At 40.2% G+C, this 256,185-nt stretch overlaps 2 protein-coding genes across 6 annotated transcripts; both read right to left on the bottom strand.

Moving 5' to 3' along the window:
- Positions 1 to 22,051: 22,051 nt before the first annotated feature.
- LOC101164594 (glucosidase 2 subunit beta) lies at positions 22,052 to 213,757 on the bottom strand. Of its 5 annotated transcripts, none has more exons than XM_004079742.4 (14): positions 213,540 to 213,757; positions 213,126 to 213,242; positions 211,249 to 211,344; positions 208,683 to 208,740; positions 208,029 to 208,146; positions 204,496 to 204,625; positions 198,414 to 198,459; positions 190,515 to 190,593; positions 134,398 to 134,467; positions 88,534 to 88,603; positions 83,893 to 83,982; positions 49,045 to 49,116; positions 27,754 to 27,853; positions 22,052 to 22,629 (listed from the first exon to the last, which is right to left on the bottom strand). In XM_004079742.4, exons 1-14 carry the CDS (start codon positions 213,634 to 213,636, stop codon positions 22,492 to 22,494), a joined length of 1,281 nt encoding a protein of 426 aa, XP_004079790.1. In that variant the 5' UTR covers positions 213,637 to 213,757; the 3' UTR covers positions 22,052 to 22,491. The 5 variants fall into 5 exon arrangements, with proteins under 5 accessions (XP_004079790.1, XP_011485640.1, XP_020567218.1 ...); XM_011487338.3 differs by having other exon boundaries at positions 88,534 to 88,597; XM_020711559.2 differs by lacking the exon at positions 49,045 to 49,116.
- Positions 213,758 to 213,962: 205 nt separating this feature from the next.
- On the bottom strand, positions 213,963 to 217,553 carry dmrta1 (DMRT like family A1). Its single transcript, XM_004079663.4, has 2 exons — positions 216,018 to 217,553; positions 213,963 to 215,927 (listed from the first exon to the last, which is right to left on the bottom strand). Exons 1-2 carry the CDS (start codon positions 216,493 to 216,495, stop codon positions 215,167 to 215,169), a joined length of 1,239 nt encoding a protein of 412 aa, XP_004079711.1. The 5' UTR covers positions 216,496 to 217,553; the 3' UTR covers positions 213,963 to 215,166.
- Between the last annotated feature and the right edge of the window lie 38,632 nt (positions 217,554 to 256,185).

The raw sequence follows: 256,185 nt of genomic DNA, 5'->3' as shown, positions 1-256,185 counted from the left end.
CTTGCTTTGCTAACTTTGGCATGTTGTCGCTAATCCCCATATTTTTTACCCTATTGCAATTTATAATCTGACCAATCCAATGCCTCAATGAAAGTATAAGGTGTAACGGCGAACTGGAGTTAGAGGCGAGGACTTCCAACAAGCGCACTTCCGATTGGCGCGAGTTGTTACCATAGAAACGATGACTCAGACCGACTTTGTCCAATAAATCATTGATGATGTCGTCTGGTTCCGACGCTGCGATGTCCATACGGCGAAAACATGGCAATAGAACGACCTTGGGTCCCTTTTCTGTGGGTGAAATCACACTCCCATTTACAGGCAATGGTTTCAATGAACGTTTCTAAAAGTTTTCAAACTTTAAAGCAGTTCAGCGTCGGAAAGGCGTGTTTATTTCCGGTGGACTGAAGTGTTCAGGCTGTAAATGTGCCAAAGCACATAAAGAAGCCTGATGGAGTATTGATCACCTGCACTGCGGCCGCATGTTTCTTATAAAACAAAACCTAAAAGGCCAGCTTTGAAGCAAGAGGCCCGCTGAGCAGCCGCCTCAGCCGCCCTATTGTCATGTAGGGTGCAGCAGAAAGCTACAAAGCTGCCGGTTGTAGGAAGATTTCTTTAGTCCAGTCAACCCATTTAGCAGAATTCTATTCTCGTGATGGAGAACCAAAAGTCATTTACTAACTTGGGTTAATAAACTTCTAATACGATGATTTCGTCTGTTGGAGAATGCTTTTACTTTCACCACTTCTTAAAAAAAAATATATATATATATATAATAAATGGACTTTACAAAAAATATATCTATTTAAATTTTATTCAATGGAAATAATTTGATGAGATGTTTAGATTTACTTACCTTTGTATTTAAATTTGTCACCTTCAAACCCCTTTCTTTTGGTAGATTCCATGACAGAAAATAGGCCCCAAACCATGACACTTCCACCACCTTGCTTTGAATCTTAAGTTTGTACCAAATCCATGCAGTTGTGAACCCGCCCACTCATTAATGTCCTCCATAGTCTCCATTTTGTCTCTTAAGAACCTAAACCTCCTCCGGTCTAACCCCAACATGAGATTGTTGGAAAGGCCAGCACGTTCAACCCTTTAACACCGGAGCCGTCACCGGTGACGGCCAAATAACACGCACTCTTTGAAGTATCGTAACTTTATGTAATTAACATTCCAACGGACTCTGACGTGGAGAAAGGCGGCTTCATGCTGATATGCAGGTGTCGCACGTCGTCGCATAGCCTTTCTGGGCATCAATGTGTTGAGGAAACCTCACGTCTGTGAGGTTTTGCATATCAGCACAAAAGGAACTTTTCTTCGTATTGGAATCGTGGCGATTACTTAAATCCTTCCATCCACCCATCTTCATCCGCTGAGATCTGCTTAAAAACGTCAAAACTGTAACTTGTCTCAAAGTCGCTTTTCTCCGCGTCCGCATCTGTTGGGATTGTTAGTTGTGTAAACGCTACACATCTGTGAAGTGTCCATCACTAAGGAACTTTTCTGTCTTGGCGTCAGAATCTGTTGGAATCACGTTGATTGCGTAAACGCTTCACGATTGCATTCCATGTCAACAGTCATATAGAAGTCTATTGGAATTAAGTTAATAGGGTAAACAAACAGCAACTTTTGCGCATCAATTGCAAAGTTGTTTTTTTTTCTTCAGTTTTCTAAATCTGCTGGATTTGCATTAGTGACATAAATGGTCAAAGAGTTACACGGGTTTAACAGGAGACTTGATATCAGTACCACAATCCAAAAAGAAATGCCCTCTAAATAAATGAATGGGCGGGTTCTCTGGAGGAAACGATACAAACCGCTGACCCAAAAGTCAAACATCCACATTTTCATCTCTTTAAAGCAGAGGAAAAAAAAATCAGAAAACAAGGAAGTACAGATAATTTTTTTTACATTTTTTTTAATTTTCTATTAACGTTTGGTTCTTTTTTGGTTTCATGAGGCCATTTAGAACCAGCAACAGCCTTCAACCTTTTGGTTGATCTCTGGAATCAGCCAAACCGAAGCGCTCAGCTGTCCGAGTCTGGCGGTTTGATCCGAGTGGCTGAGGCCAAATCCCTTATTGGGAATAATTAGGCGCTTTGGAGAAGAAACCGCTGGGCGGGGGAGGAAGGTGCATAAAGATGGAGTTCTGAGTCTGGACGGCGTGTCCTCCAAACGCTTTCTAGGCCACGCTCGGCTAAAAACACCTGCACTCACCGAAGCTGAAATACTGTAACGTGATTGGACAGGAGATGAATAAATGATGCTCCAACATTTTGGCTGCTGATGTCAGCGACTTGCACGTAGGGCGTGGCGTCCGTCTGTAGATGGGATTTATGGCCCGCCGGCTTTCCCGTTATGTTTCCTAATTTGAACCCGCTTTATGTTTGTATGTTTATCAACATCAAAGGTGAAGTTTGCAGATTTATTCCTCTGCCGCTAAACAGGTTTCCTTATTTAGGCTAGCCCAGATGAACGGACCTTTCTGGTGAAGTTGAACAAAGATTTTTCCAGTGAAGAAAAAAAAAAGAGATTAACAGTTCAGAAAAGAATCTATTTGTATTTAAAGACCTTTAAAGATCTATTTTCAAAACATTTCCCGTATTTTTTCCCCCCAAATTATAATTATGGAGGTTTTAGCCAAAATAAAATCAAGAACTTGTCGTTTTATGGGACATAGTTTCTGCAGAGCGGCAGGGGTTTCACCTCGGAGTTGTGGGCGGGACTGTTGGTGTGCAGGGAACCCGTCCCTCCTTTCCTTTTCTGTTGCTCTGTTACCTGACTACCCCAATCGAACATTACCGCTACAACAAAAATGGCGAGGAATATTGGCGTCGTCCCGTGTTGATGCCACCTCAGACGAGGAGAACAAAGGCGTACGACAATGTAGTCGTCTGCTATTGGATGCATTGAAATGGGGCGGAGCTATAGGCCCGCCCAGCGTAATTTCTTAATTACAAATTCAAACTGCTCCTTAGTCATAACAATTTGAGTAAAGAAATAGTCAGAAATGCAATTTTTAAACTTAATATTTTAAACTTATTTTTTCAGAACTGGACTGTAGCTTAATCTGCTTAATTCTAATTTTCTATCCTCAAATTATTACCAGTAACGTAGGCGTTCTAAAGCGCCAAGTATGAGAAGTTTTTGTTGGTAAAGTAATGAATTCACAATGTATTTTATTTTGAAAATGTAACCCTTTTTCATAGAACACTTCCTGTCTATTTTTAAATCTTGTTTTCTGAACCGAACTGATTTCAGTGGCAGAAACATTTACCGTATTTTCCGGACTGTAAGTAGCCCTTTTTTTCATAGTTTGGCAAGGGGTGCGACTTATACTCCGCAGCGACTTATATATTAGAAATAAATTGAAATAAATACATTGTTAACCCTCCTGTTATGTTCATTTGTGAGGAACAGAGATGATGTTCCTGGGTCAATTTGATGTATGAGGTATGTTAAGAGTTAAGAGTATGTTAAGTGACTCAGAGAATCAGCAAACTTTTTTTTACAGTAAGATCTTGAAGGCTAACAACATAATATTCTATTTTCCAATGATTTCATAGATTCAGAAATGGAATAAAAATGAAAACTGTTTCTACAAATACAGGATGAAAACAGAATATTAGTTGGCCAATGATGCTTCATGAAAAGAATAAATAAATAAGTTTGAGAAAGAATTACTGTAAAATTATGAGATAAACAGTCTGCTATGATTGTGTCATATGAGGTTATTAGTGAAAGTTATTAGTTCTTGGTCTCAGATTTTGTCAAATCAATTTCCCGTCAAAATGCGACTTATAGTCCGGAAAATACGGTAGTTTGGAGATGCAGCTGTGTCCAAATCATGATGCTACCACCGTTGATTCACTGGCCAATTTAAGATTCATTACTTTTGTTTTCTTCTCACAAACATTACAGAAGAGATTTGCCATCAGTTAAACCAACTCTGTGGTCTAGTGATGGAGTGTCCACCCTAAGAATGGGAGGTCGTGGGTTCAAATCCTGTCAAACTCTTGAAAAATGGACCCAACTTCCTCGTTCGACCCGCGACAGGTTCAAACTAGAGCTGATTTCACAAACCAACGTGAATCTTTAAATACTCTTGAAGTATTTTTAAACCTTGCAGAGGGGGGGCGGGGCTCTTAAAACGCCCAGTTGCCCTCTTGATTAACACAAAGTAATAATAAGAATAAAAAAAGCCGTCAGGCTGACGGAGTGGATGGAAAGTGGCGCTCCTTGCATGTGATACTGAAGTGTCAGCGGTAAGTATGAGGATCGTCTCTGTGCCCCTCCATTAAAGCTCGTTCCTAACCAGGCCCCTGCAGGAGGCCCCCTCCCCCCCGTCTGCTGGAGGTCTGTGCCCAAAGAGGCGATGGCATCAGTCACAGGAAGTGACCTCTGTCCGTCGGTCTGCTGCCGTCCTGTTTCTGCTCTCCACCGTCCAAACATCTGGATCTTTGGGATGTCGGTTCAGCGCCGCCGTAACCATCGGCTCGTCTTCCACTACAACTCCTTACATGTTGTTGCCCCCCCCCCCCCCCCCATGAAGTACCTCTGTTCCATAATGAGGCAGCGAAGAAAAGAGATGCAGATTAGAACAACAGCCTGAACTAATCCATAACGGCCTGATGAGGCGCCATGTTTGGGGGGGAAAGCGTGCAAAATCTCGCCTTTTTTTCTGGTCCCCACGCAAAACAAGCCCCGAGAAAAGCGGCGGTGGCACGCTGCCGGAGAGAGGATGGCAGTCTGCAAACCGTTTGGATGCTCCCTCCGGCACTAAGGAGCCCACAGAGGAGAGCGGGACGCCAAATCCAGCTCCTCTGTGCTCCTACTTACAGGTGCTGTTACATTTGGAGGGAAAACCGATTATTTAAAATAGTTTTTATCGTTTTGGAGGAAATAAATAAGTCAAAGTGAGTGAAATGAAGCCCTGTGTGATTCCTGATGCCAGCAGTGCTGACGTGCTTTCAGCCGGTTAGCACTGCTGTACGATTCCACGCACCATTTGAATGAGCCCCCCTCCCTGAAGGAAGCAGCCTCTGCGAGAGCTGGAGTTTTCCTCAGCATGGTGGGAACGGCGAGGCGGCCGTACTCCTGAGGTGTCCACAGTAGAAACGCATCAGTGTTTGATTCCAGAGCGTTACATGTGGCTGCCGCTCTGCTGCAGCCAGAAGAAGTTGCAGTTCTTTTATTTTAGTGTTAAATATTGCTTTTTTCAGCAATGATTTGATCTAAAATTCTTATTAAAATTTTATATTAAATCTAAGATTTTATCCTGTTTTATCCTTTTACTTCCTGATTGAAGCTAATTTAAAACAAAAATTGACCCCAAATATTTTTGTTTTGTTTATTAGTATGGATGTCCCAATCAGGTTTTTTTTTCCGGATTCGAGTCTTTTGAGGATCTGCTGATACTTTCAGAACATATTTAACCCTTGTGCTATCCTAGGCACTTTAACATTGGGAGTTGGGTCATCTAGACCCACTAAACGGTGCTCTGAACCTTTTTTCTTCAATGATTTGTGATCTTCACTGGTTTTTTTGTTGTTTTTTATTTTGCTCTTGTCACCAATACCCCGAACAAAAACTCTTATTAAATAAAACCTATTTTATTAGCGGTTTTTCCTGTTTTTATTTGGGTCCAGCCCTTCAGCTTCCTGATTGAAGCTCATTTAAAAACAAATCTGGGACCAAATAACCATTTATTTTTGCAGTCATTACACATCGAACTGAATTTAAAGAAAGCATTTTCTCTGAAAGCATTTATCCTGCGCCAACCCCCCCCCCCCCCCCCTTCTATTTAACTTCCTGATTGAAGCCAATTTAAAAACAAATCTGAACCCAATAACCACTCTTTGTACGTATTACACTTTAAACAAAATACCATTTCCCTACAGGTGAAATGTAGGACTTGTCTGCCTGTTTTCTTTGGGAAAAACGTTGCCAGAGATTAAGAAACAAAACAAAAAAGATTCGTCATAAAGTGTCTTCAGTCCTCTATAAAGCAGTGAGTCGGCAGTTATTTATCCCTTAGTCACCTTTTTCTGTCCTCTGAAACACGAGTGAAGTCTATACCTATGGAAGAGTAGATGGAATAGAAAGAAACCACTGTGACGTCTGAGTTAGAATCTAGATTCTATGTGGTTAAAGTTACAAATGGAGGCAAACTTCTTCAGTCTTTGGAGCTCGTCTCTGATCTGCTGGTGAATTCTGTGGCGTTGAGCGCGCCCCGCCTCTTCAGACCTGCTGATGCAGACGGCGCTAGCGGTGACGGGGAAATGCACGCCGCCGCAGCCCTGCTCAAAATGCAAAGTGCAAGGACACCAGGAGCATTTGACAGACGGAGGCTCCCGTCTGGGTTTTTATGCATCGGTGCATTTGCACGTTTTGCATAATCGTGCAGCATCTCTGCAGGGAAAAAAACCAACCTGATGGTGAGAGCGACCAGGAAGAAGGAGCCCGTCGTCCTTCAGCGCCTCCACAGCTGCTGCAGATGAGTTCTCCTCCTGGTATTTACTCTGGGAATAACGTTTGATTTGCCTCGCTTCTGCCGGGGCTATTTTCACCACCGACGGAGAACGCAGGCGGGAGCCGTGTCCGCAGATGAAAACCCCCTCAGATCATGGTTTATGGATGAAGCCAGGGTTCCTGCTCGGCCTTCAGAGCGAGGAGCTGCTGCACGCTGCTGGTAGCGTGACTCACCCCCCCCCCCTCGCCTTCCTCGGTTTCACTTCGATGCTCCTTGGCAGTGCGGTGTGAGGATGATGCACGCCGAGGTCCTTGACAGCCTCCTGGAGCAGGAAGTGGGCAGATCCCGGAACAAAAATGGAGCCGAGGGTTTGGGTGCATCCCTTATCGTCGTTCAACAGAAACGGATTCGATTGTCTTTGTTTTAAACTCGCGCCATGGCTCAAAAAATGTCCCATAAAAACACAAAAAGCTTCTGCTCCCCTAAAATAAGACAGAACGTTCTCTGGTCAAAATGTGTTTAACCCTTGTGCTATCTTAGATGACCCCACCCTTACATTGACGTGTTCTCCCTACCATGACAAAGGTGGATAAAGGTGGAAAGATTTCATGTAATCCATGGACAACAGTGAAGTTCACAAATCATTGAAGAAAAAAGGTTCAGAGCACTGTCTAGTGGGTCTAGATGACCCAACTCCCAATGTTAAAATGCCTAGGATAGCACAAGGGTTACATATATATATATATATATATATATATAAAACATGCATATAAATATCTAGTGACTTCTGATTGAAGTCATTAGTCTTTCATTTAAAAAAAACTACAAAAATAAAAGTAAAAACTACTTTTTATAGATGCCAAAATTACCCAAAATACAACAATGCTAGCTCAGTTAGCTTAAGTTTAGACGGGTTTTACTTGTTGGCGTGTCGATTTTATGACGTCAAAAAGGGGGGAAAAAATATATATATATTTTTTTTTACAAATCCTTGGCGTAAGCGTAAGCAGCTGCTGCTTTCAAAGACCTCGGTAAAGTTGGCGTGTAACGTGTGTTTGGAGGGCGTGGCCTGTTACCGTGGCGGTTTCCTGCTAACGGAAGCGTTTGGCTCATCACGACCCGCAGACTCGTTTTTCGCGGCTGCTCGTGTGTTGACTGAGATTTGCTGGGGTTGTAATCTGGAAGCAGAAGACTCCCACGCTCCTGTTGATGGCTGCTCCTCGGCGGAGCGGCGGGCTGCCTCCGTACCGCTGTGCACGTTGGGAAAGATTGCACTTTGTTCCAGGCGGCGCTGGCAAATCGCAGATGTCAGAGAGGTAAAGGAAACGACTGCAACTCCAAAGGCATTTCCACATTAAAGCACGCAGCGAGGTTCTGTTTGGATTGTGGGCCTCAGACCGTCTTCGCTTAGCAGTGTGGAGTGGCGGGGGCCTCGGCGCCGTGACTGCAGCGCCGTAAATTTCAAGTTGTTTAGGGACGCTGCCATCTTGGTGCGCTCTGGGAGGGAACGTTGGAGCCGGGCCTATTACCGGCAGCTTGATGAGAGTGCAGTGAGGCGAGTTAATTAATACAACATCCCCGGGCCCACAGGCTGAGCGGCGAAGCTCACCCTGGAGGGAGGAAGAGGACGGGGGACGAGTCGTGAGGAGGATTTATCGCCGTTTCTATCCACAGCTTCTGCTGACGGAACACCGCCGCAGCCATGCGGCAGGCGCAGTGGAAAAACCAGGAGGAGAAAGGTGGATGCATCTAAGAACGAGCAGCGGCCAGTCTGGAGGAGCTGCATTCACGCCAGGAACAGGAGCCTGAATGCAGCACGTCCGTCATGTGAGGCAGACGTGCAGCGAACCTCCATCTGCTGCATTTCTGATTGAAGATTAGCAGGCGACAAGAAATCTGCAGCATATTGGAGGATAAAAATGAAAAAAAAAATCTAAAAAATCCTTAAAATGTTTTGTTTTCTACAGACAAGTTTCAAGTGAGTCACCATCAGAGGTCACAAGGGTCACTTTGACCCCTGCTGCTCTTAACCCTTGTGCTATCTTATGACCCCACCCTTACTTTGACGTGTTCTCCCTACCATGACAAAGGTGGGTAAAGGTGGAAAGATTTCATGTAATCCATGGACACCAGTGAAGATCACAAATCATTGAAGAAAAAAGGTTCAGAGCACTGGGAGTTGGGTCATCTAGACCCACTAGACAATGTTAAAGTGCCTAGGATAGCAAAAGGGTTATTGGATTAAACCATCCATCTTCATTCTACCCATCAATGTATCTATTTATCTATTCATTCAATCATCAGGCCATCCATCAGTCTATCTAGCATCCATCCATCCATCCATCCAATTTAACCATCCATCAAACCGTCCTTTTATCAAACAATCTTGCCATCCCTACTATCCATCCAACCATATATTCATCTTTCCATGTATCCATCAATGGCTCCATCTATTCTACCATTTATGCATCCATCTATCCAACCACAGACCCACTTAGGGCATCCATCTATCCAACCACAGACCCACTTAGGGCATCCATCTAACCAACAATCTAACCTGGGTGAGGTCAGCAAAATCAACGTATCCGTTGAATCTTTTTGACCGCACCTCCCATTGACAAATCCTCACCGCACTAATAGTCCCCCAAACGACTATGAATGGCACAAACCAAGCCTAGGTCGACTGGAAGTTCTTCCTCCCACCTCAACAATGTGTCCTCGTATGGGCAGTACAAAGTAAAACGACAGATTTGTGAAGTTTGCACAAGTGCCAATCAAAGAACCCCCCCCCCCCCCCCCAATGCATGGATCTGAGTTTTAACAAAACAAAAGAGCAAATAAAAAAAACTCCCCCAGAGTTAACAATAAAACAATGAGCACCAAAGAAGTTTGACATCAGGCTGAACATGAAGTTAGAATCTTTTATCATCCAAGTCCTCTTGGTTTTCCCACCAGCCTCCAGTAGTTTTTGTCCATTAATGCTAGCATGGTAATTATTCCTAACCCTTGTGCTATCCTATGACACCCCCCCCCACCACCCTTACTTTTATGTGTTCTCCCAACCATGACAAAGGTGGATAAAGGTGGAAAGATTTCATGTAATCATGGACACCAGTGAAGATCACAAATCATTGAAGAAAAAAGGTTCAGTGCACTGTCTAGTGGGTCTAGATGACCCAACTCCCAATGTTAAAGTGCCTAGGATAGCACAAGGGTTACATGATTGTGAATCAAAACGCCTAGACACAGGAAGACTAAAGACCACACCAACAACTCTGAGCAAACAGATCGACTTGTTGACCAAAAGCAGAGACGTCCTTTCAGCTGATGCTGCAGCTCAGAACACGCGGCTCGATGCTTCGCCTCAACATTTCAGCTTTTCTGGCTCCATCAAGCAAAACTTGCCTGGAGACACAGGTCACCAGGGAGGTGCCCCCTCCTGCCCCCCTAACTCCTTCCCTCCTTCTGGATCCATTTATTCTATCTGGTAAAAAAGAAAAGAAAGCGCCAACATTGGCAGCAGAGCTGTCAAACTGTTTCTGCCCCCACCAGGGAGGGGGAAAAAAAAGAAAAAGCAAACAGCAGTCTGAGAAAGCGAAAAGCGCAGTCACTCTAAGTTCTTCTATTCAGTTTATCGCGTATTCACATCGGAGCATCCGATTGGGTGGAGGTTTGGACGCCTCCTAATCAGGAAGTGAGTTTGGGAGCCAGCTTTTTCAGTCGCGGCTCCATAATTAATGTATTAAAATTCACGTAGGAGTCGGTGCAGCTGTGTTTGGGAGCGATAAGGCCGCAGAAAACCACCCAGAAATGAAAAATAAGGGGGAAAAAAGAGGCCTATCAGTCACTTCAGGATTACTTTATAATTACTGAGACGTGTGGACGGGTTTTCCCTCCTGCAAAATAATGCAAAGCTGCATCCCTGACTTAGTGTGTTTTCAGGAGGTGGGGGTTGACTTCCTGCACTGTAGCCTAGTTTCTGCACAGTTTGGGCTCTGCTGCTTCCCTGTGTGGAGTTCAGACAGAATTCCAGGTTGTGACACATTTGGGTTTTCCAGGATTCATGAATGCGACGCACATTCCAGCTTCAGCTCAACTGTTTGTGTGACGATTTTTTTAATCAACGCTTTAACATTTCCCAGCTATGAAACAAATCTGTGCCTAAATGGATGATTTTAAAGATTAACATAGTGAAGTTTATCTAAATTCAGAATTCATTTTCAACTGATTAAAGTGAATTCACGAGAATTCGTACTCTTGAAAACAATGAAAACTTGTGTAAACTAAAAAAAACATATATAGATTCCCTACATAAAAGATAAACATATATAAACATATAGCATATAAACATATAGCAAAGAGGGGTCTGTATTTTCCAAAATATTAACTTTTTTGAAAAGTTTTCCTTGTAAAAAGTAGGCGTTTTATAAATAAAATCTTGTTTTTAATTCGTAAATTTAATGTTTTTCAATATAAAAAGGAAATGTTGCCTGGAAACAACCCAACTGCATCATTTTTGTATATAAAGAAACGATAAAATGTTTTAAAAAAATGTACGTAATCATCTTCTTTCTATGTCTTATGGGTGAAAACATTACATGAAAGACATTTTTATTTATTTTTCAGATTGTTGCCAAATCCAAATTTCTGTTAAACTAATAAAAAGTGTAAATAGCAAAATTTGTGTGAGAAAACGCTGCATTTGGTGAGCGCTTGTGTTTGGTGACATAAGTGACACAAGTTGGGGAGACAGGACCCCCTGGAGTTCAGGTGCTGATGTTGGATGGGCGGAGCCAGCGGGAGGATGGCACTTCAGATGCGATGAGGAGACTGACAGAATGAGGATGAGGTTCACGCCGGGCGGCTTCAAGAAAAGAAAGTGAGAACGTCGGACTAGAAACTAGAGTCGAAGTTTTGGTGAGTTGGACGTTCGGGGAGAGTCGAAGAATGAAGTCAATCTACCCTTAAAATTCAGTTTGTTTCGATTTTTGCCAAAATCTGATCATTTTTAGTGTATTGTACATGAGGACTGGACTGGACTGCCCCCACTGCCCTTCCAAACAGGAAGTACCCGCTGGCTCCAAGAAGCTACAATCTCAAAGACTCGTATAAAGAAATAAACGAATTCCCGACTCAATCAATGTAATACAAGTTATTGTTTGATTGACAGATTCTCCTGACCCCCCTTTAAAGCGGACAACGTCTGGCTCCAAAATGGCGACTGAATTGGCCTCGTTTGGCTGGTGCCAGGAAGTAAGCCATTTTCCCCCACTTAATCCAGTTCTGATGTACAGTCTATGGTTAAAACCAGCATATTGTCTGTGTTTGTTACCTTTTTTAGATGTAAAAAGAATAAAACGTCTGGCAAAAAATATCTACTTTGAGACAAAATTTTTTCTCACTAAATGTAAAAGTAGACCCGGCACACGGCGGAGGTTTGGTTTTGAAGTTGGAAAACACAAGCTGACACGACCTCAGCTGCATGTCGCTGGAGGTTTTTGGATGACTGTAGAACTGACTTTGATTCTGTCATGGGTACTTCTGACCCAGATCTGTCCCCGCCCCCCAAACCTGCATTCTTCCCCAGGTGGGTCTCCTCCTGCGACGGCTTTGATCAAACGTGTTGACTTAAAAAAGACGCCTGGAGATCAGTGATGTGGGTGTACGCGCAGGACGGCGCTTTGTATTTACTGTCTGCTACTTCTCAATACTGCTGCTGGAACTGAGGAGCAGATCAAATGCCGCCATGGAACAAGAAGCGCTACACTCTACACTTTTACAGCTGAGCAGCAGCCGGCGCTCGTTCCTGCTTGCATTGCATCGCCTAACGGATGATTACACCCAATGCATTGACTGTATATGACAACTGGACTGAGTGACGTCACCCATTTAAAATGGTTTACTTCCAGTTCCAATCAAATGAAGTCAATTCAGTCGCTGTTTTGTTTTTTTTGCAACACCGATGCCGCCATGTTAGAGCCAGACGTCGTCAGTAAGTCGGGATTGAGTTGAGGAGCCTCATGGGATTTTGGTTTGTTGGAACTAGCAGGTACTTAATGTTTGGAACGCAAGAGGGGAGGGGGGTCACTGATTTACACTGGTCCATCAGGGATGCAAAAAAACAATAATTATCGGAATGTTTACATCGCCTCCGTCACGTCTGCATCTCACATCTGTCCCTCTGCGCCGCAACGCAAGCTACACGCAAGCTACACGCAAGCTACACGCAGACATTCTATTTCCAGTCCGTCAATGTCGCGTTTTAGATCTAACCCTTGTGCTATCCTAGGCACTTTAACGTTGGGAGTTGGGTCATCTAGACCCACTAGACAGTGCTCTGAACCTTTTTTCTTCAATGATTTGTGATCTTCACTGGTGTCCATGGATTACATGAAATCTTTCCACCTTTATCCACCTTTGTCATGGTAGGGAGAACACGTCAATGTAAGGGTGGGGTCATCTAAGATAGCACAAGGGTTAAGGTGACGTGCTCACGCTAAAATTGCACATAACACCATTTTCAGCACGGACAGGAAAAGTTTAGTTTTGGCGGTACAAAAGCCTACCACAACTTATGACACAAAACCTGCATCTCTACAAGGACTTAGTGAGGAAGGAGAGGGCACGGGGGCGGGACAAACAACCCAACATGGGGTCTGTGAGGACAAACCATTCCTCGGGGAGTCAGGGGGGAGGGACCGGAGACCCAACGGAGACGATGTTAACTAACTGATGGTGGTGAGACGGCCCCCCCACGTAACGCAACGGAGATGACGGACCAGTGTAAATCTAGGGCCACTCCAGTTTTCTTATACAGTCAATGCCCCAGAGCTTTAGCTCCAGCCGTGACACTCTTCAACCATTGCGGGTAATTTCAACAGCTTCTGAAGGGCCAAAATCGGCCATGAACCACAATGCAACGCTTTACAATGTTCAAGTGTTGCACTACGACACACAGCCGATACGAACAGCTGCTTTTCTCTGCGCCAGAATCAGCTGTTTCACGTTGATCACGTAAGGAGTCCAAGGTTTGCGGTGTGTCTAAGAACGCCTGTGTTTTAGGTGTCACCGACAACATCTCCACCTTAAAAGAATTAAAAAAATTTTAAGGAGAAAAACTGAGATTTCTTAAATCTGAAATGAAAACTGAAGCCGCCTTTGGGACGGTAAGTCCTGACGATGCTGCCGTCCATCTCCGCATCTCACCTGCTAGCTTCTCCGCTGGACGGGGCCGGACATCCCCAACCCCACCCAGATGCTCCTCCGTTTTTCTCTCCTGCAGCAAGCTAACTCAGCTTTAGCCTAGGGAAAAGTTTCCTTTCCTGTTGCAGGTGCTGAGACCCCCATCGCCACAACCCTACAGCTCAGGTGGCTGCTGCCCTTTTCCTGGGGGGGGGTTACCTCGTGTGATGCAACCCGACGCGTGTGAAAATGTGAGGCACCAGTTCAGCTCTCCTAGCTAATTTCCATAATTGAATACATGTGTGAAATCTGCTCCGCAAAATGAAGCAATGACTGTTATCAGGCTGATAACCAGTAATTACTTAAAAAAAAAAAAGAAAAAAGTCTGTGCTGGTTAAGCAGCAGCTCCTGCAGAGAGGCGGGGGCTCCACGCCTCACCCACCAGGATCCCCTGCTCTCTTTGTCCTTCGTTATAATCCCGCGTTCTCTGCTTTTCCCTCTCCTTTTTTTAATCACTTCCCATCCCCTCACTCAGACCTGCTCCCCTCCATCTCCGATCGCCATCGTTTTTCATCGCTCTCCAAGCGAGGCCCCGTTTGTTTATGTACGGGGCACGCCGCCCTCCTCTGTATGCTCTTTTTCTCCCTGAAAGATTAACCATCCCCTCTGCATCTCTTCTCATCTATCATCCTAATGGGGGCTCCAAGAGGGGAAAAGAAGAAAATAAAAATAATAAAAAACTACAATTTGCAAGGAAGAAGCGTCTGGGATGCCACAGTCAATCAAGTTCCTGCCGGTCCGCCGTTTAATTTACAGGGCGCCGCTGGCTCCGATCCAGGTTCCATCTGAACCGTCATCATGATTTGTGCCGCTCCTCTGCATGGACCAGAAACACGGAGCAAACCGGAAAATGACAACAAGGTACCGGCTGAACACGGATGTGTGGAGTCATGGGAACTGAAGTGATGATCACGTCTTTCCTTAAAAAAAATAAATAAATGAATAATCTGTTGGCAACTGAAAACATCCAATAATCCTCCATGGAACAAGATCTGCAAGGAGAAGAAATGAGGTTTGCTAAGACAAAAAAGAAGGTATCAACTGTAAAAGCCAGGTCAAAGGTCAACACTAGGGGTTTTTCTTTTTTTTTCTGCTGTTGGCCCCTCCCACATCAGAAAGTCAGGATCCAATCCAATGCAGGCTGGCCTTAGATCAGAGACATTTACACCAAAGTCAAATAAATTCTTGTTTTTTCATTCATTTCTTTTCTACTGAGTAATGATCCTAGTTTTTTAGACAAAATGGCGGACTGGATTAGAAAGTGCTTTAAACAATCAAAAAAAAAAAAAAAGTCATATCATGGGATTAACTCCATTACCCAGAAGCCCCATTGGGGCCAAAAAGAATGTGATTGGTCAGAGTGGTTGATGGGAAGTTTTTCTAGTGAACTGTGTTTTTCATTTTGTCTCTTTTCTCTGAAACAATCAACTTTTGCAGTGAGAGCAACACCACAGAAAAAGAAAACTTTATTGACAATAATTCTCAACATCATTCAGTTGTAACCCAAAAAAATAAAATAAAATAAATAAAATGCTACGGTACAATACTCAAAACCGAAGATATATTATTATTCCGAAGAATTTCTGATGCTTAAATATGAATGAAACAGATAAAACCAAATGGCTTAGAGACAAAACTGGGACCCAATGGCTCCCTGCTTGATACTTAGCATTAGCGTTTGCTTGGTGGGGGTTGCTAAGCGTGATTGTGACCTCAGCTGGCCCCTCCTAGAGGAAATGGGTCGAACGCAGAGAGAAAGTTTTGCCACATTTATCTGTGACGGTAGTGGAAGTTTAAAAATTAAAGACCAACAACCGTTTATTTGTCAAAAGCATCGCGTGCTGCAATTTGGCCGTTGCACACTTGTGTGTGTGTTTGTGTGTGTGTGTGTGCACACAGACACGCCCCCTCGGGTCAGTTTTTATCCCCTAGTTACTGTCTGTTTAGTAATTCTAGTAAAACACGAGATTACGGCACCAGAGGTAAAACGTTCAACCTCTGATCAGAAGATTTCAAGTTCAATTCCCGCCTTACCAAGCCATGCCTCAGTGTCCTCTTGAACCCCATGTTTGTTGTGCTTAATGTGTGAATGGGACTTTTCAGAGAGAAAAGAGCTATAACATAATTAATATTGTTTCCCATAACGTGTTTATAGGTCAGAATGATCCACAAATGGATGGGAAGTATGTTGACACTTTTTAAAATAAGGGCAAAATAAGAAAGATTGGTTCAACGGCGCCTTTTTCACATGAGCCTCCTGTTGCACAAATCCAAAGGAGCGATCTCGGTGAATCTGCCCCGGCCTTTTGGTGGCGGTGATCATCCTCCCTGCCGGTCTTCCCCCACCGTCAGAAGCCAACTGCGGGAGGCTCCTGGTAACCACATGCTATCACAGCTCGGCCCTCCAGCCTCCAACCGCGACACACTTACACTCATCCACTCCACATGGGAAGTGTTGAGCCTCGCACTCGGGATGTGACAGCACAAACACAGACACATTCACCCTCCACTACACAGACAAGGCTCCCCGGAACCACTCTTCCTCCTCCTCCTCCTCCTCCCAGTTTGATGTTCCTCTCTCTCCCCCCTGCTTCCCTCATTACTGTGTTTTTCACTCGGTGGGTCTTTCTCCTCTCAAAGAGCCGTTCTCCCTCAAGCTGCTCTGTCGTTCCTGCTGTTTATTTGTCTGAAATGTTTGGCTTTTCCTCTTCCTCCTGTCAATATTAGTCTTTGATCGTCTCAATCTCTGATTTCCTCACTTGTGATGGTGTCAGCCGGCTAAGTGAAGAAACCAGGTGCGTCACCCATCAGATTACGGTGGATCATTTACACGGTAATCTGATCTAATCCTGCTTTTTATGTTAACAAAAATGAATACATCTCCTGTTTGTCAGTAAAGTCTAGAATCAGATGTACCATAGATCAAACTTAATCAATTATTCAATTAACCCTTGTGCTATCCTAGGCACTTTAACATTGGGAGTGGGGTCATCTAGACCCACTAGACAGTGCTCTGAACCTTTTTTCTTCAATGATTTGTGATCTTCACTGGTGTCCATGGATTACATAAAATCTTTCCACCTTTGTCATGGTAGGGAGAACACGTCAATGTAAGGGTGGGTCATCTGAGATAGCACAAGGGTTAAACAAATAGACAATTTTATGTTGTAGGCCGAAAATGAGCTTCCCCTCTCTTACAGACCAGTAGCCGCCACTGGTCTCAGCTGTTTGGGAGGAAGTGCTTCCAAGTGTCCAGCAGTAAGAAGAAGACAAGAGAAGCCGTGTTCAGAAGAACCATTGATGGATTTACAGAACTGTAGAATTGGAGTCTTCTTTAGTGTTTAATAGTTATAATCAAACAGTGTTAACTGAACTGTGTTAATCAGAAAACAGCAGATATAGAAGACTAAATAAGCAGAAATGTATTACTTATTTATTTACTTATTGATTTTTTTTAACGTATTTTATTTTATTTGAATGAGAGTTTATAAGTAAATTTTGTACAGAAAACGGTTAATATTAGACTATAGTTAATAGTATAGTTTATGTTCCATACAAATTAACTGGCTCTCGGACACTCACAAGTTGCGCGCATGCACGCGTGTGTGCTTGTGTGTGTGTGTGTGTGTGTGCACGTTAAAGTTGCGGCCCAGCCTCAGCTAGAACCTGCTTTCAGTGGCCTTCAGGTAAATTGAGACCCCTGATTTAGAGGGATAGATTAAATGTAGGGGTAAGGAGAAGCTTTTGAGCCAAACAGTATAATGGTTAACAGAACTGAAGAAAAATACGTATTTACATCCTTACCTTTAATCTGATTTTACCACAAGAGAGCTCATGTTCTGAATGAATAATTAGCTTTGAAATGATCCATAAAAGCTGGCTTTTATTTTGAAAGTGTTTGAGTGAAATTGTATTTTCTGCGTAAAAACGTTATAAATTATAACAACTTTTTACATCTCTTCATTTTATAAAGATTAGAACAAAACCATTGAAATGTGTATATTTAATGTTGGGGAAGACCAAATCTCATTACAATAGGCTCTGGTCCCTATAACATCCATTTATAACTTTGAGATATAATTATCTATGTTTCCAACGCTTCCAGTGTCTGTATCTGCAGCAAATTAGCGAGTGTGGGTCTGAAAATGTGTGATTTATCCTCTAAAAACTGAAGCCTAACAGACCTGGATGTGTGTAAGCGGCGCCAGCCCCACGTATGTGGGCTGACAGAAGCCTTAGCATCACGGGTGAGTAGACTGGAGTCAGTGCGGACGTGAGAGAGCTGGTTGATGCCGTCGACTCAGCGCCAGCCGCCCTTTTTTTTTTTTTTTTCCTATCAGCCCTAAGGGCCCAACTGGCCGCCCTTCAAAGGAAGAGGCTTTGGAAACAATCTCCAAAATAGTGCAACTGGCGCCGAGGCTTGGTGGGCGTCAGTCAGTCAGTCAGTCAGTCAGGGGAAGGCCCCCGCTGTCTCCCACTCTGGAGAACAGGTACCTTGAACTAGTTTCTCCAAAGCCAAGTCGGAGATTTAATGCAACACAAAGCCTCTGGGCCCTTTTAGCAATTTGGAGTCAACAAACAAATACGCCTACGCACAACTGGAAAGACTTTCCACGGCGGCCCCTTCATGTGCAAATGTACTGAATGGAGGTGTGTGAGAAAGTGCTCTGTTTCCCAGCTGACTCCCTTCCACCGCTTTTTTTCTCTCTGATCCATCAGCAGCCAGTCAGCAAAAAGCACAGCACAAAACCCAAAGGTCCAGGATGTGTGTGCGTGTTCTTTTATTAACTGCCCATTTAAGGCTAAATCTCCTGACTTGGTATCTGCCCACGCTGAGCGGAGGGAAGCACGTTAGTAATTTAAACACACGATGATCATTGGGCAGAGAGGCCGTTAATGCCCTTTCAAATCCGGTTCTTTGTGAGGCTTTTAAAAAAGTGAAACTTCTTGACAAAACTGGAGCAGTCGCCATTTGGTGGGTTTGGACAGACGGAGGGGTTGCTTTCTGCCGCGGCGGACAGAACCTCCAGATGTTAGCGTGAAGTATTTGTAGATTTTATGCTATTAATCACGTCTAGTAGACTTTTTTTTCTTTTTCTTTTTTAAAGCACAAAATACGAAAGATTGGTCCAGCAAAGCCTTCTTCGTTGGGTCTTCCCCCAACGTTAGAGGTCAACACCAGGAATTGAACTTGCAATCTTCCGGGTTACGTTGGAACTGTTGGAATTGGCAAAAACCACAAAATGAGTGGAGACGACAATTGATGTTGACATCTGACAAATTGGTTTCTAGTAGGATAATTGTTGCTGAACTGTTACTGTAAAAGTCCCAGCAAGTTTGTTGACAAACCGGGAATAACACGTTAAAATGAAATTAAAATCAAGTATAAACACTTCATATAGTTTTCTGTTGGGATGATTTAACCCTTGTGCTATCTTAGATGACCCCACCCTTACATTGACGTGTTCTCCCTACCATGACAAAGGTGGATAAAGGTGGAAAGATTTCATGTAATCCATGGACACCAGTGAAGATCACAAATCATTGAAGAAAAAAGGTTCAGAGTACTGTCTAGTGGGTCTAGATGACCCAACTCCCAATGGTAAAGTGCCTAAGATAGCAGAAGGGTTAAAGCCGGTTTCTGTGGTTGTTGTTTGCGTTGGTGGAATATGACATCATCCAACACCAACCCTTATCAATATATGCAAAAAAAAAAGGCATCCTCACCCAACAGTTTCAGGAAAATTCCCAGCAAAGCCATTTATAAACTGAGAATCAAACAGTCAAACATCAATCCTAAGGCCACGCCCATATTTGTCAACGTACATGTCAGATATGACATACAATGTCATTGACAAAACATGTAACCAAAGATAAAAACTAAACTATAGGTTTTTATATTTCTGTTCTAAAGGGTTTTTCTTTTTACTTCAGTTGAACAAACCTCTAGTTTTCTGACTAAATAACTTGGCTCCAAATGTTTTAACACAGGAAGTAAAAGTATTACTCATAAGGAAAACCAAGTAGCATCACCTTTAACTTCCTGGTTGAAGCACTTTTCACACCAAGTTAAACCAGGCAAATTTGCTTGTTACCTATGTTCCTTAACCCTTGTGCTATCCTAGGCACTTTACCATTGGGAGTTGGGTCATCTAGACCCACTAGACAGTGCGCTGAACCTTTTTTCTTCAATGATTTGTGATCTTCACTGGTGTCCATGGATTACATGAAATCTTTCCACCTTTATCCACTTTTGTCATGGTAGGGAGAACACATCAATGTGAGGGTGGGGTCATCTAAGATAGCACAAGGGTTAAAGCTGAAGCAAAAATAGCCCAACATTAAAAGATAATTCTCTCACCAACAGTCTTGATTTTCTATCTTTGGTTCTGTGGTTCTGATTCGGTGTGTCAAACTATAACTTTAATCACCATTAATTACAGACAATTAACACGTTTTTAAAAAATCCCCTTAATGATTGACTTTGATGTGACTTTTTCGACTAAAACACGATAACAGATTCCTCATCTCCAGAGGGGTCTTACTGAGCGTACCCCAAACAGCCATTTTTTAAAAAGACATTTGGTTTTTACCAATAAAAAACGCATTTTCTTCTTAAAGTTTTTCTTTAATGCAGCTATTTTCATCCTCCTAGACATCGATCTTCATCCAGCTTTTTCCAGAAAAACCCTTTTCTAGATCTATTGGCACCCTAAACAAAAAGCAACAACAACAACGAAACAAGGCTGGGGGTGAAGGCAAATGATTAGATGAAGCGTCAGATGCAATCTGTGGACGAGAGCTGAAGCCGGGTAAATAAAAAGCAGCAGTCCCTGAGCGCCGGCGCCTCAGGCTATTGCATCGCTGGCAGGCAAACATCCAGCCAGCTGCCCCAGCAGGGCAGAAAAATATCAGGCAGCCTATTGGACACCTGACAGCTGATTTAGCTCGCTCTTAATGAACAGAGGGGCTCCTCCACAGAAACCCAACAATCTGTTACATAACAACATCATAGACGGCGCCGCGCTCGGCGAGGAGCGGACCGCCGAGGCTGCCAGCATCTCGGGGAAATCAATTGATGTTACATTCAGTTCAGATTAAGAATTGAAAGTGTGTAAATAGTGAGAACGACTTGGAAGAATACATATTCATTTAGCCATCCTGCACAATATATTATTACGCAAACACAGGCTGTCAGTGCAAACTCATTTAAGAGGAGGGATCGCTTTTCTGTTTTTGTTTGGTTGTGGATCCGGAGTCTAGAGAAGCAGAAGGTCATCAACAGATAAATGGTTTTTGTCGGTTTGGTCTGTCCGTTGTGCTCAGAGCGACCACGTGGTGTGTTTACTGACAGTTTTCTTCGCACGGCGATCGTTTCCAAGGTGATCTATCGTTTCTCTGAGACTGTAAATCCTTCAGTTTTTCCATTCACTATGAAATTACGCAAACTGGATTTGCGACAATAAATGTGCCGAATGGAAACGCGACCAAGACGAAGGCGGAAGACGTCCGTCGACACATCAAGTATGCGAAAAACACAATCTGTATCTGATGACAAAAGAACCAAGAAGTCAGGAAACACAACCATTTTATTTAAAAGTGAAACAAAAGAAAGTTTTTGTGTTTGAAGGACTTGGTTTTTGAGGCGTATCGAAATTGACAGATTTTCGCAAAACTGCATTAGAAAGACTTTTATTGAATAAAATGACCAACAACTGGATGGCAATTATTGGTAGGAAGAAGTCCCACAGCATCACACAACTCATCAAAAGTTTAGCGTGTCATGCAGAATTGTTGGATCCACTTCTCCTCAGTAAAATCACCAACCACCATTTCCAAAAACGTGTGGGGAGCTCGCCGCTTCACATCCCAAATAAAAGGCGCCGTTTCCTTTGATAGCTAGTGCCGTGGCAGAAATGTGAATGCATCTGCTGTAGATCACAGTATTGTTCACATCCATCGTTGTGTTTTTTTGCGAGAATTGGTTTGTATTTATTCGCATTATTATGATTTCATGGGAAAAAGTGTCATTGCTAAATTATCTTTCTAGAATATCTTTTAACCCTTGTGCTATCTTAGATGTCCCAGGGCGAGCGTTGAGCCAAAAACCAGTGTGGGTCCTTAGGCAAGAGTCCTTCCACTGCTGCCTATCTGGGCATCCCTATGCCTTAAAAAGACAGCGTTCTGTCAGGAAGAGCATCCGGCATAAAAAGTCCTGTGGGAAACAGTGAAAGCCAATGGGACACACCAAAAGGTGAACATTTTCTGTGCGCCGTAGAACCCAGTGCGCCCAGAAAGTGTGGCAAATACCTTCATGTTAACAATGCATCATTCCAACAGGTTTTATTTTAGTTTATTGAGAATAAACTTGTAACAGAATTTATCACTGCTGTAACATGGTGCTGGTATTTGTTTTTGTTTTAAATACCTTTAGAAGGGAATAACAGCTACAGAGAAGCAGCAAACAGCAGCACGTGGAGCATGACTCAGCAGTTGTTCAGGATACTATTCATAGTAGCACAAAAGGATGTAAACACCTCCAAGAATGATCTAGTTCTGCTTATCTTTTAAGTAAACGGCGTTAGACTGGACCTGGAACACTGTTTCATGAGTGGATGCTGACCTTACCCAAACTGGTTCAGAAGTATACAAGATCTGACAAGACAGATGTCAGGAGGGACCTTCAGGAGTCCAGTCTGCCTTTGTGGGCGAGTCGAGAGAGGGGGGGACCGAGTTATTCTAGTCTAAGCCAGACAGGGAGGAGGGGGTCACAGTTCACTGTGTACACCTCTCTGCTTTAGCACCGGCTGACAGGCCACAGGAGTCTGAAAGTCCATGATGTACTGGCATTTGCTGGGCTCCTTCACTGATCGCAGGGCTGTCTCCGTTCCGCATGTCAGCGTGACCTAGAAAAGCACAAAGGAGGAGAAAGTTGAGGCGGGGTGGGCAGGAGCCATTGTTGAGCCGTGCAGTTTCATCTCACAAAGCCACCGGACTCTAGTTTCTTTTTTTTTTTTTGGAAGGGGGATAATTCTCTGAAAAAGTGGCAAACAAATGAGCTAACCACGCATCCAAGTGACTCGGTGAGCAATAAAAACCCCCTCCAAAGTGCTGATGGGATGCTGGGAAATGTGGGGGGCACCACAAGCGAGCCGGACGGTGGGAGGGGGGGCGATTACTGCTGTCAGGACTTTAATAGGTGACATGAGCGGCCGCCACGAAAGAGCGGAATTGGGGTACAAAAAAAAACAAAAAAACCCTATTCTCCTCGAAGGTGGTTTCCATAGCAACCCCTCACATCATATTGCACCCTGAACAGACAATCCCTCTGGCGAACAAAAGCACCTGAAGAAGCACAGATAGAGGAACTTGACAGGTATTATTGTGCTGAAGTTTCAGGCTGCTGGTTTGGTTTTGTCCCATTCTTGAAATTAAAAATAGACTTTCGTTATGTCACCTGGTTTCTGGCAGGTCTTTTTTTTTTATTGTGAGTGTTGATGCACAGGTGCCATAGCCGCATTTCAGGGTTGTTTTGAGGAAAGTCTGTGGCTTTGTGAAGTCAAATGTGTAATTCTGTCTGCTCAGCCAGAGCAAAGGGCAGTCATGTGTAAAAGTACAGCCTCTCTCAAGGCTTTACATGTGAAGTAAATGAAAAAATATCATCAGAATATGTAGAAAATGAACAAAAAAAAAAACATAAATTATTCGATCTTTTTATAGATGATGCAGAAAGTAAAGCCTAAATGATGAAGTAGAAATAAAATAAAATGTGAAAAGGGATGGAAGGACAAGAGACAGATGGTAAACCAACACAAATGAAGTCAAAGTCACCCCGATGGTCGCTGGTGTCAGACTATAGAACTGGAGATAAATAGTGAGGGAAATCTGTGGTTCATCCCACCCCCTGAGAGAACGCTTAGCACAGATCACAGCTATGTTTGGGAACCAGTTGGCGATTTAACCCCCCAATGCAACCCTTGACGCAGAGCGCCAAGAAAACCGGGATTAGATCCAAGTTGACCCAACTGTGGAATTCAACCCACAGACTATGGGTCTACGCTACAGGTCGGTGGGGGTATCTGTAATAAAAACCAATGTTTAGGTACTTTGCTAGTCTCAATCACTTTATCCTAAAAAGTTATTATGTTGTACACTTCTAAACTAGTGGTGTGTTTTTAAACCATTAACTGACCAAAACAGTCACATCATGTCATGACTACACTACCCAGAATGCCTAGTGGGACCAAGAACCTGACGATTGGTTGGAAGGGTCGATGGGAGGTTTTTCTAGTAAACCTTGTTGTTCTTCATGTTTTTCTTTTTTTATTTGCAATATTTAGCCTTAACTGGGCACGACATCAGCCCTAAACTCTTTTCTCCCATATGCTCGTTTCGAGCTTCCGCGTTTAAAACGCTCGTGTTCACACATCCCTACGCACATTTTTAAGTCCATAAAAAAGGTGCAAAAATGAAACGTGCGTCAAAAGGTAAGTCAGTTTAACTTTGACCAATCAGGGACTCGGATTGGGAAGTGACGCATGAATGGTGTTTTTTTTTTTTTCAAAACACTGAAGTGCCAACAGTTTTAAAAGTGATCATGAAGGAGAACTTGATAATGACGGCTTGTGCCCGGCCAGAATTCAATGACACCAAGTCTATCATTTATCGAAATTCACCAGATTTACACCACTTTGGCATTTAGCACCTAAACTTCTTCCAACTATGAATACACGCGCTAGTATCAGGTAGAAACAGCGCGTTCAAAAACCCTCGTTTGGAGCGTATGTATACATGGCATAGGAGTGAGGAGAAACGTGTCCATATGACTTCATAGGTTGTTCTATTATCAGACACAGTTCTGTTTTTTTTGCCACATACCCGACACGTTTCGACGGATGTCTTCAGTCTTCGTCAGAGTCGTCATATGTTGCCTTGCGATAAACTGTGGAGTAGGTCTTCCTTTCATTTAAAGGCTAGTCCTAGCTAGGACAAACAGATCCCTCGAAAGTATGGACGCGAGTAGTGGATATTCTAAGTAGCTGGTGTCTCAAATTTATGCAAAATAAAAGTAAAAAATAGAAAATGCTTGGTCTGACCAACATCCCCTGGCTGTAATAAGAGACTGATAAAAGGTGTGGTCTTTGAAAAAATCGGAAAGGAAATGCTGGTGTTTGCAGAATTAATGGAAACAAACTGCATTTGAATTCATCTCCTAACTCCTCCAACAATATCAGATGGACAGGACAGATGTTTGGTCTCAATGCACACTGGCAGGTTTTGTGAAACCTCTGATGCAAACATCCCATAATGTCTCCTGTATGAGTTGGACGTAAAATCAAGAAGTAAGTGAACCTTTAGACGATAGAAAAAGAGCAACGCTGTATCATAATACCTCCACAGACGCAGTAAGTAGCTGCTTCGGATTCTGCAGACACGCTGAAATTAAACAGCTGAGTTCCCTTCCTTCCCAAAAGATTAACTCTGCGCTGCTCAAACTTGGACCTCCGACGGTAAAAACCCAACTCGTCTCTGGTCGCTACTCAACCTTAGAGAAGTAAGTGCGTTTTAGTGTCGAAAGAGAAGGCTCCAGCATTTCAAATATAATGAGCGCCGACTTCTGACGAGACTTCATTTAGGCTGCCTGCAAATGGTGAGGGGGGGGGGGGTTGCAGGGTGGGTCGTATCAAAGGGATTCAATTTAGTTTCTTCAAAAGGGGGCCCCTGGATGACGCCCGCACATACATTTACAAATGACATTTATAGGAGCGACTTGAAGGGGAAAGCCCGGCAAGGAAAACGAGACGATTGAATGTGCTAAATATTTAATTGAGCAAATTCTTAGACAAAATGCAAATGAATCTCATGGATGTGATTGACCGAGTAAAGGCGGAGGGGAGGTGGAGGGGGTGCAGAGCTACATTTACCAACAAAAACCCCCAATGAGGACTGACAAACAGGGAAGGGAGCCAGTTTCAATTGCTTGGCTTGAAACAGAACATCTCTTGGCCGTGCAGCTAAATGGGGACACGAGGGCTGAATGTTTGTCGTCGAATGCACATGCAGGATGAGACTCTTCAGAGAGCCAAGAGGAACCCCCATCCGTCCCTGATTAATACACAGGGAGCGGCTTCATTTGGCTTTTCCTCCACTCTTCTCTCAGTCCGCATCCCATTTGTGCAGTAAACAAATTCGTTTTTTTTAAATGTAGACTTGCTGCACAGCTAAAGTCATTCTTGTCCAATTTCTGTGCAGTACCACAATGTGTATCGATTGTTAGGTGCATGATAACATTTCTGAGTTTCCTTAACTTTCAATGCGGTGTTTTGGGCTACTGTATTTCAAAATAAAAGCTACCAAACAGAAAGTCTACAGCACAGTAAGTTTTAATCTGTCTATATAGTAGTTGGGTTTTGGGAACTAAAACATTGATTGTCCTCAAGGGTCAGCGTCTACTAGACTGTAGATAAAGTTAGGAAGGCTTGAGGAAATCTTTGATGCTTGAGGCAATACTACAAATGTCTGAAGACACAGCTGTGGTTTTGTATGAGTCATAATTGCCCTCGCGGGTGAAAAATGTTCCCCTGTTTGGGGTCTGTAGGTGGGAATCCGTGTGTGAGAACTCTTTGCGAGCACCCCGACTGTTAGAAAATAGGAGATGAGACAATCAGAGTGTAGTTTTTGTGGGCATCCTACAGGTGTCTTGTGGGCGTGTAGGAATCGTTAACGGACACCTTACTAACACCTAAAGGCTACAACAGCATCAGTCGTTCGACATGGCAATACAAATACTTTACGACACTCTTAGCACATGCACGACAATCGTACGTTGACAGGGATGTCAGACTCCAACCTCCTGGTTTTTCAGAAACCCAACCTTATGAGCTGCTGATTACCTGGATCAGGTGTCTAGCCAATAGGGAGCTTTAATGGTAGGTTGGTTGGAAAACATGTGGAACACCAGCCCTCGAAGCCTGGATTCTTACACCAATGGGATATGAGAACTAGACTGAGTGACCCACTGAGTGACCCCTCCCCCCTGGTGTTCCAAACAGGAAATACTTAATCCCATAGACTTCTATGGAGAAATAAGCAGCTTTAAGTCTGTCATTCTATTTGTCAGAAGATCCATTCTTGCCCTAATACCTTTTTTTTAACATGTTCTTGGTAATCCATTATTTTTGTAATTAAATGTTTTCTGTAGTGCAAGTTATTCAAGTCACAAACTGACCAATCAGATGCCTCACTAAAAGTCCAAGAATCAAAATGTTTGATTGACAGATTCTCCCAAACCCGTGGACTTCCAACAAACTCACTGCTGATTGGCGAGAGTGGTTGCCATAGAAACGTTGACTCAGACCAATCACTACTTACCGACGTCACCTGGCTCCAACATTGGGGCGTCCGATTTGCAAAAGACTGACGGCTAAATCGACTTTCTTTTGTTGTAACCTGAGATTATTTTCTGTGGGTGACGTCACACTTGCTCAGTCCAGTTCTTAGATACGGTCGATGGTTCCATTTTTATGACGTCCCTAGAGGTGGCTGCTTGGGTCCACTCATACAGGTGCATAATATATTTCTAAGTCTGTCACAGTTCTTTTTTAGTCAGAGGCATACAAATAACCGCTTTATACTCAGTAGATGCGATTTTTCTGTCAGTACCAAAGGTTAGCATGCTTGATTAAATCCAAAACCTTTTCGGTGACAAAACGTTTATCCAGCTTTCCATAGTACCCTTACTTATGTCGGGCATGACGGTGACCCAACATCATCATCATTTCAAAAGTCTTGACTTTATCTGTTAAAAGGATTAAATTGATGGGACTGTTTTGTAATAATGGGAGTTATAATGAAACTAAAACACTTGGTGTGATTTGTTAAATTGCTTTCAAAGTGGGAAAAGGGATGAACAACATAAAGTGTCTAAAGGGAAGTCTGCAATCATGCAAAGAATCATATGAGCGGTGGTCAACAACAAACCTGGTTAGACGCTCTGATTACTACAGCAGTGAGGAGATGAGAGTACTCACTGTAGTGCTGCGAGAGCCTCCTTGCCAGCAGGGTTCTCCATTCTCATAAATCATCTGATTATATCGGTTCTTCGCTGGTTCTGCCCACATCCCCCACAACCTGGAACCAAGATATTTGACCACCATCAGAGATCGTTGTCTTTCCAAAATTAATCAGTACAAAAATACTTTTTTGCTAATGAATTTGTTCTTTTTTAAATACAAACTCAGCGCAGAAACAATTTTCTTTACAATGGCAGGACTCTACTAGCTTTCTGATAAACACTTTTCTTCCCGTACAAATATAGAAATTGGCAATAAAGCAATCTGGCAGTGCCCTTCATTGGCAATGGCTTTGTTGTATTTTCTTCTCTGTAAAACAATGGAAGAGAAATATTAATTTCCATTTTGTCAGAGTTGAAGCTTGGTGCAACAGCACACGGGGGGGGGGGGACGACTAAAGAAATGCCAGTCTCCAATGAGTGTTCGTGTGCCTGCCCATTGTTAGCTAATTACATTCTCAGTGCCAGTGGATGCCGTCCAATGACAGTCGCGGTATCATTATGCTTTCTAACTTCCTGTGATCTTCAGCTGGGCTGGAGCAGCCTCCTTAGGTGGTTTTAACTGCACTCCTGCTGCTGTGACTTACTGATTTCTGTAAAACACTGTAATCCTGTTGAGGGGATCTTTTCTGCATTCGGTGCGCGGCTGAACTGAGATTTCTACAGAATTGTGTCTCGCACTGATGCCCTACATACACTCCAAACTGCTTCCTACCCACAATGCTGTACAGAGAGAATAAATAATGAAATTAATCTTTGTGGCTCTTTCTACAGATTATTCTTCTATGTTTGTCCAGACTTCTGAAGGGCCATACAAAGCTCTAAATGGAGAGAAGGTTCGTGTTAATTTACCAAAGTACTTCTTTGCCCCTGCCAACACTGTCAGAACTATGCATGCTTGATGGATGTGTCCACACTGACCTTTCTACAAAGCATTAAGGTAGCTAGATTGGCTCTGTTCTTCAAGGGTATTAAGCATTATGAAATACAATCAGCTTAGTTTTATGATGAGTTTTTTTTTTATAGATATTCTTTTATTTGGCCTAAATGCCTGTCAGGTAGTAAATACCTGGGAAAGAATCCATGGACAATTACAAAGATGAGTGAATTAATGAAAACATGAGTAGATGGATGGATGCATGAATTGATAGATGGATGGATAAATGAGTTGCTTAGAAGGATGAGTGGATGGATGGGTATGTGGGTGGATGTAATAATGGCTGGGGGAGTATGGGAATAGATGGATGGATGGATGGATGGATGGATGGATGGGTGTGTGAATGGATTGTAAGTGTGGGGATGGATAGATGGATGAATGATGAGGGGATGAGTGGATGGATGGGTATGTGGGTGGATGTAATAATGGCTGGGTGAGTATGGGAATAGATGGATGGATGGATGGATGGATGGATGGATGGATGGATGGATGGATGGGTGTGTGGATGGATGGATGGATGGATGGATGGATGGATGGATTGGTGTGTGGATGGATGGATGGATGGATGGATGGATGGATTGGTGTGTGGATGGATTGTAAGTGTGGGGATGGATAGATGGATGAATGATGAGGGGATGAGTGGATTGATGGGTATGTGGGTGGATGTAATGATGGCTGAGTGAGTATGGGAATAGATTGATGGATAGATGGATGAATGATGGGGGGATGAGTGGATTGATGGATGGATAAATGAGTGGATGGATGAATACATTAGTGGATAATTGGGTAGGTGGATGGATGGATAGGTAAGTGTGGGGATGGATAGATGGATGAATGATGGTGGGATGAGTGGATCGATTGATAGATGGATGGATGAATACATTAGTGGATAGGTGGGTAACTGGAAGGAGGATGATGGCATGAATGGGTGGATTTCTGTGAGGATGAATATATGAGTGGATGGATGAGTTTTGATGGTTGGGTGAGTGGATGATTGGGTGGAAGGGGTGATTGGGTAAGTGGATGGTGGAGGGGGGTACAGCCTCATGATGGTCTTTCCAAACTAAAATGCAAACATTTAGTCAATTTTTAAAATAAAATAACACTCTATCACTCAACTTTCCAACAAACCCAGCTTCATTGTTCCAATGTTATCCCTAAATTAACTTACTTACAAAATACAATATTTAAAACTGTTTTGACTTGCATATTATCTAATAATTGCCGCCATTAATCCACAATGGACTTTTTAGATCTGTCAGAGCGGTACATGTTTTACATTTGACTGTTAGACTGCTGAAATGTCACAACAACCCCAATGAGGTTATTCTTAGTCCCTTGTGCTATCCTAGGCACTTTAACATTGGGAGTTGGGTCATCTAGACCCACTAGACCAGAGGTGGGCACTGAGGGCCGCAGTCCTGCATGTTTTCCAGCATACCCTGCTCTGGCATGTTCTGATTGGCTGGACACACCTGAACCAGGTAATCAGCCATGAGTAGGGCAAGATTATTGGCTGGACACACCTGAACCAGGTAATCAGCCATGAGTAGGGCAAGACTATCTGGAAATCATGCAGACACACCGGCCCTCGAGGCCTGGAATTGCCCACCCCTGCACTAGACAGTGCTCTGAACCTTTTTTCTTCAATGATCTGTGATCTTCACTGGTGTCCATGGATTACATGAAATCTTTCCACCTTTATCCACCTTTGTCATGGTAGGGAGAACACGTCAATGTAAGGGTGGGGTCACACTTCTAACTTATGTCCAGACTTCTTGTTGTTAGACTTGTGTAATAGAAGTTGATCTTTCGGGAATTGTTCTGGAGAACTTGTGTGTGTGGTTTTTTTTCTGGACCATGTAAAAACATTGGGACATTATGACATATTTATCCATGTAAAGGTTTCTTTTTCATGAACACAGTTTAAAAAAAAATTTAATTAACATTTTGCCTGAAATATAAAGATAGTTTCTATCTATAATCTACTAAAAAAATGATTTTCTTGAGCACAAAATCCCTATCCAGCCTATCAAAACGCACATACTTTGTTGAACATCATGTTATCTTTTGTTACAGGGAGCAAAGTCTTCCATGTCTTGTTTTTTTTTATATTTCATTTGACCTAAATCAAGTGAAACAGGCAGTAAAAGCAATCCTCTGCTTTTAAGGACACAAAGCTGTCTTCAGGTCCCCAAGTGTGACTCCTGCTCTGCTCTCGATATGCATGGCTTATTTAAGATGCCTGAACGGGTCAGTCGAGGTGAATTGCTCATACAAGTGGAAGCGGTTTGGACCGGAGCGTCTCGCCTTTTTCCTTTGCGCCCGTTTGATTGAGTTTTAGCACTCGGTTAGCACCAGGAGGCCCTCAAATGGATTGCTGTCAGGGCAGGCGGAATCCACGGTAACCGTTGGTCTTGCTGTTAGTTGACCACGCTTTCCCTCGTGCATTACTTCCACGTCTTCTCATCTATCGCAATCCCAATACGCCAACACATGTGCGCAACCTCACCTCCATTGGTTTTATCTCTATCTTCCTCTACAGCCCCCCCCCCACCCCATCCCCCAGTGCCGCAGGAGGCAGCACAGACCCTGTCAATTAGACTTGAGTTATCACTGAGATGTAGCCAACACGCTGCAGCCATTTGGACTCAGTGGAGTTACCAGATGAAATCTTATTGACAGATCATTCCCCGTAATAATACCTACTCTCTCTGGGTATTGGCAGCACTCTTTCTGTAGTTGTAAAGTCAACACCAGGCCACAGCACAACCGGTTATTCACAAGAGTAGAAAAAAAGAACAAAAAAAACAACCACACACCTGGCGTATTACTGCTCGATTTCATGGCGACGGTACTGACCCTGTGATAGACAACACAGGTCAGTGAAACTCTGCAAAATGGACGCCCTAACTTCATTTTAGGGTTCCAAACTCCCGGGCTGCAGACAACTACGTTCCGTAGGTCACTCGGTAGCAGGATAGAGAGGATGAAGTTCATGATACTTTACATTTTATTTATGATCTGATCCTGCATTACTTCTGTCTATGATTCACTCTTGCGCACATGTCAAGTCCTTCTTGTTGGTTGCATGTCTTAAAAATGTTTGCTACTCTTTTTCTTTTTTTACAGATGTTGTGCTGACTGCTAAATTGAAACACCCAGGCTAGCAAAGTTCAGAAAAACAAACAATTTTCTTTAGAAAGTTTCTTTGAGCACAGTTTCTTTGCACCTCAAAATAAAAAGAAATCAGGATTTAACTAGAACTATGGATTTATTGTGACAGTTGTTCCTGCACATCAAACCTGCTCTGGCCAACTCTGGAGTGTTCCAAGGTCACTGCTAATCAAAAAACACGCAGGATTCATGTTTACTATTATCTGTTGGAACAAAAAAAACGTTTTTGTAATGCTTATTTCATCTTATTTTGTTGGATTTACCTGCCACACAATGAAAACCAGACGAGGCTGAATTCGGCGCATTCGGTTAACAGTTAAGGTGAAGTTAGGAGAACATCAAAATCATTGTTTAAACGACTAACCGACCGATCGATAACCTTTAGAAGTGGAGCACCTTTCATCAACATGTAGAACACAAAAGTGCTGACATATGACGTATTTAAACATATAGGTAAAACAATAAAAAGTCAGAAAACACAATAGACTAAGAACAACAACAGTAAAAAGTGTTCATACATAAGACGATGAAGAACACTGTGGCTAATAGGGTTAAAATTGCTCCGACGCAATCTAGAATAAATAAAATGTTTAATCCACCTGGCTATGTTTTACAGATAATAAAGAACTTTAGAGCATTTTTGACTAATTCTGATCCATTTGCACATGAAAAATTGTTTTTAAGTCAATGCCTTTCTATAAAAATTGTTGCAGCATAAACATGACGATGAATATTAATGATTTGTTTGTATCAATGAAATAATTTAGTTTTGCACATTTTTGAGAAAATATGGATTTCTTTTTTTTTTACACTTTTTCTTGGTCATTGCACTTTGTAGATGGTCCCTTAGCAGCCGCATCACTGTTGTATCTCTGTCAGAAACACAGTTTTTATTGAAATGAAAATAAAAAATACAAACTATATTTATTTATATTTTTTTATATTTTTCTGTTAGTAGGTTGTTGACAAAGTGACAAAACAAATGAGGAAAATGAAAAAGACACTTCTGGTCAGTTTAAAACATTTAGCAAAAGTCTGGATCTTTGAATATCTCTCTAACTTTACCGAACTGTTTTTGTGCGCCTCTTTCTCAGACTAGTGCCATATTCTATTCTGCTGGGTTTTACGGTAAACAAATGTCGTAATATGCTCATGATCTGCAAACTTTTAGTAGAATGTAAATATCCAATCCCTGATCAGAATACAACATCCGATTCCGATCAAGTCTGAAACCGTGTGATCAGGCCTGATCGTATCGTGACATCCCAAGTCATGATGCAACATCAAACTGGCCCGATGACTCAGAAATATTCTGGCTGGTATTTTCACATAACAGCATGTCCCATGTGGACGAACAGCCTCCATTTAAAAAAATAAAAACAAACATCTATTCAAACTGTTTACAGGGACGAATTTGCTCCCCCAAAAAAATAGAACAAACTCAATTTAGGTTGGTAAACAGAAAAGAGCTCCCGGTGGAAGATGAATCTCCCTTTAAGGTAAATCTATCTCGCACAGGGAGGGGAGGGGCTTAATAGGCGTGTTTCCTTCCAATGATTGATGACTGAAAATATTAAAGCGTTGCTCCTTGTCAGGCTTAAAAACGCTGAGAGTCTTATTTACAGACATCTGGGCCAGGATTCATTCTGCTGGATGGCCATAAAAACAGCTTTTCCATCAAAGATGAACCTTTTATTAGTCGCATATTTAGTCAGCTTAACCCATTATCCATACGTTGTGGGGGAGATAGTGGACCTTGGAGAACTCAAACATGTTTGGAACTGCAAACGCCAACGGACTCAGTCCCATTTCATTTATCCCTCTAAATTGCTATAAGGTGTAATTTCTATTGACACGCACAACAGTAGATGGAGTTTTGATTCAATTACCACTAAAATACCATTAAAAATTAGGACTTTTACTTTCAGAATTAATGCAGGACTGAATAAAAATAATACGCATTTCCAAAAATAAAAATCTAATCATTTGTTGCTGATCTTTTTTTTTTTTTAAACTGCCAATCTGTGCTTCCAATTCTTTTTTCTCCTCTGGCACTGATTTGTTTCATCCATTTTCATTGTCTAATCCTCATGGAGAGTAATTACCTTTAAAAGCGTATTAGCTGCCTTTTCTCTTATTCAGATAAGGGCTTTGGTTGGTATAAGCCTCTCTAACTCCGTTAAAACGACGTGGTCACCAGTCGTTCTGTTTTAGACTTTATCGCGTCACTAATCCACACGCCCCCAGTGAGAAATCCTGAAGATCCACCAGTAATCTCATTCAGCACTGAGAGCAGGGTTGTCCCGTCTGATATATCCTAAAATCCAAAGCTTATGTCTTAGACGAAAGATAAGTAAAATATATATTTTAGTGACAAAGCACCACTTTTATTGAAGGTAGGACACAAAGACATTCTCCATGCCCATCCCCCATCCACTTATTTCTCTGGATGACACAGTTTGAGAATATGGGCTGAGGTTTTCCTTTACCTGCTTTTTGTTTCGGTTTTGTTTCTGAACAATGTTTTTTTTTAACCCTTGTGCTATCTTAGATGACCCCACCCTTACATTGACGTGTTCTCCCTACCATGACAAAGGTGGATAAAGGTGGAAAGATTTCATGTAATCCATGGACACCAGTGAAGATCACAAATCATTGAAGAAAAAAGGTTCAGAGCACTGTCTAATGGGTCCAGATGACCCAACTCCCAATGTTAAAGTGCCTTGGATAGCACAAGGGTTACAGTAGTGAAGTGTGTACACTATCAATGTAAACCAGCTAATTCTGTCACAGAGACAGGCAACTTTGTGCTTACATGATGCAAAGCTGCTTTTCTCTATGCCAGAACCAATAGAATGACGTTAATTGCGCAAACTGTTGCGCTGTTGTAGTTTAAGGAGCATGTCATTTTGGGTTTTCGGCGCAAAGCCTCTTTTTTTTCAGCGTCAAAATCCATTGGAAATAGATCAACTGCGTAAACCATTGAAGAATTACACAGCAGATCAAAGAGTTTGTTTTCTGTTTATTTTTGGCTTTGCACCAATACGACCGATGTGACGCAAAGCAGCTTTTCTGCGTGCCGGAATCGGCTGATTTACGTTAAATCCATAATCACTACTGTAAATGTTGCATTTCAGCACAAAGAAGCTTTTCTTCTCTTTCGAATCTGCTGGAATTTTGTAAATGGTGTAAACAGTTCAAGAGTTACATTATGTCAAAGAATTTGTGGTACTTAGCTGCTGTCAGCAACAGGTCAGAAAAAAAGCCACAGATGCTGTTGAGGAATCTGCACAACCTTATCTTAACTTGGTAATAATTAAACAGACAGGCTGTGGTTTACGTTATAAACTGGCCAGTCAGATGCCTCAATAAAAGTAGATGGTCTAATATCAAACCTTCAAACTGTTTGATCGACAGATTTCGTGTAGCCCACTTTCAAGTTGTTTGGGTGTTGACTTTCAACAAGCTCATTCTTGATTGGCAGGAGTGGTCGCCATGGAAACTTTGACTCAGACCAACTCGGACCAATCGCTGCTTATTCACGTCGTCTGGCTCCAACATGTCAGTATCGGAAAAAAAATGGCAACTGAATTGAATTCATTCGTGGGAGCAGGAAGTAAACCATTGTTTATGGGGGACGTCACTCAGTCCAGTTCTTATATACAGTCAATCGGTCAAACTATATCGCAGTTGCAACAGCTGAATGATTGGGAGACTTCACCCAGAAAAACAAGCTCCAATCAGGTAGGAATGCAAACCAAAACATTTGGCCCCTTTTGATCTTTTATATGACAACTTTATTGTACTTCACTTGTGCAAAATTGTCCATAAACATCAGACTGACTAAGGATTGAGGTCCGCTAGAGTTGAAAAGGCTCTACAGAATATGAAGCCTATTGCCCATCTAGAATCTGTGGATTCCATTCTCAATAGTGGAAAAAGTTAAATAAATTGTCACCCAGTAAGAAATTCAGGAGGCATCACTATTAAACCTAACCTGCAACCAAAATATAATGTAAATAGACACAACCGTATCATAACCGTGAGTGATTTTTGTGGATGTAAGCTGTAGAGGTAATGATGAGCATCAAGGCAATGACTTATAAAACTCTTCCTCCCCATCTTTGCATCTGTATGAAGGGAAGGATGGTTTAATTGATTTACAAACCAGACATTGGATTATTTACATGTAGTTCTATAGAAACTGTCATAGACAGATCCCCAATTTATATAAAAAAATGATACTGTGTTAAGATGAGGTAATGTCTACACTTATTGTCCTTATCTTTACACAGTGGTGCCCACTCATTAGCAGCTGCTATGCCATGAGGTATAGCTCGGAGCTATACTATCCACCGCTCTACCAAGGGGGTCTCAGGCGCCGACTTGGTCCCCTGCTAAAGTACTAATCATTTACAGCAATGCACTGCAAGGTAGAGTCATTTGGAAGCTGCTGGTTAATTTGAATTCAGTGAAGCAGGGCCACCAAAGCTCTCATAGCCGAGCGGCGCTTAGCGTGGCTAACCTCTGCCACTCATGTCGAGTCACCAATCAGAGAGTGGCTCTCCGAATCCAGCCCGAGCACCGTCATTACCGTGCCAGTCACCGATGCTACCTCTCGCCTTCCCACCATCCATTGTGCCCGGCGCCTTCATAAATAATTCATGGCGGCAGGAACATGTGAAGGGCACATGCTCAGGCATCGCTTTGCCTTCCCTTCATCGCATAGTGGAGACATAAAGGGTGCGTTCGTCTCCCTTTTTACGCACATCTGTGTGCAAACTAGTGCCTATGAGCAACAAATGGCGATGCAGTTTGGGGTTTATTGATTACCCTTCGGGACGGGTTACGAGATAAAAACTCACGCTGCGCATTTCATTACCGCGTCAATCAAACTCCGAGATGTCAAACGCAAATCTCAGCCTTTCAGTTAACGGTTCACTTGTGCCTCATTAACGGCCGGGGCCACACGTTGCCATGACAACCCAGCAGAAAAAGGCCAATAGGGGGTTCACAGGTTCACCTCCTCCCCTTGCGCTCCACTCCCTGCCATTATAACCTGCTCCTCAGACACAAAGGAGTCATTACCCCTTCATCTAGACTACCAGCTGACGTGTGGCCCGTTGGCTGAGTGGACCATACATCATGAGCACATTAGGGGCAGGAAAATATGGGGCTTCTTTTTAGCAAACGCGAGTTTTTGGATCCACCTGGCAGCGCTTGCACCGTGTCGCTCTCCTCTAGAGCTTGAAGCGGCTGCCATGTTTGCAGGTAAAGGAGGTCCTTCTCTCCGCTAATGGCACTCCAACGAATGACCTTGACAGCTTGAAAGTGAGCACATTAAGTAGTGCACTTAAATGGATAATTATGCACTTGTTCCAGCGGACGTGTCACTGCTCTTTGGGCGACGGCGAGATCAGAAAAAAGGGAGAGAAAAATGCTTGAATAATAAAATAAACCCTTTTTGTGTCTATCAAAACAATTAAGGGGCTTTGGCTTTGACACGGAAACATGAAAGGAAGCATCACTGCTCTTATGAGGAGAGCACTTTCAATGGGAGCAGAGTGGCGTTTTACAACAAAAAGAAAGATGCACTGCAATAGGATGTACTGGTTTCCAATCAGGATTTTGATTTAAAAAAAAGATATCAACTATCAAGAAAGCATCTTCCTTGGCTTAAAAACTCATGTTTTTGTGCTCAAGTAGCTTTCACACTGACCTTGAAAGGGGCGGGATCTTCCATGGACTAGCTCAGAACAATGGGGCACCATCACTAAACTGTTTAATACGTTAAAACAAATCGAAAATGTGTTTTAACTTTCTTTCAGAACAGCCATTTGAGTAAATGTAATTAAAATCAATGTATTTAAATCGAAAAGTAACTTTACTTAAAATTAGCTCTCACACTTAGCCGTTTGGTCCACACATGTTTGTTTTGTGGACCTCAAAGCCGACCCAAACTCTGGTCTGGACCAAACAATTAAAGTAGCTCTTAGTTCACATGCAAAGAGCTCTGGTGCAGTTCAGCAGCAAAATAAAAGAAAACCCATACCATGATACTGTCACCATTATTTAAATGGACCAGATTAAGATTATTTTGTCTTGGAAACATTCCATCATAGCACAGCAGATTAGCCTTTGAACCAATTAGACCAACTCAGGCTCACTGCTTTATAGACACCATTAAAGGGTTGGATTGGGGGGTTAAACCAAAACCCCATAACTCTGCTGAATTAAGGGAGGGACCATTGGCTCGGACAACCCCGCCCCTCTTCCCCGTGTCTTTGGAGCTTGTGGCCCACCCAACGTATTTTCTACGTTAGAAATACCATTATTTGTTCATGATTCGCAACGATTTGAATAAAGAAATACTCAGAAATGCAATTATTGAGCTTAATTGTCTTAATATGTGTACTCCATGAGAAAAAGCCACAAGAACATGTTTAAAAACGCCATTTTCATCAGACTGGGTCTTTCAGCAATTGTTTTTTCAACAGAACAAGAGAGATACTGGATACTCCTGCACTTGTGTTAGCATGAACAGAGTTACAGCTTTTTCAGAAACTAAAAATCCAAAACGGAAAATACGGAATAAGCATAGTTCTCAAGTTTTTCCAAGTCCAAAAACTAACCTTTATTGTGTTTTTTTCTAACTGAAAGCACTTAATTCAAATGTTTTGTATTTCCCTTCACTCTTACAGATACAAGTCCAATTTTTGGTGCAATGATCATTTATGAGAATCTTGAAAAAGACCAACCACTTAGAAATACAACACAAACTGGCTTTTTTAAGGGCACAATAACATAATGTGCCTAGAAAAAAACAAAAAAACAAACAAACGTGTTTTCAGCCAGAGGTTAAAGGCTCTGTCTTTACTGTGGACTGACGGTTAAGAAAAAGAAGAAATCCAGCTTATGTCAGCCTTTACATTTCCAATTTAAACACTTATTGCCTTCACTTTAACGGTGGACAATTAAACGGGCTCAATGCACACCATCCTTGTGTTCGTATCTAAGCTAATTTCATCTCAATGATGATTTGTGTGCATAATTCCCTTCCGTTCATCCCTGTTCTTGAGCTGTGCTGGCCTTTTAGCGTTCTCCCGATCCTCATATTCACCTAACATAAAGCTGACACAAGCATTTAGCAGGATTAGTATAGAAGGGCTGTCAAATAACACCTCCCCCCCAAACGATAGCGCTTACACTTTTGTCCGCGATTGCAGCTCTGTGTCGGGCCGTTTTGTTAAAATGCAGTTGTTTTTTCCCCCACCGTTCCCCGATTTTGGGGTCGATGCTGAAATTCCTTGTGCCCGTTTGTAACCTGGATCCGAGTTGTTGTTTTTTGTTTTGTTACAGTAATGATCTTACAGCCGTCGTGCAATTGCTGTGCATTAAAATGGCCACCTATGGAGATAATTAGCTGCAGTACTTATCTGCTGTTTATCCAGTTCCAACGCAGCCACTGCAGAAAAACGGCAAGAGCGCAGTTATTAATGTGGAAAACTAAGGGAGATGATTTATTCCCCATCAGATCTTTTTTTGCGAGAGAATATAAAAAAAAAGGATGATTGACCGCACCTATTGGCCAAATCTCCTTAGAACCTGGAGTGGAGGCGAGGCTCCTTTTCTCCCCTCAAAACGGAGAGGGGCTTTGACAGCCTGAAGGCATTCACATCATTGTGTTTCCTTCTATCTGCAACCAACCAAGGTTTTTTTTTTGCCTCTTTTTGTTAAAATCTCCACAATAACGTCAAGTATTGCTCACAGAGGTCAGCCATTCTGTCTGAAACCCAAACCTTTAAACAGTCACTATAAAAAAACAAAATAAAATAAAAAACTGCTGCTAACCTGCAAACCGCCACCCCATTTGTGTTTTTGCGCCGTGGCCGGCACAGCCCACTCTCTCTGGGGTTGCTCTGCGCTGCCATTTCAACTGCCTGGCTCCTTCGCAGTGGGCATACGCAGCCATTCACTGTGGTTTCAATGTTGCTAGGCTACCTCACTTCTCCACTGTTTACGTGTTTGACAACCTACTGTTCAAAAAAAAAAAAAAAAAAAAGCAGTTAAAGAGAAACCTGTGGGTTTGAATACTGAGTGATATGAGCCTGCAAAAGGACCTAAACATTAACCCCCTACCCCCCATCGACATACACACTCAGTCCTTTATTTTCCATTGATTTGACTCACTCCGATGAAAACTGTGGTTTTAACACGGTCTTTGGGTGAAAATTAAGCTCAAAATCTGAGTATGTCTTCATTCAAATCGTTGTGAATCAGGAGCAGACGAAAAATTCTGTTGAAAAAAGTGACGGGCGGGGCACCGGCCCCCTGCACCCCTCCCTTCTGATGCATCCACTAGATCCATGTGTGTCCTTGCTTTCCTCGTCTGAGCTGGCATCTGGATCAAAACTGTGGGTTGTTGAAGGTCCGAGGGGCTGTAAGCTAGCAGGAGCGCAGGTAAACAGAGAGCTCTCAGCATTGGGGAGGGGAGATGTAGGTGTTCTGCGCCAACAGCCCCGCCCACAACTCCGAGGTAAACTTCTAATGAACTACTGCTGCTCTGCAGAAAGTATAATCTAGAAAACCACAGGTTTTTTACCATTTTGATAAAATGGCATCATCCTAATGGATGATCATCATAAAAACGACGACTGGAAAAGGCTTTTATATATATATATATATATATATATATATATATATATATATATATATATATATATATATATATATATATATATATATATATATATATATATATATATATATATATATATATATATATATTTTCTATACATGTCCAAAGTCTGGCTAGGACACCAAATGCGCCCCGTGTTTGAATTTTCACCAGACTGCTTTTATAAAGTCACTAAGGTGCGTCCTCAAGCGTTTTCTAAAAGTACGATTTTTTTTTATTAGGTTTGGCTAAATTACGTTTGAACTGATTGTGAACTTGTGGCAACACTGTTGTAAGACGTTCTAACTCATTTTTAAAATGTCAACTGGAAAACAAAAGAAGGAAGTTTCCACTTCTGGGACAAGTGGAAGTTGTCATGTTTTTTTTCTGGAAAACTGTTTTCTAGGAGGTCAGTATCTCCAGGGACTACCAGACAGGACAAGCTAACTGGGAATGAACGGTGCAAAAAAAAAACTGACCGTAATTTTGGTCAAAACGTATTTAGATATATTTGTTTTCCAAGTAAAGAGATGTAAATGAAGGCATTAAGGCAATAAAACGACCATTAAATATTTCCTTCGCATTAAACCCTAACTCACTAAATCTGTCCCTCTTTGTGAAAACCCCGGCTCTACAGTCTGCATCAACGCCACGGCGTGAAGTTCAGCTCCACATTTCCTCTCTAGCTGTTTCGGATGTTGGGCCTATTCTCGGCTCGGCCTGTCGTACGGACAGCTCTCAAGGGCGAAAGGTGAGCAAGCAAGCTGCTCGCCAGACGACACACCATTTTCAGAGCTGCTTTTCTCTCTGTCTCTCTCTCTCTTTTTTTCTCACCTCTCTAACTTTCCTTGAGTGCTCTCTGTGATTACGGGGGTAAAGCAGGTTGACCCCAGCACAAAAGAAGGTCTTGGCTCGTTTCGACCTCGTAGAGCAGCACACGCCAACCCCTCTGACCCCAACGCCGGGGCCACCTGATTTCCCAGGAGCCCCAAAACAAAAAAACAGCCATAGGAAGACCTCTGGGCTGACTCCTTCCCTCCTCTGCGGATGGTAATAAATCCTCCTCTGCGTTGCTGCAAAAAGATCTGTTCATCTTCCATTTTAATCAAATTCAAACACACACTTTTAAAGCATTCGTCTTTAAGTTTGGATATTTCACACAGTGCATGTTTGGACCAGTCAAACTGGGACTGAGGCACTGAAAGCCTCAGCAGAAACCATTTCCACGTGTTTATTCTGGGCTGCACTTGACATGGTCTCCATTAATATTTCACATGTGCTTCTATTCTTGGTGGAAGGTCATTAAAGTCAGGCATGACATTGACTTGACTTTAGTTCCTTAAGTAGTTACGGCTGTCAGTAGAAGGTGGTTTAAATGTTATTCCCCGCATGTTGCCGCATGTCCCGAGGATTTATGTTTTTGTAATATCAACTATTAGTAAAAAGTTTGGAAAAGTAAAAGTAAATATTGAGAAAAACCAGGAACCAAATTGGACTTTTTTAGACATAAATCAAAATCTTATGACAATAAAATCAGAAATGAAACAAAAAAATCACTTCACAGTAAAATTTTAGGAAATCTTAAGAAAATAAAGTCGAGCAATTATAAGAAGAAGTCAAAATAATTTTTTTTTATAAGAAAACATTATAAAATTATGAAAAAACAATTTTTTTACAGAAATAAAGTTAGACCATTTTAAAACAAAAATTAAGATTGTCTGAGAATAAATTCAGAAATTGTTAGAAGATAATCACTTCACTACTATGAAAAACAAAAGAATAATATTTAAAAAAATAATGAGAAAAAAGGCAAAACAATAGTCGAAATTTAGGACAATAAAATCATACAATTGTTAGAAAAACATCACATGTTTTGGGAGAAAACACGTCTATTATTATTTTTCAAGTTACGATTTATCGTGAAAAAAGTTGTAAAATTAGGATTTAAAAAGTCAATTTTTACAATAAAATCTGGAAAAACTTTAACAAAAAAAAATCAAGATTTCATGAGAATCGAGTCCAAATTATTATTATTTTTTGTTAAATTCACGTCATCACTGTAAAGTGGTTGATGCCAGAGCAAAGGTGCTGTGATGACATGAATTATGTTGAGGGATATGGTAGACCTAAGACAGTAAAACTCAGCTGTTAAAGGAATCAAAGACAGGATAGATATAGATTTTAAACTCCTTATAAACAATATAAATCTAGATTGTATCTACTCAAGTAAAACAGATACAACTGTATGTGATGATTGGTGGACCACGTTCAAAGACGCCGCATATCAAATCAATTTATTGAGCAAAACACCTTTATTTATTTATATAGGGATGATTTAGTAAAGATAGGGATTGCACCAACAACCTTTAAACACAAGAAACTATTCTGAATGAACTACGTAAGTGTGTGTGATATTCAGGTAGAGTGAAGTAACCGTTCTCCTTGATAAAAAACCCAATGAACTTTACAGCTTTTACATGAGGAGGGGGGGGGGGGCACGTCAGCATAAGATCAGCTGATGCGTTTGCTTTTTCATTTCGGAGCCTCCCTCACTCCGCCTCGCGTGCCCCTGGCTGCGGCCGCCAGGCTCGGGGTGGGCAGCGGGGGGACATTACGAAGATGTACGAGGCTGTCACGCCGAGATGGTGTTTTGTGGCAATGCAAGCATTTTCCTCCACTCTATTATCATTATGGGGGCCGATGTTATTGTTACAATAGCCATTTTCAGAAAGCGGCTGAGCCGCCGAGGCCGAGAGGCAGAAAATGCAAAACAGAGATATTGGAATTCAAGAGGTGGAAAATGTTTTGTATAATATCGACATTTACAGAAAATTGGGAGCATGCAGTATGACTGCTGCGCCTTTGGAAAATCAAGAGCAACAGCTACAAAGAAAGAAAAAAAAAACTCTAATCTTCAGATGATTTATTGTCCTTAAAGCAGATTTCTGTAGTTCACACAGCAAAAACCAAGCTTGAAGCAAAGCTAGGGCTTTGATTTTCTAAAAACCAAACTGGACATGAGCCACAACGAGAGTCTGTGCCAAATCTACCTATTAAAAATGGCACCGTGGAGCACACACCCCCTCCGAAGGAGCTCACACAAATATCATTTGAGTGAGTCACCAGCGTGGCGGCGACTCAGCTTCATTTTTATTGACAAGACCCCCTCCAAAAAAAAAAAAAAAATGTAAATGCTGTTTTGTAGACTCTGTCCTTTAGGGGCCTGGAGCAGGTGTGATAAATGCTGCCGTTTAAATCAAAGCACCCCCCCCCCCCCTCTCCCAAACTCCTTCCTCTACCTCCCTGGGGAGGAAGAGGATGTCTCTATGCAGATTGATTTTAGGAGTCCCTGCCATCCTCTGCGCAGCCTGACTGATGGTGTGACTGGATAAAAAAAATGAACTTTATGCCCACCATGTTAGCCGTGAGTCATTTGAACCCCCCTCCCACCCCCACCCCCGTTTCTGAGAAATAGACCTTCAAGACAAACTGAATGGAGTGGGATTGGTTAATGGTAAAAAGCCACTTTAAGGGTGTACCGGTACATGGTTTGTGTGCATTAAACTATCATTCTAAATCTAGAATTATTTTTCAAGCTAATATAAATGTTCAAGTCTCACTCCAATCATCTTTCGATGTTTCTATTGTCAGTGCCTTTCCCGTGGCTTTTTAAATTCTGATGATGCCGAAAAGCTGTTGTTTTCCAGGACATCGTTTCTATGTCTGAGTAGTGGGCGGGACCGTTTGCACAGAGTGCGCTCATATCCCATGTTCCCTTTGTTTACACTCTCTCCCACAACCCCAAACTAAGGCCAAATCCAAATTAATCCCCTACCTATTGCTCCAATTGTAGGGGCATTTAGAGCTGTAGTGGTGTCCAAAAGTGTTTTTTTAAGGAGGAGCCGTAGTGACTTCGGGCTGGATCTCCCTCTGCCGGTAGGAGGATGCACGTCGTGCTCGTGGCACGGAGGAGAAACGCATTTCCTCACGTGGGTGCGCTCTGAAGCACAAAAGTTTACATTTGAATGAATTTGTTTTTGTTTTCACATGACTTCTAAAGTTTTGAAACCCACGCTATGTATTTTCTGAGCGCTAACGTGGACGATCGACGACTATCGATGACGTCATCGAGGGGTAGCAACGTCCGACTTTCCATATCTCTCTGCTTGGAGGGCTAAATGTAGAGGAGGGGAGTGAATTGGGATTCTGACTTACATTAGCGGCGCAACAGAAACAGTGCAGAGACTTTTACCCACTCCAAGGAAAAAATGACGTTTTTGTGGCATTTTTCTTTAGATGTAGCATGCATCCACTTGGAGATCCAAGTCTGATTTGGCTCAAAACTGTACGCCTGGATAGCTCATCTATCGCTCGTCATTTTTGATGCACCGTTGTTGGAGATGTTCCGCCTACAATTTAGAAGTGAGTTTTAAGTCCTAGAAAAAGACTCAGGGTTTTCTATTTTTTTTGGTTTCATAAACAGCATAATCATAATTAAAAGACCAATGGGAATTCTTTGAAAATAGATTAAAAATGATTGGAGTTGGACTTTAAATAACAGTTTTTCCTGTTGGAGATTCACCATGAATAAAGGCAGTGCTAATCTGTTCCTAAAAAAAATAAAATAAAGCTGAATTTTCTTTTTTTGTCATTTTGGCAGAGGTTTTCTTCTTTCTGGTGGCTCGGCCCTTCCATACTGCGATGAGTGACAGGCAGCCGGGGTATGGGGGTCACACATTACTCACATTTAGCATTCTGTTCCCCCGTGTTTCCTTCACTAACAACACGACGAAGTGCTCGACTGTTCGCTGCGCATGTGAGTAGGTGTGAGAGGCGTCGGTGCAAAAAAGAACGCGGCCCCGCTTTGGACTTCAGCTAATTATCCACCTGAAGGAAACTCTACTTTTTTTCTGAGATGGAAAACTGCAAATAAATGAGCTGCAACATCTAACTTTAACTGGTAACAGAAGGCGAGTCTCGTCAGGCGACATAGCAATCCAAGAAAAGAGTGTGTTTTGACACCGTTCCTGCACATTTTTTCATTAAGTCTTTGTACCTTGTATTTGGAGAAGAAGTCACCATGATGTGGCTGCAGGAGCCAGAATAGCACTGCTTTTGAGAGGAGTTTAAATGAAGTTTTTGCAGATCCATTAATGTTAGTGGAGCAATGATTCCTCAAGAAATCAGTTAAAGTTTATTTAGAAAGAGCGCTTTCAAATGATCATATTTGTTTGGTCAATAAGCCTCACTTAAAATCCTTTTATTTTCTAAAAAATGGCGTTTCCCCAATGTGGGATCAATAAAGAATATCTCACCTGACCTGGAATGAGTTTTTTGCTCAAAAATCTTTCCAAACGTTTTATTACGACTACGAAGCCGCATCGCTTGATAGATTGTTAAAGCATTGTGGGTACTGTAGTCAGGAGCCTGGCGGAGTGATACGTACTATCCTTTAACATAATGAAGAGAGAAAGTGAGAGTACTGTTTTGTGTTTTATGTGGTACAACTGAACTTTGTTGAGAGTTATTGTCAAAGTTCCACTCATCTGTTGTGCTGTTCTCTCTGCAAAAGCTGACCATTACAGATAACAGAGACAAACATGAAGAACAACAGCTCACTAGAAAAACTTCCCGTCGATCCTTCTGACCAATCGTCTGTCTCTTGGTCCCAATAGGCCAGGGGTAACCAACACAGGGCGACCGCTTAAAGCGCTCGCAAGGCATGCTCTAAGAATATCACAATAGAATTCATTATAATTTTAAAAGGTATGATTCACGTCTGGAGCAAATAAAGAATAAAACGCCATGGTTCCGCAAACAAGTGTACCGTGAATTACTCCCTCTGCCCTCACGTGCGTCATTTAAATCAACTGTCCGTTCACACCGAAACGCAATTCGCGCGCCTTTCTTTGTTTTTAACGTACGTCAAAGTTGCTGCTTGGCGCGTGTTAAACTCGAAAAGCTTCAGTTGCGTGTGGGAGAGGCTTCCGTCAAAAGCTTTTCTCGACCTCCTCCTGGATGGTCAGAGATGAGCGTTATTTATTTTGAAGAGCTCTTCAAAAGCATCAATGAGCAGTGCGCGTCTCCATGTGTGGGTTCCTGAAAGCGTTCAGTCTCCCAGCGAGGAACAGCAGGTGGCTCTGTAACCAGTGGGAGGGGCTTGTAGCAGTAGAGGACACAGTGAAAGAATGGAACACAGTCAGTTCTGACATCCCCTAATTCTCTTACTTTTTAAATATATCTATCTATCTATCTATCTATCTATCTATCTATCTATCTATCTATCTATCTATCTATCTATCTATCTATCTATCTATCTATCTATCTATCTATCTATCTATCTATCTATATATATAGATAGATAGCAGACAGCAGACTCCTAGAAGGAACAATAGCAGACATTGAGGACAGTTACAAGTATCTTAGAATTCCGCAGGCAATGGCAACCTGGAGCAGGTGACAAGGAAAGCTGCAACGGCTAAATACCTCCAACGAGTAAGGCAAGTCCTGAGAAGCCAGCTCAATGGCCAAAATAAGACCCGGGCAATAAGCAGATACGCACTGCCAGTTATCAGATACCCTGCAGGAATAATAAGATGGCCAAAGGAAGAGATACAGACCACGGATGTTAAAACATGAAAGCTCCTCACCATGCATGGAGGGTTCCATCCCAAATCCAGCACCCTGAGACTGTATGCTAGCCGCAAGGAAGGAGGCCGAGGACTAGTGAGAATGGAAGCCACTATCCAGGATGAGACATCCAAGATCCATGAATACATCAAGCTCAAGGCCCCAAATGACAGTGTGCTCAGTGAATGTCTCAGGCAATGGAGAGCAGAGGATACAGTGCTGGAGGACAGATCCTCATGGGAGGACAAACCCCTGCATGGGATGTACCACCGGACCATAACTGAAGTGGCTGATATCAAGAAGTCCTACCAATGGCTAGAAAGGGCTGGCCTACAGGACAGCACTGAAGCACTCATCCTGGCAGCTCAGGAACAAGCCCTGAGCACCAGAGCCATTGAGGCTCAGATCTACCACACCAGACAAGACCCAAGGTGTAGGCTGTGCAAAGAGGCGCCTGAAACAATCCAGCACATAACTGCAGGGTGTAAGATGCTGGCAGGTAAAGGATACATGGAGCGCCACAATCAAGTGGCTGGAATAATATACAGGAACATGTGTGCAGAATATGAACTGGAAACCCCAAGGTCAAAATGGGAAACACCTCAGAAGGTTGTAGAGAATGAGAGGGCAAAGATCCTGTGGGACTTCCAGATCCAGACTGATAGGATGGTAATGGCGAACTAACCAGACATTGTAGAGGTGGATAAAGAACAAAAGGAAAGCCGCTGTGGTGGATGTGGCAGTGCCAAGCGATGGGAACATCAGGAAGAAGGAAGTCGGAACATAAGAAACTGGATATTTTACACGATGCAATGTCTCATTGACTTTCTCAGCTATATTACCTTTACTGAATTCTTGGACTTATGAGAGAAAAGGTCATTTAAACCATTACCTACCATTCCTGATTTGGTGGCGTTCCAGGTATGTTTCCCAGGGTAAGTGACTATTAACATGTAATTAGGGCGGGGTTAGGGTTAATATGCGATGTACACTTTGGCCACACATATTACATGGTCCTTTTCTGTGCTTGGTTGCACTTAAGACGTGCGAACAAAATCGCCCTTTCCCGGGTGTCACGTGACGCTGCACACAGAGGTGTGTGTAATGCATGGGGGGGGTCCTTTTGACAGCTAAAGCCGTGTGTCCGTGGGGACCGAGTGTAATTTAAAAAGACACTCAAGCCTATGGAGTAACATAACCAACCCCCAAGGTTATGGTCAATCATCAGCACGTCAGCGTTCTGGAGAGAATGAAGTCTTTGGAGATAGAGCAGTAATAACTGCAGCGGGTAAATAAACGTGCCCCATCTGTCATTGATCAAAAGGTTTGAAGACTTTCATTAAAAATGTGTTCATGACTGAAGGCTACAAGAAGGCAGAAACAAAAATATAAAAGCTGTTTGACTTCATGAAGACTCTAAATTAATATTTAAAAAAAAGGTACTAATGGGTTTCAAGGCCAAAAAACGGATTTACCTCATTTAAATGGAATCAATGGCAAGACAAAAATGACCTTTTTTTTTTTTTGTTTACTTCGCCAATGCATTGTACCAAAGCTTCATTAGAGAAAACCCAACCCCTTTTCTGTAGTTTTAAATACCACAGAAGTGAAGATGGTCTGGTTGATCATCTAAATGTCAGGACACAAAGAACATCTAAAGGGGTTGGAAAAAGTGTGTGTGTGTGTGTGTGTTGAGGGGGGGGGGCATAATAACATTTAATTCCACATAATGACCTCGACACGTTTCCAACGTCCCCGACATATCCTGGCTTGGAATCGATCGGGATTTTCATGAAGGGAATGAAAGAGACAGTGATTGAGGTACTTACCCCAATGAGACCTCTGTTCCAGCAGTACTCTTTTGTGTGATGTGATTGAATGGGCAGAGGGTGTACATGTACCTGCAGGGGGACACAGACAAGATGTCATCTCAAACAGCTTTAGTTGAACATCACAAATTGTACTTGTGGGGCTTATTCTTTTTTCTACTATTTAATCAAGTCAGTTTATAATATGCTGACACGCTGAAAAAGAATGAAATTCTTACTATTTATCCACACAGACTTACTGTTTTACCGTGAAACACATGAGTAGGGTAAGGAACCACAACCAAACAACTGCATCTGTTTCATTTTGAATCACAATGTACCAAATTTACTAGATTTATTTATGTAATTACAGTGATCCCTCGCTATAACGCGGTTTACTTTTCACGGTTTCGCTACTTCACGGATTTGCATTGTTCATTGTGTTCTGCATTCTGATTGGCTAAAAAGTCACTCCGCTTCTTCTCTACCTGTGCGTCAATAACGTTGCAGTTTAATATGTACACGTACGTAAAACAGCTTGCCAAATTTACATTACATACATACGTGCAAATCATCTTGCAATTTCGAGTTTCTCTAAAACCCATAGAAAAAAGAGCAACAACTGCCTATCACTATGTTCTCCTCCCGAACAAACACAGCTGCACCGCGGGCTTCAAAAGAGGAAAACACTGCAGAGTGGAGCCAGGATGCAGCGGCTCAGTCTGAAGAGCAGTGAAATACACCTGAGTCACTATTTGTCCCACTGTACTTTGTATTTTTTTCATAAGCATTTTTCATTTTCTCCCGTTTAATCCAATTACTCGGGTCGCGGTGGGCGGGGCTAATCTCCGCAATTCTGTTCACATTGATGATTAAAATTATTATTTGACATTACAGTACAGAAGTTCTTTGTTGAAAAAAAAAAACGTTTCTAAAGTACTTTGATTTGTGAAACAAATGCTTGAGCTTGTAAAATGGTTTGTTCTTTCTTTTCAATGTATAATAGAGTTTTTAATTGTATAATAATTGTAAAAAAAATAAAGGTTTCTACTTCACGGATTTTGCCTATTACAGGTTCTTTTTGGACCGTAACCCCCGCGAAAAACAAGGGTTTACTGTACATCAATTTTTAACCAATTTTATTGGTTATGCTAACAAAATAAAAATAACAAGATAAAATAACTACTAGAATTAAATAGAAAGTAAACATCTTTATTTATTCATTCTTACAGTAAAAACTAACAAAAAGCAGCATTTTTGTCTAAAGTTATACAAAAGTTTTTTTTTTTTTTTAAAGAATAAATTGATAATTCCTTTTATGGGCAAATGTTATTTCAACTAATCAACAACTAATTAATTTAGATCTAGCTGTAAAGCCTAAACCCAGATTAGGAATTTTCTAACTTGTCCCGACAGCTTTTGGTAGTTGTTTGACTAATTCTATTCCCAGCTGTCTAGTAAAATTATAAAACGATGTTTTTAAACCTCCAAGTGCTATTTTTACTATAATTATGTCGTTTTTAGCCAAAATAAGAAACATTTGGGTTGTTTTTTTAGGAAATAGTTTCTGCAGAGTGGCAGTAATTCATTAGAAATTTGTTGTGAGCGCGACTGTTAATCCAAGGCAATCCTGCCCCCTTTCCCCTTCCCGCCGCTGTCACAAATATGATTTTTTTCAAACAGCATTTTTTTTGTGTGTTTTGCAATTTTAGTGATAAATCAATGTTAGAATAAAATATACACACATTTTGGAAAACTCAAGTTGTTTTTATTTTTCTTAACCAAGTTATTATATTGCCAATTCGTAGAGCTGGTGTTAACATCAATATTTGCCACCAGAATGTTTGATTGCAAAGTACAAACAGGATTGGGGTTAAACTTTGTTTTTACTGCACAGTTGTCTGAGGGACATAACTTAAAAGAATGTTCAACAGTATAGAAATAAGTGGGTCCCTGAGTGGTTAATACTCTCAGATTTTGTTTTAACCAAAGCACTCTGCAATCCTAACTAGCACTGCAGGCAAGAGAGCCATAATTGGGTCGGTAAAAGTCAAATAAAAGTCGGCCTAAATAAAGATACTTCAGAGTTGAAAGGCTACCCATTGAGAGATGTGAGGAGGTGCCATTTACCCTCCCACCCGCAGCTCGTCCACTTGAGCAAAGGCAAGTCTGGAGGAGTTAACAATTAGCAGAGGCTGGCGCTAATAAACTTGTCGGGGACCGAGCCAGAGAGCGGAGGCACGAATGAACGCCGGCTCCAGAACGGCGCTGATCAAAGACCGCGATGGCGGAACTGACGGGGAGAAAGGAAACGGGGCTTTTTTCATTGACATTTGACTTGTTACTCTGACTGCCATAATACAGCAGAGCATGCCCAGGCTGGTGCAACCAGAGGAAGACGTGGAATGAGTGAGAAAGGGCGGGGGGCTGCACATGTGGGCTGGAAAGTGAGAGGATCAAAAGCTACAAGAGAGAAAAAAAGGAAGGGAGAGTCCTGAACATCTGAGAGTGTGGTAGCAGAGACGTAAATGACTGGCTGCTCTGTTCTTCTGTTATCTTCACTGGGTTGAACGGAACACATTTAATCTTGATCTGATCCGTCCATTTCAATTGCCCCCCCCCCCTCACCCCCCGTTTACGCATTTATCTTTAGCTTTTAATCTGTACAGAAAAATGGGATTCCTATGTCTAACATTAACTCAGGAAGCAATCGCTGTGACATTTGGTACTTTTGCAAAGTGAGAATTTTCCTCATGTCAAGGCTTTCTGCTGTGAAATATTGCAGTATCCAAAAATGTACATGCTAATACTTTGAAGGTATGTCAAGTTGTACAAATGAAACCATCATTTGATTGACTGTGATACCTTTCCTGGTTCCTGGTTGATTGGTATCATGGTCAAATTTGGGTGTTTTCATTTAATAAGAAGCTATTTTCTAAACTTTACTATTTTGCCTTTGCAGTATATTTCCCATGCATAGACTGAATTTATTTGTTTGAATTCTTCTTATTAAAAGGGAGCTGTCACACTAGAAAAATACAGTAGACTTTCCTTGAATTGATGGGAAATACTACAAAAATCTAGTATTTTTCTAAACTCTTTGTACACCTGTTTGGGGTTATTGGGTTGCTGGAGCAAACCCAGCTATTGTTGGGAAAAGCAGATAGTTTGCCTTTCTTTTGAGGGGCTAAACCAGGGGTCCCCAAATCCAGGCCTCGAGGGCCGGTGTCCTGCTGGTTTTCCAGGAACCCTCCCTTATTTGCTGCTGATTACCTGGATCAGGTGTGTTTAGCATATAAGGAGCTTCAATGGCAGGTTGGTTGGAAAACATGTTGGACACCAGGCCTCGAGGCCTGGATTTGGGGACCCCTGGGCTAAACAGAGACTGACATATCCGTAGCTAAAGGGCCATAAGTGCCTTGTTTCCACTGAGCTGTACAGTACGGTAATTTGAGCATTTCCATTATAAAGTGGACCCATTAAGCCGAACCGTACCATTTTTGGGTCCCTGTTGGTTGTAGATTGATAGAAAAATGGACCAGATCGCTTAGGGCGGAGCGACTGTTGAAACCTGTTGATTTGCTGAAGGTCATAATGACAAAAGAAAGCTCCAAGAAACCTTCTGTATTCCTCTTCGCCGCCTGCAATCTTCTCTTAAAAAACATGAAATGCTTTGTATATACGAAGTACCAAAAGCCAAGCGGAGAAAAAGAGGGCTGCTGGATGACCTCCATTGTTGTTGCTGCGTCACCCTGCATGCGCCGTGACAGTCCAACTATGAGTGAAAACGCTTCTACAACACGTAAGTGTAAGTAAAGGTAAAGTAGGTGAGACGCATGTGTGTCATACAGATTTTTCATTTTTTAAACCCCACCAAATCCTATGCACCGTGCAAGAGGCCCTTTGGTGCTGTATCTCCGCGCTTCTTGCATGCAGTCTGACAGTTAGAATTAGACATTGAGAGTGTAGTGTATGTGGGAATCTCATGGATCCTGTGCGTCCAGCATGTGTGCACGGTCAGTGAAGAGCAAGTGCTCACTCCTTACTATCGACTAGAGTGTGTTGTAAGGGTGCCATACAGCTGCATTGCCAGTACATTATGAGTGCGTTCAACGTACATCATCCTTATAGATACCGCACACACTACAAAGGCACATTCCATTTTCATGAAATCCCTTAAAGTGGCCGTACAAGCCTCAAGGAAACTGCAAAACATACTTGCAACCATTCTATAGATTGATTATAGAGGGCTTGGTTATAGGTTGGTGCCAACGTACAGTGGTGTACTGTGTGAATATGTGTGTGTGTGAATGGGTCTGTGATTTTAAAGCGCTCATACATGATCAAACAGTTGGTACTTCCGTGTTTCAAAAAGGACGCTACCTATAAGTCACTACCAAAGCTGTGTCCCAAGTTGAACTGCTTTAACTTTGGTCGTGATAGTTTTAAACCCTCCATGGACAACCACAAAACCCGCAACACCCGTATGGGTCAACCCCCCAAACAGGTGCATCCCACTAAGGCTTTACCCAGAAATATTTTGTTTGGACCATAGGAGAAACCATGACCTCAAAAAAGTCTAGCATCCGTAAACAGAACATGCAAAGTCTTTTTTTTTTATTCAGCAGTGTTGTGAAGCAAATACTGGAAAGGGAGGATTTAAGATCAAATGTGTCCTGACTAATAAAGAAAACACAAAGAACAGGGTCTCAAGGTAATATCAAACACTGACACATAATTTTCATAAAAATGTCAGTATTGAAATGGACAAATACAAACATTTCTGGCAACAGATTGCACCGATATAGTTGTGCTTTGACCATGAACTCTCTAAACGCATCAGAGCACCAGCACATCTGCAGCAAACCAACACGTAGGCTGTGTTGTGACCATCAGTCAGATATTAAGCTCTATCCCTTTTTCTCAACACAACTGGAAATGTACCTGCAGCTCCGACACTCACTGAAAGTTCCTGGAAAGCAACTTTGGAAGAAATGAATCCAGAATCCATGGAGTGAACAGCTGCTCAGTTCAACAAGAGCAAAGAGGGGCATCGGAGCACACAGCTCAATGGTAAGAGCTTCAAACCCAGTGTTACATTGTGTTTCTTAGGTTACGTAACAGCCATTAAGGTCGGTAATCTTCCACTTTAAGAAAAAACCTTTATTCAAACCTGTGGAAGTCAATGTCAACATCTCCACTGTGAGCGTTTGACTTCAGCTGCTTCTCAGTCACTGGACCTTTTTAACTTTTACCAAGTGCCAAACCCAGAATGGATTTAGACGTTTAATGAATCAAACCAATGAACAACATAAAGGTCAGGAACCAAAAAGTGTAATCTTGACTATTCTAACTTGGTTTTACATCTTCACTAAATAATAGGACACATTTTATCCAGTACTGGGCAAACTATTAAAAAATGGCAAAAATCCACAATCTCATTGATTCTCTAATAAACAGAAAAGAAAAATCCCACTAATTCTCAAACTATCGCCTGTTTCAATATGTTGCAGGTTTGGCAAAACACTGAATCCCAGATTGTCTCTGGTGGTTATAGGTTGGCGCCATCAATATGTGTGTGTGAATGGGTCTGTGATTGTAAAGTGCTCATTTTTTGACATGATGCATTTTTTAACGGTTGGTACTTCCGTGTTTCAAAAAGGAAGCTACCTATAAGTCACTACCAAAGCTGTGTCCCAAGATCAACTGCTTTAACTGTGGTCGTGATAGTTTTAACCAGAAACCCGAAACACGCATCTTTGCGTGTTTACATTGACGTTTCACTGAAAGGGATTTCTTCAACGTGCTTTTTCCAAGCATGGAATGAACGTAGCTTTGCGTATTTGTTACGAAACCATAGCAGACCTTCGGTTGACCATTTTTAGGAGAAGGAAATAGCTAAACCCAAACTGGAACCATCAAATGTGAAAGACTTGAATAAGTCAAATGAACAACGGTTTTGATGTTTGCTTTTCAAGTCTGAGAGGAAAACGTTTGACCAAACGTTCCCACGATAGCCCAGACAAGACGAAACATGATAGTCTAGAGGAAAAAAGAAAACCTGAAGCTGTGTCTCTTGTACCTCCTCGTTGTCACATCTGCCTCCTTACCTTAAGGTAACACATTTTTTATCTTTGTTCAATTTAGCCGAGTCGCCGTCTCCGAACAGAAGACATTGAAACAGGTAAACAAATAAATTAAATCTGTTTCTTTGTGTGAATGTTAGTAAGTGCAATCTGACCTTGGATCCTTGCCTTCATGTAGCCTCTGGCAAGACAAAACAAAAAACAGCCAAGACGAGGGATAAATGTGTCGCTGGTTATGGGAGGAAAAAAGTTCAAAGATATTACATATGCTGGGCTCAATATTCAGGCTGAAGGTGCGCCTTGATTAGCTGTTTGCCAGCAAGAGCGACGTCTCGCTTTCTGCCATCTGCGTTACATAAATGGAACACTGATGAAAGGTCAAATAGACGCATTTACACAAACTGTCCCCAGCTATCCTTAGCAATGAGCACAGTCTGCCTCTGAAGGGGGAAATATTGGCTGAAAAGCACATGTGGTGACGACGGCTCGGAGGAGAAAAAAAAAAGAAGGAAAAAAAAAAGGAAAGACTGGCAGCAGTGGAAATGTAAGAGCGAGAAACACCAGGGAGAACAAAGACAAAGACAGAAGGAAGGGCACGACTGGAGGATAAAAAGAAATAAAAAGTGCGCAAAAAGAGAGTGGGAGGGAATCAGAGTGTGCTGGTGACGGCGTGCATATGAATCACCAACTGCACAGGCTGCAAATATGACAGATGATTATGTGAAACAAGAGGGACACTGGTGGGGGGGGGAGGATACCAAATACAATTAAGACAGAAAGAAGAGACACAGACGGTCATTTATTAAACTTTTGATAATAATTAGACGCTTCAGCTCAAAAATGACAACGGTGAACTTTCCGCCGTGGTGCTGAGCTCCATGGGGTGTCTCCTTCTGTGTCCTTCGTTTCGATCTGTCAGCGCCCTGACAATGCGGCTCTGACACTTGCCATAATAAGTTGGTATCGCTGTATAAATCTTTGGCGGGGGGTTTTCCAGGGCCCGAAAGGTACAAAGCAGAGAATAGATGAGACCCACTCAGCCCCTAAGGGCAGGTTTTTCATTCTTCACTGAATCAGACAGGAGGCCAAAGGTCTCCTGTACCACCGCACCTTTCTCAAGCAAAACGAGTCCTATGCCTATAGGAATTCATCTGATCACACAAAAAGACAAAGGTGATCTGTTCTACTTAAATCCAAGAGTAGAAATACACAAATAAAATAGTTATATAACATGAAGAAATATCCGTATATTTAGCAGCTTTTATCATCATAATACTGATCTTTGGTTATCCTATAGGAGGATCTGAAAAAATGCTTAACACTTCACAAATTGAAGTTATCACAAGAAAAGCACTGATAGGTTAACATTTTAAAAGAAGGTGTTTGTTTTAATTTTTTTCTTATACAACCTTCTCTTTACAGACCCACTACAATGAAAATTGTTTTTTTGGTGTTTTTACTATGTTCTTGTGGCATTTTTTTTTTTTTTTTGGATGTTGCAAAACAAAAAATGTAAGAATAAAATTGAATTTCTGAGTATTTTCTTATTCAAGCCATTGTAAATCAGTAGACCACGAAACAAAAATGCAATTTGAAAAAGCTTGTAGCAGTGATGTAGAAGCTACATCCGGCTCTAGATCCATGTACGTCTTTGTTTTCCTCGTCCAAGCTGGCATCTGGCTTAAAAAGTGTTCAGCTAGATAGTGCTAATATTCTTCGGCATTTTTGGTGCACCAGTAATGTTAGGTTGGGGAAAGGGCATGTAAACATATGGAAAAAGGGAAGTGGGGTTACTCCACAGCAACAGTACCGCCAAAAAAATGCCTAAAAAAAGGCATAATCATAAAGACCACAGTTTATAATAGATCAAAAGATGATCGGAGCAGGACTTTTAGTCTTTTAAAAATGGGATCTGGTCAAACAGTGTCTCGCTTTTCACCAACTTGGAGAGGGATTCCGCTCTAAAAGCCAGCAGCAAGGTCAACCGATAGACACATGCACCCCAAAGAAGGGTTGATTCATGCAGGTACTGAGGGTTTGTGGGTTGTCAGGGCTTTTAGAGTATCGTAGAAAAGAGAAGAGCGCACTTCTTGAATTAAACAGGGGCGCTGCCATATTGGATAACTAGTGCTGCCCTCTATGGGATAAAGCTAAACCCATGCAAGAGAGGCCCAAGTCCAGGAATTTTGCATTAATGCATTTTAAATTGGGACTTTTTTTGCACACAATCAGATAGCTTTTCCCTTGAAGACCACAGAACATATATGATCTCTATTTTGAAAAATTGTGGACTTGGGCCCCTTTTGAACTTACCGATTCAATTGTGAATGAACCTGATCCAGTCTACGAGCAGGTTGGAAGGATTTCTGACCAATCGGCATCAACCTTAAAGTCCTTGTCTGTGATTGGACATAATTGTTGTGATTGCACATATTTCAGAGTTTCAAGTGAAAAATAATTTTTGGAGCAAACAAATTTTAGTTTGTTTTACGTTCAAAACAGTGAGTGTTGCACTTGGAATAATAATGGCACGAAAATCCCTCCAAAGTGAACGGAATGCCCATTTTTCTCTGGCAGAGATCCCGGAACTGACAGTAAGGCCCGTTAGGACTAAGGCATAAGCTATCGCTTTGTTTGACTGGTAATTCACAATTAAATATCCTTTTTTTTCAGTTGCTGTTATTCATTAATGTGGCATACAAAATGCGGAATAAGAAATTACCACTTTCTTTTCCAACTTTTGAAAATATTTCCATCATTAGGGGTTTTCATTTGTTCATCTTTACAGATTTGCTTTAGTCCATCAAGGTTTGTAGACGCTAATTTACTCGGAGCTCTTTTGCCCCCCCCCAACCTGTGCCATTTCCGTCTCTGTGAGTTCTAGACATTGGCAACCTTCTTTGGCAAAGCCTCGACTCAGTAGCAGAGCTTCTGGTGAGCCTGGGAACACTATCCTGTTGCTTGACCCACTTTTAGCCAAAGGTTAGTTGTTAAACAGATGGCGGCACATTTTACTCCAGAAATACTTTGGTACACAGAGGAGTTTATGGCCGATCCTTTGTATAAACTTTGACCCCCTTCGCCCAAAGGACGCCATCCCAAAAGTCTTCTGACTTGCTCAGATTGTACTTTATAAAAACCCAGTGCACCCCTGTTACTGCTTTCAACTTACAGCGTGACATACTTGCGAGGCCTTTTTTAACTTTGCTAACATGAACACACATGTTTAACATGGTAGTCCAGCTCTGTCAGGATGGAGAAATAAGATACCCTTCATGTTTTTTTTGTCAGTACTCTTAAGTATTGGATGATCTGACCTTGGAGAATGTTTGATGCTTGTTTGGACACTAATGAGCTCTAAATCTGACTCTTAAGATAACCTAAAAAAGATTTCCTGAATGTAATGTTGATCACAAAAGGCTCATATTAATGGTGGACACCAGTGGTCATTAGGTCTTGTAGTGAAGGGCATAACACAGCACCAAGAAGAATACAAAACTTGTGTTATTTTTCTGTAGAATGCTCTCGCACTAGATACTGAAACTGATTCCCTCTTTGTCCAACACTCTGCTGATGCTCTTTGACATTGTACTTCCCGCGGTCAAGCATGGATTCCTATGTTCTACACACTCTGACTCACTGATGAAGGGCGTATCAGAAACATAGCTGTTGGTTTACTTTCCACTAATAAATGAAGTGAAGCAGGGTTTTCAAATGCTTATATACCAGAACGCAACTTTTGCAGAGAGGGACCTCTGCAAGATGGTGCTTGACCAAATCAGCCAGAAGCCGAAATTATGCAACTTACCCTAACCCTAATGAAAAAGCATTCAGAATAGTAGAAAGACTTTTAATTAAAGCTTAAAATGCGAATAACAGAGGGTCGCAAGGTGTTTTTCCGAGTGACATGGGGTTCTTCCCGTTCCCAATGAGGACTTCCGGTTCTGGACGCTGATGTATGCACCTCTGGAAGAAAACGTTGTTGTTCACCTTTCAGCATTTTCCCAGGGGTCGCCACAGTGGTTTGGCAGAGATTTTTTACGCCGGATGCCCTTCTTGACACAACCTAGTATGTTTATCCAGGCTGGCCACCGGACCCAGACTTGAGACCTATCGTGGCTGCAGTTATGCAGTAGCAGACAGGGTCTTACCCAAAGACCCACACTGGATGAAGCTCTTCGAGTCCCCTGGGAGTCAAAACCTGGGTTCCCATGCGCCAGCCTTGCATTTAGCCAACTGAGCTATGCAGCCGCTATTTGAATAGGGACTAAATGTTTTCCTTTTTTTAGAAAACAATCTGTCTCATTTGTACATGATAGTAATATCCATCAACAACAATGCATTGTTTAGGTTCATGTGTGGTTATCAAGAGACAAGGGTTCTTGTGTTGTAGACGCCACTAAATGGGTTTATTTAACATTCACACCAGATGCACATCGTTCCTGAATCTTTGGAGTGATTGCCTGGTGTGTGTGTCAATGCTCATTCAACTGTGAAATTCAAGGGTCTTTGAAGAGCAGCATCTAGTAGCCTTGTCTCATTGAACATGCTGTAAGGCCAGTTTTGATTTATTTAGTATGTTTGAGCCAAGTTTTTTTTATTATTAAAGGTTACAATCCTGTTGGTTCTCAGGTAAAGACTTTCCTTTCCACTACTGATCACCTGCATGAAACGTCTCCAGCCAATCAGAAGCTAAAAGGGCAGGGCCGGATGGAGAAGAGGCTGGACAGTGGCCTTCCGGACCTTGCTTGTGTTGTCCACTCTTGGTTTAAGCAAAGATACAGTTCAGGATTTCATCTGTTGTGCGCAAAAAGAGAAAGATTCATAAAAATAAAATGTCTTAAGGCCTTGAAGAGTTCTTTTTACAGCTACCCCCTTAGCAATCGATAATAGTATCATTAGTGAGAAGGATTAAGAAATCATCTATAAAAGCTTCTTTAAGCATTAAAAATAGAATCAGCTAATATTAGCTTAGAAAATAATTATAGTTATAAAACTGTTTGAAATACCTATTTGTGATCCTTCATGTGTATTGGCCTACATCCATTTCAATAATTTTAAAATGTTTTATGGTTTTATTGTATTTTCAATTAATGGATTTTTATTTTGGAATGCTTGTATTTATTTATTGGATTTCTGTATTTGTATAGGATGTGCTAGTGTTGTGGAATGACCAGCTAACCCATATTGAATTATTAAAATTTTCTATTTCATTCTCATTTGCCCCCCTTCCAAAGTATTCTGCCCCCTCCCACCTCCCATATAAAGTGTTCTAGCGCCGCCACTGGATTAGTCATTAATGATATAAAGACATTAAAAGATTTAGCCGAATCTGAATTCTTCCCCTTCCCGAGGCTTCTCCCTAATCCTCCAATTGTTGGGGCATTTGGAGGGATAGTTTATTTCAGGGCTATGCCTCGGAGGGAGGCCGAGTCCTCCGTCAGGAGGGTGTTCCATGTTGCGCTGTTCCGCGGAGGAGAAGCGCTTTCCTTTCACGTGGGTGTGCTCTGATGCACAGACGTTTACATTTAAATGTAAGTACTGACTTATTGTTTTAGCATGACCTTTTTTAAATTTATAAAACCAATGTTTTTATGTATTCCCGAGCACTAGCAGCCCTGCGCTAACGTAGCTGACCCGCGACTATTGATGACGTCATCTAGCGGGAGTAACGTCCGAAGACACTAGTTTTCACAGAACTCTCCGTTTGGAGGGCTAAATGCAGGGGTGGGGAGAAGCTGAGGGGTAGGGGAAGAATTTGGATTCAACCTTTGACTAAAAACAACTCGTTCAGGGTTAACTCAAGCAACGGCGCAAACTCTCCAGTAGATCTGGATGTTAGATGTAGAAAAAAATAAACTTTAAAGCTAATTTATTCCTTCACTGAGATCTTGTCAAAAAGAGAGGAAGAAGAAAAACAGCAATTAAGCACATCTGCCACTAGACTGCTATGTGGCAGCGTGGGCGCAGTTCACTGAAGGTTACACTGCAAACTCCAGCAACATCAACAATGGCTGCAGGTAGCACTGTTTACTCTCAACGAGCACGCCACAAGTCAAAGGTGCCCTATCAGAATAAAACAACATTGTTAATTGTTTATTATCAAACCTTAAGAGAAAATCATTACTTCATCTTTATAGCCTACAGCAACTCACTGACGTGTATTTAAGTGAAAGTGCTTGTTGTTACTCAGTAGCTTATATTGTGAGTGTTATATAAAACTTTACTAATCCGTTGATTTTTTAACCATACTTTTTTACATAATGAAATGTTAAATTACAAATAAAAGTCAAGATTTTCCCCTCTATGTCTATAAGGCCACATCTACACTGCATGGTTCAAGTGACCCAATTACGATTTTTTCCTCTCATGTGGCACAGATCGGATATGACCGGTGAACGTGTAAGCAGGAAAAAAACGCATGGATTTCGATTTTCTCAGATCGGATACAGGCCTCATTCATATGTGGAAATAAATCTGATATGTGCTTAAAAAGTTGGTTTTAAGGAAAAAAAAAAAAGACTTTTGAATGGTTCCGTACGGTTTGCTCATTCTTGGTTAAAAAAAATTTTTTTTCTTTCCAGAATTCCTGAAATTTTTTGTGCAGTTGTGAAAAAAGCCTTTAAAATAGGTTGTTTTCTTTTGGAATAGTTTTCACCCAAAATGGAAAAAGCTTAAGCTTCCATAATAAAGCAGATTTAAAAACCTAAGTCGCTGCAGGCAGGCACAGTTCACAATGTAACCTCTAGAGGGCTTTTTGCACAAATATGTTTTTGTTTACTCTTATGCAAAATTAATTTATTTCTATGGATACATTTTATATTTTAATGAGAACTGTACCAGGAATGAGATCCTTGGGAATGGCCTAAGCGCGGCACTACGGTCACATATACCAAAATGCCACCTCGCTGTGGACATTGGTCATTGGCCGCCCGGGCACATTTGGAGGTGGCACAGTGGCAATCTAAACGAAAGGATATGCGTGGGAGAGGACAAAGAAGGGCTGCTTGGCCGGCTTATGTTCTCTCGGTGAGTTTTGAATGAGGAAATGTTTTCACAGGTTGTGCTGTACTAACACCCCTGGCAGGCGTGTGGCAAGAAGGCAGTAGCACAATAATTGAGTGATATGAGGGTCTCCAAGGGGACCCCAAATGTCTAAGGTGCAGTTAAAATTGGCGGGTAGGGCGCTGAGAAGACACCTGCTGCTTGCTGGCCGTGATGTCCAAGCCCCACTGACGGTCTTACATGTCTAAGGTGCAATTAAAACCTAAGGGGAGGGGCCTCCCTTCCATGGTTTGCCACTACCAAGTAGTCCTGAACCCCCCCCTCACCCTAATAAGTGATTACATGAGGAAGAAGGTAAGTCGGGGACAGCTGGTAGACTAGTCCCTGGTTGGTGAAAAAGCCGTCCCCCCCAGGCCCCCCTCTGCATTGGGTCTCCTCAGCCCAGGCCCCCGCCCCCCAAGCCCCGCCCCTGAGCCAATGATGGATGTCTATGTTTTTCATGTTTTCAACTTGAACTTGAAGAAATTCATAAACTGAGACACCAAATAAACCTTTAGACAAACTTCATCTTATGAACAGGATACAACATCCTTTTAGCTATTTAGACTAAACATGTCAACATTTCTTTTTAATGAATATGCATAAATACAAGTTTGATGGAAACCTATTGTGTGAATTACTTTCTATTATTCAATGCTGAGCTCAGTCTGAACAGGTCTATACAGTGGCCTGCCCTTGGTTTGGGTCAGGGGTGCAGGAAAACTGTACAGACTATGGCAATAGAGACACCAACACATCATCAAAAAGAAACTAAAGGTCTATTGAGAATTAAATACAGAACAGACAATTACGCCACAGTATGTACCTTTTCAAACATGATTAATATAACAAGTGGAGCATTTGGAAAAAGATCACATTATGAATGGGCGCTGAGGATGCAACATTTATTTAAATTTTCTGTTACTGAAAACATAGACATCACTGGTAAGACAGTGTTTTATGTCTCGGTTACCTTAAAAAAAGTTAATTTTATATGGCACTCTGAATTCCAGTCAGCTGTTTATCAGGCATGAATTTTATGTGTCAGTTGTAATAAACGTGAATAAGAAAAAGAGGGCTGAACATCAACCCATCCCTTCATCCCACACTAATTTTCCCTTGTGTATGATTGCATGGGCTGGACTGCTTCCATCTGACAGAAACTAGAATGTTATCTGTGGACGTGCTGGCAGTCTATCAAACACAAATATATAGAGGAAAAAAAACAATAAACGCACTTGCCTCAAAATAGCTTCAATAAACTCAAAAAGCAAATACACACCACGGACTACGGTATGAAACTGTTCATCTGGACGATGCTTTGATTGTTGGAAGGCTAGAAATGGAGGACGTTATTAAAAACATCCACCTGTCGGTCATGCTGGAGCCCAAACATTGCATATGGGGGGGTTTTTAGTGAAGAACTAACTTTCTAGCTAACAAAGCATGTAAGGATATACAGCATTCAACACAGGTTTTATATATTTCCAATTTTCTTCTAACCATATTCTATATAATCCATCGAGGCACATTGGAGAAAAGGAGTCGCTCAGTCCAGTTCTCATATACAGTCAATGATTTACACAAGCAGGGTATTTTGTGCTGAAAAAGATCTTGGTTTACTTCATAAGTTGGTTGGTTTTAGTGACCACATGGACATTTAGGCTGCACATTTGTCTGCTTTTAGGTTAGAAAGGATTCCTTGTAGAGAATTGAAACTGTAAAAAACAAAACAAAATGGAAAAAAAAAAACGTGTATTCTAGTTCCTCAACATTACAATACACAGTACATATCACCATTGATGTTTACCATCCAAAAATCTGGTTCCTCTTTGACAAAAAGAACTAAATATAACCATTTGTGCCTGTAATGGTATTTGGTTCTAAAAAAAAATAAAAAGGCAAGAAGATGAACAAAGATTGCTTTCCTACTAAATTATGCAAAGAAACCAAATAGAAAGGGAAAGAGGCTCTGTCCCTCAAATGATCCCTGCATTTACATGCATATAGATAGGAAACTATAAAAACGAGATTTCAATCGTCAATTTGGTTTCTAACGACATCACTAAGGCCAATATAGAAAACAGCCTCCAGCTAATCATTTAAAGCTGTCTCCCTTTATCTCAAAAAACAAAACAAAACACATTGTTCTTTCCTCAAATATAGTAAGAATGGAAAAAAAAAACGTAAATGGTCTACATATATATATATATATATATATATAACTTTTTTTTATTTAGAGAGTGTGGCAAGAGTTCAGATTCAGCCAAAAGCAGCAAAGCTGAGTGGACGAAACGACAAAGATGCTCACTCAGGGACTGAAATGTCCTGTAAGCCAGTTGTTTAAAAGAGTGGTTTAAAAAATTATAATTGGAAGTCAACAATTCAGCAGCAAAATCCTGAGTCACCCGCTTTAAATTTGATGTACAGACCCACTTAAGTGCAGACTTAGGCATCCTTGGACATTTAGATGGACTTTTAAACAAACAAAAAAACAAACAGATCTTCTCCAACATTTTGAACTTTGAGTTGAAAGGGAACCTTTAAATTTATAAATACCTAAGGAGAAATAAAAGCATTTTTAAATAGATATGATAGTAATAACCTCATTAAAACAACTTAAATTAGAATGGTTAGTGTAAAAGTGAATTTATTTTATATTATATACATTTTCTATGACACTTTATTACATTAATTAGAAAGCAATTCTAGGTGTATGAAAGTACAATCTAAATGTTTCAAGTTGCTGATGTCCCTGTGCTAACAATATTTTGTTTGCTTAAGTATGCATTTCACCAAGTAGTTGTTTTTATTGGTACTTTTTTATTATTTTATTTAAATGGCAATCAGAAAAAACAACAACAAAAAAACATATTATATCCTTTAATTATTTTAATCCAAACATTCCCAAAGTATTTTTTATAGTACTTATCAAGTACTATTTACTGAAGCAAGCTAACACTTTACTTTTTTTCCCCCTGGAAGGTGTAAAAATAATTTTTTAACACTTTAACGTGTGGAGAATTCTATTTCAACATGACTCGAGGTGATAATTAGTGTTGCCACATTAAAAGTGAAAATAGACACAAACACACACACAAAAGAATGAGAGCAACAGTGACACATCTGTACTCACAAGACTCCAGCTCTTCTGCAGTCTCCGTTCTGCATGAGGCCTATGTTAAAGAGCAGCACTATAAGAAAAACAGGGCGTAACCTTATTTATTAGTGTGGTTCATTACAAAAAAAAAGAAATATGGTGAGATGCACAAACGCAGGCATGAAGGAGAATCCAGCAGAAGTTACGGTCTAAAAATAAAAAATATCCTTATTTTGTACATTGTACTTTTCAGGCTCCTAGTGTCCTAGGATTGAAATACCTACACAATGTGTGTATTTCTTCGGTCTGTATCCTTTTGGTCAGAAAAAAATGATGAAGCAATTACAAAGTAGGCATTGCAATATTTTACTATTTCTATCAATGAAGTATGACTTAGTCATAACTGCCCTTAAGGGTGGATATGGGCTGTCTGCAGGGGAATTATAGATAAACCTGTACGGAGCACATAGGTGGCCTGCACAACATTTTAAGATAGTGGACAACTTGGTAAGAGCATAAGGTGAAAATGTTCATGCACATTTACACATATGTCAGTTTAAAGTGATTTTTTTTTAAGGGTAAGTAAGGGTAAAGTAGTTGTTGGTTTTCCATTTGGTCAACTCCCCATACCCTAATCACTGCATAGGGAGTTCGTTAGTGCTGTTCATGTGATAAGTCTGCGTCCCTTGCGTGCAGCCTGGTTGTTAGAAATGAGGAACTTAGACAGAGTGCAGTTTGTCCGGTCGTCCTACAGGTGTCCTATTACCTGCTCACCCTGTGCATGCAGCACTTGTGCACAGACAGTAAGGGGCCAGTACTAGCACCTCAGCTGACTCAAGTTGATCACATGAAAACTTCACTGCTGACCTCCTAAGAGGATTTACCTATGTCATGAACACCCTGTTGCATTTATGCATGGTCAGTAAGGTGCTGCATGGTTCTCCTTACAAATAATTCATGATACACTTACCACAATCACGACAATCGTACATTCCATTTTCCTAACTTCCCTTAATCCTTCAACACCAGATCTTTAGCTCCAGTGCGCTCCCTAGCAACCAATACAGTGTGGCATAAAGGCAATTAAGGACATTAGCTTTCACGATACACTTATGACACGCATGACAATTGTACCTCCCATTTTCATGATGTCAAGGAAACCACAAGACACACTTAATGGAAACTGCAAGACACACTTCAAGGAAACCACTAGACAAACTTCAAGGAAACCGCAAGACAAACTTCAAGGAAACTGCAAGACACACTTCAAGGAAACTGCAAGACACACTTCAAGGAAACCGCAAGATACACTTCAAGGGAACCGCAAGATACACTTCACGGAAACCACAAGATACACTTCAAGGAAACCGCAAGACAAACTTCAAGAGAACCGCAAGATACACTTCAAGGGAACCGCAAGATACACTTCACGGAAACCACAAGATACACTTCAAGGAAACTGCAAGACACACTTCAAGGAAACCACTAGAAACACTTCAAGAGAACTGCAAGACAAACTTCAAGGAAACTGCAAAACACACTTCAAGGAAACCACTAGACACACTTCAAGAGAACCTCAAGACACACTTAAAGAGAACCGCAAGACACATATCAAGGGAACCACTAGACACACTTCAAGAGAACTGCAAGACACACTTCAAGAGAACCGCAAGACACACATCAAGGGAACCGCAAAATACACTTCAAGGGAACCGCAAGATACACTTCACGGAAACCACAAGATACACTTCAAGGAAACCGCAAGACAAACTTCAGGGAAACTGCAAGACACACTTCAAGGAAACCACTAGACACACTTCAAGAGAACCGCAAGACACACATCAAGGGAAGCTCAAGACACACTTCAAGGGAACCGCAAGATACACTTCAAGGGAACCGCAAGATAAACTTCAAGGGAACCGCAAGATACACTTCAAGGGAACCGCAAGATACACTTCAAGGGAACCGCAAGATACACTTCAAGGGAACCGCAAGATACACTTCAAGGAAACCACAAGACAAACTTCAAGAGAACCGCAAGATACACTTCAAGGGAACCGCAAGATACACTTCACGGAAACCACAAGATACACTTCAAGGAAACTGCAAGACACACTTCAAGGAAACCACTAGAAACACTTCAAGAGAACTGCAAGACAAACTTCAAGGAAACTGCAAAACACACTTCAAGGAAACCACTAGACACACTTCAAGAGAACCTCAAGACACACTTAAAGAGAACCGCAAGACACATATCAAGGGAACCACTAGACACACTTCAAGAGAACTGCAAGACACACTTCAAGAGAACCGCAAGACACACATCAAGGGAACCGCAAAATACACTTCAAGGGAACCGCAAGATACACTTCACGGAAACCACAAGATACACTTCAAGGAAACCGCAAGACAAACTTCATGGAAACTGCAAGACACACTTCAAGGAAACCACTAGACACACTTCAAGAGAACCGCAAGACACACATCAAGGGAAGCTCAAGACACACTTCAAGGGAACCGCAAGATACACTTCAAGGGAACCGCAAGATACACTTCAAGGGAACCGCAAGATACACTTCAAGGGAATCGCAAGATACACTTCAAGGGAACCGCAAGATACACTTCAAGGAAACCGTAAGACAAACTTCAAGGAAACCGCAAGACAAACTTCACGGAAACCACAAGACAAACTTCAAGGAAACCGCAAGATAAACTTTAAGGAAACCACACAACAAACATCAAAGAAACTTGCAAGACACACTTCAAGGAAACCACTAGACACACTTATAGAGGACCGCAGGACACACATCAAGGGAAGCGCAAGACACACTTCAAGGGAACCGCAAGACAAACTTTAAGGAAACTGCAAGACAAACTTCAAGGAAACCACTAGACACACTTCTAGAGGACCGCAGGACACACATCAAGGGAAGCGCAAGACACACTTCAAGGGAACCGCAAGACAAACATCAAGGAAACTGCAAGACAAACTTCAAGGAAACTGCAAGACAAACTTCAAAGAAACCACAAGACAAACTTTAAAGAAACCACAAAAGACACTTGCACGGCACTTAAGATTCAGTCCCTCCTTTCTATGACCCTACATGGGCCTCGGAAACCCAAAACCCACGTTACTAAAGCATTAGCTAATGCATTATTCTATTTATTCTGTAATGTGATTTTTTACATAGTTACACTGTATGAGCTGTATGTAATAGTAATAGACGTACATTTATTCTTTTGGCCGTTTCAGACTACACTTCTTAAATTTAGTTATTGTAAAATTTTCATTTTTCAAAGTTCTGTACTGAAACTTTCTATCATTTCTTTCCACTGTGAAGAAGAGAAAATAATCTGATAATGGTTTTAAATTAGCTTAAGAAATCTGCAAAAAGGACATTTGTTTGAGGCTTGTTTTGAACGTCTTGCAGCGAGACACAGCAAATGGAAAGAGAATATTAAAACCTTATGCAAGCATTGTGAGACATCTTGAAATCTTCCTTATAAAGTGAAATTAGATGTAGACTGTTGCAGTCCAAGGGCCATTTAGACATTTATTTACCAGATGTACAGGTCATTCTCCTTTTGATATTTTATTAATTTAGTTCAAATGTTATAAATTACTTACATTAAAAAAGGCTTCAGGGTGAGAGGTTCAGATGTGTTTTACAACATTTAAGATGAGTAATTATCACCGAGGATGACTGATAGTGATTTGCTCCAGTTCCCTCCTCACCATTTTTGTTCTTCGAAATACGCACCAAATAGGTCACACTTAAGTTTTGTCCCATTTCCAAGCCTAAACTGCTCAGCGTAACACGGTTTGTAAATCAGAACCATTACATGTGTTTGATTTAAGTAAAAACAGACCAAAAATGACAGACTAGACGAAGGGCTGGAACGCTCTTTTACAGCTTTTGATATGCGTCCTCTTCCAGTCTTCCCAACCTTTTTTCAAGTCTCTCAGATGTCTTGGCTTTGAACATTTCAGCACTGATCTGAGGATTATAGAGGTAATGCAAACATACAGTTTGACAAGCTTTACATTCAATCATCAACGGATTCATTTTTCTCTTAGAGCAAAAGTGCCAGATCGTAGATATTGTTTATGACTTCTTTATAATTTTAAATAAAGTTGTTACAGTTTGGCTAGAAGGAACAGACTACTAGCAAGAAAACAGAAGTTTTTGCCATTTTTTTAAACACAAGTTACTGCATTGTCCACAATACAATGCAAACTTAAAAGCCTTAATTTTTTTCAATAAATGACAGTGGGCTTTATAATCAGGAGTACCTCACATTAATTCTGGTTGTGCTTATTAATATTGAAGCAATTTAGAGATGTACACTGCGCTCTGTCAAAAATGTTTAGCCGTGCGTTTGGGAGTGCGGAAATGTGGCTAACGTGTAGCGGTAAATTATTTTTGTTTATTTATTTATTTATTTTTTAAGTGTTACTAACAAGTGTTAGAATTTTCATCACAGTAAGATTTGTTTTAGTGGTATCATCCTGTTTTTTTTTTTAAAGGTTGGGAGCTACAGGTACTGTGAACACGCTAACACGGCCAAAACGTAGTAGTAGGACTGTTTTATTATTATTGTTATGTAACTAACAAGTGTAAAAGTTTGCGTGATCACGGTAACATTTGATTTAAGCTACTAACAAGGGTGGGAGTTAGCGTAGTCACAGTAATGTTTGTTTTAGCGGTATCTGACTGTAGTTTTTCTTTTTTTACGAGTTTCGCAACAAGGTTGGGAGTGACAGGTATTGCGAATATGCTAATGTGACTGATGCTTTTAACGTGGCTAACATGTAGCGGTGTGGAACTGTGAACTTTTTTATGTGTTACTAACAAGGTTAGAAAGTTGACAGTCACAGTAAAATTTGTTTCAGCTGCATCAGTCTGTTTTTTCACGATTTTCGCAAACAAGGTTGGGGGTTCCAGGCGTTGTTAATATGTTAACATTTCTAGCAAGGTTAACGTGTAGCATGTTACAAAAAGTTCTAGAATTACTTTGAACACAATTAATTAAATCTGATTGACGGTCTTATCACTGACTCTTTTGTCCCGCTTTATGCACCATATTGTTCAGTGCGCCTTATGTATTCAATTCAATTTTATTTGTATAGCCAAAATTCACAACAACAGTCATCTCGATGGGCTTCGTATCACTAATTGAAAAAGTGAAACATAAAATCAAAAGGATCATGAATACATATAATTTAATACGAAAATACTAAAATGAACTGACTAAGCTACACTGGCATCTCTGCCCTTAGACCCCCCTTTGCGCTATATGACATATGTTCGAAAACAGACCATTTATTGACTTATAGTCTGGTGCGTCCTATAGCACAGAACTTACGATAAATAAAAGGTAAAAGAACCTTTTATTCCACGCATGTGGAGAAAACACAAAAATGCTTGTAATTTGTAGCTGAATTCAGAATGCTTGAAATGCCACTGTGGTTATCTAAAGCAATCCTGACTACAAAGAGTTGAAGTGGAAACATTTACAACACTTTACACTCCTGATGGAGCTCTAACAGTTGCCAAATTAGATCATATTAAATTTGATTAGATAAGATAAACTTGGTTTATCTCTCTAGGAGGTCCAGGTTGTCACAGCAGGAACTGTAAATGAGAAGCAGCAGGAAAATAAATATGAGATAAACATCATTTAACAGAGGAACGGTAATTTTCAAACACGCAGGCAAGTTTTTATGTCTCTTTTGGGCTTTACTGACTCATTCAAATTCTCTCCCGTGTGTTTTTGTTCAGGCAAAAAAGAAAAAGACTTTGTTTTAATTTAAAATATATTACTATTTAAATCTACAGTAGAATAAAAGTCTTGCTTAAACTATCCATTAGACAAATGTAATTACCTTTTGGAGAAACGGGGTCAGGGGGAAGGGTTTTAGATGTGGCTCTATTTTCTGGAAAATGGGTATTGAATTCAAACATGAACTAAAAGACTATTAAAAAAAAAATTATGTTTGAAATGTTTATTATGACAGAACCAATGTAGAGAAAGTGAAATTTGTCTGTTTTGGTCCTTTTTTTTAAAGTGGAGATTAAAAAATCTTTAAGATCAACACAATAACCACAGTTGGTACGAGACATTGTATATGAGAACTGGACTGAGTGGGTGAGTGTGACATCACCCATAGAAAATGGCTTACCTCCAGCTCAAACCAAATGAAATCATTTTAGTTTCCATTTTTTCTCAATATGGACATCACCATGTTGGATCCAGTGATTTAGCAAAAAGCAAAAACAAAAAAAAAAAGCCCCAAATACTTTGATAATATTCTAATTTATCCCAAAAATTCTCAGTCACATCAGAAGTATAGAAGAAGAAGGGTGATTTTTCTTTTTTCTATTTTCTCAGATGGTCCCCCATGCTGGGGGCTGGACAGACACTAACCATGTTTTCAGCTGCTGACAGGAAGAGATCAGCGTCCTGACAGACAATGGCTGTGCTGAATCACATTTGTGAGGGAGGCAGTGATTCAGCAGGAAAATAAACAGGCTGGGCTCCTCAAAATAGTTCTTGGAAAGCATTAGACGGATGGTATTGTTTCCAGACCCAATTAACTTCCAGCTCTGTCTGGGTCTCGACAAATAAATATCAAATTCGAAAAGTTGTTAAACGATTCCCTCCCCCAAAGTAGATTTTCTTTTTTTATTCCATGCAACCCACACAGATTTATAGAGGTTATTAATTACTGGCTATAATTTATTGCAAATCACTTTGGTTTTATTACTGCGATAGATTTTATGGGGCATAAAACATGACTGTGTATGAGAGTTGACAAATATTAAAACATTAAAGCTGCTTGATCAGAAGCCAAAACAGTTGGCTCATTGATGGAAGACATTACTTAGTATGAATTTCTTAAAATAAACAAAAATCCACCTTTTCCTGAGTATTCTGGTAAAAGCAGTAGTTTAAAGACCCGATGAAAGTGGGGATTTTAACATGTTCTTCTAATGATGGAGGACATATGGCATCAAATCTGGGGAGACAGAGCCTCCTCCAGAGCCCCCCCTGCTCTAAAAAATGAAAGTCCCGCCCTGCTGCCTCGTTGGATTTGACATGCAAGTTTCGGCCTATCAGATCAACCAGAAAAGTTACACAAACGCCCCCTTAACGCTGTGGGCAAACCCAGCGAGCACGCAGGAGTGAAGTGAGCGCACAGGATCACCGCTCAGTTAGGACTGTACAGTTGTAAAATGCGGGGTCGCTCGGTTAGGATTGCGCCTGCGCGGTTGTAAGGTTCCTGAATACACCCGCTTCAGTTGTCTGTGCGCTCGTTCAATTTATGGCAGCCATGAAACGCCATACTTCTCCATCCTCCTGTGCCTTTCAGGCCAAACATTAAAATGTACGATGGCTTATCACAACAATAAAGCTCAATTTATAAAAAGAAGAAAAAATTAAACAACACCCACATTTGTCGAGGTTCTGTATTGTCAGAGTTATTAGTAGCTCCGCTGTTTTCCTCCACACAGCCTTTCAAAACACCAATAATGAGCCGCGCACTGCAAAGGCATAAAACACATTCAACTCAAGGTAATTGGCAAAAATTGTTCATTTGCTTGTCTCTCATCTCTCATCACCACAATTCAATTGTTTTGCAGTGCTTATCCTGAGAAAAAGAGCTACAAACTTGCAGCCTTTTTTATAAAAAACTAAATTCATTGTCCAAATACTTTTGTTTAGCTTTCTTCTTTTAGGAGACAAGTGCTGCTTTAAAACCAAGAAGACAGATAAAAGCTGGTTTCAGAATCCAACTCTCAGCCAGACGCTGTGTGAGGAAAAATGCCTTTAAAGTAGCGACTAAAGTAGTGCCATGTCACGATGATTATCATATTACTTTGACTGACAAATAACCAAGAAAAAGCCACTGTGCAATATTACATATTTAATAAAATAGTCAGACTACAAAGTACAGTTTAAAAAGTCATTCAGCTTGGATCAAAGTGTTTTAGATATTTGGAGAAGCAAACAGTAATTTAAGATGTAGTCATGGTATAGAGCTGGACTTGTTCTACGCTTAGACCCAAAGAGCTTTCCAGCCACAAGTCCCACACACATTCACACACATTTACTCACATTGACACACATTTGCACACACACACACACACCCCCACACATTTACTCACATTGACACACATTAACACACATTCACACACATTCACACACATTCACACAATCAAACCCCCTCATGAACGCACACAAATCCACACACATAAACACATTCACACACATCTACACACATTGACTCACATTGACACACATTTAAACACATTGACACAAATTTGCACACATTCACACACATTGACACAATCAAACCCCCTCATGAACGCAGACAGATCCACACACATAAACACATTCACACACATTTACACACATTGACACACATTGACACACATTTACTCACATTAACACACATTAACACACATTGACACATATTCACACAAAAAACCCTCATGAACGCACACAGATCCACACACAAACAAATTCACACACATTTACACACATTGACACAGATTGACACACATTTACACACATTCACACACATTTACTCACATTGACACACATTTGCACACATTCACACACATTGACACAATCAAACCCCCTCATGAACGCAGACAGATCCACACACATAAACACATTCACACACATTTACTCACATAGACACACATTGACACACATTTATTCACATTGACACACATTTACACACATTTACTCACATTAACACACATTTACTCACATTGACACACATTCACACACATTGACACACATTCACACAAAAAACCCTCATGAATGCACACAGATCCACACACATAAACACATTCACACACATTGAAACACATTTACATAGATTGACACACATTTACACACATTCACACACATTTACACACATTTACTCACATTCACTTCACACACATTCACGCAAAAAAACCCTCATAAATGCACACAGATCCACACACATAAACACATTCACACACATTTACTCACGTTGAAACACATTTAGACACATTGAAACACATTTACTCACATTCACACACATTTACACACATTCAGACAAAAAAACCCTCATGAGCGCACACAGATCCACCCACATAAACAAATTCACACACATTGACACACATTTACTCACATTCATACACATTCACACAAAAAACCCCTCATTAACGCACACACATTAAGACATTGAAACAGATTCACACAAATTCAAACACACCTACTCACACCCACACACATTTACTCACATTCACACACATTTACATACATTGACACACATTCACACAAAAAAACTCTCATGAATGCACACAGATCCACACACATAAACACATTCACACACATTTACACACATTGACACACATTTACTCACATTCACACACATTCACACAAAAAAACCCTCATGAACGGACACACATTAACACATTGACACAGATTCACACAAATTCACACACACCTACTCACATTCACACACATTTACTCACATTCACACACATTTACATACATTGACACACATTTACACAAAAACACCCTCATGAACGCACACAGATCCCCACACATAAACACATTGACACACATTTACATACATTGACACACATTTACACAAAAACACCCTCATGAACGCACACAGATCCACACACATAAACACATTGACACACATTTACACACATTTACACACATTCACACAAAAAACCCCTCATGAACGCACACAGATCCACACACATAAAAAAATTCACACACATTTACTGACATTGAAACACATTTACACACATTGACACACATTTACTCACATTGACACATTCCCACACATTGACACACATTGACACACATTTACACACATTCACACAAAAAACCCCTCATGAACGCACACACATTTACACACATTGACACAGATTCACACACATTTACTTACATTTACTCACATTCACACACATTTACACACATTGAAACACATTCACACAAAAAAATCCTCATGAACGCACACAGATCCACACACATAAACACATTCACACACATTTACTCACGTTGAAACACATTTACACACATTTACTCAGGTTGAAACACATTTACACACATTGAAACACATTCACACAAAAAAACCCTCATGAGCGCACACAGATCCACACACATAAACACATTCACACACATTTACTCACGTTGAAACACATTTACACACATTTACTCACGTTGAAACACATTTACACACATTGAAAAACATTCACATACATTCAGACAAAAAACCCTCATGAGCGCACACAGATCCACACACATAAACAAATTCACACACATTTACACACATTGACACACATTGACACACATTTACTCACATTCACACACAATCACACAAAAAAACCCTCATGAACGCACACACATTAACACATTGACACAGATTCACACAAATTCACACACACCTACTCATATTCACACACATTTACTCACATTCACAAACATTTACATACATTGACACACATTCACACAAAAAAACCCTCATGAACGCACACAGATCTACACACATAAACACATTGACACACATTTACACACATTCACACAAAAAAACCCTCATGAACGCACAAAGATCCACACACATAATCACATTGACACACATTTACTCACATTGAAACACATTCCCACACATTGACACACATTCACACAAAAAGCCCCTCATGAACGCACACACATTAACACATTGATACAGATTCACACATATTCACACACACCTACTCACATTCACACACATTTACTCACATTCAGACACATTTACTCACATTCACACACATTCACACAAAAAGCCCCTCATGAACGCACAAACTGCATTCTAGGTTTGGGTCACAAATCCTCTCTGCCCAGTTTTAAAAGACTTTCATGTTTTTGTGCAAACATCCCAGACAGAACAATACTCCTTAAACTCTTGATTAGCTGCTAATTTGATGACACCATTCTTTCTCCTTTGGAAAAAGAGAACATTTTCCTCTGATCGGCTTTCCTGGCACTCTCCAATGAGATTCTGTGCTTTTTATTTCCATATTTTATCAGTCTTTTGTTTTATTTATGTCAAATAGATTTCCTTTAACGATCCAATAATATTTGTTACAGACACATGATTTATACGTAGTTCTCAGACAACTTTATAATTTTATTTTCTAGTTAAAACTTCAACTTTGGATGAAATTAAAGGTTTTTTGCTCTGCACCTTCGCTTAACCAAACCCATCCAGGTGAGTTCTATTTATAAAAACGACTTAAATCCGCCGTTTGTGCTTCCTTTTACTTCCAGCAGACGCATTAGAGGAGTCCATATCGCCCGCCTTGACATGGCTCTCATCCCCTGTCTTAATACCCCCCCCCCTCTCCCACTCCTAAAGAACCCGTTGCTCCGTAAAGGCCATGTGATGTTGCAGACAGTCGGAAGTGTCACTGGCGCGGCGTTATCCTTCTCTCTTCTCTGCCAGAGCCAAACCGCGGTGGCAGGCGTGACTCACTGAAATGCTGTACTTTCTAATGACACAAGAGCGGCGGCTGAGGCGATCCGACCTGACAGTCTTGCATAAATCACGACCCTTCGATTTAAGTTGCTTGGAGGAGTGTCAACAAATCAACAAGAGGAGGCATTAAGGCTCTACGGTAGGTGGGGATTCTGCCTACGAGAAGCCATTATGGGGCGTCTCCTCTCACGCTGTGCCGGGACTGAAATTGAGGAGTTTTATTTCTGATTCAGGAGCTGGCGACTTAAAGTCTCAGCTTGTGATGAGGCCAAACCAGAACACTCAAGGGCGGTTCCAGACAGAACTTTCAAATGTTTGAGAGCTGATATTTAGGCCAAATCTGAATTGCTTCCCTACGCCTACATGTATCCCTCCAAGAAGAGAGTAATGGAAAAATAGTGTCTTTTAATTTGGACGTCACCATCACTCAATGACGTCACGAATAGTTGCCGGCCGTCTACCCTAACATCGGTTTTAGAACTTTGAGAAAGTCAAATGCAAAAACTCAATACTTACATTTAAATGTAAACTTTGTGGTTCAGAGGACAACCACATAAAGAAATGCAACACAAACTCCACAAAGGTGATGTGGATCCCCTAGTGGTGGAGGGATATCCAGCCCTAAGTCCCGAGGGCTCCGCTGTCTGACACCAATACAGCTTCGTATACCCCAACAATTGGGAGGAGCAATTCGAATGAGTCTACAAACAGGCTCTCTGTAGGGTTTTCTTCTTGCAGGTGGTCCCACAGATGGTTGGAGTACTCCACTTTACTCCTAAAGCTCCACCATGGTTACTTTACAGTTCTCCCTGCACTTGTGTTCTGCAGGATTGGGTCATTCCGGGATCTGCCTAACTAAATAAACCTGTCAGAATCAATTCTGAAGTTTTTGCACACATTATTTTTCATTCATTTAACTCTTTAACATCAGAGCTTTAGTGTTGATATTTTTTTTAAATTACCGTGATGCTTCAGCCATTTATGCAATTAACTTGATTCCAGGAGATTCTCAAAATAGAGAAAAGCTGATATTCAACACTTGACAGTAGAGAAGTGTTTAGGCAATGGACGTAAATCAGCTGCTTCTGCAACGATTTACGTTAGTGGATACGGGATATCTGCAGATGAAACATGGGTAACGTGTACAGACCACGCAGGTGACCCACACAAAATACTATGGTTTTAGGCTGCTCGGTGAGGCCGTAGAGGGAAAACGTTTCTGCTTGAACCAACACCCGTACGTAGAAAATGGGAGCAACTTACTTAACGAAACACTTGCGACAATAGTACTTTCCATCTTCATGACGTCCATTGAGGTGTTGGTACGAGCTTTAAGAGAAATGAAAGAAACCTGTGCTCCACTCTACGACCCTCCATGGACCTGGACAACCCAAAAAACTGCAGCAGCCCCCAACCAGGTGCATGGGACTAAGGCTTTGTTGTGTTGCCTATCGGTGCAGAGCTTATATTCACACGTAAACTGTTAAAGAGTTACGGTGTTATGTACCGGGGGGGTTTGTTTTGTTTCTGTTACCTTCCAGTTTTATTTTGACCGGTTACTGGTTCCTTAATTACACTTGTTGTCTTTACGTTCATTGATTGTTCGCCCCTGGTTACGCACCTGTTTCCCATTCACTGTTGTGCATATATAATCTGTATTTTTCCGGTACATGTCACCGGATCGTTTTGGTTTGCTTGCTTCCGAGTTCGAGTCTTTAGATCATTACGATTAAATCCTTGTTACCCTTACCTTCTGCCGTCCTGCGCTAGTGTCCACCCGCCCATCCTGACATACGGTACGTCGAAGAGCATAGATGTGTCACCAGCAACGTCTTTAGTGTTAAAGGGTTGACACAATTATGTGTGTCTAAAAAATACAGATGGCCCTCAAATAAGAAAGAGGAAGTGGGTACGATGTAAGGAAGAAGAAATGTATTGAAAGTGTTTTAAAGTGTCCGGTTCAAACCACACACAGCTACTTTGATGTTTTAGAGAAAAGCAGCGAGAGCTGCAGCAAACGGGTGGCTTCCAGTTGAAGGCGGACAGCGAGGAGGAAGAAGAAAAGGAGGGATGCATTTCTTAGAGGAGGCTGTTAGGTCAAAGCATCCTCTACGCCGATGACACCTGCGGATTGTATGCTCCGCTCTGATTTGAAGGATCCAAAACGACATGGAGAGTGTGTGATGTGAGTGAGCCAGAAATCGAGGAGGGCAAAGAAAAGGGGTCTGTTTGTAAAATACTGAAGGTTGGGAAGTTGGAGGAAAAAAATCAGAGTGAAAACTAAAATATCTTTAAATGGAATATCATCCAAAAAGTTGTTGCTTTCAGTGATTCGGTTCAAGTTCAACTATTCTTGAAACAGACTTATACATGTTGTTGGTTTAACCTTTTAACACCAGAGACGCCAACGGCGACACTTAAATAACACACACTCTCTGATGTACCAAAAATCTTCAATCGTTTACGTGATCAACGTGAATCAGCTGATTCGGACGTGAAGAAAAGAAGCTTTTATTTTCTATTTATTTCACTGTGACTATAAGCTAATTTACGATGCTTGCGTAGACACTTCACTGCTGTAAGGCGTTGCACGCCATGTCTCAAAGCTGCTTTTTTCCGCTTCAGAATCCAATGGAATCATGTTAATTGTGTTGAAGAGTTACAGTAGTTTAAAGAATGTCAACCATTGAGCTAAAGCTCTGGTGTTGAAGGATTAAATATAACCACGTCACATCAAATATGGCCTCAAAACAGTTAATATTAAAAACTTTTAGTGCTGCACAACCTGTTTCCACAGAGCGGTATTGTCCAGTCAGGTATTTTGAGGGTTTCCATTATAAAATGGCTCCATTAAGCAGAACTGAGCTGTACCACCTTTGGGCCCCCATTGGTTGTAGGTCCATAGAATAAATGGAACTGACCAGCTACTGTTGAAACCGGTCGGCTGAAGCTCCTTACGACCAAAGAAAGCGGCTGTATTCCTCTTCGGCGCCCGGAATTTTCTCCCAAACAACATTAAATGTTTCGTATAAAGGAAGTACCAAAAGCCAAGCGGGAAAAAAATGATCCGCTGGATGACCTTCTTTGTTGTTGTTAGCTTCACCCCCCATGTGCTTTGATGGTCCAACTTTAACTGGAAACACTCACCTGAATTGCCTGGACCATTCTAAACCGGACCGGAGCGCTCAGTGGAAACGAAGCTTTGGTAGACCAGGTAGTGAAGACATTTGTAAAGGTTTCCTGGATCTTGAAGTGGTCTGTCAGTCCGGATCAGGGTGCCACACATTCATGAGCAGGAGATTTCTCCAGGAATTCTGTTCTTTAGGTGAAGTTGAAGTTTATTTGGTTCTTTAAAACTTTCCCATTTAACCAGAGCTTTAGCCACAGTGTTGACATTCTTTCTACTACTATTACTCTTTTACGCAAATATTATAATTTGATTGGGCTATGAAGTGGAGATAAGCAGCAATGCACCGATATGCAACAATTTCCATTAGTAATGTGATGCATATGGACACAAGGTCAATATAAAAAGCTGCTTTTCTCAGCGTCAGTAAAGTTACGGAGTCAAGGAGGGCTAAACATCAATCAAAAAGACCTGGCTTAAAGCATCATGCCCATCCAAAGACCATCCACCAATTTTCTAAAGCCATCTAGTCTCTTCTGGGATGCTGGAGCCTATCCCAGCCGCTTACTTCTACAAAGTAAAGCTGTATTTCTCTACAAAAACCTCTGATTAGGAAAAAGAATGTCTGTATTTGCAGCTGTAAAAGTGAATCGGGGAAGCTAGACAAAAAATATAAGCAATTTAGCAAAAACAGCAAAAAAAATTAATACTGGGGTTGAGAAAGAACAACAAAAACAAAAAAAGACAGTTTTTCCTGTCCAATATCAATAATGAGAATAATGGCAGACAAAAAGCACCAAAGCTGCCTGAAAAAGTGTATTTGCAGTGAGAATTGCTTAGTGCAGATCTCTGATCATTTTCTTTCAAAACTGCAACCACCCACAGACTTCTGAGGCTCCAGCTGGCAAGCAATCCTGAGGAGAACAGATTCTACCCCAGCAGGGGCCACGGGGATGCGGCGGGAGAGAGTAAAAGAAGCCCATTCTGTTGATTAAATTTAGTTGATTTAGCTCCTTGCCGTCTTCAGGGCGACTTGAGGCTCCCAGATTATCAAACCTTTAAATGGTGCGTCTTTACATAGATCCAGGCTGCCTTACTTTGTATGCAAACAACTTTCTTTTCCTAGACAGCTGGGAAAACTCAGAGGGCTCTTTGCCTTCGATTGCTGTGTGGGATCTTCTGATATGCAGCTGTACGCAGTGACTTTAAAAGATAAATCCAGAGTCTCACATTTCTGGATTCAATCAGCTCCACATTTGAATCAAGTCAGACACGCCCCGTTTTCCCAAAAGTGAGGAAAACGGACAGGAAGTTCAAAATGTTCCACTTCCTCGAATGACCACTAGAGCCAGGATTCCAAAGGAAAGATAGAAAAATGAAATTTTATTTAAAAGCTTTATAATCCTATTCAGCTTTAGCTGCAAACAAAGCTGGAGCACCACAGGGGGGCATTCCAGAAAGCAGGTTATGCGAGTTACGCATAACCTAATAGGAAGCAGATAACCTCAGCATTCGGCTCCAAAAACAGAGGTATGTTTCATGGTATGTCAAGTTGCCATAGCAACTCATGCTCTGAACATAACCTGGTCTGGAGCAGGTTTAGTTGAAGGTTAGTTTGTTTTCAGAGAGGTGAAGCAGCATGGCGTGTCCATTTGAAGATGATTTAGTGGACAAAGAAGCTCAGATAATCCTTTTTCCACCGTGTGAGGGTGATAAGACCACATATGGATGTTGGAAAGATAAACTTTTTTACTTTGATCTAACTTAATTATTTGCTTCAGTTAAGATAAATAATTTTTTAGTTCAGTCAACTTAAAAATAACACATAGTTATCAGACATTTATTTTACTTAGTAGGTGGAACTTTGGTGCTGCTGTAGATCGGCACCGCAAGGGATTGTGGGATACCATTCCCTTTGCCTGTCTGGATGGATTTGGGTTTAATTGTGGGTTTTTGACCAAATGTGTTTAGTTGTTTAGCTGTTTCACTGTATTTCGCCGAGTTATTTTAACCTGTTATGTTTAATTCTTTCTGCACCAGTCATGATAATTAAATGCATGGTATATATTGTAAATTCACACTGTATCATTTATTTTAATTTCATAAAAATGAGTATATCTGCAGCCTCAAGCTTAGATATATGAGAGTTCAAGAAGTACAATAAATTAATATGGAAATACATTTAATTGAATTGGAGTAATATTACATTTAGTTAGATAAATATGTAAATTTGAGTTGTATAAATAACTATTGAGTTAGATAGACAGAAGACATTAGATTAAATAAATCTAACTCAATTACTTGTTACCAATTGAATCAATTCATTTAAGTTTTATAAGTTGTATATATATTCATCACAATGTAATTGGAAATAAGATCAGAAACTTGTTCGTTTACTTTGTCCGTTCTTTTTCTACGAGCAGAAACTCTTTCTTTTGCTGATGATGCATATTACTTTTTGGTGGACGTATAATCTTCATACGCCGTCATTAAAATCTCAGACTCCGTCTCACTGAATTATAGCGCTCTTTTTTTTTTTCTCCACGCGTTTCCATGGTGACTCAGGAAATCGCTGATCCATTGAGAATGCCTTTCTGTACTTGCCATGCACGCGCATTAACCCAGGGTTAGCAAGTCAAGCGTAATTACGCTAATTCATATCCGGTCTTTTGGAACCGACATACTCAGAGTTCAGGGTTAAAGTCAGGGTAGTTTAAACATGCTTCATGGAATACCCCCCAGTTTGCTCTAGCAGAGCTGTACTACCTGTATTCTGATACTCCGCCACATGACATACATGACAACTAACATTTTTCTCTAGTAATGTTGCTGTAACTTAATGAAATGTATCTTTTTGGTTTAAATACACCAAACGTCTTCAGTGTGGAACTTGTAGCCACTATTTTTTGTCCCATTCCAGTCATCTTTTGATTTCTTTACAAAGCCTTCCCATTCATTTTGGTTAATAAAAGACCATCAAAATAGCAAAATCTAAAAACCTGTGTCATTTTCTAAGACATAGATTCTGCATCGCGGCAGGAGGTCATCAAAAGGAGTAAGCCTGTACTCACTCCCCATCAACCCTTTGTTTACATTCTCTCCTGTTAGCCTACAGCCCCTCATGACCCTAAGCTAACATTAGCGGCGCAACGAAAATGGCAAAGTAAGTGAAGACGGTTGATGTCAGCAAGAATTCCATAGCATTGATTTAGAGTAAAATAAGACAAAAACACTATTTTCTTTTTTCCAGAGTTCAACAATTCAAATACTTCAACAAATAATTTACTTCCCATAAAAAAAAGAAATGCTTCATAATGCCTGACATGAGCAGATCCTGTCTAAATCTTTGGTAAATCAGCTGTACTTTCCCTTTAAGAGAGTTCTGCTTGTCCATAAAGCGTTATTACAGTCAGCCTTCGGGTGAGACAGTTCTCCATAAGTTATTGCAAACATAGTTTAGCCTTTTTCATCTTGATGTCAGCGTCCTTTTAGGCCTTTGCCCATGGAGTCCATCGTGGGCTGAAGCCAACACTGGAGATACTTTCAAGGTCAGCCTAAAGCTGTCTGGTTTGTATTTTTAACGCTATATTGTCCTCCAAACAAAATGCTCAATTGTCTCAAAATTAGTAAAGAAAAGTTATAAAAAAGGGTTTTTACCTATTTATATTTTTCTTATATTTGTAAGCATGGACATTTCTTATGCTATCTTACATATAGACGGATTTAAATGACATTTGTCAAAAAAGGATTTGAGCTTCTATAATGTTTTTCTATACATTTTATTAAAACTAATAATCCTGAATCTAAAATTTCAAAAGGTTTTACATTATTTGTAAGTTTTCATACCAAAAAGAAGAAAGAATACGTTGGCCTTTATTTTGAAAATCCTCACTAGATTTATAGTATTGCTTGGTATTTACCCACTGTTTGTACACATTCCTGTAATATTTTTTGACAAAATATAAACACAATGGACACAAACGTGTCTTGTACTTACTCATACACCTTTAGCTTGTAACATTGGCCGTTGAGAAACAGAAACTCCCAGTCCGTCCCGTAGTCTATAGCCAACTTCTTCTGCAGATCGCTGAGGAAACAAAACATGCGCATTGACTTAGTGCTACACTGCAGCCAAATTAGTACCCAACAAAACTTCCTGATGTTAATATTTAGGAATTTCAATTTCAATTTTAAACGTTCAGTTGAGGTTATTGCTGCCAAAGGAGGGTTAACTGGTTACTAATCTCAAGTTGCACTTACTTTTTTTATACCCTGAACTGTAAATTTTTTATTTGTGTTCAACAAATGCGCTAAAACACATGTTAGTGTTCTATTAGTTTTAGCAGACTCTGTTGTTGTGACTTTGATAAAAATCTGAACACTGTTCAGTTCTGTAGAAATACAAATAATTCCAAAAGGTACACATTTTTTCCTGCTGCTGTATTTTTGGGTGATCAGTAAATATATATATATATATATATATATATATATATATATATATATATATATATATATATATATATATATATATATATATATAGTATTTATATATATAGTATATATAATGAGAGGAAGGTTAGCATGAGCTTAATCAGTCATCTCCTGCAAAAGAAAATCTTTTGGGGAACACATTTGTTGACGTGCAACAGTTTTAATAAATGTGTCGTGTTCTTTTCCTTGCCTCTTTCAGTGACTGACAGCTTGGATAACGTGTTGATGGGGTGGCCCCTTTAAAGCCCAATTTTAATGTAGTAATTCCAATTATCTGAGCTGGCGAGGGCTGCTCTTCGTCATTAATGGCAGATAAGGCAAGTGAGGCCTATCTCCAAGGGTGCACAAGCCTTCCTTTCCATATCCCAAAATTTAGAACTGTTAAATTTATGGGCTTAACTCATGTTTGGGGAGGGTAATTGTTCCGCTTGAGGTTGATAAGGTAGGTTGGTATAAGGGGGGAATGGGGGTGTGCTGGATCAGGGTAAAGAAAGGGCATGTAACTGCAAGCCTGAGAGGAGGGTAGAGGTCATGCCCGTTGTCGTTTCCATTGTGTGAATTGGTCTTTAAAGCCTTAACTAAATGAGGAGAGACATGTTTTTCAGCAGTTCAAAGGTTGATTTAAAACATTAACAAATCTTTATCTGCATAGATATAATGTTTGCCACCTCTATTTTCTATTATTCGCTGCTAGACGCTAGTCCAAATGTGTGTTCATAAACCTCATGACAATACAGTAAACCCTTGTTTTTCGCGGGGGTTACGGTCCAAAAAGAACCTGTAATAGGCAAAATCCGTGAAGTAGGAACCTCTTTTTTTTTACAATTATTATACAATTAAATTTTCTATTATACATTGAAAAGAAAGAACAAAAAGACTCAAGCATTTGTTTCACAAATAAAAGGACTTTAGAAATGTTTTTTTCAACAAATAACTTCTGTACTGTACTGTCAAATAATAATCTTAATCATCGATGTGAAAAGAAGGCTTCAAATTGAGGAGATTAGCCCCGCCTACCGCGACCCGAGTACTTGGATTAAATGATCATGAAGAAAATATAAAGTACAGTGGGACAAATAGTGACTCAGGTGTATTTCACTACTCTTCAGACTGAGCCGCTGCATCCTGCAGTGTTTTCTCCTTTTGAAGCCCGCGGTGCAGGTGTGTTTGTTCGGGAGGAGAACATAGTGATAGGCAGTTGTTGTCGCTCTTTTTTCTATGGGTTTTAGAGAAACTCGAAATTGCAAGATGATTTGCACGTACGTAATGTAAATTTGGCAAGCTGTTTTACATACATGAACATATTAAACTGCAACGTTATTGACGCACAGGTAGAGAAGAAGCAGAGTGACGTTTTAGCCAATCAGAATGCAGAACACAATGCACGATGCAAATCCGTGAAGTAGCGAATCCGTAAAAAGTAAACTGCGTCATAGCGAGGGATCACTGTACTTATTTTGATTCTATGTTTAGTTTGTTTACTGAGCACAAATAAGACAAACTATCAAATGTTTAAAAATTTCTCATGGTGCACATTTAAGTGAGCCAGAGGCTACCATCAAAAGTTTTTAACCGCTTTAATACCACATTGGAGAGGACATGGGTGATCTAGAGAGGGTGGGTTGGGTTTATTTATTTTGGAGAGCTTTACAAAGGCGACGACAAGTCGCCATGTTTGGGTTCATGGGGTTATTCAGAGACTCTCCCAGTACAAAGAGATTCACCATCTGACGGCCGCTTTCAGCGGTACTTCTGTCTCTCTGTAACATTTAATATAAGACATCTAAATGATACATAAATGAGACGGGTTAACCCCTAACCCTAACCCGATGTTGGCTTTGGACTCCACCCGCTCAACAATCATGAACATGTCATTATCAAAAAGAAAAGTCCCTAAAGTAGCAGCAGGTTTCTGGGGTGTCCGAGCTCGTAGAGAAGTGTGGGCTGTTCAAGGCGCATCTTGGGGGAAGCGCAGGTGTGTTCTGCTTGTTGTTGAAGGAACGAATGATTGTCGTGCATGCGGTAAGTACATCATATTCATAAAGCTAATATAAGAGGCACGCACTTATGTCATATGGGTGATGTTGTATGATGGATGCCCTTAGCCCGCACTCTAGTCGTTAGTAAAGTATTGGTCACATCTGGACACATCTGGATACCGGCTGTCTAGCAATAATAGACACCTTTGTGCCCCGCGCGGGTTTGGCTAGTTTACGCCAGCAAACAACCCATACCTAGCCGTATAAGCAGTTGTGACGAAGCCAAAAGCCGTTTTCCCGATTTTTTGATGCAATGCAACACCTAAGACCAGATATTTGAACCCTGGTAAAAAACTGCAAAAATTATGACCTGGGTCAGAATTTTGATACTTGAAATGCCCAATACTGCAAATTGTCGCGCTGTACGACATTGACTTAAACTGGTTTCCCTGCAGCACAAATCATATTTGGTCTGAACTTGGGGTAAAGATGCCTTGGTTGCGGGTAACTTTTGCCTCTTGACCAGCATTCCCTTGAAAAAGAGATCAGTGGAACTCAATGGGATTTTCTTCCTGGTTAAATAATTGTAAAATAAGTTATACACGTCTCTGCAAGGTTTATAGTGAAGTACATCTTTGGGATGTCATACAAAACTGGGAAGTCCAGTAAAGCACTTTCAGTTTTATGCTGTTTATATCTCTAACAATTTCCCTGACACGTAATTGGCAAGCTTCCACTTGTTACTCATAGTATGATGGCTAGAAGTATTTTATCTTCATTCTTCTTTTTGAATTTTGAAGCGATTTTATAATTTACTTTTTAATTGTAATTTTTGTCATTGTGCTCTTATTTTGCAAAGCACTTCAAATTACCCTGGGTGTGAATTGTGCATTACAAAATAAACTCGCCCTGCCTTGCAGCAAGGTGGGCAAAGAGCCATTAGAGAATATATAAGGTCAGACCAGCTCCTTTTTACTGTTCTTCTCAGCATGCAGGCATTTTTCTCTTTTGTTTTGGGGGGAAAAATGTTGACCTTTCGGTAACTGCTATGCCTGTGCTTGGCGCTCCTTATAGTAATAAACAGTTTGCAAGCCCATAGGGCCACAGGAACTACTTATCAGCTTTTTCTCTGGATGGCTTGCTCTTGGAAAAAGAAAAAAAAACAGTAGGGTAAGTATGTAGCATGGATGTAAATCCAAACTTGTGCTTTTAGTTTTCTTCTTCCCAGCTGTCGTATTTACTTTTTATTTTTTAACTTGTACGTCCAACAGCTGAGCAGACAACAACAACTGGGGCTTGTGGATCTTCTGACACACGAGGTGTGTATTGATTACTTTAGTGTTGTCATTACTTTACAGTAATGGGAAGCTTTTGCTGTTATTAGGAAGTTTTTGAGAGTGAAATAAAAACTCCACTAAACCAATTTTATTGCATATTTAAGGTAATCCCTTGTGGAAACGGCTACAACAAGACTTTATTTTTAAATTGGGAATTAAGTATAAAAACGAATCCAAACTATTCTGGATCTTTCACATCTAGACAGACACTCCCCGGCTAAAAATAAGCTGGAAGTTGCACCCCTCTGCAGAGCACAGTGGGCTAAAACAAAAAAAACCCCACAGCATTTGTTTTCCTTCATTAAAAGTTGCCTTAGGTATCACACGGTGCAAATTCATTACTGTGCATACACACACAGTGCTTTTGAGCACAGAGGGATATAGAGCTACTCATAGCGCACCAGTGGGACTGTGCCACTCCCGACAGCGCCGCAGGGGGTTGATTACTCGCCGTTCGTGGCTCCACTCTTTAAACTCTTTTTACCGTCACCGAGCCGACACGGAGTACGTCCGCCCAGCAGGGGGCAGTGTTGACTCTGTTTGGCGCTCTGATCCATAAGGGCTAGCGATCGGACCAATATGCAGTAATGACTTGGCTACCAAAGCGACCACGGCTACCAAAACGGCAAACATTGGAGGCCATGCGGACTGACTAGGTGTGCTGTGAGTAGGACCCTTCTCCTATTTTAAGACCCAATTAGAAACGTCACCCTGCTAGGAAAGTGAGGAGAAAAATGCATCGTTCCCAGAAAGTGTTGGAGTTTTAAGCAATAAACATGTGAGAATAAAAACACCCCCCCACCCCCGTCTTCATTCTTTATTTTCCCTCACCTTATTTCCATGTTGACGGTCTCATAGGCTTCTTCAACCTTCTTCAGATTGGTAGCCTCCCACTCTGCAACTAGACAAAACAAAAGGTCAGGCAAATTAACAATTCAGAGCTGTTGCCTGTCATCAGATCAGGTTTGCCAAAGAGTGGGCTCTTAATATCAACTAGCTTATGTAGGATTGTGAGAAGAAGAAAAACATGCATACAAACACTAAGGGCTATTTATAAATGTGCAGGGAGACAAGCTTATTAGTCTCTTGAAATGGCAAATTTTGTTAAATGAGACTGGAAAAGGAGATACGTTGGTAACAAAAGAAAAAAGCATGTTTTTTTTCCTCCCTGATTGCATGCACACACAAACTGTATGTTGTAGCAAAACAGAACTCAAAAGCCTAGTTATTATTTTTCAAACTGAATATGACAAAAAACATAATTTTACAGATTTTTTGACTAGTTCATTGACTAGTTAATTTACAAAGACAGCTTAAGTATTTTTAATAAATCCATACATTGACTTCGTACTTCTATTTAAGGTACTAATTCCAAAGTCATAATTGTACTTGTTTTATACGAATAGCAACAACTTTTTTCATTTGGGGTATCTTTGTATTCCCACCCTAACCCCTATATAGTGCACTACATAGTGCGTTTGCCATTTTGTAGTGATGTCCGAATCGACAATTCCAAAATTGAGTGCCCTGGAAATTTCCCAGAAGTCTCTGCAAAAAACCAGTTTGCATCGATGCTCATTAGATCGGCGAATATAGACTACGATGCGTTGCGTCGGAACATTTTTTACCAAAAAAATGTATTTAAATGTTTTTTGTTTGTTTATAAACCATCAACGTTTTTATCTTCAGACGACAGTGGACTCATAAATCGTCGCAAAACGCTCATATTAATGAGATTTTAACTTCATGAAATTGATGACGTCATATCCGCCGTTAAAAAAACAAAACAAAAAGTAGTGAGCATGGTGTCCAAATTGCTTTTAAAATTCACGGCACTACATGGTGCCGCACTATGTAGTTTTTCAGTATTTTTCGTATCAGAATCAGCTGGTTTACGTCATTTGAGTAAACACTTCCCTACTCTAAAGTGATTGCATATCAGCTCAAAGCTGCTTTTCCTAGCTTCTTGTATCCGTTGGAATTCTGTAGTTTGCGTAAACAGCTGAAGATGTAACCCTTGTGCCTCCAATGCACTCTAACATTGGTAGTGGGGTCATTTGGACCCCACTAGACAGTGCGCTCAACCTTTTTTCTTCAATGATTTGTGAGGATTGGGTCATCTGGACCCCATAGGATAGCACAAGGGTTAAGGTAATTCAAAGAAAGTCAACACATATGCAAAAGTACAATCTGGGCAACATAATTTCACTAATGAACTTTGTTTAAAAACCCTAAATCAGAAGTTAGAAACCTTTACAAGAGCAGAAATGCTCCGAAGGCTCCAATCTAACTGCCTCGCCTCTCCAATGTTTTTTTATTTGACTGTGAATTCTCTGAGTTCCTGAAGGTAGACGTTTCTCTCTGACGTCAGACGAATTCTCACTGGGGCCTGGCGCTGTGGCAACAGAGGGGAAATGTGCATGTGGTGAGGACCAAGAGGAAAGCAGTGACAGCACTGGCCTGAATACCAATTAGTGTGTTCCTTGCATGTGGTCTCAGCTGGTTTTCAGTAAACACACACTCTCACTGCAAACACACACACAGAAAAAAACAACCTTAAATGACTACTTTTTGCTGAACTTGAGGAAAGATCCCTCGTGAACACACAAAAAAAAAGCAAGCTGGGACTTTTTTGCTGTGATGTAACGCCTATTTTTACAGCACCTATAAGGGCAGATTTCTCCCTTGCCTGCCCCAAAAAGCCAATCGTAATAACAGCCTCACATACAAACATGTTTTCTCGGGCGCTGCCTGTTACTGACAGATATGTGCACACTCTCCAATCACTGGGATCAGCAGTGACAAAAGGAGACGTGGAATCCCATGCGGGTGACTTCTGACCCATCACTGCAGCTCTGTTGTAAAAGGAGTGGCGATGGAGGGGGGGGTTTGAGGAGATGGAGGAGCAGTCAGGCGTACAGAAGTACCCGAGGCAGCAAGCGCAAGGCAAGTCTGTTTCATGGCCTCTGCACCAGTCGGGCCCAACATGACCTGGAGATAGAGAGCACCCACCAATAGAGAGGATTCCTGCTCACAACCAACGACTGTGAGGAGGATTTTGATTGTGATTGTTACTGTAGGAATGCAAGCCTGAATTGTTAATAAAGAAGAAGTCTTTGTTAGCTTTTTTAATCTGAAGGACTCATAAAGTAATGATTATAAACAAGGGGCAGATGATAGTTTCTCTCTGGATAATGTGTACTCATGTAGAACATATAAGGAAAATGATGTTGAAGCAAATCCGACCAGCAGACAACATTTTTTCCTTCTCAAGAAATGCTCACTGGAAGCTATCAAGAGGGTTGTTTAGTTGGCTGTGTACAAAAATAGAAGATGAGGAATACACCGTGCAGTAGAAGCAATCTTCTGCCGGAGATCTCCTGTGTATACACAGCTTGAGCCGCAGACCGAGGATCCTCTGCTGCTTTTTTTTTTTTTTTCCTTTTTTACATGCTGGTAGATCAATAGGCGTGACAGTTCCTTTGCAGGTCCAAGAGAGGAAGTCAGCGAGTCGACGGAACAAGACAAAGGCGATTCCAGCGAGGTCGCTCTTTTACCTCACAAACAAACTCCTCGGCTTGATGACGTTCATGAGCATGTCATGAAGGAGGGTGACACTCTGTCAAAGTCAGACTGGCTGACGGATGAACTTTCCTTCACTTTGAACCTGCTAACATCCCTTTTTCCCCCTCTTTTTGTCAAAAATTGTTCATCTCGGTTTCAGCATTTCTAGGGATCGCCCTGAAGGCGACATTATTTGCATTTGTAAGTGTTTATTGTAGGGGGCTGCAGGTTGTTTTTTGTTTTCTTTGGATGGTCAAATCGTAAGGACCAACTTCATTGAAAATGGTGTTTTTAACATGTTCTTGTGGCATTTTTGCAATGACGGAGGAAACATATTAAACTAATTAAGCTACAATTTTATTTCTGAGTGTTTTTTTTTTAAATTGTGAATCAGGAGCAGATAAAAAAAATGTCATTTGAAAAAACTGGATATTAGTGACATTGAGAATATTCTGGGTGGGCTACAAGACCCTGTTCCACTCCATTTCCATCCATCCACTTGTAGACAATTAGATCCACGTAGGTCTTTGTTTTCCTCGTCTGAGCTGCCGTCTGGCTTAAAACTGTGCGGCTGGATAGCTTCGATAGTGCTCGCCATTTTTGTTACACTGCTAATGCTAGGTTGGGGGTGTGAGGGGCTGTAAGCTAGTAAGAAAGCGTGTAAACAGAGGAATGACCCCAATACTTCACGCCAACTGCTCCACCCACAACTCAGAGGCAAATTTCAAAGGAACTCCTGCTGCTTTGCAGAAACTGTCCAAGAAAACGGACAAAACTACAGTTCTGTTGAAGCTCATACAGCCACCCACTGGGACGTCACTTGGGTGTGGTGACCCAGGTGGTATGGTGGAATATCTGTAAAGCTCCTGTAGGTACAAACTTATGACGTACAGGTGATAGTGTACCCTGTTGCTCTTTTGTCACGCTCTAGTCGTTAGTAAGGTGTGAGTACTAGCCACCGGTCGTGATATATTGCCCCATGCGCAGAGTGTGTAGGTGATACGTCCACACAAACTACACTCTGATTTTCTCATTTCTAACAGTCGTGCACTTATCACATGGACACCACTCACGGGCTCACTACTTCCCCCCTACTTACTCTTGCACGTCGTATAGGTGTTCACCACAACCTGTTGCATTTTAGTAGAAAAAAAACCTGCGTGAACATGTTTACTCTTCAGGTTCATCGAGCTGCTAATGCCAACATATCGTAGGGTGACATGTGTGCTTAGCACTGCTTTGCCAAACTAAGTCGACTAAGTCAAAGTCGAGTCCCTTCTTTCATCCTCGTCACCCTCCCTTTTTTTTATCAACAGATGACAAATCCGTGTGACTGCAAAAGCAAAGAGGACTTAAATATCAGCGGCAATAAAACTTTGATGACAGATTGGAACAATGAACAAGGCTAAGCACTTGCTGGTGTGGAAGATTACTGGTTGCTTTTAATTTTCTAAATTAAAAAGCAGATATCTCCTAAAGTTAAAACATTAAATGCAGTGAGAGCATTTGGAGTGATAGGCCACATTTTCTTATGTTTCCTCTGTGTCCAAACTGTAGCAGAGGCTGCTGGGAGTTGAGAGGAGGTCAATGTAGCCCCCTGCATAATGGTTGTGTTACAGTGTCGGATGATATTAGGGTTGAGTGAATAACAGTAGCAGGCAGAAATAGCATCATGTTTTGAACTATCAGAGCATTTCAAAGCCTTGTGACTGAATCAGTTTGTAGTCATTCTCCCACGCTCTACTGGAACTTTCTTTTTCTTCCTTTTTCTTCAGTGGGTGAAGGACGGACGGGAAACAATGCAGAGCATCAATAGAAAATAAATAGAAACTTGCAGCGAAGTAAAAATAAATGAAAAGGTTTGAAAAGCTTTATATGTTTTAACCACGATTTTGTAGATGTCTAACAAAAACATTTTTTTTTTTTTACAGCATACATTCATTCATCTTCCGTTTTCTCCCTTTCGGTGGTCACTGGGCTGCTGGAGCCTATCCCGGCCACTTGTGGGCGAAGGCAGGGGACACCCTGGACAGGTCGCCAGTTTGTCGCAGGGCCACAAACACACACCCATTCACTCTCACACTCACACCTATGGCCAATTTAGAGTTACCAATTAACCTATGAAGCATGTTGTTGGACGGTGGGAGGAAGCTGGAGACCCCGGAGAAAACCCACGCATGCACGGAGAGAACATGCAAACTCCACACAGAAAGGCCCCCCATTGGTGTTGTGGTTCAGATCCCCCAGCCAGGACTTGAACTGGGGGCTTCTTGCTGTGAGGCAAGAGCGCTAACCACTGTTCCACCGTGCAGCCTTTTACAACATAGTTTAAGCTAACAAGAAATACAATTTTGAGTAGAAATGTTGAATAAAATGCAATGCATAGAATTTTTTCCGTTTAATTTTGATTTTAAGTTTTCATTTTTTAGTTAACTCTTAACTCCAAAGATGTCGGCGGCAGGCAACACCTTCATAATACACGCTCTTTGATGTAATGTAACACTTCCACTCCTTACACGTTCAACGTGATCCTACGTGGCGCAAAGCTGCTTATCTCCACTTCAGAATCCACCGGGAAAACGGTGATTGCGTAAACGGTAGTTGAAGGATTGTCAACACTGGAGCTAAAGCTTCAGTGTTAAAGGGTTAAATTGTCTCTCAAAAGTCAAGGAGAAACCAGAAACTAAATTGAGCCTTTAAAAATGTAGTAACGTACTATGTAAGTGCTGTATTTTTCAGAGTATAAGTATAGTTGAATAGTTGCTCACGTTGTGCTTATATACTAGATTCCTCTTATGTTTCATGAAGCTTATATATAACATGTGTATCATAGTTACACTGACCAAAAATATAAACGCAACACTTTTGTTATTGCTCCCATTTTTTATGGAATGAACTCAAAGATGTGAAACATTTTCCACATACACAAAATAACAAGTTCTCTGAAATATTGTTCACAAATCTAAGTCTAAATCTGTGATAGTGAGCAATTCTCCTTTGCCAAGACAATCCATCCCACCTCATAGGTGTGCCATATCAAGATGCTGATTAGACAGCATGATTATTGCACAGGTGTGCCTTAGACTGGCCACAAGAAAAGGCCAGTCTAATACATTTCTCCCAAAAATGCGACTGGCACTCCAGTGCACAGTTCTTCCTTCTTTGTTATGGATTTCTTTGGCTTCACTGTTTGTGACCGTGGTGCAGAAGCAGAGCGGTTAACCTCTGATCAGAAGATTTTAGGTTTGTTTCCTGTTCTGGATATATAGGTTGGCGCCAGTGTTCGGCAGCTGAGCTGCCATCAATGTGTGAAAATGGGACTGTGACTGGCCTTTTAAGTATACGCCATTTGCCCTCCGGTGCGACTTATAATCCGACGACTACGCCATTTGCCATCCATGTAGCCATTGTCTTACCACGGCCCCAGAAAATGGTTTAGGACCACTGATATAAAACACATTGGTATCCATTGTATCCAAGTCATCACCGAACAGTTTTTAGCCCAACAAATCCTGAAATGCGTCAGTTCAACGAAGGTCCTCTAGTAGCCGTGCAGCAGCAGAGTCTGCAGCTCTCCCCATCACTGTGATGTGTAACCAACATTTAAATGGAGAGAGGGACCGATGAGTAGAATAAACAGTCTGTCTGGAGTGAGTTCACTCTGTAGCGACTCGGGTGCTGTTGATGAATATGCATGAGGTAACAAACGCCTAGGAGCTGACCTACTTCTGCGTCTCCTCTGCACATGACTTCGTCCCCTTCCGGGGTAAACGCTGTCATCTTGCAACATACTGTAATGGCAGGAAGCACGCCACTCTCATGTACAAATCAACATGTTCCCAAATGACGCTTTTGCAAGTGATAATGACTGTGTGCTTAGGGAGCACGCTCAGTTAAGTGCTTTCTGCGACTGAATAATCAAGACGTGCTAATAACAGGTAACTTGCTCGTTGCCATCTTCTTTGTATTTCTTTCGTCTAAATGTAAGATAGTCTAAAAAAAAGGACTATTGCGTACACCTTGGCGTGTTTAGCCAGGAGGTAAGACTATGAGGAGAAACAGGAAATGTAGTAAAGGTGTGATGGGGAAAAAAAGAAAAGTGTGCAGAGGAGGGCTCTCGACATAACTGGGGCTCCACACTGGAGAGTAACTGTCTGCAGATCTTTATAAAATACATTTATTTGGGTTCATTCTGGTTCTGTTCCACAACCAGTTTAGGAGAAAAAAAAACAGGAAAATGTATGTTCCTGTTTGCTTTTGTGTTTTCTATAAATTGGCTTTTCTTTAAGTCATACACCAAGTTGAATGGTTTATTTCAAAAGATATAGATATATGAATTCCTAAATTCATGCCGCCTTCATTGACATTAAAGCTGCTAATGGACATATTTGAACCTACCTATACATACAGTACACACGCGTATCACATTAAATCAATTGAACGTAATGGCCGTCAAATAGAGTTTGAGTTAAGGGATTGGGACTAACCAAATTTATATAATCCCACCTACATTACAATTTCCTTAACTTTGTTTATATAGTTGCCATAATCTAATTCTTAACATCTATATTTATTAATAATAAAAATAATAATGATGATGAATGCTTTCAGATATCTCTATCAGATATCTCAAGCCTATTTTGATGTATCCAGCAATATATATACATAATACATGCAACAGACCACAAGTTATAGAATTCTATTGCACATTGTCGTTTAGACGACTTTCACATAGCTCATTGTGTCGCGGTAACATCATTACTGGAGTGTTGCAAACAAGGCAGCCACCACCCAGCCCACAGTTGGTCCAGGGGTAGGACTTCTTGATATCACTTCAGTTTTGGTCCGGTGGTACATCCCATGCAGGTTTTTGTCTGCCAGCACCGCATCCTCTGCTCTCCATTGCCTGAGACATTTACTGACCACACTGTCAGTTGGGGCTTTGAGGTTGATGTATTTATGCATCTTGGATGTTTCATCCTGGATGGTGGCTTCCAGGCTCACTAGTTATTGGCCTCCTTCCTTGCGGCTAGCATACAGTCTCAGAACGCTGGATTTGGGATGGAACCCTCCATTTGCGGTGGGAAGTTTTCGTGTTTTAATATCCGTGGTCTGTATCTCTTCCTTTGGCCATCTTACTATTCCTGCGTAAATGTTTATTACTGGGTCTTGTCCCATCCATTAAGCTGGCTTCTCTGGACTTGCCTTACTTGTTGAGAGAGAGAGAGAGAGAGAGAGAGAGAGAGAGAGAGAGAGAGACGGACGGACGGACAGACAAACAGATAGATAGGGATTAGGCCTGCACAATATACCGCAAATTTATCGTTATCGCGACATTAAGCTGTGCAATATGCATACCGCAAAAGACGGCGAAAATCGCAATAAATGGTTACCTTAAATGTGCTAAAACAAACTCATGGCAGCTTGAAATATTGAACAAATGAAATAAATCCCTTTATGCATTTAACCAATCGGAAGGACCCGTTTACATTGTTGATCAATCAGATGAGCCCTTTTATGTTTGATCTTTCCCTCCTACGTCGACAAGGGTCATTTGGAGTATAATTTTTAAACTGTTGCAGTGAAATGGAAATGATGTTTTTGGTTGTTTTGCTGTTTGTTTATATACCGCGAATTATATCGTTATCGCATTATTAATCACCTATATCGCATATCGCGAGTTTTCCTCATATCGTGCAGCCCTAATAGGGATGTTAAAAAATTAAGATGTGCTGTTCTGATTCTTCTGAATGAATGCTTTTTTCACACATGAAGCTGCATTTATATGTTAGACTATTGTTTAGATGCACGTTTATGAGACCTACCAACCCCAGATTATTCGTTTACTGTGATTGAAATAAAAAATAAAACTAGTTGTAAAATCACTTTATTTATTTCATATGTAGTCATGTTTTAAAAAGAACTTTACTAGACAGCTAAAAATATTATGAACGTTTACATGGTCACTAGTAGATATGTGGAGACCTCAATATGTAGATATCTATCAGAGTACTCTTGGTAGACCTCTAATGGAGGGACAAAATAGAGTTATCTGGTATATCCAGTAGACATACAGAGAAAAAGTTTTTTTGGGATTGGTTCAAATGTTTCGGTAGTCAAAAGAATGTAAACACTGGAGCTAAAGCTACAGATTTAAAGGGTTAAGACATCCATGAAATCTTTTTAATCCAACAGATTATTCAAAAATAGGAGAATGAGGCATCTCTGCCTCCTGGCAGATGAAGATGGAAGCTTCACGTCAGTGGTTTGAAACGGTTTCTGTGTCGACCGCTTCATCTGCCCATCAAGGTCGCCACAAACCGTGTCTGAAGGACGGCTTGGTCTGGCACACGGGGGTCAGAGGTGGTACAGAATAACACATTAAAGACCCCTCCCCCACTCATTTATAACATTTCACTTCTAATTTGAAAAAGTGCTGAGCAGAGCTTTTAATTAACATCCAGCCTCAGCGAAGGTTTGTAACCTTTCAGAGTGCCAATACCCATGATGTCTTACACAGTAGAGCTGGGCCGGCTCACTTCATTTGCTGAGTGCTGAGACGCACCTGCTGGAAATAAAAAGAGGTAATTTAAAGGTCTGCTTTTATAGGAGAAAAATCTTTTTGTCCTAATTATATATGTTGCACAAACGGCTGCTATTTTTAGGGAAACATTTTGTTTCGGAAGACAAACAATCAGCATTAAAGCTTTGATTCATTTTATTTCATTGCCTACGATTTTTATTTTCTCATTTCATGGTTGGAACGGTCCCCCTCTTCTTTTACGAGTCGGCTATTTTTAGCAACGGCCTTATATCTTAAGATGCAAACCTCCCTAAGTTAGATCAAAGTGAACCACACTTCACACACATTCAAAGTTAATTCATTTAAATGACTTTCAGCAGGCGATGCTAAACAAATACTATAACAAAAATAGCACTGCTTTAAATGCACTTGCTTCAAGGTTGTTACATTTATTAAAAGGGCTTCGGAGTCCAAGAGTGACTTTTTTTGAGTTTCATGGTGCATTACAGCACTGGGAAAAAAGGGGCGGGGGGCGGGGAAGGACACTATAGTTTTGTCAGGCTCAAGATAAAGAAGTAGATCGAATGTGCAGAAAAGAAGTACAGAGGAAGCAAAAAAATAAAGTCAGGTGCACCCTATGCTTCAGGCTTGATGAGACCACAGGAGAAGATGCGGCAAAAAAAGCAGTCAACCGAAACTGCTGTGTGCTGCTAGAACCCTGGTGGCTTTCGCCCTGCTGCAGCGCACAGAGAATTAAAACCAAGAACAGAGAAAATCCTCACTGCACCTCAGAAAAAGCTCCACTGCGTCTGCACTTCGATGGAGCCCTTAAGCAAGAGCAATGACAAATCTGCAACCTGATCCCTCTTTAGCTGGCAGGAAATGACCTGGTTGGTATGAACGAGGGTGGGGGTGGGGGGTGGGGGGTTTCCTTTCGAGTATTCAGAAAAGAGTGGCAGTTATCATCCAGGAAAGAGTTACCAGGCAATGCACCATGAGCAAAACAAGCAGCATTAGCAATGCAGATGACACGTGCTCCCTGCTGGAAACAGATGAGCTAGCATAGAGGCTAAACCGGACAAAAGCCAACACGTTTAGCTGGAGCTCAGCAAGTGTCAAATTGAAATGGGAGCGGTGACGATAGCACTCTGGACAGCGCTGGCTTCCCCGTCTAAGTCAGCACCACGGAGAGCGCCTGCTGACCTGGTGAAAAAAAGAAACCTACAGGGAATCAGAGGAACCGTTTATTAAAAATAATCGTAAATTTTGAGGTACAAACACCAAATCTGGTAGAAAGGCACGTGTGCAACAAGAAAATCTTAAAGAAGAATTTAACAAATATAGAATTTAATAATATACAGCATTTTGTTCATTAGCAGCCCATTTTATGGAGACAGGGGAAAAATATTCCTTTCGATCTTTGTGTTTGGTGGCCATCTTTTCATTTTGGAATATTTTTGTGGCGAACATGCTTTTCTGAGAGAGGAATCTGATGCTACGTTCACACCGGCTTCGACAACATGCGTTCAAGCAGCCACTGCCAATGAAAAGTCCACGTGAAGGCATGTATATGTGTCAGTTTAGGCCCGTTTTTGGGCTCTACGTACAGCCATTTAACACGCATTAAAGTTGAAACCAGTTGACCTCTGGCTAATCAGGGACTCGGATTTTGGTGGTGACGTATGGGGAGCGTCCTGTTTAATTCACCAAAGTGCCAACCGTTCCTAAAGTGAACATGGAGGAGAAATGATCAATTGCGGTTTGTGTCTGGACGCAATTATGTCACTAAGTCTTTGATATATCAGAATAGAGCTGTGAAAGAAAACACCTGAAGCAAGATTCACAAGATTTGCACCGCATTACGCACCAAACCTCTTCCACTAGTATCGGCTAGTGACAGACCAATCTCAACATCATATGCTAAAACCCCCGTTCAGCGCATTCTTGACTGTGCATCACATGGCGTGGTGTGTTAGCAGCATCATCCATGCCAAATTTGGTGCTTATACCACAAAAAACACAATATGTCTGACATTTCAACATAACTGGCTCAGTACAGTACAACCGCAAAAATCCTCTTGGTGGGCTGTCAGTTCCTGCACAGGAATTCACTTCTCTCGACACATCTGCACTCTGAGCGGCATTCGACTAAAACCTCAACAAGTCGGGCCTTTTGACGACGCGTCAGACAAATCAGCAAAACAAAGGCCTGGAGAAGCAAAGACAAAGAAAGCATGGATACACGCACACATATGAGCGTGATGGCCCAGCTCTGTGCTCAGATCACATCACAGAAGCGGCACAATTTGACAGAAGTAGCCTGTAGAGCAGTGAGGAAGGGTAAAAGGTTATACTGGAATGGGGGATGGAGGGCATGTTTGGCAGAGGTTTGTGGATGTGGGGGAGAAGTCTCAGAGATGTTTTTTTTTTTTAATATATATATATATCAACTGGCTGGGAGAGGTTACCAAGCTCAACGGAGCATTGGCAATTATCTATTCTTAGAGGGGCCACCATTGTAGAGCTTTCTTGAGGGGCCCAGCAACTCCACCTATGGTGGATGTAGATGAGCCTTGTGACCTATGGTCTTCCCACTGGCAACAACTCCTTGTGAATACATTCTACATGAGTACCGCATATCTCTCTGCAATGAAGCCTAATCAGGGAGAAGCAGAAAGAGCGACAAGTGTGAATCAAATTGTCACGCGACGGCTGGCTGTACCTCGGAGGGTAGCCCTCCTCGGCCCTTGAGCGCAGCTCTTTATAGCAGCAAGCTCGGCTTTCATGAAATGTAATTCATGAGAGCCTTTTACCAACATTAAAACCAAGAGACTGATGAAAGAACACATGATGGAAAATGACCGTTTTTTGATCAAAATTTTCCTTTATTGCAGAGTAAAAATTATTACAGTAGAAATACGTTGGTAATAATATGTAACTACCAAAATAATCCACTATTATAAATAAGTAAGAATAGTGGGTGTTGCCTGTTTACACTAAGCAGTTGTTAAGATAACCCAGGTTATTGGCAATGAAATGGCATTTTAATAAATTCACAATAAAATGAAAGAATTTGGAAATACCAAATTATCCGTTTTTTCTATTATGTTTTCTTTTATTTTGACAACTACATGGTATTTGTTTATTACAATACAATTTACATATTTGTTTATTCTTTAGAATTCTGAAGCAGCCCTTTTCCTTACAGCAAAAGATCGTTAAGATTGTGGTAATGAGTTGGTAATATTGTGTAGTTACAAAAGTAATACAAAAGTAATAATAAGTTAGAAATTGGTAATAATAGTAGGTATTGGCGGCTTTGGTGTGATAAGAAAAGCCTAAAAAATTGGTGATACTATGTAATTACCACTTTTATTTCAAGGCAATAATATAACTTTGGTAATTATTAATTAGTAGACTATCATTTTTAGCACTTTTTCTTGGGTACTTACTTTTTACACAATAATAGGATTGTGGTAATAAGTTGGTAATACTGTGTTATTACCAATACAATATTATAAATAGGTAATGACAGTGGGTGTTTCCTTTTTACGCCATGCAATTACTATGTGGAAGCTGGAGGGCAGTTGACCTCTGATCTGATCTGATCTGATCTTATCGGAAGATTGCAGGGTCGATTCCTGCCCCCTTTGACAAGACACTGAATCCCACATCGCCTCTGGTGGTTATAGGTTGGAAGCAGAGCCGCCATCAGTGTGTGAATGTCCGACTGTAATGCACTGGTCATATTCAAGACTAGACCAGTACTGTGTGTGTTGTTTGGGTCCTCAATATTTTATCACAAACTATGCAGTGTATGTCTGAACCAGCCTCACAGCCTGGTTTATTGCCGCACAACAGGCTTTATCAGACTGATTCAAACCTTCCAATGTGTTCGATCCCATGTCCGTGTGTGAGGGGATGTGTGAGTATGTTGAGCCTTTAAGGAAGGTAGAAAAGCGCTATACAAGTACATGCCGTTTACCATTGAGATTTTGTGTGGTAAGAAAAATCTATCAATTTGTTGATAAAAGGTACATCTTAATTCTTTATTGGCTACTACACCATTTACTTTGTTACTACTATGTTTTTTTTACCGTTTTGTAAAGTGAATGGCTATACATATGAACTAAATATTTAAAAAATGGATGGATCTCACTGTAAGAAACATCCATTTCTGAATTTGTACTCTATTTTCTGGCATCTGTTAGCTTGAACGTAACCATTTTTTAACTATGCATTCTCAAAGGAGGGTTTCCTCCCCCTTTCCAAGTCTTTTTATGTCCAACAGAGACCCATCTGCCTCATTTACTTTTACAACCACCCTCTACCCCACTGGGATGAGTGTGTTATCTCCTTCTCTCCTGGTAGTATCTCAGTTATGATCAAAAGCTGCCTGCACAAGCATGTGTGTGTCTGTGTGTGTGTGTGTGTGTTTATCAGGGACAAGTGTGGACAAAACAAATGGTGAAGCCAACACCACACCGTCTTGTGGCAGTTAATTATTTTCAATGCTCCAGATGCTGCTGCAGACTCAACACACAGCTTATGATTTTCGCTGAGGGCAGCGCTTCGTGAAGCCGCGCCGGCCCTTTAAATAATACTACAACTAAAGGCGAGGGTTGGGGGCAAACACCGATACAGCAGCCACAGCCTGATAGCAATTATTTAGATGTCGACGCACTAATTATAATAGAGGATGACAGGTGCCTAAAACAATTTGTGCGCAAACTGCCTGTGAGATTCCGCGTGTGGCTGCCTGTTTATGGTTGTAGACAAAGATAGCCACGCAGTCTTGCTAAACAACGCGCCACAATGTCTGATGTTGTTTGTGAGATGCTGGTTAACCGTTTCCCCCGAAATGAGCTGTAACAGACCTAGGAATTGTCAGATGAGAGCGTCAGTATTGTAATTTATGTACAGAAATTTATTTATAGAAACCGTTTCAAATAATTTGTAGAGGAAAACTAAAATCTATTTCAAAAAATCTTATTTTATTTATTTATTTTATTTATTTATTTTTTTTTAACTTGTCCTGTCCAACAGCTAGGCAAACAGATGAGAGCTGAGGGCCTCTTGTGTTGGACATATTTTATTTTAACAAGAGGGGTTATTCATCTTCAGACAAACCAAAGGTATGTCTGAATAAACCCCTTTTGTAATTGAGGCCAAACTTTATTAATTTCAATCATGTTTGAAAATCTTTGGTGTTGGACCGGACGGAAAAAGAAAGGAGGGAAGAAGAGAGAGGGACGTAAGAGAGGGGGGGGGTAGGAGGGTGATAATCGGAGGGGAAGGGGTAAGACCATGAAGCAGCATAGAGCAGACAGGTTTACTGGTTGTTTATCGTTACGGTACGGTTCAAATATAGTACAAAAAGGGCGGGGCCTGTTCACACACACTCAAATATTATCAACACACCTGCTAGCCGCAAAAATGTCCACATGTCAACATGCACACAAAACAGATAGTGTTCACGAACGCATACCTATGCCTTTAAACCAACTAGTGTGAAATCTTTCATTCATTCAATCATGCAAACTATTAGTGCAAAGGTGAGCCAACACCTGTGCTCAGGTGAGTGTTTATGTTCTTCTAAAATGGATGGTGGAATGTGAAAAGAAGGAGGAGGAGCGCCCAGCCACCCCCACACCCATACCCCCGCCGCAGCAGCAGCGGCAGCCGGAATTCCCCCAACGCCACACGGGAACAGGCAGGGAACAACTGCCCCCCGGGCGACCAAGACCGCCACCCAGGCCAGGGCCAGCAGGACCGCCGCGAGGCCCCCAGAGCCAGAGAGCAGGGAGGCGCAGAGGGAAAGAGAGCGCCGCCCCAGCCCAGCCAGGAAAGCAGCCCCCCGCCGCGCCGGAAGAGCCCAACGCAGGGCCCCACCGGAGAGGGACGCCCACAGCCCCAGACGAGCACCCCACCACCACCCAGGAGTTCCGGGCATCCCCCCGCCCCGACCCCAGGTACGAGCCAGGACCCCCCAAGGGAGACCCGCTCTGCACTCCAGGCAGCCACCCACCCGGCCAACGGTTGGTCCAGGTAGGAGCAAGGCAGGGGCCCGCCACCCCCGCCCAGGAGGGGGGAACCCCGGGGAAAAAAGGGCGGCCCACAAGGGGTGTTATAAATATGGCCCGACCAGGCTCGGCCATGTTGGAAGTTTGGCGGGGCCCAGCGCCCAGGGGCAAGGACCAGGACCCACCCCCCAGGGACATGAACACCCCCGGCTCTGGTGTAATATGAACCCCCCCACCGCGCGGAGAGAGCACCGCCGGGCCCAGGGAGCCGGCACCCAAGGGACACGGCCGCCATCGCCAAGGGGCCCACACCCCCCACCAGGGAAGGGGTAGGGGACAGATGGACCCAGGTCCCACCTTCCTTGTAAAATGCGTGTGCGTGTATGGGTGCTTGAGAGGGTGTTTGTGTGCATGTGTGTGTGTTTATGTTTGAATGTATATATTGAAGGGGGAGGGGTGTGTGTACTAAGGGGGGTGCAGTTAAAATTGGCGAGTAGGGCACTAAGGGGACATCTCCTGATTACTCACAGTGATGTCCCCTCACCCTCCACACCAAGGGGCCCTAAATGTCTAAGGTGCGGTTAAAATTGGCGGGTAGGGTGCCAGGAGGACATCTGCTGCTTGCTTGCAGTGATGTCCAAGCACCCCCCCTACCAAGGACCCTACATGTCTAAGTTGCAAATAAAACCGAAAGAGGGGGGGCCCACTCCATACGGCAACCAAAGGAGGGGGGCCACTCCCAAGTAGCCCCCCCCCAAGGCGCATCGCAGGCTAGACCCCCCACCCCCTCACCCTAATATGAGGTTATATAAGGAAGGGGGTAAGTTGGGGACAGCTGGTAGACTGTCCCCCGGTGGTCAAACAGCCGTCCCCGAGCCCACCCCCAGCAAAGGGGCCAGGGCCACCCAGCCCAGGGGCCCACCCCCGGAGGCGCCGACACCCTAGGCCCGGCACCACCCGCCCCACACAGAGAGAGAGGAGCCAGAAAGCGTCGCCCCCCCCCGGAGCAAGCCCAGGCCCCCACCACCAGACGCCGGCCCTAGAAGAGCTCTGGTCAGGCCTCGACGGGACCGAGGAGGCCAACCGGCCGAGGCAACCACTGATTGCCTCAGCGGAGACCCCGACCCGTTAGCCCCCCCGACCCGTACTAATAATGGGCCCCCCCTCCCCCCCAGAACGCCCCCCCACAGGACAGGGCCGACAAGCCCCCCACCCCACCCCACCCCAGACCCCGCAGCCGAAGCGGGTGACACCCAGAGCGACCGGGGGCCCCGAGAGGGTTGTCCCGTCCCGTCCCAGAGCCAGGGAAGGGCCGATCCCAGCCCCAGGTGCAGATGGGCAGCCCATCCGGCTTTATTTCAAAAAATCTTAAGTAAAAAACAAAAATAGACATTTTAGCATTTGTTTATGATAATGACTGATCGTTCCATTAATCTATTTGTCAATGCTGATAGAAAATGGCTGCCAAACTGGATCTAAATGTGACTAAATGGTAAACAGGCCATCTTGAACTGATGGAGGGCCTCAGATCTCCATTAGATATTCCTGAAGTTCAACACAATGGGGTAAAATCATGTCAACTATATGGAATAAATGCAATTAAGAAGAAAAGGGTAGTCAGTAGTCAGCAAAGAAGCGGAAGTCCATGTGTGTAGGGCAAATGATTGTCATAAATGCCTGGATGTTGTTGCAATCGTCTTCAAAATGTACGAATAAAAGCAAGACACGTTGCCAAATGTATGCAACAGTCCTGCATTTTTGACTTTTCTCACTGCTATTAGTCATAGAGGATTCAATATGGCTGCCACAATGGGGGCACATGTGACTAAAGAAAGTACAGGCCACTTCTTGAACTAAGGTAAGCTCTCCACTACAACACCCTAAGGTAAAATCATGTCAACTATATGAAATAAACAAAATAAAAGCAGAATTGGGCAATGGAGAGCTATTGTCTCACTAAATTGTATTTCTTTTAACTGTATTAGTTTATTTAAACTTTATTTGTGCTAAATTCTTCATTGCAGGGTTTCTTAATGGTCCAGATGTAACACGCAAAAGACACACAAGTACTGCGTTTTGTGGAGTTTTATCCCCAGATTTTAACCAGAAGACCATAAAGATTAAAACTGTGAAGACAATAGATTCCTATTTTTGGAGATAGCTGCTACTATATGTAGATTCAAATGATCACACGACTAGTGTTAGTATTCCATTATTTAAAGAGAAAAAAACTAAGCATCTCATAGGGCGGAGATAATTAGTGGGAGGAGTCAGTAGAAGGAGCAAGGTACAGAAAACCCTTGTTTTTCGCGGGGGTTACGTTCCAAAAAGAACGTGTGATAGGCAAAATCCGTGAAGTAGAAACCTTTATTTTTTTTACAATTATTATACAATTAAATACTCTATTATACATTGAAAAGAAAGAACAAACCATTTTACAGGCTCAAGCTTTGTTTCACAAATACAAGTACTTTAGAAACGTTTTTTTCAACAAATAACTTCTGTACTGTCAAATAATAATTTTAATCATCGATGTGAACAGAAGGCTTCAAATTGCGGAGATTAGCCCCGCCCACCGCGACCCGAGTAACTGGATTAAACGGGAGAAAATTTAAAATGATTTTGAAAAAAATACAAAGTACAGTCAGACAAATAGTGACTCAGGTTTATTTCACTGCTCTTCAGACTGAGCCGCTGCATCCTGACTCCGCTCTGCAGTGTTTTCTTCTTTTGCAGCCCGCGGTGCAGGTGTGTTTGTTCGGGAGAAGAACATAGTGATAGGCAGTTGTTGTCGCTCTTTTTCTATGGGTTTTAGAGAAACTTGAAATTGCAAGATGATTTGCACGTACGTGTTGTAAAGTTGGCAAGCTGATTTACGTACATGAACATATTAAACTGCAACGTTATTGATGCACAGGTAGAGAAGAAGCGGAGTGACTCTTTAGTCAATCAGAATGCAGAACAAAATGCAGGATGCAAATCCGTGAAGTAGCGAAACCGTGAAAAGTAAACCGCGTTCGTTATAGCGAGGGATCACTGTATATCCAAATCACAGAAGTAAAACCATGTGACTGGAGATTGTTTGATATGAGTTCAGTTCTCTCCATCTACAATTGCATTGATGTCTGTCATGATGGGGGAACTGTGTTTATTTCCGCTCAAGATAAGACCGAAATCCTTTTTTGTCACTTCGTCTGCAGCTTACTTTTACCACCTTACACTGTGAGTTTGCTGCTGTGTATCTATAAGACATATTGACATTCTCTCAGACTCTCTAATGTCTGACAACTCTAATCAGCAGGACGAGTGGAAGGCGAAGGGAGGCGGCGTGAGTCCGCGGCATACTGTTATGATGAGGGTGTGAGTGTGAGTGAGTGGACTTCTATGTGTAGATGGTCACAAACAAGCAAGTTCTGCATGCTAATTGGTACTTTTCAGAAAATTAAAGGATATCGCAGCAATATCATCTCAAGCCTTAGTCACATGTGACCTAAACGGTTAAAAAAATACAGTTGCTGAGGGTTTTTGGGTTGTTCAGTCATGTGGAGGGTCGTAGACAGGAGAGGCTGCATCTTAAAGGGAGCACAGGTTTGTCCTGCAGTTCCCTTGAAGCTCAACCTTCAGGGATGTCACGAAAATGAAACACCATTTAAGCTTAAGTGGTAAGTGTATTATGAAGTATTCATAAGGCTAATAGAAGTATGACGTACGTCTAATGCTGCCGTATGGTACGACACACTCTAGTCTTTAGCAAGGTGCAAGTCCTGGTTCCTTACTGATCAGTATAGAGTATTTGGGGCGGTTGAAAAAAGAAAAATCCATATGAAACTAACTTTACCCGTGCATGTTGTTGTCACGAGGGGGAATGAGGGAAGCACCCAGGCGCAGTGAGGAGGAGGAGGAGGCAGAAGGTTTCAGGGAAACAGGGGCTTTAATAACAAAACAAAAACTACAAACCAAAACTACTGCTGAGCAGGCTAGAAAAACTCAGAAGTTGGGACACTGGAAAAAGGGGGGACATCAAACTACATCTAACTATGGAGCAGCACAGGAGGAAGGGAGGGACGGGACTTAAATACATTCAGCACAGACAAGACACAGGTGGAAACAATGGGAGCAGATGGGGACCAAAAGCAAAACTCGAAAAAACGACGCAACACAGGAAACACTACAAAATAAAACAGTAAGAAACAAAAGACAACCTGAAAACAAAAGTCAAGAAACTAAAACCGTGACAATTGTATTAGTGTTCGCTATGACCTATCGCTCGCAGCATGCCCGTAGAAAAATGTCATCAACATTTTCGCTCTATGGGCTTACTAAGTAGTCTACAACCTTGATATTTCATGTGGACCACATCTTTATCCCATATAGGCTTGCCCATTTGGTTGAGGTGATCCAAGTTATGGTGGGTGTAACCTAATTTTGGGGATGCCAGAAGGTACTTACCAGTCTTGATTAAGATATTTATTGAAAACAACATAGATTTTTGAGGCATCCATGCAAAAAAGTTAATAAAATTCAATTAAAAAATAACTTTTTGTGCTACATCCTTGAGCTATGTCTATGAAGACTCTCATTTATTTAGGTAGATTCTATCATAGGTTCTAAAGGTTCTTATTCTCTTATCCAAATTATCATGAATTGACAAAGTCTTTTGGATAAGAGGTGAAACGTCTTCAACTTTAAAAACCAAGTCTAGATGACAACCTTTAAATCTACTACTATGATACATCCTTGAAAATTTTCACTTTCTATTATACACACAATTATCTATTAACGCCATTATCTGCATTGGGGCGTTTTAATTTTTTTTTTTTAAGAGTCAGATGTCAAACAGTGTGACAAAGCTATTTTTGTATCAACAAGGTCCAAATTTAGCCTCTACATTAATCCTTGCTTGATGCCAGTTGCCGGTATGAATGAGAGACAGGAAAACTGTTGCACTTAGTTTAACACAAACACGATCCCAGATGGTTTTCCTCTGCTCTCGAGAGGTGAGCAAACCCAACACTATTCGCACAAATGCATGTGTGATTTTTAACACAAACCCCAAAAGGGAAAATGAGAAAAAAAAATAGAAATACACTGTCATTCTCTTTCAGCTGGTTAAGTCACTCAGAGAATTTTCGCTCTGGTTCTTGGGATCTCTATAAGACGTGTTTAAATGCAGACGTGGCCACAAGGCTGCAAAGACACATCTGTCCTTTACACCTGTTTGAAGTGAACTTGCCACGCTTCGTCTCTAGAGACTGATCTGACAGAAACAAAGAAACCAGTTGGAGAACAGTTTAGGCTTTGGTGAGACATGACCAGAGAAGAAGACAGCAACAGACTGCAGGGCCACTGTCAACTTTTCAGGCCACAACAAGACGCTTTGACGGTGATGCTGCTCATGCTGCTATGGTGTTAGCCCATCCATTGGAAGTATGACTTTCCTCTGTCAGGAAAAAACACTTAAGCTAACAGAGAGAATGTAGTAATTAAACCTTTAGAACTCAAGCTTCATAGTAATTCTAAAACTTGTTCCACATCAGAAGCATTAGCTGCGTTAACATATTTACAATACCTGTAACTATGCCACACAAATTAAAAACACACTAATACCGCTAAAAGAAACCATTACTGTAACAACGATTACCGTAATTTCCAGGCTGTAGAGCACACCTGATTACAAGCCGCACCCACTCAATTTGAGGAGGATAACCACTTGTTACATTCACAAGCTGCATTTATATTCAAGCTGCATGTTATGGCGATATGATTAGTGCGTCACTGATAAGCTTGGCCCAAATACTGAGAGACCACGGTAGTCTCAGAAAGTGAGGAGTAACCAGTAGTCTAGCCTATTTATTTGAACACACCCACATCTGCCAAACAGCATGGCCCTCACTTCAGCTAACAGCTCCCTCAGTTATGGTGTGAAACTTCACACCCAGATTCCCCACTTCCCCACTTCCCATGAGTCTTAGAGGATTAAGGCGGGGCTAACCCCCAGTGCGCCCCCGGCCGTTTAATAAAAGCATAAATTAGCCACATCATTGAATAAGCCGCATGGTTGAAAGTTGGTGACAAAAGTAGCGGTACGTTATACGATACAGTACTCCAAATGTGGCTAGTAACAGGTAAAAAAAAAAACACAGTCCGACACTGCTACAAGTTAACCGTGTTATCATGCTAACGATAACACCCAAGCTTGTTTGTAAGACATAAAAAACAGACTGAGACATTTAAAACAAACTTTATTGTTATTACGCTAACTCCCATGTTAGTAATACGTGGAAGAGACACAGTCCGACACTGCTACATGCTAACCATGTTAGCAATCTCTAGAGTTTGTTGGTAACAAATACAAAAAAAAACTGATCCTTCTGATACAAACTATATTGTGACTGAGCTAGCGCTAGACCTTGTTAGTAAACACTGCTACACGTTAGCGTACCTACAATAATCCCCAAAATTTGTAACATGTAAAAACAGATTCCTACCGTTAAAACAATCGTGACTACACTAACTGTCACCCTTGTTAGTAAAACATGGAAAAAACACAGTCCGACACTGCTACATGCTACCCATGATAGCTTACCTATAATAACATCCAAGCTTGTTTGTAACACATATAAATAGAGACTGATATCGCTAAAACAAACTATTGTGACTAAGCTCATGCCCGCCCTTGTTAGTAACACGTAGAAAAAACACAGTCTGACATCACTACACAGTAGCCGTGTTAGCGTACACTCAAACTTATTCGGAACTCGTAATAAAAATACACTGACATTACATCAGTAAGCACAACTCGAATTAATCCATATTTAAAGTGCTGTGGATTTAAGGCACAGGCTTTCAAGTGCGCCCTAGTGCGGAAGACACAGTACTTGAATGAGAAATCCAAGTTGGGCGCTATTTGGACCATGCATTGATTTATTAAAAGTTTTAAGAAAAAATTGAAGGTTGTAGATACAGTTGCTATACTGATCTTTTACCAAATGATCAAAAACAGAACATCTTGACCCTTAAATAATAAAAGATGGGCTTTTTATTAGACCCTCAGATCTCAGATTGTGAGAAAAGTGTCTCTTTAAAAGACTGAATAGAAACTGCTCTGCAGAAGAACTCCCTAGTATGCAGATGTAAAGTGAATTCTCAGTGTCTAAACGTGTGGATTTCACAGTGCTCCCGCGACTAAAACATAAATTTGAAAACTGATGTTTTAGCCTGGAGCGTTTCCGCCTCGGTGTAAAACTCCACTCTGTTTTATGTTCTCATATTTCTCATACATGGCGTTGAGGCGCAGTTGCTGAGCACACAAAAAGACCGGCAGCCAATCTGAGCGGGGAATGAAAAGGCCCTAAGAACGGTGACATTGATTGAAGTCTAATCTAGTTTCTCCGTTTCATAAGGCAGCAATTGCACTTTCATTTCAGAAACCAGTCTGTCAGGTCTAGAGAGCCCAGTAAAAGAGAAAAATGTGATATTACATGCGGTATTTATGGTATGGCTACAGTGATGTGGACAGCAGGGAATTTACACAGAACAGTTTGAACACCTACTTAAACAGAACACAAGAAAAGTTGATGCAACAGAGCTTCTTGGCTATAGATTTTGTAACATTGGAGAAACTGCATATTTCCATCTAACTGTACCAACCAATGATTTACTGTAAAGCTAAGTATGTAGGTTTTTGTCCATGTGAAGGAATTTAAATGCATATAGGCACTGCATCAAAGCACTTGTAATCCTGGTTGGTTTCTTTTTGCTCTTTAGTTTGTTTAGTTTCTGAGCTCTGGTGTTCATCTTAGAGTTAATGTTTATGACACAAAACATGTATTTTACAAGGACTTTGTAAGGAAGAGGAGGGCATGGGGACATGTAAAGTAATTGATTGTCGTGAGACGCAGTCCCTACGTAACGCAATAGAGATGCACCGGCGTGACATTGGTGTCAATCAGGAGCAATGTGGAGTTCAGTGTCTTGCCCACATAGACACATGAGCAAGACCGGGTAGGATTCAAACCAGCAATCTTCCAATCATAGGTCAACCACTCCACCCTTGCACCAACAATTGTGGAGGCAGTGGGGATTTGTCAGAACTATTAGCCTCGTTTCTAGTGAGCGGTTTGTTTTCACGGCACATGCGTTGTGTAGACCAATGGCGTGTCATTGTAGTCCGTCTATTTATTGCTTTACTTCTGGTACATCATGTATACCAGGAAATTAATGTTGTTTGAAAGAAGATTGCATGCGGCTAGGATGAATACCGCCATAAGGAGAAAGTCAGGAAGAGAGTCACGTGTGTTTCTCATTTCATCATCACTTTCTGCCAATCAACGGGTGGCTGTAGTGGCTCCGCCCCAACCGTTCCGTTCCATTTTTCAATGGACCTACAACCTATGGGGACCCTCAAGAGGTACAGTTCAGTACTGTTTAATGGGTCAATTTTACAATGGAAACGCTCAAAATACCAGACCATACTGGACCGCTCAGTGGGAACGAGGCTATAGTCAACTGCTTTTTATGTCATCTACCATCTTTGATGTGACATTCAGCAGATTAAAAAGAATTTATCTAAGTCTCCATCAGATTCTATTTAACTCTCCATGATGTTTTCATCCAATGTGGTGCAATGACTACAGGTCTGTAGCATCATGCTCTCAGTCTCTACAGAGTTAGCTAAATTACTCAATGACATTTTGCTTTTTTTGACCTTTACTTTTATCTTCAGGGTACTCAGGGGGAGGGTAGTTGAGGTACTTTTACTGCAGTAACTTTATGTGTTCCTTCAAGGTAAAAGAGTCGAGAAGATTTGAAGATCTGCTTGCTGATATTGACATTTTGTGAGAAGTCAGTGCGACAGAAACGTTTCAAAGCCCGGGAAACAAAATATGTACAAACTATAGATCCTTGTTTTTTTCTCCAATCTAGAAAATACATATCTATACCATGCATTTTCTACACATACTTGTTCTGGTTCAGGTTTATAACAGTGCTGGAGCCTGTCTTGGATGGTTCGTCAGAGGGCCGAATAGAGACAAAAGCACACACGCACTGGCATTCACACATAAAAAACATGTTTTTGGACTGTGGAAGGAAGCTGGGTAGCGTCCTTTTCTAAACCAACCGTCTCCAAGGAGAAATGAATAATTGGGATTTGCACTCCATCGGAATTCTATGAAACAACTCTAAACTTCACTGTTAATCAAATATTAATGAATTGTGTTAATTCAAAATCAATTACATTCAACTTTTCAATAGTTTTTTTAAAAAGTGTTATCATTTCTTCCTGATGACATTAAATTTCTTAATCAGCTTAAGTCAAGCCCAGCAGACAGATATTCCAACTTCAAGTTTCTTTAAAGTCCCACTTCGATCATCTTTAGACCTATTGTAAAAGTGTCCCCAGTGGTCCTGTAATAATGATTATGCCGTTTTTAAACAATTTTTTTTTTTTAAAGTGTCGTTTTACAGGACATAGTCTCTGCAGAGCGGCAGTAGTTCATTAGAATTTTGTGGGCGGGACTGTTGGCATGGGGCCCCACCCTATGGCGAAGGTATTTTTCCTTTACAAATAAGCTCTTTTTCAAATGACTTTTTATTTTCTCTGCTCTTTTCCCAACAATTTGAATAAAGAAATACTCAGAAATGCTATTTCAAAACCCTCTTTGCATCGGCGTCGGTCTTTAAGAGTAAAAATGAAGTTTTGTCCCACAAGAAGAAAAAATCTTGAACCGAAAATATTGGGAATATTGCAATAACAGCTATAGTTTATGGCCAACAGTTTTTGGTATTTTTTTTTTTCCTAGCGAGTGGTCCCAGAGCCATAAAGCAGGTAAAAAGCATCACATTATAAGCCCAGTGGTCTGCTATTACCTCTGCTGTAATGACACATCCCACACAGCCAGCGCCAAAGAGCGCCGCCTGGGAACCGGCCCCCAAGCACTAATTTACACCAGTTACACCTTAATAACAGCACAGCTGTGATTGAGATCTGAAAACCAACTGGAAGAACTACATCTTTTTCTTTGGCTCTTTATGCCAAACTCACATGGTAATGGTTCTTTATTTCTTTCACACAATCCCAAACTCACTTTATTTTCACTTCTTTCATAATGAGGTGGCTTCTCTCGGTTGATCATTCGGCTACATCAACTTAAAAAACAATACTGTTAATGGAAAAAGGGAAGAATATGCTTGGTTTAGAGTCCCAGGTACCTAAAAAAATGAGTTTTCTGTCCCTCTAGTGCATCTGTACATATTTTTCAGCTAAAAAAAGAGATCTCTTAACACTTCTCATATTTTGCCTCACCACACAGGCGCCTCCCCCCCAGGCAAGAACAACAATAGGAATTACACAGATATGATTGACTCCCCTAATCCGGTTACATTAAGAAACCGTTGTTCATTTAAGGAGTACATTAAGCTCCAATTTGAGGAATATTTGCCCATTAACAGGCGGCAACAAACAGGCTAATTGTTGCATCTGCTGATTTGCGCCGCACAACTTCCTTCACGCTCCGTCAATCAAGCCTCGGCTCCTGGGTGGAGGGGTGCGCTGGTGCTGTCAATCGACCGCCCTGCCATGCAAATCAGATGCATGTTTTAACTGTGGAGTCTGCACAAAATGTCCGTATCGCCGCCTGCGTTTCTTTATCCATATTTAAGAGGCCTGACATTTAACAAAATTGATTTGTCCTTTTTTTTTTTTTTTTAATTCTGCCTTTCACAGCCCTTGCATTTGTTTGAACATACAACCACGATGGCTCTGTAATCCTATTTTAATTAGAAAGATGTAGCAAGCATGCTAAGCTCACCGCTCCATTCCCTGCAGCGATGCCACACTGGCGAGGAATCAATCACCAAGGCACTGGTTGCCGGGGAAACGGATGGGGGGCTTCTTCACTACTGTCTAAAGTGGTAAATGATTGCCAGTATAACTCATTGGCAGATGTGAAGAGTTTTTATCTATCTGCGCCCCCCCCCTCCCTCTGGTTGCACATCCTGAGAGTTAATTAATAGCAGCCGTCGTGGAATACATTTAAACTGGAGCAGAAATGAAACGCACAGCGCAAATTGAATCCCCACGTCAAGGGGTTTGAGGCAGGGTGGAAAAGGTGGCGGAGGTGGGGGCGGCGGTGAGGCAGTGGTCGTGAAAAATGAACATGCGGTGTGAGTGAGGTGTGGAATGAATACAAACGTTCACATCCCTGCAAAAAAAAAAGAGAGAGAGAGAGAGGAACTGGAGCAAGAAAAACAGAGGAACGGGCTCACAGGGTCCAGATCTCAGTTTCGGTTGATGTGGTTCTTGACCAAACTCCTTTTCACTGGAACCTCTGGCTTTTTCTTGGCTCTAAAGAAATCCCATCATAGTATAAAGTCTTAGTCCTGGTTTGTGGGTTGTCCGGATCCGTGGAGGGTCGTAGAGAGGAGGGGCTGCATCTAAAGGTGAATTTAAGAGTGTCCTGCATTTCCCTTCTTATCCCTTGTACTATCTTGTGGGGTCCAGATGACCCCACTCCAAGGGAGTGGGGTCATTTGGACTCCACAAGACAGTGCGCTGAACCTTTTTTCTTCAATGATTTGTGATCTTCACAGGTTTCCATGAATTACATGAAATCCTCTTCACCTCTATCCACCTTTGTCATGGTAGGGAGAACACGTCAATGTAAGGGTGGGGTCATCTAAGATAGCACAAGATAGCACAAGGGCTACAGGGTTAGGGTTAGGGGACGTATTATTATTGTGCATGCGGTAAGCGTATCGGCAAGGTTTCGTAAGGCTAATGTAAGTTTCTCGCAGCTATGACATATATGTAAAGCTGGCGTACAGTACCCTAACACCACTCTCTCATTGTTAGTGAGGTAAAGGTACTGGCACAAACCGGCCATGCAGGTGATTCGTAAGAGCCTGTAGGATGCCAACAAAAACTATACTCCGTCTAAGTTCCTCATATCGGACAGTCTGTGTCTCACCCACTTCACCCCTACTTTAACTCTTTCATGTTGTATGCGTTCGCTATGACTTGTGACAAAAAAAAAATGTGCATGAACATTTCCGCTCTACAGAATCAGAGAGAATTTTACACCCTTGATTTTCCCTATGGGCCACCTGCCCCGTACAGGTTTGTCCATGTTTTGTCCGCACCCCACACCCCACATCCACCCATAAGGGCAGCTGTGACTAAGATTGAAAGTCGCACTCCGATAATCTTTTGAACCAATTCCAAATCGCTCTCAGTGGTCTCTTAATTACGATTAAACAGTTTTTAGCCAAAATTTAAAAAAAAAACGTGTCAATTTCTAGGACATCGTCTCTGCAGAGCGGCAGTAGCTAATCAGAAATTCGCCTCTGAGTTGTAGGCAAGACCGTTGGCCCAGAGCAACCCCACTGCCCCTTCCTGTCACCTTTAACTGAGCCAGCGAAGCTGCTACATCACAAACACAATCGCCTCTTCTCCTGATTTACGACGATTTGATTAAGTAAATACCCAGAAAATGCAATTTTGAGATTCACTTTCTTTAAATACGTCATCCATCAGAAGAAAAATGTCCCAAGAACATGTTAAAAACGCACAATTTTTATCTGAGAGTATTTTAAGCGTCAGAAGAATAAGTATAAATGCCCTGCAATTTTTTTTTAGTTACCATCTCTGTTTTTTCCAAAAGGCAACTTAAACCACGAAAAAATAAAAGTCTTGACACGTGTGCAGCCCGGAAACAAAAAAATGTAAAAACGAAAGAATAGGAAGTGGCGGCCAATTTCTCCAGTTTGCATCGTAAGTGAATAATAAAAAAAAAAAAAGCCCCAGTTGCTGATTTGCTTGTTTGTATTCAGTTTCCCTCCTCCCAGCTCAAATTTCCTTTAATGCTCACAAATCCCCCCCTCAAAAAAAAAAACTAACGCAACAAATGTTTTCTTTTCAAATGTGTCACGTCGTCTCAACAACTGTGTGATCTTTAAAGGCAAAGACACACAAGGTATGTGGTCACCATCTGTCAGTGTGGTATAACCAAAGTAACTGTGATAATGACTCATTCTGGTCTATAAATAATTATGTGCATGTTTATGAGGCGGCCCGGAAACAGCGCTTCATGGCTGTGGTCTTGGTTTAACCGTTTACCACCAGTGTTGACATTCTTTGGATTACCGTAACCCTTCAATGGTCTAAAATATGAACGTAATTCCACGGGATTCCGAAGCGGACAATCTTTGTGCTGATTTGCAACAAAACAAGGTAGAGTGGTGAAGTGACGTGTTGAAAGCAATGGGTGTCTAAACGTTTTGCAAAGAGGGTCAGATTTGATGAGGTGGAAATGTTTGAGGGCCAACCAATTGGTCTGACATTCCTTTTAACTCTTTTACTGACACTATATTTAAATAAACTTTTAAATGAACATTTTATTGCAAAGGCATCCTTCTCACTTTGTCCCATAGAACAAATTAATCTAAGCACATTTTTGTCTAAATAACTGTCAATCTGTCCATTTTCCGCTCCGTTCTTTCCAAGTCAACTTGTCGTATTTTGTTTGGTAGTGTTTCTTCATGGTGAATATAACAACGTAATTTAGCCAACCACAATCAAGAAATCGCACACACAGTTTTTAGAAAAGCCGTTGGAAATTTGAAAAGGGGGCGCATTTGGTCCACGGGCCAGACTTTGGACATGTCTGGTGTGTGTTATTTAGGTGTTGCCTGCAACATCTCAAGCGTTAAAGGGTTTTAATCCATCCATCTTCTTCTGCTCATCCGGGTCGCGGGGGCAAAGATGCCCAGGTTACCCTCTCCCCGTCCATTTCTTCCAGCTCCTCTGCCAAGAGACGTAGTCTCATTAAAGGGTTACTATCAGGCTAGGGCTGCACGATACGAGGAAAACCTGCGATTTGCAATATTAGTGATCAATATTGCAATGACGATATAACTTGCGACAAATGAACAAATAGCAAAAACAACTAAATACATAATTTCCATTTCACTGCAACAGTTTAATTTAAATAAAAGTCAACAAAACTTAAATTACACTCCAAATGACCTTCTTCTACATAGGAGGCGGGCATCTAAAATCAAAGGGGTCCACACGATTGGTCAACAACGTGAAGGCGTCCATCTGATTGGTCAAATGTATAAAGGGATTTTTTTGATTTGTTAAATACTTCAAGCTGCCATAAGTATGTTTAAGCATATTTAAGGTAGGTAACCATTTATCGCAATTTTTGCTGTTTTTTGCGATATACGTATTGCACAGCTTAAAATCGCGATGAAAATAAATTTGTGATGTATTGTGCAGGCCAATGGGAGACAATAGTTCCACAGATTTTTTTTTAAGGAAAACCTGTTAACCATCCAAAATGAAATCTAGTGAAGAAAGATAGTTTGAAAACGTCTTTAGGTTTTTGGATATTGTGATATCAGATATAGTGACAACTGTCACAATAAGTTTTCTGTTTTTGTTTGTTAAATGCAGCTTTCTTTTATTTTGAAGTGAAAGGCTCTTTTTCTGTTTCCTTGCCAGCTCTTTTCTGCTCAAAGAAATCTTCCAAAGATGTTTGGTTTTTTTTTTTTTTTGTTAACTTTGCTGCCTTGGAGGTTTCAACTTAGTGGTTGGAGCAGCGGCTTTAAAAAGGAAACACGAGACCGAGAAGAATGACTCGTGTCAGGAGTCCATGGATGCGGAGGAGAGAATTCAGGAGTTTTCCAAAATAAAACTTCCTTAAAAAAAGGATAATACATAAAATGGAAACATTCTAATCTAAGTGATATATTTTCTTTTCTTTGGGGTCCGTTACCATGTGGCTTACCGACCGGTACCGGTCCATGCCCAGAGAGTTTGGGGTTCATTGCTGTAGGAGATAACTAACAGAGGAAACATTGGAATCATCTGCTCACTAAATGAAAAACAAAACCAAACGGTGCATTCAGTTCAGTTTATGATGCTGCCATATGAAAAGCGCTTAGAGCTGCTAAGTTTTTTTTAAAAGGTATCCACAGAGGGACTTCCAGATGGAGCCTGTGTTTTTATAAAACTAGGAAGCATAACTTTCAGGGAGCTGCAGTGGAGACCAGCCAATGCAAGGGAAGTTCTAACTCACATCCTCCCAAATATTTACTCATCAAATCAGAACCAACTACACTGCTTTTAAAATGGTCATTTGAAAAATGAATAGTGGATTGATAATGCAGAGCATTGTCTTCCAACTTTGTAAATATTTTTAAATAGGATTTTTTTTGTTTATATATGAGCAGTAAAGTCATCCTTTTAATGCTAATTTCAGAATTTGAACTTTGTAAATGTGTTTCTTTGATCTAAGCCATAAAGTCATGCCCTTTAAACTGAAATTTGAAATTCTTTAATGCGTTTTCTTGTTTCGTTTTTGGCTTGTTTTAGCCTTAAAGTCATACTTTTGAATGCTAAGTTTGGAATTTGACCGTCCTAAATTTGCTTTTTTATCTCAGCTCTGAAGCGCTAATTACACAAAATCTGGAATTTGAACTTCATAAATACGTTTTCTTACATTAGAACTAACTTCACACTTTTTAATGCTAAATTTGGAATGTGAACTTCGTAAATGCAGTTTTTTTGTCTTTGTCCTAAAGTCATTCCTTTTAAGGCTTAATCTGGAGTTCAAACTTCGTAAAATACTTTGTCTTTTTTTTATCTTAGCCCTAAAGCCATAAATTGTAATGATGAATTTGGAATTCGTACTTCATAAATACGCTTTTTTTTTTTTAAATATATATGAAGTATGCCCTAAAGTCATACCTTTCAACGCCAAATTTGGAATTCTAATTTTGTAAATAGTTTTTTTTTTTTATCTTAGCCCTAAAGTCATAGCTTTTAATGATAAATTTGTAATTTGAACTTCCTGAGTACGCTTTTTTTCTCTGAGCTCTGAAGCCCTAATAACGCAGAATTTCAACTTTAACTTTTATCTTTGCCGAAACAATTTGGGACTTTGGGTTATGCTAATGCCAACAATCAAAACCAGGACAACATTTTGGCCTACACAGTAAGCTAACAAAGAGTCCTTTAAACTGTCCATTTGTTAAGCAGCTCCGACATTAAATGACCATCTGGTATGTGTCAGTCAAAACCATCTAAGGCTAATTCTGAACGTCACTCCGGACAAACTATCATGTGCGTTAAGTTGCAATTATACACACGGCCCCTTTACCGCGATCTCTGTATAAAGCAGAACGTGAAACACACGTGATTGAAATGGTGTGCACACACACACACCAGCGAGATCAGGTTGTCCATCTGGCGGCAGAAAGAGCCTGTCTATCCACTGGGATCATTCCTTCCTATTCCTCTTCCTCCCACTACTGTCGCTCCAATTAAAAGTTACACATCAGCCTCAAGTCTGAGCCAGACTTCCAGATGGTTGGAATGATGGAGTGAACCTTTTTTTTTTTGTCTTGCATCGTCAGTGGAGAATTTTGGTACCTGCATGTTAGGTGGAAGCTTTGAGAATTGAGCTGCGTTTTTTGTGCTTAGTTAAATCTCCAAACTCTGCTGTGGATCTTCAGGAACTGACGGATGAAAGTGGGGATGGGTCTGCACCACTCATGCAGTGCTGGCCTTTTTGTTGATTTGTTCCCTCATTCAAACCATTTGGATTTTTTACTCTGCAAGAGAGACTTTGGAAAGCCGAACCTTTTTTAATTATTGCAAAAGTGGGAAATACAGCTCAGCCCTTTTTACCAATTTAACTCCTACTGTCATTTAGTATAAAGCACATGCATTAAAGGAATAATAAAATTACAATCCGTCTTTGAAGTGATTGCTTGGACATTGGTCTAAAAGGGTTTGGCCGATACAGACATCAACCCTTCCATCTTTCTTAATTCATCTTTTGTTTTTGCTCGGCTTTAAAGACCCACTCCAATGAAAGTTTTTTTGGTGCCTTTAACATTCTCTTGTTGCCTTTTTCTTATGATGGAGGACATATAAATAAAAAAACAAGATTGAAACTGCATTTGTGAGTATTTCTTTAATTTTGGTGAATCAGGGGCAGACGGAAAAATGTGGTTTGAAAAAGCTTGTAGTTGTTCCGTACAGACTACAATCGGAAGGCCACAAGCCCCCTCCCAACTCACAGGTGAACTTCTGATGAACTGCTGCCACTCTGCAGAAACTATGTCACTGGGAACGCATTTAAAATAGATCAAGAGAGGGTGACTTTTAGGTACTCGTGTAAAAGGAAGTTGTCATAGCCCAAAGATCGCAAGAAAAAGTATGTTTTTTTTTTATTTTTAAATCTTACTTCCAACAACAGAGTTGATCCTTTCCCTCCTATAGGTGCAACTGACGGGTAAATCCCTATAGATAAGTGTTTCTTTCGCTCTTTCACACGTCTCCTGGTAAAAATTATCACTGGATATAAGACATATTTGATGATAAATGCACCGGCCAAAATCGAGGCATTTCCAGTAAAATTCCTTTAGTGGAAGTCTAGCTCATGATTTCTCAAAGAGCTTCACAAAATTCTCTAGTAATGTAAGGACTGTCATACTGCTTAGAAGAAATCTGTACGATACTATTTTCGGAGTCCCTAACTCCAGGAAGTATAGGACTTACAAAATGCTATGTGTGACAGGTACTGTACAAGTCGACATTCACCAGCAGCATCTGACATGCAATAAACCATCCTTTTCTGTAGATACACATAAAACACCAACCATTAACTGAATATGAGACTGGACTAAATGACCCCCCCCCCCCCCTGCCCTTGGCGTTCCAAATAGGAAGTACCCGCTGGTTCCAATAAGCCAGAATCCCATATATGCCTATTAGGAAATAAACAGCTATTACTCAGTCATTCCATTTGTCAGAATAACCACTGTTGCTCTAATACCTTTTTAAGATGTTCCTGCTAATCCAATTTTTTTACAATAATTTTTTACTGCAGTGCGAGTTATTTAAGTAATATACCGACCAATAAGGTGCCTCAAAAAGCGTAGGTGGTGCCTGATGGTCTTCATGTCTAACATTTGATACATTAAATGGATTTTGAGTAAGGCTGCTTTCAAGTGGTAGGGGTTGAGGACTTCCAACAAGCTCACTCCCGATTGGCGAGAGTGGTTGCCATAGAAACCATGACTCAAACAACTCGGATACATCGCTTCTTACTGATGATGTCTGGCTAGAACATGTAGGGGGTTCCGTATCGGAAAAAGTGGCGACTAAATTGACTTAATTTTGATGGAACCAGAAGTAAGCCCTTTACTATGGGTGACATCACATTCTACTATCGTTGTCTTAGCACAAAAAATCTAACAGATTTAGGTTCATAGTTCCTTTTTGTCTTTAGAGTCAAAAGTAAGGTAGAGATTTTCACTACTACATGCTATATATCAAGCAACTTTTACACTTCATTGTTAACTCTAAAAAAAAAACAACTTGCAATACATCTAGTGACTTTTTTAACTGTAGGAAACCCTTTTGAACAAAAATCTGGGTGCTGCCATTGACCCCTGCCACATTGCAGAGCACTCACAGCATACAGTTCAAATAGTAACCACAGGCTCACAACTACACCAGCTGTTTTTAGGATGCTTTTAATCATTTGATTTAGATCAGAGTAGTAGATGTTCCCTATTCAAATGAACTGATTTAACCATGTTTGGTTTGAATACTTGAGCTCTTATGTCAATTTATTCCAACAAAACTGCCGTAATGGGTAAATCAAAATGACTTCTTTAATGGTTCTGCAAAATATCTACATAAATATGAGTTTTTTATGGAACTAAAATTGGTGAGTCAAAACATAAAAAGCTTTTGTGTGGGTAAAACAAACAAAAACAAGTGAACTTACTAGTTCAAAACGTTTAAAAACGGAAAATGCGTGAGGAGAAAATGCAAACTTTAGCAAAATAATAATGCAATACCACTAATCATCTCACCTGTGGCGTCGTTAGCAAGTCACAAACCAAAATAACCCACCACAATGGCACCCAGCCGTCTCAACACTCTGAGTCTTTTTACATGAAAATTTGTCTATTACTGTCTCCAGCATCAACCTCATTACTTGCAAAATGTAGGCTGAGGTTGAACTGTGTGGGTGAGATTCAAGTATGCGGCCCTAATAAGTGCTAAAGCAGCACGGTGGGGGCAGTGGGGGAAGAGTACATTGCGACAATTGGGAGCATAATGGTCACTTATACAATGTGGACCCTTTGGGTTAAATATAACCGAGCCAATGTAGATGTCCAACGGGAACCTACAAATCAGAAAAAAGAATTCTTCCTGTGCGTTTCATGACAGCTATTCTCAAAAAAGGTTAATCTAATGGAGGTTTGATAACGGTCAAGCATGTTCCTTTAATAATTTCAAAATAAATTCCATCAGAAAAAGTAAAAACTGTTTCTGCTAAACAGAAAATGTTAGGGTAATGTTAAACAGAGATATTTGTGTATTTGTGTTCTTGTTTAGGAAAAAAAACCCTCATAGCTTTCCCATCAGTTGGACGTTCACAGCTCTCAACCAGATGCTTTAATAGAAGTAGGTGGTCTTACACCGAACTTTGTAACGTTTGACAGATTTCATGCCACCTGCCTTCAAGCGGAAGGGGTGTGGCCTTCCAACAAGCTCCCTCCAGATGGGCGAAAGTGGTTGCCATAGAAATGTCGACTTAGACAGACTCAGACCAATCACTGCCTACTGACGACGTCTGGCTCCAACACAGTGGCATCAGTATTGAGATGATTTTGTTGGAGCCGGAAGAAAGATATTGTCTGTGGATGACATCACTCTCACTCACTCCAGTCACACCAAGGGTTATATGATATATGATTTGAGGCAGGCGGGATTATCTGTGTTCCAGAAGTACATAATTACATTTTATCTGCTGATTCTTGCTCATCTTTCATGCAATCTTAACTAGGACCCATTGCAATAGCATAGATATATATTTTACAACCTAGCTACGAAAATAAACCCTCATAGAAAAATGCAGTTTTTGCTGAGATTGTTAAATCAAACCATTTAAAACATGCACCGCTGCTTTTAGATTACAGATTCTTACAGGACTTGACGCTTAGAATAGCACAGTGTCTTTGTTGTGCCAGCAAGCAAGTGAGGTCAGAGCAAAGTCATTTATCTCTGTTGAGTTGGAAATTAACTTCTCCCTCCGAGCCATTCAGCTTGGTAAGAGTCCTGTGATGCTTTTGACCTCTCTGACAACATGCAGGCTGTAAAAATAGCACAGTGGAGGCAAAAGCTGCTGCAGATTAACATCTTTTGTTGATTATCTCATGTATTACAGTAACCTAGAAGAAATCGCTCCATTCTGATAAGCTGTGGGATGAAAATAGGAAAGAATTTCGCTTGGAGAATCCACACGTTCATCAGCAAGTGTGATGAACTCATAGCTGCAGCAAAAAGGACTGCAATCAAACTGTCCTCTCAGCAGTTGGCTTTTAATTTGTCTGCTGTGTTACATACTAGCCTCTTAATTAAAAATTAAAAACTAAGAAAAGACAAGCTTTTCCATGAGTTTATAAGAATGAGAAAAAAAAAACAATGAATAGAACCCATAGAGATTTTGTTAAAAGGATTTCCTAAAGAGAACTAATGCACTTGTCTAGGGCTGCACTCTGAGATCTGTCGTTTAAAAGGTTATTTTGTGAAATAACATTTTCCTGAAAAGTTTCAACCTGTTCAGAGAATTTTAGTGAGTAAACCTGCTTGCCTTTGATTACTGATGAAACTTAAGTACAATGGTTAAAGCTTTATTCCATTGCAGACATTTGTTATCTAATGGAACTTTTCTGTTTCTCGCAGTTAGGGGCCAGAGTTGGGGGCTGGGTGTAATGGCCAAAGGAAAAAAAAGAAGAAGCGCCGAGTCTGAGAGATGAACCCCTGATCAAACAATTGGCAGAAGGTTTATTGGGAACTTCCTTAGTTTAGTTATTTAGAGAAATAAAATAAAATACAATAAAAGTTGTGATAAAGTGTGATAGGAACTGTTTGAGCTTATTTAAAAGTCACAACCAAAAAATAACAAAAAAAGAAAATCTGATACAGAAAAGGAGAAGGAAGTTGCTTAAGGCAATGGTGGGAACCAATAAACCAATGTGCTGCCATTATGGTCCTTAAGATCCACAATAACATGGTAAATGCCAACATAACAACATACTAGACACATGCTAAAATGCCATACACTAACATAGAAAAAGGCTAAATGCTGACATACTAACATGTTACTAACTAAAATTTTAGCATGTCACTGGCTAACAGTCCAACATGCTACACACAGAGACTAACATGAGACATGCTAACATAGTAACATGCTTTATGCTAACATACTCACATGTTACTGGCAAACTAACACATTACATTGTAACATACTAGTATGCCACTGGATAACATAGTAACATGCTACATACCAACATATGTTTGGCTTCATACCAGCATGCTACTGGCAAATATACCAACAGATTACAAGCTTAGGCTAAATACTAGCATAATGACATCCCAGTATGGTACATGCTAACATACTAACATGCTACATGCTAATCTGTTGGCAAGTTACATGACAACAAACTAACATGTCACTGGCTAACATTCTAAAATGCTAAATATTTAGATACTAACATGCGGCACGCTAACATAGCAAGATGCTACATGCTAACACTGGCACATGTTACTGGTTAACATACTAGCATGCTACTGGCTAACATTCTAACATGCTAAATATTGAGACTAAGGCTACGTTCACACTGCAGGTCTTAATGCTCAATTCGGATTTTTTGAAAAAATCCGAATTTTTTGCAAGACCATTCACATTTCCAAGTAAATCCAAACTTTTGTGGTCTCCAGTGTGACCGTGAGACAACCCAAAACGGACCCGCATGCGCAGAAGAGTACTCAACGGTGAACGACGTCACTCGTTGTTTGCGGAGCCAACGTGAACAATGGATGTCAACAACAGTGTCGCCAACAGTGGAGCTCTTTTTGCAAATCGTCTGTACCCACTGTAGTAGAATGAGGATGTGTTCGGGCCGCGCGCGCCGTACAGACAGGAGAAGAACGCGTGCAGCGGTGGAGAATATGGGGGGGAGGGATAGTGCGGGCACGCATTCATGTTGTGTGTTACGGAGGAAGGAGAACGGTAATAGAAGAAGTTTTCCCCCAGAATAAATGCTATTGATTCTTTATTAACTGGAGAATCCTGGAGAATCTAAGGGTCAGAACAGGGAGGAGGAAGAGGATCCGCCTTGGGTCCCCCGCGCTTCTGATCACGGTCGGAAAGGGGAGAAAGAAAAAAAAGTCATTGCGGGAAAGGTTCAACACCACGCTCGGCCAATTAGCTGGAAATTTTTTCAAAAACCGTTCGGTTGCGATAAGAGCCCTGGAGTTTGGCCTGAATAGAGCTGTCACCCCAAATATTAATCCAATGGGGGACATCGCTTCCCTTCCACTGACCGGTCTCAGGAGCATCGTCTGCCATGGTTGTTGTTTATGTTTCGTTCCCGCCTACTTCAAAGCAAAATGATGACGTTTGTTGCGTATCGATGACGTATGGTTCGGAATCAAGCCGCCTGTCCGGTCAGACGGCGGTCGCAATTGAAAAGATCGGATACGTTTCGGAATCAGAACGGCATACCCAAGTGGCCTGGGTCGCATTTGAAAAGATCGGATCTGTGTCGTTCAGACTGTTATGAAAAGATCGGAATTGGGTTGCATAGGGGCAAAAAAAATCGGAATTGGGTCGTTTCAGCCTGCAGTGTGAACGTAGCCTAACATACGGCATGCTAACATAATAACAAGCTACATGCTCACATAGTTGCATGTTAGTAGTTAACATACTAGCTTGCTAAAGACTAACATACTAACATGCTACTGGTAAACTTACTAAAATGCTACATGCTAACATGCTACACACTAACAAACTAGTATGGTACTGGATGACATTATAACATACTACATACTAACATGTTACTGGCTAACATTCTAGCATGATACTGGCGAATTTACTAACAATACTGGCTCAAGCTACATACTAACCTGCTATCATAACAGTATGTTCCTTGCTTACAAACTAACATGCTACATGCCAACATAAAACAAAATGCTATATTCTGAATAATAGTATGGTTAGTTTCAAAATGCTACAAAAAGAAAAATGTCAAATTTCTGCCAACAAGTAGGAGCACAACACAAAAAAAGTCCCCGTTTCAAAAGATGATTTGCCAGTGTTGGTTTTTCTTTACTCGTCAATAGAACAGCTCATAATCCCTGAGAGATCAATTTTCTGAGCTCTGGGTTGTTGTTTTTTGGCCTCACAGACTCAGCTAAAAGGGATAATTGTTGTCTTCCACAGACGCGCCCTAGATGTAAGGACTCACCTGGAAAAGCACAGATAATGTGCAGAGAAACTGTCAAGAAATCAATACAGTTACGCAAATTGGACACTCAATTGAGCGACAGGAAGTGATTGCAACTCACACAGTATTGGATAACCCGAAAGATGATGGGGAGCAAAAACTGGATGTGACATACTCGACTCATACTCAAATATTTGTTAGTGGCATGTTTTTTGTTTTTTTTTAAAAACATATTTACTGTCAAATTAAATTCTAAGAATTTGATCACCGCAATGACCAGTTCGATTGATAAAAATCTAGATCTAATTCTTTAATTGAACAGAAATAAACAGATTTAACAAAAATGACTGTTCTATTCTTTAAGAAAATAAAATTGATTGGAATGAGATTTATTTGAATTGTGGGAAAACCATGGACAAATGAATTAATCCTTAATATGATCCTCGACGTCATCCACTGGATTTTAACCATCAAAAGTGAAGCTTGAAGTGGGACTGGCACATTGTTGCACAAAAACCCCAATTGGACGGGACAATGTGAAGTATACACGTTTGTGGGGTCCACCTACCTGCCAATCAAAAAGTAAATGTGTGCAAAGGTGAGAAAAACACATAAGAATGGTTTTAAAATAAAAATGCTTACCCTTCACAGGTATCACAAATAGGATAGATCGCCAAATAATCAATTTTTTCAAGTTTAAGTTGTGTTTATATGTAATTTTAAAAAAAGTTATATATATGTTTTTCATTTTTCCACTATCAACCACTAGAGGGCATTATAGGTGTATGTATCGGTACTTGCTACTGATAGAAACACAAAAGAAGAAGCGACACAGCGTCCAAGAATTCAACAGATTCAGTGATTTGAAGTTATATAAAGAGTTACGTTGACTTGATAGCATGTTCTTTATACTAAATAATTGTTTATATGTTGGGCTACTATATTAGACACTTATTCAACTCTTCATGATGCTAAATACAGTTATGGTAGGGATGCGTGCATCTATTTAGTCAATTGTTGTTATCTATTCAATTATTATAGTTTAGCCTTCAAGATGAAAGAGCTGTTCCTTGTTACCTATTTTGTGAAATACATTTCTTCCAAAAGGGCAACTTAGCAATCTGAAGCCAGAATACACAAATGTTTGTATTGGGTACAAAAATGTAACGTTTAAATATGAAGAGTATGGGGGGTATTGCTCCCTTCTGGCTCCAGAAATGCAACGTTTAGTAATAAATAAATAAGAAAAATATTCTAAAATGTAAAATTAGGATTTCTTGCAGAGATACGAAAACTGATCCATGTGCATTTGTAACATAAGACAGCTAGAAAAGATTTTTTTAAAAATCAAAAGCAAATCAACCAAGTTACAACTTCTCCAAATTCTTTTTAAGAAAATACCTTATTTTCTGTTAAATGTCAAAAGTAACATACATTTTCATAGAAGCTGGGAGAACAGCTAACGTATGATTTTTTGCAGCAAACACTGAAATGATAGAAAAATACTCGAGGGCCTTTTTAAATTCAACAGCTGGCGACAGAATCTACAGCAGGTCCAAAAGGAGAGTTCATAACCATGCTGCGTTCGTCAGCATTAATGTGAAGATTTTAGATGCTAGTCAAATACATTTTTAAAAAGAAGCGAAAAATTGCCAGACACCCCTCATTTCCTCACTCTAAAAGGAAAACGGGGAAAAATGAGCTGCTTTTGTGTCGCCACTGTAAGCTGGCGTCTCCCGCACCCTGGTTCTCTTTCAGACTCTGAATCAGCAGGTCCCTTCGGTAAACAAGGCAGAGTGATTGTCGGATTTGCATATTCCTGAATAAATTACATTGAATTTCTGCGATAAGCGCCACGCTACTGCTCTGTAGCTTTTTCCCCCCTCCTCCTTTGCTGCCTTGCCTCTCCTCTCTACCCTTATTCATGCACACTGCCATGAGTTAACCTTCATCATCAGGGAACAGAGCAAGGGAGAGCATTTAGCTCAAATGCTATGTTTTGTTTTGCAGTACAAAAAGGCAGAGATGTGACTGGCACTTGTTGGGGTCCAGTTTGCTACATAAATTGACAGGTGGGGCTACTACTGATCCATCCAGGCTACCATCCAGTATAAGTATTATGTAAATGATGAAGAAGAAGCTAAACCATTTATAATCATTCGCATCACATTTTATACACACATTTCTGACACCTCTTACCTCATTAGCATGATCAAAACTTGCCTTAAAAACTCTGTATATAACCCAGTCCATGTTTTCTGCCCTGTAGTTCATCATCATTCCACTAGGGGTAATGTTGGGCTTTTCCTGCTCATTTCAAAATGGCAGCTTAATAAAATTTTTAATAAAAGGGTTCACTTTGACCACGATTTGGTTCAAACCTCGATTTTTGCATCATGGTTTTACTTCAGGGAGATGTATAATGTATTTTGCAAAACAACAACAAAAACAAACTTCCCAAAAATCTTTTTATTATTATAATTTTTTTTTTGTTTGCCAATAATGTCGATAAACGCTCAGTCTATGCCCTGTGTAATCTAATAAAACAAGAAATTGTAAATCTTTCTTCGAATTTAGGTCAACACCTGTATCTGTTGCTTTCAACGTGAACATACTGTATGTGGTAGGGTTTCACAATTCACCTTTCCGACAATTCAGTTCAACAGTGTAATATACGGTTCTGTTTTGAACCGAGAATTACAGCATCCTCAGTACATAAGGTGTTTTTTTCCTGTACATTCAACATTTTAGCATCTTTAGCTAACATTGTTGTGAGGAAAAACTTACAAAACAGCCCAACGTATCATAATTGATACTATCTTATGTCTCCTGAAAAAAATTCTGTTGCAACTTCTTTTTGTGGATTTACCTTGAGCTACTTTCACACCGGCCTCGGCAACTCACATTCAAGCGGACACTTTCTTTTTATTTCTTTTTTTAAAAAAAACAAACAAGCGGACACTTTCAATGTAAAGTTTATGTAACCACCCGTAAACCCGGGTTCTAGGCTTCCGCGTTCAATACTCTTGAATTTTTTTAAGTTTTTATGTTTTTAAGTTCGTTCTCGGGCTCTACGTACAAACCAGGTGTTTATTTATGCATTCTGAATGTTCGACCGGCTGAACTTTCAACTGCTAGAAAATATCAACCACTGGTCATAAAAGAGAAATGTATGATTGAAGTTTGATCCTAGACAGAATTACATGACTCCAAATCTTTCATACATCGTAATAGAACTGTTAAAGAAAAAGCCTGGAGCAAGATTCCTGAGATGTGCACCGCTTTAACATTTTCGCACCAAACGTCTTTCAACTGTAGGTGGGGAACATGCGCTAGTAAACAGCAGAAGAAAAAGAGGAAGAAGTCCTGCCGCTCCTTGCTTGTCTGGTGCAAACACCATGGGGTTAATGCACGTTCATGAAACCACTTATAGTGCGTTCTCTAATGTGCAACACGTGGCTGGTATGAATATAGCATCAGAGTAAAAAAAAATACATCTTATTTAAAAGAAATTTACATTTTCTGTCAATTATTTGATGTACCGGGCTTTACAGTCATTAAAGATTGTCAAAATAAAAGTAAAATCAAGAGTAAAGTTAATGAAAACAAAATACGGAAAAATCCATTATGGGTTTTCGAGTGGGTTTATATGTGTTTTAAGAATGGCACAATTCTCGGTGTAAAAACCAACAGTATGTTGCACCATTAAACCAAATCTACCTGTATACCAGTATGTATAAGATGAAAGTGTCAAACGTGTGGTAAATATTTTTTTTACATTACACCAGGCTTAGTGTAAGCCAACTCAATTGTTTTTTTTTTTTGTCATTGTTACTTGTTTATTTAGCAAATTAAAAAAAAATAAGAATTTTTCTGAATTTTTTGTTTTTTGTTGATACAAAAATCTTATATTGTGTATTTTAGTCCCAAAAATCGGGGTTTGAAAAATGGGGAAAGTCAATTGTTGCATCCGTAATGTGTGCAGATAAGTAGGTATACCAGCATGATTAACTTCTTGAAAAAAGTTTTTACCAAAAGATCATAGAGTTACAAAACGTATTGATCTGTTCAGTTGATTTTTGTTTCTCCCATTCTTCCCTGATTTTTTTCTTTTTCTGTGGAGATTTGGGCTGGTTGTATTTTGGCTGTAAAAAGGGAACCCATCGGACGGCGAGGGCATGAATATTCCAAATGACTAATGTTGCAAATGCTTATTTTTGACATATCTGGCTTCCTCGGGGAAATAAAACACTTCTAATGCAAGGGGACCATCTGTTATCTGTTGCTGGTGTTTCCGAGCAGGCGGATCCGATGTCCGCTCGCACACACACACACACACACAAAAACACACACACAGGCAACACAGACACTGGTGCAGGAGTGCAGCCAGATTGACACATTTTTAACTCGGCGGGAGGCGTACGTGGACGGTAAAACGCATGCACGTGTACGAACAGCACATTGCACTCGGAGAACTGGCGCAACAGACTCCAATACAAATACACCACCACCCCACTTTTTTTCTTATTTGCTGTGTTTGTCAAATATGCTGTAAATCTTGGGGTGTAGTTGACAGGGAATGCACTCCCGTTTTTTTTTTATCGTTTTAATTTTTTTTATGCTCGCCATAAATACTCATGGCAGATGGAGCAGGCTAACGCGCTGGTGGTGTGAAGTTGAATTAAACGAGCTGCATGAAAACAAAACAAGAGACTCACAAAACACACGCACACACACACACAAAATCCACACAAAAAAAGGACTGTTTGGGACCAGGACCACAGGAATAGCAGCAGGATGTAAGGCAAACAAAGCTCCTATGCACTGGTTATATGTTACAGTCTCTTTCAGACCAGTTAGTCTTTGGCTTTATGGACTCTGAGTTTTTTACCAATTTCAAATTAAAATTAAATGTAACATTATAATTATAGTTTTGTCTTTTTTATATAACTGCATGTATATTCATCTCAGCTATGTTTCACCCACATTTCATTCTAATTCTAACCAAGTGTTGAGATATTTGATCAATAATTGATAAAAAAAAAAACTTCATTTAAATTATACTGCAAAAAAATGAAGTACAGGGAATTCAATGCAAGAAAGAAACATAAAAACTCATGAGTCAGGCGTCTGGTACCCAAATAATGGTTCAAAAGTTACGCAAATTTAAGATATGGAAATGACTCAAGTTCACATGCACATAAAGGTATCTTAACCTTTTTTATATTAGTATTTTGGCCCACAGCCATTTATTCTTTTATTTTATCCACAGAAATAATTTGTTTGGGGGCAAAAGAGGTTTATATAAGAAGACTTCCACTATTTTCATGGAGGAGTTTACTTAACACAGTAAAACACTGTTAAAACATATGCTTTTTAAATACTTCATGGGATCACAAAAGGAGAAAAACACATGTAAAATTGATACAAATAACAGATTACTAGTTAAATGGCATTCAAAACAAGCCTCTATTTTAAAAAATAAAATATTTTCATATATCACTTTATCACGGTTTGGCAAACGTCTATTAAGATTAAAGGTGTTAGCCAGGAGACAATAATAACGATAATAAATTATTAGTAAACAAAGCTGAAATAGATTTCAAAATAGGGAATACTTTTTAAACTCTTTGGAACATTAAGTGAAATGACTACAATACCCATCCATAACGGTCAAACAATCTATCAAGGGGTGTGGCTTCGTAGTTTACCAAAGTTGCGCGAAGACATTTTGATGGATTTTTGAGCGCCATGTACTACAGAAAATCAGTATAATGTACATCAACTAGAAAAATATTTACGTCAATAAACACAACCAGAGAAACCGGAGAAATTAAAGGACAGTAGGTGAGCCTTATGGTCCAAGAATACTGAACAGTGAATCTAACTAGTTCTTGAAAAGGGAAAATGAAAGCTTCCTTTTTTATATAAGTTAAATGTCAGAAATAAATATTACTCTTTACCATATTTGTTTATCCTAAGTCTTCAACCTTTACTATTCCTTTCTCCTTTTGGTTTTATTAATGGATTAAACCAAGAAAATTAAACCTAAAAGGTGCACCAACTACAGTCTGACCCAATGACGTAACTCCTTACATCCCCATACCCACAATTATTATGTCCTCCTTTGGATCAATGTGGACGATAAAGATGAACATAAACATATCAAATTTTGGTTTACGACATAGAAGGTCTGATGTCTTGACATTGGGAGTGTCTATGCAGGAACTTGCTAAACCTCTCCAATTACAGAGAAAGGGTGAAACAAAATGTTTTTATGCTACAAACTGGGATGAAAAGAATATATATATATATATATATATATATATATATATATATATATATATATATATATATATATATATATATATATATATATATATATATATATCAATGATACAACATGCTATTAATGTTTAAAAATAATACCTTAATGTCACTTTAAAACTTCCTTGCGCTATTAGAATAATCTATATTGGGGTGCCCACACAGTTACTTTTGCTCCAGAAAAATCTATTATGAAAAGCAGATTTTAAAGTAAATCAGCCAATTACTTCAAATGTAATTGATACTTTTAGATGAATATATACAGCATGATAAATAGTTCTGTTATTTTTTTCCTTCAACAGCTTGTTGAATTGGACCCATGTTTTCTTAGTTGAAACGCCAACAGCGTCGTAGTAGCAACAGAATCGTTCCATCTGTTTTTTAATTTTTATCAGTCGATTAAAAAAACAAACAAACGCATATTAGCAGCTACATCCACGACCAGCAGTCTGACGCTGAACGCTCACACCTTTCTGAAGTTCAGGAGGAAGAAAAACTCTGTATCTGGTAGCGTAGCTCTTAGTAACACGCATGTGGAGTGACGTATGGATCAGAGGATGTTTAATTGGCCGTTCTGCATGTCAATCAAGGGACATACTTCACGGTGACGATGCTGATTGACTGATGGGAATTTTGTTTAAAAAAAAAAATTAAAGACTTCTTTTTGTTGTTTATTTATTTATTTATTTATTTGATGGCCCGTGATCAACCCACACTTTCTTCGCGATCAACCGGGTAATCACGATCAACTTATTCGGCATCTCTGACTATAACGTTAGCTTCAAGAGATAAAAGTATCCGTTCAGATCTGTAGCAAAACTCAAATGAATGCTTGATTAACATTTCTTAGGAATGTGTTTTAACACAACTATAGTATATGATCTTTGAGAGGTTATCAGAGAATGTAGGGGGTCATAGGTACAGTTTTTAACTTACCTCTGTCAGCCGCCTCAAAGTGAGGATCTTCGCTCGCCGTCCTGCCTGGGGCGCCATGTGAATTTTTGATCTATAAGCACAAAATGGAGGCAGAGAGGTTGAGCAACAGAAGTTCAAAGACCTGCACAACATGTTGCAGCACTGTACTAAACATGACCCTTAAACTGTATGATTTATTTATTTGTTTTAACTCATCATTTAGAGTGAATGGTGAGATTTCTAAGGCTCATATCAGCTGGAGTGTGTGACTACTCCATCCGTAATGGCTATATCTGTCTATCTATCTGTCTATATTCGCGAATTCAATCAACCTCCGCTAAAGTATTTTTTGGTACTTAACAGTCAGGGTATCTCTTGAGAAATTATTTACCTCTTTAAAATGTTTGTAATAATAAAAAGATTTATTTGATGTTGAGAAAAAAATAAAGAAAAAAAAGTTCTTGGATTTGGACTACACAATCCTAACTGTGCAGGTGTGTAATCGGACCACACGGCTGGGTCTACCGGATCTGTACTGCACATATGCAAATGTTTTCTTCTTCCTTTGTTTGGTTTGATGGCAGTTTACTCCTCTGCTTGCAAGGATACTGCCACTTATAGATACTTTATTAACTCAGTGAAAACCGACACGTCATTAATGGTTAATTTTGCTGCAAAAGTGGATACAGTAGCCAGAGGGCATCTCCTCAGAGTAAAATCCTCTCATTTTCTCCTCTTTTCTTGCTTCCAACAAATAGAAAACAGAAACGATCAAACAGAGAGAATGACTCCAAGCAGCGTGGCTTTCAATATACCACGTAGATCTTGCAAAATTGGGCAGAACATTTCATTGCTAGCCTCCCAGTTCGTCCCTAGCGTCTTTGCAATGGCAGATATGGAATAGCATCATGTAAGGAGAGTTGCTTTGATTCATTTTTATTTGAAAAATAAACACAGACCTAGTTCGTCTCGTCTCCACGTCTGGGTTCACCAGATAAACCAGCTACGCTCCAACTCAGCTGAGTTTCACCGCCTGCTCCATAAATATCCATGAAGTCAAAATCCCTGATAGGTTAGAGTTTGAACAAACCAAGTTTTGCTGACCAGCTTCGTTTGGTCGAACTTTGACCAGACTTGTAATTCATTCCAAAGCAAGTTTGATTGCTACATGTTTTGTAAATAGTGCTGGAAAACTGTCGTAAAAACTTGTGTAGCTACATGTGTGAACGCGATAGTTTTGAACGTGAAGTGTGTACAATGACTTTTCACTGAAGTTACTGCTTGAACGCATGTTGCTGAGGGCGGGTTGCATTTGGCTTTAGTCCTAAAACAACAAACGCTACAAAAAAAGGACAAATTATGGGAGCTAATCTAATCAAAACTGCTTGACTGTCGCAATGTTGGTAACAAGAGAAAGTGGTGTGAGAGTCGTGCATGTGGGGGTCCCGATCAGGTAAGGATCGGGTAGACAGTAATTACATTTGGTGGTTTTGAAATACAGGGTTGTTTCCTCCCAGGAACAACACTGCAATAAGGAAACCCAACGTGCCGGAACGCCTGCGTCCCGTTTTAGGTCAAAGGAGGGGAAATCGGAAAAAGCCAAAACAATTACATGTCTTTAATTTTCTTTCAGAGGTGTGAAATTCAAAAGTTACCACGAATCCCCAGCAGAAGCTGTAGAAGCTCTTAGATGAGTAATGACCTCTTTGAGTAAATATCGACTGCCAAGCCGCAGCCGTAAAATACAGGTATGCTTAATAAGAAAATATTGATGTTTATTTGTCGCCTGGAACCAGCCCGGATTTGGGTAATGCATCATTTTAGTGGTGCTAAGCGTTCCAATTAACACTTACGGGCATTATGCACTAAAGGAAAGACGGAAACCAGCGCATTATTTCATTCTGCCTTTGACACAGACGATGTCAAACGTTACGGATAGATTTAAACACAACAAGAGGCATACCATGTGGGACCGAGCAAAATATAGGTCTGGCTTGATGAGTTGTCACACGCTGAATGCTGGGATTTTTCTCCTTTAATGGAAACAAGACTGTAAACTCAACTGAGCAAGTGAGAGGTGTCGCCAAATGCAATGTGACTCACCACCTCTGAGGAGAACAAAAAACCTGCTAAAGACTGCTGTGACTTTTCATGATTTATTTGCAGCTCTGTATGTACTTGACAGGCCGGACGAGACGGCACACTCGCACGCGGAGAAAAGAAACGACAAATTTAAAATAAAGGGGGAAACGTGTCAGTGGCTTTACTGTACTTGACAGGCATTCTAAAGCAATAACGAGAAACAGCTCTACAACAAACAAAAAAAGCACGGCTCCGCCGGAACGTTGACGCAGCAATGACATGTCGTAGCACGTCAGCGCCGCGGCAGCATCTGCTCTGGCAGTATGTGGCTCGGTTGAACGGGTGCAAAGTGCTGCCAAAGACTATGAAAGCGGACCTTGGTGGATCCCAGCTACTGGGGGAGCCAAGGCCCTGTGGCAGCAAACTGACATGACAGGCTCCAACTGCACAGATTTAAGGGGAAGGAGTGCTCAAAGAAGATGGTACTTATCGAGCAAAAATGCAAACTTGTCTTGCATTCCCTGTGTGTTCTGACCAACTTTCACTCACTGGATGATGAATTACACTTGAAAAGCTGTTGTGCTTTTGCTTCCCCCTGCCAAGAAGTTGGCTTGGCAACAACTGGCAGGCCAAACGCAATTCAGCTTCTTTTTCGAACAGACCAGGACTTTCAAAAAAAGAAGCCAGTAATACAGGTGGTTTGATTTCTCATTATACATATGAAATGTACCAAGGTAAACTATCGTTGCATTTCTATCTTAGCTATACAGTGACCCCTCATTTATCACAAGAGTTATGTTCTAAAAATAACCCGGAACAGGTGAAATCTGCAAAGCAGACTTGTTTTTTTGTATAATTGTAGAAGTTTAACCCTTGTGCTATCTTAGATGACCCCACCCTTACTTTGACGTGTTCTCCCTACCATGACAAAGGTGGATAAAGGTGGAAGATTTCATGTAATCCATGGACACCAGTGAAGATCACAAATCATTGAAGAAAAAAGGTTCAGAGCACTGTCTAGTGGGTCTAGATGACCCAACTCCCAATGTTAAAGTGCCTAGGATAGCACAAGGGTTATGGCTGTAAACCTCCTTACTGCGCACTTTATACTCTTTGATCAGACTGATATTCACATTTTCACACTTTTCTCTCAAAATTCAAATCGTCACAAGTCCAGTATTATAGTTTGAAAACAAAGTTCTCTTTGCAATCAAGAGTTCATGTAGATCAAGTAAACTGTTTGATTGACAATGGTCTGTAGCCAACCAGGACGCAGAAAATAGTGCTTGGTAAAAAAAAAAAATAAACATGCAAAATTGCATTAAAAAAATTTGTGAAATGGCAAGATCACTACTTTATGTATATATATATATATATATATATATATATATATATATATATATATATATATATATATATATATTTACACATATGTACACACACACGTACCATTATAAAATGGACCCATTGAGCGGGACCGTACCATACCATGTTTGGGCCCAAGTTGGTTGTAGCTCCATAAAAAGTTTAGCAGACCGTTTAGGTCGGAGCTACTGTCATCACACGATGAAACCGGTTAATTGAAGGGAGGTCACTACGACAATAGAAAGCTTCAAAACAGCACCAGCGTATTCCTCCTCGCCGTCCCCAATCTTCCTCTCTAAATCAACATTAAATGCTTTGTATCCACGAAGTACCAAAAGCCAAGCGGGAACAAAAAAATTAACTGTTCGATGATATTTATTGTGCTCGATAGCTTCACTTTTTCTGTAGTTACACTACTATGACGCAAAGCTACGCAATCGGTCTACACCCCGCATGCGCCATGACGGTCCAGCTTTGTGTAGAAATGCTCACCTGAATTGCCTGGATCATTCTAAACCGGACCATACAGTACCATATCGTCACTGTCCCATTCACCCATGCACACACACATTCACACACTGATGGTGTTTGCGCTGCCTTACATGGCGCCAACAAAGCGCCAACCTGTGACCACCAGGAGCAATGTGGTTCAATGTCTTTCCCACTTCAACACATAGGCAAGCAAGATGAGAACCGAACCTTCGGATCAGCGGTTAACTACCCTACTTTTGCACTGCTAGTTATCGGTATATGTAACTTGAAAAGCATGAAGTAATCTGAAACCAGCCCCAGGTGGTCTTTTGAGGAACTGCAATGTCACTTACTTCTGGGCTTCTTTTAGCAGCTCCCCTATTCTTCAGGAGGTTTAGGAAAGTACCATTCCACTCTCTATCAAACAGTTTCCACAAGAAACAAACCAAACAGCAAACAAGTAACTGACACAACAATAGTCAAGGCTCACCGAAACACAATAACCCCAATGAGGCTCTTTGTTAAATCAGGAGAGACAGAAACAATAGAAGCACTGCATCAAGTACAGGCTCAAGTCTACCTATACATGTACACATCCCTGCCTTGTTCTTGCTGGGGGATGTAAAAAAATAAAAATAAATAAAGAACCGAAAGCCTTGAAGCAGCAAAGATGTGGCACTTGAAGAAATCTGCTGGCACGAAAAAACAGAAGCTTGCTGCAAAGAACTGTCTGCCTTTGAAGGATCTTTATTTGCCATTTTCCCAGCTGACGGAGACATGAGTAACTGCTTAGACACACAATGGTTGCACCCGGGGTATTTGTCCGTTGAGAGCTGAGCCAAGTAAATTAAAAGGGGGACACACACTCGCGTGCTCAGGAAACGGCTAATTAATTGACGAGCAGATATTTGTGAATTTATAATCAAACGGAATTCATTCGGTTCCCCCACCACCATCCTTGCCAACCCCATCCTCCCGAGCGACTCCCTTAGACTTATCTTATAAATACAGCCCTAATCAAAATAAATGACTAAAACCTCCAAGGGGGTTTAAGGCTATACACATTTACATCAGAAGGAACTGATGCAATTCAAGCAGCCGCCTGTGCACCACCGACTTAAGGTTCAAATTGCAGAAAGCACCGACTTATGTAATACTTCCAGCACTTTTTTTGTTGTTGTTGTTGCTCAGTTTGGCAGACCTACATTCATGACAGCCAAGTAGGAGAGACACAGCCTCCTTTCTACGCGAGTGTGATGCTGAATTCCCAAAGCAGTATGCTCAGTTAGTGTGTCATATTTTCCCTTTTCTTGATATTTAATGTGTCACAATTTTTTTTTGTTTTGTTTGTTGGTCTGGGAGCTCTTGTATTTGTGGGTTCCCTTTGATTCATTCGGTGTCTTAAACCCATCTTGAAAACCCACTCTGATGAAATTGGTGTTTTTGGTCTTTTCAACATGTTTTTGTGACGTTTTTCTTATGATGAAGGGCATATATAAAGGAAATTAAGCTCAAAATTGCATTTCGGAGTATTTCTTATTTCAAATCGTTGGGAATCGGCAGCAGACAAATTAGGTATTGGCACATTTTTAGGGAACTCCTGCTGTTCTGCAGAAACTTTGCCCTAGAAAATTACTTATTTTTTATGTTGGCTAATAATTGAATAATTATAATTAAAACACCACTGGGAATGCTTTTACAAAAACTCAAAAAATGGTTGGAGTGGGGCTGTAATGCTTTCTCCTTACGAAATATTCTTCTTGATGTTTATGCTGAATTCAAATGTCATTGATGACAGATTTCTGACAGTCCTTCATTGCATGAAACAGTTGGTAGCTAGTTGGCATGCTCAGATATGGATTTGTCCAGGTTTTACTTTCTCTAGATGTTGACGCTTTTGTCGTGGTCACACATCTGTCTGCCGCCAACGAGTGGCCCCAACTCTGAGAGCCTGGAAACTCACCGTTCAATTACCCGGAGCTGCTAATGACCTTTACTTCACAGGATTTAGCTGCACAAAAGTCACATTTAAGTTGGATGCTGCCACTTGTCTGCTCGCTCATCACTTCCTCCCTGCTGAGGAACGGAGAACAGCGCTAAGGTTGCTGGCGGTTGTTTTTTGACCTCAGCAGATTCACCTCTGCCTTATAACACAGGTCCCAATGCAAAGTGAGCTTAAATGCAACGTCTCGGTTAAGTGTGATGTCCAGACGACAGAGAATGGCAGGTTGCTGTTGACCGCACTTAAACTGGCTGGGATGCTAAAGATTTAGAAAACCTAGGTCTCGTACATTGCTGCTAAAATAAATGTTACGTTTCAAGTTTAAAAGTCATAAAAGCAATATGGACGCACACTTCCTGGATGCCTCACATTCATTCATTAACCACAGTCTACTTAAGCACTACACTGAGTGAAGCTCAGTGCGAGGCATTGTTAGTTCCACTCTGCCTTCCTTACCCAGCATTGTAATTGGACCTGATCTTCTGTCTGCTCACCCTGTCCTGCCTCTCTTTGCCTGCCCCGACTCTCGCCTGGCTCCTGACCCCGTCTCTCCTCTGATGCTCTCATGCCTGTTATTGACCCCTCCCTGCCTGACCCCGATTTAGCTTCATGGAATTTTAGCCGAGTTAATAAACCTTCTGCATTTGGATCCAGCCGTCTGCCTGTTCTTGTGATGCTTACTTTGTGGGGACACTTCCTAAAAATACACCAAACCGGTCGCTACTCTGAGGCTCAAACATAGTGCCTCTAAGAACTAATACTAAAACTTTTATATTTAACTTTTAAAATTTGTTGCAACCAACAACAAAAAATAATTGCCTCATCTTCGCTTAAATCTTCGCTTTGTCATGATTTGCCAATAAATCCTTCCGCCATCTTTTCCAAAAATAAAAGCACGAGTAACGCAAATCAAGACTCTATTTTCATCTTAAAGTTAAAAACCATGGATGGAGATGAATCATGCAGTGGAACAGCCTGGTGATAACTTTGTGCTTTTAGCACCAACAAAACTGCTGTGTGTTTTTCCTTCCGTTCTGTTTGACTTGGCCGCGTTTGAGGGTCTGATGCTGGCAGCACTTCAGAGTAGATCAAGGCAGCCACACACAGCGTTATGCCAGAAGAAGCGCGCGTGTGCCTGAGAGACGGAGTGTGTCCTCTGCACGAGGTAAAATAATGACGGGCGAGAACGGATGGCTGGTGACGCTGAGACAAGAAAAGCGCTCCATATTTTCGGGCCTCCGGCTGGGCAGCTGCAAGAAACTTCTTCTCTCCTGCCCCCCACCTCCGAACTCCCCCACCACTTTCTCCTCCACAGCGCTGTTCAGACAGAGGACAAAGACGCCCTGAGTAGTCTTCCTCTTCCAATCCCATTCGTGGCTGCTGGCACTTTCCTCTTCTGTATCTCAAGTTCGCAGCCAGAGGAGCGACGGAGTGAGTCATAGTAGTTTTAAGGAGTCAAGCTTTTGATTAATTTTAATGCCTCTTCCGAAGAAAATTCTTTTCCGTAAAAAAAGAAAAAAAGAAAAAGTTGGTGATGTCTGTCATGTTACTGTGAGTCATTTCTGCACCATCTGACGGGATTTAAAACTGAACCCTTCGAACCTGTATATAAATATGTACTTCGTGTAGCTTTTCCTCTACATCACACATAAAAAAATATATATATACAATGACCTAAGGCATCCACCAAAACATAAGCAGTGGTTTAAAATATCTTTTCTCTAAAGAACTTCACAGCATCGTCAACACTTTAAAGCACGTATTCTTAAAAACAGAAAAAAAAGAAAAAGATCTGAACAGCTTGTACTTTTAATATAAATGTACAGAAAAAGATTTACTTAAAAGCCTTTCATGCAACCAAATTGAGCAATTGTTGTAGCCAGGTGTAGGAGCTCCTGCTCCTACACCTGGCTGTGGATCCTGCCTCTGGCTCATCTCTGGCTCGTCTCTGCTCTGTGCCTGACCGAGTACCTCGTCTCTGCTCCTGCTCCTACACCTGGCTGTGGTTCCTGTCTCCGGCTCGACTCGCGCCTTTGACTGTCCCCACAACCACGGCTGGATGAAGCTCGTCTGCTGGACTTTTATATATCTAGTTGTAGATTTAGATAAGTTAATTCTTCTCTAAGATTTCTGGTACATCGCCTGTCCGTCCTGGGGGAGGATCCCTCCTTCATGTGGGCACCCCTGAGGTTTCTTCGTTTTTTCCGGAATCCGGTTTTTTTGGGAGTTTTTCCTTAACGCGAAGGGGGGTCTAAGGGCAGGGATGCCAGTATAGCTTAGTCAGTTTGTTAGTTCATTTTAGTATTTTTCTATTGAACTCTTTGTATTCGTGATCCTTTTGATTTCATGTTTTACTTCGAAGCCCATCGAGGCGACTGTTGTTGTGATTTTGGGCTATACAAATAAAATTGAATTGAATTGAATTGAAAAGCATATGAAGCTTATATAGTATGAGGAATCCCACAAGGATAAATATTCTGGTATTCTACTCTAGAGCGTTGCATAATCCCTCGCCTAAATCATTGTCTAATGCAAAATATTAAATGTATTTAGTTTACGCAAGTATTCTTAAAATATGGGAAAAATCAAAAGGAGTTAAATAAAAATAACAAAATGCACTTTAGTAAAATCAGAAACAGCCATTCATTCATTTTTCGTACAACCACAAGCTTGAACAGTTTGTGCTACACTCTTATACAGACACTACTGTACTTGCGCACAAATACTGCTTCATATCCTACGGTATAGTCTTACACAGATGCATCTGAAGAAAAAAGGATGTCAATCCTGATTCATGTCAAATCTCTTAAGGGCAGATTATTTAGAGCATGAGAGTATGATAGAGTTCCAGTGAAGCTACAGACACATCGGCCAATTGACGCGTGTTGAAGAACGCGCTAAACGCAGGTTCTTGACCACGAGTATAAGCCATGGTGTTCACACTGGACAGCGAGGAGTGAAAGAAACAGCTGGGGTGACGCCGCCACACTTCCAGGTCAAGCCAGTTGGTTTTTACCTGATGTGGGACAGCAGACACAGGGTTTGTCCGAATTCCTTCATTCCTTACTATTTAGTGCACTATATAGGGCGTTTGCCAAATTTTTCCGGGTGTCTAAATCTGCAATTCTAAAATCAAATTCCCTGAAAATTTCCCAGATGTCTCTGTGAAAAAGCAGTTAGCCATTTTCCCGCCATCTACCAGGTAACACACCATCCCTTTAAATCTAACATACTTTGGAAAGTTTTTTTTTGTTTTTTTTAGGATGGGAGTTCCAATTAATTTTCCTATAAATGTATAATAGCAGGATTAGCCATCCATCCATCCATCCATCCATCCATCTACCTACCTATCTGCTCACTCGATTGGTGGATAAAGACCACAATGCATTACGTTTAAACCCATTTTTCTTAAATAAATAATAGAAGTTTTCGTCATCAAATCAAAGTGTAATCAAAAATAATCTTCGTCATAGTTGCTTCTTGACGCAAAAAAAAAAAAAAAAAGTAGTGAGCATGTATCTTAATCCAGCGCTATATTTTAGGGGTACGGGGGTGGGGAGGGAATTCAGACACAACCCCAGACGACGCAGCGACATGAAAGACGGGGGAAGGTAGCAGTCAAGGACTACAACTTCAAGCATCTGACGCCTGCTGTCGACCCTTTTAACTGCGATGCCGTTCCACAGAACAAGAGAAAGTCGAACAAGAACGGTGTTTACTCAAAAAGAAAATAAGGAGTATTTGATAAAACCGTGGCGACAAAGAGCAGTTTAGTCAAATGTTTAAAATAAGAAAACGACCTTTACTTAAATCCTATAGCCTTTTAACGTTTGATATTCATTATCAAGTCAATAAAGTAAGGCAATTTTATCATTTAGGAAACAAAAGATATACTCACATATTCCTAAATCCTTAAATATTTAATTAAAGAGTAATTAATTTATGAATAAAATAAACTTTATTTTACCTAAAGAAGCAACAACAATGCAGCTGTATTCATTAAGTTAGACTAAAGAGACGAACGTGAGTTGAGTTTCTAAGCAAATAATGTTCCCAGAAAGGCTGCAGAGAAGAAAAAAAAAGCAGATTTGCATCCATATGTGAGCATTTCACCAGGCTCAGATGGATGAACAGAAGCTCTGTAGTCATCTTCAAGTTTAAAGATGGAAAAAAGAAATAAGATGGTAATGGCAAAAAAAAAAAAAAAAGGTTGAGTTAAAGAAATAGCGTTTAACAAAATAAGGAAAGCCAAAATGGTGAACAATGGTGTTAGCTGTCATCGTGCGCCAGTCTGTCCGCTCCACCCGCTGAAACTGAAGCAATGTAACCCATAAAATATTTATCCAAGTTGTTTTGGCTTAAAACGAAGCAGGGGTTTAAAAGGGGGGCTGGGGGGGGGGGTGGAGTGTGCTGTGTGAGCTATATGGGGAGTCCCTTAAATGCTCTGGATGTCAGATTCGCTTAAGGCCTCTGTACAACGGTGCGACAGGAGGAACAGTGGGGGGGGGGGGGGGGGGGGGGGGCTCAAAAAAATTTTCATACAAATGCACCTCCTGACAGGGCATCAATCTGCACAGCTAAAGTCCCCCCCTCCCAAAAGGAAAAGAAAAAGTTGCTAAATCTCACCCTAAACTTGTCCCACAGCTTATACTTGTCCCGATTTAAGGTTTTATTTCCGTCCCAAATGGATAAATGAGTTTAAAAAAGTAAAATATTGTTTACTTACAGCATAGTGTGGGCTAATCCTGCTACTTTACATGTATAGGACCTTCCCTCTCCCCCTTAAAAAATAATAACAACCTTTCAAAAGTCTGTGAGAAATGATACCTGTGTTTCCGGCTGCTTCATTGGGTGCACCTTGCTAAAACTGGGTTGGACCCCCTTTTCGCCTTCAGAACAGCCTTAATCCTTTTTGACATGGATTCTATTACTGGTACAGGAAACATGCCTTACAGACTTTGGTCCATATTGACATGATAGCATCACACAGATTTGGCTGCACATCCATGATGCCAATCTCCAGTTCCTCCACATCCCAAAGTTGATCTATTGGGTTGGGATCTGGTTACTATGGAGACCATTTGAGTCCAGTGAAGTCACTGTCATTTTCAAGATGATTCCAGCTTTGTGTACCTTATCCTGCTGGAAGTAGCCATCAGAAGATGGTACACTGTGGGCATAAATGGGCGTGGTCAGCAACAAAACTGGGGTGGGCTGTGGCGTGGTAACTATGCAGAATGATACTAGGGGGCCAATTGTGTGCTTAAACAAATATCCCCCATACCATGACACCACCACCACAGCCTGAATAAATGGATCCATGTTTTCATGTTGTTGAGGCCTAATTCTGACCCTACCATTTGAATGTGGCAGCAGAAATTAAGACTTATCAGACCAGGCAACGTTTTTCCAATTTTCTATTGTCCAATTTTGGTGATCCAGTGTGAATTGTAGCCTGCTCTTCTGCAGACCTCGGTTGGAACCAGTGGTTCTTTGAGTTCCTGCTGTCTTTCTATCAGCTGGAACCAGTCCGTTCATTCTCCTCTGACCTCCCAGTTGATTCTAGAATCAAGTTCAAGATCCTCCTGTTAACCTATAAGGCCTTACATGGAATGGCCCCGTCCTACATTAAGGACCTCATAGTCCCTTACCATCCAATGAGAACACTTCGCTCGCAAAATGCAGGACTGCTTGTGGTTCCTAGAATTAGTAAAAGTACAGTTGGAGGTAGAGCGTTTAGCCATCAAGCCCCTGTTTTATGAAATAAGCTCCCAGCTCATGTAAGAGAGGCCGACTCGGTTTCTACATTCAAAGCTAGACTGAAAACATTCCTCTTTGGACAGATTGTTTAACTTAATGTTAATATGTTTAAATTAAACTTTATAACTATTTCTTTTAAAAGGCTGCTAGAAGTTGAAGCTGGGGTAACTATGGTGCTCCGGGGTTCTGTCCTCTTTTCTTTTCTACTTCTACTTCTACTTCTTTTCTGCTTCCTCTCCTCTATTCTTGATCATAATTTATCATTTAGTTCTCCATGCCTCTGTTTGGTGCAGTGCGATTCATGTATTGTCCCTCTTTTCCTTTCCCCTCCTGGGGAGTGGGAGTGCTTCCAGACTCCAGTTGGCTCATCCGTGCTACAGTTCCTGACCGTGTACCTCGCCTTTGTTCCCGCTCCTACACCTGGCTGTGGATCCTGCCTCTGGCTCATCTCTGGCTCGTCTCTGCTCTGTGCCTGACCGAGTACCTCGTCTCTGCTCCTGCTCCTACACCTGGCTGTGGTTCCTGTCTCCGGCTCGACTCGCGCCTTTGACTGTCCCGATAACCACGGCTGGATGAAGCTCGTCTGCTGGACTTTAAATATGTAGTTATAGATTTAGATAAGTTAATTCTTCTCTAAGAGTTCTGGTAAATCGCCTGTCCGTCCTGGGGGAAGATCCCTCCTTCATGTGGGCACCCCTGAGGTTTCTTCGTTTTTTCCGTTTGAACTCTTTGTATTCGTGATCTTTTTAAGTTCATGTTTTACTTCAAAGCCCATCAAGACGACTGTTGTTGTGATTTTGGGCTATACAAATAAAATTGAATTGAATTGAATTGACCTCTGGCATCAACAAGGCATTTCTGCCCACAGAACTGGGACCCACAGAACTTTGTGGGACCATTCTCTGTAAACTCTAGAGATGGTTGTGGGTGAAAATCCCAGTAGATCAGCAGTTTCTGAAATTTCAGCCCGCCTGGCACCAACAACCAGGCCACGTTCAAAGCCATTAAAATCACCTTTCTTCCTCATTCTGGTGCTCGTCTTGAACTGCAGCAGATTGTCTTGACCATATCTACATGGCTTAAATGATGCCTAATAAAGTGGTCAGCAATTTTACATACTTGTAAATAACATTTTTTTAAAAAGCGTCTCGTAGTACTTGTATTTGTATAATGTAAAGCATGTCATGGAGAGCAGTATGAAAACAGCCCTTTGGTGACTGTAGCCGCTCAGTTAGGCAGCGGTCAAACATCATTAAAGCCAGTCTGTCTGCATCTCCCTGAAAAGGTCAGATGTGTCACTAGCTAAAATGTAGCACACATTTTTGTTAAACAGTGTAAGTCTGACCACAAACGTGTTTTTTTATTGAACTAAATATTAACAAGGCTGGTTAATTTCCACTATTTAGACACAAAAAGAAAATATTCCAGCACATTCATGCGTGCTAAAACTATTAGCACTTTGGTAGAGCATCAAACCTAAACCAGCTGTAGGGTCAACAGGGATAAAAAAAATTGTTAATTTTGAAGAGTTGGTTTCTATTTGACATGCGGTGCTGTTAGCGAAATGATTGTAAGACTTTGTACTTTAAGTCGTTTAGCCAAATAAAATTTTTTATGACAAAAAAAGCATAAAACACTGTGTAGAAAATAAACGGTCATAGTGTTGAAGATAAATCGTTGGGAGCTTGCTTTTTATTTCTCTTTATGTTGTCGTTTTCCTTTCTTTTGCTTGTTTTTTTTCCAAGATCACCTTGTATTTCATTTTATGGCTTTTCGTTTTTGGGTTTATCTTTTCGTCCCTTTTTTCCTTTTTAGATGTTCTGTTTTTCTAGTTTTACATCAGACTGGCTGATTCTGATTATAATTAAAGATAATTTGTTCTCCGTCATAGTATTTATTTCCAAAAAAAACAAAAAAAAGGCCCGAAAATCACATCAACAACGAGTTACATATCTGTTGCTCCAATTTTATTTTAAAAAGTCTAAACAAATGTCCCTAATTGTGTTTGGTGACCTACAATCAGAATGAACAAATGCCTTTATAAATGAAATCCTTCATTATTAATTTAATATTAAAATATTTTTCTGATATTTAGCAAATATTTCAGACCACAAGTGATTAGTTCAGCTGAAATCAAATAAAACTTACATTTTGTCTCATAAAGATTCATCTTAAATACAAAACTATGCAACAAACCACTCAAAACGAGTGTTACAACAACTTAACGTCGCCCCCCCGATCATCTTCTGATCAATTTTTTAAGCATGTCAGTGATCTTTTCTTTAGGATTATGCCATTTTTAGCCGTTTTCTAGTTTGTGCAGGGTGGCAGGAGTCAATCATGCCCTTTTATTTTTACACTCTCTCCCGCTGGCTTACAACCCGACCTCACGTTACGGGTGCAAGAACATGAGGAGCAATATCAGAGCTATCCAGCTGTCCAGTTTAGATACAGATTCCAGCTCAGACGGGGAAAAATGAAGACATTAATGCATTTATTTATCTGCAAGTGGATGCATCAGAATGGAGCGGAGCAGGGAGACTCTGGCCTGCCCATTTTCCTTTGCTACTTGCTGTGTCACGAAAGAAAGCTTTTTTTTTTCAAAGGCCGTTTTTTCATCCCGATTTGAATAAAGAAATACACAGAAATGCAGTTTAAATCCTAAATTATTTAACGCATGTCCTCCATCATGAGAAAAATGTTACGATACCATATTAAAAACACCAAAACACAATTTTCTTTGAAGAGGGTCTTTAAAGGGAGTTCAGCTTTTGTCCACTAAGCCTCACATTTAGACATTTCCGCTTAATTTGATCAAGAAATTGTAAAATCAATTGATTTGATGACCTTAATTTGAATTATTAATAAAGAAAAGCTAATGTTATACACATCTTACAGGCATTTACAATATTGCTACAAAAAAATCTCTTCACTTGTAGCCCGTGTGGCTTTTTTTAATAAAACACAGACTACCAAGTTTTAGGCCACAAGATTCACATTCTATGGTGGAGTGACACTGAGATAAGCCAGGCGCGGGGTGAAATCTACTCTGAACCCCAGTATGTTTTTGTCTATGGAAATAAACTAGCTTCTTATCAAAGGAGTGGGTTATTTGCGCAGATTCTCGCTGTGGCTTAGTGAAGAGACCCGATCCCTGCTGCCCGCCAATAGGCCTCACTTTCGTCCTCCCACACGCCGCCCGTCTCTCATCTCTTTATCTGGAAGAGAGGAAATGAAAGGATGGTATCTGGTGCGTTCCACGTCCCCGGTTCGGGAGATGAAGAGCCACGGACACTTTCTTTTAATCCCCGGCTGTCAGATGGAAAAACGTGCGGTTTATCAACCTGCGCTCTGACAGAAATCTGCTGGCGGCTTCGGGGAAACTCCAGAGCTCCACAAAGGAGAGTGTTATGAGGAAGTAATTGTGTTGTGACAAGCGCTTTTATGACTTGGGACTAATCAAGCTTTTGCACATTTAACTGGGAGAAAAACAAAAAAAGTCCCCCTGTTTGCAGCTTATCGTTTTCTCGGGTTGCTAAACTGTGCCGGGGTTACGGCGCACAGCCGGCGGAGACACAGATGCTTTGTTTTCCACCTCTTCCTGCTCGTAGTCATCGTCGCTTTTTGAGCACTGGTGGAAGCCAGCGGTGAGAACGACTCGCGGCAAGATGCCACATACAGCGAATCGTTCCAAAGGCTCGTGTTCTACAAAGCGCCGTCGCATTCTTTATTCTGTCAAAAAATAAACTGGGTTCACTGCAAGCAGCTAAAAATATATAAATAAAGATAAAATGTCCTGCCTGCCACTTTGGTGAAACTTTGGCATGCAAATTCAAACAGTTTACCTGCAGAATACCATCATCTCTAACCTTTGAAGAAATGGTGCTAAAAGAATATATTGGCCGAGTCAGAATCATCAAGACATACAAAAACAGGGCTTACTACAAGCTTTGTGGAGGTGCGACCAAATCCTATTTGGAATAAAGAGCAACACTCATATTGTAAGTGGTTCTCCCTTTGTTGCTTCCTGGATCTGATCGTTGCACATCAGTATTCCCTTTCAACATTCCTGTTGCACCTGGTGGGTACAGCGTAGCGCCATGTGTGGCAACTGAAGCACCATCAGTGTGTGAATATGTGTGTGTATGGATCAAAGTGCTTAAAGTTAGGTAGGAAAGCGCTCTAAAAGTATACGTCATTTTAAAAAGCAGAGAAGAACACGGTGTGTCCTAAAAAGATATCTACCCCTTCGACATTTATTTTGGGAGATAGAACAATAGCAAAAACAAGACAGGTCAAGAGCATCCAATTAAGTCAGTTAACATCCTGGCACTGCTTGCTCAGTCTCCAAAATTGTGGATAAGTTCATATAGACAGTAACAGAACCGGCAAGCTGATAAGTGGGCTAAATGGCAGTGGAGGGATTGCTGACGATGAAAACACACAGTGGGTGTGTCAACTGAAGGTCACAAAGAGCGCAGATGAAATATGCTCTTATGGGTTGTTGGCTATTCAGCTGTTCTGAAGCCCAATCATACACATTTCATTACTTTCAGGAAAAGTTTCTTGGTATTACTTTGTGTTCTAGCGGTTTGTGTCACATAACAACTGTCTTTCGGTTTGTGATCAATCGCAGAATTCCTGTACTGTAATACTAATCAATTCATGGGCCATACATGGTAATTTACTTTGAAGATACAATGTGTTTGAGCTTTTAATATCTGCTGTGTAAACTCTTGACTATCTTGAAGTTGAGTCATAGGAGTCTTCTGAGACTTTAAGTCCAGCAGCACATTAAAGTCCGGATGCTATAATCCCAGGACTCACGTCTTCTCCAAAGACTTTGAGTTGAGAGACCAGGACTCAAGTCATCTCAGAAGACTATGAGCGTAGATGAAATAACAAAGGACTCACGTTTTTCTTAGAAGACTAAGTTCCTGATGCCATTACGTCACTCCTCTCAGAAGCCTTTAGGTACAGATGCTACAATGCCATGATTTAAGACTCAAGCCTTCTCAGTAGACTTAGTCCAGATACCATGATGCCAGGACTAAAGACTTTGGTCCAGACTTATGTCAGGAAGTGCATCCTCCATGAAAACTGAAGGCAAATCACAAAACGTGACATGATTGTCTTTGGTTACCCCGAAGGGAACCGAACAGAAAAACAAACTTTCAACTGTTTTTTAGCTACAATTTGAATACATTGAGATATGCAGAAAAAATACCAAGGTTGGTCTTTTTTTATTTTGATTTCTTTTGTTTTTTGGAGGAAAACTCGAGTGTAAATAATCCATGATATTTGTAACTACCACTCCAGAGACGTGTGTGTTTATCTATTCTAGTCACCTTCTGTTGAGGCTCAGAATAAGTTTTTTGCAGAAGTTTAAACCTATAAATGTCAAATACCATTAATCAAGGAAAAGGTTTAGGTTATTTGGATATGCGCAGCATGATTTAATTCACCGGAGGACAAACGCATCATTTCTCCTATCTCAATAAACATGCGCTCCCACAGGGAAAAGGCAATTAATCTGCAGCATTTTGCCAGCTGAAATGAAAGTTGGTGAGGCGCCGCATCTATCACTCACAGGACCCAGCGCGAGGCCGGAAAAAATAAAAAGACAAGGACTAGAAGAAAAAAAAATGAAAGTGAGAAAGATGTGACATGGCTGCACACTGGAAGGTAAAGGGTGGTGACAGAGGTGTGGAAGCGGGTATGGCTTTCGATGTTTATTCATCTGAAACGGTGTTGCCCAGAAGCCATTTTGGCAGTAATATATCACAGGCACACGCTGACCTTTAGCTACTACACACAATTAAGCTAAGCTAATAAACATGTCTGCAGATCGGGACACATGGACTAGAAAAGCAGGTGCACTGAGTCATTGCAGGCGTTAAAGGAGTAAAACTTCTCTGTGGCTGTGTAATCCTTTCTAAGCTAATTTAAGACGCGTTTATATGAGAAACAATCAGCTAAGTATGCATGTTGTTTTTGGCTGAATTTAATTGTTTAGCGGGAGACACTCAATGTTAAATGACTTCTAAAGCAGTCTTTGCAAGTCAGGTAAAGCTAAGAAACTGGAGCTGATCATGAAGGAAAGGTTTGAGCTTTTTAATGAACAAAAAGTCAAATAACTCGTATACAAGTCGCACTGGACTATAAGTGGCACATTTGGAAAAAAGTTATTTAATAAATTACGGGAAAAAGAACGGACATTTCATCTTATAAGGGCAAATTGTTAATAGAATATGCACGCTTCTTTACCTTAATACACTGATGTTTATTTTGCTTTAAGGGACGTAGGAGGAGTCTAGCATTTTAGCGCAACAGATGAACAATTATTCGGGTAACCGTTGCATAAAGAACATGCTAAAAAGTCAACTAAACTCTTTATATTACTTCAAAGAACTAAATTCCGTGACTTCTGTATAGTCTATTTCACTTTGGAACAATACCTCCTAGGACTGAGCAGCACTTCTTCTGCGTTGTTTTCAGTAGCAAGTGCTGATACACACACCTTCAGTGCCCTCTAGAGGCTGTTGCCATTAATAAAAAAAAAAAAAAAAAAAATCACAAGTCCCAAACTAAGCAAAAAAAAAAAGCGACTAATACTCAAAAAAATTGGTCTAAATTTGGGAAATTGCTGCAGGATATTCATTTGATTTTCTAAAACAAAAAAAAGTGCCAACATACAAGGTGCAGCATGTAAAGTAAATCAAGTTTTAATGTTGTATAATAAATGGTTGTAACATAAATTGGATTGGAGAAAATATATCCTACATGTCTTTTGTATGTATACTAAATATAAATACTGTTAATCATCCAGCAATAAACGCTGGGTTTCTTGATGTGCCGATCTGTGACATATGTCGGTCTTCTCCGTATGCTAATAGATAAGACCGTATTCAGCAGACATGTTCTTAAAAAAAAAAGAACACAATTGGCGAAATCTGCTAAGCAGTCAATTTAATTTTTTATGATTATTCTACATGTTTTAAGGCAGTAAAACTCCTCACTACTTGCACCACAAAATGCACAATAATTTAATAACCGAAAAAAGCAGTAGTAGATACTTTGTGGATTGCAGCTGTACTACAGGTAGTTTTTTTTTCAAGTACTTAGGTCTGGATGTCAAAAGGTTACCGTCTGGTATGTTCACAACAAAACATATACAGTAAATAGCAATTACAACTAAATTTTTTAACAATAAAACAATCTAAATGTGAGATCTATATTATAAACTGTGATCCTAAACATCTAAGGCCCACGTATGTTTACTTCCACGTATTGTGAAACTGAAAGAAACAAGTCATTAGTTATACTAATATTTGTTTCATGTATAAAACCTTGTTGTTGTCGTTTATTTTTCTTTGCTTCATTTGTTTCAAAAATTCTAAGCTTGTTCGTCAAATTTAAAAGAGAATAGATTCCTACTTTCCTTAGAATAAAGAAAAAACAATCTATCTGGCATTGCAGAATAAAAACCATTGCCTTTATTAACTGAAGTCTCAAAGAAAATCAACTTACTGCACAAGAATTCTCCCGACAGTTTCTGAGAAATCAAATTCACATTTCATATAGTCGAAGTAACACATGGGTCGATATCACAGTATGCAAAGATATTGTCTTACAATAGAGGGAAGGTTTCATAGCTAGCTTTGTTATTTGAAAGATCCAGCTAGTCCCAGCAGCCCCGTTCCTCAAATACCCTTTATATCTACCTGGTATGAGGATATTGGGCTGCTAGTCGGAGTCATGAATGTATTGGCTTGCAAATATGTGAAAACGGCACAAACAAAAAGATGAAAAATCCATTCCCATGAACACACACGAGGCAGAATCATTATCTCTCCCACACAATAATAGTACTAAAGCACATACAATATATAAAAGAAACAGACACACACCAGACACCCCAGTCTAAAAAGTAAGACCCAATGTGAAAAGACTGAAATTGCTTTCTTTCACATTCCTTCTCTGCCAAGCTTAGAGTTTTACTCCAAACTAAAAATACTCAATGTTAAATCATGTTCAGTTGAAACACTACACCAGTGTTCTCCAATGATTTTTATATATATATACAGACCAAAAGTTTGGACACACCTTCTCATACAAAGCGTTTTCTTTATTTTCATGACTATGAAAATTGTAGATTCACATTGAAGGCATCAAAACTATAAATTAACACATCTAGAATTATGTACATAACAAAAAAGTGTGAAACAACTGAAAATATGTCATATTATAGGTTCTTCATAGTAACCAACTTTTGCATTGATTACTGCTTTGCACACTCTTGGCATTCTCTTGATGAGCTTCAAGAGGTATTCACCTGAAATGTTTTTCACTTCACAGGTGTGCTCTGTAAGGTTTAATAAGTGTGATTTCTTGCCTTATAAATTTGGTTGTGTTGTGTTGTGCAGAAGTCAGGTGGATACATAGCTGATAGTCCTACTGAATAGACTGTTAGAATTTGTATTATGGCAAGAAAAAAGCAGCTAAGTTCAGAAAAACAAGTGACCATCATTATTTCAAGAAATGAAGGTCAGTTAGTCTGAAAAATTAGGAAAACTTTTTAAGTGACCCCAAGTGCAGTCACAAAAATCATCAAGCGCTACAAAGAAACTGGCTCACATGCGGACTGTCCCAGGAAAGAAAGACCCAGAGTCACTTCTGCTGCGGAGAATAAGTTCATCCAAGTCACCAGCCTCAGAAATGGCAGGTTAACAGCAGCTCAGACTAGAGGGCAGGTCAATGGCACACAGTTCTAGCAGCAGACACATCTCTACAACAACTGTTCAAAGGAGACTGTGTGAATCTGGCCTTCATGGTAGAATATCTGCTAGGAAACCACTGCTAAAGAAAGGCAACAAGCAGAAGAGACTTTTTTGGGCTAAAGAACACAAGGAATGGACATGAGACCAGTGGAAATCTGTGCTTTGATGAGTCCAAATTTGAGATTGTTGGTTCCGACCACCGTGTCTTTGTGCGACGCAGAAAAGATGAACGGATGGACTCTAAATGCCTGGTTCCCACCGTGAAGCATGGAGGAGGAGGTGTGATGGTGTGGAGGTGCTTTGCTGGTGACAATGTTGGGGATTTATTCAAAACTGAAGGCATATTGAACCAGCTGTTGTTTCACTCTTTTTTGTTATGTATATAATTTCACGTGTTAATTCACAGTTTTGATGCCTTCAGTGTGAATCTAGAATTTTCATAGTCATGAAAATAAAGAAAACTCTTTGAATGAGAAGGTGTGTCCAAACCTTTGGTCTGTACTGTGTGTGTATATGTATAGTGTAGATCTAGGAGCTTGATGTCTCAAAAGTAGCTCACATGCCAAAAAGGTGTGGGCTCCCCTGATCTACATTGTGATTTTAACAATAACAGCAGGAAAGCCAAAGTCTGTTAGCTTGATGCTAACGTAGATTTGAATTTACCTCAGGACGGCTAATGCTAACGCTTTTTAGACCTAAACATACATTGTTGACTTATATACTCACAGGCACGAACGATCCAAACTCTTTAAAGGAACCTTTTTTTTAATAACCATTTGTGGTCTAAGGCAAAGTTTTTTGCTTAAGTCTTCTGGAATGAAGTGCAATGCTACAGTGGTAGCTCCACCTAGAGACCAAACTGAAATGCCCTCAAGAGAGACAGAACATTTTCTTTTTTAATATGAAATAATTTAGAGCCCTTGCAATGTTAATGATCTGCACATTTCTCCTTTTCAGAAATCATGCAACACTGTATGGTGTTAACAATGTCATGGGTTTATTATTTCGTTAATGAATGTCACAATATGTGAACTGTATCAGATTCATATGAATATATTCAAAACATGCATAGATTATTAATTTATTTCTATACAAATATGTAAAATGTAAAACTGAATGTAAAAATGTGTGAATCTGATCGATCCAGGCGGTGACGAATCGAATGGAAATGATTCTGGAAATTATTAGTGATACCCAGCTCTACAATGCAGTACAGAAACTAACGAGATCATAAAGCTTTAAACTAAACAGAATTGGTTTAGTAGATTGTATGTTAAATGGTTAACTTTCCAAAAGGCTTGGTTTTGTTAGTGTCTCATAAGCATTTCACCATATTTTTAACACAGTAGGTAGCATATAATAGTACAAGAAAACAGTATAAAATGAACAGGGTACTTTTATTTAAAAAAAAAGTTGATGGTGTCCTTCTTGTAGCCGTGCTTTTTTAAATCTTAAAATGCTGAAAGACCTGTTTATAAATACCAAATTTGTGTTGTGCACTTATCCACAAAGTATTGTAGCATCAGCTAACTGGCAGATGGCCTACTGTGATTAATGGCAGTTAGGGCTCACTCAACTGGGTAGCCCTTCTTTTGCCCCTGACACCACCTTGCTAAACAGCGCAGAGGTGGAACAAAAGTAGGAAAAAATTATGCATTGTCAGCATTAGAAGTAATAAAAACTGCAAAGCAGGCAAAAAAAATATATATGCACACATGTTTATGCCTACAATCAAATACACAAACTGGTCTAAATATTAAGCCCACCAGTAAGTCACTTGAGCCTGGTTTCCACTGAGGGGTACAGTTTGGTATGGTCTAGTTAAGAATGGTCCAGATAAAAAAACAGTGGAGGTCATCCAGCATCCACTTTTTTTTCGCTTGGCTTTTGGTACTTCGTATATACAAAGCATTTTATGTTGGAGAGAAGATTGCGGGAGGTGAAGAGGTATACAGCCGCTTCCTTGGAGCTTTTCTTTTGTCGTTAAGGCTCTCACAGAGTCCGTGTTGCCCAGCAACAGCCCCGAAACATCACTGCTCTAGAGGAGATCTGCATGGAGGAACGGGCCAAAATACCAGCAACAGTTTGTGAAAACCTTACAGACTTACAGAAAATGTTTAACCGCTGTCATTGCCAACAAAAGCTTTATAACATTGAGTTGAACTTGTATTGACCAAATTTTTTCCCCCGCCATAATTTACTGTGTCTGATTTAAAAATGAGACACTTAAAAATCTACATTAAAAAATCCTGGGAACACTTAAAAATCCGTGATTTTCTGGATTCTTTTGTCTCATTTTGTCTCTCATAGTTAAGGCACACCTATGATGAAAATGACAGGCCTCTCATCTTTTTAAGTGGGAGAACTTAATCAATTGGTGGCTTCCTAAATACTTTTCTGCCCCACTGTACATAACAATTCCTCAACTACATACTATAACATAACTACGTAACAAATGAAACATTAATCTAAATGGTGGAAGAAGAAAAAAAGAAAGTATAAAAGTGGTCAATTTGGCCTTAGCAACAATGTTTATCCTCACCAACAATGAAGCCAAATTTAAAGCCCAGTCGGATCTTACAAAAGAAATCATCTCGTCATTTCAGCGACGCACCCCAACAGAGCATGCAAGACTGGGATTTATATTTGATTTCCATAATCAGAGGTTTTTCAGGCACATCGAGTGATTGCGCCCCTTTTGCTTTGTGAAGCAACGGCATGATTCTATCTTTTAAGAAAGTTCAGATAGTGGGGGAAAATAAACGATTTTTGAAGCAGAAGAGACGGAACAGGAGGCCTTAAGTATAAATCATTTCACAATTGAAAACCAACAAAAAAAAAAACAGTTTTTGGTCTTAATCCAAAGGGAGAAGAACATCATGAGAATGAGACAACTAAAGAAGCTTTGTTTTAAACTTACAGAGAAGATTCTTTTGTAAGCGAAACGCTTATTTACAGTAATTGTGCATAAAGCATCGGTTGATGCAGCTGAAGCCGATAAGCCACGTAATCACCTTGCACTGTACTAGGCTGATTAGGTCACCTGAGGCAAAGTAATTATATAAAGGTTAATCAAAGCTAATACTCCAAAAGCTTTTTGGCTAACATTACTTTAGATGTATTCAGGCCTAATCCTGTTTTGAATTACTGATGAGCATATTTGACAAATTTCTTTGCATCTCTTAAAGTCCCATTCCACCTAGATTTCTATCTATTGTAAAATCATTCCCTCTGGTCTTTTAATTATGATTATGCAATTTTGGGCAAACATGAAATTTAAACAGAAACCATCATCGGATAAAGACTACACCCTAGTACAAAAACATAAATTGTACATTTTGAAGACTATGAAAATAAAGTTTTCATCTTTTTAGGACCCTGTAACTTATTTAAAAAATAAACATGTCATAGCTGGTTTATGTGAAGTAAGAAACTAGCTCCTATAACTGATGTTGCAGTAAAATTCTTTAATCACTCTAATGGACACTGTGTCTCTTCTTAAGATAAAAAAGAAAGCAAGAAGATGGATCGATATACAGCCAGGCATCAGTCTATATTTTCCTCAGTATCTGGGCCCTGGGAACATTTCATAAAGGCCATAGGGTCGGCTTATCATGGAGCTAAATGCCAATGTAATTATTAGTGTCTGGAGATAGTGGAAAGGGAAGCACATCCTGCGGCAGGACACAATATTTAATTAATAAATGTCACTGTAGAGGGAGTGAGGGGAGTGGGTGAGGAAAAAAAGAAGGTAGCAGGAACAGAGCGAGGGAGAGGGACAATGCTAATACACTAAATACACAAACACATTGAGAACATGAGGAAATGCAACTGAAAACAAATAAAAAAGCTAGAGAATTAGATTATGCATGCATAAAAACACAAATCCAAAAAGCCTTTTACGTTAACTCCATTTTAAAACACTTAACTCACATAAAGAATTAATAGTAACAGATTTTATATCCCTTTAAGTAATTTTAGTGGAAAAAGCTCATTCATTAAATGATTACACCTGTACATGTATCAATATAAATACAAATGACTTCTCAAAACAAATATGGCTGAAATGTTACATACCAGGATGGAGTCACACCCCAAACTTCTGCTCTAAAATAAACCCATTGAAACTAGAAGCTGCGGTTCCTCTAAAGACCACTGGAGGCTTAAGTCAGAAGGGAGCATCTTCCCATTGACTCTCATTAAAACTGTATACAGCTTGATTTCTCAAACATGTTCAATGTGTCTTATCCATCAAAATCCATCCATGTTTCCACTGAGGGGTACAGTTTGGTATGGTCTAGTTAAGAATGGTCCAGATAAAAAAACAGTGGAGGTCATCCAGCATCCACTTTTTTTTCGCTTGGCTTTTGGTACTTCGTATATACAAAGCATTTTATGTTGGAGAGAAGATTGCGGGAGGTGAAGAGGTATACAGCCGCTTCCTTGGAGCTTTTCTTTTGTCGTTAAGGCTCTCACAGAGTCCGTGTTGCCCAGCAACAGCCCCGAAACATCACTGCTCTAGAGGAGATCTGCATGGAGGAACGGGCCAAAATACCAGCAACAGTTTGTGAAAACCTTACAGACTTACAGAAAATGTTTAACCGCTGTCATTGCCAACAAAAGCTTTATAACATTGAGTTGAACTTGTATTGACCAAATTTTTTCCCCCGCCATAATTTACTGTGTCTGATTTAAAAATGAGACACTTAAAAATCTACATTAAAAAATCCTGGGAACACTTAAAAATCCGTGATTTTCTGGATTCTTTTGTCTCATTTTGTCTCTCATAGTTAAGGCACACCTATGATGAAAATGACAGGCCTCTCATCTTTTTAAGTGGGAGAACTTAATCAATTGGTGGCTTCCTAAATACTTTTCTGCCCCACTGTACATAACAATTCCTCAACTACATACTATAACATAACTACGTAACAAATGAAACATTAATCTAAATGGTGGAAGAAGAAAAAAAGAAAGTATAAAAGTGGTCAATTTGGCCTTAGCAACAATGTTTATCCTCACCAACAATGAAGCCAAATTTAAAGCCCAGTCGGATCTTACAAAAGAAATCATCTCGTCATTTCAGCGACGCACCCCAACAGAGCATGCAAGACTGGGATTTATATTTGATTTCCATAATCAGAGGTTTTTCAGGCACATCGAGTGATTGCGCCCCTTTTGCTTTGTGAAGCAACGGCATGATTCTATCTTTTAAGAAAGTTCAGATAGTGGGGGAAAATAAACGATTTTTGAAGCAGAAGAGACGGAACAGGAGGCCTTAAGTATAAATCATTTCACAATTGAAAACCAACAAAAAAAAAAACAGTTTTTGGTCTTAATCCAAAGGGAGAAGAACATCATGAGAATGAGACAACTAAAGAAGCTTTGTTTTAAACTTACAGAGAAGATTCTTTTGTAAGCGAAACGCTTATTTACAGTAATTGTGCATAAAGCATCGGTTGATGCAGCTGAAGCCGATAAGCCACGTAATCACCTTGCACTGTACTAGGCTGATTAGGTCACCTGAGGCAAAGTAATTATATAAAGGTTAATCAAAGCTAATACTCCAAAAGCTTTTTGGCTAACATTACTTTAGATGTATTCAGGCCTAATCCTGTTTTGAATTACTGATGAGCATATTTGACAAATTTCTTTGCATCTCTTAAAGTCCCATTCCACCTAGATTTCTATCTATTGTAAAATCATTCCCTCTGGTCTTTTAATTATGATTATGCAATTTTGGGCAAACATGAAATTTAAACAGAAACCATCATCGGATAAAGACTACACCCTAGTACAAAAACATAAATTGTACATTTTGAAGACTATGAAAATAAAGTTTTCATCTTTTTAGGACCCTGTAACTTATTTAAAAAATAAACATGTCATAGCTGGTTTATGTGAAGTAAGAAACTAGCTCCTATAACTGATGTTGCAGTAAAATTCTTTAATCACTCTAATGGACACTGTGTCTCTTCTTAAGATAAAAAAGAAAGCAAGAAGATGGATCGATATACAGCCAGGCATCAGTCTATATTTTCCTCAGTATCTGGGCCCTGGGAACATTTCATAAAGGCCATAGGGTCGGCTTATCATGGAGCTAAATGCCAATGTAATTATTAGTGTCTGGAGATAGTGGAAAGGGAAGCACATCCTGCGGCAGGACACAATATTTAATTAATAAATGTCACTGTAGAGGGAGTGAGGGGAGTGGGTGAGGAAAAAAAGAAGGTAGCAGGAACAGAGCGAGGGAGAGGGACAATGCTAATACACTAAATACACAAACACATTGAGAACATGAGGAAATGCAACTGAAAACAAATAAAAAAGCTAGAGAATTAGATTATGCATGCATAAAAACACAAATCCAAAAAGCCTTTTACGTTAACTCCATTTTAAAACACTTAACTCACATAAAGAATTAATAGTAACAGATTTTATATCCCTTTAAGTAATTTTAGTGGAAAAAGCTCATTCATTAAATGATTACACCTGTACATGTATCAATATAAATACAAATGACTTCTCAAAACAAATATGGCTGAAATGTTACATACCAGGATGGAGTCACACCCCAAACTTCTGCTCTAAAATAAACCCATTGAAACTAGAAGCTGCGGTTCCTCTAAAGACCACTGGAGGCTTAAGTCAGAAGGGAGCATCTTCCCATTGACTCTCATTAAAACTGTATACAGCTTGATTTCTCAAACATGTTCAATGTGTCTTATCCATCAAAATCCATCCATGTATATTCATCTATATCAGTGTTTTTCAACCAGTGTGCCGCGGCACACTAGTGTGCCGTGGGAGATGGTCAAGTGTGCCGTGGAAAATTGCCCTCATTAACTGATCTAAAAACATTAACCATCTCCAGGAAATCAGCTCTTTGTTCATCCAAACAGGTCCTGATAAAACACTGAGTAGTTAGGAATATAAACGATCATAAAATACTTTTTTCGTTGTGTTTATTTGATTCTATTAAAGACATTTTGATAAGAATGACGGTAACGCGAAATAGCTGCAGCTATAACTGTGTAAGGAAAAGTCCCGCAGCTTTTACTGTCTCCACGACTCCACCAATCATTCTTGAAGGCTTAATCACATGTCATCAGTCTGACCAATCAGAAGTGGTTAAAGTCTCCACTTCCTGGTTTCAATTTAGCTCATAACTCAGTCAGTGCCGACAAAAACACCAGCTAAAGCTCGTCTTTAGCGGTGTAACTTTCCACAGAATCCGGTATCAGACCGTGGAACAAGTGAACAAAACCATGAAGCTCAGAGACGCGAGTCTTTCTGCCGTTTTCTCGCAGTTTTCACACTACATCTCCCATGATGCATTGGCTTAAAGGGACAGCGTCTTGAAAACACAACAAACATACAGTTTGTATGTAACTTAACTTTTATTACATCTTTTAGAAAAACATCTGCAACTTCCTGCTTTTTCTGCCACAATTATCACAAAAATGCACGTCAGATTGCCGGGGGGGGGGGGGGGGCTGTAGATCAAAACAGACTATGAGTTTCTGCTTTTGCAGAAATTGCTTTTTTTTTTTTTTTGGGATGCTGGTGTGCCGCGGGATTTTTGTCAAGGTTAAAGTGTGCCGTGGCTCAAAAAAGGTTGAAAAACACTGATCTATATTGGTCTATCTACTTCTATCCATCGCCAGCCATTTTTATATACATATTTATATCATCTACATCTATTTAAATCTATTCATTTTTATCCTTTATCCAATTATATCTATCTATATCTATTGATAGCTTCATATAGATTCATTTATATCCATCTATGACCATCTATATCCATCCATCTATATTCATTTATCTAGATCTATAACAATCTATATCCATTTATACCCATTCCTATCTATATCTATCCATCCATTGTCATTCATCTATTTCGATCTACATTATTCTATATCTATATCCTTGTATCTATTTCCATCTATATCCATATCTATCTATTCATTCATATCCATTGATCTATATCAATCTCTATTCATTTATGTCAATATCTAAATTCTATATCTATCATCCATGTCCATTCATCTATATTCATCTATGTCCATCTACATCTATATCTATCTATCATCTATATCCATGCATGTATACCTATCCATTTATATCCACCTCCATCAATCGTTCCATCCTTCCATCTATACTTTATATATGCTAGGATATTAAAAAACCTATAATCAAACATTTCAAAATTAACGTCTACTTTACCTAGATGAACTTTTACAACAATGTGCTTTTTAAATCACAATTGACTGCATCAACCCACCTACAATATAAGTTGGACGTGTTGCTGGGTGTTTTAGCCTAGTAGGAAATGTTTAAAAAGACGGAGTGACATTGTTGCCAGTTTAGAAGGGAGGACTAGTGTTTTTTTTCCCAGCAGCTCTTTTTTCTCCCAAGCTCTGTGAAGTCCTGCAATCCAGTCAATGACAAGATCAATACTACATGGTTCCCAGGGTAATCAAATGCTGCATGTAAACGCCGAGTTACCAGAGGGTCAGTCTCAGCCGATAAACAAGGTAGCTCTGCTGATCATGCCAGTGATTAGACGAAGTAAAAAACTGGAACAAAAAGAAGTATAATGATTAGCAAAAAGTAGCAAGTCTTTGAGCCTTATTCAGTTTATGCAATCCAGTTAGGTAGGTGGCACTAAGGACCAGGCCACAACTTTCTATGGTTTCACTCAAAACCTTTCTATTTTTGTGAGGTTTCAGTCACAATATAGAAAAAATGGTTAACTGGATAGGAGAGAATATGTTTAACAGATTGTAACAGTATTTATGCTTTATAAGTCTTTTCTAATGAAATGCTTTTCACTAACTAAAGTCTAGGTCCACCATTACTTTGGTGGGGGTCCGATTCGTAGATCCCATAACAAACTACGATTCTTTCTATTTAATATATTGCGTTTGAATGGTTGCTATATGTCAATTTACTGGATGTTTGAAAATGAAAAAAAATCATGTATTACTTTGATGTTGAACAGAATGAATGAAACATAACTGACAAAAACACAAAGAATCTGAAAGGAAGAAATGGAATCTATCACCTTCAACAATTTCACACTGTTTTTGTCAACTTCCTGGTTAACTTCAGCAGTAAACCAAACATTAACGTCGCTGTAGCTTTGTCTCATTTGACAACAAATTCAGCAAATGTTCTCCACAGTTTATCTACCCTGAAAGTTTTACTGACCAAAGTTCCAGTAGATTGATCAAAAGAAGATAGTGAATGAAGACACAGTCCTTTTATCTAAACTGATACCCGTGTTTCAAACAGACATGTTTTACAAACTGACTTTTTTCATCTTTAGTGGAAATACCAAAAAAACTCCCACACTTTAGATAAATATTTTGCCGACGTGTTCTGGTATGGCTTATCCGCTATGCTAGCAGACAGTCTTATGATGTCAAGTAATCACAAGATTGTCATCATAACATTCTCAATTTCAAATTCATTATATTCAGTCAGGCGGGGATGACGCCATTATGTAATCAGGGAGTCAGAGGGTGGTAGGCAGCCGGATCGCCGGACGGCAGCAGCTCTGATTGGACAATGTGGAAATGTTTCCAGAGGGCAACTGTCCATATCAAGTGACACCGGCCGCCCGGTAGCCTGGTAGTATATTAAAAGCGGTCCATTCTGCCTGTCACTTGACTGCCACCGCGTGACCTTAAAATGTGCCAGTCGCCGTTAAATTTGAACTTTTCCTTAAAATCTCTCTGGCCATCACGTGGCGTGTAAAAATATGCTGCGTACCTGCCAAATTTGCAGAAATTGGCAAATTTACTAGTTTCACTAGTAAGATTTATTTACTTCCAGTAATACCAACGCATACAGTTTGTTTAGTTAATATACCTAAAATCTAACATTGATTTGCAATTTTGAACTGATTATTGCATTGGTTGAACTGAATTTTATAAATATTGGTATTCAGCAATCTTGAAAGTTGTTCTAAATTTTTCTGGAACAGAAATAATATTATAATATTTAAATACTCATTACAGCCCTGGTAAAGTACAAGCATTTCCAATTTGCCACATCATTAAAATTGCATTTTGTAGAGGTATTTGACTGGGTTCTATTAACAGCTAAAGCAGCAAACCATAATAGTCAGGAAGGTTTTGTGACTAATTCATCCTTCTTCTCAATTCCACTGACTTCCCAGCTAAAGTGACAATCATTTCCATTCAACGAAGAAAAAAAAAATGAAATTGATGGTGGAAGGCTTTTTTACGATACATTTGAACTAGATAAATCTGGAAAAGTAAGAAGTATAGCTGCTACAAATAAAAAAAAAAAAGTACGTTTTCAATGTTTATAGAAGGATATGCATTTATGGCCTAATGAAAAAGTGGCACTAATCCTACATATAACTGTAAAGCAGCGCGTTTGAGTCTTGTGAGGAAACATTTTCAAAACGTTCCTTGAAAATAGCTTAAAATTTGGGGTGCAATGAAAGCGCCAAATGAAATATTCAGAAATGGGATAGTTGAGATAGTTCAAAGCTGTTGCTGAGATGTTAATGAAAAGATTATAAAGAATTCCAGCGTCCGCTGCAACCACAGCTGGTAAATCGGAAACATTAAAAGACGATGTGCTCAAATTACTGAAATATGTCTCACAGTTGCAGCCTAACGGAGATCCAAAAGCCTCTTTGGTGTCTAGTTCTCCGGTTTGACAGCCACTATCCACAGAAAAGAAATGTGAAAAAGCCTTTTTCAGCCGAATGCTCTGCAAATGAAGCACTTCCTGCTGGGAAAGATGATGCTGCAAGATAACTTCATTTAGGAACCCCTGCTTTTCCCACTGGTGTCGTTCAGGGAGGGGGGAAAAATGAACAGAATTATTAACATTTCTAAGAGACGCGGAATGAAAAAGATATTTAAGCTTTTTTTTTTGCTGGAGAAAGCGGAGGAAAGTTCTTCAATTAGGGAATTCGGCTTTTCTCTTGCTGCTGCATAGACGGTGATTGACAGCTTCATTAATTAGCGAGCGAGCAGGACTTGAAAGGAAGGCGAAAGAATGGGAAGGAGGCGCGTTGAAAAAAGATGGAGAAGCCCAGTTTAGCTTTACATTTGTTTGTAGGAAGAACGAAAAGGAATGTTTGGAGGTAATGCAGATTTTCTCCGGGCTTTACAAGCAATCAAGCTTGGTAAAAAAAAACTGATGACTACACACTAATGGTTTTTAAAGCACTTTCAGTCAATTTAATCAAATTTATGAATATGCAGTATTTTATATACAATGAAATACCCCACTAAGCTTTTAATTTTTAGATATCGCAGAAAAAACTAATTTGGTTTTGAGTAATTTTCGTGTTTTTAAACTAAATAATCAGCTGTAATGACATTTATTTGGGGGGAAAAAAGTTCTTAAAAGTCAACCAACAGCTTCAAAATTCCACCCTATTTACGAATTTACTTCACTCCAGATGTACTTTTTAGAAAAAAATATGGAGAACTGGTAGTTATCCAATATTGTGAGTCCCATTGTCAGAGGTAATTTGGAAAAAAAAAAAGAAATAAAAGTAAAGGCATAAATTTCAAACTTCCTATTACAATTAAGAAAAAAAATTGATAACTGGTTATAATTCAATGTATACAAACTGACTTTAGAAATGCGATCCTCATGAATCCATTATCGGAGTTAATTTGGAGAACATCGGGGGAAAAAAGTAATGGCATAAATTTTAAACTTCCCATTATTTTCAAAACATCCACAGTTCTGTTTGTCTGCAACCATCACAACGCAGACGGTCGAAGCATTAGCTTTGTTAAAATTGGATCTGATAAGTCTGCGTAACTCGTTTTCCTGTCTTCTAATCATATTTTAAAAGGAAGAAAGTATAGTTGTATTGGATACACAATGCTAGTTGTTTCTCGTAACTTGATTGTGTGTTTTGAAAATGTGTTCTGGTGCCCATTTTTGAGAACATTTGTGGAAACTACAAAGGCAAATAGCTGAGGATTTACATAAAGAAGTTATATAAAGGAGTAGTGGAAGCCTGACAGAGGTCGGAAGTGAACATCAGTCAGCAACAGTAGAGTTTCGTGCACCAAGGACCAACTTTGAGCTCCTACTTTGTTTGCTCTAGTGATGGACAGACTGACAGATGAGGTTAGACAGGAATCTCTGAGAATCCTCATGTTTACAGATGACATTGTGATCTACAATGAAAGCAAGGAGCAGGTGGAGGAACATTTAGAGAGGTGGAGGTTTGGTCTAGAAAAGAGAAATAAAGGTCACCCACTTCTGAACTGAAGTGGAACAGTGAGGTCAAAGGGACGAAAGTGGAGGATTTTAAATACTTACAGTCAACAGTCCAGAACAAAATAAAGTGTGGGAAAGAGTTGAAGAGGTGTGTACATGCAGGTTGGAACGAGTGGAGGAAGGCTTCAGGAGTGATGCATGACAAAAGAGTGTCAGCAAGAATGAAAGGAAAGGTGTAGAAAACTGTGGTGAAGATGTTGAGATTCTCTGAGAGTGACAAGGAGGATAGGATCATGAACGAATCCATCAAAGGAACAGCTAGTGTTAAATATCTTAAATATTTTGACGAGTTAGATTGAAATAATTGAAATAGTTGCCGGGCCACCTTGTGGTTGCCAAGTAAACTGACCTGGTTCCAGTTATTTTTGTATTTTGACAACCCACCAAACAGGAAAGGAAAGCGTCCTTTTCCCTTCCAATGTGAAGGTTTGGCTGGCCTTCTGTAAAGCCCAGAGGAATGAAAAGCCTCATTTTGATGCTTGGTATGTTCTAAACGCTTCTCCTTTAGAAAGCTGGTTTCTTGAGCATTTTTTGTGGTACTTTCTATTATTTCCGATACCATTGACAGAATCCTACTTCCATCTATCGAATGCTTTATTTTGGAGTGGGTGAAGCAGTATAACCCTGCTTTTTATCTTTAAATGAGCCGCTCCACAGCTGACGTCTAACAGTTGGATCAAAGTCCGTAGAGGCAATAGAGCTGCACAGTCACGCTGCTACACATCTTTTGAGTTCGGTTTCACTTTGGTAAAGGTCAAGGGGGTTCAGGTGCCCTGTCTCCTTGCCTTTCATGCTGTCAAAAACTAAGCGTACGGGTTGGCGGCTTGTCACACGGAAAGCCAGCTCCCATGATGCCCTTGTGCTTATTTTTCCCTCCTTTGCCCTCCTCAATAACATCCCCCCCCAACCACGCCATCACGAAGTGCTACTTGAGTCTCAACTACACCTGGGACCCTCTCTCGCCTTGCAGTCATTGGATCAGCTGCTGACTACAACGCCGTATCCTTCATCTTTTGTTCTCTCCCACATATTAACCAGGAGCAAAAGAACAGATCAAGATCCAGGAAAGCCGATGCAACAATTATGCAACCATTTTGATTCCTCTTACACATTTCCCTTGCAGGTGAGTTTCCCCCGGCAGGCAGAAGTGGATATTCTTGTTTGGAAACAGTGGCAGGAGTGCGTCTGAGACAACTGCTTAGCTACGCCAAGGCAGATGCCTTTTTTTTCTCTCTTTTCTCGCCAGTCAATTAAACACCTACACCTCCCCTCGGCTTCTTCATCCAGGCTTTGGCTCATCAGTTTTAAATGGCAAGAAGCAGTCTGGCATTGTTCTTACAAGGGGACAAAAGTGTCTCCTGTGAAGTCCCATCCATCAATACTTTGGGGTCAGCACCCGCAGAGATGTGCTGTGCTCGCTGTTATGGAAATCGCTGCAGTGTGCGACTGACTCCTATTTCTTACCTGCAAAGTTTTAAAGCATGGTTGTTTGAACATTCAAGATATTTGTTGGGGTTTTATCAAGAATTTTTTGTCCCATCAAAGACCCACTCCTGAGACATGTACTTGTGATTTATTTTTGATGATAGACATCTATACAGAAAATTCAGCTCAAATTAATATTTCAAAGTATTTCTTTATTCAAATCATTGTGAATCAGGAGCAGAAGAAAACATTCTGTTTGAGAAAGAGCTTGTTTGTGACGTAGAAAATATGTTGGGTGTTGCCTCCTGCTCCACTCCATTCTGATGCAAGCACTTGTACAGAAATAGATCCATGTACGTCTTTGTTTTCCTTATCCGAGCTGACCTCTGGCTAATGGCATAATTATAATTAAAAGATCACTAAGAGCACATTTACAATAGATCAAAAAATGATCAGAGGTGATTTTTAGGAGATAGAATCTGGAAATAAGGAAATTATTCTTAAAAAGACTAAATCTTTTTGCTCCTAACTCTTGGCAACCCAAAAAAAATCAAATTGCACTGTTAGTTTTGGTTCCCTTTCAAGGATAATTTAAAGTTCAATACATTTTGACAAGTTGACTGAAATTCATTGTTGTAATTTTGAAAAACAAAATTATAGATTTATATTCTAAGAATACGTGCTAGGTTTATATTTTATGCGGATTTATTCAGATGAAGATCAAATTCTTATTTTTGTTCTAAAATGAGTCATTTCCACTTAATACACTAGTTTTTTGTCAGTAATCAAAATCAACTACAATTAGGTACATAAAAAAGTGCCTAGACCTAGCAAAAAAAAAACGACTATTAAGCTTCAGAACATTCAATTCCAAAGTCTCAATCCGATCATATTTTGATCTTTTCTTAAAAGCACTCTCAGTGGTCTTTCGTTATGCCGTTTTTACCAAAGTTCTTAAAAAAAAAAACTTGGGTCGTTTTCTGTGGAGCGTTCTTTACAAGTTTAGATATGCCTTTATTGAGCGAGACCTTTGGCTTGGAGCAACCCCGCCCCCCATTCCCATTGCTGAGAGCTCTCTGTTTACACCAAAATTACAACATTTCTTTCAGATTGGGTCAAATAGTTCTGTTAGTTTTTTTATTTTGCATATTCTTCCTTTTTTGAATGCTTGCGTAAAACTCCTTTCTAGATTTTGACATCTTACTATAACTTGATGGACAGATCATTTAAATACTTTTTAGGGATTTTTTTTCTCTTCATCCATCCTGGTGAACTTCTACCGGTGTGCGATCGAGAGCATCCTAACGAGTTGCATCTCAGTCTGGTATGGGAACTGCTCAGTGGCTGACCGCAAGGCACTGCAGAGGGTGGTGAAAACTGCCCAGCGCATCACAGGGACACCACTTCCTGCTCTTGAGGACATCCAGAGGAAACGCTGTCTACGTCGAGCTCGCAGCATTCTCAAGGACTCCTCTCACCCTGACCACGGACTGTTTAACCTCCTCCCCTCCGGGAGGCGTTTCAGGAGCCTCCGGACAAGGACCACAAGATTCAGGAACAGCTTTTTCCCTAAAGCTGTCTCCTTGCTGAACTCCTCCCTCTGACACCCTAAAACACCCCCCCCACACCACCATAGACTCCTCCCCCCCTCTTCAACACTCTGAATCATTTATTTATTCACAACAAGCAAAAACAGTAACTTGTTATTACTTGCACTACTGTCTGTTCATCCAGGAACACTGTATAATCCATCTGCACATTGTAATATTTTCTATGCACTTTACTGTCCATTGCAATACTGTAAATTATGTTCATAGTTCTGCCTATAGTGTTCATACCCTTTTACATAGCCCATCTGTATAGTATATTCATAGTACACCTATCTGTATATCGTGCTTATAGTATTAATATCTGTAAATTATGTCCATAATACTAACCTGTATAGTTATTGTACATACTATAGAACTTTATTCTGTAGTTACTGCTTATTGCACTTCTGGTTAGATGCTAACTGCATTTCGTTGCCTTGTACCTACATGTGCAGTGACAATAAAGTTGAATCTAATCTAATCTAATCTAATCTAAGATTAGTGCTCTTTTCTGATTTAAGACTCCCTCTTTTTGCAATGTAAGAGATGAGGATTTGAAAATACACACCTTACCCCCTGCATTTTTTTTTTTTTTAAATCGTGTGCGAGACAAGCGTTGTGGGGAGCGAAAAAAACATCCGAGTCTGCCTCTTATCCCTGCCTCCTCCAAAGCATCGCTGAGCCTGAGCCAGCAAATGTCATTCGGATAAAGAGCGGGGCTGACAGACAGACACAGGAGTTTTGTCATTTCGTGTGTCATCCCTTTGCTTGTGAGTGCCCCCCCCCCCCCCCCCCTCCCCCCCTCCAGGTCTTTGCAGGTCTCAAACCCGGCGAGATGATGCGAGAGGGGGTGGGTAAAAGGAACATTCTCAGCACCAACGTCAGGTTGTCTAAGCTGGATCGCAGAGGACGTGCACTGTTCCGGTGCCCCTCCGGCCTTGCAGAGCTTTCATTATTGTCTTAGGCGCAGCACAATGAGATCGCCATAGAAACACGTAAACACATCAGCAATTTCCCCGCAAACAAGATGAGACTCTTCAGCGAGATGTTCTCTCTGGAGCCAGAGGTCTGGCCATTGTCAGGGAATATTTGATGCGACTAGATACTTAGAAAAACACTGAAATATGCCGTCTGTCTGCAAACAAATACACTTTATAGGTTTTATCATCTGCAGAATAAGAGCGAAAACACCGACCACGACACAAGTTAATGATGCCTTTTATCCACTCGAAGCGGAAAATACACTTCAGGAAATGGTATATAATCTTATCACTCTGTTTCTCTGAAAAATCTGCTGCCAAAGTTCATGAATCGAAGGGAAAATGTAATTAAAAATTAGTTAAGAGTTGAGATCGTTTTCCATTCTGCAAAAATAATCAACTCATTTCATTACAGAAGCTTCTCTGATCCCTCAGAGATATTTTTTCTGTGTTTTTCCACTGGGTGGTTTCATAATTTAGAAAAAATAAGTGGGGCCTGGCAGTGGTGTAACGGTTAGCACGAAGGTTTAAGGCCATGTGTTAAATTCCAGGGTCCTTTATATGTGGAGGATGCTTGGGTTTTCTTCTGGAGACTCCGATTTCCTCCAACAGTCCAAAACTATGCTTAATAAGTTCATTTGTGAGTCTAAATGGTCCAATAGGACAGTTGAGACGGACTGGTGAAGTGTTAGGTCGTAGGCCCCCATTACCCAGAAGTGGCAGGGCTAGGCTCCAGCAACCCCCATGACCTTGTATCTGACTAAATTGGTATATAAAATGAAACGATGGTTAAAAAAAATAATAATTATGAAGGGATTTTTATGCCCCCACATTGCAAACTTAACCTAAGTAGCAGATAAAAATATTAAATAATTGCTCTCAAAAACTTCTTTTTGCTATAAAAACTTTTGTTTTTTTTTTGCTTTAAAAAATACTTTTTTGCGTCTGCAACAAAAAATGTTTGCTTTCTAAAAACATCAGCTCCAGGCAGATATGTCATGCTAGACTGAAACTTATGAACGCAAAATATAAAGATGGGGAGAAAGCAAGATGAGACACAACGCATGTGAAAACATTTTTGTTTAGTGAAAGCAGAAGAAAAGTTTTTGTTGATAGCAAAAAAAAAAAAATACTGTTTTTGACAGAGAATATGAAATATTTTCACATGCTACTTATAACATTTTGTTTGCAATGTGGTGGCATACATATCACTTCATAAAAAATAATTACAATTTGCAATCTAAACATTGGAAACTTCACACACAATCACAAATCTCCACACATTTGTCTATGAAGGCATATTCAGATTTCATCTTGAAATGAACTTTTTACACACTAACGTCTACTTAAACATCCACATGCAACATAAAGAGACAACCTCTCAACTTCCGGATTGAAGCTTGTTTGAAATCAAAAGCAGCTAGAGTCAAGCGCATTGCACCAAATACCCACTAGGGGCTTGTAACTATAGTAAAGTTTACTCAAATTAGTTCAAGTAACAACAGAAGTAAATACACTAACAAAATTGTTTATCACCTATGTGGCTAAGAGTATGTCCATCAAAAATATACTTGAGGTCTATATATAATTTTTATTTCATTATTATTTCTTTTGTGTCAGAACAAACAGGAAATGATCTTTTGAGTGACATGTGAACATCAGTCTTCAGGTCCACAATAGCAGCACTATGTGTGTTCATGTAACTATCAGCACAAACCATTTACCGTGTATAACAACTGGATTGAATAACCCCTGAATGGCCCTTTCCCCCCTTACGCAAACAGGAAGGGCTCCATATAGAGTAAAAAAACAGTTATTATTTAGCTCAGCTCAATCCTGATTGGTGGGACCAGTTGCCATAGAAACGCTGACTTGGACCAATCACTGCTTACTAATGATGTCTGGCTCCAACATGGCGGCATCCCTATAGCAGAACATGGTCACTGAATGGACTTCATTTGGTAGGAAATGAAAGAAAGCCATTTTTTTTAATGGGTGACGTCACAATCGCTGGGTCCAGTTCTCAGATACAGTAAATGGGACAAACCTGAACGACAGCTTTGATGGATGACTCTACTCATCTAAGATGAGCTCTTTCTAGTAATAAAAACAAGATGCGTGACGAGGTTTTCTGCAAATCTCTCGCAGACAGACAGCTGCAAACTCATTTGGAGTCTTAAGGGACACAAGATATCAGTTTGTGGATCAGTTATAATATGAAATGAGTGATACAACACTAGTTTTGTGTGGTGGTGGTGTTGTGTATATAGAAGAGGACACACTGTGAATATACTATACTGCGCTGTTTTAAAAAGACTACAGTTCCTAGCAGGGCTCTTCTCCAAGTTGCCCATCAGTCAAAAAAAGCACCAACGATGTCAGCTGTGTTTTACGCAATTTACTTCAATGGGAAATTGTGCACAAAAGAAAACAAATCCTAGGCCGCTTTCGTGTAACTCAGAAGTTCAAAATAAACAACAAGGCCTGTCGCTTTTGTTTGCTCTATAAAATGCATTATCATGTAAACAGCACGGTACAGAAGCACAAGCAGAAAAGCACTTGAACTTTCACAGCAGGAAATCATATCGCACATAATTCTCCTGATTAAACTCGTGATTCAAGAAGACGGAATGTGTTGGGTTTGTACAAAAAACTAACTCCCCCCCCCCCCCCCCCACACACACACACACAGACACTTTTCTACAACATGACTGCTAAGGTCTACCTCAGACTGTCCAAAGCAGCTCTGAATAATGAGGACATGAACAGAAAGAATCCTTTGGGCTGGATTGCTCATGGTGTGGAATTGTGTCATCACACACAGTTGATCAGATCCTATCGGACTGACAAAAAAACAACAAATGACTTTTTTTTTGTGTTTAGGCTGTTAACTGATGATCAGTAAATATAATAAATGACCAGCAGTTAATCGAGTAAACTCACCAAGAACTGATAAATATGGTACCATCAGGCATGATTAGGTTGAACCCATAGTCATATATACTCGTGTGGAATCATTTCTAATGTCCACCAAAGGATTCTGCTTGACAAAACTGAAGCCTGAACTGGGAAGGGGCATATTAACCAAAGTTAATTTCGTCTACCCCGAAATTGTGCCCGAAATGGTCCAGTTGGGCCAGACAAAGCAAAATGAAGAGCTTTCTTGGGTCTACTCACAGCTCCACCCACCTACCAATCAAAAAGACCAAGAATGTCCAAATTTGAACTCAATAAAAATAAAGATGACAGATTTTTTAAAAGATTAATTAGAAATAGGAAATGTACATCATAAATGTTTCTGACACCAGACCGTGCATTCATGAAATTTTGGTGAAAATTTTTAACATAGTAGTCAATTGGAAATTGCTCCTCTAGTGGTTTGTGGTGAAATTGCAACACTCCACTACATTCGGTTCTTGCTTAAATTTTGAGACAGGCTAATCTCAACTATGTCAAAGGACGTCATTTGGCCTGCACTTACAATGTGCCAATTTCTAAACGCAACAATCCAGTCATTTATGAGGGGCCGTATAAGACATTATTTATTCTGAACCATTCACATTCATACATTCTTGCTCTCACAGTCATATATACTCTCTTTCGCATACATATATTCTCTTACGCATCCATATATTCTCTCTCTCACATTCATACATTCTTGCTCTCACAGTCATATATACTCTCTTTCGCATACATATATTCTCTTACGCATCCATATATTCTCTCTCTCACATTCATACATTCTTGCTCTCACAGTCATATATACTCTCTTTCGCATACATATATTCTCTTACGCATCCATATATTCTCTCTCTCACATTCATACATTCTTGCTCTCACAGTCATATATACTCTCTTTCGCATACATATATTCTCACTTGCACATCCATATATTCTCTCTCTCACATGGATATATATTCTCTTACGCATTCATATATTCTCACTTGCACATCCATATATTCTCTCTCTCGCATGCATATATATTACTTTACACATACATACATTCTCACTCTCATTGTCACTCTTAAAAAGAATGTATGTATGTGAAAGACAAGTATATATGAACGTGTGAGGAAGAGTTTATATGTGTGTGTGAGAGAGGAGTATGCATGAAACGGAAGTTACTTTGCATGAAAAGGAAGGCACTTTGAATGAAAAGGAAGGCACTTTGAATGAAACGGAAGGCAGATGATTTCTCGTGCTCTGATTGGACGAGAGGCCGCCACCTCCCATTTTGAACACACTCTAAACCCTATCACTTGTACTGACTCATAACTATTAAGGTTACACAACTTAAATGTCATTTTGGTTGATTCAATACTTTATAGTTGATTCAACTATAAAGTATTAAGCTCTATCAAGATTTTTTCAAATTTAACTTAAAAGTGCTAAATATTTTAAAGCTTATTTGTATCTAGCACTCAAAAATTTTAAGATCCCTGAAGTAGCGTCATGACGTCATCACGTACTGGTGGGAGGGTCTTTCGTTTTCTCTACGTTAGCTCAGGTGGCCATGTTGGATTTGCCGAATGCGAGTATGCGACGTTTGAAATTGAAAGTCGAGCATTTTATTATTCTGCAAAGCGTTGCGATTTCGTCCCGCTTCAAGACGCCCCAACCTCGGGTTTTTTTTTCATCCGCCTCATCGCTGATGGTGCCGTCTTGTCTTCAGCCCTGATTTTATTTGGTAAGTATCGTTCATGGTTTATGAATGAATGCTTTAAAAATGCTCTTATACTACCGTAAATGTGGTTTACTGTTGTTTAAACATATGTGTGTTATGATTGTTTTAGAGATTAATGTGGAAATGTATACATGATTAGTTTGTCATAGCAGACGTATGGCGAGCCAAACCCAAAATGCATTTCTGCCCGTAAGTTACGACAGTGATGAGTTTTTTTTTTTTTCAGAGGTAGAAATGATCTGTTATGCTGCAATCACACTAAACATGATCCGCGTGTGAAATTCGCGTTGGAGGCCTCTGTCTGTGGCTAAAGTTTGCTGCTGGACATTTGTCCAAAAATGTCACTCAAAGCCTCTAACGGTTGTGTGGGAGGAGCTACCGCCAACAGTTTTAAGCCTGGTTGCTACATGGAAGCATTGGGTTTTGAATGCAGCTTTAAGCTTTTATAAATCACTGATCTCCGTTATAAAAAAGGTTTTTGTAAAAATAAATTAATCAACGTGCTCGTGTTGTGTTCAGGTACCGAACTACAGAGTGTTCAGTGTTTCACCTCCAGGTAGACGCCAAGGCCAGCGAGGTAACTTGTCTCAGTTATTTGTCTAGAGCTATTTTAAAAAAACAAAAAATGCAATAGGTTGTGTAGTGCAATAAATGTTTTTTGATCAGAATATAATTGAAACATTTTTTAACATTGAAAAATCTCTTTTGGACTTTTTCAGATACTGAACTTCAGAAAGTTCACCAGAAAGTCACCATTTCACCAGAAAAGACCTGTCAGTGGGTGAGTTTTATACTTATTTAATGCATTCATCCTGAACTATTACCATTATTAGATTTATATGGCAGCATGGAAACATTTATGCACATTTTAACTAGCCAAAGGTCTAAATAGAGCTGAAATTATTTACAATTTAACTAAACATATTTAGATTGCAGGCTGAAGGTGGCACAATGGAATGGAGGTGCAAGTTGTGTTCTGTTACTTTGGCACTATGCAGTACTACATATAATACTGCAGTACTACATAGCCAATATTCCAAAGTGTTTCCACTGCCATGTATGTGGAGACACTTTGGAATATTGTCATGTCTTTATGACAGTATATTACAATAATAAAATGATGTTGCATTAGCACCATTCCATCATTTGAAACCATGAAAACTCATCTGTCAAGATCTGAAATGGATTTATGTAGAGTAGATGCAGTCAGAGGAAATTGTGCAGTTTTTACATGTTTGTGTAACTTAAAGCTGCCCTTTTCTGAGACTAAGTCCACCAAAACAGACAGGAACTGGCCAGCTTGGTTAGGATTTATGACCTCCAGGTGAATTTCTAATGTGCATAATTCAAAAACGGATAACAAATCATTTGTAAACAGCTGTAAGAAGCCACGGTGTAACTTGCCTTCAAATGACTTTGGGTCTTTGACCTGAAGTGGATCATGCCATGAACACTGTATTGTCCTCTTACTAGAAATAGACATCTAGAAAAGGTATCATTTTATTATTTCTTAAAGTTCCTTAAGTAAATATTGGAAGTGTTTGCTCTGCATTTGCTTCAAAGGTAATGGATATTTCTTTTTATTCTTTTAGGACCAGCGTGACGTGAACATGAGACGGGCACTTGTCCTCCTTGCACTTCCTGTTTATCTGCATGAAGATGCCTCCAACTTCTTCAAGACCTGTACAGTAAGTGCACACGACTCCCTGTCAGTGTTTTTCACTAATCCTTTAATATTGATTGAGATTTTATTGAGTGACATAATAAATAGGGCAATTGTTTGTAGTTTGTAAACTGAGTGATATTTTTAAATGGTTTTAAAACTGAGACGGAAGATGAAAGGCGAACATCAGGGACTCCTGATTGGAAGGAGTGGAGTTTCGTTTACCTTTTCTGCTCCTGATCCATCATTATTTGAATAAAGAAAAATGAAGCTTTAGTCTTAAATTATTTTATAAATGTCCTCCTTCAGAAAAATGCTAAAGAACTTTTTAAAAACACAATTTTAATTGGAGTTGGTCCTTAAAACATCATAGCCAGTTGATTAAAAGCTAACAGAATGTTAGCATGAAAAGATTCCTATTGACAGATGGCAGGAATGTCAGTTTTGGACATTAGTGTGATGAATATCTTTGAGGGTCTGAACTCATCTGTGTTTTTTGTTTTGTATTTTCCAGAATACCAGACCTCACAGACACTTCTGTGGGTATCTTCTCAGTTGTCGTGGTGATGCTCCTGATGCTGCCGTCAGTGGTCCCACAGATCTGGCTGACTAATCTCTTCTAACTCTTCGGGGACATCTATGCTCTGGACCTACAGCACCCCAAAAAACTTGAACTTGCCTTCATATTTATTCAGAATGCTGTCTTGAGCCTTGAGGACAGCAAACCACTGAAAGGACATTTATTGACGCTGAAGAATGTTTCGTTGAGTGAGTCTTCCAGAATGGACTATTTGTTGGTTTAAGTGTTATGTAACTAATGTGTTTTGTTGTGATCATTTGCTTTTTCTGCCGTAAAATACAAAACCAACTCTTTTTGTCAATATGTTGTGTGGCACTCTTATAATGCAGTTTTATTGCACTTATTGTTTCTTCATCCTCTTGATATTTGTGCTTTTTTTTAAAGAGCAATTAAAAAAAGTGTATTAAGCAATCACTATTGTGTGGCCTTCACGTTTGTTGGTTTTTATCAATGTTAGCCTTTAAAATGTAGTGGGGCAGTATCAATATCTCTGTTTAGAATACATTTTAAGCTGAAGAATTTTAAATATTTTCAATGCTACACATTTAATGAGTTAAAGAATTTATAAAGCATTTGAGTGAATTTTACATATTTTATGAGTTGAGTAATATAAAAATATAGTTAGTTAAAGCGTTTTTTAGTTGGAAAATATTAAAAACTTTAAGTAAATAATCTCTTTTATAAGTTGAGGAATCTTAATATTTTTTATATGAAATAATACAAATGTAAGCCAACTGACAATATGAATTTTAATAAATGTTAACTTAAAAGTTTTAATAATATAACTTAACTGTTGCGTAATCTGTTACAAAATAATTTTTAAGTTCAGTCAACTCGCTAGGGATTACAGTGCAGACGCTAACATGAACAAGCAAGAAATCCCAAATTAACAGACTTGTGGTGTGGAAAGGTATGTTTTTCAGCTAGCAGTAATAATCAAAGTATCCGTTCTCTGTTTCAAAATGAGATTGCCACAAAACCGTATGTTATCTCATACTGGAACAGCTTTGGATGTAGAATTCAGTGGGAAAAGGTTTGGACCCTGCCACAAAAGTATTTCATCACCAATAAAATCAGAGACATTTCTTTCAAAATTCTTCACAAATTTTATCCAGTGAAACATTTCTTTACTAAGTTTAAAAAAGATCTGGACATAAACTGTTCATTCTGTCATTCCTCACCAGAAACTGTGCCTCATCTTTTTTGGTTTTGCTCTTTCACTCAACTATTTTGGAAAGATGTGATACATTTTATAAGAACTCATCTATGTGAAGATTATAGATTATTTTACGAGCATATTATTTTTGGATATTTTACACAAGAAAGACTTAATGCAGAAAAAATATATGTAGTTAATTTACTTATAATTATGGCTAAATACTTTATACACAAGTGTAAATATGCCAACAAAAAAAACGTGTTTTATGTTTTTCAAAAAGAAATGGTTTTGTATGTGAACAGTATTAAATCTTCCACTAACAAAAAAGCTGTCAGAACAGTTGAAACATGGTCTCTCCTGAAACTTTAACAGATCCCTTTGCCTTATTATTTTTGTTTTTCTTTTTGCATAACCTGTTTTACATGGTTATCATTATGTTTTTTTGTTCATTCTCATGGCGAACGTGAAGATTGTATTTTGCACACAGTGGAGTTTTGTGTTTGGTATTTTGTATGTGCAAGATATTGTTAATAAAGTTTATTTTTTTTAAAAAACGAACCGGCAAGAAGTAGCCACGGGGGTCCTGCAGCCATCGGAACCTTAACAAATATTTCATCTCCACCTCACCGTTGCCTTTTTTAAGAAATGACAGCTGGTTTTCCCACATTTATATGTAGTTATGGATCGAAAACAAGAGGAATTTGTTTTAATGTAAATGCGTGTTCCAGCGTCTACAGGAAGTGTCGCCCATAATTCACGCAAAGGCTCATGGGGGCTAGGAATAAGGTGGATACGGATTTTCTGTTTCGGTGGCACTTCTATTACCATTATTGGTATTTGAGACATTCCTTTGTGTCTCTAGAGATGCAGACAGATTTGTGACCACTTGAGGTGAAGATAAAATATTTCTTAAGGTTCCGATGGCCTTCTTATTGGTTCGTGTTAGCGTCTGTTCAAAATGGGAGGTGGCGGCCTCTCGTCCAATCAGAGCACGAGAAATCATCTGCCTTCCGTTTCATTCAAAGTGCCTTCCTTTTCATTCAAAGTGCCTTCCTTTTCATGCAAAGTAACTTCCGTTTCATGCATACTCCTCTCTCACACACACATATAAACTCTTCCTCACACGTTCATATATACTTGTCTTTCACATACATACATTCTTTTTTAAGAGTGACAATGAGAGTGAGAATGTATGTATGTGTAAAGTAATATATATGCATGCGAGAGAGAGAATATATGGATGTGCAAGTGAGAATATATGTATGCGAAAGAGAGTATATATGACTGTGAGAGCAAGAATGTATGAATGTGAGAGAGAGAATATATGGATGCGTAAGAGAATATATGTATGCGAAAGAGAGTATATATGACTGTGAGAGCAAGAATGTATGAATGTGAGAGAGAGAATATATGGATGCGTAAGAGAATATATGTATGCGAAAGAGAGTATATATGACTGTGAGAGCAAGAATGTATGAATGTGAGAGAGAGAATATATGGATGCGTAAGAGAATATATGTATGCGAAAGAGAGTATATATGACTGTGAGAGCAAGAATGTATGAATGTGAATGGTTCAGAATAAATAATGTCTTATACGGCCCCTCATAGTCATTGGTGATATCGACAGTTTGTTTTTAGATTTACCATTCACTAATAAATGGAAAGAGGTTATTCACATTCATGTTACCAGAATTCAACCCAAATAGAAAGCTGTATGTCTAATAGCAGGCATGTCCAAAGTCCGGCCAGTGGGTCAAAAGTGGCCCGAGTTTAAATTTTCACCGCCCCACAGGCTCCTTTAATAAAATCAATATATGTGGCCGCCAGCATTTTTTCTGAAAACAATTTCTTAATTGAGGTTTGGCTGAATTACACTTCAACTCATCGTAAACCTGTGGCAACACTGTCACAGGACACTTCAGTGACACTTTCTACCTCATTTCTAAAGTTTGAAAAAAACAGATTTGACAGTGAGGGCCACCACTTCCAAGACAAGTAGAAACTGGCTTTTTTCGTGGAATACAAAACAACTATGTCTTCCAAAAGAGACTGTGGGTGTTTCCAAGGAGTTCAATACCAAGAGGGACTACCAAACAAGACATTTTCACCTCACCAAATCTGGCCCTCACTGTAAAGAGTTTGGACAGCCCTGTTTTATAGGGTACATATGCTTACATGAATTGAAAAATACAGCACCAGTCAAAGGTTTGAACGCAGCAACTCATTCATCTGAAAAGATAAAGGGTGTCTAAGCTATGGACTTACTGTATTGTTGGACCATAAGGCACACCTAAAATCCAGTTCGTTTCTCAAAACATGAACAGTGCATTTTTATGTACAAGTTCGATTGTGTTTACTGACCTGGAAGCGATTTTCGGGGGTACACTGCATTAAAAAAATCTGAACAACACAGTTCTCTAGAACAAACTTCCCATCGATCCCTATGACCAATCGCCCGGCTCATGACTCCCCTAGGTATTCTGGGTGGTGTAATCATACTACCGTGTTTTATTTTACTTATCTCCCTTAAAACCCAGAGGACCTTATAGCCTGAAAAAAAATACAAATATTTGTATACCATGCAACGTATTATTACAGGTTCGTATCATGCTATAAACAATGTTATAGACACACCTCTTAGAGACAACAGCAGAACTGAATTATTTTCCCAAAAACGGAATGGACCTTTTGCAAAAATTGTCAAACCAATTTAACTTTTGGAGCCTAAGCAAGCTTGGTTATGAAAAGCCAAGTCCAAGAACGCCCCTCAAAGGACAATCGTCCATGTTTTGGTGTCATTTGCATAAATTGAGTATAATCTATCTGTAGTTTTCTTGAAATTGAAATCAAGATCTTTACGGAAAGGACCACAGATTAAGCCCTTCAACGTGAAATGGTCGTACATTTTTAAATGCTGCTCCCTGAACAAGCACTGCGTGCTCTGCTCTCAAGAGCTGCAGTTATCCAGTTCTAGCATCAATAGTTTCTGTCAAGTGGTTGAAGCTGATAAGAATACACATGATTGCCTTGAGCTTGCTTAAAGGCTGGTTTGTCAGAGCAGTTTGTAAGGCAGAATTTTAAGTGATTGCATAAAACAAAAATGAAAAATTCTTAGAAACACAGCAGCAGTGTGATCCACATTCCCTATATCTGAACCACTTTATATTCTTTTCATCCTTTAACTACAACAGAGCGAGGAAGTCATCTTAGACAGAATTAGCAGACAGACACAAAAATAAATAAATAAAAAGACCCAATCCGTCAAGATTTGTTGGAGCAGCAGAAAATGATGTCTCTTCACTTTGCTCTTTCCCACTCTTGCCTTTGACCTCCCACTGGTTCCATTAACTGCAGCACCCGAGCAACCTTGAGCGCATCCAATCTTGACAGTTACATAACCACAAAAAAAAAAAAAAGAGCGTTGAGAAGATTTGAGGCGCAGAGGAAGGGAGCAAGGCAAATATTAAGAAGTGTCAGAGAGAGCAACCTAAAAACAAACACAACTCTGTAACAAGCAACCACCCGGCTGGTTGGGTGCATCCTTTCATCTCCAAAGAACATGACGCATTACTGCCTTTATTTCCAGGAGGAAGGCTCTTTTGCGATTTTTTTTTTCTTTTTGGTACGGCGGCGGTACAAAACCTACAACTTCACCGGTGGTATCAGCCTGTCATTTTGCATTAAATAACTCGAAAGCACTCCAGTCGAGAAGCAAAAAATGTGACATGTGTGATGGCAGGAGAGGAGTGAGTGGTAAAGGTGCCGGACCCCCTCCCCCGACCCCCCACTGTCCAGTTACAGCCCCACATACCAAACAAGGTTTGGCAAAACTGTAATCTAGCTGGAGAAGCTTGCACTCCTTTCTTTGTGCCGCAGTCATACGACGTGGCTTGATAAGTATGTAAGCAAACATGGAATGAAAGCCCGCTGGGTAACATCATGTTCCCAAACACTCGCTTAAGCAAGATTTAAATCCTCAGTACGGCTTACATCTGCAGATATTAAACATTCCGGTAACTGGGTGATGAAAATACAACAACAAAAAATACAGTACAGAGAGTAACAACATTATGATCAGACACCTTAAATCCTATGATTCACTACAATCTTAAGAAACCATGATCTGGAAGGAAAAACAGTGTAACAACATTTTCTTTCTATTTTTTTACAACCAAAAAAAGGATGGAGGCAGGGGGAAAACAGCAGAAAAAGCCCAGCCCATGACAAAACAAAGAGATTAAATGACCTGTGAATGTGACTTTCCATTAGCTCAATTTGGAGGCCTGCTGCCCCCTTCTGGACGCTGCCGGAACAGCCTTCGAGGCGTCCTTTTTCTCTGTGCCCCCCTCGCTTGACTGAATCCCCAACAATCACAGCTGCAATGATATCTGCCTCACAGAGCTAACAAGATGCTGTCACGCAACAAAAGGCAAACGTGAGGCGGGGCTAGGGAAAAAAAAAAAAAAGAAAGGGGATATTTTTTTTTTGTACATGTAAAAAAACTAAAAGAAGTGTGCTGCACAAAATAAAAAAAAAATAGAAGTGGAAGTGGGTCGAGCCTCCCTCTGAGGTGAGACGACGGTGCCGGCGAGGGCCAAATGTCAACCAGCTCAAACAGATGGTGTGAAGAGCCGGGCTGAGCGTCTGACCTTCGTCGACGTAATGAGGGCTGGGAGGGCAACGAGGGGCGCCCAGAGTTTGTTTGGCGACCGTCGGCGTGCACGTCAAAGGCAGCGTTGCTGCCAAGGCGGGAGGGTAGAGTCATGCCAGGGCGGTTTGCTCTTGCAGGTGCTTGGGGACTCTGTGGGATGCTGTCAAGCTGTCGGCGTGACAGAAGAAAGTCAGAGGAGGATCAACAGCTTTAGATGGTTTTTGAAGACTCAAACAGCTTCTTTTTTTTACAGGTCTGCCTGCGTCTTCTAAAGCAGCACTTCACTACTTTTACCGTTTATGGAGCCGATTTAGCCTCTTTAAAGTCAGTTAAGTCATGATTTTAGCACCACTGGAAGTCAAAGGTCCAGGAAAGGATATTATTATGTGAAATTCTCACATCGTGCTGATGAGGCAAGTCCAGTATAATTGTGATCAGATCTTCAAAAACTAAGAGAGGAACACCTTTCTACAATAAAATGTGCAAAAACTTTAACTAATATACCAAAAGAAAAGAAATCACCTATCTGGGACATTTGTATATTATAGAGAAAAAAATTTCCTTTCATGCAGCATTTTCTTTTTTTCTAGTCCATGTAGACACATTTTAAAAAGTGAATTTCCCGTCAACTTTTCTTTCTTTTCTTCAACACAAAAGTGTAGAATAGTGCTGGTGGATTTTTCCCCCCCTTTTCCTGATTTCGATCGGGGAATTTCTTTCCTTCTCCTTGTTCAAAAGGAAAAGGAAGAAAGAAAAAAACCACGCAATATTGCGAGTCCCACTCCGTTTCTGGTAGACTGAATCCAAGGCTTTACAGGGAGGCGAGCTGGTAGAAGATGGATAAGTGAAATTCACCTCTGCACAGCTGTGTGTTGCTCGAGAGAAGGCAATTTCCTGTAGCTGAGTTCTAAAGCACATTTCTGCAGTCTGAGCATGGTCACACATCGGTGGTCCTGAGAATGTATCATCCTGTGGCTAACGTCCATAAAATGTAAAAGAAATACTTTTTATTTTAAGGCTAACTTTAGGCGACAACATTCGACTTGCGTACTGAAATCGTAAGTCCGGTCGATCACTTTGTCTTCCTCTTCCAAGCCGCCGATATAAATGATTACCTAAATGTGGATGAACCTACATCAGGAGTGCTTTTTAAAGGAATGGAAGGATGGAACATAATGGCAGAACAGGCACAGAGAGCCACTTCAGAATCTCCTTCTTCCCGTCCCTTTGATCATCAAATTGTTCTCCTGAAAATCCTCTCCGTTCTCGAATTATCTGGGTCGCTGAAGTGGAAACGGAATTTTCCAAAGCTTCTTAAGAGAAAGGGAAGAGCAGCGGGGAAAGGAATAAAAACGATGTGAAAATAAAATAATTGATACGAAAGAACAAAATAACACTATCATCCCTATTCTTGTCCTTATTGAGGCTTTCCAGACAATTGCACTCATAGGTTGTTTATTATTTTTGTCCACATATACAAGACACAGAGAAACCAAAGTGAGTGCGTAGACAAGTAAGCAGGGATGTCCTGTTTAAAGCTGAAAAAACATTGCTTACTTATATTGTAGTAGGTGTAGGGGTTGTCATCTGGACTTGGTTTTAAAGTTAGAAGACATTTCGCCTCTTATCCAAGAGGCTTTGTCAATTCTGAATTAGCTGGTCTAAGAGCTGGTATATATATGCGTCCATGGGGGAGGAGTCAGACCTGAAACTGGAGGTATTGTCCACTTAGCCTACATGGTTTCGGGTCGTTAATAGTCCTTTGTCCTCAGCTGGGGGTTGGAGAGCCAGTGACTCACTCTCCACATTGGTCCTCTCTTTCAGCGGTTAACGACTCAGGTGGAACTAGTTTGGTTTGTTTGGTTTGCTGAGGACAAAGGACTTTAAAACCAAGTCCAGATGACATCCCCTAAACCTACTACAATGGAACCAACCTGGATGAATGAGAGTCTTCATAGACATTGCTTACTTATAGAATATCTTGCTGAACTACAACAACGGAAATGCTTCCAAGCTGTCGCAAAACATTTGAGTAGTCTGGGTTTTAACATCGAACGTTCACAATAAGTGTGCAGAGACCGGACAATACACACTCTACGAACTACTGTAACTCTTACAACATTTACACAATGAACGAATTGCCAACAGATTCTGAAGCGGAGACAAGCAGCTTTGCTCCGTCAGAATCAGCTGGTTTATAATAATAATAATGGATTCGATTTATCTGCGCTTTTCCAGACGCTCAGCAACGGTTGACTAGGGGGAGCAGGGATCAAACCGCCAACCCTTCGATCAATGGCCGACCTGCTCAACCATCTAAGCCACTGCCGCCCGTTTACGTTAACCGTGTTCAGACTTTACAACTGTTAGGTGTTGGATATTAGCACAAAGCCACTTGTTCTCCGCGACCGAATTCACTGGAATTATGTTTCTCGCATAAACGGTTGAAGAGTTACGATACTTCAAAGAACAGCAACACTGAAGCTAAAGGTGTTAAAGAATGATTGTCAACAGACCCGAACAGGTGAAATTAGCACCAAAAACCCAAGTCAGGATTAGGTTTTTACCAAAATGCCAAAAAAAATAATAATGTCCATGCAGACCACAACACCCTTCATTGTGGTTTTTTATGCAAATACAGCGTTAGAAATAAGGGGGAAAATGGCAAGTAAACTTGGTTGTCCTCCCCAATTTTTGGTTGTCCTCCGATACCAATATTCAACAGCAACGAAACCTACTCAGATGTCAGTACTTACATCTTTATTTCTTCTATACATCTAATATCAACTGCCTCTTATGATGGACATTTAAAAAACTCTTTAAATGTTAAAAACAAACATTTTACTAAATATTGAAGCATCTGGTTACACAAAGTATTGCCATGTAAATCAAATACTGTTACGGTCAAATCAAATTACTTAATCTTACCCTATAGTATATCAGAAAATTGATTACATTAACCAACACTCTAACCTAAAGAGTATTTTTAAAATTTAAAGGCTTGTATGGACTGGGACTAGTACAGCATTCCAAATATAAAGTAATATATCATATTAAAACTTTTCATCACATAGAAATAACATCCATTTCAAATAAACACATGTGTAAATGATACCATGTTTACATTGTGCGCTGCAGTAGCAGTAAAGACTAATATCCCTGATCTTTTAAACAAAACATGCAGGTGCACTGTTGTCATTTTGCGATGTCTTCGTGCGTACTCGGTTCGTTCGGAAGTCACGTGACATTGTTCATGTACACTCGGTTTTATCTTAAAAAGTTGGACGTCGGTTTCCCAAAAACTTTGAAAAATAGTCGAAAAATACCAAAATGTTGAATAAAAGACCAGGTTGTCACACGGCCAACCATCAGGTCCGTTTTTGGTTGTCCTCCGTGAAATCTGGTTGTCTCGGACAACAGGATAACCGCTTATTTCGAACGCTGAAATATAAAAGATTGCATATAACGGTAGTTATCTAACCACAGTTTAGAAAAAATAACATCTACTTTGCTGAATGCTGTCTAAAGGTGTAAAGAGTGTTTGATTGTTTTTTATTATTTATTTTGTGATAACCCTTTGAATCCATGGGTAAATACCCAGGGTAACTGGAGCCAGATTTAGGCCAAATTTGAATTAATTCCTTACCCCTACAGCGTCCCCCAATCCCTACATGAAGCCCTCCAACCGGAGAGAAGTCTTCAAATCTAGATGTTACAACCACTCAGTAACATCATGAATTCTTCTTCGTCATCTTTGTTATTGCGTAGCTGCCAGTGCTTGGAAATTACATAACATGGGTTTTAGAACTCTAAAAAGTCACGCAAAAACAACAACTCAATACTTACATTTCAAAAGTACATTTCTGTGCTTCAGAGCGCACCCATGTGGAGAAATTTGGTTTTTGTCTGCAGCACAGAGCCAGGCAGATCCCTCTACCAGTGGAGGGATTCCCCGCCTTAAGTTGCTATGGCCCCTCCTTAAAAACATACACTGCTACAGCGCCAAATGCTGCTACAATTGGAGCAATAGGGAGGGGCCAGAGGGGTAGGGAAGCAAATCGGATTTGGCCGTAGTTCACCAAGTTCCCACTAGGGGTTTGCTCCACAAGAACGATAGAGGCTTGGCTAGATAGTATTTCTGCTCTGTAAGAAAAATGTTTTGGACATCCATGATGTGTGTTCTAATCATTGACTTTATGAGAGAACTGAACTGAGTGACCCCCTGACCCTTTGAGGGTGAGACAGGAAGTACCTGCTAGATCCAAGCAGCCAAAATTTCATAGACTTCTAAAGAGAAATAACCAGCTAATACTAATTCGCTAATTGTCAGAACAACCATTCTTGCTTTGATACTTGTTTTTAACATGTTCTTGATAATATTCATTTTTATTCATATTTTCTGTAATGAAAGTTACTCAAGTTATTAACTGGTCAATCAGTCAAGTAGTTGGTCTCACGTCAAACGTTTGAAACCTTTGATTGACAGATTTTGTGTAGCCAACTTTTCAGTGGTAGTGGTAGGATTTTCAACAAGCTCAGTCCTGATTGGTTGCCTTAGAAACGTTGACTCAGACTGACTTGGACCAATCACTGTTTACTGACGATATCAGGCTCCAACATGGATGGACATTTAATTTGGATGATGTCACACTCCCTCTGTCCAGTTTTACTACACAGTCAATGGTTCTTAATCAACTCCAAGTATTCTTTGGGTCTTCTGTTTAAAAATGACCTTTGCATTTTTGCACAAAAAAATAAATAGATACATAGGACATCTCCATTGTACTTTTAAGAAGCTGTTAAAATTCTATTTTCATGCAATCCCTTTGTATACAAAAACAGAAAATAGGAGGGACATACAAGTAAATGTGCTGTAAGATTGTTTCAACACTCAGGATTCAACTGTATAAATTAAAAAGCTGTTTAAGTCAGCGTAGTTTTTAAATCAAACCATACAATCAGACGTTTTGAAGATAATCTACATCCATTTTTATTTCTGCTGGACTGTTTTACATGAAAGAAAATTGTTAATGGTTTGCATTTTTTTACAATTTCTTTGTAATTCCAATTCCTTTTGGTTAAATTAAATCCGCCTCTATCAGGAGTCAAAACTTTGCTTCTTAGGCCATATGGCTTCTTTTCTTTTTTTAAACCATATGTTTTTTTGTTTTTTTTAGAGTTTTTCTGTCACAAACTTTACAATCCATGCTCTTAAAGGTTTGCAATTGTCAGCTAAACATCACATGAGTGAGTAAAGATTATTGAAATCTGTGAAACCAACTAGAGAGGATTCCTGAGCTAAAACATGAGGACACTCCATTTGATTTTTGTAAAATCGTGGATATGGGAAAAGGGGTGAGAGTAGAGGGAAAACAAATCTGAAGCCTTAGCCATTTTGTTTACAGACAGAAATGTTGATATGTGCTGTCTGGTAAGAGGGAGCCTCAACATCTCCAAAGTGAAACCGACAGCCGCATTCTTGCGCACAGCAGCTTGAGGGGGAAAAAAAAAAAAATCACTGTTGGGAAACTGTGCTTGTCCTGTTCAGAATTCAAATAAGAGCCGGCAAAAAAAAGCCTGCTTGTACAAGCACAAGACTACACAGAGCCCGGGCAGGCTTTTAACAAAACAAGAAACAAAAGTCTTGGTATGAAACAGGAGGCTTGTAATTTCAATTCATCCTTGTACGCTGCCCCGATGTTATAAATACTAAACAGGGCATCAAATCCACTGCGGGAACAGATCTCCAATAGGACGCTGTGCTGACTCCAGCCAGAGTGAGATCCACTAACTTCAGCTTGAACGTATTTATCCCTTTTCGAAATACATTTCTCTCCCAATGTACGACTCCAATCCTTCTGTAGGATAAATAAAACTGGAAGTGTGTCAGAAAGACTAGGATTAGTCCAACTGTGTGACAACATTTCAGTCATACAATAAGAGAACTCCACAGGAGGGCCAAATAAGCAGAAACTGGGATGATGTGTTTATGAGAGCTTTAGCTAAAGGTGTACTACGCAGTATGATGGAGTGATTGCTATTCCCTTTTGCTAGTCTTTTCTCCATTTTGTTTGTCCATTGTGCCATCTTATGGGGTCCAGATGACCCCACCCTTGCATTGACGTGTTCTCCCTACCAGGACAAAGGTGGATAAAGGTGAAGAGGATTTCCTGCAATCCATGGACACCAGTGAAGATCATAAATCATTGAAGAAAAAAGGTTAGGCGCACTGTCTAGTGGGTCTAGATGACCCAACTTTAAAGTGCCTTGGATAGCACAAGGGTTATTGTACAGTTGTCTGCTAAATCCATCCACACCAGATTAAATTCCCAAATTTCAAACCCACCAAGATGTACCCAGTTGCAGTTCCTTAAATGACCACTGGGGGCTGGTGTCAGAAGGACCCACTTTTGTGTGGTTCCTGAGTCAAAAAGTCCCACTTTATACCAAAAACGCATTAACAGCCTGGAGCAAGTTTTGCAAGATTTGCACCGCTTCCTCATTTCGCCCCAGGCCTCTTCCAACAAGTATGTGGTGGACATGCCTTAATAAACAGTAGAATGAAAAAAAAAAGAAGAAGATCCTCCATGATCATTTCTCTTTGAACGCAGCATAAAACTGTAGCTTGAATCTGAAAAAAATCCAACAACGTACCATTGCCTCATCATCACCGAGATGCCGCTCCTCATCGTGGACAGGCACCACTTCAGCCTTGACTTCATCCAGAGAAATACTGTAGGGGTTACAAAATAAGCATATTAGTATTCCTCCCAGCTTTCTGATGAATATTAAAGGTTGATCTTATCACCATGCGCTGGGAAGATCAAGGTCATCACCTGTTCACCAGTTCTGTATCACAACCAAAGAATTTCAATCTCACAGGCTGTGAGGGGATTTAAAGATGTGACGGAAAGAAAATTTTAATTAATAGAGCGCTTTCGTCTTCTGTATTTATCCAAAGAAACTCGTTTTGTAACAGTCAGTCGCTGTTTTCTTTGGAACACCAAAAGCAAAATCTTTTGAGTCCTAATTCACGGCATGCTATACAAGTAAAATTGAATAAAAAAAAACTAAGTTTTATACTACGTGATGTTAATTATAATTTTACCATTCAGTACAGCCTATTCTCTCATCAGAAAAAAAAGACCTTTAGATCTCGTCTTCAGTCGTTTCTCTTTTCAGGGTCAGCTGAGCTGAGATAATAACTGCACGGCCAAATCAATTCAGGGGGTCCATCAAAAAGCGCTCGCCGACATACAAAACGAAAAAGCCCGTTTTACCAGAGAGGATCAATATGGAGAGTAAATAATTGACAGAAACAAAAGCTGGAATCAGTTTTTCTGAAGTGGCATTACAAACTGTAGAAGACTGAGTTCTTAAATCAGGTGTGGGGAGCATTTTCCTTCCAGTAAGTGCTTTTATTTTTTTTTACATGCATACTGCATTGCAAAAGCTCCTTTTGGATGGGTGGGGGAGGCATTACGAAGACAAGCCAGCAATGACAATTTGGGAATTCACAGATGCACACAGTGATGAATCCTGACAGAGGGGAGTGGATAAAAAGCACAACCTGTTCACGGGGCCTTTGGGAGGCTCCATCATGGCTCATTTCCTGAAACAGTTGGTGGACTCTATTTATAGGCCGGCATACTGGTACCAGTTAATCCTGCACTGGGCTGCCAACTGCCTGCCAGCTGGCTCAGTGGGTTGCACTTTTGTGTGGCAAGGAAGACCAGAGAACTACGTACATGATAAAAGTGCGAACAAGCAACCCCCTCCACACACCTTCCCGGTTTAAGGTAAATGGGGCTTTATAGTCAGTGCTAGTGGTGCACTGATGGTCGCTCCCCTGTCTAACACTGGGCCCAAACACATAACCACCAGGACCGGTGTGGGGTTCAGTGTCTTGCCCAGGGACAACTCGTCACATGGGTGGGCATTGCAGGAACCAAACCTGTCAACCTTCCAATTAGAGGTTGACCGCTCTACCTCGGCACCACAGCCTTTCATGTTTTAGAAGAGGGGTGTCCAAACTTTTTGCAAAGAGGACCAGATTTGGTGAAGTGGAAATGTGTGAGGCCCAACCATTCGGTCTGCATTCTTTGAACTATTTTACTAACAATACATTTTAATAAACATCTTATTGCAAAGGCATACTTTTCATTTCTTCCCATAGAACAAATACATCCGGGGTGCAGCGGTAGGGCAGTCGACCTCTGATCAGAAGATTGATTGATTCCCGCACTGCATCTCCCATGATGCACTGGGTGAAAGTGACAGTGTCTCATCATTCAATCGGTCTTCCCTGTTAAACGTCGTGAAACCACAACGAAAACACATTAAACAATTTTTAAATCTTCTTGATGAAACAACAGTTTAGTTCTCTTTCAAGGTTTGTCTTTATTAACAGCCAAACATCCCAGAGAGTTTTGTCCAAGTCATCTTTCTAACTGAAACACTTTTCTAATAAGGTCTGGATTGTTTGTTAAATTTAAGAAGAAGTGATAACAACATTTAAGAAACAGGATTAAGGTGAAGTGGCCAACAGACACAATTAAACTAAATTGAAACAATTGAATAATCTAAAAATAAATAAAACATTTATTGTTAGATTTTTCAAAGACTTCATCTTTGATTATGACAAAAGAAAAACTCATAAAACTTCAACATCTTCACTTTTTGTGTAGCTGCAGAAAACATAAATATGATGTTAGTCTTTTTGTGTAAAATGTATCAAACATACTGTGATCATATTGCTAAAAAAAATTCCTTTTCACCAACATTTTAAAAAAAAAGTAAAAAATAAATCACTATTTAGAAAGAATATATTTGGCTCTTTGTGAGTTTACATAAAATTGCATGTTAATAAACTGGAGGGAAAAACAACTAGCAGGGTAAAATTTCAAATAATTTAGTTGAAATTTATTACAGAAAACTAACATAGTAGTGGCTGAGTGACATAACCTAGAGACCCAGGCGTGTCATATAGATTTTTCATTTTTCTCTATGCCCCCACAATCCTGCGTCCTGCACAAGGAGCCCATTAGTGCTCTTTATATGAGAAACTTGGCTTCTTTGCGTGCAGCCTGACTGTTAGACATTAGGAAATTAGACAGAGTGTAGATATTGTGGTCGTCCTACGGGTACTTCTGTATAACCTGCAAACCTTTTGGGGCGTCCGTGGTGCGCAGGTAGAGCGGTTGACCTCTGATCGGAGGATTGCAGGTTCTGGTCCTGCTCTGCTCTCCCATGTGTTGAAATGTCCTTGAGCAAGACACTGAACATCGGTCCTGGTTGCTATAGGTTGGTGCCAGTGTTCAGCAGCGGTGTGTGAAGGTGTGACTAGGACTGTTGTGGTACAGTCCTTTAGGGCTTCTAAGAACGTAGTAAAGCGCTACATAAGTATACACGGTTTACAGTTTTACCTTGTGCATCTGGCATTTGAGTCCCACTCAGTAAAGAGGCAGTACCGTACAACAGCTTCAACAGTATGTCATAAGTGAGTCCAACAAGTATTTGCCTTATGAATTCCTCACACCTACCAGAAGCACGACAATAGTACGCTCCATTTTTATGGCGTGTCTTGAGGCGACTGTACAAGCCTTAAGGTACAAGACACACCTGATCTCAATTTAGGATGCGGCCATTCCCATCCACGACCCTCTATGTGTCCGAACAACCCAAACACCCACGGCACCAGTACGGCTGAATGTGACTACCGTAATTTCCGGATTATAAGACGCTACTTTTGTCACAGGCTTTCAACCCTGCGGCTTATTCAATGATGCGGCTAATTTATGCATTTTTTCTTTTTTTTAGTGCATTTTTTCTAACGGCCACTAGGGGCGCTCAAGCAGAAAGGGTAAGAGTGAGACGGGGGGAATACGGTATATGTGTCGAGGAAGACGCAAGTTTAATGTAAATTCCTGCTTTGTGAATGAATAGCATGAACAGACCCTCATCATGGAAAATGCAAGAAGAAATGCATATGACGCAGCTTTCAAGTTAGCTAAAGGTATACTACATATGATGGAGTGATTGCTATTCCGTTTTGTTAGGCTTTTCTCCATTTTTTTTATTTATTGTGCTCTTATGGGGTCCAGATGACCCCCGGCGGTCACGTCGCAAATGAATACCGGTACAAGTAATGATTACAACGCACTGTTCTTTATTAACAAATAACAGTAACAACTAACTAACTAATGAACTAACTGTATAGGTGTAGTAGAATGAGTGTGTGTGTGTGTGTGTGTGTGTGTGTGTGTGGGTGTGTGTGTGTGTGTGTGTGTGTGTGTGTGTGTGTGTGTCAGCGCGCTGCGTGTGTAACAGGGAGGAGCACAAGAGTGAGTGAGAGCCTCCCTCTTGCACTGCACGTGCCCCCCCCCCTCTTTCTTACACACACGCACGGTTTCAGCACATACACATCCTCATTCTACAACACATGTTTCAATGTGGTCACATGCGGCTTATAGACAGGTGCGCCTTATGTATGTACAAAATGGTTTATCCTTTAAAAATGGAATGGGAGTGGCTTATAATCAGGTGTGCTCTATAGTTCGGAAATTACGGTAAGGCTTAATATTCCAATCAAAGTATTTAAGAGGCTTCATTTTATTAAAATTGTTTTGAAAACTTTACACTAATAAATGCTTGTCCTTTTTTTTATATCAGGAAGCAATTACTTTTGGCTAAATGGACGGATTAGTCTAAACAAGAAAATCACAATCAGTGAATCTGCATTAAACATAATTAGCAATTCCAATGGAGTAGATTAAGAATGGGGTAACGTTTTGCAGAGTGTCATTAGAGATAAAGCCAGACAAAGAGGTTGCTGTTGTTGTGGTTTTTTTTATTTATTTTTTTTATATATTTGTACATCAGAGAGGGCCTGCGGCGCACATGCTAATCCAGTCAGCCAATTGCCCAGCAACTGACAGTGTCGGGTATAATTTTTGACTTTGCATTTGTCAGGATGGGGACCAAATCGAGCTTGACACTTTGGCATGTGAGCTGCCGAGTGCTAGCGATGGGGGTGGGGGTGGGAAGATGGAATGGTGATGTAGCAAAGCCTTCACCTTCTGCTATATTCAAATGGGCATCAATGCATGACCTGCATGGAGATAGCCAGCTCCCCAGACCCACCAGCTGACGGGCACGGAAATGTGCGGCACTTGCAGATATTTCAGCTTAGTATTGCGTTTGTTTAGGCGGAGCTCGCGGAGAGACACGGATGCGGCTGGAGGGAGGGGATGGATGGATGGAATCGGGGTGAGTATGGAGGGGCAGAATGACGGTAAACATCCAGAAAAACAGCAGCACTAGCATTTCATCCAGGAAGCAGCCATATGTTTTAAAGCGCTCTGGCTTTTCCTACATCCCGTCCTCCTCCATTCCAAGTGAATATTCTCAGTTAGCTTAAGCAATATTGATTTTTTTTTCTACATGTGGGAAACAGAGGGGTGTGAGATGGAGGCAAGAAAAAAAAAACCTTGCAGAGAACCCTTCGAGCTCATCGGATTATCACGCGTCCTATTTTCTGACAAGCGCCAATTTACACATCCTGCTTGAAAGGCTGTCACTCTCTGCAAAGTTGACCGACATCCAACACTGATCATGACTGTGACTGAGTCAGCTTACTGTAGGTGGTGCAGTGGGAGATAAGAGAGGAGGGGAACGACATGTGAGGCTGCCAGGACTTGAAAAGGAGCGCTGCGAATCAGGCAGTAAACTGCTTTGGGAAAAGTTTGCTGGAGAATTAAAAAGCTGTTCAATTTTGCAGCTACTTATAAGTACAAGTGAAATGAAAAGTGTGTTCTGTGTTGTTGTGAGTCACACAATGATAAATATGCTATTTTTTCCCCCGTACAAAAAATAGCGGGGGTCAATATTCTTCCATCTTTAAACTTTCTGGAACCGTTGCAAAACCTAAAATATTACTTGAAATGCGCACTCCAATGAAATTTGTATTTTTACACGTTCTTGTGGAGTTCTTTTGATGAGGGAGGACATATATTGAGAAAATTAAGACCAAAAATTGGATTTCTGAGAATTTCTTTGTTCAAATCCTTTTAAATCAAGAGCAGATGAAAAAACGCAGTTTGAAAAAGGCATATTTGTGACGTAGAAAGAACATCTCTGCTGAAAAAGGCTCATTAATATTCAAAGTTAACTTCTAACTGCTTTTTCAAAATATTAAAACATTTGAGTTTCTATTCTCTGAGGCTGTTGGGTTGTCTTAACCTTTGTGCTATCTTAGTTTCCAATGCAGTTATCGTCATTCTAGCGGAACCTGAAGCAGACAAAAGCGGTTTAGTGCCGATGTGAAAGACTTTACGACAGTGTTGCAAACTGGTGCAAAGCTGCTTTTCGCCGGTCAGACTCAATTGATTTACGTTTGTTGCGTAAACATGTTACTATTGTAAAGTGTTGCATATCGGTGCAAGGCTGCTTTCCTTCATGTCCGAATCGTTAATTGCGTAAACATGTTACTACTGTAACCTGTTGCATAGGAACACAGAACTGCATTTCTCCGCCTCAGAATCAGTTAGTTTATGTTTATTGTGTAAACATGTTACTCCTGTAAATTGTTGCATATTGGCGCAAAGCTGCTTTTCTTCGCACCAGAATCAATTGGGTAGGGCTGCACGATATGAGGAAAACTCGCGATATTTGGTGATTAATATTGCGATAAACCCAAAATATCATTCCCATTTCACTGCAACAGTTTACAATTTATACTCCAAATGACCCTCGTCGACATAGGAGGCGAACATTTAACATAACAGGGCTCCATCCAATTGGTCAACAACGTGAAGGGCTCCATCCAATTGGTCAAATGCATAAAGGCATTTATTTGATTCGTTTAATGCTTTAAGTTGCCATAAGCTTGTTTTAGCACATATAAGGTAACCATTTATTGCAATTTTCGCTGACTTTTGCGATATGCATACTGCATGGCTTGATATTGCGATGACGATTAATTTGCAGTATAGTGTGCAGGGCTACACTTGGATTATGTTCATTGCAAAAATGGTCAAAGAGTTAACAGTAATTCAAAGAGCGTCAACACTGGAGTTAAACCTTCAGAGTTCAAGTGTTAAGGCACTTCAAAGGAAGAGTCTTTAGACTCTTTGGTTTCACCCTGTGGTCTCCGATGCCAACCTAGAGATGTAAAGTTAGTACCAGGAGGGATTTATTATGTATTTTTTATCCTTATTTCAGAAGGCAGAGCAGCGTCTACACCACACCAGCCAAATCGGTTAGTTTTAAGGTCCGTCACTGGACATGCAGTATGTGCAGCATGTTTCTTTCCATGGATTACCAAGGCTTGGTTTCATTACATCTATATCCAGCGTTGCTTAGAAATAGGCAGAAAAGTGGTCAATAGCAAAGAGTCCTAGAGCAGGTTGAATGCTTTTCCTCCAATGGAAGGTCAAAAAGCTTATTTAGAGCATTCCAATGTCCTCTACACCAGTGTTTTTCAACCAGTGTGCCGCGGCACACTAGTGTGCCGTGGGAGATGGTCAAGTGTGCCGTGGAGAAATTGCCCTCATTAATCATTCACTGATCTAAAAACATTTCCCATCTCCAGGATATCAGCTCTTTGTTCATCCAAACAGGCCCTGATAAAACACTGAGTAGTTAGGAATATAAAAGATCTTAAAATTACTTTTTCTTTGTGTTTATTTAATTCTATTAAAGAAATTTTGATAAGAATGACGCTACCGCGATTTCCCTGCAGCTATGACAGTTTGCGGAAAAGTCCCGTCCCTTTAACTGTCTCCACCAATCATTCTTGAAGGCTTAATCACATGTCATCAGTCTGACCAATCAGAAGTGCTTAAAGTCTTCACTTCCTTGTTCTTAATTCTGCTGATAAAGTCGCTCAGTTCTAACAAAAATGCCAGCTAAAGCTCTTCTTTAGCGGTGTAGCTTTCCACAGAGTCCGGTGTCAGACCGTGAAACAAGTGGACAATACAATGAAGCTCAGAGACGCGAGTCTTTCTGCAAGTTTTCGGCAGTTTTGACACTACATCTCCCATGATGCATTGGCTTAAAGGTGTCCCAGCGCACAATGAGTTGTCCTTGCGAAACGCCTTGAAACCACAACAAACAAACAGTTTCTAAATTTTCTAATTTAACTTGCATTTCATCTCTTAGAAAAAACAGCCGCAACTTCCTGCTTTTCCGGCCACAATTATCACAAAAATGCACGTGAGATTGCGGGGGGGGCTGTCAATCAATACAGACCATGAATCTCTTTTTTTTTTGGATGCTGGTGTGCCGCGGGATTTTTGTCAAGGTTAAAGTGTGCCGTGGCTCAAAAAAGGTTGAAAAACACTGCTCTACACAACACTAAACTCCCTCGTCACCTCTGATAATCTTACCTGGGTGTTGTTGTAAAGCTTTAAACACCCCATGAAGCGGATATGTATACAATCAAATATGGGTTATGATTGTTTGACTGAAAAAACTTGTTACAAAGTCCATTTCAGAACCTTGAGAAGGTAGAAAGGTGCAACATAAATAAAGAACGTTTCCTACGTGACTCACCGTCCGCCTTTGTTGCTGCTGAGGAGGGTGTTCTCTGGTTTAACAGCTAACCGGGAAAAAAAAAGAAGAAAAACAAAATCAACAGTTAGTTTTTTCTTAAAAGCAGAAACCCAACTATTTCTGTCATAAGAACTTAAAAAATAAATGTTTTGAATAACCTGATTCAATAAGTAAAAAAAATACCTTAAAAAAAAAGTTATTTCTAAAAATATGAGGAATGATAGAGGGCAATCAGGCAATGAGTTACTCACACTGTGATCGAACATTTGGTTTTTCTGTAAAAGGGAGGGAAGTAAATAAATATAAAAATAAAAGCTAGTCCAGAATGCAATCAGTGGGACTTTGTTCAGTGACGGCTGCTACGACAGTGATTTCTCTCTTTTAAATTCATGCTCACAGGAAGAGAGAGAAAAGAAAAAAAAAAAACTTCCTCAACCAACCCGTTCTCCAGGCGAGCATGTGACCCCGACTGATTCAGTTTGTGAATCAGAGTGGGAGGAAGAGGAAGCGCTCTCGTGTTCGGCATCTTCCCAAAATCACCGAAAGAAAAGCTGAATGGAAATGGGAGGGGTGGGGGGGTTGGTCTCCAAGACTGGGAGGGGGAGCACTTTACATAATGCTAATTGCACATCTGCCGCAATTACCTTTCGGTACTAATTACAGAAAAGCTAATTGTGAAATTAACTTTTTTTTTGGCTTACGTTGGCTTTCGGTTTAGAGTGCTTAAAGCTAAGATGTATTCATTTCAAGAATAGTCTTCTCCAAAAGCAACTTTGAATCCATGTTGATGACGAGAAGCTGCATTTGGGATTTAAAAAAAAAAAAAAAAAAAAGTTGAAGAGACAAGATTGCGCATCTTATTCTGACACGACAGTATCCAAAATGTCAACAGCCCCTGCAATTGATTTTACTCCAACAAAAAACAAGTTTTATTAAGATTTTTCTTCGTCACAGGCAGATTCTGTCCTATTTTTTTCCTTCTATTTCCTGGCTGTGAATAGTACTTTCCTCCTAACCTAATGCTTGACATTCTCTACTCATCCTCTGCTCACCGTCTTAAGGGGCGCACAAAGCAGGAGGAAAAAAAGAGATGGCCTCATACCTCTTTCCACTGCGAAGATATGAAAACAACCGTAAGGAGGATAGATGGAGGAAGAGAGCAGGGCAGAAAGAGAAAAAAAAATGAGTGGGTGAGGTTGGAGGAGGGGTAAAAGGTAAGAGGAAGATGGTAGGAAAGAGGAAAATAAAGCAAGGAGAGAGTAGGAGGGCGAATTTTAAAAAAAAAGAGGAAAGGAGGTTCAAGGCATTGGCTCTTTAGGCTGATGGCACATATAGGAGGCTATGTTTACTAATGGACACCATCAGTCATCCACCCATGTTGCCCTGGTGATATCAGAGCGCACTCATAAAGAAAGAGAGGCACAGAGAGAACAAAAAAAATAAAAAAAATGGAACAGATCAGCAGGAGTCTGCAGATCTATGCCTAACCTACAGACCATGTTCTCCACACAGAGCTCTCTCCGTTAACAAAGGCTTTTCACCTTAAGGTGAAGAACACACACGTGTGTTGTCTTTTTTTTTTATTTGAAGATTTCTTTCTTGAGAAAGGGACATTGAATAGTAATGAGCAATAAGATAAATGTTAATATGCCAGATTTTAGCCACAGAAGAATTTTTTTTTATCTGTAAGGCTTCAAGCTTTGAGAAAAACTTGCCATGTGTGGTATTGGTATTAGTCGATTTAATCGCTGATTCCATTTATATTCATGCGATACAACCAGATCGATCTGTCTGGGGAAAGTTGGTAATCAAATCCACCAAATGGAATGAATAGATTATTTTGATCTTGGAAAGTACCATTTGGTACGGTAGGTTTATATTACTATAACGTAAAAATGACCATCACAGCGGCCAACACACACGTGTGATGGCAGCGAAACGCCATCACTACAGTCCAATGTGTGGAAACAATATTGCAAAGACATGTGGCCATACAGTGTGGTACAATGTTCTAATATTGTATTATTTTATGTGGAAAAACAACAGTGGGCTGAACTTTACAAAACTAAAATGTGAATGGATTTGACATTAATTCTTGTTTGTTTGTACACAAATTGAATTTACACTATTATCTTGCAAGAAATGCAAGAAATCTGGAAAACTTCGCCTGCAGTGTTCAGTACCAGGTGGAAGTTTTGACTAAAGATGTCCAGGATCCATTTTAGGTCAGTGAGTCAGATCGCACAAAATAAACCAATATCGACTAAGAGTCACATCGGCAGACACAAATTATGATATGATTTGAATCGTTGTTAGAATGAATCGTTACACCAATGATTATATGAATTGCGATGGATGGACAAATGGCAAAACAAAAGACAACTAATATACAACTATGTCAATAAAGGTCGCTATAGCTTAAATTACACTCCTAATGACCTACATAGGAGGTAGGCATCTGTCACGTTCAGCCCGTAGTCTCAGAGGCCATCCTCATGGTAGAAGCACAGGCGGAGTCTCAGGACTTGGTTTTAGCTCAAACTTCATTTCCAATTTCTTCAACTGTCATCTAACAGTCATGCCCCGAGCTCTAACTGCTAACCAACAAAACCACCTCCCAATGGTTACAACTCCCACCTTTATAAGATTTCACCTTTGGGAGCTACCATCCACCCAGGTTCCCACAGATAATCTATTTACACAAAATATTAAAATATGTACATTCAAAGTTTCCCCAACCCCTATAAAAATAGATAATTTCCCCATGCAAAAATAGAATTCACCGACTGTTCCTAAAACATTCCAATAATTCACTCAAATAATAAAATTACTAATCTAAATCTCCCCTGTTAACTTTGCAATGATTTGGGTTCCCTCCCTGGAACCAATATAAGGTCCTTGTACCCTTAGGGACCTCTTTTGCTGGCGGACCATTCCTGACACAGAAAACAGAGGTGAGTCACCATCATCAGACAAGGCATAGACATACATGCAGCAGGTGTAAAACAAATATTTAAATCTATGTGCTTTCACAGGTGCTCCTGACCTAGAAGAACATTGCTGCTGCTGCTTAACTTTAGCTGCATTAAACTAATAAAACTCTGTCAATTAACGTTCTCTGCCTGTTTCTTTAATGTGACAACTGCTCGTTGTCACAGCATCTAACATCAAAGGGCTCCAATCGATTGGTCACTGGCGTGAAGGGGTCCACCGATTGGTCCGCCTTTCTTAGCATCAGAATCAGTCGATTCACGTTAATGGCACAAATGGTCTAAGGGTTACGGTTAATCAGAGCACGTGATTTTTAGGTCTTGGCAACATATCTGGTGTTAAACGGTTAAACTCACATTCCTATTTTCCGGTTTGCCTAAATCAGGGGTCGGCAACCGGCAGCTCCGGATCCGCATGCGGCTCTTTCATCCCTGTGCTGCGGCCCGCTGTGGTTTTGTAAAATAACTATCATGTTCTAGGATTTTCGTGGTGCCTTTAACACCGTCGGTTAGTGCGAGTGGACAGAAGGAAGAGAGCAGCGTGAACGCGCAGAGGGGGCGTGTCTGCATCTGTGAACGCAGACTAGAGTCTGTTGTGAGACAGTAAGTTCTTCTAACAAGACAGTCAGTGGCGATCCCCCCCCCCCCCAAAAAGCCAGTTTTTTTATTTTTTGCCCGCAGTTTTCCTAAACTAAAACCACCCATTTCTGCGTAAAATGGATAAAATTTGTGCCCCTACTATCCTGTCCACTGTCTGCTATGAAGACCGTATGTTTGCGCGGTCTGTGAACACGCTGGAGGGGGGGGGGTTGCACGTGGGGGAAAACAACTTGGAGCTGCAGAGGATGTGAGCAGGTAGAGAGGCGGGGCTTAGACTCACCGCTTATGATTCCAGACCCTGCAACAAACTAACAGCTGCTTCCTAATAAAAAATAGTTGTCATCCATAAAATGAATAAACTCTATTGGGTTTTCTGGTGAATTTGTTTCCATCATCTTAACTCTGGGTGTTTGACAGACAGAAAAGTCTATTCAAGGTTGTGGAAAATGGACAAAAGATCAAAGGAAACATCACGCTTATAAGTAATTCAAATAAATACTTAAATTAATATCCTGACAGCATTTTGAATCAGTACAAGTATCGCCAAATGAACTATTGTGATATTTCGGCAAAACGATTTTTTTCTAACACCCTTAGTGTTGCGGCTCCTTGTGCTTTCATTTCAGTGGTAAAGGTTGCCGACCCCTGGCCTAAATAATTCTGGCTTCACGCTTGAAGCTCATTTGAAAAGAAAGAAACTGGAGTCGGGTCAGTTCACCAAATAACCACTAGGTGGAGAAACAACTGCTTTAAATTTGCTTGTCTTATAAAAGCCTTTGGTTGAAAATTATTTTGGGACATGATTGCGTTTTTCTTTCAGAAAACTTGCACCAACTGCAGGGTTTTTGTGCCCCAAGAATCACAAAAAAACGTCTTGCAAGATCCTGGAGAGCCTTTTAAATATTGAAGCTACACTGTAGAGCTACAGTCACTGGCATCAGCTATCAATTAAGCATCTTTTGGTAGGTAAAAAAATAGACAATGTTAAGTCTGTGGAGGTCTTAAATCAGAAAAAAACGAAATGTGTAATGAAACGGAAAAGGAAAATCTGCTAATAGCAGGAACACTCTGCTAAAAAAATAAAAAAATAAATAAAAAAGGGTAATTGGTGCCTCTGAGCAGAGAACGGTAATGTTTACCTGTGAGGTTATCCGAACGCAATCCAGGGCCTGTGTGGCTGTCAATTTACATAAAAACATCCTGTCAAACTCTGTGTTCCGGGAAAACACTTGCCTGATAGTAAGTACTCCCACACAGTCTCCACTTTAACTCCAGAAATAAAGTCTAGAGGATGTGTACGACAAAACACATGAGCGCACCCGGGGACCAGAAACGAGTACGCTGAATTAAACCTCTTGGCAGGTTTATGGAAAACGTGAAGCATGTATTTACAAGGAGTGTCACTGGCTTCAGGCAAAGTAAAAAAAACAACACTGTCACCGTCTAGCACCTGCACACACAAAACCTCCGAAGGGTAGCCAGTATGGGAAAGCCATGGCAACACAGAAACGTGCGGTACAATGGATGGTTCATGAGCTGGAATGGAAGTTAAAGACAGCATCGGGACTTAAGGGTGACCAGCAAAGGTCAGCTAGCACGGCAGAAACCATGATGGATCCCTGCTGATAATAGTCAACACAATCAAATGACCTTGTGTGGCCAGAATGACCCATTTAGCTCTAGAGGACCCAGCACTGGCGCTGCTAAAATACTAGAAATGAATAGTATTCCCATTTAAGGCATGTTTTTTTTTTTTTATAGACGGATAGGTGTGTAAAGTATTTAATCCTCACAAGTCTGAAAAGTTGAAACTTTTCCCTAAATGATCCGCATCCAGCCGGCGTTCCTCCCGTTTAATGAGTGTAAATCCTTCAGTGGCAGAGAAGACGGAGCCCGCTCTCCCCCATCCAGCAGCACCACTTCCTGTACATTAACATGCACCAGTCAGAACATCACTTAAATGCCAAGCCCGCTTGTGCTCGGAGCGATAAGGGAATTTTCCTGTGACTCATGTGCAACTTCTCTCTGAAGGGTTGGAGGAATGGAAAAGGGAGAGCTGTGGGGATGCAATATGTCGACGCTCAGCAATTCTCCAAAGTCAATTCATGTCAGAGGAGTAGAGGTCTGTTTTCAGACCGTTTCGATTGTTTCTGATTTTTCAAACGTTCGTATTTCCGACTGGATGACCTGATCTCATGGTCGTTTATGTCCAATGGAAGCTGGATACAAAGGTTTTTTTTTTTTTTTAACCCTTGTGCTATCTTAGATGACCCCACCCTTCCGTGACAAAGGTGGATAAAGGTGGAAAGATTTCATGTAATCCATGGACACCAGTGAAGATCACAAATCATTGAAGAATAAAGGTTCAGAGCACTGTCTAGTGGGTCTAGATGACCCAAGTCCCAATGGTAAAGTCCCTAGGATAGCACAAGGGTTAACTGACATATGTACATCTGTGTAAACTGTTTTGTTTTTCAAATGAAAAGACTTACCGCCGTCTCCTCCTTTCAGCGCTCTTAGCGTTTGCTCTTTGAATCGGTCGGCTTCACGTTTCTTCCGTCGATGTTCCTCCAATTTGATCTGCAGATCTTCAGCAACCTGCTGAAGCTCTCTGAGCTGAGCCTGGAGGAGACGATAGACGTCCAATAAGTCTACTAGACCAGTCAGTGTCCCCCAAACAACCCAACACAAGAAGCACTTGCCAAATTAGAAGAACGATGATTTCCAAAGTCAAAAGAAAATCGAATTAAGTAAAAAAAAAAGCTGAATTAAATTATGTGAGCTGACTTAGATACAAAAATAAAACGTATTAATGTTTGAGCCTAACCATTTAACGGCAGAGAAACCAAAAAAATAACACGCACTATACAAACTACCATAGCTTATTGACCGTTTATGCAATTAACATAATTCCAGACAATCCTGAAGCTGAGAAAAGCAACTTTTGCCTTCATCAGCTTTAGAATCGGCTGGTTGGTAAATGATAAATGGTGTAAAGTTGTATCGTGATTTACTACCTTCTTAAAGGGTCCAAAACGCTCAACAGTTACAGTCCCATTCACCAACGCACACGCACACATTCCCACGGTGGCGGCTCAACTGCCAAAGACTATAGCCGACCTATAACACCCCGGACCAATGTGGGGTTCAGGGTCCTCCCCAAGGACAATTTGACCCACGAGTGGGCAGAGTGGAAACGTCCCATCTTCAGATTACAGGTCAACATCTGGACGGTTTACGTTACTTTACGTTGATAAAGTATTGCATAGTGTTGTGTTGTAAAGTGGTAGAATCAGCTGATTGATTGCGTAAACACTTCACTACTGTAAAGTCTTGCATATCAGCGCAAACCTTTCCTAGAATTCCGTTCTTTGCGTTGACGTTCATAGAGTTACAGTAGCTCGAAGCATGCCAACACTGGAGCTAAAGCTCTGATGTGAAAGGGTTTTGGTACTTCTTACTCCGTCTGAAAGCTGGTTCCATATGTACGAACCCTAAACAAGCCCTGCTGCCAAGAACATCCAGTTCTTTCATTAGAATTAAGTGAAATTATCTAAAAGAAATGTGCGTCATGTGTTGTTGATAAGCGATGATTAACAATTATTTGATTTTTAAGGATTATGGAAGTTTCTGGTATTTAAATCACTTTAGAAAATAATGGGCCCCTTTACCGCTACAAAGGAAAGCCAGGAAGAGGGGAGACAAAACAATAGAACACAAAACAGCAAAGAACTTCTTATCACTGAATTCATTCAGGTCAGGTGTTGGAAGTTGTCAGCCGTAGAACGATACATCTTTGGGTTCTACACAATGAACTCATTAAATCATCTTCATCAGAGGGTACTGTTGTGACTCCAAAAATTAAAGCTTGTGACAAGCGAGCGTAACCCATTATCAACCCCTGTAATGGGCCAATTAATAAAAACAGAAAGTTGTTTATGTGTGTCAGTGCTGCCTTCCAATTTTTCCTCAGAGACTTGCATATTGTGATGATGGATTCACCGGGATGGAGCCAGGGATGATTAGCTTTCTAGGGCATGCTGCTTACTTACAGCTTGCAGCAGTGATTTTTGGGGCTCCATTATCCCTGCCCAACGATGCCATTTCCTCTATGAAGGGAATTTTAAAGCACAATTATCATCCAAATGGTTGAATAGGAGTCTACAATTCCCCAAACACAAATAGTATTGTAAAGTATGTTCACGTTTTTCCGAGTTTTTACATGTCAACATAAATGCTAGGGTCCATTTGAATCATACGTTTCTCATTAGGGGGTTATGTTTGGAAGAAATATGGTAATTTGTCTGCAATCTGGAGGCTCAAGATGGAATTTCTTTTAATCTAGGTTTACTCCTGTTTATCTCATTCTTTGCTTTATCTAGAAAAACAAAAAAATATAAAACACTGCACACAAATCTCCAGAAAGAACATCAGGAAACACCCATTTCCATGCTGCACCCAGTTTTTATCGAATTATATTGGCAAATTTGATTTAAAAAACATCTTGATGGAGTGGTTCAAGCAACGGCGGATGTGGCTTAAACCCCCTGAACTGCAGGAAAAGTTCACTTTGGGGCCACGGTGTGAGGTTTTCCATACGTCGACCCAGACGTGACCCTGCCATATCAACAAAGATGCTTGGAAAGAAGAGGATGGCAGAGTGCAGCAGAGCTAGGAGCACTGGCTGACACTAGAGCCTCCTCCTGTCAATCAACCACTGAGAAAAAGAATGTGAGAGGAAGATAAGAATACAAAAAAAAAAAACAACAACCGATAAATCAATGGTTGGGGAATTGTAAAAAAAGAAATATGGTTTTTACATTGAAATTTTGAACAAAAGCTTATCAAAACAGAATCTTTTATTATATTTCTTGTTTAATCCTGTTTTGGACTGTGTTGTCAAGTATTTTGTGTTTGGGAAAAGTGCTAAATAAATAAAATTTACTCACTTCATTACATTGAAATTCTATAATTCTATAAAGTTCCTAAAAGTTTTTATGTGATTTTAAATCAAAGAAGTAAGGATGGAGGGCAAACAGGCTTCAGAATAACAATAAGCTAAAGTGAAAACCATCAGGAAGTGGCAACATTTGCTCGGTTTTGGAGAAATAGGAGTTTATTTAAGATGTGATGTCTGCAGCATTTTACCACCGAGTTGCATCAGCTCATCTTTAAACAAAACGCCTCAAGTGTCTCTGGGACAGAGGAGCCACACAGCGGTCGGACTGAGAAACAAGTCCGTTGTCGGCCCTCCATAGAAACTGAAATCATGTTGATTATTTGTCCATTTCTCTTTATTTCTAAGAAATGATTGGTGGTCTGAATGGAAAGGGTGAATGGGATTGGGTCTGAGTTAAGGTAGTCATAGGCCTTTTTTTTTTCTAGTGTCTTAGAGTTGCATTCACATAAGGCAGGGCCGCTCCGCCCTTCTGTGAGTCAGGACCCCTCCAGGACAGATCGCTACTGGATCGTTTCAGTTCCAACCTCAGTGAAGCTGCAGCCGTAACTTTGCTTTTAACGCCCCTTAGAAAAAAAATATATAAATATTAGTAATTTTGATATCAAACTGTAAATTGAGGACCCGAAACAAAGAAGGAGCAAAACAAGAAAACTAAAATTACAAAAAAACAAAACAGCAGTTGTTAAAAAAAACATTGTTTTTTTTTTTTGGTAACAATTTAAGTTTTTTGTTTTAAACTTAAACTTTGTTTTTTTGTATTTTTTATTTATTTATTATTATTATTTTTTTTTATTATTATTATCGTTCCGTCAACACCAGAGCTTCCATAAAATGCATTTTTTTTCATTTTTTTTTTTCATTTCTTTCAAGTGTTTTTGAGTTTAAAACTTTAAATGATTCTCATCTGACCTTGGAAATCGCGGCTCAATTCAATCATTAAATGTAGTTATATTTAGGTCAAAACTTTGGAATTTTTTTTAATGTATTGGTTGTCAGAGCTTCTGCTTCAGCGTTGAACGTGTAAACAAACGTTTAAGCCACTGCAGACGGAAAAGCAAAGATGACCTGCTTCTCCCTCCACAGCAGCACTCCCTCCTCGATCAGCTGCTGCTTGAGCCGCAAACCTTCGTCCAGAGTCCTCATCTGGCCCTCCACGTACGCCCTCTCTCTCTGCCCCAGATTCCTGGACGAAAGGTTAAAAAAAACAGAGAAAGCAGACCAAAACTCCCATCATTCCTGAGAAGAGCCTCTGCCGCCCCGTCCGCGCCGTGAAATCCGGAAAAAGAAAAAAAATCATAAAACACTTTAGAAAGGCCAAATACGATAAAGTCATTTAGGGGTCAATCAGCAAAATAATAGAAAGAGCGAACAAATTCCTGCAATTATCAACATTCCCAAACCTGTATAGGATAACAGTCACAGAAAAACAGCCTCTAGGTAAAAGAATCAATTCACAAGGAACAGAAATAAAAGGTCTTAGAAGGATGGCCGTCAGATTTGCCTCTGAAACAGATGAACTCCTCAAAACGCTGCTGTGATGCAGCTGACAAGTCTGATCCACTGTGAGCTTGGAATGGTAGTGACACTATGCCCCCTGGTGGCCGTGGAGGATGCTGCCCCCCCAACTAAGCAGCATAATAAACATTCAAATCAAATCACAGTTTCCCATCATTATTCATAATTTTAATCTATTTTTGCTTTTGTTTTTGTGTCACTGACCAGCATGTGTTCTGGCAGCGAGCGTGGCTGTTGTATTCATCCGAAGCATCGCAGCAGTCTGGAAGGAAGAAACAAAAACACACACACAAAATCAAAAAGGGAACTGAAACCTCAGCCAATCAGATTTAAATACATGTCTTTCATAAACATCTTGTGCCGAAACTTTAAATTTGTCAAGAAAATGGGGACCCAAAGCAAAAAATAAAAAAAATTAAGATATTTTCTTTCATTTTTAAAGTCTAAAAATGTTTTATAATAAAGTCAGAGTTGGCTTCATGATTCTGATTCATCAAAACTACACTATCGTTACACCAACAGGAAGTGTTTGGAGAAACTTCATCATGACCGTTTTTGATTGGAAGTTTGAAAACATAATCCAAGCGTCAGAATATCACCTCTAAAAGTGAAGCTACAACATTTATTCCCCATTTTCCAAACTTAAAAACATAAAAAATGTGTTTGATTTTCTTCGACGGTACTGAATCAACATTTTCACCTCCGGAGAAAACATCTTGGAGAGAGATGCAAGTATCCAAATACTCCGATATTTGTAATCAATCCCCCCCCCCCAAAAAAAAAAAAAAAAAAAAAATCGAGCAGGAATATTTGCGACGTATGAGATTGCTCATTAACAGCCTTTATAAATATAGTATTTTCTAAACATAAATACATTTCAAACTATGTAATTATTGTTCTAAAACAAAGAATAATGTTGGATTTTAAGTATGTTTGTCTTGTTTGCAGCTGAAGTTAACCAGGAAGTTGACAGAAAAACCTTTGAGTAGAAAAACCGTTTACAGTAATAAAGACCATTTCTTTCTGTCATCATTTTTGTGTTTTTATGTTACATTTATTCTGCTCCAAATAAAAAAGTATAAACGATGATACTTAAAGTTACAATTAAAGTATTTTCATTTCCATACATCCAGTAAAAAGAAATACCTCATTTTTAGGAGTCTAAGTTTTTTGTGTAGTTTAAAAAAAAAAAGGCTCAAATGTTCATCATTTTCCTACTATTAACCGCTAGAGGGCGCCGTAGGTGTGAACGCGCATTTCCAACCGACAGCAACAAAGAAGACGCGCCGCAGAGTCGTGATCAAGTGTGCAATCTATTCTGTTTTCTGGATGAGCCTGTGAAGATGAAATGTCCGGTCTTCTTCCCGTATTTTGTTGGATAAATTTCTCCCAAAAGTGCGACTTGTATATGATTATTTTCTGCTTAATATGTCGGGTTCTAGTAGCTTTTTGGCCTTCATGGCTTGCCATACATGCTCAGCCTCCATTGATTGACCGTTCGTTGCAGCTGGATCCTGGTGTGTTTGGGCTCCACGCCTTCAACCTACACTCTGCCAGCTCGTTGTGTTCTCTACCCTTTGGGAAGTCGTATCAAGTTGACGTTTCTGCCTGCTGCTGTTGATCCCAGCTCTGTTTTTGGACGTTGAGGTGACTCCGCCCCTTGTTGGGAGTGTTTGGATGGAATTTCCCGACCTTGAACTGGATTTAAACACAGATTCTGTGGTGCTCTCAATTCCCCACGTTGATGTCTCCAGCGTCCATCTGGCAGCATCATCGTTCCGTCGCCACCAGAGCTTCCATGAACTGCATTTACCCTCAGTGTTCCCCCCCTTGGGCTGTCCAATACCTCCCCCTACTGACATCATCATACATTTCTTTTTGGCGTCTAGCAACTGACACTCCGGAGGGACTTATAGTCCAAAAAATATGCTCCGTATAGCAACTATTTAAAGATAATTTGTTCAAACTTCAGGATCGGATCGCCGCCTAAGTTCCGATCCACAGTCGTGATCTGAGGTTTGGAGGAGGACTCCTCCACGGTGTCCTGCCAGTGGTCTGATCTCACCAGAAGAGTGGGCACAGTGGGAAGTTTTCTTCTGCCTTCATTTCCATCATCTCAGACGCCGTCGGTGGGCAGCCTCACAGAAATGAGAGGGAAGCCTCGCCGTCAGCGGTGAGACCAGCCAGAGCGACGGTACGTCTGGTTTTCAGAGGCCGCACTCATGGCGGGTATCTGAAGAGCGGTGAGAGTGAAACTGAAGGACAGCAAACGCTGTGGGAGGCTTTAGGGGAAGAAAACCCAGCGGCTCTTTATCTCCTTATTTCCTTCATTGATCCTTCTCTTTCTGATGTTTGCTTGAGTCGGATGGAGACGGAAGAGTTTCTCCAAATTGGAAGGTCGTTTAAAGTTTAAAAAAGGGAAATTAATTCTTCGGCTGAAGCTGTCAATCCTAAGAATAGATTTGAAAAGGTAATCCATGACTCAAAATTATTATTTTTAAAGTCAAAAGAGAGATAAGCAAGTGTATGTATGGTTTGCTATTATTAAATTTAAAGAAAACCAGCAGTAGTTTTAATATAAACCTAAAAAAAAGGATTCATTTTCCTGAGGTTTGTGTATTGGCAAGAGTCTGGCGATGCGATTCAACGTGTGAAGGTTAATGTCAGACATTATCAGAAATGAATGCAGGACCTGGTTAGGCTTTTTGAAAGAATTCATTCAATCGTTTGGCAGAACAAGAATACTTTTTATGTTTTTAAACAGCCTTACCACAGATGCCGTCATTGACTCGTGACGATGGGATGTAGTGTGGACGGAAACCCAAGTTGGTGCAATAGAACCGGCCGTGAGGACAGGCGGAGGTGCCTGCATATGACCAACCACAAATAAAAAATGGTTTAAAAAAATAAAATCAGTCACTGGTTTGCTTGTTTACTAATAAAACTGGAGAAAAAGTTTAAGCCTGGGAGTTGAACCCCCAACCCATGGACTGACAGACAGCGGATCAACCTGCTAAACCACAGCCACCTAGTGGAGAAATGTCATCGTCATGGTTACCACACAGATTAATGTCACCATAACCTAAAAATGGAATACCAGTGAATGGTTATCAAACGTGGTGTCCCACAAGGGTCGACCTTTGGCCCCAAATGATTCAATTATGTTTGCAAAATGCAGACTTTTTTTTATTTAGTGTAGGATTAGTTTGTCTTCTGTTCTAATAACTGCAATAACTGGATTCTTTTCCAAAAACATAAATAAAAAAGACGTTTTTTTTAAAGGGATTGGTTTCTAAAACGACAAATGGTTACTTAACTGAAACAGTTTGAATAACAATGATGTTAAATTGAAGAGAAGTTCTAGATTCATAAATTTATCATACATTTAAAAAAAACACATTAGAAATAACATTTATTAATAAACATTTATTCTGTACTTTAACCTCATAGTTCCATGGATTTTAATATTTAGAGACATTGAGAAATATTTACAAAACTAATATCAGCGCTTTGTGAATTACTAACCAAACAGTGCAGTATTTATGCACCGCTTTCAACATGGCGGCGCCCGTATCAGGGAGAGGAGGGGTTGAGCTGTCCATTGTTTTTGCAGTCAATGACGCCAACACAACGTCAAAAAAGAAGAAGTGAACTTGTGCGTCTTCTACTTTTGTGACAAGATAGTGAAAAACAAATCAACATCAGATCGAAACCTCCAAAAAAAACGTCAATATACATTTTCATTTTCCTTGTCAGAGCTCACTGGAAACATTGTTTTGTAGTTGTGAGGAGCTGCAAACTAGCAGGAGAGCATCTAAACCACCACATGCGGCCCATTAATCAATTTAATCTGGCCCGACACAATACAATAAATGATATTGATAATCCTAGACAGTTTTTTCCCCTTCATGTTCTTTAGGTGCAGAAATCCTTCAGCATTCATGTCGTTTTCCTGACGTTCATGTGTGTTTTCCGAGTCGGAAAAAGGCTTTTTTTCTATCATTCCAACAGCAAATAAACGCAGCATTTCTTTAAATGTGCGTTTTTTCCAGGGGGCCATCGATCCATTAGTGCAATTAGATCTAAATCGAGAACTAAAGTCACAGTTTTGAAAGAAAAACTGACAGTGTGTTCTGTTTTGAGCTACGTAGGTGATTTTTTAACTGAAATTAAAGCATGTTTATGATTTCTTTCTTCCATGAGGTGGATTACCAAATCACTCCTCGGATCTGCTCATGGTCCGGCCCTTCGGCCAAATTTAGAACCCCTTGTTGCCCAAAAGTCAAAAGAGTTTGCCCACTCCTGATCTAAACAGATGGATGATGGGAAGTGGGGGTGGGGTTGCTCAGCATCAATGGTACCACCCGCAACTCTGAGGTGAATTTCTAATCAACTACTGCTGATTTGCAGAAGTCTGCATTGTGTCCCGGCTTAGTTTTGTTTGTTTTTTGGGGTCAAAAATCAAAATCATAAATAAAAGATCAATGAGAACGTTGTCAAAATAGCTCAAAACAACATCGGGCTGGGACTTTAAAGGAATATTCTTTTAGGGAGGTGTTTAGAGGTAAATGTAATAGTTCAAATGTGAGCAAGTGTACAAAATAAACATACATTTTAGACATCGAAAAACTTTTTTTGTTGTTTTACCTGGCTCGTCTGAGCCGTCTGCGCAGTCGCAGTAGTCATCATTCACCTGCTCGAAGGGGATCAGTTTAGAGCCATCAATGCACAAGAAGGACTTCTTCTCCCTGTAGAATCGTTTGTCTTTAACAGCAGAAGAGACGTCGTTAACCACTCTGACTGAATGATACATGAATAAGCACATTTAGACCCATTTGTTTTGATTTTAATTCTCCCAAAACACCAACAGATTTGATGGTATTGTCACCTTTTAAGACATTTGATGCCAATTGCAGCTTTTAAGGAGCTAAAAACACATTGTTTCTGTTGAAACTGGAGCTCATTTGTGACAGTAAATGAAGATTTTTTGCAGAAAAATCTAAAAAAAAAAACAAACACACACCACCAACATCAACGTAGGAGCTGTGAAGCTAAACTTACAGGACGAAGATATTCCTCTAACTTTCCGCGAGTCCGCCGAACCACAGCAAAACAAAGCGATGGCGAGGATGTGAATCCACATTTCAGAGGACAACATTTTATTTTTTATTAATATTTTTAAGTGTCTGTCTTTTTTTCTTTCTTTAAATCCCGCTCAAGGACGCTTCAAATTCATGTTTTCAACAGCTGCTGGTGAACCGGAGGGCAGAGAGACTTCCTGAAACAGCCAGTCATGTGACAGTTCACCGGCTTTTCATTGGTTGGTAGGCGAAGTGCTTCCTCATTTCGACCAATCACAGAGAAAGTAAGGAGGCGCGGACTTTTTCGTTTATTCGTGACGTCATGGTGATAAAAAACATTTTTTTATTTAAACAAACAGCTCGTAAAACTATGTATATAAAAAAAGGTTCTCATTTGTTAACATTTTCACAAAAGACAAGATGAATTTAATGGGTTTACAACGTTGTTTTTATTATTTTTTCTTTTTCTAGACTAATGTCAAAGACTATAATTTCCACCAAAAAAAAGAATAAAAAAATAAATAAACACCATACAGATTATCTATCCAAACAAAAAGAAATGCTATTATCTTTCTTATTTTTAACTGTGGTCTCAAATCACTTCACAATTTTTTAAAATAAAAGTACCAAACAATGAGACTTGGACTGCGTGAATGTGACATCACCCATTGAATGGGGCTTACTTCCAGCTACAATTAAATAACATCAATTTAGCCACAATTTTTTGCAACACAGTTGTTGCCATGTTGGGGCCAGTAAGCAATCATTGGTCCGAGTCAGTCTGAGTGAGCTAGTTAGAGGACTTGAAAGCGAGCTACACAAAATCTGTCAATCAAACATTTCGATGAGAGACCACCTACTTTTATTGAGGCATATAGTTGGCTGTTTATAACGTGAAAGAAAGTTGAAAAAATTAAACATAAATCAGAAAAGGCAAAAGAAAAAATCTTTTAAAAAGCTATCAAGAATTGTTTTTGTAGCTCAAGAATTGTTATTCTGATAAATAGAGTGACTGAGTAATGGCGATTTATTTCTCAATAGAAGTCTATGATATTTTGGCTTCATGGAACCAGACGGTACTTCCTGTTTGGAATGTCAGGGGGAGGAGTCACTCAGTCCAGTTCACATTTACAATCAATGCTTAAAAAAAACATTTCAGGATTTTATTTTTTAAAAGTACCAAAACAATAACAAATTCTACCAAAAAAAATCAAAGTTTTGATTATTATTTGCAGAACAAAAAATAAGCTAACATTGAAAAAAAGATGAGTGGAATATTGACAGAATGCAACCCGTTTTGAGGCACTTTAAATGTAATGTAATGTAATAGTTACCAATAAAATAAAAAACTAGAAATAAATAAAATAATTGTTGCTTCATGCTTCTTTGATTTTTTTTTGTGTGTCTTGAAATGAATCACTTTTCAAGATTGTTGTGATAAACTATCAAACTTATAACAAATTCTACATTTAAAAGAAAACTCAAAATTTTGTTTATTATTTGCAAAAATATTGTTAACCTAAGATTAACACAAAACATATCAGTGGGATGTCAACAAATCCAACAATGTTTGAGGCACTTTAAAAAGAGGAAACGTCCTCATCGTGTTATTTGTCGTTACTAAATCGTGCGTAAAAACCTGCGTTGCACAGAGGCTCTTTGCTCTGAATGTAGGAAAGGTCTCGGATCACGCCCGGGAAGGCGTGCGGGTCCAGGGGCGGCCGCAGGGTCAGCAGGGGCATGAGTCCCGATGTCACGTAGGGAGACATGAACCCGGCCACGCCGCCGCCTGCAGAGGAGTAGGCCAGGCGCAGGGGACTCACGCCGAGGCGCGGACTGAGCCCGTACAGGCCCTCTGCTGCAGGGATGGAGGGGCTGTGAAGCGGGGAGAAGGCAGACTTGATCCCGGGTGCTCCAACGGGGGAGCGGAGCGCGCCCTGGAGCGCTCCCGGTGACGGAGACGCGCCGCTGGAGTCTTTGGAGCTTAAAGCCAACTCGATGGACTTGACAATGTCACCTTTGCACGTCTTCACCATAGTCTCCAGGGTGTCTCTCTTCTGATGGGGGAAGATCCTGGCCATGATGTCGGTGGGGTCTCGCTCGGGATGGTATTCCTTGGCTTTCTCGGACTCGTTTCCCGATTCTGGATCCGAGGAGGACGCGGGCCTCTGCGGGCTCGGCGTGTGGTTCGAAAGCCGATCACGGGCCGGGGATGGACTTTTACTGTCCGCGGAAGGGGAAGCGGCGCTGTCCCGACGCGGGGACGGCTCCCTCCCGTCACTGGGAGAGGGCACGCGTGCGCCATGAGGCGCAAAAAGCGGCCTGCCCATGTATCCATTGTTAAAGTTATATTTGTGGACTTTATCATCTGAAATACGAAGACAAATGAAATATTTGTGCATACAGTTAATACATTTGCAGCATTTCAAACCAGTATTTTTATCGTCTTATTTTTTACCTTCTTTGGGGTTCTGCGCTCCAAAAACGTCAAAACAGGAGACATTTGCGGGGTTACTGGAGGATGCCGGGACTTCGGCGCCCACTGGTGACCCCTGAGGACTCCCTGCAGGCACTCCGATCCCGGAGGCCGGGTACAGAAGGCGCAGGTCCCGCGCCTCGCTCTCCTCCTGAGCCTGCTGCCGCCTCAGCGCCACCTGCGCGGCCATCACCCGCTGCCTCTCCGCGATCAGCGTGCACTTCGCGCACACGCAGTCCCTCCAGCGGCAGAAGCGCTTGTGGCCCTTCAGCGCCGACACCACGCCGTGGTTTCTGCACCGGGCGCACTTCGGGGTCCGCGGGTACCCGCGCTCCAGCGCGGGGTTGCACGCCCGCAGGAAGAGGGACGGCGGGCGCAGCAGGGAGGAGGGCACCTGCAGCCCTCCAAGCGGGCTGACCGCGTGCGCGGACAGCTCCAGAGGCCGGATCCTGCTTTCCATCACCAGAGACGCTGGAAACAGGAACGTCTCCTCAGTTCAGTTCAGTGGAGCCAAACCTACTTTGTTCTGCGCACTGACCAGAGCGTGCGCAATGGCGCGCCTTAAGTGTCTCCTCACCAGGTGGTTCAAGAGGAAATCCAACACCCCTGCCACACCCCCTTCCACTCAGGCTTCTTTAAAACCCTATCATGTTTTTTTTTCCTCTTTGCAGCCAGGATGAACAGTGGTCTAATCTGATGCAACTGAACTTATGTGTAAGAAAACATGAGGCCTGCCAAGACACCTTTTACCTGCACTGAATCAGGATTTGCCACAAAAGATTTAGGTTACTATGACAACAGTGTCACAAAACAATCATTGTGATTTACAAAAATAAAAACCAAATAAATGCAAAAAACAAAAACAGGCTAATCCTCCAAACAATTACCTTCTCTTTTTTTTCTGGCTTCCCTGAAAATTTACTGTTTGGATGTTTTTCTTTTTAACACAACAAATGCTCTCAAAGCAACATATAATCATCAACCTGGTTATTCCGTTGAGCAAATTACCTCCACAAAAGACCCATCTGCCAACTAACACCCAGTGAGAATGCTGAATGGCTAATCACACCTTGTCACATGTTACGTTCACTTCTCCTCATTCAAGCGGCATCCGGTTACAGGAGTCTCACCGAGATTTCCTCAGAACGAAAGGAAACTTTACTGACAGTCCAGGCCTTCACGCGTCACTCTCTTGTGTTTTATGATCTCTGAAGAATAGCAAACATGTTCTTCTATTTACTTTTCTATTTATTAAAAAAGAAAGAAGGTAGCATCCGTCTTCATGAGCTTGCGTTTATCTCAGCTGTGAGTTCCAGTGTCTGCAATGATGGATAAATTGTTTCCAATGGTTTTTCTGTTGGACATCGCTCAATCAGCCAAAACGAGACATCAGGGTGGCTGCGTGTTTAGTTTAAAGACCCTCTGATGACAATAGTACTTTTGGTGTTTTAACATGGTCTTTTTTTTTGATGATAGAGGACATTTATTGATGATTGGAGGAGTTTTTCCTTACGGAGAAGGAGGGTCTAAGGGCAGGGATGCCCAGTTTAGTTTAGTCTGCTTAGGTTAGTTTAGCCATTATCTATTGAATTCTATGACTTTATGTTCTTTATAATTCATGTTTATTACACAAAGTAATGGTTTAAAGCCCATTGAGATGACTGATGTTGTAATATTGGGCTATAATTATGGCCTGAATTGAATTGAATATATACGAAAAATTAAGCTCATGCATTTCTCTATTCAAATCACTGTGAATCACCAGCAGACAAAAGATAAGCCATTTGGAAAAGATCGTATTTGTGACGTGGAAACAACTATGAGTGGGCCACGAGGTCCTTGTTCCGCTTCATTCTGATGCATCTGCTTGTAGACGACTGGATCCATCTACATCTTGGTTTTTCTAGTCTGAGCTGGAATCTGGATCAGAACTGTACGGCTGGATGGCTCCAGTACTCCTCGCTATTATTCTTTTTTGCAACACTAATGTTAGGTTGGGGGTCGTGAAGGGCAGTAAGCTAGTGGGAGAGAGGGTAAATAGAGCTCAATTATGGGTAATGGGAAGTGGGGGTGGGATTGCTTCACACCAATGGTCCCACCCACAACTCAAAGGCATATGTCTAATATACAACTGCTGCTCTGCCAGAAACTAAGGCAACTTTACTAATTCTAAAATTTTGTAAAGCTAATTCGCTTTTTTGGCAATTTTCAACTTTAAAATCTTTTCCCCTCTAATTCGCTTGCAGTTTAAAGTTCCACTCCAACTATATTTTTATCCATCCTCCTGACAACCAGCCCCTTCATTTATGTCTTCTGTAGGGGACATTGGTTTTTGGATTCTGTCCTTTGACTCATTTGCAGCTCTCCACATAGACCTGGTGGGCTTAAATTAGAACATACTAGCTTTTCCAATGACATATCATGTGTTTTGGTGGGATGATGGGAAGTTTGGTTTTCCAGAGAGATAAAATGGAGTCTGTAGAGGTCATCTCTTAATTGGCTTATTCTCAGGAGGCTATTGTAAAAGCGTTCCCAGTGGTCTTTTAATTATGATTATGCCGTTTTTAGCTAAAATAAAAAAAAATCTGTCTTTTTTCTTAGATATAGTTTCTGCAGAGCGACAGGAGTTCATTAGAAACTCACCTCTGAGTTGTGGGCGGGACTGTGGATGTGGCAGTGACCCCACGTTGATATCCAATCATTACCTTTGTTTACACTCTCTCCTCCTAGCTCACAGCCACTTACAACCCCAAGCATAGCAACAAAAAAACGGCGGGCAATATCTGAGCTATCTAGATGCACAGTTTTGAGCCAGATACCAGCTCAGACGAGGAAAACAAAGACGTACATGGATCTACTTGTCTGAAAGTGGATGGATCAGAAGGGTGACTTTGTCCCGCCCATCGCAGTTGCTGCGTCACAAATTTGAGTTTTTTCAAACCCTGGGGGTTTTATTCTGTTCGTGATTCAAAACTATACTCAAAAACACAGTTTTAATCTTAAATTGTTTTATATGTATCATCCATCATATGAAAAAGCTACAACAACATGTTCAAAACACCAAAAAGAACATTGTCTTGAAGTTACCACTATTTTTTAGCATTGGTTTGAGCAACTTTAGCTAATTTAACTTTGTTCACTTAGTGCTTTGTTCAGCTAACGTTGTAGTTAGCTATGCCAATATCAATCATTAGCATTTACTAGAGCTAACATTAGTTTATCTAAACAGTTTTATTTATTTTTTCATTCATTTATTTATCTTCTTCCGTTTATTCTGTTGCGGGGTCACTTGTGGGCGAACACAAGGGGCACCCTGGACAGGTCGCCAGTCTGTCGCAGGGTAGAGTGTCCACAATCACACACCCACATTCACACCTAGGGACAATTCAGATTAACCAATGAACCTATGGAGCATGTTTTAGGACGGTGGGAGGAAGCCGGAGTCCACACACATGCACGGGGAGAACATGCAAACTCCACACAGAAAGGTCCCCCATTGGTGTTCTGTTTTAGGTCCCCCAGCCGGGACTTGAACCGGGGGCCTTCTTGCTGTGAGGCAAGAGTGCTAACCATTGCACCACAGTTTTAAGTTTAACATGTTTTTAATATGGGACAACATGCAGGAGAAACACTTTCCAGCAGAAGATGTGGGGATTTTCCTAAGGTGTCCTCCTGCTGCTGCCCTGGCACATTGTTTTTCTGTTTTTCTCAGAAGATAGCTGAGTTTAAAGTTAAAACTTTTAAGAAGATGATCCTTTTTCACCTTTTCTTCAAATGTGCTCCAGCCCCCCCTGTGAGTGCTGATCTTATCAGGACCATACATCCTTCTTTCTGCTGTGCAGAGAGATGCTTTGCACGCAGCTGCACACGAGCAATCATGCGACGCACAGGCAACGTTTTTGCAGCGTTCGCATGCATTTCTTGCTAAAAAGAGTAAATAAATAAGGCGTCGTCCTGATAATGATTTGCCCAGTGTACGCTTTGCAATGCAAGTCTAATGTTTGCGAAAAGATGTTCCACTAGTTATGGGCCTTAATAGATAGGGGTAACCCAGCTGGACTGGACAGGAAGATAATCTGAAATGCATCCATCACCGCGGAGTTCATAGCCTAAAAACATAAATACATGCCAGTGATGCAGATGCTGCATGGGCATACGCTTGAGTTTGTTTTCTTTTCAATTTTTTTTTATCATCTCACCAACTGTGAAGAGGAATTTGATGTTTAGATTTGTGGCTGGCAAGTTTATCCAGACACATTAAGCTGATCCCACCTGGAGGCTCTTTATTATCCACCACTTAGGACGGTTTTACGGACCAGTTGCAACTTTTTTCTTGGTTTTAAGTAGAGGTTGCATGGAGGAAATAGAACTAAATCTCTGTCTAAACATGTAAAACAATCACCTTGTAGTATTATTTATCAGGGGAAATGTATTTGCTACGACTTTCATTTGACTATAAATCACAGGATTCAGAAAATGCATCTTTATCATCAGTTTTAAGGGGGAAAAAAACTGGGTACACTTTCACATCTGCAGGGTTACGGTCCAAATTTTTCAACACCATTTCTATTCCAGAATGAAGAGATCAGCATGGATAGAGCAGCAAGGCCAGATATGACTAGACAGTGTCTTAATTGTGTTCTTAACAGATCTACTCGTGCTAGATTTGGTGTTTCATCCCAGCCATGTGCCTCCCAGAACAGGCATTATCGGTGCAGGTTCTTATCTGACGGAAGGTATAAACCCTAATCTGAACACAAATCTTGCAAAACCTGATTATGTGTCCTCCTGTCAGAGGGATGGTGGTGGAAGGGGGATGGAGGGGTGGGATGATAAAGGCTGAAAAAGGAGAGAGATTATTAAGAAACAGTAATCTGGCATCTGGATTTACTTTGACTGTAGATTAATGGTAGAGTTTGAAATCTTAATGTTAAGCGCATTTCTTTTCATGAAACAGATTTTTATTGTTGTTCATAATCAACTCTTTAACACTGGAACTGTAGCCAGCAAAAGCAAAATGACACGCTCTTTCAACCACTGTAGTGTTTCTACAGTTTCTGTAATTAGCGGGCAGCTGTGGTGCAGCAACAGGCCGGTCGACTTCTCATCCGAAGATCACAGAGTCCATTCTCGCCCACGTGTCAAAGTGTCCACATCACCTCTGGTGGTTACAGATTGACCCCGGTGTTCGGCAGTGGAGTCGCCATCAGTTGGTGAATGTGTGTGTGAATGGGTCTGTGACTGTAAAGCGCTTTGGCCGTTCTGAGAGGGTAGAAAAAAACGCTACACGGCATTTACCATTTAACCTAATTCCAATGGATTCTGATGCAGAGAAGAGCGTCTTCTTCCTCCACATCAGAACCAGCGGGTTTTTGTTCATTGTAAAAAATACATCCAAATCGTTATGTGTTGCATATTGGCGCATAGCCGCTTTTGTTAGAATCAGTTGCATTGCATTGACCACAATTCTGTGATGTAAAGTATTGGATATCAGCGCAAAGGCGCTTTCTTCTGTAAGAATCAGATGGTTACTGTTGATTGTAACTCAGTAGGGGTGGGATCATACAAGCTTGCTTCTTCCCACTCCTTTTCAAGCAATAAATCAAGCTCAGCATGTCTTTAGTTAATGATTACTATATTTAATAATATCTAAAGTGTCTAAAGTGTTGGAAAAGTGTGTAGCAGAACAACTTGTAGGACATCTTAACTATAGTTTTTATAACCTCCATCAAATGCAATTTGGATTTAGAAAGCATCACTCTACGGAAACAGCGGTCTGTTTTCTTCTCGAAAACTTAAAACTAAAGATTGACAGAGGAGGAGTTGTGGGAGCTGTGTTCCTTGACCTTAAAAAAGCTTTTGACACAGTCAACAGGGATATCTTAATCGAAAAATTACATCATTTTAATCTTTCACCAAGAACTCTACTCTGGCTGGAATCTTACCTGACATGCAGGAAACAACAGGTCAGAGTCAATAATACAACATCATCATGTGGAGAAAATCAACTAGGGTTACCTCAAGGCTCATCATTATCCCCATTACTGTTCAGTCTTTACATCAATGACCTCCCTAGCTGCTGCCCACCTAATGTGCAGTGCCAGCTTTATGCAGATGATGCTGTCATCTATGTTCATGCTAGGGACAGATACCAAGCAGCTCAAGAACTCACATCAGCCATGAACAAGATCTCAGAGTGGCTCCAAAAATCCCAGCTGATTCTCAATGTATCTAAAACCGTGTGCATGTATTTTTCTAAAAGCTCAACTAACCAAGACACCCCTCCGGTATTGATAAATGGAACAGCTATACAATCTGTCTCTGAATATAAATATTTAGGAATAACAATTGACACACAATTAACATTCACATCACACATCAAAAAGGTTGTGAACTCAATTAAATTCAATTTGTCAAATTTCAGACACATAAGAAACAATTTAACTCTGGAAGCTGCTAAGCTGTACTATAATCCAATGATTGTTTCACAAATTACCTACTGTATGACCAGCTGGGCATCAGCATGCAGAACCATTCTGAAACCTCTACAAACTGTTCACAAACAAGCTCTGAAAACCTTGGACAAAAAGCCTAAAAGCCACCATAATTGTAAAATACTTCAGAAACACAATCTACTGAGCTTCAATAATATGATTCAACATACAGATTGCATATTGGTCTATAAAATCCTTAACGGTCTGGCTCCTCCCCCACTTCAGGACTTTGTCAAAAAAAGACAAAACAGAAGCACCAGAGCAAGTTCAAGAGGCGACTGCATCATTCCTTCCAGAAAAAGCAGCTTTGGACAGACTGTTTTCTCCTTTCGAGCCTCTCAAACCTGGAACACAATCCCAGAAAGCATTCGACAGCTCTCCACACTTCCATCTTTCTCAAAACAATTAAGATCTTGGCTGCTGGAAAACCAAACTTGCACTCATAGCTAATTTTAGGGACAATGCAAGAAAACTGTTTGCTAACAAAAGTAAAAAAAAAACATTGGGGGGTGAAAAAAAGTGGTCACAGTTGTCATAGTGTTGTTCTGATTTTGGCGATTTTATTGATGTATATTTTGGGGAACTATGCATTTGAAACTGTTTTAAATGTTATCCGAGTTATTTTAATTTTATGTCATTTTTCTAATGCAATATTACGCTATATTTGTACATTTTTACTCTGTTTTACTCATTTTATTTTTAGTCTCTAGGTGGCTGGCCATGGTCAGAACGGGACAGAGGATGGAAATTAGCCTAGGCTACAATCCTGCATATTTACAGTGTCTAATTACCTTTAGAGTATTCTACACTGTTTGTTGTATGCATTGTCCCTTAAATAAATAAATACAAATACAAATACAAATGTGACGTAAGTGGGTTTTTTTTTTTTGGGGGGGGGGGCTGTTTTTTTTGTTTAATCTATGCATTTCATCATTTCTGTAATGGGTCTGATAAATCTTTATTGCGTTGACTACAATGCTTGAAATAAAAATCAGTCAATTAAAAAATAGACTTTACTGCTGCATTGTATTGCATATCGGTGGAAATCCGCTTTTCTTAGTTTGTCTACGTTGATTGCGCAAACACTTCCTTACTGCATAGTGTTGCATAGCCGCGCTAAGCAACTTTTGTTTGCGTCAGAATCTGCCGGATTACATTAATTACTTTACTAATGTAAAGTATTGCTAATCATTGCAAAGCTGCTTGCTTCTGCGTCACAATCAGCAGGTCAATGTCGATTGCGTAAACACTTTTACTACTGTATAAAGGGTTGCATATCCTTGGAGAGTTTGTTTTTTTCCTCAGTCAGAAATAGTTGGTCCACGTTAACTACGTCAACGCTTTACGAATGTAAAGTTAGCATATAAACCCAAAGCCGCTTTTCTCCACGTCAGAATTCAGTTGGTTTACGTTAAATGCGTCAAAACCCCCAACTGTCAAGTTTTGCATATCAGTTCAAAGCTGTTTTTCTCAGCATCAGAATACATAGGAAGCACGTTTATTGCGTAAACGGTTGAAGAGTAACGGTAACTCAACAAACGTCAAAGCTAGAGATAAAAACCTGATGTATAGTCGGTAAAAACATTGGACAGCTCAACCCCTCGCCTCTCGTGATCCCAAACAGGATGTAGCCAAAATCCCATAGACTTCTATTGGGAAATAGACTTTTTTAACAATGTTTTTTCTTTATCGCAACTTATTCAAGTAATTAACCAATCAGATGCCTCGGTAAAAGCATGTGGGTCTCACGTCCAGCGTCTGAGGAGTTTGATTGACACATTTTGGGGAGCCAATAGCAGCAGACTTCATCCATGCCGTCTGTGAAGACCTTTTCCTTCTGGTTTTGCAATTCTTTTAAAAGCGTAAAAAAAAAAAGCAACAAAGATTTTCCTGTGCCTCACGCTGATGAACCAGGAGGGAAAGACTCCAAAAATATGAATAAAGGGAAAAAATTCAAACTGAAGGAACGGTGATCTATATGGAACAATTGGTGCACAACAGCGGCGGCGGAGTGGCCTAGGCTGTATCCCTTCTTCACCCAACAGTAGCTGGGACGGGCTCCAGCAACTATGCGGCCCCAGCGATTAAGAATGGATGTAAACTGTCCACCTTTGCAGAGTTGTTGGTCATGTGACTTTTTGTGAAATGCGTCCATTTTAACACGCCTCTAAAACCACCCCCTCCAAGCACAATTTTGACAAATGGGAGTTTTTTTTTTGTTTTGTTTTTTAAACTGCCGTGTTTCTATTAGGCAAATTTATTATTGCAAATCTAATTTTTCACAATTTCATAGTAGATGGAAACATGGCGTGAAAAGAGGTGGGGACTCACAATAAGCTCACTCCGGCCATTGATACTAGGTACAAATTTCAATTCGGTTCAGAATTTCATAAGGCTCGGTTCGGTACATTTTCTGTATTTTTTTCAGTACAAAAAGGCAGAAAAAATTTCTTGCAATATGCATTCATCGTTTTAATATAACAATAAATAATATTGACCTGTGTAGGTGATCTGCTGTTACGGCCCATAACCAGAAAGAACCCAGGAGCAGGAAGGACTTTTGGGAAGCCACAAGATTTTATAAAACAAAATCCACCACACATGTGGGACATAACGTGGGTTAACTGACAGGAAAAAGACAGGACACTGCGACAACAAGAACACAAAGACAGACAGCTAAATACCAAACCACACTAATGAAAAACTAAAAACAGCTGAGAGACCAGGGGCCTCATTTATAAAACTTTACGTAGGATTTGCGTCAGAAGTGGCGTACGGATGAAACATAGGACGTGTGTACGCACAGAAATATTCGGATTTATAAAACCGTGCGCACGCATATCCTACGCATCTTTCCCTTAATAAATCACAACCAATTCTAAATGCAGCGCAGCTTTTGCGGCTTCATGACACGCCCATAGTTGCCCATAAATAGTCCGTGAAACGCCCACAAATGAATATTCATTGATTGCAAAACCATGGCAAACACCGAGAGGAAATGAAAAAAACGTAACTTCACTCAATGTGAAGTAGAATTTATCGTTGGCGAGGTGGAAAAGAGGAGAAAAGTGTTGTTTGGAGGGCACAGTGTGGGCATTACTAATGCCAAAAAGGCACTTGAGTGGCAAACGGTGGCAAATGCCGTAAATGCTGTAGCCGCACAACCTCGGACTGTGGCCGAAATAAAACAGAAATGGTCGGAAATCAAAGTCGAGGCAAAAAAAACGTCTGGCGCTGCATCGCCAGTGTGTGTCTGCCACGGGTGGGGGGCTGACCCCTCTTGATGAGAGACTGGCGGCAATAATTGGGGAATCCCTTTTAAGTGGAGTGGTGACTTAGGCGCAGGGGGAACACCGACGTGCCAGATGCACCGGGTGACACACCCCCAAAAGCCCGCAGAGGTCCAACAGGATGGCTCGAGGAAGTGGGAACCGGCTCATAAGCCACTCGTCCTCGTTTGTCAGCAAATCTTCTTGCTGTCTAAAGATGCGTTCACTCCGAATTCTTCCATTTGCCACATCTTCTAAGAGCGCCGGATCAGCCATTGTGCTTCATTACGCATTGTGATGGGGCATTTTATTTCCCTCCATTTAATTACATCTGACAAGCTACAGATGTCGGTAATAATCGACGTGGAAAAGGGAAATTGTTCAGCGCAAATGTAATTTCTTGTTGCTTTCTGAATGGTCGAGACATACGCCATACATTGTTTTATCAAAAATAAAACAAACTAAAGGCATATGCATGAATACCGTAATTCCGTGGCTTATGAAGAAATGTTTTACCATGAAAACAACTTTCCCCAGTGGAAAATTAATATGTCCGTCTGTCTGTCTGTCTAATTGCACCTATATCTGCTCCGCCAGACAGACACATTAACGAGAATATCAGTTTTGTACATTATTTCGTTCTGTTAACTGTATTATTTATGAGGATGAATTGCACAACATGCCAATATTGCACAACATATTTCACTTTTCTTTCTGCAAATAAGTGTTCATTTGAATTTCTGTTGTAATTTCCGTTTGATATTTTTTATTTGTTTCACTGCTGATCGATCAAACGGGTGTTCCTGTAGGCTGTTAATTGTAAGACTTGCTTTGTGAAGTCTTCATGTTATTTCTGAGAGGCAGTATTGTCATTTTTACTTTCACGTGTTTCTTCCATCTGCCGACGGTGTCGCCGTTTCTCATTTCACCCGTTTTTGTGCGTACGCCTGGGTCAGAGCTTGCGTGAAGGACCGCACATTTTCCCGTCAAGTTAGCTTTTTATAAATATAAATTATTGTGTAGAGAGTGGCGTACGCCTTCTTTTGTGCATACGCAACGTTTATAAATGAAGCCCCAGGTGAGTGCACAGAAGGAGGAGGGGGAGGCTGCAGCCCAGCCGTAACCATGACAATCTGCTATATAAAATAACAAAACTATTAGCTTTCAGGAACCAAAAACTTTGAAAAATTAACACTGGCCTGAAAAAAAATATTTACCTTGCCCCTTTTTTTTCCTTGTGAACCCGATTTCTACAGTCGGTGATGTCGTTTTAAGCTCGCTAACAGATTAGATGTGTTACCTGTGACATATGCCATCTTTATCGATAATGTCAACACACAGCATTCGACTTATCCATTTGTCTTTTCACTTCATGGATGCTGAACAAATCCAAAGTGTTGCCCCCGCACAGGAGAACAAAAGGAGATGGGGGGTCCTCAGCTCTGTCCTTATGCCTGCATTAGCCATGCTGATCCTGTGGACATGCTCACTGTAACCTCCGTCACCTAATAGCTGTTGAACCTGAACTGCACTGACGTTTCTGACCGTGGTCGGAAAACGCAGGGGAGATCCTCTCCAGGGCCGAAGGCGGATCTTCCTTTGGGGGCTCACTTCCCCGTTGGGACCCTCAGAGCCTCCAGAGCGGCTAAATAAAAGAACCAGTCTCTGTTCTCCTGGAGGAAACCTTTTTTATTACTTTTCCGGCGAACTGAGCAACACACCCTGAACGCCCGCTCACACACACACTCTTGCGCCACGAGCCCTGCCCCCCTTCCTTCCCGCAAGCGTGCAAGCGCAGACACCAACTTATTGGCAGACACACGCTTTCAGCACACACTCATTCCACAAGCGTTTCGCCGGAAACTCACAGTTTACATTAAGTCCGCCCCGGCGCAAAGTTTATACAGAAAAAGAAATGAGAGCGGAGAAAAAGAAGAAAAGAAAAAAGGAATCCGAGACTCCAAAACAGTGAACCGAACCGAAATTGCCGTACCAAAATGGTTTGGTACAAATACGTGTACCATTACACCCCCAATAGATACGATGACTGTCGGTTTCAACACGGCGGCACCCGTATCAGGAAGCAATGGTGAGGGATTTAGCCTCATTTTTCCTATGGGTGACGTCACATTGTTTCTACAGTCTATGATCTGGTGATAATGGGTCAAGAAATGATGAAAATCTGACTTGGACATGGAAACAGTTTCAGTTGGAGATGACTGCATTGTTGCACTAAACACCGCTGTTCAAGTTGCAGCAACCCCCCCCCCCCCCCCCCTCCATCTCAGCACGCAGAGGGTCTCGACCTTTCATGTGTTTGCTCTCCCATTTGTCACTTCACACCCTTGTTATTTAAGTGGCCTCCATTCCACTGCCTCTTGGCGAAAAAGGTCACTGGCGATGGCAATTGTTTTTGTGTGGCACGTTCTGAAAGGCTCCTTCTTTTTAGTGTGAATTTAACTTTCTTCCTGCTGTAATCCCCTTTTTGTCAGCGGCACTTTGTTGTGTTCAAACTCAGATTTGTGAGACAAGTGACATCAGCGAGGCCTTTAGAGGGTTTGATCAAAAAATAGGACAAAATAACGTTTTGGGTTGTAGGAGAGCTTTCAAGCGAGTTTTTATTTTGTGTCAGGGGACGCTGGCTTGTGCTATGCTGTTGACTTTGGAGTTTCTGTTAAGTTTCCTTGCAGCACACATTTACTTCTTTACATCCTTAAAGAGCGAGATAACACAAACCTCCCTGGAGAAAAGCAGATCACACCAGGGAGAAAAAAGCGTCTCTAAACTGTGAAATAAAACAAACCTTTATAGTACATGCAGGTTATGTAAGGGTTAATGGCCGACGAAGTATGCACTTCGCGGAAGCAACAGGCTTCAACGGCGTGCGTTAAAAAGTGATAATGCATACTTCAAAGGCCATTAACACGCATATACCATGGTCACTTACAAAAGAAAAAAATAATAATACGTTTTAGTCCTTAATTCTTGTTTTTTTCCAATTTAGATCGCTTTTTCACAAAAAGCGAACTATTTGTTATGTTGTGCGGAGCCGCGCCGCACCACGTAACAAATAGTCCGCGTCGCGCCGCACTACCGCTGCAGTCAAGACCCGGCGATATAAAGCGATATATATATATATATATATGCGGATCTTTCCGATGGGTTGGATAAAGCATCAGTTTAGAGAGAAAGTTCACCCCTTTACCGCCTTTTTTTGTCCAAATGATGAAGCAAAAGGTTGTAATGTAATAATCTCTAAAGTTTGCTTTGCATGTGTAAAATGTTACTTTTGACAAATTTGACAACTAAAATGTTTGCATTTTTACTAATAGTTGTTAATAATTGAGAAAAAGTTTTTTTACACTCAAGAGCAGATTTCGTTAGTTTGCTTCATGAACACTATGCAAATAGATTTTTGAGCTTTTATTTTGAAATGTGGCACTAAGTCTTTTTTTTTTTTTTCAAAAGTAGCTCCAAATAATGTTGAGTTTTGTTTTGTGCATGAGGGTCCATTCAGGCCTGTGGACAGTTCAAACATGAGTGTTCATCACATCATTAGGAGCTACTGGTGTTCAAATTTCATTCATATTTCATCCTCCCAATTCAAATTTTTATGTTCTCTTTCAAAACAGAACTCTATTTAAAGAGTTTTTGGTCACCTACATGTGGAATTGAACACAGAAGTCAATCAATACTAAACAAGTTTCAGTTAGGCAACAATAATAAGTACATATGGCAAAATGCTGCATTCATTTTCAAATGTCCCCTTGTTTTTCTCTAAATATCAACTCATCTTAGTTTTAATTCACTTCTTGGAGTAAATAAAGGTAGGTAAATAAACCCCCATGAGAATTTTCAGATTTCTAGTCCACGTGGCATCATGGTTTCCCCAAATTGCCAAGTGGAGCCACCAGAAAACTAAACAACAGAAATAAGCACAGGACACCCCGTCACCAGAAGCTGAGAAAGGCATTTGAACAAATACTGAAATCTTTATTAATACAAAAAGATTAAAACATCTACACTAAAATGCACACGAAGCACAAACACCTTAAAATGCCACATTTACACCAAGACTAAAGGATAGGTCACGTTAGAGCCTGTACCCAAACCTCCGCAGCTCCGGAGCGCAACCCCCAGAGCCCGCTGGCCACGCCCAAGTAGCACAACGGCGGCGGCTGACGCCCTTCCATTGTCCGGTGTGGGGAGAATTCCGGGCTCCGGTGGAATCTGGGGAGTCGGAAAAGGACAAGAGAGGAAGCACGACCGTGTGGCTTTAAAGTCCCAAATGCGCCACGTCCGGTCACGAAGCGTCACCCAAAACAGTGGAGCCAAACAAGCAGCACAGAAAACAGCTACCAAAACAGAGACCCAAACAGCGGCACCTATAAGGAAAACATTTATTAAGTCACGGGTTAAAGGCCTTCGAAGTAAGCATTATCAGAAATGTTCTTGCTTTGCGTCGGACGGTTCAAGCTTCCATGACGTGCGTTATTTCTGATAATGCACACCATTAAGCCGCTTATACTATGGTCACTTACAAAATAAATAATATTTAATCCCTTTTTAGTACTTTATTCTTGTTATCCTTTCGGTTTAGATAGCTTTTGTTTGTTTTTTTAACCAAAAGTGGACTATTTTTTAGGTAGTGCTGCATGTGAGGCGGTACCGACCTCCACTGCAGAGGCAAAGAAAAGCGATATATCTGCTGATCGCCCCGATGAGTTAAATAAAACATCAGTTGAGAGAGAAAGTTCAGCTCTTACCACTTCTTTTTGTCTAGACGATGAAGCTAAATTTCTTTGTTTCAAAGAAGCCGGCGCCGTGATACAAAACATTTATGCTATGTGACCGGAACTACTTTTTGGGGCGTGTGGTTATCACTGTGGATTATCACCTTTTAATGCACACCCAGCAGCCAATCACAATCAAGTATTCCCCTGGACCATGATATAAATGCAAAATAATAAACATACCAGACAGAGGGGCGCTAGCGAGCAGGCAATGGAGTAGGTCGCATGTTTAGCGTGCTCTGCATAAATTAGCAAAAAAAGCCATAATACTCTAAAAAGTGCCAAGAAAACTCGTGCGGCTTAGCAACCTATCTTCTTTCCTCATCACCTGGATTTTATTCTACAAGCTGAAATGGCAAGTAGTCTCCGCAAATATAAATATACGGGCAAAGCTGCTGCCTCTGCTAGCAAAGCGTGCTCAGACTCAGCTAGCTCCACACCTAGCACACCACCTGAAGAGCTAGGAGCACCAATGGAGCCGTGTGAACTGTCTGAGACGGGACTTCTAGATCTGAAGAGCGACATACTGGCCTCGATCAAATCAGAAATCACCCAGCTCTTCCAGACGGAGCTCGCAAAAGTGATAGCGAAGGAGTTCGGGGAGGTGAAAATGGAGATGCAAGCGGTCCGAACAGAGTTGGCCAACAACACCGCCACAGTGCGGTCAGAGTTGAAAGCAATTCAATCTACTGTGTCAGAGATGGAGCGAGGACTTTCAGGGTGTTCAGATGACATAACAACTTTACAAAAATCTGTCCAGCAGCTGGAAAAACACATGTCGATCCTCCAAGGAAAGTGTGTGGATATGGAAGGACGCATGCGGAGATCAAACATTCGCATATTGAATGTACCCGAGGAAGTTCCGACCACACCCGATTCAATCTCCAAACTACTCAAAGAGGTGTTGAAAATCAATAAAGAAGTGCTGATTGACAGATGCCACCGCGCTCTACAGACGAGACAAGCAGATGGGAAAGCCAGAGCGATCATCGCCAAGATGCACTACGATCAGGATTACACTGAGATCTTCCGCCGTGCCAGAGCTGCAGGTCCTCTCCTCTACAAAGGTGCCACCATCCTCATTTTTCCCGATTATCCACCGAGTGTAGCCAGCGCCAGGGCGGCCTTCAATGAGGTAAAAAAGCTTCTGCGTGGACGCGAGAACGTGCGTTATGGGCTGCTTCACCCGGCACAGCTGCGGATTACACACAATGGAATTGAAAAACGATTTAAGGATGCAGCACAAGCCATGACGTATGTGAAGGGAAATATTCTTTGAGGAGTGATTATTTTTTACTATTTTCTCTTCTTTTTTTTCCTCAATTTTTTCCTCATCTACGTTATTCCTGTGTTTTTTTTGTCACACCGGGAGACTGACGGAAATGCTCATCTGTCACACACAAATCATACTTCCACTCTATATGACTACTAAAAGGATGGTAATCTGAATAAATAGGTAAACTATGATCGGAATGAACCATACCTTTTCCTCCCTTTTTTTTATTATTAAACTTTTTTTAATTCAATATATATATATATATATATATATATATATATATATTTTTTTTTTGTGTGTGACCTCTTCACCTGCACCATTTTTGGACATTTAATCTGAATGTCAGATGTTAAAAGGCTTTTTGGTATTTCTACTCTTAAATATTTTTGCAGAGCAAACTGAACGCTAGAGTTCTAACAAGCACATAATGTGTGGATTTTGTTGTAAGAGGGTTGTTTATGATCACCATGTTCTTGTTGGTGATGGGTGGGGTGGGTTACCTGTTGCACCTAAAGTTATTTTATTTTCATCTGTTGCATCTATTTCTGTTAAAGTGATGAGATCTCATGTCTTACAGGTTGTATTTACTTGCCCAGATTAATACCTTAAAAATACTGTTTTTCATAGCCAATGGCTAGTCAGTTATTCAATAATCAGTATGGCTGTTGCCCAGTTAATTTTGTTAGCTGGAATGTCAAATCACTAAATCATCCATTAAAACGTAGGAAGGTGCTCTCACATTTGGAGCAGCTGAATACTGACATTGCCTCCCTCCAAGAAACTCATCTAAACACCTTTGATCACTCCAGACTTAGAGGGGGATGGGTGGGACATATTTTTCATTCTACCTTTCATTCTAAATCCAGAGGTACAGCCATTCTCATTAAAAAATCAATTTCTTTTAACATGACAAAAGTAGAAGCTGACCCGTCTGGAAGATATATAATAGTAGTGGGAAGATTGAATAATACTCCTGTTATACTGGCAAACATATATGCTCCTAATTGGGACAATGGTGTTTTTTTTACTGAAATTTTTTCCCGAATACCAAACATAGATTCGCACCATCTCATCCTCGGAGGTGATATAAATTGTGTACTAACTCCTTCCCTTGACCGTAGTTCGCCTAAATCCACACAACCATCACAGGCATCACAAGTGATCAACCAGCTTCTTAAAACATATGGAATGTTTGATGTCTGGAGATTCCGGAATCCCAATAGCAGAAGTTACTCTTTCTACTCACCAGTACACAAAACTTTCTCACGAATTGATTATTTTTTCCTTGATAGCAACCTACTTTCTCTAGTCAATAAGTGTGAATATCAAGCAATAGTTATATCTGACCATGCACCATTGTTAATGACATTGAAAATGCCAAGTCCAGGTAATAAATATCGACCATGGCGATTTAATACTCTACTGCTTTCAGATAGAGAGTTTGTTAAATTTATTTCAAAGGAAATAAAGGAATATATCACACGTAATAGCACCCCTGGAATGTCCTCTAGCTTAATTTGGGAATCATTAAAAGCTTACCTTAGAGGCCAAATTATATCTTATAGTGCTAGAACGAAAAGACTTCTAACTGAAAAGATTAAGAGGATTGAAAATGATATTCTCCAATTAGATGATATGCTAGCTAACTCCCCTTCATCTGACCTGTTCAAAAAGCGCCTAGCTCTTCAGACCGAATATAATCTGTCGACTACACGGCAGATTGAAAATCTTTTAAATAAATGTCGATATAAATCATATGAACATGGGGAAAAGATAGGTAAAACACTCGCCCATCAGCTTCGTCATCAGCAAGTGGCTCAGGCTATTATAGCCATCAACACTGAACAGAATGTGAAGTTAACTGACCCTTTAGAGATTAATCAAAGGTTTCATACATATTATACACAGTTAAACACCTCAGAATCTAAAAAGGATCAAGTACTTTTTGACAAGTTTTTTAGCAAGCTTAATCTGCCTAGAGTAGATGAGGAAGTATCTCAAAATCTGGAGAGACCTTTTAAAACAGAAGATATTCAGAAGGCCATAAATTCTATGCAAAGTGGGAAATCACCAGGACCAGATGGCTTCCCAAGTGAATTTTTCAAAACCTTTGCAAAAGATTTGTCCCCTATATTACTCTCAGTCTATGATGACTCCTCCCTCTCAGGTTCTCTCCCAGAGACTATGAGACAGGCTGTTATCTCTTTGATACATAAAAAAGGTAAAAGTCACTTAGAGTGCAGTTCTTACCGGCCTATCTCGTTATTAAATGTAGATAGTAAAATCTTTGCTAAGATACTAGCACATCGCTTGGAAACTGTTTTGCCCTCTATCGTATCTGATGATCAAACAGGGTTTATCAAAGATCGTCATTCTTTTCATAATGTTCGAAGACTCTTAAATATTCTTCATCATCCCTCTCCACCAGATACATCTGAAATAGTTCTCTCGCTTGATGCTGAGAAAGCGTTCGACCGTGTGGAGTGGGACTACCTTTTTTATACACTTAAAAAATTTGGCTTTGGCCCAAGGTTTATCTCATGGATACGTATTCTCTACTCTTCCCCAGTCGCAGCAATTCGTACCAATAATAATCTTTCACCTTTTTTTAAGCTGGGACGTGGAACAAGGCAAGGATGTCCCTTATCACCTTTATTATTCGCTTTGGTCATTGAACCTCTAGCAATTACTCTTCGAGGTGATGATTCTATTAAAGGTATTCAGAGAGGGGATTCTGAACACAAAGTATCTCTGTACGCGGATGACACATTACTATATATATCTGATCCCCTATACAGCCTTCCTCATTTATTCACACTTTTGCGTGAGTTTGGAAAAATATCAGGTTATAAAATAAATATGCACAAAAGTGAACTGATGCCCATAAATCCTGTTGCACTAAAAGATGTGTCAAATTCCATACCATTTAAATTAAGCCAGCATAAATTCAAGTATCTAGGGATTTGGATCACAAGCAATTATAAACATATGTACAAAACAAACTTTATTCCATTGTTAGATAGTGTAAAACAAGATCTGCAACGCTGGCAATCCTTACCAATTTATTTAGGAGGCAGAATTAATGTTGTTAAAATGAACATCCTACCTAAGTTTCTATATCTTTTTCAGTCTATACCTTTATTTTTAACAAAAACATTCTTTTCTAACCTAGACAAACTGATTTCATCATTTATATGGAATGGGAAGACTGCCCGCATTCGCAAAAATATTTTACAATACCACAAAGATTATGGGGGAATGTCACTTCCCAATTTCCAATACTATTACTGGGCAGCAAATATCCGTACATTACTTTATTGGCTAGAGACATCAAGTCATAAGGATCTTAAATGGTTAAATTTTGAACGAATGTCATGTCAATCTGCCTCTTTACACTCTCTACTTTGTTCAACAATACCACTGTCACAATCCCTCGACAAAATTTCACAGAACCCAGTAGTTAAACATGCACTTAAAATCTGGGCACAATTTAGGAGAAGCCTGCACCTTAAAAATATGTCAATCTATGCCCCAGTTGTGAAAAATATTATGTTTCTCCCTTCCATAACTGATAACTCTTTTACATATTGGTCCACAAATGGTCTGAGAACCCTGAAGGATCTGTTCATCGAAGGTCAATTTGTTTCATTTCAGAGACTAAAAAGTGAATTTAAAATTCCTGATGTTCACTTCTTCAGATACCTTCAACTTCGAAGTTTTCTATCTACCACATTCACCCATTTCCCTTCGCGACCACCAGACTCACTTCTTGAAAACATCTTGACCTTTAATCCACAGTCAAAAGGACTCATCAGCAAAATATACACTGCAATCAACTCATCAAACACAGATCCACTGACTCATACCAAAAGAAAGTGGGAAGAAGATTTGGCTACGGACCTATCAGAGGATGTATGGCAGACTGCTCTTCAGAATATTTATTCATCCTCTATATGCTTAAGACAAAGGGTTATACAATTCAAGGTGGTTCACAGACTGCATTGGTCCAAAGTAAAGTTAGCTAAAATCAAACCAGACCTTAATGCTAATTGTGATCGTTGTGATAGGGTACCAGGTACACTTTCGCATATGTTTTGGTTTTGTCCGACACTAAGGGCCTTCTGGCACAACATCTTTCAACTTCTCTCTGACGCATTGGGGACACACATGGCTCCTGAGGCCTCAATTGCAATTTTTGGTGTATCAGAGTTCTCTCTGCGGCTTCCAAGTAAATCCAAAAGTGTGATCGCTTTCACTACACTTCTGGCCAGGAGGCTAATCCTCCTACACTGGAAAAACAAACAACCCCCTACTTTTAGGAAATATCTTGTGGATCTTATGTGCCATCTTACCGTAGAAAAAATCAGATATTCAATGAAGGGTTGTACTGCAGGGTTTTTTAATGTCTGGCAGCCAGTTCTGAGCAAGATCAAAGATATTGATCCATCGCTTCTTTCTGAGGGGTAACACTGTTACTCCATTCAGCAAAATCTTTTTTTATTGTATTTAATTATTTTTCTTTAGGGTGCAACAGGGGGGGTTTGTTTGTTTGTTTGGGGTATTAAGGGGAAAAAAAAAAAAAAGTTTGAATGTCTTTTACACTGTATATGTTGCTGAATACTCAAATAAAAAGAAACTTGAGAAAAAACATACCAGACAGGAACAAACACACATACCTGCGGTACAATTATCAAGCTAAAGTAGCATCTTAACAACAGCGCAGAGAGGCATATTTTTAAGTTTTATATATCAATTTTCAAAAAAGGCTCATACTGTTTAATCAATGTTGTAGTAACTATCAACTTATACAGCCTAGCTTGTTTGCATATGCCAGTCTTTGTCAAAAGGTCAAAGGTCCCACAACTTTTGAAAGATTTATTTGAGTCACCGAAAAGATTTCTTTATTAATGCTGGGAGCATTTGCTAAGCAACTTTATATTTAGCTTAAAAGCTAAGTTACTAAACAAACATCAAGCTAAAGTAGCATCTCAACAACATGGAAAAGAGGCACATTTATAACCTTTACACATCAATTAAAAAAAAAAAAGTCTTATTCCATTTATTCCATATTGCAATAATTACACAAGATTTTGGGGAGTTAAATACGAGTTTTTATACTTATAAGGGAAGAAAAAGTTAAGTATTACAAGCTCTAGGCTTTTAGTTACCTTTATCCCTTGTGCTATCCTAGGCACTTTAACATTGGGAGTTGGGTCATCTAGACCCACTAGACAGTGTGCTGAACTTTTTTGTTCAATGATTTGTGATCTTCACTGGTGTTCATGGATTACATGAAATCTTTCCACCTTTACCCACCTTTGTCATGGTGGGGAGAACACGTCAATGTAAGGGTGGGTTCATCTAAGATAGCACAAGGGTTATTTGTGCTCCCCTTTTGCTCAAATTCATAAAATAACTCCAGAACTAACCAACTGGTCATTTAGGTAGTTGACTGGTAAATGTGAAATATATTTTCTTAAATATAAAGAGGAAAAAAAACAGTTTTTTCCCACAATCCTTGAACGCAAAGCCTGTGCTTTATTTTTCATAAAGATAACTGGTCTCTCATTTCACAGCATCCGAGCGGGAACACATGCACACACCTGTGCATTTGAATTAAAGGAACAATAGATTTTTTTTGTTTTTTTTACTATTCTTTTCTCTCCTCCTGGACTCTGTATTCCGTTATCTTCTAACATCTTCAACCCCCCTCTTATTGACTATTCCTTCATTTACTCTGTCTCCTCTTCTCACACCTTTACTGGTGGTCTGAGGCTGGTAGGTATCCATCAGGGCCCCTCACTTAGCCCAGCAACGCTTCAGAGCCAACGAACAATGTTGGGCCAAAGACAGTCAAGTTTGCTTGTGTGTGGGCGTGGGTGGTTGGTTTGTGGGAGCACCCGTGTTTTTAATCATGCATATTACATCTGCAATAACACGCTGCCTCCAGAGAGCTCGAGGAAATGCAGGTTTACTCTAACGCTGCATTAGTGCTATTGTACACTTTTAAATGTGTGATCTGTGGAGTCTGTTTTGAGGGGGAGGTCAAGCAACACGAGTATTTTAAGAAGCTTTTGGTCAAGTGCCAGTGAATGCAACCTTCACTGTCTAAACAAGCCAGGGTAGAACCCCTAATAGTTCCTTGTTTCTGTTTGTTTCCTGTCAGCGAGGCTTCTTTATTCAACGATACACTTACACGGAGAGCTTTGTAGCTCAACAATGCGTAACTCTGCGGCAGATCAGCTCTCTGTCACGAAAAAGACGGTAAAGAATCAAGTTTCTAAAATGTGGCGTTGTGAAAATCTGTTGCTTGCTGGAACTTAAAAAAAAAAGGCTTCAACAGGAAAATAAACAAGGAAACCAACTGCAGTACCACCTTAAAGAGCTGCTTTCTGTCAGCCATGACACCAACTAACCTGGGCGGCATTTAAACCATCTACTTTTGCTGTAATGTCTTTAAATAGGAGTTCCAAAAAGCTGTTGATGTGTGTTTATCGAGTTTATCTTTGTTAAAAAAAAACAGTTTGGCCAGCCCTTTACTTCTATTCAAAGTTTTTAAAAACTACTTTCTATTACTACTTTGTGATATTTTGCATGTACGGATTCACAATTTCATCAATGCAAGTTTTCATTTTTATTTGGTATTCAATATTTCTAGGAAAATCACTTTTAAAAACAATCACAGTTGGCTTTCACTGAGAATTATGACAAAAAAAGTTCGACTTTACACAAATCAAGGTGGGAACTTGTCTTTTGAATGGATTCAGTAGTTTGGTAGTTATACACAGCTCTGATATTGATGTCTATGAGAAGAATATGTTTATGGAGAACTGGCCCAGCAGAACCCAGTCTGGTTCTGATCCCAGTCAAACACTGATCACAGTGACTTCTTTCAAAAACAATAAAGCATCATTAAACTAAACGCAATTAAACAAATCCTGTCTAAATAGAATTAAACTGATAAAAGTGTCTGTTTGAAATTAATTAAACTGAATCAAACTGATTTTATTTACATTGAATCAAACTAATTCCGTCTCCGCTGAATTAAACCAAAATGAAAACGATCCTGTTTAAACTGAATCTGACTGAGTTAAATAATTTAATAAAGTTATTTATTACTGTTTTCCTCTATGTGGATATTTTAAATACGTAAAACAGTCCAAAAGCATTTTTTAAAAATTGTGTTACTACAATAAAAAGCAAACAACAGTGTTTGGCATGTTTTTTGTGTCACTTCTTGTATAAAGGGTATTCCTTCTCCAGTAACCCTTGTGCTATCCTATGATCCCACCCTTACATTGACGTGTTCTCCCTACCATGACAAAGGTGGATAAAGGTGGAAAGATTTCATGTAATCCATGGACACCAGTGAAGATCACAAATCATTGAAGAAAAAAGGTTCAGAGCACTGTCTAGTGGGTCTAGATGACCCAACTCCCAACGTTAAAGCGCCTTGGATAGCACAAGGGTTAAGCTGGCTGGTAAATGCGAAACATGACAGCAAAAGATGGAGACAAAATTAACGAAAGCGAGCAGCTGCTAACGGAAAGGGAATACTTTTACTACCAAAATGACACAAAAAACTTTACCTTACTAAACATTGATTTAATTTTTACTGTAGGAATACAATTAAAAAAAATGAGAAAACAATTAATAACTTAAAAAAAATCACACACGATTGGTTTTATATTATGCCACTTCCGGGATTCAGGACGTCCCTTTCGGTCAGAAGCCGTGTCTCCGCTTTCGTTGTTGTCTTTCTAGATTTGGCCATTTGTAACTGGATTTGCTGTTGTTGTATCTTAAATGTAAATGCGTCTTGCACCTCTCGGCCACTGTAGTAATATTGAATTAAACTGAACAAAAGTGATCCTGTTTAAATGGAATAAAACTGAAACATGTTAAAACAGGATTCACTTAATCAAACTGATCTCTTTTATGTTGAATGGAACTGAAATGTAATAAAAAATGATCCAATTTGAATCACTCAGTCTAGTTATCACTCAGTTAATTATCACTCATTAATTATCACTCAGTCTAGTTCTCATATATAGTCCATGATAATAACCTCTAAATATTCTCCCTAACTTTTAATCAAAATGTACAGCAGGGAATTTGTGTCAGTGTTGCAACGCCAGTTCACATCGAAACAATCCTGAACTTGTCCAGCTCTCAATAAGTGTAGAACAGCCAACCAGACAAAGGAGGGAACGACCAGGTGAAGCATAAACAAAAGAAAAGGCAAGTTTGCTATCAGATGAGCATAAAGAAAGCAGAGAGACATCAGTATTACAAATCTTGGTCGGGGTGTTATGGGAAAATCTTGCAGAGCTCTGCAACAGTAAATACCAGCTTAGAAATAGTTAAACATTGTGTCTGATAGGAGCAGTATCAGAGTGCAGATCAGCTGGCTGCAAGTCGCAACTAAAGTTAAAGGAAACTTGAAACTGTTGGAGGAAGAGGCGTTATCGGCTGAAATTACTTTGTGCAAGCTGTTTGAATCCTGTCCTTTGGCATAAAACGGAGCCAGAACGTCAATGCGTGCAGGAAATCAAAGTCGCAGAAAAACCATATTATCCAACTGCTCTTCTGTAACTCCGGCCTCCTGCAACTTTGTTTCACATGAACTCCATTTCTCACAAACGCTGCCACTGAAACGTGAAAAACTCTGTTCCAGGTGACCATGAAGAACACAATGCTTTCTCTATTCCTGTTTAATGTTATTTATTATTATCTCTCCTATCTGACGCTGCAGTACAAGACCGTACTTGACGTCCAATCGTTGGGGTTGCAATTGTTCACGAATGCCGGTAAAGGGGATTATGCCAATAAAAGAAAAGCACTAAAAAGTGAACAGAGATTCTAATTTTAGGAAATATTTACACCAAGGAGCTTTGGTTTACTTTTGTCAACTCTGCTTTCATGCTATGACTGGAGTGTGTTAAAGTAAAGGAAAACTGAAGGTCTATAGATTTTAGGCGTGCATTAGATCAGTAATTATCTGACTTTACCTATGTTTTTTCTGTCAATGTTACTGTATGGAGCAGAGTGCTGGAGAATGAGACGGCAAGACTTGACAAAACTCTCTAACTTCCACACCAAAAATTTGAGGAAGACATTAAGAATTGTCTTATCGCTGATGTAAAGAACTCCGATGAATATCTATTCTCCCGCAGCAATCAAGAAGACATGTCAATAATTATCCTAAAAAGACGCTGGACATGGATTGGACAATGTACTCAGGAGTGAAGAATACACAATCATAAAGACAGCACTACACTGGACACCAGATGGAAAAAGAAAAAGAGGATGACCCAAGATCACCTTGCGCCGAACAGCAGAAGCCGAGCTGAAAGAATTTGGACACACCTGGGGAACCATCTACACCTTGGCCCGCGACCGTCAGAAATGGAAAGGTTTCGTTGCTGCCCTAAGCGTCTCAAGGCGTAAGAGGCAGTAAGAAAAAGAAGAACCCATGTTTTTTATCTTGTTTTTGAGCATTTTAATTCTTTATGCTACGTTCACACCGGGCTCGGAAAAGTGCGTTCAAGTCACCACTTCCAATTAAAACGTTATGTAGACGTCCATATATGCGGGTTTTAGGCTTCCAGGCATCAAAACTCTCACGTTCATGCATTGCTACACAAGTAGCATGACCATAAAGATTCATGATTTCTGCTGTTAGGCTCAGTGAAACACTTTCTGTCTGAAATATAATACACATACATGTCTTCAAATGCTGTTTTTGGACGTTCTGTATTTCTAGAATAAATAATCTGTTTTCTCCTTCAAATTAAAGTCATGTTGTTTTCGTATAAACCTGAAGTACCAAAAGTACAACCTGCTCAAGGTAAACCAATAGAAGTAGTTTGAAGATACAAGTACTTTGGAATTTTGTCAGTAAATCCCTTTCTACCTCTGTTGGACGATGGAGATGTTTTGTATATTGTCTCTTAAGCCTGTTGGTCATTTGAAACAGGCTGGAGTTGTCTCACTCATCACTGAATGACATGGCAGAGCAGAGTGGCCTTCATTGAGAAGCTTTTCTCACTGAATGACTGATTAAAAAAAAATCTCCTTTTAGCCTTTTGCAAACCAATGTCCGTTTTCTTTCACTAAATTCAAGAAGTCCTTATAAGCTTTGTGCCAGCAACGAGCTCTTGGTTCTGCAGCATCTTCTGCCTGGAACATCTTACCAACTAAGAGGAATCTGAGATTTTATTCTTCTTAGTACTTTGAGAGAATCATTGGAATGGTGATGAAGTTTCTAATGTATTACTCTTGTTTACTTTATTTTTTTACTATTCTAGTCTTAAATGCCTGTTTTATGTACAAATTTTCTTCTAATGTTTTTTTTTTAATCTGGCTAAATAAAGGTAAAATTAAAAAAATAAAAAGTGAAAAGAATGGTAAATGCAACATTACTTCCTTAGAAATTTGGCTCTCAGTTTCGGGTGAGACTGCTGGCGTGGAGCAACCCCGCCCCACTTCCTCTCTAGTTGCTGAGCAGAGCGGAGCAGGGTGGTTGTGGTCCACCCAGCGTAATACAAATACAATCATTTTAAACTGCATTTTTTTGTCTGCTCTTGTTTCACAACAAAGAAATACTCAAAAACGCAATTTTAATCTCCTCATTAATGGTAAATGGTGTATACTTATTTAGTGCTTTTCTACCTACAAATACAAAGTGCTTTACAGTCATAGACCCATTCACCCAGTCACACACACATTCACACACATTCACACACTGGTGGCGGCTCCGCTGCCTAACACTGGCGCCAACCTACCACCAGAGGCAAGGTGGTAGGTTCGAACCTTTAATAATACGATCAAGGGTCGACCGCCCTACCGCTGCACCACGACCGTCCATCATGAGAATTATCCTACAACAACATGTCAAAAACACTCTCCTCTCCCCAGAAACAACTACCCACAATGGGTATGTTTGCTCCAAAGAAACTCATTGTGCTACAATGGGAGACTAATTCTGGCCCATATTTTGAGAGGTGGTTGAATGAAATGGTGTTCGTGGCAAAAGGAAAGTAAATAGGATTTGATAGGAAAAATAAACCAGCACAGTTTGGTAAGATTTGGCAACCATTCTTACATTTTTTACATGATAAATGATATAAATGATACCATAATTTATACGTATTCCCCAGTTGCATGTCTTTTTTTTTTTATTATTTCCACTTTCCTCACTTTTGTTTGTACCATATTTTGTGTACTCCTGAAAAATAAAAAATTAATTAAACATACAACTTTTATCAGAGTGGCTCTTTAAATCCTTGCTTCCACTGAGTGGTCTAGAATGGTCCAGGCATTTCAGTTGGACCTTCACAGCACCCGTAGCTTTGTGTCATGCTAGTGCGACTGCAGCAAAAGTGAAGCCAACATCAACAATGGAAGTCATCCAGCAGCTCGTTTTTTCCGCTTGGCTTTTCGTACTTTCTATAAACGAGGCTTTTAATGTTGTTTGAGAGAAGATTGCAGGTGTCGAGGGCGTTTTTTCTCTCGAAATGACCTTGAGCCAATCAACAGGTTTCAACAGTAGCTCCACCCTAACCGGTCCGTCGCGTTTTTCCTATGGACTACAACCAACGGCGGCCCAAAATGGTTTGGTTCGGCTTAATAGGTCTATTTTATAACGGAAATGCTCAAAATTCCACACTGGATCGTTTCTATTATATGTTGTGAAATTTTAACTCCAAGCAAAAGATGGACAACATTGCACAAACCATAAAACTCCACTTTGCAGTAGCTTAAAAAAAGTGTGTCTGAAATCAAACTTTTTTTGGTGTTGGTGGACTTTAGTCAGTTTATTTTATTTGTGTAAACAGATACAGATCCTCCGTCAGAACTCATCAAATCCCCCCGTGCTTCCAACAAGATTGTTTCCTTCCCATGTAGCTGAATTGAAACCCTCCACGTCGAGATGTACCGTCACCTCGCTGTGGTTCAAAGCCTCTGGGGAGCAGCAGGCTGTCATACAGAAGAAGAGATAACAAAACACTGAAGTCTATTCACAGCTATGGACTGCAAAATGCTGGCTGCTTGGAGATTTGACTCCGATAAAATGGGGGAAAAAAGAAGTCTACAAAATAAAGTGTTGACCACAGGTGTGAACAAAGCACAGTTTTTCTTTCAAAAACATTTCCAAATGGGGGAAGCTGCACAGATCTCTGCTGAAAACTTTTGAAGACCTCACTGCTTCCCATCTACAAACCCAGATCTTTTATCAGTCTAGATTGCTGTATAATTCTACAACTGAAGTCCCAACATCAATGCGGGCTTTAGACTCTAAGAACTGCAACCATAAAGTTCACAAGCTTAAGACATTTATCAGATCCTAACGCTCTGAACTGCGAGAGCGGCTTATCGCTGCCATCGTTCTCCTTTGGGTTAAGATCCACCTCCAGGAGCTTTAGAAGGAGTGAGAAAGTCCACAACCCGGTGAGGACCTGACTCTGGATAAACACAGCGTTAAGCTTTGACTCAGATTCCGAGGTGCAAGGTGAATCACGTACTTAGACGACCTAAAGTAAACCATATTAATCTGTCTGAAGCTAACGGCGTGTTGGGACAAAAACGCCACACTCACATAAACTGAAAAAGGAGGCCTTACAGGTCAAGAGTAGGGCGGGTGCCAAAACCCGGTGAAAAAATCTATACATATATGGTACTACCTGTAGCAAATAAAAACACGGATTTCCTTTTCGTAAGTGTCACTTCTATTCTTTTTAGTTTTGGTTTACAACTCTAGTCAACCATAAAAAAATGGGTAGGACCGTGAGGGTTGGCGGAGCTTCAGTCAAAATCCCAAAGGTGAAACAGTTCTAAATTTGTCTGTACTATACAGACAAGAGATGCTAATTCTAAAAGATTCAGAAACTTGATGGATAAGATGTACAATGCCCCAAAAAAACGACAGTTGTTGTGACGATGAGCGATAAAATACGTGTATACTTTAGGGGGAAAACGTAGATGAAGCGCTGCACACAAGACTGTCTGAAAGAAGAGAAAAAAGCATCTTAGACACATGCCTGATCATTAAAGATTTTTAGGTCTTTGTCACTTAATCCATGTTTATCTTTAATTACCCTTGATTGTTGGGATTACAGTTGTTGTAAGGCTATAAAACTCCCCACTACACACTTTATATGCTTGTCTAAGACATACATGAACAATTTCGAAATTTCTCCCTTGTTTAAACTCCCATTGGTTCAAATCTTCATAGAGAAATAGAATGAAAATAAAGATCTTATCGCGATTGAAGATTTATGTCGATTTGGAAAGATTAACACCTTCTGAACAGGAGATGGACTGACAAGATCAACAACCAATAAGGACGCAGAACACGGTATGTGGTAAAAAATAAACAGAAATTGGGGAAAAATTGGTGAAACAGCGAGACTGCGAAAGGTGAACCATGATTTAGCAAGGAAACGCTTTATTCCAAACTCCAAATAGATACTGATTGAAATTCTAATCTTTTTTTTTTCTTGAGTAAAGATGAGACAGATTGTTGGAGAAATGGAGATGTCGTAAGGATGATAGGATGCCTTAAAGACTGAATTTTTATGAAAATCTTCAACACAACCTGATGAACTTATGACTGCGTGTTAGAGCAGCATTTGTTGGATTACAGGTTCGTACACTCTAAAAAGAGAATTTGGGCTGTAGTTGGAAAGATCAACTTTTTTATATTGATCTAACTTAATTATTTAGTTTGGTGAAAAAAAATCATTTTTTGAGTTCATTCAACTTAAGAATAACACATAGTTGTCTGACAGGTATTTTACTTTCAATCAACTTAATTTAATTAAGTTGGCGTAACTTTGGTGTGAAGCTGTCATGACGTCATAACGTAAGGCAGCGCCCAGAATTGTGGGATACCATTTTCTTTGCCTATGTGGGCAGATTGGGGTTTAAGTACGGTTTTTGTCCATGTGTTTTACTCTGTTTTAACCAGTAATTTAAACTGTTATGTTTATTTCTTTCTCCACCATAAGTTAGAGTTTGGGAGAGGATGATGACCAACCCCCTTGTGCGGGAAAAGACCATATGTCCAAATATTAAAGAAAGAGTTCAGAGTTCCTGCCTTGTAAGGCAAGACATTGCTGGGTCATTCATGTCTTTGATATGGAAATTACAAGGCCCATTGGTTGAAACTTTAGACAAATGTGTCAATTTAAGTAGTATAAACAAAATCGGGAAAAAAATAAACATTTGTTTTAGTTGGATCAACATATTAAATTGAGTTAGATACACATAAAAAATTAAGTTGAATAAGCTTAATTCAATTACGTTTTAGCAATTGAAGTGAGTCAATTAAGTTGGATCAACTTTTTTCTTTGTTTTAGAGTGTACCATACACAGACATTGTTTTTGTTTCAACATTCTTTAATCTCAAATGTTACTGAGTTAGAAAACATTTATCCACAGCTCTGTCTAAATCCATGGTTAGGTCACTGTCAGAGCCAGCGTTCGGGGGCGACTAATCTGGTATCAGGAAGGAGCACATAAACAATTCACCTGTGAAAAGGAAAAGGAGTCACAAAGAGCACACCCTAGGTTGTCTCACTTGCAATTATGGGCTTTTCGACAAGTAATTATCTTCAAAAAAGTCTGGTTTGTTGCAGCTTTTCTTCATTACTAATTAGGGAGGATGTGTCATCCGTTTGTAAGATGTTTTTTAGAGCAGGTTTTATCTGATACGACAATAAAACATCAACCACGTCACCAATTAAAGTGTTTTGTTTTATCCAAACATTTTTAATTTTTTGTCCGTTTGTCTTAGTTTGATCCTTTCCGGCACTTGGAAGTGTGTGTGTGTGGGGGGGGGCAGGGCGGGGGGGGGGGGGGGGGTAATAATAATCTTTGGAGAAATGCCCACCCCCCTGGTGGGACAATTTGTTTTACCCCAACTGGGCTTGGCCTTAGCTGCAACATCTAATTCCAAATGCTATTTTCTTAAAACAGTGCTTGGACTTTCTTGTCTTTTAGACCAGTCTGAGCCCATGTCAAGCGGGGCACTTCAACCATCAACTCCCAGTAAGTGAGGTTGCCCCCTGTGAACAAAACAACACCCTTCTGAAGCAGCAGGACACTTCCTCTACCAGCTAAAAGAGATGAAAGCCTGGAAGCAGAAAGCAGTGGCTCCAAAAGCCTATGAAGCTCCTCTTTTCATAGCTGCTGCAGAATAAAGATGGGACGTTCTCTTTCAACAAAAGCCAAACACAACAGCAAAAAAATAAGGACAAAAAGAACACCATCAAAGTGGATTTGTCGTTTGAAAAGTCCCGCTGTATGTCAGAGGCTTCCCACTGGGAAAAACACAGGTGAAATGGCAGGTGATGGCACTTCTGTCTTAGACGCTACAGTTTATCAGTCTTTACGACTTTACCCTCAAGACTTTTGACAGCTTTTGTCTATGTGTTTCTCACACTTTTATTTAAAAAAAGGACTTGAAAAATCTAAAACATCTATAAGTTTGAAATAAACAATTCTATGTATTATACGAAATGTATATTTGAATATTGTATGAGTAAAAATTGTCGATGCATTGTTTTTTTTTGCCGATATCTTGATGGATTGCTGGATTTATCTGCTGCATGCACAGATTTGACCATCCAGGCTAAAGGGTCTGCGAGTGGGGGTAGGGGTGAGTCCCCTCGCCCTTGATTGGTATTCGTTAAATTTGGATGAAAACCATGTGTGTGAAAATCTATGGATCTTATTTTTCAACCTTTGTTGGTGTTCCTCAGGGCTCTACTTTATAACCTCTTTTATTTTCTTGTACTTCCTTCTAGACTGAGAAAACACAATTTGTTACTTTTCTTCTCATGTGATTCTTATTTATAAACGTTTTGTGTAATTTTTTTAATCTGACTCTAAACCTAGCTCCAATAGGGGGCGGGGTCTTTTGACTGATATACACTCACAGAAGGAAAAATACACACGAAAGGCCAGGAGCTTTCATAATGGGATCATCTGCAAAGTAATACAACTCTGCAATGAAAAAAAAAAAAGTCTTAGAGCATTGTTTACCCAAAAGCTAAGAATCAATGCAAACTGCAGCTTCCAAAACTGATAATGATTGAAAGAATTGAAAACCCTTCAAAACTTGAATAGTAGCATCCAGCCACTATGTCCTACCCCTCACCTCAAACACGTCACCAACTTTAAACTCTGCAGTGGTACCACTAATGTACGGCTAATACTAATCCCATTGTATGAACAGAAAAGACGCATAAATCTGAAAAAGAGTCACGAAGCTCTGGTAGCAAAACACTGTTGAGTGATTGCTAGCTAGTTAACACAGAGGATCAATTGTCTGGTCTGGTTTAATGAACAGTGGTTGCTTGCTACATTGCGGTTCACCTTTCATGGCCTTGCTATTTTGCTGATTTTTTAGTGCAATATTGCATGTTTTGTTTTTTTTCTTTAACAGAGCACACTGTTCTGAGTTTTAATTTGGCTGTGGACTATTATCAATCAATCCCTTCCATGCATTGTCTCCTGTACAGAATGTGTTCAGCTTGCCTAATTTACATAAATCTTCTATGGCCAGCAGTGTGACGGAAGAGTCGGACTTATTTGTCCATGAAGGTTTGAACTTTTAGAGCATAAACAACAGAGAAAGAAATGTGAAAATGTTCATGTTTGTCTGAGGAAAGTGTAGAAAGTGTGTAGTGAGGAGTTTTACAGCCTGAGAATAATCTATAATCACACTTTGCAAATGTCATCTGTTGCAGGTTATTTTTAGAATGCAACTCTTACCGTAAAAGAAAGAAAACTATAGTTTGTAATGGCAATACAAAAATTACTAAAGTTTCAAGCAGAAGCAAATTTATGTCAACTTTTGTAGATATGCTGTTTTCAGAGGCTAGCAAATCTCCTTCATTCTTTTAAAGTTTTGATGCTTTTAAAGTTTTTATTGCTTTGTCACATTATGATCAAATAAGGCTCTTCATGATTTTGCTGGTATTTTTCAATAAAGGTTCTCAGGGAGTGGATTTGATCTTAAATCCCTGCAAAATAAAACATTTACTGTAATACATTCAAATGAGTCTAGGAGAGTATAGGAGCATTTGTTAAAAAATGTCTTACATTTTCATTTTTCCTTTCCTCTTTTTCCGTAAGGTGAGGATTTGATGATGTCATTGATAAGATGGGGACTAGGAAAACTGGCTTATTTTGTATAGCGCGTTGGAACAAAGCAGCACAGAAGCAAAAATTCTGAAATGCAAAGTGGTCGTGGACGTCCCATTCACTGTTCTCGCACCGTAACCACAAACACTGTTTGGACGTCAGTGTGAGGAATTGTTTTACTTCGCCAACGCACACAGTTCAAATCCAAAAAAGATTGGAATGAAATGCATAAGCTAATCAGATTTTTCCATGCACATAATTGTTTATTAAATGGGCTGCAGTGAGGCGTAAGTGAGGTATACAGCGCATTCCTCACTTTTAACGGTGTAAAGGAGTGTGTCAATGGCAGCGTACGCTAACAACAATAAAAACAATACTTATCTCCATTCAAAATCCTGATTTGCTTAAGAATAAATATTCAAACCTAGTAAGGATTTTTTTTTTACTCAAACAGTCAGGTTAGGTAAGCTGGAAAAAATGAAGCACAGAACTTAGTGTTTCTGTGAGCGATTGATGCACAGTTCTGCTGAACACTGATAAAATGGAAATTTAGTCCATCTCTATCTGAGTGATGTCATATTGCTGAATTGCAATAGGTCCACATGAAGGATTTATTGTAATTACTTAATAATGAGGCTAAGTTGAAAGTATGGTGGCCCTGAAGTGCAAATCACACCAACAAATCATTTTAAGCAAAAACAAAACAACTCCAATTAAAAAATAAAAGATATAATAATATTACAACAATAATAATAATAATAATAAATCAAAAACACAATTCCAAAAAATGAAACAAATCAAATCAATTTGATATCATTTAAGTGCCAATTGCACCGATGGGAAAAGTTAAACAAATGTTGCGTTTATGTGATGTTGGAATTATAGGAAAAATAACGTCAGAAAAAGAACTCTGCCAACACCACATGAATGCAGAATAACTTTCTAAACAAAGGTCAACTTCTTCGTAACGCACCATCTATTGGGAGACACTGGAATTTCAGTGAAAATAAAACCTTAATAAAGATTATTAATTTAATTTTTACCAGTTTTGCGGGCAAGATTAAATAGTTTAAAGGGTTGAATATGGCCCCAGTTTGCCCAACCCTGGCGTAGGCCAAGCCTGGGTCTCCCTTTACCATTTCCCAGCCCGGATAAAATACAGGATTGTTTACGCATCCAGCGTAAAATCTCTGGCAAAACACAGTGAGTATCAGTGAAAGCTAATACACTGTGGCGACCCCTGAAGGGATATGCCGAAAGGTGAAGGACAACATAATGTGGGAAGAAACTGGAAAAGGTAGGTACTATGGGACATCGCTGATTGGATAATGACTTTTAATTTTTGATGTCTATCATTTTATCATTCATTTTATCTATTTATTATATAGTCCTTCCTGCTTTTGTTTGGTGTACTGCAATTCATTTATCGTCCCTCTATCTCAGTGCCCTCCAGGGCAGAGGGAGTAATTCCAGATTCCAGTTGGCTCGTCTGTGCTCCTGTCCTTGGCCGTGGACCTCACCTCTGGCTCGTTTCAGGCCCCCAGCCATCGCCCAATTACATCTGGATGAAGCCCATCTGCTATACTCTTCAAACATGTAGTTGTAGGGTTAGATAGGCTAATTCCTCTCTAAGAGTTCTGGTACATCGCCTGTCCGACCCGGTAGAGGATCCCTCCTTCCTGTGGACATCTAAGGTTTCTTGTCTTTTTTCTGGAATCCGTTTTTTTAAGAGTTTTTCCTTACCTAGAAGGAGGGTCTAAGGGATGCCCAGTTTAGCTTAGTCTGTTTAGTATAGTTTAGCAATCACCAATTGTATTTTATGATTGATTTCATGTTCCTATACAATTACCTTTATGAAGCCCATTGAGACATCTATGTTGTAAAATAGAGCTATATTAATAAAATAGAATTGAATTGACGTTTAATTTTTTCCAAATGCATCTTCAATGTCAGCAAAATAATTCAAGTCTTATGATTGGAATGGAGTAGATCCAGTATTGCTTCATGCCAAATAACAGTCGCGATGATGGACAAATGTCCTCATCCAATCAGGGATGTCACATAATACCTACTTTTTCCAGTTTACGTGAAAGAAAGACATTTTTTTTTTCAATGTTGAAAAATGAAACAAAAGAAGAAACGGAAAAAAGTGTGGGGCAACACTAATTGGATGATGACGTTTGTCCGTCAAGCCGGCCTAATATGGTTTATGGTTTCATGTGTAGCGACCTTTTCTGGTTTCCTATAATGTTTAGGGTTTTTTTTTTTTCTTCATTTCGTTGAAAATTATTTTTGTTTTCCAAAACGTTTCTTTTTTTTAATTGAATTTTTTTTTTTTGTCATTGTGTCGTGGTTTCTGAAATTTTAAGGCTGTAATTTTCTTTTGCTTTTTTAATTGTTGTGTTCTGCACTTCAGGGCCACCGTAAGAAAGGCCCCCTTTACCTGCATACCTGAACACTTCATGGTACGTTCACGGATATTAAGAGGTTGTAAAACGTGGGAAAATTAGTACAACTTCTCTTTTCCATACTTAATCCTTGGGTGAGTTTCAATTGAGAGTCCCAGCGTGGCCGTATTCCTTCCACCTGGCTGTGCTCTTTGCTCTGTCCTCCCGGCATAAATGGCCGTATATTGGTTCCGGTATTCATTCGAGGGGCTCTATTTTCTAGGTGATTGACTCTGAAAAACTAACGCTGTAATCCCCAAATGTTTTCCCTGCGTGTGAAGAATGGTTGGTATTGTCGAGACCCGGGGAGTCTGCCCGCTTGTGAGAATGTCATGCTGAGCATTTAGAGCGGATGGGAGGAAGCGCCTTTACCAGGTTTGAGGGAAACCTTCAGGGATCCGTTGATAACATTTGAGGTGGCCTCCACTCTGTCAGGGAAGACAAAGACACAGTTTTAACGTAGCCATAGAAAACTTTTCCATAAGTTTGATAATTATTGATCAAATGTAAATTACATCCAATATTTTACCCGTAATGAGTAGGGCTGTGATTAGTATCCGAGTACTCAGATAATCGCGATCGGCTCCCAAAAAAGTATGATTATTTGTAACGTCAAGACTGTTGATTTGCGATCTTTATAAATATAATAGTGTGGTAACAATATAATTCAGGTGCAATATATTTTTTGTTCTAAAATGAAAAACAATGTTAGATTTTTAGTTTTGACAAAAACAAAAGCTGAAGTGCAGTGCTACTATCACCAGAAGTACACAAAACTTCAAATGAAGTGTCGGTTAAGCTTCCCTTCTTCAAAGTAAAACTTTAGAGTATTTTTTGTGATTGGAAAAAATAAACTAAATTTTTGTTTACTGACATAACTTTTGGGAAAACGATTTCACTTTTACACCGGAGCTCTCCAGTGTTTAAATTATTTTGTTTACGTTAGCTCTTCCAGTGATGACGCAATCTACATAATTCCAGTGGATCCTGAAACAGCCTCGTGTTCGTCTTCAGCACTGCACGGTAGTGAAGTGCTTATGTACATCAACATGAATCAGTATATCCTGCTGCGGAGAAAAGAGACCTTTCATACGCGCTTTGCTCCAATATGCAATGCCTTAGAACGTAAAGTGTTGCACATTGGCGCAAAGTCGGCATGAAAAACGTCTTTTCTCCGCAGCAGGATCAGTTGATTGACAGTGATCGCGAAAACAGTCAATAATTTATGGTATGTCAAAGAGTGTGTGTTAAGAAGGGATGGGTCTCGTAATGATTTTATCAATACTACTCCTCTTACTGATAAGATACCGGATTGATAATTCTAATTGATCTGCTATCTTATCAGTATTTTAACTGATACTTTTGTGTCAAAACAAGAAAGAGGGGAGGCAAGCAACTCTAAATTATCAATTAATACTAAAAAAAACACATTGTTGAAGCTAAAATAGTTTTTTGAGTTTATATCGTGTTAAACAATTTAAAATAAAACAAATCTGCTGATTCATTTATACATTTTTTTCATACATAAACCTAGTAAAAAAAAATTGCAAATCTTCATGCAAGCGATGGTGGTGACTCCATCCTTCTACACCTCAGCTGCTTCAGATAAGGACCACCAGCCGCATTATTACGCAGATAATTATTTAGATTTCTGCTGGCAGGTTGTGGTGGTGAAAGCAGTGGGGTGATCAACCTCCAGCGTGTCCCCAGATGAGTATCAAGATCTTGGAGGCCATCAACAACAGCCCTTGAAACATTCCCCGGTAGCCCCCATGGCCGCCCCCAAACCGTGCAGCTATGACACGGTGCATGTCAAAATGAAAGCCAGGGGGCTTTTGAAAATACTGTACTCTGCTCTGGGTTACGACTTGTACCAGCAAAGCACTATAATGGAGTTATTGTAATGGAAAGTAGTCTTGTGGAGGCAAGGAAGAGCTTTGTAAAGCTGCAGGAAGGAAAATCTTGTAATTTGGAATATATATATATATATATATATTAAAAATTTTGGACGGAAAAGGAACTATCAAAAGTGATGTTGAGTTTAAGGTTTGTCAATTTTCTGTCACACAAATGCAAAATAGGGTTGCAAATTCTATTCCTGCAAAGATTTCAGATCTGCCCTTCGGTGTCCAAACTCATATTACGCAACTATTTTATTGCATTGGTCCCTAACCTTTTTAAGCCATGGATGATGTTTACGTCACACAATATTTCTTACTTCAGGGTTATTTTGGCCTTCAGCTTCCCTTAAATTTTGAGTGAAAAGTTTATCTTCATCGTCTGTCAAATATCTGCTGCTGCTGTAACCCTTGTGCTATCCTAGGCACTTTACCATTGGGAGTTGGGTCATCTAGACCCACTAGACAGTGCGCTGAACCTTTTTTCTTCAATGATTTGTGATCTTCAGTGGAGTCCATGGATTACATGAAATCTTTCCACCTTTATCCACCTTTGTCATGGAAGGGAGAACACATCAATGTAAGGGTGGGGTCATCTAAGATAGCACAAGGGTTAAACTTTATTTATCCACAGGATATTGTGGAGGCGTCATTAAAATGTGTTCTAGATTTTTCCTTAACCCATATCTGTCACTTAAAAACTGGATGCCAACTTCAGCCTAACGTGACTTAAGGAGCAACAGAAAATAAATAAAGAAATAAAACATTCACCAGACTGTCTGGTGAATGGTAGTGCCGTGATGCTAAAAACATGGGGGCCCAATTATAAATCCAGGACTCTGAGTTAATTTATTTACAAAACAATTGAAGAAATGGCAACAAACAAACAGACAACCAGACACAACAAGAGACAACAAAAGAGAACCAGAAATAACCAGAGACAACCACTTATGCACTTATTTTGAAGGCATGTTTAACCCTTGTGCTATCTCAGATCACCCCACCCTTACAATGACGTGTTCTCCCTACCATGACAAAGGTGGATAAAGGTGGAAAGATTTCATGTAATCCATGGACACCAGTGAAGATCACAAATCATTGAAGAAAAAAGGTTCAGCGCACTGTCTAGTGGGTCTAGATGACCCAACTCCCAATGTTAACGTACCTAGGATAGCACAAGGGTTACACGTTATCATAGCGACCAGAGAGTGTTGCGGGCAGAGAGGACGTTGCTCATGTCATAATTCGTGTTTATTGTTATGTTTAGAAAATACCACAGTTTTCATGCAAGTCATATCATATTACTTTGTTGTACTGTAGTGTCGGTCATCTGCACGTTTGGTCTCCTGTCGGAGTTCCGCAGGCTGCAGGGGTTACTGTTGGAGCTGGCATCACAGGGAATTAAATCAATCCCCTTTAACTGCTTTGGTCAAAATAGGGTTGAGCACGGGTGTTTCCTTTTGCATAGGGGTCCTTTCAGTTGCAGTTATGTTGTTTCACCCTTAGTTATTTCTTCCTGTTGTGTTAACTTCTTTTTAGCACCATGAGTGTGGGAAGGGGAGAGGATGATGACACCTGTGCGATGTACAATGTTTAGCGTGTCAAAATAAAAGTGCAGAGTATGTCTTATCACGTGTCTCTGCCTCTATTGCAGCGTTGCTGCAGCGTGTGTCCGCCACATATAACATGGCGGTCCGTGAGAATTTTGCCAGACATCAAACCGGTCCGTGGCGCATTAAAGGTTGGGGACCGCTGTTTTAAAGCACCAAAGTTAAGCAAGAAAAGCCTGACGTTTGGATAAGCTTCTCAATTGTTTTTATTTTACACGCAGGCCAGGGAAACGAAACAAACAACCCCATGAATCTCTTTAATAATATCAATACAAATACGTGTTTTTTATTTCTTCCTGCGGGCGGGAGAAGACACAAGATCAATGCATCTCTATTAATGCGCGGGAGTAAATTCTCAGAGTTTTGCAGGTGTGGGCAGGAGTGTAACACATACGTTTTGGGGGGAGCGGGCGGTAATGGTCAGAAATTCGGCGGGCAGGAGCGGGATGAAGAAAACAGTCCCGCGCAGGGCTCTAATGCGTAAGAATGACTTACGTACATCACCTAGATATTACAGACGGTCAAAATGTCATATGTGGAAAATGTGCAAAATGTATGTAGTGGCTGTGTGACACGGTCTTTACAACTAAGTGTCTTCATACATCAATTCCTGTCCCAACAGGTGAACAATGATGTCCTTTTCTAAACCATTGTGTGCTTTATTTTGTTGTGTAAACATTATTTTTTGCCTGTGAAGGTTATTTTCAGTTTAAAATTGTCTTTATTTATTACAGTACTTTGATTTATATATGCATGTAAAGTGCTTTATAAATAAAGTTTGATTCAATTCAAGTAAAAGTCAAGTTTTGGCTGGTTCCCTAAATTCTTGCAGGGATTTTCCCCAACTTCCGGTAACAAGAATAAAAGATAGAATTGCGTCCTTCCTCCTCAAATCAACAAAGAGTTTCAGGTGTGCTCATTAGACTTCTCGCCTCAGAACCCCTCGGAGTCGTTTTGTCATTAATCCAGCTCCTCGCAGAGCAGAACATCTGATGCTGGCAGATGTTTTACATACGTGACAGAATTCATCTGCACCTTAATGATCTAATCTCCTCTCCAGTCATGGCTGCGTTCGTTGCTTTCAGGCAGTGGCAGATAAGGAGCAGATTTATTCAGTTAATCAGATCGTCCAGCCGCTGTGCTTGCCTGCGTCGTGCATAGCCGTGCAAGGTGTTTTCTTGCTGTGTTCCTCCAAGCGTCTTGCCCTGT

The sequence above is a fragment of the Oryzias latipes genome, chromosome 18, assembly GCF_002234675.1.
Source record: "Oryzias latipes chromosome 18, ASM223467v1".
Taxonomy (NCBI): Eukaryota; Metazoa; Chordata; class Actinopteri; order Beloniformes; family Adrianichthyidae; genus Oryzias; species Oryzias latipes.
The sequence above is the reverse complement of the archived record's forward strand: the minus strand, read 5'-3'. Positions and strand labels throughout refer to the sequence as shown.

What these genes read in the sequence shown, in the direction of transcription:
- LOC101164594 (XM_004079742.4), bottom strand. Translation starts at nt 213,636, where the DNA reads ATGTTGTCCTCTGAAATGTGGATTCACATCCTCGCCATCGCTTTGTTT. An exon ending in TCGGTGATGATGAGGCAATG is followed by an intron (nt 134,468 to 190,514) that starts GTACGTTGTTGG and finishes TTGTGCTTATAG; the next exon opens with ATCAAAAATTCACATGGCGC. An exon ending in TACAAGCTAAAGGTGTATGA is followed by an intron (nt 49,117 to 83,892) that starts GTAAGTACAAGA and finishes GTCCCCCTGCAG; the next exon opens with GTACATGTACACCCTCTGCC.
- dmrta1 (XM_004079663.4), bottom strand. Translation starts at nt 216,495, where the DNA reads ATGGAAAGCAGGATCCGGCCTCTGGAGCTGTCCGCGCACGCGGTCAGC. An exon ending in AGCGCAGAACCCCAAAGAAG is followed by an intron (nt 215,928 to 216,017) that starts GTAAAAAATAAG and finishes TTCGTATTTCAG; the next exon opens with ATGATAAAGTCCACAAATAT.